Below are 288,358 nucleotides of genomic sequence, written 5' to 3'. Positions count from 1 at the left end.
TAATCAAATAGAAAAGTTTTTCCATCATAACCACCTGGTGTGTGTCTGATGCGAGATTAACCTGCCCTCTGCAGAACCACGTGCCAACAGCTGCTCCCTCGTACTCTAAGGCCAAAAGCAGAGAGCCGCTTTCACTTTAGAATGAGGAAGCTTCTCAACGCTGTGTACAGATGCTTACCCGGCCACACTACGCCAAGTCAAGCCATGCCAAAAAAAAACAAGGACGAAGAAAACGCTTCTCCTCCTGGTGCCCACCCGCCCTGCCCCGGGCCCATCATCTCTGCCCGTCTTGTCCACCCGCGGCTCCGGCCTGAGAAAGCCATTCTTCCCGAGGCCGTAGGATCCGTGATCGGGCGTTGGCCGGGCCAGAGACCGAGGCCTTCCCGCCAGTGGCACCGACTCCCCGCCCCCCCCCTTCCTCCGGGGTCGACGTTCGCCCTCGCCCTCGAGCTCGCCTGGGCCAACCCGCTGGCTGCAGCCCCTTCCCCTCCATCCGGCCACCCTCTGCGGGAACCCTGGAGCCCCACGTAGCCCAGACCCCGGGAGGATGGAAGCTGATGGGCCCAAGAGCTCGCGAGGAAGCCACCTTACCATGGCTGCGCTAGGCACGAAAAGAGGACCGCCTCTTTCCGGTACGCGAGAAAAGAGGGTCGGAGGCTGCGCGCGCCGGAGCCTCAAAACGCTCCGCCCAGTTCCGTCCTTTCCGGGCGCCCGGGGAGTCTATCTTGCCACCTGCTGGTGGGAGGTCATAGGGCCGAAGCTCGAAGCTGGGGCAGTTTTCTCTTTTCCTGCCGCGGTCCCAACCAGTATTTGCTGAGCGCCTCTTCTGTCGCCTGATTCCATGTTAGCTGCTGGAAACACAAGATGCGCTCGACGTGTTCCCTGACTTCGAGCACGGCTACTTGAAGTCCCACATACACACAATTGTATAATCAGTAGAATATATTTTGATAGAGATTTAATATTCTTCTTTAAAATGTTTATTTATTTTTGAGAGAGAGGGAGGGAGAGGGGCGAGGGAGGGGGGGAACAGAGGATCCAAAGCCAGCTCTGAGCTGACAGCAGGGAGCCCCATGCAAGGCTGTTACTAAGTTAACTTTGTAACAACCAGCGCTGTTGTTACAAAGTTAACTTTGTAACAGCCCCATCCCATACTAAGTTAACTTAGTAACCGTGAGATCATGACCTGAGCAGAAGTTCAACTCTCAACCGACTGAGCCACCCAGGCATCCCTAATATTAATTCTTAAACATATTTTGTCTGTCCTCTTTCCCGAGTACCTTTGAGCCAGCCAAACTGCCCATACTGTAAATTGGGAAGAACCAACATTTTTATTTCCTATTGCTTCTCACACATGGCCAAAGGGGTGGAGTGAAGGGGGCAGGAGGGTAGGATCCTTGCTTGAACCTTGGCGCCTTGCTCCTAACTTCCTGTACCACACGTTTGGCACTTACAAAGTCTCAAGGGAAGAGAGGAGACATCGGAGACCATCTGGTTATCTAACTAAAACTCAGATTTTATCGTACTACTTTCCTACTTTGAAACTGCCCTTGGCCCTCCTGCCTGGTCTCTCAAGTCCCTCTGCCTGTTACCTGCCACCTACTGTGCCTGGACACCCATTGCTCCCTTCCCCCATCCTAAACCTCAAAGCTTAAGCCACTCCAAACAACATACTCCTCTCAGAAAGCTCCCTCTTTCAAGCCTCTTGCCTGTGGACCTGATGATTCCTCAGCTTGGAGCTGCCATGGAACAGCCCAATCCCCTTTCTAGGCATCTAATTCCACTCCTCAACCTTGGGGATATATACAGCTCAAGTCCCTCTGGCTGCATGAGCCTGTGAGCCCCCTCAGGCAGGGTCAATCCCACATTCTTCCACCCCAGAGCCCTTTGTTCAGACTCAATGGCAGCACTTAACACATTGGGTTGTAATGACTGGTGTCCTTGTCTGTCCTCCATTAGACTGAGCATCTCCATAATCTCCATAACAGAGATGGCCCTAGGGGCGCCTGGGTGGCTCAGCCAGTTAAGTGTCCTTCGGCTCAGGTCATGATCTCACGGTCTGTGAGTTCGAGCCCCGCGTCGGGCTCTGTGCTGACTGCTTCAGAGCCTGGAGCCTGTTTCCGATTCTGTGTCTCCCTCTCTCTCTGAACCTCCCCCGTTCATGCTCTGTCTCTCTCTCTCTCTCAAAAATAAATAAATGTTAAAAAAAATTTTTTTTAAAAAACAGAGATGGCCCTAATCCATCTGGGCAAGCCCTTTGCCACTTGAGAGCTTGGCGCTGTGTCTAGCACTTGGTAAATACTTGTTGAATGAATAAATTGAGTCAACATACCACCCATTGTGCTGAGTCTTTTTTTTGTTGTTGTTTATTTATTTTGAGAGAGAGAGAGAGAGAGAGAGAGAATGCTTGAGCAGTGGAGGGGCAGAGAGGGAGAGAGAGAATCCCAAGCTGGCTCTGCACAGTCAGTGCGGAGTCCAATTTGGGGCTCAAACTCATGAACTGTGAAATCATGTCCTAAGCTGTAATCAAGAGTCAGACGCTTAACCGACTGAGCCACCCAGGTACCCCTTGCCAAGTCTTACTATACTATCCCTGAGAGTCTCCAGCCTGTGCCTGGACTCCTCCTGCCATGGTGTCAAGCCCATTGCTCAGGAGGTCCCATTTTACATGTCTCTGCTCTACCCTCCACTCTACCCCTCAGCAGTTTGCAGAGGTGCGAGAGGGAAAAAAAAAATGTTGTTTCTTCTCAGCCAGACAGTGTGAACTAGGAAGGCAGGCACCCTTCTTTGTCTAAAACTAGGCCCATAGTAAAGTATGCTATGAAGGATTATTGGAAAGAAGGGGCAGTTGATTAGAGGTAGGGATTAGAGAGAGGGAAGGTGATGAGACAGTAAATGGAAGGTTTTCTGTCTGAGGATACTGGGGGGATAGGGTGCAGCCAACAGAAATGATGGAAGTTGATTTGGGAGTGAGGAATAACCATAGGAATTGCAGCCAGAGAGGATAGGAGAGGGGGGGGGGAGGGGAGGCCTAGATTTGCAGATTTTACTTAATCAAGATCACACACAGCCAGTTAGGGGTGGGGGGTGGGGGGTGGGGGTGGGGAGCTGGTCTCTTGCCTCCCAGGTCAGCACGTTTGTTTGCTTTTGTACCACAGCGTGTCAAAGGACTTGAGGGAATCAAAGTGCCTTTTTCAGTATACAGGTTATTTTTCCCTCTGTCAATTTGTATTTATGCACAAAGACATTCTAACAACAATGAAGGGAATTTGGAAAGAGCTTAAGAAAATCACAAATAGCACTTCCCCAAACCCCCTAAACACATCATCTGTATTCATTTGCTCCTTTCTCATTCTGATGTTTGTGTGCATGCATACTTTTACATAATTTTAGTCCTAGCATACAGACCACTTTGCATTCTGCTTTTATTATATAATAAATACCTTCTGAGTTGCTACATAATCTTCATAATTATTATTTTAACAGCTGTATCATATTCCAATAAATGGATGTCCTATAATTAATAAAAGTTCTCTACGGCTGAACATTAAGTTTCTTGCACTTTTTCTTTATTGTGAATACCACTGTATAGTGAACAGTTTCCTTCATAAGCTTTTTCCTTCAGTCGAATGATATCCTCAGAATAAATCCATTTCTTCACCCAACATTTACTGAGTGCCTACTCTGTGTCAAGCTCAGTATTACCAACCTGGGATGCAGGGATGATTAAGATCTAGTTCCAGCTCGCAAGGAATTCACACTACAATGAGAGAGGCAAACTGGGAGGAGGGGACAGAAAACCTGGAGAAGCTCTTCAGAGAAAAGTTCGTAGTGAGACAGTCTGAACACAGAGGGCTGCTAAATCTTGGACTTTAGCCTGTAGGTGTACAATGGGGGACCATTGAAAGATTTGAAGGACAGAGTCAACTTTGTATTTCAGAAAGATAACTCTGACTGCTCCCTACAGAATGGCTTGAAGGAAGTGTGAGTGGCTTGGAGGAGATAGGTTAGGGCTGTTTTCAATGATATAAGCAAGAAATAGAAGAGTGAGACCCATGTCTGTGACTGGGGGGAAGGGTGGAGGAAAAGGGGATAGATTCAAAAGACATTGCATGCAAATGAGAGTATTGGCAGAATCTGATGAAAAAGATGAATGTGCAGGAGTGAGGGACAAAGAGGTAATTAGGATGACTCCCAGGTTTCTGGCTTGGTGACTCAGTGGTACATTTGCTGGGAAAAAGGAGGAGGCATTTTTGGTGTGAGATGCACGGTGAGGAGGGGGGACATCAGACTGGAGATGTCTTATAGACACAGGTCTGAGCTCAGGTGTATGATCTGGCCTGGAGACTCACATTTGGGAGAATCTGTGCATCTGTCCATGGGAATGGTTTGGCAGTAAGTGTTGGAGGGGGGAGCAACTATGCTAAGAGTCTGAACACTGCAGTAGTGTATGTGTATTGCCAAAAACCTTTCTCAGAAGATCCTTGCAATTAAACTCGTGCCAGCCTGGTAATTACTTATTTTTAACATTTACTGATGTGATTGTTTTAATTTGCACTTAAAAAAATCACTTGTGAGGTTGAACGTTTTGCCATATGCTTACTTACTCATTCCATTTCCTCTTATGTGAAGTATCTGCCCATTTATCTTTGGGGGGCATGTTTTTCTGATGGGTTTGCATGAGTGTTTTATAAAACACAGAAGTTTATCTTTTGTGATATTTGAGGCAGTTATTTTTACCAGATGGTTATTTTCTTTTTGGTTATATTTTTCTATGTACAAATTTTCATAATTTTATGTAACTAAAACTATTGAACTTTTCTCTTGCAATTTCTTGTCAGTTCAAAGCTTAGAAGGTTAACAGTTCAAAGATCTGCTAAATACTCAATTCTATTTAATAGCATATATTTAATTATTGACTTGGAGTTTACAAAGATAAATAGAATAAATAAAAAATTCTATTTTTCCCCAAATGGCTAGCCAATTTTCTCGCCACAATATATTGAATGATCTTTCTCTTTTCTATTGTGTTGTAAGAACAGTTTTAGCATTAAATGAAGTCATATATAGTATGTGGTTCTATTTCTATAAGTGTGAGCATGGGAGATGGAGTCTATGGTGAGCACAGAGACAGGCGTTCCCAGTATCCTGTCCCAGACTGCCAGAGTGAAGGGACGCATATGAGTGGTTCATGGTCATAAGTCATTCTGAGTAGAGCAGTCCAAACCCCTCACTCCCTGTCTTAAAGAGTAGCTCTCATGCTTCATATTCCCTGAACTAATTGAAGCAATCAACCAACAGCACAGCTTACGCCATTTCTCACATTGCTGGGACATAGTAAGGCAGAGTGAAAAGGGCACAATTTGAATCTGTGTGCCCTAGAGCAAGTGGCTTCAGTTCTCCGAATCACAGGTTCCTTATCAGAAAACAGGGATAACAATCTTTACTCTTCAGTTTGTTGTAAGGGTCAGAGATGGTGTATCAAGTGCATAGAACACAGTAGTGACTCAATCAGTAAATTAGTACTTCAATTCTCTCCTGACCACTTCTGGCTACTCCCTTCTTAAATTTATTTTTTAAGCATCTTTGTTGAGGAATAATTGACATATGATGAAGGACACATATCTAAAGTATACAGTTTGACAAATTTTGACCAATGTATATACCCAATGAAACCATCACCACAACTAAGATAAAGGAACATGTTCATCACCCCCTCATGTCCCTTTGTAATACCTCACTCCAACTCCTCCCCCTGCATTCCCAGGCAGTTACTGATCTGCTTTCAGTCACTATTGATTATTTTGCATTTTAAAGAATTTTCAAGAAGCAAAAATCTTAAAGTATGTACTCTTTTTGTCTAGCATCTTTCATTCAGCATAATTATTTTGAGATTCAGCCATATTGTTACATGTATTAATAGTTTATTCTTTTTATTGCTTAGTAGTACTTTGTTGTGTGGTATACCACAATAAGCTCATCTATTCACCTATGGATAGACCTTTGGGTTATTTCCAGTTTGGGGTGATTACAAATAGAGCTGCTGTAAACATTTCTGTACGAGTCTTTATGGACAAATATTTTCATTTCTCTTGGCAAATACCTGTGAGTGGAATGGCTAAGTCATATGATAGATGTATATTTAACTTAATTTTTTAATGTTTATTTTGAGAGAGATAGCACAAGTGGGGGAGGGGCAGAGAGCAGGGGATAGAGGATCCAAAGCAGGTTCCACACTGACAGCAGCAAGCCCCATGTGGGGCTTGAACTCATGAACCGTGAGATCATGACCTGAACCGAAGTCAGACGCTCAACTGACTGAGTCACCCAGGAGCCCCGATGTATATTTAACTGAAAAAAAATTGCCAGGTGTGCATGGGTGGCTCAGTTGATTGAGTATCTGGCTCTTGGTTTAGGCTTGGTTCATGATCTCACAGTTTGTGGGTTTGAGACCCATATTGGGCTCTGTGCCAACAGTGGGGGGCCTGCTTGGAATTCTCTCTCTCCCTCTCTCTGTCCCTCACCCCATCTCCCTCAAAATAAATAAACTTAAAACAATTGCCAGATGGTTGTATTATTTTACATTCCCATTAGCAGTGTTTGAGAGTTCCAGTTGCTCCACATATTAAGGTCATTCTTTTTTTTTTAATTTAATTTCCCTATTGTGGAAAATATATACAACATAAAATTTACCATTTTGATCATTTCTTAAAAGTTTACTTATTTTGAGAGAGAGAGAGATTGCACGTGCATGAGTGGGGGAGGGTCAAAGGCAGAGGGAGAGAGAGAGAGAGAGAGAGAGAATCACAAACCCCGATTGGGGTTAAATCTCACAAAATGTGAGATCATGACCTGAACAGAAATCTAGAGGCAGACTCTTAACTGACTGAACCACGCAGGTGTCCCCATTTTGACCATTTTTAAGTGTATAATGAAGTGGCATTAAGTACATTCACAGTGTTGTGCAACCATCACCACTAATCATTTTCAGAATTTTTTCAACTTTCTGAGCAGAAACTCCATACATTAAACAATTGTTCCCCTTTCCCTTCTGCCCCCAGTGCCTGGTAACCTCTATCCAACTTTCTGTCTCTGTGAGTTTGCCTACTCTAGGTATCTTATGTAAGTGGCATCATAGGACATTTGTCCTTTTCTATCTGGCTTATTTTACTTAGCATAGTATTTTCAAGTTTCATCCATGTTGTAGTATGTCTCATATTTTCATTCTTTTTGAACTCTGAATAATATTCCATTGCATGCATATACCACAGTTAGTTTATCTATTTATCTGTTGATGGACACTAGTGTTTTTTCCATCTTTTGGCTATTGTGAATACTGCTGCACTGAACATTGGTGTGCAAGTATCTGCTGAAATCCTTTCATTTCTTTTGGGTCTATACCTAGAAGTGGAATTGCTGGACCATATGGTAATTCTCCGCTTAACTTTTGGGGAATTGCCAAATTGTTTTCCACAGTGGCTGCACCATTTTACACTCCCAGCATCAATGTACAAGGGTTTCCAAATCTCCCTATGTCCTCACCAACACCTATTATTTTCCATTAAAAAAAAATCCAGCCATCCTAATGGATGAGAAGTGGTATCTCATGGGGGTTTTGATTTGCATTTCCTTAATGATTAGTGGTGTTGAGCATCTTTTCATGTGCTTATTGGCCATTTGTATACATTCTTTGGAGAAATATCCATGCAAGTCCTTTGCCTATTTTTGAATTGGGTTGTTTGCTTTGTTGTTGTTGAGTTGTAAAAGTTCTTTATGTATTCTGAATACTTATAGGCCTATGATTTGCAAATATATTCCCCCATTCTGTGGGTTGTATTTTTATTGTCCTGAGTCCTTTGATACACAAATATTTTTAATTTTGATGAAGTACAATTTATCTGTTTTTTCTTTTGTTGCCTGTCAAGGTCAGTCTTATTAATATTTCCATCCTAACATATGTATACTGGTATATCATTGTGGCTTTATTTTGCATTTCTCTGATAGCTAATGATGCTCAATATCTTGCCATCCATTTATCTTTTTTGCTGAAATATCTGGTCAAATGTCTTGCCTATTTTTCACACATGAGTTGTTTATTTTCTTATTGTATTTAAGTGTTCTTTATATATTCTGGATGAAAAATTCTTTATCAGATATGTGATTTGCAAATATTTTCTTCAAGTCTGTGGTTGATTTGTCTTTTCATTTTTTTTTAATTTTACTTTTTAAAATTTTTTTTAACATTTATTTATTTTTGAGACAGAGAGAGACAGAGCATGAACAGGGGAGGGTCAGAGAGAGGGAGACACAGAATCTGAAACAGGCTCCAGGCTCTGAGCTGTCAGCACAGAGCCCGACGCGGGGCTTGAACTCACGGACCGCGAGATCGTGACCTGAGCCGAAGGCGGCCTAACCGACTGAGCCACCCAGGAGCCCCTGTCTTTTCATTTTTTAAACAGTGTCTTTAAAAAAACACAAGAACTTAATTACAATGAAGTCCAGTTTAACAATGGTTTTTCTTGTCTTTTTTTTTTTTCAGTTTATTTATTTTGAGAGAGTAAGAGAGAATCCCAAAGAGGGGCTTGATCCCACCAACTGTGAAATCCTGACCTGAGCTGAAACTAAGAGTCAGATGCTGAGCAACTGAGCCACGCAGGCACCCTATCAATTGTTTTTTCTTGCACAGATTGTGCTTTTGGTATTGTATCTAAGAAATCTTTGTCTAACCAAAAATCAGATTTTCTCCTATGATTTCTTCTAGAAATTTAATATTTTTAGGTTTTACATTTAAGTTTATGATCCATTTTGTTAATTGCTTATGGATATCCAACTGTTTCAGAACTTGTTGAAAAGATAATTCCCTTTGGTCACTTCTGGCTACTTCCTCACCAAACTTAAAAAAAAAAAAATTCTTGGGACACCAGGGTGGCTTGTTGGCTCAGGTCAAAAATCACTATTGTGAGATAGAGCCCTGTGTAGAGCGTGGAGCCTGCTTGGAATTCTTTCTCTACCTCTCTGTCCCTCCCCCGCTCACATGCATGCGTGCTCTGTCTCAATACATAAATAAATAAATAAATAAATAAATAAATAAATAAACACACTTAAACACATTCTTTCTAATCACTTAAGTCACAGATAAATACATTCTCCTTGTAAAATATAAAATCATTTTGACCACTTTTTTTTTAATTTTTTTTTTATGTTTATTTATTTTTGAGACAGAGAGAGACAGAGCATGAACGGGGGAGGGGCAGAGAGAGAGGGAGACACAGAATCGGAAGCAGGCTCCAGGCTCCGAGCCATCAGCCCAGAGCCCGACGTGGGGCTCGAACTCAGGGACCGCGAGATCGTGACCTGAGCTGAAGTCGGACGCTTAACCGACTGAGCCACCCAGGCGCCCCCATTTTGACCACTTTTAATCCAATCATGCTTTCCCCAACACTTCCCACCGATAACAACTCTAACAACATCTATTTGAAGTGTATCCTTCTAGATCTTTTTCTATATACACTCACACACACACACACACACACACACACACACACACACATACACAATATTGTATGTTTTGTTTTGTTTAGATAGGCTCATCCTATATGTATCATTCTGAATCTAGCTTTTTCTTACATAACCAGCCCTCTTACAGATCGTTTCATGCTAGCACATAGAGATCTACTTCATTTTCTTTAGCTGCTTCATAGTATCCCTTAGTGCCACTATAACTTACTTTGTTTCACCCTTGTTTTATTGATAGCTATTTAGGTGGTTTCTATCATTTTTCTACTTCTCTAAACAATGCTGTAGATGAATATCCCTAAATATGCTTTTGCTGCACATGTGTTTCCCTAGGTAGATACTGAGAAGTGGAATTTATTCAACAAATATCTATATAACACTTATTATGTGCTAAGCACTCTTATTATGTGCTAAATGCTTTGCATATGTATACTCACTTAATCCTCACAACAGCCCCATGTTTTCATCCATGTTCTACAAGTGAGGAAACCAAGGCACAGAGAGGTGGAACAACTTCTCAAAGGTCACACATCTAGTCAGTAGCAGGGAGGGTCAGGATTTGAATTCAGATCATTTGGATCCAGAGTTCAGTTTGCAGGGTCACAGGACATGGGTATCTTTAATTTCACTTTTATTTTAATGTTTATTTATTTATTTTGGGGGGGGGGAGAGAGAGGAGGGACTGAATCTCCAAGCAGGCTCCTAATTGTCAGTGCAGAGCCCAACTCAGTGCTCAAATTCAATGAACTATGGGACCATGACCTGAGGAAATCAAGAGTCAGGCACTTAACTGACTGAGCCACGCAGGCACTGCTCAGTGATTTCCAGTTTGGAACTTTTAGGAATAAAACTGTTAGGAACATTTGTGTACAGGTTTTTATGCGAACATAAGTTTTCATTTCTCTGAGGCAAATGCCCAAGAGTGCACTTGCTGGGTTGTATGGTAAGTGCATGTTTACTTTGATTTAAACTGCCCTATTCCATGCACAGTGCTTGTATCATTTTACATTCTCACCATTACATTTTACATTCTCACCATTAGTATGTGAGTGATCTAGTTTCTCGGCATCGTTGCCAGCATCTGGTGTTGTCACTGTTTTTTATTTTAGCCATTCTGATATGAGTGTGTATCTCATTGTATTTTGAATTTACCTTTCCCTAATAGCTAAGTGATGTTGAACATTGTTTCATAATGCTTATTAGCCACCTGAATATCCTTTTCAGTGAAATGTCTGTGCATGTCTTTTGTCTATTTTCTAATTGGATTATTTGTAATTTTACTGTTGAGTTTGGAGTATTCTTTACATATGCTAGTTTTGAGAGCACTTAATGTATTCTAGATACAAGTCCTTTACCAAATTTGTGGTTTGGAAGTATTTTCTTCCAGTCTGTAGCTTGTGTTTTCATCCTTTTTTACATGGGCTTGCATAGAGCAAAAGTTTTGTAATTTCACAAAGTTGAATGTATCAATTTTTCCTTTTATAGATAATGCCTTCTGGTGTCAAGTCTAAGAATTCTTCACCCAGCCCCAGGTTTTGAGGATTTTCTTCCATATGTTTTTCTAAAAGTTTTGTAGTTTGTTTTGTTGTTAAATCAGTTTTGATTTTGGATTACTTTTTGTATATGATGTGAGGTTTAGGTTTTGGGTTTTTTGTTTTGTTTTGTTTTGTTTTTTGGGTTTTTTTTTTTTGCTTATGGATGTCCATTTGCTCCAGCAGCATTCTTTGAGAAGGCTGTCTCTCCTCCTTTAAACTACTTTTGAAATTTTGTCAAAAACAATTTGGTCGGGGGCGCCTGGGTGACTCACTTGGTTGAGCATCTGACTTTGGCTCAGGTATTGATCTTGAAGTTCTTGAGTTTGAGCCCCACATCGGGCCTGTTGCTGTCAGTGCAGAGCCCACTTTGGATCCTCTGTCCCCCTTCTATGTGCCCCTCCTCTGCTTGTGCTCTCTCAAAAATAAAAATTTAAATAATAATAATAATTTTGTCAGATTTGTATGAGTCCATTTCTGGCTTCTCTATTCTGTTCCACTGACCTCTTTCCATCAGTATTATCTTCACTTCTGTAGCTACAGAGTAAGCTTTAACATTGATTGGAGTGATTCTTCCCACTTTATTCTTCTTTAACAAAATTGTTTTAGCCAGTCTAGTTCCTTTGCCCTTCCATATAGACTTTGGTATGTCTATAACAAACTTGCTGAGATTTTGATAGAAATTGCAGTAAATTTGTAGATTCAATTAGGTGTTCTATGATTTCTTTCATCAGCATTTTGTAATTTTTAGATGAAGATCCTGACCAGGGTTTGTACTAATTATATATATAAATATATATATCTGGCTGGCTCATTCAGTAGAGCATGCAACTCTTGACCTCGGGGTTGTGAGATCGAGCCCCAAGTTGGGTATAGAAATTACTTAATAATAAAATCTTTGGGGCATTCACTTTCGAATGCCCCCTCTCTGTAAAGAGATCTTTCATACCATTCTTCCTTTCTGATCTTATACTCTAATAAACTTTTTCCTGCTACTCAAAAAAATAAAATCTTAAAAAAATAAAATATATATTTAGTGATGATAAATGGCACCACGTCTTAAATTTTGGTTTCCATATGTTCGTTACTAGTATACCAAAATGTGACGGCTTTTTCTGTGTTGGTCTTATTTCCTTTGGACTTCCTGAACTCATTTATTAGTTCCAAGAGTGGTTTATAGATTTCTTGGGATTTGCTATGTGGATGATCATGCCATCTGCAAAGAGGAAAAGTTTTCTCTCTTTCTTTCTGATCTGTATGTTTTTTTTTTTTTCCCTGCCTTACTGTAGGGAGCAGGACTTCCAGTGCCACATTGAATAAGAATGATGAATGTATTTCCTTGTCTTACTGCCAGTCCTAGAGAGAAAACATTTAGTTTTTCTCCAGTAAGCATGATGGTAGCTGTAGGTTTTTTTGGAGATGCTCTTTATGAGATTGAGGAAATTCCCCTTTACTCCTATGTACCAAGAGTTTGTTGTTGTTGTTCTAATGATTTGGTATTGTCTCTTGTCAAGTGCTTTTTCTGCATTAACTGACATGATCATATATTTTTTTCTTCTTTAGTCTGTTGATATGGTAAATTGTGTTGATTGAGGTTAAATTTCTGTTTAGAATTTTTGCATCTAAGGCCAGGAGAGATATTGGTCTGTAATTTTCCTCTTTTGTGTGTTGTCTTTGTCTGGTTTTGATATCAGAGCAATACTTGAGAGGTGGTTCTTCCTGTTATTTTTGGGAAGACGTTGTGTAAAATTGGTGTTAATTCTTCTTTGAACATTTCATATAATTCTCCAGTGAAAAAAATCTGGGCCTAAAGATTCCTGGGAGCTCTTTAATTACACAAATTCAATCTCTTTAATGGTTGTAGGACTATTCAGATTACCTATTTCATCTTGGTAGAGTTTTGTAGGCTTGTGGATTTTGAGGAGTTGGTCCATTTCTTGTACACTGAATTTATAAGCATGTAGTTATTTGCAGTATTCTCTTATCCCTTTAATAGCTGCAGAATCAATACTGCCATCCCCTGTTTCATCCCTGTTTCATTCCTGATTTCGGTAATTTGTGTTTTCTCTTTTTATTTGTGTCAGTCTTGCTAGAGTTTTGCCAATTTTATTGACTTTTTTTCTGAAGAACCAGCTTTTATTTCATTGATTTTTTCCCCCATTGTTTTTCTGTTTTCAATTCCACTGATTGCTCCTTCCATCTTTATTTCCTTCTGTCTTCTTGGTTTGTGTTTATTTTGTTCTTCTTTTTCTTGGTTCTTGAGGTAGGTATGTAGACTACTGGTTTGAGATTTTTCCTCTCTTTTTTTTTTTTTAAATTTTTTTTAACGTTTATTTATTTTTGAGACAGAGAGAGACAGAGCATGAACAGGGGAAGGGCAGAGAGAGAGGGAGACACAGAATCTGAAACGGACTCCAGGCTCTGAGCTGTCAGGACAGAGCCCTATGCGGGGCTCGAACTCACCGACCGTGAGATCATGACCTGAGCCGAAGTCGGATGCTTAACCGACCAAGCCACCCAGGCGCCCCTCCTCTCTTTCTAATGTATTTGGTGCTATACATTTCCTTGTCTGCTTTTGCTGCATCCCGCACATTTCAATATACCTTATTCTCATTTTCACTCAGTTCAATATATATATATAGTATATAGTATATATATATATATATATATATATATATATATATATATATATATTTAAATTTCCTTTTTGATTTGTTTTTAATTTTTTTAATGTTTTCTGAACCAGGGATTATTTAGAAGTATGCTTTGTAGTTTCCAAGTGTTTGGAGATTCTCCTGTTATCTTTATTTTGTCGACTTCTGGTTTGATTCCATTATTGCCAAGAACATAATCTGTAATGACTTCAGTTCTTTTACATTTGTTTTTAATTCATTCATTCAGTTTTTGTTTTTGTTTTTAAGTAGGTTTCACACCCAGCATGGAGCCCAATGTGGGGTTCAAACTCATGACCCTGAGATCAAGACCTGACCTGAGATCAAGACTTGGATGCTTCACCGACTGAGCCAACCCAGCAGCACCTCAGTTCTTTTACATTTCTTAAAGTTTGTTTTATAACCTAGAATACGGCCTGCCTTGGCCAATGTTCCACAAGTTATTTTAAAAGAGTATGTATTCTTCCGTCATTGGATGAAGTGTTTTATAAATGTCAATTAGATCCTCTCAGTTAATGTTGCTGTTGAGAGCCTCTATAACTTTGCTGAATTTGTCTCGTTGTTCTGTCAATTGCTGAGAGAAGATGTTGAACTTTGCAACTTTAATTGCAGATCTATTTTGCCCTGCAGCACTCTGTGTTTGCTTCCTGTATTTTGAAGCTTTGTTGTTGGTGCATTCACATTTAGGATTGCTATGTTTCTTGGTGAATTGATCCTTTTAGTATTATGTGATGCCCCTCCTTGTCCTTAGTAATTTTCTTTGCTCTGAAGTCTCCTTTGTCTGATACGAATATAATCACTTCTGTTTTTTGAAAAATTAATGTTTACATGATGCATCTTTTTTTCATTCTTTTACTTTCTTTTTAAATTTTTTAATTTTTTTAGAAAAAGAGAGAGCACACGAGCAGGGGAGAGGGGCAGAGGGGGAGAGAGAGAGACAGAGACAGAGACAGAGAGACAGAGAGAATCTTAAGCAGGTTCCACACTCAGCACAGAGTATAATGTGGTGCTCGATCCCATGACCTTGGGATCATGACCTGAGCTGAAATCAAGAGATGGATGCTCAACTGACCGAGTCCCCCAGGCACCCATGTTAGGAGATTCTTTTTTTTTTTTTTTAATGTTTATTTATTTATTTTTGAGAGGGAGAGAGAGAGAGACAGAGAGTGACAGAGAGCGTGAGCTCAAGTGAATGAGCAGGGTAGGGGCAGAGAGTGAGACAGAGAATCCCAAGCAGGCTCCGCGCTATCAGCACAGAGCCCAATGCAGGGCTCGAACTCACAAACCATGAGATCATGACCTGAGCTGAAATCAAGAGTTGGTCATTTAACTGACTGAGCTACCCAGGCGCCCCAGAAGACTCTTAATCCCGTTTCCGTCTTCTACTTTAGCAGGCAGTACCTTGTTTAGGTTTAGTACTTTTGTTCGGGTATACCTCTATGGGTTGTAGTTCCAGTGACAGTTTAGTTTTCCAACCCCTATTTTGGTCTGCTTCATTTTTCTGTTGTCCCTGGGGCTTCTGCTTAATCTCCACGGGGGCTGTCTGCAGGGGCAGAAGGTGCTTCCCAGAGCTGCTAGCTTTTTGCTGGGTGATCTTCTGGGGGAGGGGAAGGTTGTTGAAGCCCCTGGGCCTGGGTTTCCTATGCCCCCTGGGTGGAGGGTAGGGAGATACAGGGCTTTGTTCCTGCTACTGCTGCAGGCAAACAAGCTGCCTGTGGGTGTGCCAGTTCTGGAATGGGGATTGAGATCGCCCAGGGCTTTGTGGCTGTAAGCAGACTGGACCACCTTCTGGGACTTTGGCTGTGGAGCCAGGCTTAGGTCCTCCCAGTAGGTCTCCAGTCCATGTGTGTGAAAATGTGTGTGTGTGTGTGTGTGTGTGTGTGTGTGTGTGTGTGACCATTGCATTGGTGGTTTGGGGCTGCAGGCTTCTTTGGCATCCAGTCTAGGGATGTACAGAAGATAAAAGGAAAACTGAAGAGGCATGATAACTAGACTTATCATGGTGACCATTTTGTAATGTGTATAAGATGTCAAACCACTATGTTATACACCTGAAACTAATATTATTTTGTATGTCAACCATACTTCAATAAAAAATACATTCTTGGGGCACATGTCTGGCTTAGTCAGAGGAGCATGAGACTCTTGATGTTGAGGTCATGAGTTTGAGCCCCATATTGGGTGTGGAAATTACTTACATAAATAAATAAAATAAAAAATATATATGTATACACACACACACATATATATATATATATATATATTTTTTTTCTTTCATACCAGCAAAAGAAAGAGGAGGAGGAGCAGGAGGTAGAGAAGGAGAAGGAGAAAGAAAACTGAAGAAAGTCACCACATTATTGTTCCTCAAGTCCTGAAGTTCCTAGCTAGTCCACCTTCTTTCCTGTTTTCAGAAGACTTTCATCATTGTCTGTTGAATCATTTCTAGGGTAGTTGTAATGGAAGGAGAGGAGCAGGGGAAAGTGAATCAATATCATCCCATTCTGGAACCAGAAGTCCCCTAGTGTAGTTTTGAAATACATTTCTTTTAGTATGAGTGGTTCTGAGCATCTTCTGATAAGTTTTTCTGTAAAAAATATTTTTAAAAAGCTTTATTAATTTTTGAGAGAAAGGGAGAAAGCGTGAACAAGGGAGGGGCAGACAGAGGGAGACACAGAACCCGAAGCAGGCTGTAGGCTCTGAGCTGTCAACATAGAGCCTGACGTGGGGCTAGTACTCATGAAAGATCATGACCTGAGCTGAAGTTGGATGTTTAACCAACTGAGCCATCCAGGCACCCCATATCTTCTAAGTTTTAAAGCCATTTTAATTTTTTTTATATATTTCATTTTGATATTATTTGTTAATACTATTTCCTCCATTCATATAGTTGCTGTGTTTGAGGTATTGATTTGTAAGAGGTGTTTTCAATATTCACTAGGAGTTGCAGATATGTTCCCCAGCTTATTGTTTACCCTCTGATTTTTCCTTGTTTTTAAGTTTATTTTTATTTATTTTGAAGAGAGCGAGCATGAGTGGGGGAGGGGCAGAGAGAGAGGGAGAGAGAGAATCCCAAGCAGGCTCTGCGCTCATAGCTGGATCTCCAGAACCATGAGATCATGACCTGAGCCGAAATTAAGAGTTGGACTCTTAACTGGCTGAGCCACCCAGATGCCTTATGATTTTGCCTTTTTAATGATATTTTTTTGCCATACAGTTTAAAAAAAATGTAGATGAGGGGCGCCTGGGTGGAGCCTGCTTCAAATTCTGTGTCTCCTTCTCTCTCTGCCCCTCCCCCACTTGTACTCTCTCTCTCTCTCTCTCTCTCTCTCTCTCAAAAATAATAAACATTTTTAAAAAATGTTTAAAAATGTAGTTGAATGAATGTATCAGTCTCTTCCATAGTTTCTGGGTTTTGTGTCATTCTTGGGAAGGTCTCCTGATCTCAATATTTTCTTTTGAAATCCTCTCATTTTCTTCTAGTACTTGTATAGTTTCATTTTTAAAAATTTTAAATCTTTGCTCTATTTGGAGTTCATTTTGGTGTAAAGTGTGAGGTAGTGTATCTAGTTGTCCCAAGGCATTTATTGAATAGTCCACCACTTCCTGTCTACTTTGAAATGCTGTCTTCAAAAAAAATTGTGGTAAAAAGCATATGGCATAAAATTTATCATATTAACCCTTTTTAAACTTTATTTTTTAAATGTTTATTTATTTATTTTTGAGAGAGAGAGAGACAGAGAGAGAGAACACACGTGGAGGAGGGGCAGAGAAAGAGAGGGGGACACAAAATCCGAAGCAGGCTCCAGGCTCTGACCTGAAAGCAAGCAGCGAGCGTGATGTGGGACTTGAACTCACGAACTATGAGACCACGACCTGAGCTAAGTTGGATGCTCAACTGACTGAGTCACCCAGGTGCCCCCATATTAACCCTTTTTAAATGTATAGTTCAGTAGTGTTAAGTTATTCACATTGTTGTGCAATAGATTTCTAGAACTTTCTTACCGTGCAAAAATGAAACTCATTGAACAACAACTCCCCATTGAAATGCTACCTTTTTATCATAGACTAATTTCCTGTCTTTGTCACTTCTTGCCTCAACCACTGTAACAGCCTTCTAGCATCACCATAATTCCAATCTGTCATGCACACTACAGCCTGATTCATTTTCCTCATGCCAGCTCTGACCACAACACTCCTTTATTCAAAACCTCCACAAGCCCTTCCCGATACTGCAATTGAAATTAAGCCCCCATTACACTCTTTTATAGTGCCGGTACCTTTTCTTCCTGTAATGTCTCATGGTTTGTAATTTTAATTATCTGTGTGATTATTTGACTGTTGTCTATCTCCTTGCTAAACTTCAAGCCTCATGACAGCAAGGGCAATGTGCTGGCCATGTATTCCCAGGGCTCAGGGTGCTCCTGGTCCCCAGCAGGGAGTCAGTCCCAGTTTGTGGAATGATAGCTTTCCCCTTGCCTCTGGAATAAGGTAGAAACAATTGCAAGATCTGATACTAACTTACCTTCTCTCATCCCTCTGACCTTCAAGGAAGTCAAATTGGACTTCCTGCTCTTCCTGAAAGAGCCTTAGGCTTTTTAATGCTTGGTTCTGGTCTACACCAAGCTTTGATTTTATCTTTTTATTTGTGCTCCAATTGCTCCCTGTGCCTGAAGGCCATGCCCCTGCCCCCTACACACCCCCCAACCCCCCGTCCCCTGCCAGCATTACTACCTTATGGAAATCGAATTCATCCTTCAAGACTATGGCTGTCTCCACCACTAGACTGTGAGTTCCTTGACAGCAGAGACAAAGTGCCCCTAATTTGTCCTTAGGGAGCAACACAGCTGCTGGTCCCAGGAGGTGTTCATGGCCACACATCTCTTTCCGCTCCTTGTGACTGGACAGTGTTCCTTATTTGTGGGCATCTGGGAACCTTGCTTCCTGGCCTCCCAGGGCAAGACTTAGAGCTGGCTTCAGGAATCTTCTGGTAACCTAATAAATGTGTCTTGTTGTGTTGTGAAAGGCCTGAATATGAAATGGTGGAGCAGGGGCAGAGGCTTCCCTGCCTTTCAGTACTGTGCCCTTGACATTCCCTCACTCGTCCCCCTTCTCCAGCAATAAACAATTACTGCCCCTCCCCCTACCGCATCCTTCCCCTCCTCACCTGAGGAGGGCCCTGGCTCTCCCTAAAGGATGCTCCCTGCCTCTTCCTCCCTGCAAGCCCTTTGGAGAGGAGGCTGTTTAGTTGGCCACACTTCTGGCCTCCTGCCACTGGGAAACAGGATTGTCATGTTCAAGTTCCTATTGTCCCTCCTCCACCATGCCTGCTCTAGGGACTCCCTGGCCATTCCCTGCCACTGTGTGCTTCCCAACTGCACCCCTGTTACCTCCAGGATCCAAGGCAGCTCCTTCCTCTCACAGAGGCACTGGCCCTCTGGCTTGGGCTTCTTCCCACCCCAAGGGCTGCTGGCATCCTGGAGGCTCAAGAGCTCACAGAGGTCAGGGGTAGCAAGCTGGGGACCATGTGCTGGATCCAGATGGCTAACCTATTTTGTTTGGTCAGAATCATGTTTTTAAAGGCCCCGGCTGGGGAAGGACCTCAAATCCTCCAGACTTTTAGGGGCTAGATTCCCTCCGCATCCTGCTGTTCTGCTTTAGAGCTCATTCCTGAGCCCACCCCTGCCCTAGAGCTGTCCAGATTCTGAAATACACCTGTTGACCTCAACTTCTCTCCTTCCCCTTCTCTTCCTGCTTCCTCCAATCTCGTTCTGTTCTTCTCTGCACACGGACCTCCAGCCCTCAACCCCACCCTGCTCTCCCAGGCTTCTGTTCTCTCTTTGTTTTCCTTCCCCTGCCTCACCAGTTCCCCCAGAACCCCGTGTCTTTCTGTTGGAAGCCTTGGATGAATCTAGCCATCCATCTTCAGTGGGATCATCCTAAAAAGCAAAGTTGGCTAATTCTTTGCTTTCCTACAAACTTTGAGATTCTTCACCAGCCACAGGGCTAGTGGTACTAAGAATAAAGACACACTCCTCACCTGACCTTTCAGAAAGCCCCGTGTGCTCTACCTCTTGCAAACCTCCTCTGCATTGTCTCCTCCCAAACTCATACCAGCCCTGTGACTCTACATGCTGAATTTTTTTTTAATTAAAAAAATTTTTTTAATGTTTATTTTTGGGAGAGAGAGAGACAGAGCATGAGCGGGGGAGGGGCAGAGGGAGACACAGAATCTAAAGCAGACTACAGGCTCCAAGCTGTCAGCAGAGAGCCCAATGCAGGGTTCCAACCCACGAACTGTGAAATCATGACCTGAACCAAAGTTGGACGCCTAACTGCCTAACTGAGCCACCCAGGCACCCTTACATGCTGAACTTCTTAGCCATCGCAGCCCCTTTCAGGAACCTATACCTGCACAACAGCTTTCCCCCACTCATTCTTTCCTTGGCTCACTTTAGTCTTTAATTTATTTTTGAAAGAGCATGAGCAGGGGAGGGGCAGAGAGAGGGAGACAGAGTATCCGAAGTGGGCTCTGTGCTGACAGCAGAGAGCCCGGTGTGGGGCTCCGACTCATAAACTAAGATCATGACCTGAGCTGATGCCTGATGCTCAACCAACTGAACCACTCAGGTGCCCCAACCTTAGTCTTATTTTAAAACCCAACGGCTTCTAAGGGTAGATATGTCTTTGTGTAAAGGCACCGAACAAGGCCAGTGAGATTATACCGTAAACAAACAGCTGCTACCTCTAAGGAGGGCAGGAGGCGATCGGGGTTGAGGGAGAGAGTTGGTCAAAGGGTACTTTAGCCTTATGGGTAAGTAAAGTTTCTACTTTTCACAGGGAGATTATACTATGTATTTATTGCTTGTGAGATATACAAAGAAACAAATGAGGCAGTTCAATACCAGGAAGCCTTCCCTAGACTTCCCAGGCAGATGGAGCTGTTTCCTTTTCTGGGATCAAATAGCATTTTCCTTGTGTTCTAGGAAATAACTGTGTTGTGCTTTGTTGGTGCCTTTCTCCTTCTGGGTGGTGAACATCCTTGAAGGTAGTAACTTTAATTCATGCTCCCAGTGCCCAGCAGAGTGTGTGGCCCACAGCAGGTGCTCAGGGAGTGCTGAACCCAATGCATTGCCTCAGCCAGTGGGAAGCGCTTTGAAAGCACTTGTATGGGATAGGTCTGACCTTAGTCCCGAGAAAGATTAGTTGTTAAAATATCCAAGGAAGAACGTCTCCGGGAGTCTGAAATATGGGTAGGAGTCTCTGGGCTCTTGGACTGGATCAACATGAGGATAGGGCTGGCATCCCCAAGGCCAGGATCCAATTCAGTTCTACAGTCTTGTCACATGACATGCTTCTGAAGCCACTGCCTCTTTGGCAGTTAATCTAAGAGCAAGGGCTATATCCCCAAATGTTGAACTTCTCAGGCCCAGCCCTAATCTGTATCTCTAAGGTGAATGGGACAGCCTAAAGAAACAGGCCAGGAGGCCTGGAGTTAGGAGGACATGCACACCAGTGAGTGTCCCACACTTGGAGGGAGACTTGAAGGCACCTAGAATCCCAGATTGTAATCATGGGAGTCTGCTACTTTCACAATTTTCCGGAGAAATCTTAGCTCCCAGGTCATAAAATGCTTCTTAGGCCCTATTGCCCATAGGCAAGAGGGCAAAGGGGTGGCCTTAATGGGTCAAGATTGGGGCCTAGAGTGGGTAGGGTGGCTTTTAGAGTTGTAAGGTGGGTACCATGTGGCCAGAACACTTCTGACTTGGATGTGCAAGTGGTAAGGAGGCTGCGGAAGGGTCTGAATTAGTCTAACATCTAAGAACGTCCCCAGCCAGCCCCTGTATTCAACCTTTTTTTTTTTAAGTTTCTTTATTTTGAGAGAGAGAGAGAGAGAGAGAGCATAAAAGCTGGGGAGAGGCAGAGAGAAGGAGAGACAGAATCTCAAGCAGGCTCCATGCCATCAGCGTAGAGCCCGATGCAGGGCTCGAACTCATAAACCCTGAGATCATGACCTGGGTCAAGATCAAGAGTCAGATGCTTAACCAACTGTGTCACCCAGGCACACCCCCTGTATTCAACCTTGAATAGGACAGCCTTCCTGGGGTCTTACGACAATGAGGCTCCTGGAGGGATAAGGGCAGTGGCAGTGGCTGGAGGCATTTGGTGAGCAGCCCCCTCTGAGCCTCCCCCTTCCTCCCAGCTATTCACCCACCACCCCACCATGAATTGCTAAAAGGAACATCTGATCACACTACAGGCCTTTAGACCTCAATGAGGAAAATTGCCAGCCAGCCCATCTCTTTGTAAGTAACTTTTATTTTTATTTACAACAGAATCGGTGGCTTCGTTCCTCCATCTTTAAGGACAGTTGGCATCAGCAGCCAGATGGAAAGTCCGCCGTGAAGTCAAACTCATTCTGCCCCAGCCACAGCTCTGGCAGCTCATTGGCCCGGTCCAGTCCCAGTTCCACCACCAGCGACATCAGCACCTCCTCATCCACTGGGTCCGAGTCGATGATAGCAGGGCTCTGGGCACCAGTAGAAGGAGAGAGTGACCCCGCCCCTCCCGCCTGAGCTGCAAAGCCCCAGTTTTGTAGGGGCCCTGCCTCCCCAGGTTGGCCCGGAGTGGCGGCAGCCATCCCATGATACTGGCTATTGAGTTTCTGCAGCTGCATACTGGCCAGCAGATGAGGGGCAGGGTGCAGGTTGAAGGGTGGGGGTTTAGTGGGAGGGGTGGCGGTAGGAGAGCCTATTGGAGATGGAGATCCTGAGGAACTAGTGGGAGCCCCACTGGCCTTGGTTCCATTCGAGGCTACCCCAGGGTAGTGCAGAATGGCCACTGCTTTGCGGTCTTTCACTCCCAGGTTAGAGTAGGTCAGAGAGCTCATCTCTTGGTTGGCATCCTAGAAGAGAAAGAAAGGCACAGCGTGGTAGCCCTGTTAATGGTTCTGCCAGCACCATTCATCAGGCTCAGAAAGCCCCTATGTGCACTTCCTTTGGGGCTAGTGGTGGGGAGGGAAGAAGGAGGCCCCATGGAAGGTTAGTCTTCCAGCTTGAGTATCCTTTTGCTACCATGGTTCTGAGCGCTGAGCTCAGACCCAAGTTCTCCGTGCTGGGCACCCACCATCCTAAGTGGGTTCATGGCTTTCATCTCTCTCTCCCTGACCCTTCCTTCACTTCACCATTTTTTTTTCACTTCACCATTCTGAAAAGGGCATCTCATTGGCTTTCTTCTCAGCCTCACAGCAATCTTTGCAATGGAGTGGTCTTATGAGCCTCTACTTCTCTGTTCCCTTTATCTGCCATCTTCCAACACCTCGGTGGGTTCAATTTGACCACATTTAGGCAGCAGCTATTGTCAGCCTCCCCAAAGAAATCCCTGCCGTTTCTTTCCTCTCTGCTACAGGACACTAGACACCATGCATAGGAGGGCCTATCACCAGGCCCAGATCAGTTTGTCTTTCCATGCTTCAGGGTCTCCATCTGCAAAATGGCACCAGTTACCTCCTTCGCAGGTGAGGTGCCACCCTTGACATCAAGTGCAGGCCTCGACATGGTTGGCATTTCAGAGCCTTGGCAGAAGTTGGATAAACTGGTGGGAGATGATGCTGCCAGCTGGAACTTTTGTGCTGTATGTGAGGGAAAAGAGAGGATAAGGACAAAGTCTTCGTTGACCAAGAAAGCACTAGCAAAGTCCTAAGCAGGGCAACTCCACACAGCTACAAGCCAAGGATGGCACCGGGGTTAGACCCAAGACCAGAAACCACCTGAGCACAGGGAGGAGATCAAGCTAGAACATTGGCCCGAGACAGGAAAGGTGCTTGATTTAGCCATATCCTGCTCAGGCAGCAAGCTACCCACATCACCAAGGGGGGGGGGCACACGTTATTGTTTCCTCACACAAGTGACTTCAGGGCCCCAAGTATGTGTGTGAGGTGCACAGCTTCTGATTCTGAGGGCAGGAATGTCCCTGAGCAAGTAGCACACTTTCTCAGTGGGCCACTGGTGTCCAAGGCTGGAGACCTGAGACTTCCACCAGGATTGGGAAAGAGTGGGAAAGGAAGACCTGGAAAGCTGGATGCTTTGGCCCAGGGAAGGAATACGTCCCCAAAGCTAACATCATGGGGTTCCAAAGCCCTGCCTTGGGCACGGGTCTGAGAGAACCTGGGCTGATCAGGGTGGTCCGGGGACGCTAAGGCAGCCAGAGAGCAGCTAGAAATGTCTCGATTTTCTCCATGTCTCCAAGACAACCCTGGCAGCACTGGACTTTCCCAGGATATCTGCTCTGAGCCCAGCCACACCCATCTGCAGGGACTGGTGGGAATGACTCTTCCTGGAGAGAAATGGCTTTCCCATTAGGTAGCTGTGGTTCTGGGAGCAGGATCTAATACTCCTCTACCCACATGCCTCACCTGACCACTGGCCAAGTCATCATACCTGAAATGACTCAAATGGCTCCTAAAGAAATGATTCCCTAGCTCAAGTGCCAAAGGATTAAGGGGATGAGGGGGAAAAGAATGCCCCCAAACCAGAAAATAAAAAAATCTCTGGAAAATCTCAAGTTTTCTTCCTAGAAGCTTTTTTTTTAAATCCCTATATATTCTAGCCTTCATGATGACTTAGAGATGTAGAATTTCCTATTTACAAATACCTCATAGCTCAAAGATTCTTCAGGACCTTAAAAAGTATCTCTAATCTTTCCAACAAGGTTTGAATTCTCCATACCTCCCTCTCTCCAGTGGTCATTAGAAGTCTGTTCAGATACTTCTAGAAAGTGACCGCTTACTGCCTGTCTTTATCATCGCCACTTACTTATCAGGGAAGGAGGCAAGAAAAATAGAGAAAGGAAGAAGGGGGTGGGGAGAAAACATGAGAAAATCAGCTTCTGGGTTTGCCACTGCTGCTTGATTGGAGCCCTGTTTCTTCTCTGAGGCAACAAGAGAATATTTCAAGCCAGCGACCACAAGACAAGGAATCTAATCCATGTCATCTTCAAGAGCCCAGTACCTTTGGTATCAAGCAATTTCATATCCAAAGAAAAAATGTCTGGGCGGGGGGGGGGGGGGGGGGCTTGACCATCGTTCCCTGTTCCTATCCAGCCTCCCTCCCTTATGCTGCTAGGCACCGGAACGCACCAAAGGAAAACACAACATTAACAACAACAACAACAAGAAACAGGGGAGAGAAAGAAGAAGCAGGGGGTGGGGGAAGAACGAGAAAAAAAAGTATCTCTGTTCTGATATCAGTTCTTGGGAAGACCATTTTACCATGTCTCCCCCTTCAGGCTGGGAGCTCCCCTAGGGGGGACCCTGTTTCCATTCGGATCTGTGGCCTCCCATCCCCGCCACCTCTCCACCCGCTCTGGGTCTGGGCTCAGTAGGCGCTCAGTAAGTGTTATTGAATCCGTCTGAAGAGGCAATACCATTTCGATCAGAATGCGTGCCCCTGCTTCCCCCAGTTTCTGTCCCCACTCTGCCACCCAGTCCATTCGAAGGCAAAACTTGGCAGCGCGGAAACGTCCCAGGCTGCTCTCCAAGCTGCGGGCTGACCACTGCGAAACCTCTGCAAGAGGTGGCTGGATAACCCGAAGCAACAAGTGCCTCCTCGCCCGCCGGTGTCGCAGGCCCCAGCCACCAGTTCCCAGTCCCGCCTCCCTCCCTTCTCTACGGATCTTCCCTTGGGCCGCCAGCCTCCTCCCGCCTCGATGGGGGTGGGGAAGGTAAAGGAAGAAGAGAGAAGGGAGAGGCAGGTAGGGGGCTGAGTCTTTGACCTGTTGGGGGACCAAAAGTTAAAATGGCACGAACCAGATGGCTCCATCTCGATTGCTATTTTCTCACTCAGGAGAAATTTAAAAATCCAAACAGTACTGCGGCTTGGCTTGGACGTGCTCTAACCAGACCAGTCAGTTTCGCCACCTGAAAACTAAAGGCCCGTTGTTTGCGGACAGCTCGGCTGCCCTCCCCGCCGCATCCCAGGTGGAGCTGCGGGAGTTGGGGGCGGCTGGGAGCATCCCTGCGCGGTGGGCGCGAGCACCCAGGCCACCAGGGCCCCGAGCGTCGGCTCCTGCAAGTGCGGTATCACGAACCGATTGTAGAGACTGGATGGGCGGGCGGGGAGAAGCGCGGGGTCTTGGGCTCCGCAGCGAGTTTGGGTCCCCGCGGTGTTTCCGCGCGCGGGGGCGCACTCGGCGCCGGCAGCCACTTCCGCGCCTCATCAACACTTACTGAGCGCCCGCTGAGTACCCGACGCGGCCGCAGGCTGAGCCTACCCCCTAGCCAAGCCGCCTGTAATCAGTGCTATAAGCCGGCTGCCAGAAGAGTGAGAGAGGCTCGGAGAGGTTCGGTAACTTGCCCAAGGTCACAGCGCTAGAAAGTGGCGGAACCGGGATTCGCAGCCAGGGCGGTCTGACTCCAAGTCCGACGCTCGGTGAGGCAGGGACTCAGTGCACGGCCCGGCCCAGCCGCCCTCGTTTATAGGGAGAGGGGTGTGTGCGTGGGTGTGCGTGGGTGTGTGGGCGTGCGTGTGGGGGAGAGTAAAGGTCGGCTGGGCAGAAGAGGCAAGTTGCCCAAATTCGCTAACTTCCATCCCGCAATTCCGCTGAACTCGTCCCCCAAAAAGCCCCTCTCGTCTCCAGTCCCCGAAGGAAACCTGAGCTTTGTGCACCCCCACAGCCGGAGCGTCCAGATGCGGTCTGGGCGATTAGCAAAGTCGGTGGAAGCCAAGCTGGAGAAAGCGCGGACGCGGGGAGAAAAGGTGCTGCGGTCTCCCCGAGAGAAGCGGGCGCCCGGCCCGGCTGGCGGAAGGCGGGCGCGCTGGCGAGCGAACAGGCTCGCTGGTGGGCAGGCGGCGGCCCCTCCGCCCCCAGCAGAACAGCTTTCAAACAGAAAACAAGTCCCCCAGAGGCCCCCGGCCCGCCCGGCCGCCGCCCGCTCCCCACACCCGCTACGCTGGAGTCTCTGGCCCCACCGACCAGCCCAGCGCCCTGCCCGGCGGCCCGGCTTACCTCTGCGACGCCGCCTGCCCTGGAGAGAGGGAAGCGCGGAGCCCGGTGAGCCGCGGGCGAAGCGGCGGAGCCCCCAGCCCCTGGCACGCACGCCGCCACCGCCGCCGCGAGCCGGTCGCGCTCAGTGCCACCCGACCCCGGGGCGCCTGGGTAAAGCCCGCGCCGCCGCGCCGCCGCCGCACCGCACAGTGCCGCGCCACGGAGCCCCGGCCCGCACCCGTGCCCGCCCGCCCGCAGCTTCGGCGCCTGACTCCGGGGTGGTGGCGGCCTCCGCGGTCCCTTCCCGGCTCCGGGGACCCGGGTCTCAAGCCCCCATTGCCGCCCGGATAGCCCTCACGCACACGCAAACGGCAGCAGGCTGGACTCGGCTAGGAATCCCAGGAAGGACAGACCCTTTCCCCCCTTTTTTTCTCTCCCCCCCGCAATTTCCACGTCTTTATAACCGGCTTAGGGCATTATTAGCACATGTCCTGGCTCGTGGGCGAGTTGGTGGCAAAATCTGAACTGGATACTCACTGAGGGCCAGAGCGGGTGCTGTGCCTTCCTCAGCCCTCTTCCTCCTCGCTGGGAACGACCCCTCGCAGGCAGGCTGCGGGCGGGCAGCCGGGCGGAGCGAGCCTCCTCTTGGCAGCTCAGCGGTGCCCCTTCTGCAGCTGTGCCGCTGGGAACATTTTATAGCGGCTGCTGGCGTGTGTGGCCCTTTAAAGGCGCTCAAGCTGGTGCAGTCACCGCGGATCGTGTGAAAGCGAAGGGCCGGCTGGGGAACGGAGTCCTAGCGGCCCCGCGGGTCGGACAGCGCCGGGGACCACCCGCGGTTCCCGGGGTGCAGCCGGCGGGCCCAGGCCATGGGCACCCTCAGCTTTGAGCCCCAGGCCGACGCCTGCGCCTGTAAAGCTGGGGGTGGCCCGTGCCCGGGACATGGTCTCTCCCCACCGCCCTGCATGGACTTGCCCAATAAATTCCACTTAGCAATTTCGCTGAGGCTAGGGAGAGCTGTTAGTGTCTGTTTTTTGACCTAAATCTAGCGGGTGGCCAGAGCGGGCTTCAGGACGTTGGGGGGGTGGGGGTGGGAAGAGAGGTATGGGTCTAGGGAATGGCCGGGGAGAGGAGGACAGGGCTCGTGCTGGCCGGGCAGTATTTTGAGTTTTCTGCAGGGCTTTCTCCGAGCCTCTTTGCCCTCTCTGGGCCGCACCATCTTGTTGAAGGGCTGAGGCTGGGAGTCCCTTTCCCCTTAAAGTCCCCGCATTCCGGACAGAGCCTCATGGAGGGCCTATTCGGCAGCGGCGGCTTCCCTCGAAGGCCTGAGCGGGAGTTGGGTTCTAGGGATTCTCTCTTGTGGTTAGCCCCCGGCGGAAGGAGGCTGGCGGGATGCGATGCGGTATATGCTTGCCCATCCGGACCGTGGGGCCAGGTGCACCTCAGGAAGCCCGCCGCAGAAAAGCCAAGAACTGGCAGCCGTGTCGGAAGAGCTTGCCCCGGAGCTTGAGGGGATCCCTTCTGCCTTCCCATGATGCCAGGTTATTTTATTACGATTATATAATCATTTCCATCCAACAGGAATAACATTTTGCATTTAGAGCACATATTTCTCAGGTTGGGATACTATCTTACAAATGTTTAAGGGAAACATTCATGTTTCCTTCATGTTCATGTTCCTTGTGGCCAGCAAGCTCCCATCTCACCTCTTACGGGAAGGCCACGGATTTTCCCTCTACTAAACTCTCTTTTTTGGCCCCTTTCAGCAGCTGTTCATTTTACATTGTTTATAAAACTTGCTCTTTTCTTAAAAAGTCCTGATGTTAAGAGAAAAGAGGTGAGGGAATGTCATGAAGTCATTTTCACTACGTATGTGTTCCATCTTCTTAATTGGATTTGAAGACCTAAAGGTCTTTTTCTTTTTTTCTTCTTTCATTTTTTTTTCTTTCTTCCTTCCTTCCCTTACCTTCCACACACTTTTCCCTAAGTGCCCTGCATTTGCTCTTTGAACAAAGTTCTGTTTGTTGACGGACTAGCCGGCTTACTGACTTAAGGATGGGGAGCAAACAGAGGGACGGATCAAGGCCCTTCCTTAACACCTGGAGGAAGCGAAGGGCGTGCTCTGGACTCCAGCTAACCCCCTTCCCCAGCCCCAAAAGCTGCCTTGCGCAGCTCTGTTCCTTCCCTCTCCCTGCCTCAACATAAACCCCAGGAACGTTACACCCACACACCGTTTCTCACTTTGCCCAAAGATCGTTGGGTCATGTCCACTGTGCCTCCTCTAAAAGGCGGGATCTGTCGGAACTCAGAAACCCTACAGAGTTTGCCTGTGAAATACATCCTCAAGCCATCTTGGTGTTTGACTGAGGTGATCGACCCCAGGGTTTGGAATTGTGTTTTGCTGATTGGACCTCCGACCTACCCTCCCCCTCCGCTCCCTCTGGGCAGCGGGTCTGGAAACAGCGGCAGCAGCGCCGCTGCAGGCTCCGGATCCGGGAGGTGTCGGATCCGCCCTCCATCTATTGGATGGCTCCCAGGCCAATTGTTAGAAAGAGGCATATGTTCATCTCGGCTTCTGGAGTGTCTCCGGAGCAGTTGCTCAACAACCAGCGCCCTCCCCCATCCGGACCATTGAAGGGCAGAAAAAGGAGCGCCCTCCGCCACAATTCTCTGTGCCCACTTGCTGGAGAGTGTCTCCCAGCTGGTGGCTTCCTGTCATCTTCGCTGTCCGTCCACCTCCTGGGGAGCAGAAAAGAGAGGGGCTTCAAGCACTCAGTGGTGGAGCACAAAAGCCACCCCTTTCCTTTTGGGGGAGATAGGAAAGGAGGTTAGTTGCAGAGGCAGGGAGAGAGCAAAGGAGACATTTGCATCTATCTGCAAATTTGCCCCCGATCACAGACTTCCCAGTTGGCTCCAGCCCAGCTCAGAGCTCTCCGCCGAACTCTTATCTCCAACTTGGCAATTAGATCCCGAGCTCTGGGAAGCAAGGAGAGGACAAGGATGGTTACCCAGCAAAAACTTTCTGTGTGCCAGCATTGGTCTAGAATGTTCCCATCATCATCTCATTTAATTCCTACGACAGCCCTGTGTGAGGTAGGGTTTACCAAAGGTGAAACCGGGACCCAGAGATATGATCAAGTTAACACAGCCAGGGGGCAGGGTGTTTGAATCTGGGTCAGGCTGACTGCAGAGTCCTTACCCTCACCCTTAACACCTCACTGCCTGCGAGGTAAGGTGGCCTTCTAGACTGGTGGTGGAGAGTACACGTTCAGGGGTCAGTCCACTTGGGTTTAAATTCCCACACTGCCATTTACTAGCTGCATGATCTTAGGCCAAGTGGTTTCATTCTTTGGGCCTTGGTTTTCCTGGCTGTTAAATGGGGATCTTAATGGTAGCAACTCTGTGGGTTTGTTGCAAGGATCCGAGGAAAAGCTTAGCCTGGTTGGTGCCTGGTGTGTAGTTAAGTGGTCAACAAATGTTGTCATTGTGCCTTCTGATTCTTTCTTTTCCTTTTGCCTCTTAGCCTTGTCTCAGCTCATACACTTCAGGTTCAATAAAACTGACTGATTAATTTAAAAACAAGGCTGAGAGGGGATGAAGGAGGTCTATAAACTCAGGAAGGGGAGGGAGAAGAAAACACAGATTTGTTCTCAAAATCCCATCCCCCAGAACCAAAGGCTGTCTGAGCTATATGACAGGAGTAAATTAGGGACCAATAAAAGGTGACCACTTTTTAGAGGACTGCTGGAGGCCATACAGTGGTCTCCAGAAACATGCTGCATATGTGTGTAGAAAATTTTAAAAGCACATCTTTGTTCATGAATGTTTGGAGGAGAATTGTTTACAATAGTGAAAAAATAAAAAGTAAATGTCCATGGTAAGGACATACCTCAATACCCTGACACCAAAAAATAAATTAAAAAATCCTGATTTCTGAAACTCTTTTATTCATGGGAAAATGTTCATAACAAAATATTAAATAAAAAAATGCTGGGTACAAAGTTGCATAAATATGATGCCAAGCTGCAAAGAACACAAAGAGTAGAAAATTAAATACTATGTTTCCAACCATGTATGAATATGGGTAATGAAGCAATGGTCAGGAAAACACCAACCAACAACAGGGTCAGTAGGCTGGTAGGATTATGGCTTATCTTTTCTCTTTTTTCCATGTTATGCAATATGATGATTTTTTATATTAAATATGAATTTATAGTTAATGAACTGCATAAATGGTATGCTCCCACTTTTGTTAAAATTATATGTGCATAGGGGCGCCTAGGTGACTCAGTCAGTTAAGTGGTCAAGCATCCAACTTCGGCTCAGGTCATGATCTCACAGTCTGTTGAGTTCGAGCCCCGAGCTCTGTGCTGTTCGTGCAGAGTCCACTTTGGATCCTCTGTCTCCCTCTCTCTCTGCTTCTCTGCTGCTTGTTCTCTCTCTTTCAAAAATAAATAAGCATTAAAAAATTTTATGTGCATAAAAAAATTGGAAGTAGATACACCAAAATGTTAATGGAGATTATGACTGAGTAATGGAATATGGGTGATATGTTTCTTTTCCTTTTTAAAATTTTTCTGCAATGATGATTATGTTATTTTCTTACAATTAAAACAGATTCATAATTTGAAAATTGCATAATCAGTACAATCCCACTATGTTAACAGTATGTATGTTAGTTGAAAGAAATGGGAAGGAAATATATTAAAATATTAACAGTTTTTTATTAGTGGTAAAGGATTATGGGTAATTTCCATCTTTTCTTGATTTTTCTGTAGTACAATTTTATTACTTTTATATTTTCAATAAAGTGATACCTAACAAATGGTATAGACAGTAGGATCCCACATTTGTTAAAAATATAGATATATGTGCTTAGAATAAATAATAGACTACTCTAAAATGTTATCTCTGGGTGGTGTGGTTATGGGTGATTTTTGTTTTCTACTTTGTATATTACGTCTTCATTTTCCAATTTTGTTACAGTCATCACGTATTATCTTTTAATTATGAAAAACATAAAAGGCAGTTCAATACTGAATCCTTTATGGAAATGAAGGGCGTGTCTGGGATTTATTTAAAAATATTCCAGTGGGGCTGGGAGTAAGGTGGGTGGGGATCTAAATAAAATAAGATGATAATTGTTGAAGATGGTGCATGGGCCTTCCCTGCAATGTTTACTTGTGTATGTTTGAAAAGTTCCATCAATATATTTTTAAACATGTATTTATTTATTTTGAGAGAGAGACTGTGAGTGGGAGACAGAGAGAGAGAGAGAGAGAAAGAATTCCAGGCAGACTCTGCACTGTTTGCAAAGACCCCAGTGCAGGGCTTGAACTCATGAACCGTGAGATTACGACCTGAGCTGGAAATCAAGAGGTGCCTCCATCGGTATTTTTTACAAAAGCATTTTCACATACATTAGCTCTTTGAACCTTATGCCAGCTCTGTGGAATCACTTGCCCTGGGTCACACAACTGGGAAGTGAGAGTGGGCTTGACCTAGGGCCCCTCATTCCGAGCCTAGGGCTTGTTGCTGCATCCCAGTTGCTTCTTCTTTTTCATAATGAAAAATAATTAACATTTTGTCTGGTTCTCTGAATGTCATAATTGTTCCCTGCACAGAATTTGGAAATAACAGAAAAATACTAGGAGGAAAACATAATAACCTAACCACATCATAGTTAACCCTTTGGTGTCTGGCCATTGCAGACTCTCTCTGTTGCCTCCTTACTCCAGAGGTGATGAGTGGGGCCAACATCTTCGCAGTAAGAGTGGTGAGTTATTCACTCCAATGGGCTAGTGAGTGAATCTGGGCCCTTCAGGTGTGGGGTCTCAGGAAATGCTGAGTCCTTGCCACTCCCCTCCTATTCTTCTCTCCTGCCCCCTTCAGATACTGCAGTCTGGGTGCAGTTCTTTCCTATGTCCTTCTTTCCCCATACGATCTCAAGAAGTAGAAGTCCAGTTGGAGAAGTCTGGGTGGCCCTTCTCCCCTTACTCCATCTGGAACCCCTATCCAGGAGCTCCCACAGGACCCTGAGAGTCTGCAACCACACTGCATGCCATTGTGCCTCCATTTCCCCATCTGGAAGATGCTAGTGAGAATAGCAGACTGGTCGGCCTCTGCCAGGGAGTGATGAGCTAACGTCTGTAGCGCTTTCCAGCCCCTCAGAGCAAGGTGCTGGGAGCCTCCCCAGCTCTGCTCGCCTTCCTGCTTGCATGCCTGCCTGCCTGCCGCTGCCAGCCTGAGTGCCTGGGCCTGGCCGCCCCTTGGAGGGAGTGGCCACATTCCTCTGCCCCAGGCCAGCCGGCTTGGACAGGCACTAACTTCTGCTCCTGTGTTACAAGAAAGGAGGAGGAGGAGGACTGAAGAGAAGAGAAGATGAAGAAGAAGAGGAGGAACAAAATTAGTAATGGGGAAACGGCTTTGAGAAACCTAAAACTGAGAAGAGCAGAGAGATAACAGGGCGTCCTTGGGCACTCCAATCAGCTTTGTAGGTTGTAGCCTTCGTTAGCTGTTTATATGAGAGGGGGCATGTGGAATTTTGAAAAGGACCAAGAATTGGGTCCAGTTGAATTGATTCCCTATTTGATTTCCTGTTGTTTATACATAATGGGAAAACCGCAAATATACAAACAAGTGTGGCCACCCAGCCTGTCACATCCTTGGGGACTGTCTTCACAGTTCTGCACCCACTCTGGCCTTTGAGGATGTCATTGTTATTTTTTTAATGCATATTTGTTTTTGAGAGAGAGAGACAGATCACAAACAGGACAGGGGTAGAGAGAGAGGGAGACACAGAATCCAAAGCAGGCTCCAGGCTCCGAGCTGTCAGCACAGAGCCTGATATGGGGCTTGAACCCAGATCATGACCTGAGCTGAAGTCGGACGCTAAATTGACTAAGCCACCCAGGCGCTCCTGGGGATGTCATTCTAGTCTATACCTCTCCTAGTATTGAACTTCACAAGAACCCTAGGAAATCGACACTAACATCCCCACTTTATAGAGAATGACATCGAGGCACAGAGAGATGAAATAAAAGCCCAGGATCACAGAGCTGGGATTCACAGCCAGGTCCAACTCACTCTTAAGACCAAAGTCTTCCCATTAGGCTACCTGCTCCACTGTTATCTGTGTCTATGTTTTTCTTTCCTCTAGAATGGATCCTCTGCCACCCCCATTGCAGTAAATGATCAATGTGGGTAGCCAGGATGTATGCATGGATCAGGTTGACGGAGAGACCCAGAGCAGGGAGCCCAGTTTAGGTGCTGTGGCAGGAAATCTCCAGGGATGAGGTTCAGGGTGCTAGAGGGCTACAGCCTGGGAACAGCAAAGACAACTGTGAAAAACAGTACCTGTGGAAGAGCACAGGGTTCAAAGGCAGGGAGGGAGAGAGGTGCTGGTGAAGGGGAGAGACAGAAGCAGTCAGGCCTGCCAGGCCCTGGGCTATTCGGGTGTCACCAGTGAAGCTAGAGACCTTGGGAAGGTGTGAAGCTTTGTGGGGAAAAAGAAACCCTGCTTTAAGCATGTTTAGTTTAAGCTTGTTGGCAGAACATCCAAGTGGAAATAGTTTGCACACAGCCAGGAATATAGGACTGGAAAGGGTGTGAGGTTGTGTCAAAAAGAGCAATCGGCAGAATGACTTTCAGCCAAACCGTGGAGAACTTGAACCTGCCTCCCTCCACTGGCACAGAGAGGGGCTTTCTCCTCAGGGGCCTGGGACGCTGGTTTTTCACCACAGCTCTCCCTTCCTGTCCCCTCCATGGCCCCTCCAGCCCAGCGCAATCATGGATACATGCTTCAAATCCCTAAAGGGCAGTGTGAGAGGATCTCAGTCCATAAATTCCCCCACACCAGGAAGTGACAGGGGCCTCATGTCACTTTGCTAAATACATTTTGCCTAGGCCTTAAGCATGCCAGGCCTTCCCTAGTCTCACTTCAGCTTCTAGAACACAAGCCTTTGGGGTTTTTTGCTCTCCCTTTTCTGCTGCCCACCACTCAGACTAGTGGGGTCTCTTGGCTTACTGCATTCTTAAAAAAGTGAGGCCATTTTAGTCTGGCCCTGCTGCCTGCATCATCAGACTGAAAGTGCTTCCCTTACCTGAGCCCTGAGGTGATGTAGTGGATGCTGGGCCCCCCAATCTCATCTTTACGCCTGGAGGATTTCCTGTCGTTCCCTCTCTTGGGCTCTGGGCCCTGCCCTCCCAACCTCCCAATCCCATTGCATCAGAGACTTCAAACTTCATTCATCATCCATCCATGGACCTCAGTTTTGCTCCAACCAGAGCCCCCACTGCCACGGAGAAATCTCCCAGCTTGAAAAACTAGCCCTATTGTCTCTCTTGGCCCTTAACTCTGGGTCTGGGGTTAGCTCAAACAAATATGACCGTGTGAGTGTGGTTAGGATTCATTTTGCATGTATAACCTGGGGGCCTGAAAATATTTCCTCAGGTCCCTACAGCCACAGCCACTTGTCCTTCGAGGGGCATCGATCAGAGCTGGAGATAGATGGCGGATCAGAGTACCTCAGGGGCTTGGGGTGCAGATTCGGCTGCCAGCCATGAAGAGAGGCCTACAGGCCCAGTTGCCCAAGATCTGTCTCCTGACTTAACACAGAGACTTGGCCTGTCAACTAGCACACAGAGTCTCCTCGTACTGATCACAGAAAGACACCACCTCTGGTTGGACTAATTAGAAACAGGTGCTACTCCCTCTGGGCTTCACACAACCCTCACCCCAGGGCACATGGATTTGCAAGAGGAACGCAAGCAAGCTGAATTTCAGGTGTCCCTGTTCAGGGTACAACCCAGCACGAGAATACTTGGAGGCCCTACAAAGAGATGAGTGTACATCACCACGGGGTTTGGGTTCCTGCAGCGGCCCAGTGCTCCTAAGAACACCGCCTCAGGGGACGTTTAGCTTTAGTCCTACTAGCTCTGACGAAAAACATCAAGGGTAAGCGCCTGGGTGGCTCAGTCGGTTAAGCGTCTGACTCCTGATTTCGGCTCAGGTTATGACCCTCACGGTTTGTGGGTCTGAACCCCGCGTCTGGCTCTTTGCTGACAGCCCAGAGCCTGCTTGGGATTCTCTGTCTCTCTCTTTCTTTGCCCCTCCCCCTGAAATAAATAAATAAACATTTTAAAAAATTGTTTATTTATTTTTGACAGAGAGAGAGAGAGTGTGTGTGTGAGCGGGGAAGGGGCAGAGAGAGCGGGAGACACAGAATCTGAAGCAGGCTCTGGGCTGTCAGCACAAAGCCCCACGTGGGGCTTGAACTCACGGACTGGGAGATCATGACCTGAGCCAGATGCCCAACTGACTGGGCCACCCAGGTGCCCCAAAACATTAAGGAAAAAAAAAAACATTGATGGTAACATTTTCTGAATGCTTAGTAGGTGACAGACCCTCACAGTTCTTAGTGGTCCACACTTCTCTCAACGAATCCACACAACAAGCTGAGGTGTTAGGTGAGTACTATTATTACCTCATTCCTATTTTACTGATAGGTAAATTGAGGTACTGATATATCCCATAGCTTGCTAACATTCCACACCTTGTATGTTTTGGGCTGAGGATTCAAACAAGGCAGACTGGCCCCAGACAGTCTGCTGTTGACCACTGGGCCTCACTGCCTCCTAAGTAACACCCATTGGGACCTCCCCCTTTTAGTTCATCCAAGCCTTCCCCATGCATAAGCAAGGTCGATTCTCAAACCTCTCTACCCCTCATGTGAAGTTGTTGCTATTATCAATTCCCTTTAACAGATGTAGGAAGGAGGCTCAGAGAGGCAACCTAGCAAGTGAGGATGCTGGGATTGGAATCCATTACTACCTGTTTCTATCTCCCTTTCTTGCTCGTTAGCCAACCACTCCCCCTCCCCCATCCTGCCCAGTTTCTTGCCTTTCCTCAAAACTGAATGTCAGAGCTGGTGGAAACCACATCCGAACCTCTCACTGTTACAGAGGTGTGAACTAGCACTGTATAGTTACCTGGGGAAAAGAGAGGCTGAGGAGAAAGAAATGTATTCAATGGAGGGAGAAGGAAAGAATGAATGAGAGCGAGGGAGAGAGCAAGAGAGCGTGAGAGTGAGGGCCTGGGAAGAAAACAAGGCAAGGAAAAGAAATCAAATGAGAAAGAAAAAAAGCCCAAAGTGGGGTGAAGGCATAAGTGACCGGCCATCTGGAAGCAGCACAGAGCTTGGCAGGGACATGTGTTTGTGAAGCAGGGGAGCTAGATCGACAGGTGCGAGGGCCCAGCTGCTGCCAGACAAGAACCCTCTGGGCCCAGCGCCCAACCAGAAAGAAGGCAAGGCCCCTGTAAGAGACTCCTCCAGGGGGCTTTTGGCTGGGGGAATGGGAGGGAGATGCCCTTCCCTGGGGGCAGGGCAGGGCCTCAGTGGGCCCAGGAGCTTGCCTCTGAAGAGCTCCTGGGGGGGGTGGTGGCTGCGGAGAGGAAGATTCCCACAGCCTTTCTGCACTTTTCATGCATTTTCTTCAAAAGTCTCCCAAGTGTTACCTTTGGAGTCTCAAATACGGGTGATTCCCACCATATTTGAATCCCAGGCTGCTTGACGCCATCTTTGCCTGGCCTGAGGGGGATGAGTAAATGCTAATGTGTGCTGCCTTCAGCCGGAACCCTGTAGAGATAGGTTGGGAGGAGGAAATGGCCGCCCAGACCCGACTGCTCCTCTTCCCCTCCAACTGAAGGTATGGCTTACTGTGATATTGAGAACATGGATTTCTGCCTTCAGATTGACCTTGATTCAAGTCCCAAGGCTGTCACTTCCTAGCTGTGTGACCTTGGGCAAGTGACTTTAGCTCATCGGGCCTCAGTTTCCTCGGATGTGAAGTGGGGAAAATGAGGATACCTACCTCATGAGGCTGTGCCAGGGTTGAATGAGATAATGTCTGTGGCTGTAAACTCTCAAGTGCTGTACACATGTGAATAATTACTCTTCCCTGATCTCTGTTCCCTGCTGCTTGGGGGATAGAGTCAGCCTTCCAATCTGAGTCCAGTTCCAAGCCTGACTTCACCTCCTTGGCCCTGTTTTCCTCGTTGTCACATACGACTGTGTGGGAAGTCAGGCCTCCTGACCCACCAGGGTGGGCTCAGGGCTGGCTGTGATTCTTCTGCTGTTGTTCTTCCAGGCCACAAATGTGCGCTGAGCCCCAGCTTGGCCCTGCTCTGGTCATCGAGGCCTCAGATGGAATGAAGGTGCTCCTTTGGCCCTCAAGGAGATCCCAGTGTAGTGGGGGAGATAGAAAAGCAGACTTTAACAAGATCAAGTGGGAGATAGGAGGAGGTGACGTCTGAGCTGAGAGCCAGTATTCACCAGGTGTTGGGGACAGTGCATGCAAAGGATTGATGAGTACCAGGAAAACAGCATGGATGGGCTTGGTGAGGTCATAGGAGCCACACTGGGTGCCACGTGAAGAAATTCAGCCTTGATATTGTGCTCACTGGAAGTGACATGGGAAAATATACATGGTAGAGTGTGTTACTCATTTGAGGCTCATTGCCTCCACCTTCTCCATCCACTTTCCACCCTACCAGCAAGAAATCAAGCTGAGCACTAAGCTTTGGGGAGAGATACCAGTCCTCTCTCCAGAGCTCAGCCAAATAAGGCACCCTGTCCTCTGTCACCCCCACCCCACTTCCCAAGCTCAGTAATGACACCTCTGTCCACCCAGTTACTCAGGTCAAAAACCTTGCCTTCATCTTTTGTTTCTCTCTCACTTCATGTCCTACTAAGCAAATTCTGTTAGTTCTCTCTTTATTTTTTAATTTTTTTAATGTTTATTTATTTACTTTTGAGAGAGAGACCGAGAGAGACAGAGAGAGAGGGAGACACAGAATCTGAAGCAGGCTCCAGGCTCTGAGCTGTCAGCATAGAGCCTGATGCGGGGCTCAAACCCACGAACCACAAGATCATGACCTGAGCTGAAGTCAGACGCTTAACCTACTGAGCCACCCAGGCGCCCTGTAAGTATTTTATTCTTTTGGGTGTTATTTTAAATAGAATTGTTTTCTTAATTTCCTTTTCAGATTGTTCACTGATAAAGAAACACAGCTGAATTTTGTTTGTTAACCTTGTACCCTGTAATTTTGATGAATTTGTCTATTAGCTCTAGTAGTTTTCTTTGTTTGTTTTGCAGCATGTTTAAAAATATTTTTTTTAATGTTTATTTATTTTTGAGAGAAAGCGAGCGAGCACAAGCAGAGAAAGGGCAGAGAGAGGTGGTAACAGAAGATTTGAAGCAGGCTCTGCGCTGACAGCAGAGAGCCCAACGCAGGCCTCGAACTCATGAGCCATGAGATCATGATCTGAGCCGAAGTCGGATGCTCAACTGACTGAGCCACCCAGTCAGCCCTGTTATGGCAGTGTTTTTATTTGTAAGGAAAAATGAGAAAATTCTGAATATTCAGCATTAGGGGACAGGTTAAACAAATTTTGTAGCCATCTATATAATGTGAATACTTCAAGGGATTAGATGTGCCATACTTTTTGGTATGTCTTAGATATGTCATAATAAAAGATGAACAAGGTAGTTCATTATAGATTGATATGGAAAGTTGCCCAGGGAATATAATGAAGTGAGAAAAATCAGGTTACCAAACAGTATGGTTTCATTCATATAACAGTCAAATGATCATATATGTTCCCAGCTTCACAGGGACAGGGATTATTGCCTGTTTTGTCCACAGATACGGTACATAATGTGTGCTCAATAAATATTTATGGAATAAATGACAAAAACTCTGGAAAGATACACACCAAACGCTAATCGTGGTTATTGCTGAGGCATAGGGTTATGAAGGAACCATTATTGTATGAAGGAACCACTATATTGTTTGAATCTTTTTACCTCAAAAGATATATTGCAGAAAAATTTCCATTAAACACACACACACACACACACACACACACACACACACACAACACTCCATTCTCTCTCTCACCAAGCAAATGATAAGAAGAAAGGCTCTGTGGGCCAAGGGAGTCTTCAGGACTCCATCTGAGGTAAACAGGCTTCTCATAGCCACTTTGGAACAGGGCTTCAGGCAGCTTATTTCTCTTGTTCTAGCAGCTAGGGTGTTCTTTTTAAACAAAAAATCTGGCAAATCTGATCAGGCCACTCTAGGTTAAAACTCTCTGGTGGCTCCCTTACCTGCAGGATCAAGTCCAGTGTCCTCCACCTGGCGCAGGAGGCCCTTTATGACCTGGCTCCTGCTATTTTACTATCTCTCACTCACTAATATGGATCTCAACTTTTGATTATAGACATTTAAAAACAACACAAGCAGAGAGAATAGTATATTCAACCTCCATGTGTCCATTAAATCAACTTCAACAATTATCAACATTTTTCAAATTTTGTTTTATTTATCTCCACCCACCACTAACTGCTATACCACATACATTTCCCCCTTTATAGTAAATACACCCCAGATGTATTATTTCACCTGTAAATGCTAGACTATGTTTCTTTAACAGATGAGGACTTAAATAAATATATAACTACGGTGCTCTTACCATACTTAACAATATCATCAATAATTTCTTCTTTTAAAGTTTATTTATTTTGAGATAGAGAGAGACAGAGTGGGAGGGGGGCAGAGAGAAAGGGTGAGAGATAGAATCCCCAGCAGGCTCCCCACTGTCAGCGCGTAGCCTGATGTGGGGCTTGAACTCATGAACTGTGAGATCATGACCTGAGCTGAAGTCAAACACTTAACTGGCTGAGCCACCCAGATGCCCATCAATAATTTCTTTTTAACATGGCCATTCTCTTTCAAAAATAAGCTTTAAGAGCTGGGGTGCCTGGATGGCTCAGTCAGTTAAGTGTCTGACTCTTGGTTTCGGCTCAGGTCATGATCTCATGGTTTGTGAGTTCGAGCCCTGCATTGGGCTCCGTGCTGACAGTGCAGAGCCTGCTTGGGATTCTTTCCCTCTCTCTCTGCCCCTCCTCTGCTTGTTCTTTCTGTCTCTCTCTCTCAAAAATAAATAAATATACTTAAAAAAATTAAAAATATCTTTATTACTGGGGCACCTGGGTGGCTCAGTCAGTTAAGAGTCCAACTCTTGTTCTCAGCTCAGGTCTTGATCTCAGGGTCGTGAGTTCAAGCTCCACATAGGGCTCTGCACTGGGTGTGAAGCCTACTTTAAAAAATCGTTGTTATTATTGAAATATAGTTGACATACAATGTTATATTCGTTCAGGTGTATAACACAGTAATATGACAATTCTATATATTACTCAGCGCTCACAATAAGTGTAGTCAGCATCTGTCAGCATACAATATTATTACAATATCATTGACAATATTCCCTATGCTGTACTCTTCATCTCTGAGACTTATTTATTTTATAACTGGAGGTATGTGTCTCTTAATCCCCTTTACCTATTTTGCCCATCCTCACCCCCTTCCCCTCTGGCAACCACCAGTTTGTTCTCTGTATCTATGAGACCATTTCTGTTTTTTTGTTTGTTTAGATCCCACATAGAAGGGAAATCATATGGTATTTGTCCTTCTCTGATTTATTTCACTCAACATAATACCTTCTGTGTCCATACAGGTTGTGGCAAATGGCAAGATCTCATTCTTTTTTTTTGCCCGAGTAATGTTCCATTGCATGTATATATACCACATCTTTATCCATGCATTTATCAATGAACGTTTTGGGTTGCTTCCATAGCTTTGCTATTGTGAATAATGCTGCAATAAACATGGGAGTGCATATATCTTTTCAAATTAGTGTTTTCATTGTCTTTGGGTAAATACCCAGAAGTGGAATTACTGGATCCTATAGTATTTCTATTTTTAACTTTTTAAATGTTTATTTATTTATTTTTGAGAAAGCGAGAGAGAGGAGGGGCAGAGAGGAAGCAGGCTCCACTCTGGCAGCACAGAGCCCAGCATGGGTGGGGGGAGGGCATCTCACAAACCTTGAGATCATGACCTGAGCCGAAATCAAGAGTTGGATGCTCAACCGACCGAGTCATCCAGGAGCCTCTATTTTTAATTTTTTGAGGAGCCTGCATACTGTTTTCCACAGTGGTTGCACCAATTTACATTCCCACCAACAGTGCATGAGGATTCCCTTTTCTTTATATCTTCCCCAACACTTGTTATTTTTTGTTTTTTTGATACTGGCCATTTTGACTGTTCTGAGGTGATAGCTCATTGTGGTTTTGATTTACGAATAATTTCTTGAAAAATTTCTTATTATGTTTATTTTTGAGAGGAAGAGACAGAGCATGAATGGGGGAGGGGCAGAGAAAGAGGGAGACACAGAATCTGAAGCAGGCTCCAGGCTCTGAGCTGTCAGTGCAGAGCCTGATGCAGGGCTTGAACTCACAGACTGTGATATCATGACCTGAGATGAAGTCGGACGCTCAACTGACTGAGCCACCCAGGTGCCCCAATTTATTGGCAATTTCTTTACATCACCTAGTCCATGTCCAAATTTCTCCTATTGCCTTAAAGATACCTTTTTATGGTTGGTTTTCTTGAATACTGTCTAATATTCTGTGTTCTGACAACACTCAAGTGCTTGTGGCCTCCCTAAATTTTATGTGTCTTTGCCTGGAATGCTTGTCCCTCCCCTTGCCCCCACCCTGCCCCTATGCCTGGCTGTAGATCGGCTTGAGTGTCATCCCCTGTTTGTGGCCTTCATGATTGTCACAGTGTAGATTGCTTTTCTCTCCTCTGTCCCATAATACTGAGGATATGACACTGCTTTATCTTAGTACATTGTTCCACCATTCCATAGGTATATGGGAATTACCATGTTACTATGCCAGGCACTGGGGATACAGCAGTGAAACTGTCAAAGTTCCCACCCTCTTAGTGCATGTGAGTAGGAATAAATAAAAAATGAATAAGATGATGCTAAATGGTATAAAAATAGGGTTTTTTTGGCTTTTTTTTGTTTGTTTGGAATAGAGAGGGCGGCGAGGCCACAATAGATGAGGTGGCCGGTGTATTTTACTGAGGCAGTGATATGTGGCTAAAAACTGAATGAGACGGAACCAATCTGGGGAAGATCTGGGCATTCCAGGCAGAAGGACCAGCATTTGCAGAGACCCTGAGGGAGGTGGCCCTGTCTTGAAAGGCTCTATTTACATCCGTCTTTACCTTTGCATCTGTAGATTTCATCCTTTTGGGGAATCATAGAACGCCGTCCCCCACCCAGTGTTGAGAATCTGAAAATTAGCTATGGATCCTTGTCCCAGAAGAATGTGCAAATGCGCAGCCACACAAATTTGCATCCTATTTCTCTAATTCTTGAAGCCAGGGAACTTCAGAAAGATTTCCTGCCCTGACTGGGTTCACATTAAGGGCAGAAACAGTGTCTACTACTGATATCTAAAATGCTCTGTACAATGTTCATTATTTCTTTGATCCCTGGGAACCTCCCCTTGAGGTAGGTAACAGGTATGATCCCTTTTTGATAGGTGAGGAGAGAAGGCTCAGGGACAGTGAGTTACTTGGCCAATGTCACAAAGCTAGTGAGTGACAGGAGGGGATTTAAACCCAAGCGCTGTGCGCATAATTGCATGCATACTAAGGCACTGCTGGTCATCTTGGGGCCCAGCTCTGAGCAGGAGGTTTGGAGACTTGTCCCAAGAGCAAAGGCTGGGGGAGGAGAAGCTGCTGGAGCTTTCTGTGTAAGGGCTTAGAGATGTCAAAACCCACTCTGTCTAATGGCTGTTTGCTTTCCTTCTTTCCCTTCCTTCTCCTTGTCCTCTTCTTCCTCCTTCTTCCATTTTTGTTGAATGACAATATTTGATTTTCTTATAAAGAAGCCTTTCTGCCTTAGAAAGAGTCTTTTAAATATAGAATTGGAAATATACTGCTCTCTCTGTGACAGCTCACAATGAATACAGCAGAGGCAGATCCACCTTCCCCCGATCCCAAAGGGAAACTGGCTTGGGATTTTTCCGTTGGCTTTTGAAAAAAATTATTTATTTACTTTTTTTGGACCAGGTAATGCATTCACAGGGTTCAGAAATCAAAAGTTACAAAAAGGAACACAGTACAAGTCTCTCTCATTCCCCTGCCACCTGCCACCTGGTTTCCCTGCCTAGAGGCAACTGAGGTGCCCCAGTTTCTTGTGTATCTTTCCAAAGATGTTTTATGCAAATATAAGCATACCCATTATATATATTTCTTTTTTTATGGTTATTTTCTTAACCCTTGAGTTGCAGACAGACTATAGTCTTCTGTCTCTGGCTCTCTCGCCCCTGAGTGCCTCAGGAATAGTGGAGGCCTGCTGAGATCCTGGTAGTACCGGGTTTTCCTCAGTTTCCAGGCCCATTTTCATGGCAGCCCTCCCCCTCCTCCGTCTCAACTGCACACAACTCTTTAGGCTCTTTTCAAAGTCGTATTTGTGATAATTCATCAAGCACTCACAATAGTCTATGAAGTATAAGAATCATTTGCCCCACTTTATGGGTAGGGAAACAGACCCAGAAAGGTCGAGTAACTTGCTGAAAAGCACACAACTAATGTCCTTATGTGCTGAGGGACTGGGAGCAGTGTGGCTTGGTCCAGCTTGGACTTTGGAAGCAATAAGAAAGTTGTTTACTCCGAAGTCACAGTTTAAAAATATTTCAGTGGCATTAGGTGTGGAGCAGTGGAAAAAGTAAGGAAAGTTGCAGTTTCAGCTGGGTTTGCTTCCTGCCTCTGCCCCTTGCAACTGGACAAGTTCCTTCACAGTTTGTAGCCTCAGTTTGCTAATCTATAAAGTGGGGATTATAATACCCACCCAGCAGGGTGGAGAGTGACATATTATAAAAGACAGTGACTTGTAAAGTGGGGCATATTCCAATGCTTGCTTTGCATTATTATTATGGTTATTATGGCTGGTTCTTGCAGGCACAAAGATAGCTGTTTCCTGAAGCGGGGGCAGGCTCACACTGGGTATGAAGTTGCTCCGCCCTCAAGCCAACAAATCTAAAAAAGACCCGCTCTGGCTTAGTGATTTGTAAATCAGGAGCCCTCCACCTGGACCAATCTTTCTAGCTCAGAACCTCCTGGGTGGTTAGAACTGCCCCAGGGTCTGAGCACAAACTATTCCTCAGTGGGTGTTTTGAATTTACTTTGATCTGGAACTTCTCCTACAGATCGGTTCTTTTTTTTTTTTTTTTAAGTTGATTTTCCCAATTACAAAACTAGAATGTGCTTACTGAAGAAAATCTGGAAAATATTGAAAAGCAGAAGGAACAAAAATTAAACCATCCCTACACATTCCTCCTTCAAAGAAGCCTACTTCGGTTGATATTTTGGTGTATTTCCTTTCAGTCTTTTTTACCTGCAGGCACTTATGATAATTAGCAAAACAATTTTTTTTTTTTTTACAGATTAATTGAGGTATAACTGTTATACCAAAAGCTGCACATATTTAATGTGTACAATTTGATGACTTTAGACTGTGCGGAGCAACTCTTAATCTGTCTTGCTGATTTTGTGAATGCTGTGTCCACCTTTGGGTATTTCAATTTTAATTTTTAAAAATTTGAAATTATTCCGGGGTGCCTGGGTGGCTCAGTCGCTTAAGCTTCTGACTTTGGCTCAGGTCATGATCTTGTGGTTCAAGAGTTTGAGCCATGCATCTGGCTCTGCGCTGACAGTGCAGAGCCTGCTTGGGATTGTCTCTCTCCCACTCTGTCTCTGCTCTTCCCCCCCACCCCCGCCTCTCTCTCAAAATAAATAATAAACTTAAAAAAAAGAGTCAACTTATTTTTAAAAAGTTAAAATCATTCCTAGTTTTATCTATGGGATTATTTTTAGCCTAGTTTTAAAAAAGATTTTTTAAATGTTTATTTTTGAGAGAGAGAGAGAAGCCCATACATGCAAGTGGGGGAGGGGCAGAGAGAGAGAGGGAGACACAGAATCCGAAGTGGACTCCAGGCTCCCAGCTGTCAGCACAGTTCCCATGGGGCTCAAACTCATGAACCATGAGTTCATGACCTGAGCCCAAGTCGGATGCTTAACCTACTGAACCAACCAGATGCCCTTAGTTTTTTTTATTTAAAAAAATTTTTAATGTTTATTTATTCTTGAGAGAGACAGAGACAGAGTGTGAGCAGGGGTGGGGCAAAGGGAGAGGGAGACACAGAATCCAAAGCAGGCCTCAGGCTCTGAGCTGCCAGCACAGAGCTAGACATAGGGCTTGAACCTGCGAACAGCGAGATCATGACATGAGCCAAAGTCGGACACTTAACCGAGCCACCCAGGTGCCCCCTTAGCTTAATTTTTTAAATAGATTTTATTTTTAAGTAATCTCTACACCCAACATGGGGCTGGAACTCACAACCCTGAGATCAAGAGTTGCATGCTCCACCGACTGAGCCAGCCAGGCACTCTAGCCTAACATTTTCAACAAGAATCAAATAAAAAGGAATCCTGAAGGCCATTGAGGTGGTGCACTGTCAGGAACAAGCCTGGCCTCTGGGATGTCCAGCAGCGGGTCAGTGCTACAGCTTGCTTTGGTGCTGTTGGTCAGAGGTCGGGCTAAGACAGCAGTAGTTAAGGTGAAAAGAAGGTGGCATTGGCCGTCCAGTGGAAAAAAGTTCCTTTTCATTCAGGTCTGTTCTCCTTGAAAGGAAAATGGAGCACTAGCATTTACCACTTTACCAGGTGGTTCCCTCTTAAGGATGAGGCCTTCACAGGAATTTGGGTGATGGCTTTGGATGTGGATCGCTGGGATAGAGGACCCCCCCCCACACCCCCACACCCCACAACCGGATTAAGCAAGCCTTTGAGACAACAAACCTTGTTGGGTGGTCTCTTGTAGGCTTGGAATTCAGACTTCCCATTTTACCTTCTTTGGCCTCCCCCACCCCCAACTGCCTCATTCAGTGCCTCCAGCCTCTTATTTTTTTTTAAATCCCCCTTCTTTTGGGTGTAAGTAAAACTGCCCTTAAGCTGAGCATGTATAATTAGAATAGTGGGCATTTGGAGTGACTGGTATTCCTAGCCAACCAGGCGCCCCAATGTTGTTTCATAAAAGCTTGGCTATTCCCATCCTGGATACGGTCAAGGCTTTTTCCACTCCCTTCTGTGGAATGCCCATCCCCCTCTCTGAGGCCTGGAGAAATACAACTCACCCTAAGAGGCCTGGCTCAAATATCACCCCCTTTAAAATGCTCCGTGATGCTGTCCTGGCTGGGCTAGTGGCTCTTTCCTCAACGCTCCTACACCTCTGGATTCATGCTGGCAGCAGAGCAGAAATATGTTGGGATCTGGTTCTTTCCCTCCTCCTTTGCCCTGTCTGGGAGTTCCTAGATGGCCAGGATGGGGCTGCATTCTTGTCTCCTATCCTAATCCCAGGAGTGGAAAGAGCTTCATAAATACTTGGTGAATCAAATCATGAAATCATGATATTTTGCTGTCCCTTCTGCTTTAGCACTCTCTCTCTCTCTCTGTCTGTTATTCCCCATCCACATTTTGCCACCTTCACTCCCTCCCACCCCCAGATTACAGTAACAATTGTATCCCATTGCAATCAAGTGTACTGATTATCTACATTTGACAGGCAAGTATCCTCACTATCCATCAAAATGCGCCTCCTTAGATCTGTGAGCCTCCTACCCTTCCCATCCTTAAAGGGCTCCCAGGGAGGGGAATAGCTCCTCCCCATAGGGCCAGCAGCGGGACCTCTCCCTGGTTGCTGTGCCCCTCTTCTCTGGAGTCCTGGATGGGCCCCTGGCACAGGACAGCTTGGACCTTCTGTCCCCAGGACTTAGAGGGGACACACCAGTTCCTCAGGGAGGGGTCAGGGATCCCGCACTCAGAGTCAGCTTCCCAGACTGGGCCAGAACAAAACCTGGAAGCATCAGGGTTATTCTTGATACTTTGGTGAGAGGAAATGTCCAGAACTGTGTGCACTGTCAGGAGCACTTTACAAGAGGATGATGGGACAAAGAGGTAGGTTTTCAAAGATTTTATTAAAAAACAAAATAGATCCATAAACCTAAAAACAACACAGGTAGATTTCTCCCCACCTCCTATTCTGCCGACCCGTCCCCGTCCCCTAAAGACTCCATCTGGATGGTACTGAAGCCCAAACCCTGCCTCTTGGTTCTCCCCACCCTGCAAACCTGTGACCCAAGCTCCACACTTTCCTCCAGCCTCTGATGTCTCCTTTAAGAAAATAAAAATACTCCCTCCCCACTCGCTTAAAAATAATTTTCAAAGATTAAAAATGGCATTTGTGTGTTTTTAAAAAATAAACACTTTAAATGCTGGAAATCTCTCTCTTCCCCTAGGCCCAGTTGAGGCCTCTGGGGTGCTTGCCTGCCTCACCCCAGGAGGCCAGCTGCCACTTGGTGCCCCTTGGAAATTTTCAGGAAGTAATTTCTTCCAAATTTCCCCTGCAGTCACAAATTCCACACAGTGCTCGAATAAACACGCTGTCTTCATTACAGGCACTGTTCCTCAGCTCTGGAAACCTGATCTCTTTTTGTCAACTAGACCACATGCTTCAGATTCCCTGCAAACAGGAGAGAAAACAAAATTCAGGTAACATACATGAATTATACCTCGATAAAACTTTTTTTTTTTTTAAAGCATTCGCACTGGGGACTTGTTCTCTTGCTGCTGTTGGGAACACAGGGACCCTGACATATGAACAAGCCCAGGCTAGCCTCCTGGATGGTGAGAGACACATGGTTCAGTTACCCTCACAACCACCAGTTACCCACCAGACAAGTGAGTGAGGCCTTTGGCAGCCAGCTGACTGCAGTGTTGGGTGAACCCCGCCAAACCCAGCAGAAGAACCGCCCAGCTGAGCCCAGCCCAATTGCCAATCCACAGAGTCATGGGCTAAACAGATGATTATTTAAGACACACAAACACACACACACACACACACACACACAAATTCAGGCAACTTTTCATAATTCACTCTTCACTAACTGCATCAAATTTTCCCCCACTCTCAACATTTCTTCCTGACTTAGCAGGGCACAACACTTCTAGCAGTTTCTCTTGTGATGACCCATGAAATATGAATTGGAAGCTTCCCCCCTCCCCTGCACTCAGGCCTAAGAGTCTTTTAGGGATAAGTGAGCACTTGAAATCCTATAGGACTGAGCTCCAGGAATGAAAAATTTGCTCACTTGGTCTCTCCACAGATTTCTTCTTGCCCCACTTCCCCAAGCAAACACTGGGCTCCAGACACTACTGACAGCTTCTCCTCTGAAACAGGAAGAATGCCCCATGAAGGCAGGTACATTTAAAAAAATTTTGTCTGTCTTACATTTAAATGTCTGTCTTACATTTAAAAATTTTTTTAAAATGTTTGTTTATTTCTGAGAGGGAGAGACAGAGTCAGAGTGAGAGCAGGGGAGGGGCAGAGAGAGAGAGGGAGACACAGAATCCGAAGCAGGTTCCAGGCTCCAAGCTGTCAGCTGGGGCTTGAACTCATGAGCTGTGAGATCATGACATGAGCTGAAGTCAACACTTAACTGACCAAGTCATCCAGGCACCCCTGTCTTACTGTCTTTTTAAGTTTATTTATTCATTTTGAGAGAGAGGGAGGGAGACGTGAGAGATAGAGAGAGAGAGAGCTCTCATGTTGTCAGCACAGAGCCCAACACAGAGCTTTATACCATGAACCATGAGATCACGACCTGAGCTGCAATCAAGACTCGGAAGCTTAACCAACTGAGACACCCAGGCACCCTTAGGCTGTCTTACTTTTGATTGATCTCTAAAGTCTAGCACAGTGCCTCACACATAGCAGGTGCTCAACAAATGGCTGAGTAAATTGAGGTAGGAATGAAAGAAAAAACAAATCAGCACCCACTTGCCTATCTAGATTTATGTATGTATGTATGTATGTATGTATGTATTTTGAAATCTCTACATCCAACGCAGGGCTCAAACTCACAACCCTGAGATCAAGAGTTACATGCTCTTCTGGCTGAGCTAGCCAGGCACCCTCTAGTTTTATTTTTAACTTAACATACAAGAAAATTGATTTGTATGGATAGTTCTATGATTTTTAACACATGTATAGATTCATGACACAGAATAGTCTCATTACCCTCTAAACTTCCCTAAGCTATCCCTTGGCAGTCACATCCTCTCCTTCCTCTCTTACCACCTGGCAATCACTGATCTATTCTCCATCACTATGTGTTGTCTTTTTCAGAATGTCATTTAAATGGAATAAACACAGTGTAGGGACACCTGGGTGGCTCAGGCAGTTAAATGTCCAACACAGGACCGTCCAATCTCGCAGTCCTTGAGTTCGAGCCCCACATTGTGTTCTGCACTGACAGCTCAGAGCCTGGAGCCTGCTTTGGATTCTGTGTCTCTCTCTCTCTCTGCCCACCCCCCCACTTGTGCTCTCTCTCTCTTTCTCTAACTCTCTCTCTCAAAAATAAACATTAAAAAATTTAAAAAACCACAGTGTGTAACCTTTTATGATTGGCTTCTTTCATGCAGCACACTTCCTTTGTGTGTCATGCAAACTTTTAGGTGTATCAACAACTTATTCCTTTTTGGGGGAGTAGTTAACTTTTTAATTTTTCAATTATTATAGATTTATAGGAAGTTGAAAAAAATACCAAGAGGTACCCTTCAATAAGTTTCTTCAAGTGGCAACATCTTTCATAATGATTATTTAAATATCAAACCCAGGAAATTGATATTGGTACAATTCACAGACCACATTCAGATTTTACCAGTTTTACATGCACACATTTGTGTGTGTGTGTGTGTGTGTGTGTGTGTGTGTCTGTAAATGTACAGTTCTCTGCAGTTTTATCACATGTAGATTTGTGTAATCCCCACCACAAGAAGATACAGAATGTTATCCCATCACCACAAGGATTCCCCTCATGGTACCTTGTTACAGTAACTCCCCCCTAATCTCTAACCTCTAACAATCAATCTGGTCTCCAGTTCTATAATTTTGTATATGGCCTTTTGAGACTGGCTTTCTTTCATAATTTTTTTTAAATAAGTATCTATTTTTTGAGAGAGAGAGAGACAGAGCATGAGCGGTAGAGGGGCAGACAGAGAGGGAAACACAGATCCAAAGCAGACTCCAGGCTCCGAGCTGTCAGCACAGAGCCCGATGTGGGGCTCAAACTCATGAACCGTGAGATCATGACCTGAGCCAAAGTTGGACGTTTAACTGAGCCACCCAGACGCCCCTGAGATTAGCTTTCTTTGCTCAGCATACGGCCCTTACAATCCACTCAAGTTGTATGTTAAGTTTGTTCCTTTTTACCGCAGAGTAGGATTCCATGGTCTGGATGCACCAGAGTGTGCATCAGCCATTGAAGGGCATCTGCATTGTTTCCAGTGTGGGGCTATTACACATAAAGCTGCTATGGACATCCATGTAGAAATTTTTGTGACCATAGTTTTCATTTCTCTGGGATAAATGCACAAGAGAGCAATTGCTGTATCATATGGTAGTTGCATGCTTGGTTTGATAAGAAACTGTCAAACTGTTTTCTAGAGTGGTCATACCATTGTGCATTTCCACCAGCAATGTATAAGGGATCTAGTTTCTCAGCATTTTTGTCAGCATTTGGTGGTTTCACCAGTTTTTATTTTGGCCATTCTTATATGTGTGTAGAGATCTTTCACTGTGGTCTCAATTTGCATTTTCCTAATGGTGAATGATGTTGAACATCTTTTCAGGTGCTTATTTGTGGTTTGTATATCCCTTTCATGTCTTTTGCTGATTGGATTTTTTTTTTTACTGTTGAGTTTGGAGAGTTCTTTATATATTCTAGATACACATCTGTTGTTAGGTGCACGATTTGAAAATATTTTATCTCAATATGTAACTTGTCTTTTTGTTCTCTTAACTGTTGCAAAACAAAATTTAATTTTTTGGATCACAGTTTTGGTGTTTTAAACCCCTAGGGCTCATCATCTCTGGATAATCTTTGATTCTTCATCTCTTGGTTCAAGCCTCCTCCACGTCTAATGATTTGCCAAGCCTAATCTCAAGATGGCTCTCAACTTTGTCCTCTCCTTCCTTTTTTTAATGTTTATTTATTTATTTTGATCCAGAGAGAACTAGAGGGAGCAAGCGGGGGAGGGGCAGAGAGAGGGAGAGAGAGGGAATCCCAACCAGGTTCTGTGCTGTCAGCCCAGAGTCCGACACTGGGCTCAAACTCACGGACCACTTGATCATGTCCTGAGCCCAAGTCGGATGCTTAACCAACTGAACCACCCAGGCGCTCCTCCCCACCTCCGTCTTCTCCTTTCTATTCCACCCTCCCCAACTTAGTCGCGTATCTCATCACTCAGGTCACTGCAATAGTCTCTTAACTGCTGCTCCTGCCTCTGGAGCTGTCCCGCACACCATTGGTAGCTGTGTTCACATGCCTTCTCTGCTCCAAAAATCCTTCAGCAACTCCTCACTACCTATAAATGAGGTCCAACCCCTTAGCTTAAATTTGCCCCATCCATACTTTCCCATCTCCATGTGGGCCTTTGCTTGTATTGTTGCTTCTTCTGAGGAAAACCTATAGGGGATCCTGATGCTGAAGCTAGGGGTCCTTCCATCTGTAAGTGTAGCCAGAGCTTGATGACTGAGTGAATGTACAGATAAACAAAATTTCATGTCTGAGTACTCCAACAAATGTTCACAGAAAGGAAAGGTGGGTGCTGTATTCTCTGCTGTTCTGTCTCACTCTCCAGTTACATTTGGAGTCAATTAAGAAAAACAACAGAAATAATTCCCACCAAAAGTTGATGATGAGCAATATTGAGTTTGGGTAACAATAAAAATGTAAGCTTAAATAATGCCCATTGTTTCCCCCCTACATCTAGCTTTTCCAGCAGTGGGTGGCAGCCTGAGAAAATTCTAAAGGCCAGCATGGTCTAGGGCCTGGGAAGACAGAGTACAGACCAGAGGAGGCAAATGTAAATGCTTATAGAAGTCAAGGATGTACTGTATGTGAGTAAAGCATATTTAGGGCAAGACATATGGAGCCTTCTTGATCCTTTGTTCTTTTTCTTATTTTCAATCATGACCTGAATAGAAGCAATAGTTCCCTCTTTTCTTCTATTACAAAAGAAAACAAAAGCAAAACAGCATATGTGAGATGATAAATGGAAACTCACACTTGGCGTATGGTAGGAGATGCAACAGGGAATGGTGGGGTTTGTGGCAAAGAGGAAGGTACATTTTCACAAAAGAGGCAGCTGCTACCCAGTCTCACATTTACTACTGAGCAGGAAGTTGGTCCTAGTGTGACCAGATCTATTTTCCAAGAGAGATTAAAACTTCACACTTTTAAAAAGTATATTTGAGAAAGAAAGAGAAGGAGAGGGACAGAGACAGAGAGGGAGAGAGAATCCCAAGCAGGCTCCATGCAGTCAGCACAGAGCCTGATGTGGGGCTCAAATTCATGAACTGTGAGATTATAACCTGAGATGAAATCAAGAGTTGGATGATTATAAAAAAAAAAAAAAAAGGATGCCTGGGTGGCTCAGTCAGTTAAGCCTCCAACCTTGGCTCAGGTCATAATCTCACGGTTTGCAGGTTCAAGCCCTGCATCAGGCTCTGTGTTGACAGTTGAAGCCTGGAGCTTGCTTTGGATTCTGTGTCTCCCTCTCTCCCTGCCTCTCCCTTACTCATGCTCTGTCTCTCTCTCCTTCTCAAAAATAAAATAAAAACATTAAAAAAGAAGAATTGGATGCTTAACTGACTGAGCCAACTAGGTGCCCCAGAAATTCACATTTTTAATTTTTTTTTTAACGTTTATTTATTCTTGAGACAGAGAGAGACAGAGCATGAACAGGGGAGGGGCAGAGAGAGAGGGAGACACAGAATCTGAAACAGGCTCCAGGCTCTGAGCTGTCAGCACAGAGCCCGACGCTGAGTCCCCCGGACTCACGGACCGTGAGATCATGACCTGAGCCGAAGTCGGAGGCTTAACCGACCGAGCCACCCAGGCGCCCCAGAAATTCACATTTTTATGTAAAGTTTCTGCAGTGTTAAATATGGAAAATTGATTTACATTACAATTTTTTACATTAAAAATTTTTTTAAATGTTTATTTATTATTGAGAGACAGAGAGAGACAGAGCATGAGCATGGGAGGGGCAGAGAGAGGGGGAGACACAGAATCTGAAGCAGGCTCCAGATTCTGAGCTGTCAGCACAGAGCCTGACGCGGGGCTGGAACTCATAAACTACCAGATCATGACCTGAACCAAAGTCAGAGGCTTAACTAAGTGAGCCATCCAGGTGCCCCAATTTTCATTTTTTAAGATATCAATATGTGAGGCCAAATAAAACAACTTTGGAGGCAAGATGTGGCTCATAGTCTCCCAGTTTGTGATGTTTGGATTATCTCTGTGACAATTCTGGATTCCACCTACAACACCCCATTTTACCCTCAAATATCTTGGTTTGGACAACAAAGTATATGATCATTCCACCTCTGATGTAGAAGAAGGAGGACTGAAGCAGGACTCAGGAGGCCTGGGTTCTATCGATTCATCGATCAACTGACTCATTTGTTCATGCATTTATTCAATAAACATTTATGGAGTATGTATTCTTTGCCAGGCACTAGGTGCTGGTGAGCACTTTCTTTAGTCTTTTTTTTTTTAATTAATACACTTTAGTTTTAGGTTTACAGAAAAACTGAGCAAGTACCAAGAATACTCATATCCTCCTGCCTCTTTCCTCCCCTAGCAGACAGTTTCCCCTATTATCAACATTTTGCATTAGTGTGGTACATTTGTTATAATTGAGGAATGAATATTAACACTTTATTATCAAGTAAAATCCATAGTTTACGTTAAGGTTCACTCTCGTTGTATAATTCTATGAGTTTTGACAAGTGTATAATGTTATTTATTTATTTATTTATTTATTTATTTGAGAGAGAGACAGAGAATGCAAGTGGAGGAGGGACACAGAGAGAGAGACACACAGAATCTGAAGCAGGCTCCAGGCTCTGAGCTGTCAGCACAGAGCCTGACACGGGGCTTAGACCCATGAACCACAAGATCATGACCTGAGCCAAAGTCAGACACTTAACTCAAGTGTATAACGTTATGTATCCACCATTACAGTATCACACAGAATAGCTTCACTGCCCTGAAAATCCTGTGCTGCATCTATTCATCCATCACTTCCTTTCCCCAAAGCCCTGGCACCCACTGACCTTTCTACTGTCTGTAGTTTTGCCTGTTTGAGAATGTCATATGGTTGAAATCATACAGTGTGTAACCTTTACAGACTGTCTTCCTTCACTCAGCAATTGCATTTAAGTTTCCTTCACATCTTTTTTGTAGCTTGAGAGTTCATTTGTTTTTAACACTGGCAAACATTCCATGTCTGGCTATACCATAATTATTTATCCATTTATCTACAGAGGGACATCTTCGTTGCTCCCAAGTTTTGGCAATTATGAATAAAGCAATTATAAATATTCATATGCAGGTTTTTGGTTGGACATGAGTTTCCAACTTGAGTAACTAGCAAGGAGTGTGACTGCTAGATCGTATGTTAGAACTTTGGAAGAGGCGCGCCTGGGTGGCTTAGTCGGTTAAGCGTCTGATTCTTGGGTTCAGCTCAGATCATGATCTCACAGTTTGTGGGTTCGAGCTTCGTGTTGGGCTCTGTGCTGACAGTGCAGAGCCTGCTTGGGACTCTCTCCCTCTCTCTCTGCCCCTCCCCCCTCAAAATAAATAAATAACTTAAAAAAACCTTTGGAAGAAACTGCCAGTTGTCTTCCAAAGTGGCTGTACCATTTTGCATTCCCACCAGCAATGAATGAGAGTTGCTGTTTTTCCACATCCTCATCAGTGTTTGGTGCTGTCAGTGTTTTGGGTTTTAGGTCTTCTAATAGGCATGTAGTGGTATCTCATTGTTTTAATTTGCAATTCCTTAGTGACATGATACTGAGCATATTTTCATACTCTTACTTGCCATTTGTCTATTTTCTTTGGTGAGGTGTCTGTTAAAGTCTTTGGCCCATTTGTTAATTGGGTTATTGTTTTCTTTTTTAAACAAATGTTTATTTTGAGAGAGAGAGGGAGGGAGGGGCAGAGAGAGAGAGAGAGAGAGAGAGAGAGAGAGAGAGAGAGAGGGAGAGAGAGAATCTCAAGCAGGTTCTGTGCCGTCAGTGCAGAGCCTGATGTTGGGCTTGAACTCATGAACTGAGAGATCATGACCTGAGCCAGAACCAAGAGAGTTGGATGCTTAAATGACTGAGTCACCTAGGCACCCTGGGTTATTGTTTTCTTATTGTTGAATTTTAAGAGTTCTTTGTATATTTTGTATACCTATCCTTTATTAGATATGCATTTTGCAAATCTTTCTCCCAGTCTGTGGCTTGTCTTTTTATTCTTGTATTCTTTACTTTTTAAAATATAGAGCAGCATGGTCCAATAGAACTTCCTGTTATGATTAAACTGTTCTATATCTATGCCGCCCAAGATGGTAGCACTAGTTACATGTGGCTATTGAGAGGTTGGAATATGGTTGATGCAAGTGAGGAGGTGAATTTTAAATTTTATTTAATTTTAATTAACTTCAATTTAAATGGCCATGTGTGGCAAATAGTGACTATATTGGACAGTGCAGATATGGAACAGTTCCTTGGGCTTTTTTTTTCTCTGTGACATTGACTAGGGGTCATCTGTATTTCCTCCTTCATTTACAACCTCCCTTTCAATCCATTAGCGAGTCCTGTCAATTCTACCTCCACAATAGGTTCCAAATCCACCCACTTCTGTCCATCCTTCACTGCTCTAACTTTACTCCAAACCACTATCACCTCTTGCATGGACAACCCTAATAGTCTCAAAATTGGTCTCTCTGCTTCCATCTTTGTTCCCTACAGCCTATTTTCTATATAGCAGCTAGAGTGTTTTGTTAAAACTTAGGTCAGACCACATCACTTCTATGTTCAAAATCTTCTATGGCTTCTAATCACACTTGGAATAAAATCCAAACTACTTAGCTGCCAAGCCCTGAAGGTTCTGGTGCCTATCTCCTGTCTCTTGCTTACTCTGTTCTAGCCACATAGGGCTTCTTTGTGTTGCTAGAACACACGAGTCATTTTTCCCCCTTAGGGTTTTCCCCTTCTTTGCATTTGCTGTTCCTTCTGCCTGGAATGTTCTGTCCCTGGATAGTCCCATTTCTGACTCTTCTCATGATTTAGGTCTCAATTCAAAAGTTATCTCTGGGGTGCCTGGGTGGTTCAGTTGGTTGAGCGGCTGAGTCTTGATCTCACAGTTTATGAGTTCAAGCCCCACATCAGGCTCTGCACTGACAGTGTGGAGCCTGCTTGGAATTCTCTGTCTCCCTCTCTCTCAGTCCCTCCACCACTTGTGCACTCTTTCTCTCTCTCTCTTGAAATAAAAGTTATCTCTGAGAGGCCTTGTGAATGCCAATCTATGTGGCCACCCCCACCCTGTCACTACTTTCTGTCACATTATTGTGTTTAGTTTTCTTCAATGCACTTAGCACACTGAAAACATCTTGTGTGTTTATTTGACTATGTCTGTATCCACTCACAAGCTCTATGAGGGCAGAACCCTTGTCTGTCTTGTTCATCACTCTACTTTTAGCACCCTCAACACTTCCTGGCACATAATAAGTGCCCAAAAATATTCATTGAAGAAATGGACATCTGTAGATCTATAGGGCAGCTGATGAAGCACTTTCCTATTCAGCTCACAGAGCTTAAAGTTTGGTCATTGCTCTTAAGCCTCTTATAATGTGGTTGGGGAGAGCCAACATATGCTTACAAAAGGAGCATCCATGCCACCAGGCCAAGTGGCAAATGACTTCTGAAGAAAATCAGTGTCATAGCAGTTTGGAGGAATGCTGGGGTGATCCCAGAGTACTTGGAGGCCGAGTGGCACCACAGAGGAACACAGAAGTAAATTTAGGACTTTTGAAAAGTGTTTCCCAAACTTCCATGATATGGGTACCTCTTTCAGGTATGTTGTCATACCTGTATTGATAGTGACAATATTTTTCTTTATATCAGCTCACTTTAGAATTTTTAATACCTATTTGGGCCTCATCTGTACTGAGTAGTAGTAATCATCATCATCATCATCAACGGACTTGATGTGTTTAGTACATTTTAAAACATACATTAGGGGCACCTGGCTGGTTCAGTTGGTTAAGTGTCTGACTTCGGCTCAGGTCATGATCTCTTGGTTGACCAGTTTGAGCCCTGCGTTGGGCTCTGTGCTGACAGCTCAGAGCCTGGAGCCTGTTTTGGATTCTGTGTCTCCCTCTCTCTGCCCCTCCCCCAATCATGCTCTGTCTCTTTCTCTCTCAAAAATAAATAAACATTAAAAATACATTAAAATTCATATAGTTATTAAAATGGAAAATATCTTTGTGTCACCTCAAATTTTCTCTCATACAGAGGTATGTGAGGCACATTTTGGGAAAAGTCACTGTAGGGATTGCTCTTGGACAGCTGGTACCCAGGCTGTTCCTCTGCCTCTAGTATCTGAGAATAGTGGATAGTACCCCACCCACCCCCTGCCATCCAGCTCCCTCAACCCAATTTGGTCCCTGTCTCTGTCCATTCATTTCACAAATCTTTACTGTTGTCTACAATGGGCTAGACCCTGTGCTTGGTGCTGAGGTCACAGAGGAGAACGAAAAATAGTTCTTGCCCTCAAGAAGTTCTCCGTCCAGTGAGGAAGGCACTTTTGGAGGCAAACACATCCTAGTCCATAACAAGGCAATAAAATACCAGTCTGTACAGAGTGCTTAGGGCATATAAAGAAAGGGTGTGGAAGGCTTCACAGAGGAGGCAGCACCTTTAAGGGCAAGGAGGAGAGAATGTTCCAGACTTACATAAAGGCAACTTCAAAGTTTTTGTGGCCAGAACACAGGATGAGGGTCAGGGAAGGCAGGCAATGAGGTTGAAGGGATGGTCTGAGGCCAGATCACCAAGGACCTAGAAGGCTTTGGCCTTACCCTAGAAGCTATGGGGAGCCTCTGAATGATTTTAAGATGGGGAGGAGGCCCATCTAGCATGGTCTAGGGCTAGAGGAAGTTTTCCAGCTGCTACCCTCCTAATCATGCTTGAGGGTCTCACACTCTACCTAGGAACAATGGCAGAACAGGAGATTTCTACGAAGCCTTGGGCATGTGCTGATATGGATGGCTGATTTAATTTAAGCTCTTAATTATCAACTGTATTGCTTGCCCTGGAATGTAGATCCCTCCTGTCATCAGGAAGCCTTTCAATGACAATTAAGTATAACCACCAATTACCACTTGTCTGCCTCTGACCTGAATTAGAACCTGAGGCTGTGGATTAATCCCACCAAGCTTCTGGTCTTAGCTTGCAAGGGACTACTGCAGTCTCAAACAGAATTGAAGTAATTTCTAAAATAGCTTATGATTCATTTTTTCTCCCCTCCTGTGCCTAAATCTGCTGGCTCCATGTGGAGGGATAGGCACAAGTAACTGTAGAGGTGACATCACAGGAGTGGGCTGCTTGTCTGCTAGCCAGCCTGTGGAGCTTGGCCTGGAGTGCTTTATCTGCTGGGCTGGGCAATGCCTTCCAGCCGTTTTGGAGTCGCAACTCCAGGTTCCTTGGTCCATGTGCTTTCTCCATATTTTTCAGACAAAAATTCTGGGCTGGGAAATCCAGGATAATGGGAATAGCAGTGGCAGGAAGAATAACACAGCCTTACATCTGTATAATGCTTTAGAGTTGTGAAATTCATTTGCTCCGTTTTGCTCCACCCAAACACCAGTGGGAAATGGAAGCTGGGGTTTTAGGCCTGAAGTGGGGATAAACTTTTCTCTTGCACAAAGGAGCTAAATGCTAACATTCCCTGTTCACCTCAATGCACATCATGATTAGGCCTCGGATGCCACCAGAAGGTCAGAGAGACTCCTTTCAGCATCTAGGTGCTTCCTGTAAGATAAATTTTCCAGCACAAATTGCCTGGCAGTCACAATGTATTAACTATGCCATCCTGATTGAGCCAGCAAGTAGTGCCAGTCTCAGCACTGCCAACTCCCCCTGTAGACCACGGTTTACAGTCCCAATGGTCCCAAAGACCTTTACTGGAGCCAAAGGCATGGCTGCTAACTGTGGAGCCCTGAAGGTAGGGTGTGTCATGAACATCTGGAAGTGCCAACAGCTGCCAGAGCAGCTCAAGGGTCTGTGAAAGGAAAAACTGCAATCTGAGTCACATTAGCCACCACTGTGGATCCTGAGGTGAAGGGCCACCGAGCCCAGCCATGAACAGCTGAAGAGTAGGGTGGATGGATTTTTTCCTTGGAGGAGCCATAAAAATAGTTCTGCATTGATCTCATGCTTGCTGTGTGACGTTCCAACACCTGGTCCCAGCATAGCTTGCTGTCCCCAGTGCTCTGTTGCTACAGTCAGCATGAGAAGTCTCCCAGCCCAGCTTCCCTCCCCTGATTTCCCCAGCATCATGGTTGCCAGGCTGGAAACCAAAGGGGTGTCATACTCTTGCTGGCCTTTATGTGTTTTAGAATAGATCTTCATGTACTGCACATGAGCACGTGTGTGTGGAGGGGAGGGCGTAAGGGGGTGGGGGGATGACCATGGTAGCAGTGAGCCACAGATGCTCATCAGTATTGAAGAGTGGCAGGTAATCCTGCTGTTGTTGCTGGACCTGCCGCTGCCTCCACTGCGCAAATTCAGAAAGACCCAGTGCAAGACTATAGGAGCTGGTCAGTGCCACGAAAATGTCATCTTTGTAAACCAAGATGCCGTACTCAGGCAATTCTGTTGGAAATCTTGGCAGGGTATAAAAGTCACCCTTTTGAAAGTTGAATCTGTAAACTTATAATGTGGAAAGCGACTGGCAGAACAGAACATCATCACCTCCAAAGCAGAGAGGCCTCCCAGAACTTGTTTTCCAGCTCACGGGGGATATGTGTGCCTATGAAAATAGACTAAGGATCACTGCCTCAGCCTGTTTTAGAGATGTGAATAAAAATCTTGGCTTGGGACTGCCTTCTTTCTGGTTGACTGATTTTTCAATTGATTTGTATTTATTAGCTAATGAAATTAAAGTTGTAAAAATGATATCAGAAACACAATAAATCTCCCCCACAACTGGCTGTTTCTATGTCACTATGGTACATTCCTCATTTTGATTACTTCAAAGTCTATTATTTTGTTCTCAATTATTCTGTTTTTCTGGCACTGGAGAAAATCAATTTGTTTTATTTTCTCTTATTCATGCACTCAATTATGCTCTTCGGGCACATTTAATCACTTTGATGTTTTCATTTTATGGCCCGTCTCTAGGCACTTCAGCTGCATTGCTGCCAACGGGCAAGCAGGACTAATTTGCATGTCACAATAGACTTGAAATTCTAACTCAATTTCGAAATCTTTATGAAATCTCCCTCCAAAATATGCTTGGAGCTGCATAGAGGCAGAAGGATGTGGGTAAACCAGAAGACTATAAAGATGCTTCTCTTTCTTAAAACACTGAGAGCTCCTTTGGTGGCCTGACTGTAGCTTGCAGATGTCCCTGTCCAGGTATAGCAGAGGAGTCTGGAGGATGGGATATCTGTAGAGCTTGCCTTGGAACTTTGTGGTGAGAGTCCTGCAAAGACTGTCCCTCAGCATCAAGGCCATGGAGGCTGGGCCTGTTTACTCTGGCATAAAATGCCTATTGGCACTGCTGGATTTGGCAGCTACGCTAAAGACAGTACCTGAATCCAGTTGGTTAAAGGGCCTCCAGGTAGACTGAGGGAATTGTCAACAGTAAAGCATTCCAGAACTCTGAGTGTTTTACCTTATTTTCTCTAACAAGTTCTTTTTTTTAATAGAAAAATGCAGTTTACTTTATTCTTTTACTGTTTCAAGTTTTTATTTAAATTCTAGTTAGTTAACATATAGTGTAATATTAGTTTCATGAGTAAAACTTAGTGGTTGATCACTTACATACAATACCCAGTGCTCATCACAAGTGCCCTCCTCAATCCCTATCACCGGTTTAACCCATCCCCCTACCTCCCCTTCAGCAACCCTCAGCTAGTTATTAATAGTTAAGAGCCTCCTCTCTAATAAGTTCTGACCTCTCTTTTGTCCCCTGATTATTTTATTTCTTAAAAATTTATTTTAGAGAGGGGTGCCTGGGTGGCTCAGTTCGTTGAGACTCTGACTTTGGCACAGGTCATGATCTCACAGCTCATGAGTTCAAGCCCAGCATTTGGCTCTGTGCTGACAGCTCAGAGCCTGGAGCCTGCTTCAGATTCTGTGTCTCCCCCTTTCTCTCAGCCCCTCCCCTCCTGGTTGTTTGTCTCTCTTTCTCAAAATAAATAAACATTAAAAAAAATAAAAAAATATTTTAGATAGACAGCATGAGTGGGAGAGAGGGGACAGAAGGAAAGAGAGAATCTCAAGCAGGCTATACCTCAGCATGAAGCCCAATGTGGGGCTTGATCCCATGACCTTGGGATCATGACCTGAGCCTAAATCAAGATTTGGATGCTCATCTGACTGAGCCACCCAGGTGTCCTGTCTCTTGATTATTTTAGAGCTAAAAGCTGGAGGGGAATAAGTGATATAATTGCTTTAGGCATGTACTTTGGGAAAACAGAAAAAAAATTAAACACATTAAAGGCCTCCACTTAGTCTTTGAAATTCCTTGGTTTGTTGTATATAACAACAGCAACTCCCACCAGGAAGAAGGAAAATTCCATATTTCCTCTTTTAAAAGTTGGGCATGACCTTCAGTTTCTTTTTTTATATCTTTTTTTTTTTCCAACGTTTTTTATTTATTTTTGGGACAGAGAGAGACAGAGCATGAATGGGGGAGGGGCAGAGAGAGAGAGGGAGACACAGAATTGGAAACAGGCTCCAGGCTCCGAGCCATCAGCCCAGAGCCTGATGCGGGGCTCGAACTCACGGACCGCGAGATCGTGACCTGGCTGAAGTCGGACACTTAACCGACTGCGCCACCCAGGCGCCCCTGACCTTCAGTTTCTTAAGTGGAATTCCAGCGCCCTCACTTGCTCTAAACTTGCATAAACTAATCAATCTTCCTAAGCCTTGGTTCTCTCATCTGTTAAATGGAGCTAATAACATTATCTACCTCAGAGACAGATTTGTTTCCCAAACTTCAATACTGTCAAGAAATTTGTCATATTTATGTACCACTTATGTGGAAACCTATTTTATACCAACTTTTTTTAAAAACTTAACTTTAGGGGCGCCTGGGTGGCTCAGTTGGTTAAGCGTCCTACTTCAGCTCAGGTCACGATCTCGCGGTCCATGAGTTCGAGCCCCGTGTTGGGCTCTGGGCTGATGGCTCAGAGCCTGGAGCCTGCTTCCGATTCTGTGTCTCCCTCTCTCTCTGCCCCTCCCCTGTTCATGCTCTGTCTCTCTCTGTCTCAAAAATAAATAAAACGTTAAAAAAAAAAAACTTAACTTTATCCTAAGTGATATCTGTGAAATCACCAGAGTTTAATGTGATAGTTATATTTCTTTCCAATACACATTAAAACATATACAATTGACCCTTGAATAACATTGGTTTGAACAGCTTTGTCCAATTATACATTGATTTTTTACAGTACAATTCTGTAAATGTATTTCTTCTTTCTTTTTTTAAATGTTTATTTATTTTTGAGGGGGGGAGGGGCAGAGAGAGCAAGGGAGACAGAGACTCCCAAGCAGGCTCTGTGCTGTCAGTGCAGAGCCCAATGTGGGGCTCGATCTCATGAACCTTGAGACCATGACCTGAGCCAAAGTTGGATGCTTAACTGACTGAGCCACTTAGGCACTCCTGTATTTATTCTTTCTCATGAATTTTGTAATAACATCTTCTCTTCTCTACCTTACTTTATTGTAAAAATATAAAAACACTAATTCAAAGGGATAAATGCACCTCTATGTTTATAGCAGCATTATTTACAATAGCCAAGATATGGAAGAAGCCCAAGCGTCCAACAATTGATGAATGGATAAAAAAAGATGTGGTATACACACACACACACACACACACACACACACACACACACACACTGGAATACTATTCAGCCAAAAAAAGAATGAAATCTTGCCATTTGCAACAACATGGATAAATCTGGAGAGTATAATGCTAAGAAAAATAAGTCAGAGAAAGACAAATATAATTTCAAGTATGATTTCATCATATGTGGAATTTAAGAAACAAAACAAATGAGCAAAGGGAAAAGAAGACACACAGAGAGAAATCTAGAAATAGACTCTTAATTATAGAGAACAAACTGATGGTTATCAGAGGGGAGGTGGGTGGGGGCTGGGTTAAATAGGTGATGGGGATTAAGGAGTGCATTTGTTATGAGCACCAGGTGATGTATGAAAGTGTTGAATCACTATATTGTATACCTGAAACTAATATAATACTGTATGTTAACTAATGGGAATTAAAATAAAAACTTAAAAACAGGAAAAAATACAGTATACAATATATATACAAAATATATATTAATCGACTACGTTTCAGTAAGTTTTCTGGTCAATAGTAGGCTATTAGTAGTTACATTTTTGGGGATTCAAAGGCTATATGCATTCATGCTCACCCAGGGACACCAAAAACCAAACAAAGACAAATATTAAAAAAACCAAAACAAACCAAAGTTATATGTAGATGTTTTTCAAGTATGTAGGGGGTAGGTGCCCCTAACTGTCACATTGTTTAAGGGTCAACTGTACACCAGATCCATTCCTGCCATAGGGTCTTTGGTCTTGCTCTTTTCTTCATCTAGAATGTTTTTCACCTCAATTTTTGCAAAGCTCCTTCCCTTACTACATTAAGCTCTATTCCAAAATGTCACTTCCTCAGCGAGGCCTTTACTGACCACCTATCTAAAATAGCACCCCATTGAAATTTATCAGTAACCAACATTAAATATTTATTCATTTGCTTATTGTCTATCTTCCCCACTAGAATGTAAGCTCCATGATGGGCAAGACCTTTACGTGTCCTATTATTTTTTTAAATTAAAAAAGTTTTTTTAAACATTTATTATTGAGAGACAGAGAGACACAGAGCGCAAGCAGGGGAGGGGTCGAGAGAGGGGGAGACACAGAATCTGAAGTGGGCTCCAGGCTCTGAGCTGTCAGCATAGAGCCCGACGCGGGGCTCCAACTCACAAACTGCAAGATCATGACCTGAGCCGAAGTCGGTCACCCAACCAACCGAGCCAGGTGCCCCTACCTGTCCTACTATTTACATCTCTATCACCGGTGCCCAGAATAGTGCCTGGCACATATTAACACCAAATACATATTTGTTACATGTATGAAACATTGAAATAAAAAATTAGCTTAACAGTTACCAGGCTCCTCTTCTATCTCAGAATAGTGTCAGAGAAGGTAGAGTGGAAAGCCAGAACTTTTATCTCAATGGCAAGGAGGCCCACTCATTGCCATCATTAGAGACTACATGGGGAGCAGTAATGAAGTGCTATTCCCATTCCTAGCCAGGATGGTATCAGTGGAGTTCTAATGGGGAGCCTGAATTTCCACTCCTGTCTAGCAGATGAGATGCCCCACCTCTCCCTAGGCTGTCAATGGCAGCTGAGTGGGGAACCTAGATTTTTATCCCCACCTGGAAGTAATGGAGTGGTGCCCCCCCTTCTCTGCAAGCATGATGTTATTGGAAGCCTGCTAAAACAGAAGATTTAAATAAGATGCAGATTTCATAAAAAGACCTAAAAATTTCAGGATACAATAGAAAATCACTCATACCAAGAAACAGGAAACTACCAACTTGAATGGGAAAAAGACAATCAATGGATGCCAACATAGAGATGACATAGATGTTGGAAATACCTGACAATGAGTTTAGAGGGGTCATCATAAAAATACTTCACTGAGCAATTATGAACTTGCTTGAAAAAAAATGAAAGAATAAGTCTCAGCAAAGAAATAGAAGAAATAAAGAAAAATGAAATGGAAATTTTACAACTAAAAAATACAATAAGTGAAAGAAAAAACCCAACAGATGGGCTCCACAGCACAGTGGAGAGAAGTGGGAGAGGAAAATCAGTAAACTGGAATACAGAACAACAGAAATTAACCAATTTGAATAAAAGACAAAAAATAGTCTGAGAAAATGAGAACCTCAGGGGTCATGTGGAACTATGATAAAAGATCTAATATTCATGTCACCAAAGTTCCAGAGGGCAAGGAGAAAGAGAATGGGATTGAAAAAGAATTTGAAGAAATAATAGCTAATGGTTCCCCAAATTTGGCAAAAGATATAAACCTACAGATTCAAGAATCTGACTGAACGCCAAACTGGATAAATACAAAGAGAGCCACACCAAGACCCATCATAATCAAATTCCTGAAAAGTTAAAAAAAAAAGTATGTAAAGCAGCAAAACAGAAACAAAGCCTTACTATAAGGGAAAGATATTCACATGACAGTGGTTTTCTCATCAAAATCCATGGAGGCCCGAAGGAGGTGGTAAAATATATTTCAGGTGGTGCAAGAAAGTAACTGTCAATCCAGAATTCTAGATCCATGAAAACATTTTTTTTCAGGAATGAAGGGGAAATAAAAATATTCTCAGAGGAAGGAAAACTAAGAGCACTTGTTGCCACCACACCTACCCTAACAGAATAGCTAAAGGAAGGTTTTGAAATGAAAAGGTCATGATAAAAAAAGGTATCTTGAAACACCAGGAAGGAAGAAAGAACAATGGAAAGAGTAAAAATATGAATAAACATAATAGATTTTTCTCATCTTCAGTTTTCTAAATTATGTTTGATGATTGAAACAAAAATTATAACACTGATGCAGTTCTAAATGTATGTAGAAGAAATATTTAAGACAATTATGTTATAAAGAGGAGAGGGGAAAGGACTTAAAGTAGGTAAGGTTTCTACACTTCACTCAAACTGGTAAAATGTTGATACCAGTGAGTGGATTGTGGTAAATTATGTATATATAATATATACCCAGAGTGACTACTAAAAAGCCTACACAGAGAGATACAATCAAAACCACTAAAGATGAATCAAAATGAAATTTGAACAAAGGTATAAAGTTGCCAACAGTAAAGGAGGAAGAATAAAATAGAGAGTGAACAGAAGGAACAAAGAGAAACAAAAAATAAAATGGTAGATTTAATCCCTAACATATCAAAATTACATTGAATGTAAATGATCTAAATACATTAGTTATGGGGCTCCTGGGTGACTCAGTTGGTTGAGCATCTGACTCTTGATTTCAGCTCAGGTCATGATCCTAGGGTTGTAGTATTAAGCCCCATGTCAGGCTCCACACTGAGCATGGAGCTTGCTTAAGATTCATTCTCTATGGGGTGCCTGGGTGGCTCAGTCAGTTAAGCATCCAACTCTTGGTTTTGGCTCAGGTCATGATGTTGTAATTCATGAGTTCGAGCCCCACATTGGGTTCTGTGCTGACAACGCAGAGCCTGCTTGGGATTCTCTCTCTCCCCATCTCTCTCTGCCCCTCCTCCACTCTCTCTTGTTCTCAAAATAAATAAATAAACTTAAAAAAAAGATTCTCTCTCTTTCTCTCTCTCTACTCCTCTCCCCCACTCGTGCTCTCTCTAAGAAAATGAAATAAATACATTAGTTAAAAGACAAAGATTGGCAGAGTGGCTAAAAAAGTGATCCAACTACATACTATCTATAAGAAACTCACTTCAAATATGATATTAGCAGGTTGAAAGTAAAAGGATAGAAAAAGATATGCCATGCAAACATTAATCAAAAGAAATCAGGAGTGGCTATATTTATATCAGATAAAGTAAAATTGAGAGCAAAGAAAATTACCATGGACAAAAAGGGACATTACATAATGGTGAAAAGGTCAATCTACCAAGAAGATATAGCAATCGAAATGTGTATGTATCAAACAACAGAGCTTCAGAATAAATGAAGCAAAAGCTGATAGAGCTTCAGAAGAAATAGATTCACAATTAGAATTGGAGACTTAACATCCCTCTCTCAGCAATTGATAATAGAACAAGACAGATAATGACTAAGGATATAGAAAAACTCAATAATGCTATCAGCCAATAGGATCTAACCAACATTGATAGAACATTCCATCAAACAGCAACAGAATACATATTTTTTCTAGCACTTATAGAACATATACCAAAATGATCATATACTGGGCCATAAAACAAACCTCAACAAGTTGAAAAAAAATTGAAATTATATAGCACATGTATTCTGACCACAATGGTATCAAGGTAGAAATGAAAAACTTCCTGAAAAGGAAATCTCCAGGCCCAGATGGTCTCACTGGAGAAGTCTACTAAAAAGGAGAATTGATACCAATTCTACCCAATCTCTTGCAGAAAACAGAAGAGGAAGGAATATTCCCAAATTCACCTCATAAGGCATTATTGGCCTGATACTGAAAGCAGATGATGACAGCACAAAAAAGAAAATAATAGGCTAATATCTCTCATGAATATAGAAACAAAATCCTCAAGAAAATATTAACAAATAGAATTCAGCAATGTATATAAAAATTGTACACCATGATCAAGTAGACTTTATTTTGGATATACAATCTGGTTCAAAATTTGAAGATCAGGGGCGACTGGCTGGCTCAGTCAATAGAGCACATGACTCTCTATTTGGGGATTGTAATTTCAAGCCTCATGTTGGGCATGAAGACTACTTTATTTATTTATTTATTTTTAAATTTTTAATGTTTATTTATTTTTGAGAGAGACAGAGACAAAGGGTGAGTGGGGGAGGGGCAGAGAGTGAGAAGGAGACAGAGAAACCGAAGCAGGCTCCAGGCTCTGAGCTGTCAGCACAGAGCCTGACATGGGGCTTGAACTCACAAACTGTGAGATCATGCCCTGAGCCAAAGTTGGATGCTTAACCGATTGAGCCACTCAGGTGCCCCATACTTTAAAAACAAAACAGAACAAAAAACCCCACAAAATTTGAAGATCAATCAGGGTAATCTACAATATTAAAAGGCTAAAGAAGAAAAATTACATATATATCAGTATTAGTATCAACTGATGCAGAAGCTGCATTTAACACCCATTCATAGCAAAGACTCTCATGAAACCAGGAATATGAAGGGTTACTGCCTCAACTTAATAAGAAAGATCTATGAAAACCTACAGCTAACATACTCTTAGTGGTGAAAGAGTGAGTATTTTTCCTTTAAGTTAAGGAACAAGGCAAGGGTGTCTGCTCTCACCATTTTTATTTAACATAATATTGGAAGTCTAAGCCAGTGCAATAAGTCAAGAAAAGGCAACAAAAAGCATACAGATAAGAAATGAAGACATAAAACTGTTTCTATTTGTAGATGAGTGGTGATCTATGTAGAAAAATCCTAAGAATCCTTAAGAAACAGAAATAATAAATGAGTTCAGCAAGGTCACAGGATATAAGTGCAAAATACAAAAATTGTATTTCTATATAGTAACTATTAACAGATGGAAAACAAAATAAATACAATAATTCAAGGGGCACCTGGGTGGCTCAGTCAGTTGGGCATCCGACTTCAGCTCAGGTCATGATCTTGTGGTTCATGGGTTCGAGCCCCGCATCAGGCTCTGCTGACAGCTCAGAGCCTGAGCCTGCTTCAGAGTCTGTGTCTCCCTCTCTGTCTGCCCCTCCCTGCTCATGCTCTCTCTCTCTCAAAAAATAAATAAACGTTAAAAATATTTTAAAAAATACAATAACTCAAAAAGAGAAAAACTAACGTATAAAACCTGTTTAGAATCTGTATGCTGAAAATTATAAAATGCTGAAGAAGGAATTAAAAAAAGACCTAAATAAATGGGGAGACAAACCATGTTTATGGATTGGAAAACTCAATACAATAAAGATGTCAATTCTCCCCAAATTGATATACTTGTTCAACATGATTCCTAACAAAATCACATCAAGATATTTTGTAGACATAGACAAGATTATTCTAAAGCATATATGGAAAGCAAAGAAACTAGTATAAGCTAAAACAATTTCGAAAAGGAAGAAAGAGGAATCACTCTACCTGATTTAAGGTGTATTTATTTACTTTTTAAAAGTTTATTTTGAGAAAGAAGCAAGAGAGAGGAGGAGAGAGGGGTAGAGAGAGAGAGAAAGAGAGGGAATCCCAAGCATGCTCCACACTGTCAGTGCAGAGTCTGATGCGGGGCTCAAACTCATGAACTGTGAAATCATGACCTGAGCTGAAATCAAAGTCAGATGCTTAACTGACTGAGCCACACAGGCACCCCTGATTTAAGGTTCATTATATAGCTATACTAATCAAGACTATGAGGAGGAATAAACACATAGATCAATGGAGCAGAAGAGAGAAGTCAGAAAGACTGAGACTGAGACAGCTGCTTTGGAGTGAATGAGAATTTTGGAAAGGAACATGGTCCTAGGAAGCTATCTGGATTTTATACCCTTCTACTAGACAGAAGAGGCTTTACAGCATGAGTCAAGGGAAAATCTGCTTCCTTGAGCAGACAGATGGAAGCATCCTAGAATTACTAGAGGTACCTAAGAAAGGAAATAGTACCTGAGCCATGTAAAATGCTCACTCTCTAGTCCCTATCTTTCCAGCAATGTGCAGGCGCAGTGACCAGATTTTGTAAACCAAAAGTTGGGATATAAGGTCTGATAAAACATTATTATTATTATTTAAAAATTGAAACATGTATTAATTCTTTTCTGAATAAAAAAGCAACACGTGCTCATGGTAGAAATTTTGAAAAATACAGAAAAAGAATTAAGAACAAGTCAAAAATACCCACAATTCCAATCCTACCACCAAAGTAACTACTGTTAGCATTTTTGTTATATCTCCTTCTGACGTTTCTCTGTGCATATCCACATACTCACTCACACATACATTCTGTATATTTACAAAACTGAGACTATTTGGTATTAACTCATTTTGTATCCTGTTTTTTTTTTTACACTTAATATTGTTCTGAGAATAATCTTGTGCCATCAAATTATCTTTAAAAATTTCTTTTTAGTTGGCAGCAACAAATCTTCCATGTAGATGTATTTGGGACATTGTATTATATCTCAACTTCAAAATATCAAAACAGAACATATCAAGTATATGTTTCTGTAAAACTATCCCCCCTCCTCCAACAGCTCCCCATCCAAGCTGATATCCAAGCTGGAAACCTCAGAATCATTTTTACTTCCTCCTCTCTTTTTGATCCCCTATACATGACCTATTTCTAAGTGTTTTTGGTACTCTCTTCCAAACAACCCTTGGGTATTTTGGGAGGAATAGGATAGGGAATATCCTACTACCACTGTTCTTGTCCACTCTCTTGCAGGCTTACTCTTAGAATGATTCATCCAAATATCACAATTCATCCAAATGTCACTGCATCATGTTATGTCCTAATCCTGGAACCTAGAATGGCTCCCACTTTATTGTATCCAGTATGGACTCCTTAGCCAGAAATTCAAGGGAAGTTGCAATCTGCTCCTGGATCCCACCTATTCAAGTTTCCCTCACTTATGAACACTTCCCCATTATCAATTAAAATCCTCCAAGCCTTTTGAAAGCAGTCTCCCTTAGGTCTTACTCCCCCACTTCTACATAGTATCAGCCTTATTATATCCTGATCTGTCTAAAGGTGTTAGTTTTGTCTCCTTCTCTAGAGTTCTTAGCTGTTTAATAGAGGCAGAGACCATGTTTTAAACTTCTCTTATACCTCTCATGGCACTAAGAGCATGGGAGGTTACAAAAAATATCCATTGATTGATTTAGTTTGGCTCTGAAGTGGAGACACAATAATACTTCTTAAAATTAAGCTGGTTCAGAACCTTACTTTGGGAGACATTGCAGGGTGGAAAGGGTTCACTAGGGGCAACTGAAAAAAGCAGACAGGGTATGATGAGTAGACTTGAGCAATACTGCTAAGAGGCAGATGGCACTAGGTCTGGATTCAACTCCAGAGGTCACTACTTACTTGTTATGTGATTATGGGCATGTTACATGGTGTCTTTGGACACAAGTTTCCTACCTCATGAGGTAATTGTGAAGATTAAATGAGATCATATATGTAAAGAATCCAGCACATGGTGTCACACACTTGAATTTCAATAATGGTAGTTCTTGCTTCCTGTATTTGTATAGGTATTTTGAGTCTTAATAAGTAATCTGCCAAGGGGTTTCATTGTTTGTTAAAAGCTGTTTAAGTTACTGTAACCAAAGTTACAAAGATACAAAGTTAACTTTGGTTACAATAACTTAAGCAGGAGGCTTACAGCCTCCATTTTTATTTTAGAATTTATAACATTTTAAGCATGATATATTTTTAAAAACTTTTATAATTATCTATTTTTAAAGTAATCTCTAAACCCAATATGGGGCTTGAACTCACAAACCTGAGATTAAGAGTTGCATGCTCTATTGACGGAGCCAGCTTGGTACCCTGATATTTTTATAACTTATCTTTCTGTTTAACAACAACAGTAACAACAAACCTTTCCAATTCTATCACTCTTTAGTATCTATCACTCTTTAGTACAACAAGACAAGAACCTGGGCAATGGGGAAGAACCACAGTGGGCTAGAGAGGAATAAAGAGGGGACAGGGGATGACAAGAGGAGATAAGGGATGGACATCACAGAAACCCTCACCTGAAGTCATGCAAATTGGCTCAACATATCCTCCACAATCCTGCTCCAAATCCTTCTAAGAAGCCTGAAAGCAAATGGTCTGTCTTGGGACCAACCCTGCCTTTCAGCTTATTCTTATGGCTTCTCAGGAAGCAAGAGAAGGTGTGGAAATAAGCTGAGTTTTCATGGTGTAGAGTCCCACCAGGCAGGAGAACCGTTTCAGCAATTCCTTGGAGCTTCAGCAGGACTTGGACATATCCAGATCTGATGCCCCAATTGCTAGTCCCTAGAAGAATGTCAATCCCAGACTTCAAACTGCCAGAGGAGGTGCTGCTTACACTCAGTACAATGGTGTTCCTGAGAACATTACCAGTAGATGTGCAAAGGGCTTTATCTTGGGGCCATGGAACTGTAAATAGCAGAGTGAGGCTAGTGAACACAACACACTTCAGGTACTAGGAGCTGGATGGGTCGGTTTCTTCTACCTTTTGTCCTTCACTTTTACTTCTCTATTCAGTTCAGAATGGAGTAAAAAGATTCAATAATAGTATGGTAGGGTGATGGGAGCATGGCAGGGACAGGTGGTTAGAGAAGGCTGAAAGAGGCCAGAATTTCAAGTGTTGCCCTTGGCTGATTTCCAAGGAGACATCAGATTTCAGGTGTTTTGGATCAGCCACATGGAAGGTGCCAGATATGCAGTGAAGGGTAGGAAGGGTTTACTAGGGGTAATTGGAAAAAGCAGGGGTAGGTGTGGTTAAAAAAATAGGAATGGAAAAATGAGGTATGACAAATAGACTTAGCAGGGCAACACTGCAAAGAGATGAGGGCCAGTGGAAAGGACAAAAAGCCTGACTCTAAAGCCCCAATTCAAAGAGACCGGTCTACCACCTATTAGCACACTGTGTGTGGCACATAGAACTTGCTTAGTAATTGCTTGCTGAATGAACGAACAAATGTGACCTTGGCCAAGTTACATATCCTCTCTGAGCCTTAGTTTCCTCATCTGTAAAATAAGTAGTAGTTACTGTTCTTTTATTTCACCTATGTTGTCTCTCCCCTACATCCACATCAGTTGGCTGATCCATCTTCCCAACCCTGCACTGTAGAGGATGCTAACTAAGCCTCCTTCATTAAGGGTCAGAAAAGGCAGATGTGCACAAGGCCTTCTCTTCCTTCTTGTGTCTTCCCTCTCCTTCTCCTCCTCCTTACCTCCTGGCCCTATTTGTCTTCTTTTCTATTCCAGGAAAACTTGGGGCACAGTCTGGGAACTCAGAGCAAGTGAGTTATAACCTCCAGTTACAATGCCAGCACATACTCACACATGTGCAACTCACTCTCCCTCTGTACTCCTCCACAGAAGGTTGGGTCTGGGCTGCAATAAGAAGCGTGTGGCTCCCTAGGGACATTTACTTGATTCAAATGTTATCCATACCAGGGACTAGAAAACTCCACCCTTGTTTCCTCATGTAGAGCCAGGTGGGCTTGGGGAGCTAGCTACCCATGGGGATTGATCACATCAGCACCAGTCCAACTCTATAAGGTTCATTGTGAGCCAATTCCTCTGGAGTACATCAACCAGAAGAAAGTCAAACAAATTTGAGAACATGAAGATGGTGCGAGGATAATTTTACAGTAGTGGGCATGAGCTAGGCTGAGCGATCCACACTTCCTTGTGAACACTGACACATATCTTTGAGATTCACTGGCATGAGAAGAGCAATTTGTTAGAGCAAAACATAGCTTTTTCCTGTATGAAGCTAACAGCTTGAATTGACTCTCCAAGGTTTTATTTTTGTCTGTTTTTTCCCTAATGGACTAATGGACAGTAAAGATGGGATAAGGTGAGTTCTAAATTTGCCTGTCCCTCCAGTCAACTTGTGGCATATAGAATACACCTCTATAAGATGAGCCTTCCCAAGTTTGATCTTCAGTAGGCTAAAAATCCCATCTTTTGTGCTTCCAAGGGATGTGGTAAGAAAGAGAAAAAACCCCGAGCTCAAAGGCTGAACAAATTCAATGAGACATGCTGGCTAAACTCCCTCCCATAGAGTGGAGCTTAATCCATCCACTCCATCATTGCCATCCCATCTTCCCAAATCAATCCATACTTCCCCACTCCTTTGTTTTTAATATGGGGGAAGGAGGGCAAGAGACACAGTGAGAAATGGCCAGCCTTGCTGAGGTTTTTATGTGCAAGAAGAAATGACAGTCATGTAGGCAGGTTCAGGAAAATCTTTCAGAATGTAGAAAATTCAGCAGCTTTTCCACACTGACCATTGTCATGGCAACACACTCACTATCTGATGGCAGCATGCGTCTGGAGGGGCATGGTCTCAGTATAGCAGGTTAGCCTGGCCATTTATAGCAACATTTAGACTTCTTTCTAGCCTCATTTCTTCTAGGTTTAGCTGAATTTCTTTTTGGTCCTGGACTTGTGTGCTCTGCTCATTTGCATGGCTAGAACACAAGATTTTGTCAATATGAAAGAGATAGCTAAATGGAAAATCTGAGCATTCCTAGTATTCTATAGCCACTCTACTTGCTGTCCGCCCTTCCTGGCTCTTCCCCACCCACTCTCAGCCATTTAATTTATTTTCTTCTCATCAATTATTTCCTGTACACAGTATTACTTCCCCCCTCAACAACTATGACTCATCTACCAACCCCTGCACTCTCATCATATTCTTTTTGTTGTGTTTCTATTTTCTCATTTTTAACATACAGCATCCTAGGATCTTAAGAATGGAAGAAACCTTAACAATAATCCAGTATAATCAATGCAGGAGCCCTTGTATTATATGACAGCCAAGTGACTGTCTAGTCTCTACTTGTATGTCTCTGCCAACAGAGACCTCATTCCTTTTTGGGTGGCCTGCTCCACTTTGGACACCGCTAAATGTTAGAAAATTCTTCCTTCTATTGAATAAGAATTTGCCTTTTTATAATATCTACCCATGGGCCCTAGCTCTGTGCCCTGTGACTACATAACCTCTGTCTATGCCCTCTGCACTTTGACAGCCTTTCAGAGATATGAGGTAAAGACCACATCCCCCTGGGTCTTCTTTTTTCCAAAAGCCTCAGCTCCTCTAACCAGACCTCTTGGACCCTGGTCTATAGTCCTTTCCCCATACCAACTGACCAGCAGCATGCTCCTATTTGTCTGGAGCTCTTTTAAAGTGAGGTTGATATTGCATCAACATCTCTGGAGGCCACCTTGTCCTGATGACTCACACTAACTGCGTTGACTAAAATCCTTAGCTCTTTCAGACAAAATGCTGCTGAGCAACATCTTCCCATCTTGTATGTGTCCAATGCTTCTGAGGACCTAATTCCTGGTCCATACATTTTTGCCCAGTTTAATTTTATTGTGCTATAATCAGAATATTGCTTTAACCTGTTAGGATCTTTTAAAAATCTTGACTTACATGTAACTTACATGTCCTCTAAGATTTTCTATTATTTTTCCCCAACCCTCAAACTAATCTTTTATCTCAAGTCTTTTAAAAATTTATTGCTCTTTTGGGTTTCTTACCTTTCCTAGTTCTCTTCCCTTTGAATTACCTTCCTTATGTCTTCTCTCGCTTGTCATTTCCATTTCCTCAATAGCAAGATGTCACCACTCTGGAGATATGTGTCTGGGTACGTGTGTAGGAAAGCATGAGGGCATACAGATATCTGCACATATGTAGGTGTGAACAAGAAGCTGCAGAGGCTTTAGTTTCTCTGTTTCTATTGTTTGTCTGTGCTCTACCAGGATTTAAAGCCTGGATGGGGGGAAAATGGCAAGGTTGAAGGAAGAGGGGTAAGAGAAGTTGGTCCAGGATCAGTCCCAAAGGAAACAGGAAAGTTGTCCTGGGTCTGTGAGGGGCAGCAGGAAACTAGGGTGGGAGCACTAGTGTTAATGAAGACTGCAGCATAGTGAGAAGGACTGGAAAAGGGCCAGGAATAGAAAGAGTTTAAAAGCCTTAAAGATTGTACAAGGGAGGAGGATTTAGTTAGGAAGTGAGGGCTCGTGGGGTCAGTACCCACTGAGAGGTTGGAGGGAGGTGGCTTGAAACTATAGGATCAAGAGAAGGCTGAGGGCTATTCGACACCCCAGAGAGGCAATAAGCATTGCTGTGAGCGTTATCTTAGAAGTTTATGACTTGTGAGCTTAGAAAATTTTATCTGGCCAAAGGAGCCTGGGACGTGGAGTCCCTGCCTAAGGACTTGGCTGTTGTCACAGCCTGGGCTCTACTAGAGGATGGGGCCTTAATATAACCCTCAGCAAAGACTCCTAGGACATAATGTGTTCCCTCAGACTAACTCTGGCACAGAACTTCCTCCCTTTCATGCTGGATTCTATTCCAACGAGGGAGTCAAAGGTAGGAGGACTGCTGCTGTCTTGGTCGTTATATGAATAAACATGGGGACTTCACTCTCTGAGATGGTCAATATGATACTCTTAGCCTCTTAACTCTGCAAATAATTAGGATCCAAAAGATATGCACACATATATACAAATTCAATTAAACAGGAAAATGGGTGCCAAAACAACTTTACAATATTGTAGATAAAGTGAATTGAGTTGTGGAGTAGCACCTGGGGTTTGGGGGGGGGGCTCTACTGGAAAGCTAAGGGCAGCATCCCCAAACAGCTAGTGGATAGTGTGATCAAGAGTATAACAACCTGATGACTGCCATTTCCCTCTGTCCAGAAGTCAGAATAATTGTAGGCCAGCCTAAGGGAAGGGCAAGATAGGGAAGCAGCCCCATCTTCAGTGCTTTGGGTAAGACTGGGGAGCCCACCCTCAGGGCACCAGAACCCTGACTATCCACTGTGGCCCCATAGTCTCTCAAGGCCATCTTGGATCAAGGAGCTACACTGGAATATGATGTCTTTGAGCCCCTCCTCCCCCTACCCCAAGTCTGAGTTGACTTGAACTTCCCTCACCTTAAGAGAGTTTTACTGTTGCTCTTTTAAAAGGAAAAGGGTTCCAGGGCATACTTTAGAACTAGTTTTCCACTGGAGGTACCTAAGATAAACATTTTGTCCCCCTGAAGGTGACATTAGCTGGCCAAATGACAATCCCAATCAGAGTGGCCAGTGTGGAATTCCAGCTACAAGCTATCAGGCCAAGAAGTTGTTTCCCTTCTAAGTCAGTGAAATGATTAGCCACCAAAAGACAAATGGTATTTGGGGAAGCTCCCACTGATGAGCCACCACAGGCTGGGTGGAATGAGGAGGGCAGGACTCGAGGGGTGGTGCTCACCTTTGATGTAGTTGAGGATTTGCTGGACTCGGTGGGGCTCATTGCGGTCTGGCCGGCAGCTTGGCGTGATTTCCAACACATAATCAGGACCATATGCTGTGAAAAACTGTAAGGAAAAGGGAAAGGCCAAAAAACAAACTAAACCACAGAAAACCTCAAAACCAAACCACATACACACAGAACAATCAAAAGAAAGCCACCACTGTCCATTAGGCAAAGGAGGCCCAGGTGGGCCAGGCAAGATGATACAGCAGGAAGCCCTGTCCTGGTGATACCATTCCTCTTGTTCAAAACCTCCAATGACAGTTCACTGCTAAATTATTTAGCTTGCTGTTGAAGGTTCTCTCTGCTCAGGTCCCAGCTTCTCTCTCCAGCCTTAGCTCTCACTGCCCCCTGTTCTCTAGCCACACTGCCATCTCTGGGCTCTCCCAAATCACATCATGCTTTGTTCTGCACCCCCCCCACTCCCCCCCCACTCCCCCCCCCCTCCCCGCCCAGGATCTTTGCCATTGATCTTTGTTAGGGCTGCAAAGGCCCTCCCTCAATTCCTGCTGCCTGTGAAAAACCTCCCTATGCTTTCAGGCACAGCTCAAATGTCACCTCCTTCACAAAGCTGTCCCTTAATTTCCACCAACCTGCAGAGTGTTCTTTTGGTACCTTTTTTATGGCCCGTGTTCAACAAATACTACATGCCTACATATTATATGTGGGTCACTGTGCTGGCTGCTGTTGAGACTGTGAAGATGGGCAAGACCTCCTGTGGGATCCTCTAGGTGTTCATAAACCCATTCTGCATTAGATAGAGATTTTTCAGCAGTGACCTGATCTCCCTGCACTGGATTGTCAGTTCCTTGAAGGCAGGCAGCACCTATGTCTTATTCACCTCTTTGATCCTCAGACTATGGCAGCTGTCTGTTAACTTTGGTTGAGCTGAATTCCCTGACCCAGGCATGTCAAGCAAGCCTAGTTTCTCCAGTTTTTCTTTCTCTATAGTAGAGTTTATTTGTTTTTAAATTCAGGGAATCAAAAGAAAGGTTTTTGGATTCTATTTCTAGCTCACTAGATGATTCCTTGTGACCTTTGGTAAGTCACAATATCTGATTCAGCTTCTCTATTAGGGCCCGCTTGGGGAAAAACACTCCATGACAAAGGGAATCATTCAATTGGGATAAGTTTTTGAATGGGAAGTATGCAAAACTACTAGTTTTGTTTAGTTTTTAACAGAAATAGTATTTGTGCATACTTTCTGGAGAGAGAGCATATGGTACTTAACATTACGTGCTTTCAATAGTGATATTGTTAGGTGGTAAGTAAAACAGGGACATTCAAATTCCATGGAAAAAATGGTAGGCAGGGCATGAAAAAAAGGATCTGGATATATGTTATGAATTTGATGTCATTCAGAGAACCCAAGGTTATTGTCATTGCCATCAAATTATCCTTGTTAAGAGTCTGGATGTATATCTGGCACCATGGGAGAAGTTGTGGAATGATCTCTAAGGGTTCTAACAGCATCTTTGTGGAATCCATGGGAGTAATTTAATTGGCAGATGGCTTTTGCACATCCATGATGGAAAACTCTATACATTGAATTAAAAGAAAAATTCCCAAGACTGCCCCAATGCTTATTATAATGCTTTTTTTTTTTAATGGACTGACATAGAAAGGAAAGAGGGGCCTTGTTCTTTCCTGATGGAGTCATTGCTCTCTGATGCCTGAAGCCCTGTGTTCTGGAGATAAGAGAAGCCTTGAGTGGAGATCATCTTTATCAAACCCATATATGGAAGAGACAAGAGGGGTTACCTGGGAAATATATCTAGAAACTAACCCGCATTATGATTAAAAAAAACTTGAGAGGTTTGTATTTTTAGCTGATGATAGCCCCTCAGTCCAAGTTCAAGGATCTTGTGGGCTTGGCTCTGGAAGAGAAGGCTTCAAACAGGTGTTGCCCTCTCCTTAGGCGACCTCTTTTCCTCCAGAGGGTGTCAAGTAGTACACTCATTTCACAGGTATGGGAAGATGGGTTTAGAGAGAGCAATAGAAGAAAGGCAGCTGCAATGAAGTAGATACTCTGGGAGAGGACAGAAACCCCTAGCATCAAAGTGCTAAACAAATCAGAGGCAGGGTGCCTCACAGAAGTATAGGAGGAGAGAATGTTCTGCCTCCATCTAAGAAGATAACACTGCTGATCCTCTGCCAGCAAGATAGAGCTGCTGGTTTAGGGTTATTTGGAACATGTTCACATTGTGAATGTCTACTATATTGTTACCCATATTCTCCTGCTTCAGTTCCCTCTTTGCCCAAGAGCACACAGTTGTAACATGGTCAGCTGGTGCCAGAACTTACTTGTAATGTAACAGAACTCAGTTTGACTGGGATTGTGTCTCTTGATCTGGCTGCATTAGCACCTGGCTTTAACTAACCCATGAATAACCTATTCTTTGCTGAAGCAAGCTGGCTATAGGTAACGACCAAGTCTGGGTTCCCAGACATCTCTCCACCTTTGCCAATGAAATATTATTCCCAGGTTCTGCTTATCTGTTAGGCTAGGGGACAAAGATGATTTAGGAATGTCCCTGTTTTGTGATCCAGTTCGACATGGCAGCTGGCTGGTCCCAGCCTTGGGGAGGCACTGTTTGGGGCCAAGGGAAGTAACAGGCATTGGGAAGGCAGCAGCTGTATCTAAGGCAAAGGTGTTGCTCTATTCCCCTCTCTGGCTCTCTCATGGCATTTCTCTGTTTCTGTGTTATGTTATGCATTTATTTTGGCTTGTTAACTTTTTCTACCAGACTCTGCAAAGGCAGAAACTCCTGTCACATAATCTGCAGAACTGTGGAACTGAGATCAAGTCATCAAAGGTTCTTCTTAAACCTTTATTTTAAAGTTATGTTGAATGAAATTCATTCACAAAAGATTTAGCTTGCTTTTCAGTTAATTCTGTGGAATAATGCAAAGAGCCAACTCATAGCATTAACAGCTTTTCTGGACTCTTGAGGAAGCATGGTGAGGTGGAAAGAGCACTGGCTTTAGAGTCGAACAGAGATGCATGTTATATCAGGATTCAGTCATGTGCCTCAGGCAAGCTGCTTAATCTCTCTTTTGTCATTGCTACCAGAAGATGATAATAAATGCAGATCTGGGTGGATTATTAGAAACCACTGAGATAGTATAAACAAAAGGGCCTAGCATAGGGCCCAGAACATAGTAGGACTTCAGTAAATGTGAATTCCCTTCTCCTGGGGCAAGAGGCCCTTGCCTAAACGGTGCCTCACCCATACCCTTGGGGATGTTGGGCCACACACTTGGGGCTGCTGTGTAGAAAGAATTGTTCCTCCTGCTAGACAAAACCCAGCAGCCCCAATGTCCTCTCCACTTGCTTAAACCATTAGCTCTGCCCCGGGCCTGTGGAGAAACTGACTTCTCTCACAGTTTCCTGCCCTACGCTCCAGCCACTTGTTACTTACTAGAGAGGTGGAAAGGAAATCTGATCACATAAGGCAAAGGAGATATTGGGGTGGAGGGATTTGGCCAGCACTAGAAATAGCTCGGGGCCCCACCCTGAAACTGCCCTCTAACCCTGAAGAGGAAAGGAAATGGGCAAGCAGCAATCCTATTCCCAGACAGGTGGAGTGGGGATGAAAGAAGCCAGCTGGCCTTCCAGTCAAAACGTTGGCTTTGATCTCAGCAAAGGAAGGAGGGAGGTGCTAACCCTTCTCCACCCCTTCCCCTTTTCCCTCAGCACTCCTTTTGCTTTCTGGGTTTTGGTTTATACATTTTTGAGGGGAACATAGTAGTCGGAAGGAAGCAAATGGGAAGTATGAAGTGGTGCTGAGGGATGGGAACTGAAGGTAATGGTGACTTTAGGGGACTTGGTCCCTTCTGGACCCAACAGTCAATGAATAAAGAAATGAAAATAGCTCAGTTCTCATTCAGATCAGCCCAGATCAAGGCACCTTTCTTGATCATTTCTCTCCAGCTCTTGCTCATACAATGTGAACAGTATACACTTAGATATTCAGCCAAGAAGAGATTCAGAAGTCTTAAATTTGGTTTTATTCCTTCATAATCCAATTTGCTCACAGGAAACCAAGCCACAAAACTGGAGCAGCCAATTCTTTTATCTGTCCCTCAATATTTATTAAGTGCTTACTATGTGCCCGACTAGGTTAGTTCATGGGTTACAAAGACAGTAAGACATGTTTAGTAGGAAGAATTATTATAGTGTAGTGTGATGAGAGTTGCAATAATACTAAAGATAAAAGTAATAAAACCATTTATTAAAGGCTTATTATATGTCAGGCATCTAAAGTATCTCAGCACTTTTTATGGATTGACTTAGTTCTCACAACCAACCCACATGGAGATACTATTAATTATTTCCATTTTAAGATGAAGATTTGGGGGCACTTGGGTGGCTCAGTCAGTTGAACATCCGACTTTAGCTCAGGTTGTGATCTCATGGTTGTTGAGTTCGAGCCCCACATCGGGCTCTCTGCTATCAGTGCAGAGCCTGCTTTGGATCCTCTGTCACCTCCTCTCTCTGCCCCTCCCACACTTGCATGTTCTCTCTCTCAAAAATAAATAAACATTAAAAAAAGTGAAGATTTGAAGTGTAGAATAGTCAGATAACTTGATAGAGGTCACACAGCACATGTAGAGCTGACATTTGAACCCAGGTCATTCTGGAGATCAGCACTACTTACTGGAGCCTCTAAATTACCTCAGAAACATTGAAATTCCTTTGATATGGCTCGAAGGTAGGGCATAAGGAGAAATAGGACACGAGGCTGGAGAGGCAGGCATGAATTTTATAGTAGGCACTGCCCACTCCCCACATTCAGGCATTTGGTCTTATTCCAGACTAGAAGGCTCATGAGGGCAGAACATTGTTTTGCTCTCTGCTGTATTATCAGTTCCCAAGACAGTGCTTACACCTAGTAGGTTGGTAAGTAACTGTGGGATAAGGAAATGAAAACTTGGGGAAGCTTATAAATGAGGGAATGGACAGGTCAGCTGTGTCCTTTATTTTTCTTTTTTTTAACATTTATTTATTTTTGAGAGAGAGAGAGAGAGAGAGAGAGAGAACATGCAAGTGGGGCAGGGGCAAAGAGAGAGGGAGACAGAGGATCCAAGCAAGCTCTGTGTTGTCAGTGCAGAGCCAATGCGGGGCTCAAACTCACGAACTGTGAGATAATGACTGGAGCCAAAGTCAGATGCTTAACAGGCTCCCAAGCTATGTCCTTTAGAAGACTCATTGGCTACAGCATGGAGAATGGAACAGCATTTGACGGGAGGAATGCAAGTAGGGAGACCAGTGAGAAATCTGGTGGTAGAACCATGATGAGTGGTATCTGGGCCTGAATCATAACCGCTGTGGGAGGAATGGAGAGATTGAAAGGCTGAAAAGACATCATCAATAGTTCTAAACAATTTATTGGATGTGGGAAGTAAGGAAGAAGAGAGAGTCAAAGATTTCTGACCATGTGGGAGGTGCATTAATGAGATGAAGAATACAGGCAGAGGACAAGGGCTCATGGTAAGGTGTGTGTGTGTGTGTGTGTGTGTGTGTGTGTGTGTGTGTGTGTGGCGGGAGTTGAGTGGGAAGAATTTTGAGGGTTAGGATCCTGATGCTGTAGTGCTCTGGTATTTAGGAGAAGGGTTGGGCCTAAAGTACAGGATGTAAGATTTGGGAGTTGTCGGTGACATAAAAGAATTGGATGAGGATTGCCAAGGAACTGCTTTGCTGGCAGGGGAGGCTTACTACAGAGTGAGAAGGGAAGAGAGGGAAGGAAAGCATCATGTAGAACAGTCAATACTTTAGAGGTGGACAGAGGGAGTGCATACAGTTCTGGTGACAACTTGAGATATTACAGAGAGATTAGGTAAAAGGAGGGCAGTCTTCTGATTTGTCCATGGGAAGGAGACGTTTGCTATAGCCAAGTCAGTGAAGGGTGTGGACAAGGCCTAAATGGAGTAGACTGAAGAATCAGATGGGAGGAAGTGCAGATGAGAATGATGGTACAAATATACTTTTTAAGAGTTTGACCCAGGGGTGGGGTTCGGGTAGGTGGGTGATTTAAGATGAGAAGGTTTTAGGTATATTTAAAGGCTGAGGGGAAGGGTCTATGGGATATGAGTCAGACACAGCCTGATAGGGATTTAGAGTTAGTTATGTTTGTCTTTCTGGCTCCGGAGTTCCACAAAGGGAAGAATACTGTTTTATTCATATTTATATTACCTACAGCTCCTAGCTTAGGGCCTAGAAAATAATAGGTGCTCAATTCATGTTTGTTGAATGAAGGAACTAAAATGTGTTTCAAATTCTAAGAATTTGCATCCAATAGAGAGAATTAGCATCTTGAAAGACAGGGTGATTGTAAACGAGCAGGAATGGGGCGGGGTGGGAGGTAGTCAGTAGAGGTAAGAGAATGCTGGACAAATCTGAGACCAGCAAGTACTGTAAGTTAGATAAGTTGGTAAAGGAGAGAATAGGAGGCCTTGAGTCCCAGGTTGAGGAGACAGGACTTGATGTGACAGGCACTGGGGCAGCTTCAGGATTAGATCTGTGTCTTATGGAACTTGGGAGCAAGCATAAAAAGGCTAGGTGACCAGTGTGGGGGCTTTTGCAATAGTTCAAGGGGGAGATAACAAAGGCAATTGCTATGGAGATGGGGAAGATGGGAAAGATACATTGTAAAGCTAGACTCACCAGGACTTTGGTAATTGATTGGCTGCAGAGGAAAGGAGAGAAGGGAGAAGTCAAAGTTGACCCCTAGGTTTTGATTCTGACTAAGTGGGGAGAATTGCTATGTCACTGACAGAGCTGGGGTAAATTAGCAGGAAGAGCGAGTCTGGCTAAGGGAAGCTGATGGACTTGGGTTTAGTTGGGTTTGAGATTACAGTAGAGAATCTGGGTCACTATGTCTAACAGGCAGCTGAACATGTGATGATAGTCTATGGAAGTAATGTCATGGCTGAAGACTAAGGTGGTAGTGGGTAAAAAGATCCATTGAATAGGCAGAACGAGCAGCCAGAGAGGAAGAAAGAGAACAGTAAAGTGAAATCTCACAGATGTAGGGATGAGATTCAGCATGAGGAAGATGCTTAAAAGAATACATTTGCCATGCTGGCAATATGCTCTTGTGGCTAAACTAGTATTCCTCTCTCCTAGTCAGTAGGGGATACAATGATACTGCTTCTAGCCAGCCCTCTTTTCATAATACTCCAAGTAGCTCTCAAATTTTTTATTGTTAACTCAAGTGTTACCTTTTCTTAAAAATTAGACTCAATTCCACCAGGGTAAGTCCAAGGTTAGTGCCAATCTCTCTTACAGATCCTTGAGACTTTACTCTGCCTTCACCTGGGGAGGTTGAGCTCATGATTGTGATGTGGGCCCTAACCAGGAAGAGCATTTATTGTCCTGAATTACTCTGAATGGAACTCATCACAACCAGAATGACATAGCACCAGTGTCTTGTATGATGCTTCTCAGCCTTTCCTATATCACCAATTAGTCCATCAAAGAACCTTGGCCACACCATGATGGAAACAAAAAAGCTCTCCTTTCCTGAGAAAAAAAACAAAACATTTCTGTTTACAGGAAATTCAGTTATTATATATATCGTTTATGGTACATTTTAGGAACATAAAATTGCGGTGGTATTATTAGGAGTAAATTTTATTGCCATAGCTTTACAACACAAACACACAAAAATAAAAATCCCATCAGTTGTTGGACCAAACTGGCAGGAAGCAGCATATCAAAGGCAATTGCTTACAGGCAGGGGAATGGAGAATTAGAAGTGTCCAGCGCATCACTTGAGAGGTCAGGAGGATATGGCTATTGGAGAGAAGATGTTACATGTGGAGGTGGACATGAGGATGGAAACCAAGCATCCCATCTAGATTATATCTGTATCCCACCTGCGGTACTCATGTTATCCCTTGAACACAGTCAGTATTTAAAAACTCTCATGGTGAGACTCACATAACACTGCAAATAAATGTTTGAATGAATGAATAGTCCATGGAAATAGTTTTTTTATTCAGATGTTTAAATGGCATTTTAACTATTGGTATAGAAGAAAGTTTATTAAGCAAAATAATCAGGTAACCTGGGGAATGTTAGCTTATTTGAACACCAATTATATTTAAGCAAAGAATATGTCCAGTATTAACTAGTCTTGTTTCATTAACTAAACTTAGAGACTTCATGAATACATAAATATGGCCCTTTAGTATATTGTGTATTCAGTGAGGTCAATCCACAGTAATTTGTGTGTGTGTACTACCTGTGTATGTGTGTGTGCATGTGTGTTCTATTAGGTGCTGAGTAACAGATTTGAACTTTAACCCATAGCTTTGGACTTTCAGCCCAGTGGGATTTCCATTATATGAAGAAGTAATCAGCATAGTTAGAGAGATTTCTGGAGTATTATGGGATGAGCCCTAAATCTTTGTTCCACAATTTACTAGCTGTATGACCTTAGGCAAGTTACATGACTGTTGTGTCTTGGTTTTCTTATTTGTAAAATGGGGATAATAAAAGAATGTGCCTTATAGAGTTGTTGTGACAATAAATGCATTAATTCATGTAAGGCACTTAGAACAGTGCTTAGAGCATAGTAAATGCTCAGTAAATATTATTAAATGCTAGATGATATCATCATCATCATTATTATTATTGTGATTTATCAGCTGTACAAAGAAACAGGAGTTCTGCATGTAATGGGCAGTAGTAAAACTGGATTTCTTTTTTTTTTTTAAGATGCATTTTCTTTTTTTAAAAAATTTTCAATATATGAAATTTATTGTCAAATTGGTTTCCATACAACACCCAGTGCTCATCCCAAAAGATGCCCTCTTCAATACCCATCAAGATGTATGTTCTTTAACAATTTTTTTTCCTTTAAAAAATTTTTTTTTGAATGTTTATTTCTTTTGGAAAGACAGACAGAACACAAGCAGGAGAGGGGCAGAGAGAGGGAGACACAGAATCCGAAGCAGGCTCCAGGCTCTGAGCTCTCAGCACAAAGCCTGACACGTGGCTCAAACCAATGAACTGTGAGATCATGACCTGAGCCGAAGTCAGGCACCCAACTGACTGAGCCATCCAGACGCCCCTAAAATTTTTTTTAATGTTTATTTATTTTGGAGACAGAGAGAGAGAGAGAGAGAGAGACAGAGTGTGAGCAGGGGAGGGGCAGAGAGAGGGTCGTGGGGCTCGAACTCACGAACTGTGAGATCATGACCTGAGCCTAAGTCAGACACTTAACCAACTGAGCCACCCAGGCACCCTATGGATTTCTTCACAAATGCCCATTGAGAATGAATGAGGGTAAGTTCCAAAGAGCTTTATCCACAAACCCTATAGCCAGAAAGATGGCAGAGAGATCAAGAAAAGAAGGATCCAAATGAAAAGGATTAAAAAATGGAAGAGGGGCACCTGCTAACTGACTTCGGCTCAGGTCATGGTCTCACAGTTCGTGAGTTTGAGCCCCACATCGGGCTCTGTGCGGACAGCTCAGAGCCTGGAGCCTGCTTCAGATTCTGTGTTTCCCTCTCTCTCTGCCCCTCCCCCACTCACACTCTGTCTCTCTCTCTCAAAAATAAATAAATATTTAAAAAATATAAAAAAATGGCAGAAAGGAGAAGGGAATGAGAAATTGGAAGTGGTGGGAGAGAGAGGCAGGGGGACAGAGGTGACAGAAGGAAGAAGAGATAAATATGGAGTACATTGGTGAGGGAAGGAAGGAAGCTCAGAGGCGGCGGCAGAAGGGACAAGGACAGGGTGGCTGCCACTTCACTAGGGGTCTCCCTGCAGGCTTCGGTTTTCCTTCAGGTGTGGTTTCAGGGGCTTAGAGGAAAGATCCTGGCCAAGATTAATACCTTCCTCACATCACTGCTGATCCTCAAATTTCCATTATTAGAAAGAACTCTTCCTTCATATTCATAAATATGTGCAGGGCCAACTTTGGTTATACCACATGTCTCTGTTAATCAAATGAATATTTTGGAAACAAGCCCACACATGAAGCTTTTTTTTTTTTTTTTTACATCAACTTTTCCTTAAGCCAAAGGTGGGAATGGAAGATGGTAGAGTACAGTGATATTGCTTTACCTGGCTTGTACTAAGTATTAATCTTGGAAATGGATTCTACTAGAGGATTAGTAAGTGCTGCCTTGGCTTGACCTTTTTTTTAATTTGAGAGAGAGAGAGAGAGAGAGAGAGAGAGAGAGAGAGAGAGACCAGAGGGAGAGGAAGAGAGAATCTTAAGTAGGCTTCTTGATCATGACCTGAGTGGAAATCAAGAGTCAGATGCTCAACCAACGAAGCCACCCAGGCGCCTCTTCGCTTAATCTTTATAGTACTCCAAGCAACTGCTGTCTCTCTATTCCTTCACTACCGAACTTCTTAAAATTTCTCTTTTCTTCACTACCTTGACTGTTTCCTTTCTCAGACATTTTAACCTACTGCTCTCTGTCTTCTTATTCATATGCCATGTCCACTGAACTCTTTCCTAGAAGGATGACAAAGAGATTTCAGCTTATTGGCAACTCTGATTAGTAGTAGCTGCTTGGGGTACTGTATTGGGAAGGATTCTGAGGCTGTGTCTAGGTTCATCAGGAAAATGTGCCATGATCAGTTTGTCATGTAACTCATGGTGGTACATGCTATCAGGGTGGGAGCTGGGGAGATGTAGTCATATGTGCCTATTATTTGCCATGCCTGCTCTAGGACACCAAGAGTGACCTCCTCATTGCCAGCCTATTGTCTTTTCAGTTATTACTCATTCTATTTGATCTCTCTCCAGCACATGTCATCAACTATCCCCTATTTTGGGGCATTATCTTCTCTCTCATCACCACCTCTCTCCCTGTTCCTTCTTAGTCTCCTTCCCTGGGTCATCTTCCTTCATGTGCCTCTCAAAGGTAGGTGCTGTGGGTTGTGCTCTCAGCTTTTTTCCCCCTCTCTCTGCAAGAGTTCACACTCTCTGCTGTTGTTTTAATCACTTATAAGCAGAGATCCTACATCTCTGGGTCCAGTGTTTATCCCCAGCCTCTGGCTTGCATTGATAACTGTCTGCTGAACATTTCTACCTGGAAAGCTTGAATTCTTGGTACGTTATGCTTAATGTGTTCCAAGTGGAGCAAATTCAGTATAAGTCTTTCCAAAGAGAACATTCATCTTCTCTTTTTGTTCACTCAGCACCATAGGTGAGTCCCCTCATACAATAACTCCTCAGCAAAGGTTTGAACTTATGACCCTGAATGGGTCAGTGTGCTTGTGCTTTGTTTAGAAGCACTGGATTTTGTGCTTTCAAAATACCTGAAATGGTACGGGATTCAGATATAGAGATTAGGGGATGTCTGTGAGATATTCTCATTGGTTGATGAGTAATGGCTTTTTTCCTTCTCCATTTGTTAGATGAGAAAAAAAACAGATATCTAACCAGGTATAAGAAGACAGAGTCTGGCATTCTTTCTCAGGGGACAGCCAGATAGCAAGGAATATGTTTTGGGTATTATTTGAAAACACTCACTGGTTATCTGCTGGGGTGGGATGCAGAGGGGGAGGTGCTGGGAGACAATGATGAAGCAGACAATCCCTGGCCTTGAGGAGCTTACAGCCTAGTACAGAAGGCAGACAGCTACAGGAATAACTACAATAAGATGAATGTTAGAGGTGAATCATTTCTCTAGAGCTATGGTAACTCAAGCGGGAATTCTTAATTCTGAGTGTGGGGGATGGGTAATGGATAAGACTTCATGGAGGATAGGGGAAGTGACTGAATTGGCCTTGAAGGATAAGTAAGATTTAAATAGGAAGGGAGAGAAGGTAAGAAAGGCAGAAGAAGCAGAATGAAGATAATGAAGATATATTTTAGACAAGTCATCACAAATTAATTTATGAGAAAGAACAGAGTACTGGGTCATAACTAGCACCAGCACAGCTCTGTAAGCAACTTTGCTGTTTTCTGTGTACAGCACATCCTTTATTTGTCATGAACAATGATAGACTGATGGGCTTGGCAGAGTCAGAGGAAAAGTCATGATGGTCTTGACAGTACATCAGAGTAGGATTTATATCTGATATAGCCATCAGAGTGGTTGCTTGGGGGCAAATCAGGGTTGTATTTGCTTAGAACCTGTTGATTCATTTGTTCCCTCATTCACTTGACACCAACATCTCCTGACCACTCCTGCGTGCCAGGTTCTGGGCACAAAGTGATGAATGAAACTCAGACCCTGCCCTCAAGGAGTAGATGGGGAGACAGCTGTGTAAACACTAATTCTAATGCTCTGTGGTAAGTGCCATAATAGACATGCAGGCAAGGAGCTCTTAGAGTCCAGACAGTAGACAAAGCAAAGCAGTGCTCTTTGAATCAGCCTCTAACTGATTTCTCTGTCTCCCTGCCCTCCTTGGGTTTTCTGTAAGAAATTCAGATTTGATCATGTCATTCCCCTTGCCTAAAAACCATGGTTGGCTCCCCACTGACTGTAGGACCAAGTCCAAACTCTAAAGCAGGACACATAAAGGCCTTTACAGTCTGGCCCAACCAACTTCTCCAGTCTTATCTCATACCATGGTCCGGGCTATGGCCCCTACACTGTAGCCACACTGAACTGTAGTGTCTCTTCCCACCTCCCCACTCCTCATTATCTGGTTGACTCTTCTGCAATCCTTGAGCCCCTGCTAAATGTTGCTTCTCTGTTGTACTGTCCCCAACTCCCCCAGAAGGAATAAATTTCTCCTCTGCATTCCCACAGCTCACTGTCAACCTCTCTGTTCTAGCGCTTATCACGTTATAGAGTAATTGTTTCTATGCCTTTCTGCCTCTCTAGGTAGTGTTCTCCTCAAGGTTGGGAACTGGGCCTTACTCTTTTCTTCATCCTTGAGATGTGCTATGGGTCTGGTACATAGTAGGTGCTCCATACATCTCTGCTGTGTGAATGAATGACTCTGACATGTGGCCACTTGGGCCTAGTCGTTGTCAGCAGCTGGCATTACTTAACTTGAGAGATGCATAAAAAATGAAGGGCAGCCAGAGTAGTTGAAAAACAGGCAGCTCTAGTGACATCATGAAAAATACAAAACTGGAGAAGTTTGAGACAATGCTCCCACTCAGCTTTTAACAAATGACTTTCCCTTCTGAGCAGCCCCTTTTTGTCTCCCTCTCATTCACTTTCAAAAACTCAGTCATTGAAATGATTCTAATTATTCATGGTCAGTAACATATCCAGGAAACACTTAGTTTACAAGCAATTAAAATACACTAAAATAGATTTATCAGGTTGAACCTGATCCTGCTGGTAAGAAGGGAGTAAATGACTTACATCTTGGAGGTATATTTGCTTCCTGAGGTTACTCTTTATCACTCTTTATCTACTATGGTAGTTTGGTGCTAACATGGCAAAAATCCAGAGGCGAGTGTGCTGTGAACAGTGCAAGGAGCCTATAGACTGTGTGGTTAACTACATCTAGCTGTCCTCTGAATGAGTAAGCTGCCTCTACTCACATCTACCCCATTGTGGGGGAAAGGCTGTCTCAGCAGTAGTCAACTCTGGGCAGTAGGAAAGGTCCCAGCACTGTTATTGGAGGCTTGGTTTCCAATAAGATTGGAAACACTTGGAATCACTTAACCCCTCAAGGCTCAGTCTCCACATTGGTAAAATGGGGACATAAATCTCCAGTCTACCAACTTTAAAGGGTTGTTTATGAGGAGCAATGGAAGAAATTTTGTGAAAAATTCTAGAGGCTAGACAAATGGAGGGGGTTTCACTTTTATTACAAAAACTCTAACTTGTGGTTGTTGGGTCCCTTCAATGCTCTAGATGTGGCTAATGCTCTTCAGCAGATTAGTGAAGATATACTCTGGCTCGTCCCCTAAGAGTTTATTTAAGAGTTCACACAAGGACAATTCATTACCTTGCCAGACTCAGACTAATGGTGTTTTTTTAAGTTTATTTATTTTTAGTAATCTCTACACCCAACGTGGGGCTTGAACCCACAACCCCAAGACCAAGAGTCACACGCTCTTCCAACTGAGCCAGCCAGGTGCCCCAAACCAACAGTGTTTTAATCTCCCTCTAATGAAGATGGCAGTCAGCAGTGAAACAAACAGACCATTTTGTTGAAGAACAGAAATGGGGCAGCAAAGGCTTAGCACATGGAGTCCAGGTGTCCTCAGAGATTTTTTGCCATCCCTCCCCACAGCAGGCCCTGCTTCCTTGGGTTTGACTATAGGGAAAAACAGCCCCCTTTTGCTCTCCGAGAAACCTAGAACATATAGTTAAACTATTCAGCAGGCCAATGTGATTGGCGCAAACTTTAAAATGAACAAACTGAAATGGCATATTTCAGCACCAGCTTTTAAGCTAAATGCAAAGGAACTGCAAAAAAGCCAAAAGTCTGCCACAAAAGTGGGGCAGGGAAGCAAAGGTCATGGCAAATCAGTAAACTAGAGTGATGGTCCACCTGGAAGTCTGACTTTAAATTGTTAAGCCCTCGAGATACATTAATGGAAAGTCATTTACCTTACATCTGCAAGGGTCCTGTGTTCCTTCATGCTCTGTCGCACCTCCCTGTCTTTCTGTTTACTGTTCTTTTTGTAGGCACTGCCTGGCCCTCCCTTCTCAGCCTAGACCATTTCTACTCATGTTTCGAGACCCAGCTCAAATGTAACATCTTTGAAGTCTTTGCTGACTTCCCAAAGGTGAAGTTCCTTGTTCCCTCCTTTGTGCCTCCACAAGGCCTTTTACAGCCCCCTGGCCCACTCCGGCATATTTGTTTATGTGTCCTTCTTCTACATTAAGGCTGTGAGTGCGGCTCTCAGGAGCAAGAAGCACATAGTAGCTTTACTTAGCACAGAGCAGGGCACAAAGATGGCTCTCATTCAAGGCTGGCTGAACAAATGAGCATTTGAGCATACATGCACTGAATTCATTTACTGGATCTGCACAGGACCCCACAGGAATGCTCATTAGGCAATGATTTGATATGGTATACATGCTTCTTCCATACTGGTTTACCTGATTAGCGATGGCCTTGGTGTTGGCAAGCAGCAAGAAACCTGCTGGCAGGACAGCCTGACAATGTACCAGTGCCTGGGAGGCCTCCTGGTACAGGCTATCAGCTTGGTTCCCACAGCCTGCAAATGTGAGCTAGAAAGTGCTGCTCTCCACCCGCAGCCCTCCACTCTTATGTGCTTCCTTCTCAGGAAGTTGCCTAGCAGCATCATTTCATACATTTGAAGAATTGAAAACTCACCCATCAGCACAGAGAGGAATGCCTATCAGACAGAGGCTGACCTGGCCTTGGCTTCCACAGAAGCTCCGGCTCAGTAGCCATGGCCTCTGGTTCTTCTGGTTCTGCTAATGGTGAGCTCGATGACTTTGGACATACCAGCTTATCTCACATTCGTTATCCCCCAAATGGGGAGAATAATGAAGATGTTGCATGCATTGAGTCAATAAGAAGCTTGACTGAGAGCCTTGTGGACAGGGAAAGCAGCAGCTGATGCTGGCAGAGCCTGCAGAATTTTGTTGTTTTGGTTGTTTCTGTTTGTAAGTGTGAATCATTCTGCTTCAAGCCCAGATGTGCAGACCATGGAGAGGAAAGAGGAAGGACAGGTGAGCACCTCTGGCCCAGGCTGCAGCGGAACCAGTGCACACAGAAGAGGAAAGGATGGGATGGGAGGAGAGGGGATGGGATAGGAGGGGACAGGATGGAACTGGATGAGATGTTCAGCTGCTGGCTTGCCGACAGCTGGTCTCCTGCTCCCTGGTAGGGACCAGGAGCAACAAGTTCTGATGGCTATGTGTACTGGAGCAGCTTTGTATGGAAATCAAATAAAACTAATGATAAAGTCAATGTGACACATCTTTAATGATACACATAATGATTATTGTGCTGTTATTGTAATTAGGCATAATGGTAAGCAGCTTCCAGGAATGACTATAATTATGATTCCTTTTACACAGCTGAACCAAATATTTCTGAGGTCAGTCAGGATGGGGGTGGGGAGTGGGGGTGTCTGGACAAGAGAGAAGAAAGCTAGTTGCAAGGCATTTCTCTGATTCACCTTTTTCTCCCCTCCCCATCCCACTCTGAGGTTACAGTCCTTATACCCCTTATTGGGGAACAAAGATCTGATGAGGGCTTTAGATGGCTAGTCCCTTCCTCTAGCCAGGGATAGGCCATCCTGAAGCTCCTAGTGTTAGGAAATCTGGGATGCTCAGATTAGTCCTCACTTTTCTATGAGGCCTGAAATTCTACCAAGTGGCCTTAAACCTAAAAAGTATATGCCTAATGTATGGACCATGTATAGATCCTTATTTGAACAAATCCATGCAGAAAGTATTTTTGAGACAACTGGGTGAAATTCAACAGTGACTGGTATCAGATGATATTAAGGAATTACTAATTTTATTGAGTTTGATATTGGCATTATAGTTATGTTAAGAAAAGGTTCTCATCTGTTGGAGAAACATATTGAAATATTTACAGGCCAGCAATTGTGGAATAGTATGGTACCAGGGATTTGCTTTAAAATACTTCAAGAAAAAGTGGGGGAATAGAAGAAATAAGAATGGCAGAACGTTGATAATTGTTGAAGCTGGGTGATAGGTACGGGGTGGGGGTTCATTATACTCTTCTCTCTGCTGTGTGTATGTTTGAATGTTCCCATAACAAAATGTTAAAAAAAAAGTAGTATACTCTAGACTGCTCTGGCAAGGATTCATGCATTAGTGAAAATTAGTTTGATCATGCTAACAACACACAGCAGATACAGCAGGTGCAGGCAACTATCAGGAATGAGATTTTGGACAGGCAGAGCCAGGAAAGCAGGCAGATCTATGTTGTAACATGGGCCACTGTCAGGGAGTATGAAGTTCTGGAAGGGGTGGAGAAATATGTGCAAGGGAATAGAGAATTTGATTGGTTAGAGGACAGTCTGACTGTTCTGGGAGAGAAGGCAGGAAGTGAAAGAAGAGGGGATACAGTGTAATAGGTGTTCATGTCTGTGTGTTAGGTCCTGTAACTTGTCTGTAAGCTCCTGGAAGTTGGGCCTGTATCTTAGTGCTCTTTGTCTTCCCTTCAGCTCCTAGGACATTAGTTTATTTATTTTATTTCACTCATTCATTTATTTAATAATGTTTATTGGGTGCCTACTATAGCCAGACAATACAAATGTGTGCATATGATAGGCAAAGGAGATAGAGCAGTGAACATTTGACCTTGACCCAAAGCCCTTGACCTCAGGGAGCTCACATTCCAGTGGGAAGAGACAGACAGTAAATCAGCAACAAGGATATATGTCAGATGGTGATAAATGTTTCAAAGAAAAATAATGTAGAGTAAGTTGGATCGGGAATGCTGGGTAGGTAGTTGCTCAGGACCAAACTCGCATGTTACTTAGGCCCTTGTAAGCTTTTTCAGGTTTCCCTGCAGCCTGACTTTTAGTCATGTTGGACCCCATCCCTGGGTTTCACCAAGAGCTCCTGGGCCCTTCAGACTGTATATATACTTTATCCTCATTCTGGACTTAACTGTCCCCTCCTACAACTGGTTAATCCACATTCTTCTCTAGGTACCAATTCCTTCAGGAATCTTTCAGAGGTCCTTCCTTCCCATATCCACGTTATCCTCTGTGTCTTCTCTACTTCCACATTACCCTTGCATGAATTACTACTGCAGTACTTTCCATCTGGATTATAATTCTCTTCCTGACTAGACTTTGAGATCTTTGAGGATAGAGAGTATGTCTTTTTATATCTATATAGCACAGGGCTTAGAACACAGTAGGGATCATTACATGCTTAATGAATAATTGAATGGATGGATGGATAAAAGAATGAATATGCTCCATAGCAGAACATCGGAGACTTGGGAAGCATCTTTACCTTAAATCAAATGCTGCGGAAGGAGAGGTGCTAGTGTGTGCTCAGACACCATAGGGAGAAGTGGAATCAGTATACTTGGATATGTATTGAACTCGATGATGATGATGATGATGATGATGATGATGATGATGATGATGATGATGATGCAGAGATTGTGCAGGGATTCCTTGCAGGGATTGTGGAGCCTGACCACCTGGGTTTTAATTTTGGCTTTACCATTTGATAGCTGTGTGGTTTGGGGCAGGTTACTTACACTACCTGTGCCTCAGTTTTCTTATCTGGAAAATGGAGATGATGACAACACTATGTATTAAAATGAGATAAAGTTCTGCAAAGCACTTAGAATAGTACCTGGCATACAGTAAGAGGTGTATAAGGGTTTGCTATTATTATTTATGGCTGTGAGCCAGTGACTGTGCTAAATGATTATTTCACCACAAGCCAGTGCTAGGCCCTAGGGAAAGAATGCTGTCATGGAGTTTATATTTGATCTAACCTTATCCTCACACAATGTAAGGGAGGTCCTGTACATATCTGCATTATAGAAAGAAGAAAAGTGAGGCTTAAAGCTGTTAAGTAACTTGTCCAAGATCACAGAGCTCATGGTTGAATATTAGGATTCTATCTCTGATCTGTATGACTAAAAACCATTGCCTTAGACCAGGGATTGGCAAATGATGGACTACAGCCAAAATCTGTAGGCTATAATTCACCTTGAGGCTATAATTCACCTTTTTAGAATACACATTTCAGATATTCACAAGTAGTCTATTTACAACATTGTGCAACCATCACCACTAATTGTAGAATGTTTTCATCACTCCTGAAAAAATTTCCATACCCATTAAGCATTCATTTCTCCTTCCCCTAGTCCCTAGCAACCACTAATCTGTCTGTATGGATTTATCTGTTCTGGCCATTTAATATAAATGGAATCATATAGGGGCACCCTAGGTGGCTCAGTCGGTTAAGTGTCTGACTCTTGATCTCAGCTCAGGTCTTGATCTCAGGGTCATGAGTTTGAGCCCTGCTTTGGACTCTGCACTGGGTGTGGAGCCTACTTAAAAACAAAATAAATGGAATCATATAATATGTAGTCTTTTGTATCTGGCTTCTTTCACTTAACATGATGTTTTCAGGATTCATCCATGTTGTAGCATGTGTCAGTACTTTGTTCCTTTTTATGGCTGAATAATATTCCATGGTTTAGATATACCACATTTTATTCATCCATTCATCAGTTGATGAACATTGGGGCTCTTTCTACTTTTTGGCTATTACAAATAATGCTGCTATTATATTTTATGTATAAGTTTTTGTATAAACATACATGGTTACACCTCTGAAAGTAAAATTTCTGGGTCATTTGGTAACTTTAACTTTTTGAAGAACTGCCAGGCTGTTTTCCAAAGAGGCTACACCATTTTACATTCCCACCAGTAACAAATGAGGGTTCCAATTTCTCCACATCGTTGCTAACACTTGCTATTGTCTTTTTGCTTATAGTTATCCTAGTGAAAGTGGCATCTCATAGTAGTTCTGATTTGCATTTCTTTAGTGACTCGTGATGTTGAACATTTCCTCATTTGTTTATTGGCCATTTGCATGTCTTCTTTGCAAAAATGTTGATTCACATACTTTCACCCATTTTTAATTTGGGTTACTTTGTTTTTTGAGTATTGAGTTGTAAGAGTTTTTAAAATGTATTCTGGATACAAGTCTTATCAGATATATGATTTTCAAGTATTTTCTCTCCTCCGGTGGGTTATTTTTTCACTTTCTTGATAATGTTCTTAGAAGCACAGAATTATTTAATTTTGATGAAGTCCAATATATCTATTTTTTTCTTGTGGTAAGAGTACAATTTATCTGTTTTTTTTTTTTCTTTGGTAGCTTGGGCATTTGGTGTCATATTGAAGAAATGAATTCAAGGTTATAAAGATTTACACCTACATTTCTTCTAAGAGTATTATAGTTCTGGCTTTCACATTTAGGTCTTTACCCCATCTTGACTTAATTTTTTGATGATGTGAGGCAAGGGTCCAACTTCATTCTTTTGCATGTGGATATTCAGTTGCCCCAGCAGCATTTGTTGTAAAGACTAATCTTTTCTCATTGAATTGTCTTGATACTCGTGTCAAAAATCAATTGGCCATAGGTGTATGGGTTTATTTTGGGACACACATTTCTACTCCATTAATCTATATGTCTCTCTGTAGGCCAGCACCACTGTCTTGACTATTGCAAGTTTTGAAAATCAACCCTCCAACTTTGTTCTTATTTTTGATTAGGATTGTTTTAGATATTCTGGGTTTCTTGCATTTCCATATGAATTTTAGGATCAGTTTGTTAGTTTCTCAAAAAAGAAACTACCTGGGATTTTGATAGGGATTATGTTGAATTGGTAGATCAATTCAGGTGCATTGCTATCTTAAGAATATTAAGTCTTCCAGTCCATAAACACAAGATATCTTTCCATACAACGGTGTCCTGTAGTTTTCAGTGTACAAGTCTTGCACTTCTTCTGTTTGATTTATTTATAAGTATTTCATTCTTTTTGATGCTATTGGAATATGAATTGTTTTATTTTTTTCAGTTTGCTTATTTACTTATTTATTTATTTATTTATTTATTTATTTATTTATTTATTTGAGAGAGCTAGAGAGCAAGCAGGGAAGGGGCAGAGAGAGAGAGAGAGAAGGAGACAGAGAATCTCAAGCTGACAGCACAGAGCCTGATGTGGGGCTTGAACTCACAAATCACGAGATTGTGACATGAGCTAAATGAAGAGTCAGATGCTTAACCGACTGAGCCACCCAGGTGCCCCAGGAATTGTTTTCTTAATTCCATTTTTGGATTGTTCATTGCTAATCTATGAAGATACAATTGATTTTTGTACATTGATCTTTTATCCAGTAAATTTGCTGGACTAATTTTTTAAAAAAAAATTTTTTTTAACGTTTATTTATTTTTGAGACAGAGAGAGACAGAGCATGAATGGGGGAGGGTCAGAGAGGGGGAGACACAGAATCCAAAACAGGCTCCAGGCTCCGAGCTGTCAGCACAGGGCCCGAGGCGGGACTCGAACTCACAGACCGCGAGATCATGACCTGAGCCGAAGTCGGCCGCTCAACCGACTGAGTCACCCAGGCGCCCCAACTGGACTCATTTTTATAATGTGTTTTTAAAATGTTTATTTTGAGAGAGAGAGATAGAGAGAACAAGTGCGGGAGGGGCAGAGAGAAAGGAAGACAGAATTCCTCTGACAGTGCAGAGCCTGATGCAGGGCTCGAAACTATGAACTGTGAAATCATGACCTGAGCAGAAATCAAGAGCCAGAAGCTTTAACCAACTGAGCCCAGGTGCCCCATCTGAACTCATTTTTTAAAAAACACACAATTAAAAAAAATTTTAATGTTTATTCATTTTTGAAAGACAGAGAGAGACAGAGCACAAGCAGGGGTGGGGTGGGGAGAGAGGGGGACACAGACTGAAGCAGGCTCCAGGCTCCGAGCTGTCAGCGCAGAGCCTGACGTGGGGATTGAACTCACAAACCACGAGATCATGACCTGAGCTGAAGTTGGACGCTCAACTGACTGAGCCACCCAGGCGCCCCAAAAAACACATAATTTTTAAGAGCAGTTTTAGTTTCACAGCAAAAGTGAGAGGAAGGTACAGAGATTTCCCATGTACCCTTTGCCTCCACACATACACAGCTTCCCTCATTGTCATCATCCCCTAACAGAGTTGTACATATGTTATAACTGATAAGAACTACATTGTTATCACCTAGTGTCCATAGTTTACTGTAGGGTTCACATTCTATAGGTTTGGACAAGTGTAACATGGCATATATTCATCATTATAGTATCATACAGAGTATTTTCACTGCCCTAAAAATCCTCTGTGCTCTGCCTATTCATTTCTCCCCCCATCCTCAACTCCTGATGTTTTTATGGTCTCCATAGTTTTTCTTTTTCCAGAATGTCATATAGTTGGAATCATACAGTATGTAGCCATTTTAGACTGCTTCTTTCACTTGGTAATATACATTTAAGGTTCCTCCAAGTCTTTTCATGATTTGATAGCTCATTTCTTTTTGTACTGAATAATATTCCATTGTCTGGATGTACCACAGTTTTTTTATCCATTCATCTACTGAAAGACATCTTGGTTGCTTCCGAGTTTTGGCAATTATGAATAAAACTGCTCTAGACATCTGTGCACAGGTTTCTGTGTGGACATAAGTTTTCAATTCCTTTTGGTAAATGCCAAGGAGTTTTGTAAGAAACTGTCAAACTGTCTTCCAAAGTGGCTGTACCGTTTTACATTCCCACCAGCAATGAATGAAATTTCCTGTTGCTCCACACCCTCTCTAGCATTTGGTGTTGTCAGTGTTCTGGATTTTGGGATGCATTTTTGGCTCCAATAAATTTTTTTTTGTGTGGATACCTTAGGATTTTCTATATAAAAAATAATATAATCTGCAAATAGCAGCAGCTTTACTTTTTTCTTTCACATATGGATGCCTTTTATTTCTTTTTCCCCAATTGCCCTGACTATAACCTCTAGAAAATTGAATAGAAGTAGCAAGAGTGGACATCCTTGTCTTGTTCCTGATCTTAGGAGGAAAGTTTTCCATCTTTCATCGTTAAGTATGATATTAGATGTAGATTTTTAAGATACCTTTTATCAGGTTGAAGAAGTTCCTTTTTATTTCTAATTTGAGTGTTTTTTTTTATGATGAAAGGGTCTAAGATTTTGTCAAATGATTTTTGTGTGTGTCCACTGAGGTTATCACAGATTTTTTAAAAGATTTATTCTATAGATATATTATATTTCATTATTTAATTTTCAGATGTGACAACAACTTTGCATTTCTGGAATAAATTATAATTGGTTGTGATATATGATCCTTTTTATATGTTGCTGGATTTGGTTTGTCAGTATTTTGTTGAGGGTTTTTATGTCTATATTCATAAAGAGATATTGTTCTGTAGTTTTCTTTCCTTGTGGTATTTTTGTTAATTTGGTATCAGGGTGATACTGGCCTCATAGAATGCATCGGGAAGTGTTACCTCCTCTTCCATTTTTTTTAAATGAAGGATTGGTGCTAAGTCCTTAAATCCTTTGTAAAATTAACCAGTAAAACCATATGTACCTGGAGTTTTCTTTGTGTGATTAAAAAATCTCTTTTATTTGTTATAGGTCTATTCAGGTTTCCTATTTTTTTCTTGAGTTAGTTTCTGTGGTATGTGACTTTCTAGGAATATGTCCATTACATCTAGGTTATATAATTTGTTGCCATACAGTTGTTCATAGTATTCTCTCATCCTCCTTTTTATTTCTGTAAGTTTTGTAGTCCCCATGCTCATTTCTGATTTTAATAATTTGAGTCTTCTCTATTTTTTCTTGGTCAGTCTACCAAAGATTTGTCAATTTTGTTGAACTTTTCAAAGAATCTACTTTCAGTTTATTTGTTATTTTTATGTTTTATTTATTTTTGAGAGACAGAATGCGAGCAGGGGAGGGGCAGAGAGAGAGGGAGGCACAGAATCTGAAGCAGGCTCCAGGCTCCAAGCTGTGAGCACAGAGTCCGACGTGGGGCTTGAACCCATGAACTGTGAGATCGTGACCTGAGCTAAAGGTGGACGCTCAACCGACTGAGCCACCCAGGTGCCCCTACTGATTTCTTTTTTAAAAAAATGATTATTTATTTTTGAGAAAGAGAGAGGTAGAGGAAGAGAGCAGGGCATGGACAGAGAGAGAAAAAGAGAGAAAGAATGTCACACAGGCTCTGCACAGTTAGATATGAAGCTTGAACTCATGAACCGCGAGATTGTGACTTGAGCTGAAATCAAGAGTCCAATGCTTAACCGATTGAGCCACCGAGGCGCCTCCTTTTATTGATTTCTAATTTCATTCCTTTCCATCTAATTTCATTCCAAAGTACTTTGTATGATTTCAATCCTTTTAAATTTATTGAGACTTATTTTGTGGTCTAACATATGTTCTGTCCTGGAAAATGTTCCATGTGCACTTCTGTATTCTGCTGTTGTTGGGTGGTGTGTTTATATGTGCCTGTTAGGTCCAGTTGGTTTAGTGTTGTTCAAGTATTTGATTTCCTTGTTGATCCTTTGTTTAGTTGTTTCTAGTTGTTTTGTCTAGTTGAAAATGGAGTATTGATGTCTTCAACTATTATTGCTGAATCATTTGTTGCTTCCTTTAATCCTTCAGTTTTTACTTCATTATTTTGGGGCTCTGCTATTAGGGGCATGCATATATATATATATATATATATATATATATATATAATTGTTACATTTTCCTGATGCTTGAGACTTTTGCCATCATAAAATGTCCTTCATTGTCTTTAGTAACAATTTTTGTTTTATAATCCATTTAGTCTAATATTGGTATGGCCACTCAGCTGTCTTTAGTTATTGTGTGCATGATGTATCTTTGACCATCTTCTTACTTTCAACCTGTGTGTAACTTTGATGTGTTTCTCTTATCAACAATATATAGTTAGATAATGTTTTATAAATCCATCTTGCCAATCTCTGACTTCATTGAACTGGTTAATTCACTTACATTTAATGCAGTTACTGCTAAGGCATGGTTTATGCATGCCATTGCTATTTGTTTTCTACATTTTATGCTTTTTTGTTTCTCTATTCTTCCATTACTGTCTTCTTTTTAAAATTAAATACATATCTTCTAGTGTGCCATTTTAATTTCCCTGTTGTTATTTTAAATAGATTAAATGTATTATATATAAGTGTGTGTGTGTGTGTGCGTGTGTGTGCTGTTTTTTCTTAGTGTTTGACCTGGGGATTACAATTAACATCCTAACTTTTAATAATCTAGTTTGATTTAATACCAACTTAATTTCAGTATTATATAAATACTTTGCTATTATATCATTTCATTCCCACACTGCTCCTTTATGCTATTATTATCATATAAATGACATCTTTATACATTGTGTACTCATTAAAAGCAGATTTATAATTATTGCTATACACAGCTGCTTTTAAAGTCATATAAGAGAAAAAGTTACAAATAAAAATACATTGTACTTTTATATTTACCTATGTGGTGATTTTTACTGGTGGTCTTTATTTTCCATATAGATTCAAATTACTGTCTGGTGTCTTTTCATTTCAGCCTTCAGGATTCCTGTTAATATTTCTTATAGGGCAGATTTGGTATTTTGTGTAGCATTAAATTCTCTCAGTGTTTATCTGTGGAATGTCTTAATTTCCCCTTCATTTAAAATTTTTAAATGTTTATTTATTTATTTTTAGAGAGACAGAGCACAAGCAGGGGAGGGGCAGAGAGAGAGAGGTAGGGAGAATCCCAAGCAGGCTCCACACTGTCATCAGTGCAGAGCCTGATGTGGAGCTTGATCCTGTGAACCACGAGATCATGACCTGAAATGAAATCAAGAGCTGGATGCTTAACCAACTGAGCCACCCAGGTGCCCCTCCCCTTCATTTGTGATGAATAGTTTTGTCAGATATAGAATTCTTGTTGATGGTGTTTTTTTTTTCTTTTAGCACTTTGAATATCTGGCCTCTGTGATTTTTCATCAGAAGTTAGCTGTTAATCATATTGAGGACTCCTTGTACATGATGAGTTTTCTTTTGCTGCTTTCAAGTTCTCTCTTTGTCTTTTGGCAGTTTATGATGTGTTTCAGAGCGGATATCTCTGAGCTTAGCCTACTTCATATTTGTTGAGCTTCTTGGGTGCATCGATTAACATCTTTGGAAGTTTTGGGCCATTATTTCTTCAAATATTTCTCCTTTCCTTCTGGGATTCCTATTATTTATATGTTAGTACACTTGATAGTGCCAAACCAGTCTCTGAAGTTCTGTTCATTTTTATTTATTATTTTTATTTTCAGCTCCTCAGACTGGATAATATCAATTGACCTGATTTCAAATTTACTGATTCTGTCTTCTGCCTGCTCAAATCTGCTGAGCAACTCTAGTGAACTTTTCATTTCAATTATTGTACTTTTCAACCTCAGAATTTGTATTTGTATTTCTGTTTTATTTTATAATTTTTGTCTATTGATATTCTTTGGTGAGAAACTGTTCTCATATTGTTCTCTAATTTTTTGTACATATTTAAAATAGCTGATTGGGGCGCCTGGGTGGCTCAGTCGGTTGGGCGTCCGACTTCAGCTCAGGTCATGATCTCGCGGTTCATGAGTTCAGGCCCCGCGTTGGGCTCTGTGCTGACGGCTCAGAACCTGGAGCTTGTTTCAGATTCTGTGTCTCCTTCTCTCTCCCTGACTCCGTCCCATTCATGCTCTGTCTCTCTATGTCTCAAAAAAAATAAATGTTAAAAAAAAATAAAATAGCTGATTTAAAGTCCTTGTCTAGTAAGTCCAACATGTAGACATTCTTGGGTCCAGTTTATGTTGAGTAATGTTATCCAGTGTATTGACCATACTTTCTTATTTCTTTATATATCTTTTAAATTTTGTTGAAAAGTAGACATTTAACTCTGGAAATCAGATTCTCTCCTTGCCCAGGGCTTGTGGTTGTTGCTGGTGGTATTTATTTGTTTAATGACTTTTCCAAATTAATTCTATAAAGTTTGTATTCTTTGTAATGTGTGGCCACTGAAATCTCTACTTGCTTAACTTAATATTCAGCCAATGGTAGGACAGAGATGTTCTGAAATGCCTGCAAGTCTCCCAGTCTTTGCCAAGAGGTTCTGTGTGCATGTTGGAGGCACACCCTCAACATACAGCCAGACAGTGCATCACTCTGTCTTAGCACTTCACTTGTGCAGAGCTTGAAGGTCAGCCAGAGGCCTTTCTCAGGTCTTTTCTGAGCACGCACACATCCCTAGCATACACACAGTTCTGTGCATGCATGTGCCCCCCTAGATTCCCAGGAATATGGTGAAGCCTTTCAAAGCCCCTATGGACATCTCGTTCCCTAGCTTTTTCTAAGCCTTTTGGTTAGCCTAATGTTTTCCCAAACTGTTATCTACTGTCTCATACAGCTATGCAGTTAATTAATCATTTGCATCTAATTGTTTTTGACAAATGCCCCAGGGAAAAAGTTTTTCACACCAAATAAGCTCTTGAGTCAGGTCTAATGAAAAAAGTCTTGCAAGGGGTGTCTTCTAGGGAACAACCAGACAGGTCAAATAATAATTCTCTGGGAATGAGGCTTTGAAGGAGCTCCAACACTGTTCAGCTCCCTCTGGTGGCTGCTAGGCCTCTCTGGTTTTCACCATTATTGTGGGCTGTTGGTTTTCATGGCTACCACCTCTACCTGTTTTTGTAAAGAAAGTTTTATTGTAATCCAGCCACACTTATTTATTTATGTATTGTTTGTGGCTGCTTTTGTGCTCACAACGGTAGAGGTAAAAAGTAGGACAGGGGCCTTATGGCCTGAAAAGTCCAAAATATTTAGTATTTGGTCCTTCACTTAAGTTTTCAACACCTACTCTAGACTAGTGCTGATTAGTAGAAATATGTGAGCCATATATGTGATTGAAAATATTTTGAGTAGCCACATTAAAAAGTAAAGAGAAGCAGGTGAATTTAATTTTAAGAATATATTTTTAACCCACTATATTCAAAATATTATCATGTTAACATATAACCAATATAAAACCATTAATGGGATATTTTACATGTTTTAATTAAGTCTTTGAAATCCGATGTCTATTTTACACTTATAGCACATCTCAACTTGGACCGGCCACATTCCATGTGCTAGTGGTTATCATATTGAGCAACATAGTTCTAGATCCTTGCTATTCAAAGTGTAGTTCCTGGACCAGCAACATTGTATCACCTGGAAGTTTACAAGAAAGGCACAATCTCTGGTTCCACCCTGGATTTACTGAATCAGAATTTGAATTTAACAGGCCCTAGGTAATTCACATGCATATTGAAGTTTGAGAAGTAAAGCTCTATACCACTTTGCTATTTTACCTTTCTTTGGGATAAAGGCCCAGTGTACCTAAGGTATTCTTCTAATATAAAATATAACCCTCTGGTTAACTTGTCATTCTGTTCACTAGATCATAGTTGAATTGTCTGAAAATCAGTCAAGTAAAGTGACTGTGTGCCAGACACTACAGTGTCTAGGCACTGTGGGATTTGCTATACGGAAAAGGACATGCTTCCTGCTTTCAGGGAACCTACAACTGCCAAAGATGCCTGAAGAATAATACTCTACACAAGAAGTCCAGTTTTCCTCCCCACTAAATCCTCTCAATAACTTCTCCATCTCAAATGTAAATGTGGCAACTAGGCACTGGATTGCTCAAGCAGGCATTCAACTCAAGAGGTTCATGGGACAGAAACAAAACAGTTTCACTCCATTTGAAATTGGCTCACAGTAATGGTCTGAAGCAAACACTCAGGCTTTAGGACATGAACTCAATGGGGTTCTTCTGAAAGGGTAGAAACCCTGTGTTTGTATAACAGGAAAGTTATAACATTCATCATGCTCAGATTCAGGAACTGTGCACCCAAGTCAAGAGAATCTGACAGTCTGATTTCCAGGTTCCAGTGACTTACAATAGGAATTCCTATTTAAAGCAAAGAAAATAAGAAATGAGGAAGTGCTAGTCCTTGTTTCTCTGTGTAGGTGTTGACAAGCTATTAAATCATTAGGTTGTCCTTTGCCAGAAGCAGCAGAATAAATCTTGGAAGTTGACAAATGGTCAGCAGCTCTGTGTGTGCCTGCACACTCAGAAGCACACACAAAGGGCACACTGTTTCCCTTGGTTTATCTCCTGGCTGTGTAAATATTTCATCTGAAATTTGGATTGGACTCTGAGCTAGTTTCCCACCAAGCTGATGGTTTTTTAATCTGCTTTCGTCTGCCTACAATAAACTGTCCAAACTGTCTGCACAGTGCAGTGTACCCTGCCCACTGGCAAACAGAACAAATGGAACCAGGAGATCCCCGACATACTTTTCTCAGATGTCTGAAGATGAGGAATTGCACCCAAGCTCTGCCCAAGCCAGAAATATAAGCTATGAGGCACTTGCCTCATCCCGTTATACCAGCACCCATGAGCCCTTCTCAGACTAGACCACTGCCAGCAGGAGGTCACAACACATAACTTGGGCCTGCCATCCTATTAAGACAGATCTTTGGCTCAGCATAATTTTGCCACTGCCAAAGATGAGGATGACTGTAATCTCATTCATCCTGGGTTGTATTCATGCTGGCTTCCTTTCAGTTTCAGATGAATTCCTTTAGTTGTCCAAAATGTAGGAAATACTGTGATGACTTAAACCACAAATTACTGGCTCAGAAAGCTCCTATATGGTAATAAAAAGCAAAAAAAAAAAATACTGATATATGCTGCAATGTGATGACCGTTGAAAACATTACGCTAAGTGAAAGAAGCCAGTGATAAAAGACCACATACTGTAGAATTCCATTCATATGAAATATCCAGAACAGGCAAATCTACAGAAATAGAAAATAGATTAGTTGTCACCAGGGTTGAGGGGGGAGAGGAATGGAGACTGACTGCTACTGGGTATGGGCTTTCTTCTAGAGGGGGATGAAAATGTTCTGGAATTAGTGGCAATGATTGCACAACTTTGTGAATATACTAAATACCTGAGTTGCACACTTCAAATGGGAGATTTTTATGGTATGAGAATTATATATTGATAAAACTGTTTCCAAAAAATTAAGGGTCATTCAATTTTCCCTTCCCTGCTCCCTGCCAAAAGCTTCTAAATATCAATTTAGGAGAGAATCAGCTTTGCTATTTTGTATTCTACTTATAGGAGAAAAAAGCAAAAGAAAGGCATGCAAAACTGGTACTAGGAAAGTTATAGGCTCAGAAGAATCTATTGCTATAGTCTTCTACCATTCACTCATCCATCCAGCCATTCAATCATTCATTGAAAGTCTGCTACATACTGGGCATTGAGGATAGATAAAACACGAATAAACCCTGCCCTTTCTATTAGGAGCTTATGATAATAATTTTCTTTTTTCTTTTTTTTTAAATTTTTGGTGTTTATTTATTTTTGAGACAGAGAGAGACAGAGCATGAGAGGGGGAGGGGCAGAGAGGGAGGGAGACACAGAATTTGAAGCAGGCTCCAGGCTCTGAGCTGTCAGCACAGAACCTGACACGGGGCTCGAACTCACAAACTGTGAGATCGTGACCTGAGCCAAAGTCAGATGCTTAACCGACTGAGCCACCAGGCGCCCCGATAATAATTTTCTTAACATGGATGCTGAGGTACTCTATTCATGAATTGCCTTTTGAATAATCAAAAGTTATAATATGCTAATTATGTTACTGTTATTCATATTCCACTTTTTTTGAAATTGGGGATTCATGGATGATACCCTCTTTAATTTTCAATACCTGAAGTGTAAACTATACTAGATAATTTATAGTAATAGTAAAGCAAAATATTTAAAAAGCAAGGAAGGATGCAAACTTCCTATTTCCCCAAGATGTTGTAAGCAAGACTTACTTAATGAATAACCAAACCACAAAGGTGACAGCATGTATTTTAAGGTTTCTTTCTTTAAAAGGAATTGCTTTGGGGTGCCTGGGTGGCTCAGTCAGTTAAGCAGCCAACTTCGGCTCAGGTCATGATCTCAGAGTTTGTGGGTTTGAGCTCCATGTCCAGCTCTGTGCTGACAGTTCAGAGCCTGGAGCCTGCTTTGGATTCTGTCTCCCATTCTCTCTGACCTGCCTCCATTTCTGCTCTCTCTCTCTCTCTCTCTCTCTCTCAAAAATAAACAAACATAGGGGTGCCTGGGTGGCTCAGTCGGTTAAGCGGCCGACTTCAGCTCAGGTCATGATCTCGCGGTCTGTGAGTTTGAGCCCCGCGTCGGGCTCTGTGCTGACACCTCAGAGCCTGGAGCCTGTTTCAGATTCTGTGTCTCCCTCTCCCTGACCCTCGCCCATTCATGCTTTGTCTCTCTCTGTCTCAAAAATAAATAAACATTAAAAAAAACCCACAAAAATTAAAAAAAAATAAACAAACATAAAAAAAAACTATAAAAGGAATTGCTTTTGGGAACCCATAGGATTTATTAAGAGGTCATCTTTTCCTTTTTATCTCAATGTAAATGAAGATGTATATCTACTGGTAGTACTTCCAGTGTTAGTGTGGTGAAAGCTGATTCAAACGAACCCAATGGTTCATTTCTTCAGGCAGTGTGTTGTATGGAGAAATAACATTTGATCTTTGGAGTCAGGCAGGCCTGAGTTCAAATTCTAGCTCACACTTTAAATTCAGGGCTTTATCATCTCTTACCAGCTTCTGAACTGTTCTTCCTATCTCTCAAAATCATCCTTTGTGCAGCAGCCCTTGTAAAATCTCAAAAACACAAATTGGATTGGGGCGCCTAGGTGGCTCAGTCAGTTAAGTGTCCAACTCTGATTTCAGCTCAGGTCATGATTTCATGGTTTGTGGGACTGAGCTCCAAGTCAGGCCCCATGCTGCCCATGCTGAGTGTGGAGCCTGCTTAGGATTCTCTCTCTTCCTCTCCCTCTGCCTCTCCCCCACTCTCTCTCTCTCTTTCTCAAAATAAGTAAATAAACATTAAAACATTAAAAAATAAACATTAAAAAATTCAAGTTGGGTCTTCTCACTCCCTTACTGTAAATGCTTTAGTAACACTACATCTTTGATTGGAGGGTCTGAGCTCCTTAGCATGACTCATAAAACATTGGCTCCATAGCTTGGCCCTATCACACCTTTTTAGCCACATCTCTTACCATTCTCCCCTTTACATTTTACACATAATTGTAGTTGCAGGCACACACACACACACACACACACACACCCCTCTACTGAGGCTGTTATGCCCTTCTAGAACCACTTTCCATCCTCCTATGTCTGAATACCTTTGAATCAGGTTTGCACTGGGGGTGGGACAGCAGCATAGCTGATGTTGTACCGGCTCTCCAGCCAGATGCCCTCATCTCGCTTCCTTCCCTTAACTTTGGAAGTTAGAATAAAGGCAGTTGAGGAGATACTGACAATAACTGTAAAAAGCCCATTAAATTCTAGCATAAGCTACTTTAAAAGTATCTTATTTAAAAAATCTGAGTAAGTGCTTGCTTCGGCAGCACATATACTAAAAAATCTGAGTAAATAATAGATGCATACAATATGAAATTCCAAAGGTAGAAAAGGATATTTAGTAAAAGAATAAATCTGACATGCCCTAGACACCCTGTTCCCTTAGCAGAGTTTTCCTGACTCTTTCAAGAGGTAGACTGCTTACATAAGCATAAAACTACAATTTAACACAGTACGGTAACATACTGTGCAGTGTTTTGTACTTGCTCTTTTCATTTAACCATATTATCTTGCAGATCCTTCCACAAGGTACTATATTTAACAAATCCTCTGCTGGTAAGCATTTAGATTGTTTCTAAACTTTTATAAAGCTACTTCTTAAGACCTCTTTCACTATTCTTGGAGTGAACCTGCTCACCAGAAGGGAAATTCTTTTTTTAATCTCAATTCCTTTATATTCTGTTTCATTAAAAAAATCAATTGACTGTGATTTTGTTTTCTCATTACAAAGGTAATATATTTCATTTTTAGAAAATTTGAAAGATAAAAAAACACACAAAAAGATCACTCAGATTTCTAACACTAGCTAACATTTTGATGAACGTTCTTCTAGTATTTTTTTCTATTCACATATCTATACTTTACAAAAGGTCTACTATCATATTTGAGGGGGAAATATGATAAAATATAGTAAAAAAAGAATTATAGCTTACTATGTTTTAGTCACTAAAACACCTTAAAAGCCTTATTGCATTTAATGTACACAACAACATTAATAGGTATATGCTGTTCTCATTTTCCAGATAGGGAAACCAAGGCACAAAGAATTGCTCAGAGTCACACAGCTTAGGAAGTAATAGAGCTGGGATTTGAGCCTATATCTATTGGGCCCCAGGTCATGCTTTTACTCACTGTGCTCACTGCCTCTGCCAGACTGCAATGTCTAGAAAAATTGAAAATGGATAAACCCTATGACCCGGAAATTACATTTGCAGCTCTGCTCTACAGAAACGTGCACATGTGCCAAAGGACACAAGTATAAAAATGTTCACTCCAACAGACTGAATTCAGTCGCAAAAAATCCAGACTGATCCAAATGTCCATACAGATATGAATGGATAAATAAAACAGGATATCTACAAGAGATATTACAGAGCAGTTAAATGGACTGAAGTAGATCTATATGGATAGATCTCAAAAACATTGAATGAAAAAAGCAGGTTGCAAAATATGAACATTATGATACCATTTGTGTAGATAAATAAAAAAAAAAAAACCTAAGCCACTCACTTCCCTTCCCCATACCAAGTCTTATTTCTGATTACTGTGAACATGGGCTGGAAAGATACACATCAAATTCATGACAATGGATGCCTTTAGGGAGTCAGGAGCAGAATAGTACTGAGGATGAGGGTCACAGAATAGTCAACTTATCTATAATAATTTATTTATTTTTTTATAATAATTTATTTTTAAGAAAAGACATAAAGCTAAGATAAAATCTTAACCAATTTTAATTTTGAATAGTGGGAACATGTACATTTGTGATATTCTTCTCTGCTACCATACTGTATTTAGCAAATAATATTGGCTAATGTTTACTGAGCACTTACTATGTACCAGGTACAGTTCTAAATGTTTCACACTGGTTGATTCATTGAATCCTTACAAACACCCTGTGAAGAGTATTAGCTCCATTTTACAGATGAGGAAATTGAAGCACAGAGAGGTTAAATAACTTCCTGGGGTCATACAATTAGTAAGTGGTGGGTGTATCTGGCTTCAGGAAATGTGCTTTTACCCTATATCACCTTTACCCTTATAAAAATTTTCAAAAACCAAACAAAATAGCACAAAACCAAGCTCCTAAATGCTGAAGAAATGCAAAGTCGGGGAATGAACACAACTGTGCCATTGTTACCCTGCTGCCACTTTTTCTTTGTATTGCTGTATTAATCTGGGGGTGGTGGTGAAGGCTACTCTGGAGCTGAGCTAGTGCTAGCTAAAAGTAAAACAGCAGGGACCTCGCTCTCTCTTGAGGGAATCAAAACCAAAACTCCACTCCCCCTCAAAAACAAAGCTAAACAAAACAAAATATCGGGCAGAGCAAAATGAGATAGGCCCAGTTGGGGGCATTGCAGGGCACACACTCAATTTGAGCTTGTGTGCGAACTGGAATTTGCAGGAGTTAGCTAAGCCTAGTTCCTAGACTACAAAAGGTTGGGCAGGGAGGAGGTGACAGGCAAGTAGGTAGAAAAATGAGACTGGGAGAAAAGAGGGTAACCCTTTGCTTCTTTCTAAGGTAGAAGTAAACAGGTATCTGGTGCTTGAGGAGTGGGGTAGTAGGATAAAAGGGAAGGATAAAGGGGAGGGGGGATATTTCTGTAGTTCTTTTCCTGCTGTAGCCTTTGGTTTTAGTAGAGTAATTCGCCACCCCGCAGCCCCCAACTCCCTGAGGTCATCATCAAAGCAGCTCCCAGGCTCCAAGTAAGTAATAGACAATAAAACAGTGGGGTGGAAAGAGATGAAGACTGCCGTGCTGAAAAGAGAGTCTGAAGAGCAATAGCCAATTGTTTGAGCAGCAGAAAAACATTGGGAGGCTATGCAGTGCAATGATGAAGAACTTAGATTCCAGAGCCAGCCTGCCTGGATTTCAATCCTGGTTCTGCCACTTATTTATTCTGCTAACTTTGGCAAGCCATCTGTGAAATGGGGATAATAACTGAACTTTTGAAGAGATCATTGTTGAGCATCTAAAGCACTCAGAGCAGTGTCGGACACATAGTAATCACTCTATGAGTGTTTGCCATTATTATTTATCATTATATCTGAGTACCTACTTGTTTCCAGGCACTGTGGTAGGAATTGGGAATGGAGAGAAGTATCAAGCATGGCTTTTGCCCTTGCATTTAATTTAGTTGGGGAAACAGATGAGGAAGAGAATTACAATGCAGTATGATAAGGTCTCAGATACTTCTATGTGTCAGGTACTATAGGATCTTAGAAAAAGAAGCAATTAACTATGGAGGGGAGGGATGGTGAGGGAGAACTTCACAGACAGATGACATGGGAATTGGAGCTTGAAGGAAGAGTAGGATTTCATCAGGCAGCCATGTGGGAGGAAGGACATCTTGTTAGAAGGAATAACTTGGTCAAAGGCATGGCTAGAACCATGGTTCAAGAGGTAGGGAAGGTATAGTGAGAAAAATAGATTAGGGTCCAATCTAGGAGGATCCTGTGTACTCTGTTAAGAATTTTAGACTTGTAAGCTTTGGAAGGTTGTGTGTGTGTGTGTGTGTGTGTGTGTGTATTTGAAGCAGGAGCAGCATGATTAAAGTTGCATTGCTCAAAAATAACTGATATGAAGGATGGATTATGGATGGAACAACTGGAGGGAGGGAAACCAGTTGAGCTGCACTCATGGCCCCATCCTGAACCCCCACCTCCTCCTCCAGTGTTGCCTTTATCAATCAACAATTCACCCAGTTGCTGAAGAAAGAACTTTGAGGTCCTCCATGACACTTCCCTCTTTTTCACCCCTACATGTAATCTATCAATAAGCCTTGTTGGTTCTACCTCCAAGATGCATTTGAAATCTAGATTACCACAACAGCCTCTTAACTGGTCACTCTATTACCACTGGACTACTTTTCTCCAATCTATTGTCTACACAAATGCCAGAGTGATTAAACACACACACACACACACACACACACACACACACACACACACGTTAAGGACTGAACTCTGTCCCCTTAAATTCATGTGTTAAATCCCTAACCCCCAATGTGACTATATTTAGAATAAAGAAGAAATTAAGGTTAAATGAGGTCATAAGGGTAGAGCTCTCATCCCATAGGATTAGTGTCCCTATAAGAAGAGACATCTGAGCTTGCTTGCATACTGTCTCTCTCTTCCTCTTTCTTTTCCCCTGTGCACATGTACTGAGGAAAGGCTATCTGAGGACACAGCGAGAAAGTGGCTGTCTATAAGCTAGGAAGAGAGGACTTTTCTACAAACTGACTCTGCTGGACCTTGATCCGGGACAACTGGCCTCCAGAACTGGGAGGAAATAAATTCTCTCATTTAAGCCACCCAGTCTTTGAAATTTTGTTATGACAGCCAGAGCAGACCAATATACACACACATGCACATGCATACATGCACACACACACACATGCATACACACACAAACACACACACATCACACACATACCTGATTGTGGTTTTCCCTTGCTTAAAACCCTTTAATAGTTGCCTGTTACTTGGTGCTTGCAAGTCTACATCCTTGCCATGGCCTACAAGGTCCTGTAATAACTGGCTTCATGACTACCTCTCTAACCTCACCTCCTATCTCTAGATTTTCCAGCTCTGGCCTTACAGTCTCCTCTGCAGTTCTTCAAAGGAGCACTGCTTTATTCTCACAAGGGGCCTTCACACAGGGTGCTTCCTCAACCAGGAAAGCTCTTCTTCCAGGCTCTCTGCCTAGTGGCCTCCACTTGGCCTTCACAGCTCAACATTAATTTCGCTGCAGTCTTCCTGATGTTTCCCCAGATTAGGGCACCTTTCCATATCATATACTTTCAACTTCCTCTACTACTACTTGGTAGCACTCATCTTGGTTGTATTCAAATAATTAATTTGGTCATTGAGTTGCTTAATGCTGTCCCCTGACTAAAATGTAAGCACTTAAGTGCAGGATTCATGCCAGCCTTTTAACTACTGGATTCTTGAGTGTGTGCAACAGAGTAAGCACACACTACTTGTATGAATGAATGAGTGAATGAGTCTATTGCAATGGTTCAGGCAAGAGCTGATGTGGGTATAAATCAAAGCAGTGACACTATGGTGACTAGAATACAATTTATAACTTGTTTCCCCCCCAAAAGCTTTAATGACTATATTATGCACTACGTATTTTATTTTTTTAATTTATTTTTTAAAAATGTTTATTTTTGAGAGGCAGGGAGGGAAGGGCACAGAGAGAGGGGGGCAGAAGATCCGAAGTGCATTCCGTGTTGACTACAGAGAGCCAAATGCAGGGCTTGAACTCACAAACCATGAGATCATGGCCTGAGCTGAAGTCGGATGCCCAAACCACTTGAGCCATCCAGGCGCCCCTGTATTATGTATTTTAAAATGTTAGTAGTGTCAGCAAAAAAATTTAATTAAGGAAAGAAAAGTCATCTTCTCATGGCCATTACATGAGAAGTTAGACAGTGCTATGGACTGAATTGTGTCCTCCCTCAAATTCATATGTCTAACCTGTCATGTGACTGTACTTGGAGACGGGGTCTTTGGAAGATAATAAGGTTTATATGATGAGGTCATGAAGGTGAGGTCCTCATGATGGGATTAGTAATGTTATAAGAAGAGACATCAGAGAGCTTGCTCACTCTCTCTCTCTCCCTTTCATGTGAGGACAGATAGAGAAGGCAGCTCTATAGTAGCCAGAAAGAAAGCTTTCACCAGAAGCTGATCATGCTGACATCTTGATCTTAGACTTGTAGCCTCCAGAACTGTGAGAAAATAAATTTCTGTTGTTTAAGCTAACCAGTTTATGGTATTTTGTTATGGAAGCCCAAGCTGACTAATACATTTAGTTTTGGCTACAGATTATTCCTTGTTTATGTACTGCCTTGTGTAATTTTTTCTAATTGTTTTTTTGGATATAGCTTCTGCCTCCCCACTAGGCTAAAAGTTCCTAGAAGTCATAGATCATGCCCTTTAAATCATCAGGAGCACCTACGATCAAATAGGGCACATAGTGGTAGTCAGTAAATTCTTATAGAAGGAACGGATACAACTGATCATGGAGCCATGCTGGGTGCTCATAGCTACAAAGGATACTGAGACTCTAGAATTGGTGTCAGCATTGTCACAGATGTCCTAAGTGTCTCTAGACAAACTAGGATATTTCCTTCTTTCTATCCATTTGTTTCTCCAGATGTGGTGTTTCTTCCCTCCCTGATGGAGTTTTGGTGAGTGTTAAATATAATCCAGTATTTTCAGAGCATTTGTTAGGAAGCAGAAAGACTAGGTTTTTGAGTCAGAAAGACCTAGGTTCAAAATATAGCCTTGTCACTTACTAATGCTGACTGGAGCACTGACCTTGTGCGAGGTGCTTCATACACATTGACTGATTCAATCTTCACAGCCACCCTGCAAAGTGCATATGAGGATCACTGTTTTAGGAATGAGAAAGTAGAGCTTCTGAGACACTGGGTAAATTACCCAAGGTCCCGCTGATTGAAGAATTCCAAACTGTTTTGCTCAAAGTCCATGTTCTCTCTATCATGCTACAGGCTCCAAAAGAGGATAAAGGTTAACATCTAGAAAGAATAAGTTCTAATGGATTTCACAAGACTCCATTCATCAGGGACAAAAGTTCTTGCCTTTCTTTGGGGAAACAGAAAGCTGCCATCCTAATATTTAAGCAATGTAAGGGCAGTTTGAATCAGATTTTCCAAAGGGACCATGACCTCAAAGAGATTATAAACCATTTTACTAGGTTGAGGGTACCATGGGGGCTGTCTTCTTTACTTCTGTATTCTTAGAACCTGCCACTGTGCCTGGCTCTAAGAGGCAGTCAATAATTATTTGTAAAAAGAATTTACCCAGTGAAATGCAGGGGCTGAAAGATAGTACATTCTGTGGCTGGGTGTGGTGGCATTTATTTATTTATTTATTTATTTATCAATCTATTTATGTATTAAAAATTTTAAAAAAATGTTTATTTATTTTTGAGAGAGAGAGAAAGAGACAAAGAGACAGAGAGAGTGTGAGTGGGGGAGGGGCAGAGAGAGGGAGGCACAGAATCTGAAGCAGGCTCCAGGCTCTGAGCTGTCAACACAGAGCCCTATGCGGGGCTCACGCTCACAACAGGGAGATGGTGACCTGAGCTGAAGTTGGACGTTTAACTGACTGAGCCCCCCAGGCGCCCCTCTTGTGGCCTTTAGAAAGGTATAGCTATAGAGTTTAGGCCTGAAAGAGCCAGTCATGTAGCTGCCACAGTTTGGAACTGAAGAGGTTTATTTCTGATACATTTTAGATTCACAATGAAACAAGATTCCCTGGTGGGAATTTTCCTAAAGACTGGATCCAAAAATGCAATGAAAGGGTTACAAGTGTCCTTGCATATGATTTGCAAATGGTTTATGTCTACCTACATTCTCTGTCATCTATTCCCTAGTGATATTCAAGGCAAAAATTTTTTTACTGCCCCAAAGGTTATTGCATAACTTATAAAAATAGTAAAAATTTATCTTTTCTTTCTTAACAACAACAAAAAAAATAGGCAATACCATGTCATGCTGTCAAGGCCATTCAATGCAGACTCTATTATTATTGCCATATAAAGTTTTGATCAATCATATTTAGGTTCTACTATAAAAATAAAAATGTGAGGTGTACCCATCTATATTAGCCAGTATCACTAAAGTTCCCAGGACACCAACCCCTATTTCATCAACATGGGGACTATCCTGTTCAAATGGCACTTTTTAAAAATTTCAATTATATAGAGGCTTTCCGAGTAGAAACCAGTGTTACTGAGGATTTAAAGCAAGGGCAGTTGTCCCTCCTTGTAAACACAATTAAGGTCCAGTGGCAGAGACATACTTCTTGAGAGTAGAGGAAGCTGGGGTGACAGAGAGCAGAACTGTGAACATTCATTTCTAAGTCATAGGCAGAAGTTTTGCTTTGTAAGCTGATGCTTGATAGAGTAGTAATTTATAAATGGAAAGAGATATGAGATTCATCATTCAGCAAGCATTTATTGAGAGCCTGCTATGTGCAAGACACCAGATAAGCATCACAGCTTAATAAGGAGAACTTTCAAATCTATCAGGGCTCTTCTCATCATTGCCTTAAAATATCATGTCCTATATTTAAAAATGGCAATGTAATCATGAGAGAAAAATCCAAACTCAACATTAGGATAACTTATATTTGTTCTCTCAAGTGATAGTAAGAAGAGCTTTCTAACATGCTTTAATGAGCTTTTGCAAATGCTGTTCCCTCTGCTTGGAATTCTCTTTCCTTCTATCCTGTCTGCCTGGTGAAATCTTACACATCCTTTAGGATACAGCTCAAATATCATCTCCTTTGTGAGCCTTTCTGATGCCCTTCTGAGAGAATTAATCATTCTTTTCCCTACACTCACAAAGCTCTTCACAAGAAACCTTTAGTCTCACACCCAATTGCAATTTTTTCTTTCTCACACTTTACTCTGAGCTCTATAAGTCAGGAAACACCTCTGATTCATCTTGGTATCCCCAGCACAATATATATATATATATATATATATATGGCAGTAGTCAGTAAATTATTAGTGACATTCCTTGACCACTTCAAAAAATAGATCTAGTAACATGTTACAGAGAATGTTATAGAAACCTAACAAGGCTTTGTACACAGTATGTGCTTAATGAAGGTTTGCTGACTTTGTAGTAAAAATGGCACTTCTCTTAGGTAAAGGCTATAGATAGCAATTCTTGCTAGCCCCTTCATGGCATCAGCCCTACACAGACAGACATCCTGGTGATGTTTCAGGCACTGAATGGTACACGTGCCCAAAACCATCACCCCAACTGGCTTGCCAGAGGGCATAAAATGTCTCATTATTAGCCACTTCTTGGGGTTAAGGCATTTGTTACAGAAGTACTCTAAAGACAGGAAAGATACATCAGAAGCCACCAAAAAGACTGCACCATTCATGCCTCTCTCTTTCCAACCACAATCTGTAGTCTGGAGAGAATTCAGAACACATGAACAGGTCCTTAAAAAAGGACCTGCACAATTTAGATTGTATCTTATAATTACAGTAGACAATCCCTGTCAGCTCAGAGTTACAAATTTTGGTGTTCGCAAAGTCTTGTGAAGCACAAATCTAAAGAAGGTAAAAAAGATGGGTGAATGTTAGCATTTGCTTTGTATCAAAGCACTAAAAAATTATAAACTTTGGCTTTTAATCATAGGCATTTGCAGAATCCTACTATCTTTTTCTGGTTGCCAGACAGAAAAATTCTTTTTCTGTTCTGAAAAGGGATGTGTAGAAGAAAACCTACTTTGTACCTTGAAGGTTCTACATTCATGGGAAATACACCTATCTCATACACTTTCAGTATGGAATCACCAAATACTTTTTTTTTTTGGCCAATGCAGGTACAGAATGGTCATTTACTCCCTTGTTAGCTGGAAACCAGTTAGATATAAACACAAGATTCCCTAAGCATTCTAGTTAAGAGTAATTGAGATGATCCTTCCCTAATTTTCAAAATCAGGATTTTTTTTGACTCATCAATTACTTAGGGAGCTTTTATTCAGTGTCAGTTTAACAAATTAAATAGAAGGTCAAAGCTAAAATCTGTTGAACATAGCTGGAACAAATAAGACTAGTCTTACTTTCAAATCATTGTTAGTGCTATTTGAACAGTAAAACAATCAAGAGTCCAGAGATAAGCAAAGTTCCTCAGCACAACCCTCTTCTATCTCTGTTAGCTTGGAGAGGGATGGGTGAAAGAAGAACAATGCCAACACAAGTGGAATTGTACAATGAAGGAAGAAAAGGAGGGCCAGAACAGTGGGTAAAAAGTTAACTTACTTCATTTAGACCACCATATTAAAACCAGATGTGTCGAAAATGTTGGATGAGAAAAACTGTTGTTACTGATAGCATGAACAAACCCTTTGTACTCTCCTTCCAAGATAGTATCATTACAGGGTGCAAGAAGTGTCATTTTGTTTCATTTCACATGTAGCACATTCTCAACAAGTTGAACCGTTTCTAATCGTATGTAATTAGATAGGTCTCGCTACGACCCTCAGTTGAAGGATTTTATGAGCTGCCTTGTTCTGTCTCCCTTTGGGGACAGTTTCTTTGGGGTTGGAAACTATCATTTGCTAATATTTCTTCCCTTCTGGCACCTGTCAGCTGGATGGGCTCTGGGAAAAGGAGAATGGGGAGGGAAGGAGTGCAAAGTTCCTTCTCCCCTATGCCCTGGTATTAGAGCCATCTTTGTCTCTACGTAGGGATTACTCTGTTCTGGAAAGTGCTATTCAGTACACCCTCAAAATAAGCAATGGGCATATGGATGAATGGGAAGATGAAGTTCTTGTTTTTTCTTTTAATTTATCACAAATTTCAAATTGTTTTGTTTATTAAAAGTAGAGCCTGGGTGAGGTGCTAGCCAGAGATGGATGTCCTTTAACACAGTCCAAGGATGCAAAGTGGATGTGGTTTGGCTCTTTGATCTTGCTGTCCAGTCACTCTGGGCAGAGCCCACCACTGTATGCAGTGGCTATGGCACAACTGCCTTCTCCTCACTTCAGGGCAGAGTCATGAGGAGTCATGAGATATTTGACACCTTAAAGTCTACATAAACATGAGGGCTTTTACTTCAATGCAGAGTATGCAATAATAGTATGTTGAAATTTAGAGTTTTTCGTTCAAAAAGTCTTTAAAGCTATCCCATGTACACAAAAACTTTCTTAGGGTCATTTCTTGACCATTCTGTTATGTTTTTGTGAGGTTGCTGACTGGCAAATGCACTTCATGTGTAGACTGGGGAATCCAAAATTAAGGCCGATTTATGCTTCCATTCTTTGGGACTTGTACATGATTGATTACATGTAGGGCCTAACCTCTCACCACAAAATTCTGTGGTTTTTATCCAATAATGAGAAAAGACAACTGAAGGAATGCAGTATACAACAAAAATGGATGAGTGACAGGGCCACCTGACATCCCCTAGTACTTTACAGTTTATAAATTGCTTTCAGAGTGATTCTTTCATGGATAGGCAGTGTACACTCCTATTTCACCAAAGCAACTGGACTGCAGAAATAAGAGCCAGGGTGCTGGCACAGTCATGGAGGCCCTGGATTTCTCACGCTGGGGGTGGGGCAGTGTGTGGGTAAGCACTTTGCCTTCCAGGAATAGTACTTCTCTGCGACTCTTCTGTAGACTGACTGGAACGGAGATTAAGTTTAGGGTTCTCTTTGCATTCCATTTAGCAGTTTGCTCATGCTTTCACTGCAGATCAGGCTCAAGAATTCCTCTGCCAGCTGAGAATCTGAATGTTGCTTTGGCTGTAAGACAGTATCTTATTTATTCACATAAATCCCCTCCTCTTCTTGTCCCTGATTATTTTCATCCTAAAATGGAAAGGGGGGCAAATTATGTGGGCATTTGGGGACTGGACTGCAGCCACCTTTGGCAATCTTTGTTAATCTTTGAGATTCTCACCAGCATTGACTAAACAACAGTGACTCACCCAGAGTAACACATAGTTTCTCTTTCCTTTAGGAAAGCAGATCCTGAAAAGTGCTGCTAAGAAAAACAAAATAAAAAAAACCCTATAGTTCAAGGGAAAGAAAATGTGCTAAGAGCAAAATATTGCTTTAAACAAGCCTAGAAGACTTCGAAGAAGGAGAGGGTGACCATCTGCAAGTGATGAGAAGGTGGCTTGTATATTTTGCATTTCCTTTCCAGTTCCAAATTTGAGACTTAAACATCTTTTGGCCAAAGGAAGTTACGACAGGAGGAAGTTAGGTTGCCTTAGCCCCAACTCACAGCTTGAAACTTCCCAGGAGCTCAGAGAGCTTTGCAGCTCAGCACCCCTGGCCACAGGGGTGGAAGGGAGACCAACAGTGGGAAGGAATAAAAGTGAGACGCAGCTGGCACATGCACTGCCAGGCCCTGCACTCATTGTAGCCAGCTGTATAGACAGCTGTATCTTTAATTTAACCCTTGGTCTATTTACCCCAAATGACAAACCTCATTTTGCTTACCTAAGCCTCTTTTGGTAGAGATAGTGGTTGTTTAAGGCAGAAAAAGATGTAGAGGTAGTAAGGGAGGTTATGTGGGGACAACTTGACAAGAACATTTTTTCTCCATGAAAACATGCACATGAGGCAGGAAGGCTAAGGAGGGCTGTGTACAAAGAGATATAAACCTCTGTAATCAAAGGCAGTCTGGAGGAGGGAGGACAGGCTCTACAGGCTTGGGGACAGTTTTGCTTCTACTTCTATTTATAGTCTCAAGGCTAATTGTGTAAATAGGAGTTTCTTAGTCAAGAATGGCCATTTGTACATGCACGTGGGTTCGTTTTTCCACACTACTAAGAGAGCCAAATCAGCAATACTTTCAGCAATTCTGATCGATAGAGAGGAGCTTAATTATTCACCAACCTGAAGACTAAGAGGGTAGCTATGCACACTGTTTTCCCCTCAGGTGGACTTACAGTTGCAGTCTTTGAGTGTTTAGACTGGCAGCAACTGTAAAGTACATTCTAGTTAAACCCTGAAGAGGACTGGGGAGGAATTTGAGTCTGGAGAAGGGAAGTGAATTGCCTAGGGTCACATGAGTTCATGAAGATGCCATTAGAAAGCAACCTGGTCTCTCTTTCACTGGCCCCGTTTTCTGTCCACCCTCCAACTTCCCCACTTCAGAGACCCCCAAATGTACCTGATGTGGCTGAGTCTGTGTTTTTCTCCTGGCTATTTCAGTTGCTATTCCATGACAATGTTGGCAGACTCAGTGACTAAGCACACTCTTGATCATAAGAGAGGGAGTGCTTATTCCCATACTCCTGACCAAATGGAGGAAAAGCCATACTGACATTTCAATACCACGTTTGGCTCCATGGCTCGCAGGATGAGAAGATCAGGGAGAACAAAGTTAACACTGTGGCTGTGAACAGATGCAGCTATTTAGAAGAGAGTCTTTCTCTCTATTACAGATTCTAGACCAAAAGTTGCAGAGGGAGAGAATTCTTCTCTATTCTTCATTTAAAGCATGATGCAGTTGATGCATACAAAACGCTTAATATATGGAACTTGTATTTGTATGCAATTTCCACATGAAGAATATTTAATATATAAGTCATGAAGCATAATAATGGAATAAACACCCTGTGAACCCACCATCCATCTCAACAGAATATTACCTAGTCCCATTGCAGATCCCTGCATATTTCTTTCTGGCCCACCACCCCATCTTTCCCCAGAGGTACCCACTATCATGAACTTCCAAAAGTCACTCCCTTGCATTTCTTTGTAGTCTTCCTTTTATTTTTTAAAGTTTATTTATTTATTTTGAAAGAGAGAGACAGCATAAGTAGGTTAGGGGCAGAGAGAAGGAACGACAGAATCCCAAGCAGACTCCACGAGATCAGCATAGAGCCTGATGCAGGGCTTGAACCCACAAACTGAGATCATGACCTGAGCCAAGATAAAGAGTCAGTTGCTTAACCGACTGAACCACCCAGGTGTCCTTTCTAGTCTTCCTACATATACAAGTAACTCTAAACAGTATACTCTTTAATTTTGTTTGGTTTTGAACTCTTAATATTGGTATCACACTCAACTTTTCTGCAATTTTTTTTAAAAATTTTTTTAACATTTATTTATTTTTGAGACAGAGAGAGACAGAGCATGAATGGGGGAGGGTCAGACAGAGGGAGACACAGAATCCGAAACAGGCTCCAGGCTCTGAGCTGTCAGCACAGAGCCTGACGTGGGGCTTGAACTCACCGAGTGCGAGATCATGACCTGAGGTGAAGTCGGCTGCCCAACTGACTGAGCCACCCAGGCGCCCCTCTGCAATTTTGCTTTTATTCAAAATTGTCTCTGAGAACCTTTCATGTTATCTGCGGCAGTAGTTCACTCATTTTCACTGGTGTCTAGTATTTCATTCTACCACAACAAAGACATACTGCTATTAATGAACATCTGTTGTTTTCTAAGGTTTTTTGTTTTGTTTTTGCTATTCTTATCAACATGGCTATAAACTTTCTTTATAATACACTTGCCCAAGTTTCTCCAAAGCCTATTTCTAGGAGTGGAACCAATGAGTTGTAAAATATACACATGTTCAAATTTGTTAGATAATGCCACAACTCACTTCTAAAATAAACTGCTTGGAGCCTAGCTCCTCACAATCCCCAGTAAAGAGTTTTGTGATCAAATAAGTTCAAGAAATTCAGATATTGTATTCTCTCCTTGAATAAATTTAGGAATATGTGAAGAAATTTGCATTTGAAAAACTTTGAGAGTTCCAGCAGTCAGAAACCATGTAACATTGTTTGACTCAGTCTTTCTGAATTTTATTTGACCTTGAAATGTTATACTATTAAAATGCTGAGAGGGGAGAGAGGGAAGATGGCCGCATAGGAGGACGCTGGGCTCACTGTGCGTCCTGCTGATCACTTAGATTCCACCTACACCTGCCTAAAGAACCCAGAAAACCGCCAGAGGATTAGCAGAAGGGAGTCTCCGGAGTCAAGCGCAGACCAGAGGCCCACGGAAGAGGGTAGGAAGGGCGGCGAGGCGGTGCGCGCTCCACGGACTGGCGGGAGGGAGCCGGGGCGGAGGGGCGGCTCGCCGGCCAAGTAGAGCCCCTGAGTCTGGCTGGCAAAAGCGGAGGGGCCAGACGGACTGTGTTCTGACAGCAAGCGCGACTTAGCGTCTGGGAGGTCATAAGCTAACAGCTCTGCTCAGAAAGCGGGAAGGCTGGAGGACAAAGGGAGGGAGAGCTGCTCAGCCCCCAGACGACAGAGCTCAGTTTGGTGGGGAACAAAGGCGCTCGCCAGCGCCATCTCCCCCGCCCATCCCCCAGCCAAAATCCCAAAGGGAACCAGTTCCTGCCAGGGAACTTGCTCGCTCCGCGCAAACACCCAACTCTGTGCTTCTGCGGAGCCAAACCTCCGGCAGCGGATCTGACTCCCTCCCGCTGCCACAGGGCCCCTCCTGAAGTGGATCACCTAAGGAGAAGCGAGCTAAGCCTGCCCCTCCTGCCCCCGTGCACCTTGCCTACCCACCCCAGCTAATACGCCAGATCCCCAGCACCACAAGCCTGGCAGTGTGCAAGTAGCCCAGACGGGCCACGCCACCCCACAGTGAATCCTGCCCCTAGGAGACGGGAAGAGAAGGCACATGCCAGTCTGACTGTGGCCCCAGCGGTGGGCTGGGGGCAGACATCAGGTCGGACTGCGGCCCCGCCCACCAACTCCAGTTATACACCACAGCACAGGGGAAGTGCCCTGTAGGTCCTCACCACTCCAGGGACTATCCAAAATGACCAAACGGAAGAATTCCCCTCAGAAGAATCTCCAGGAAATAACAACAGCTAATGAACTGATCAAAAAGGATTTAAATAATATAACAGAAAGTGAATTCAGAATAATAGTCATAAAATTAATTGCTGGGCTTGAAAACAGTATAGAGGACAGCAGAGAATCTCTTGCTACAGAGATCAAGGGACTAAGGAACAGTCACGAGGAGCTGAAAAGCGCTTTAAACGAAATGCAAAACAAAATGGAAAGGACGACAGCTCGGATTGAAGAGGCAGAGGAGAGAATAGGAGAACTGGAAGATAAAATTATGGAAAAAGAGGAAGCTGAGAGAAAGAGAGATAAAAAAATCCAGGAGTATGAGGGGAAAATTAGAGAACTAAGTGATACACTAAAAAGAAATAATATACGCATAATTGGTATCCCAGAGGAGGAAGAGAGAGGGAAGGGTGCTGAAGGGGTACTTGAAGAAATTATAGCTGAGAACTTCCCTGACCTGGGGAAGGAAAAAGGCATTGAAATCCAAGAGGCACAGAGAACTCCCTTCAGACGTAACTTGAATTGATCTTCTGCATGACATATCATAGTGAAACTGGCAAAATACAAGGATAAAGAGAAAATTCTGAAAGCAGCAAGGGATAAACGTGCCCTCACATATAAAGGGAGACCTATAAGACTCGTGACTGATCTCTCTTTTGAAACTTGGCAGGCCAGAAAGGCTTGGCACGATATCTTCAGTGTGCTAAACAGAAAAAATATGCAGCCGAGAATCCTTTATCCAGCAAGTCTGTCATTTAGAATAGAAGGAGAGATAAAGGTCTTCTCAAACAAACAAAAACTGAAGGAATTTGTCACCACTAAACCAGCCCTACAAGAGATCCTAAGGGGGATCCTGTGAGACAAAGTACCAGAGACATCACTACAAGCATAAAACATACAGACATCACAATGACTCTAAACCCATATCTTTCTATAATAACACTGAATGTAAATGGATTAAATGCGCCAACCAAAAGACATAGGGTTTCAGAATGGATAAAAAAACAAGACCCATCTATTTGCTGTCTACAAGAGACTCATTTTAGATCTGAGGACACCTTCAGATTGAGAGTGAGGGGATGGAGAACTATTTATCATGCTCCTGGAAGCCAAAAGAAAGCTGGAGTAGCCATACTTATATCAGACAAACTAGACTTTAAATTAAAGGCTGTAACAAGAGATGAAGAAGGGCATTATATAATAATTACAGGGTCTATCCATCAGGAAGAGCTAACAATTATAAATGTCTATGCGCCGAATACTGGAGCCCCCAAATATATAAAACAATTACTCATAAACATAAGCAACCTTATTGATAAGAATGTGGTCATTGCAGGGGACTTTAACACCCCACTTACAGAAATGGATAGATCATCTAGACACACAGTCAATAAAGAAACAAGGGCCCTGAATGATACATTGGATCAGATGGACTTGACAGATATATTTAGAACTCTGCATCCCAAAGCAACAGAATATACTTTCTTCTCGAGTGCACATGGAACATTCTCCAAGATAGATCATATACTGGGTCACAAAACAGCCCTTCATAAGTTTACAAGAATTGAAATTATACCATGCATACTTTCAGACCACAATGCTATGAAGCTTGAAATCAACCACAGGAAAAAGTCTGGAAAACCTCCAAAAGCATGGAGGTTAAAGAACACCCTACTAACGAATGAGTGGGTCAATCAGGCAATTAGAGAAGAAATTAAAAAATATATGGAAACAAACGAAAATGAAAATACAACAATCCAAACGCTTTGGGACGCAGTGAAGGCAGTCCTGAGAGGAAAATACATTGCAATCCAGGCCTATCTCAAGAAACAAGAAAAATCCCAAATACAAAATCTAACAGCACACCTAAAGGAAATAGAAGCAGAACAGCAAAGGCAGCCTAAACCCAGCAGAAGAAGAGAAATAATAAAGATCAGAGCAGAAATAAACAGTATAGAGTCTAAAAAAACGGTAGAGCAGATCAACGAAACCAAGAGTTGGTTTTTTGAATGTTTTTTTTTAATGTTTATTTATTTTTGAGACAGAGAGAGACAGAGCATGAATGGGGGAGGGGCAGAGAGAGAGGGAGACACAGAATCGGAAGCAGGCTCCAGGCTCCGAGCCATCAGCCCAGAGCCCGACGTGGGGCTCGAACTCACGAACCGTGAGATCGTGACCTGAGCTGAAGTCGGACGCTCAACCGACTGAGCCACCCAGGCGCCCCAAGAGTTGTTTTTTTGAAAAAATAAACAAAATTGACAAACCTCTAGCCAGGCTTCTCAAAAAGAAAAGGGAGATGACCCAAATAGATAAAATCATGAATGAAAATGGAATTATTACAACCAATCCCTCAGAGATACAAACAATTATCAGGGAATACTATGAAAAATTATATGCCAACAAATTGGACAACCTGGAAGAAATGGACAAATTCCTAAACACCCACACGCTTCCAAAACTCAATCAGGAGGAAATAGAAAGCTTGAACAGACCCATAACCAGCGAAGAAATTGAATCGGTTATCAAAAATCTCCCAACAAATAAGAGTCCAGGACCAGATGGCTTCCCAGGGGAGTTCTACCAGACGTTTAAAGCAGAGATAATACCTATCCTTCTCAAGCTATTCCAAGAAATAGAAAGGGAAGGAAAACTTCCCGACTCATTCTATGAAGCCAGCATTACTTTGATTCCTAAACCAGACAGAGACCCAGTAAAAAAAGAGAACTACAGGCCAATATCTCTGATGAATATGGATGCAAAAATTCTCAATAAGATACTAGCAAATCGAATTCAACAGCACATAAAAAGAATTATTCACCATGATCAAGTGGGATTCATTCCTGGGATGCAGGGCTGGTTCAACATTCGCAAATCAATCAACGTGATACATCACATTAACAAAAAAAAAGAGAAGAACCATATGATCCTGTCAATCGATGCAGAAAAGGCCTTTGACAAAATCCAGTACCCTTTCTTAATAAAAACCCTTGAGAAAGTCGGGATAGAAGGAACATACCTAAAGATCATAAAAGCCATTTATGAAAAGCCCACAGCTAACATCATCCTCAACGGGGAAAAACTGAGAGCTTTTTCCCTGAGATCAGGAACACGACAGGGATGCCCACTCTCACCGCTGTTGTTTAACATAGTGCTGGAAGTTCTAGCATCAGCAATCAGACAACAAAAGGAAATCAAAGGCATCAAAATTGGCAAAGATGAAGTCAAGCTTTCGCTTTTTGCAGATGACATGATATTATACATGGAAAATCCGATAGACTCCACCAAAAGTCTGCTAGAACGGATACATGAATTCAGCAAAGTTGCAGGATACAAAATCAATGTGCAGAAATCAGTTGCATTCTTATACACTAACAATGAAGCAACAGAAAGACAAATAAAGAAACTGATCCCATTCACAATTGCACCAAGAAGCATAAAATACCTAGGAATAAATCTAACCAAAGATGTAAAAGATCTGTATGCTGAAAACTATAGAAAGCTTATGAAGGTAATTGAAGAAGATATAAAGAAATGGAAAGACATTCCCTGCTCATGGATTGGAAGAATAAATATTGTCAAAATGTCAATACTACCCAAAGCTATCTACACATTCAATGCAATCCCAATCAAAATTGCACCAGCATTCTTCTCGAAACTAGAACAAGCAATCCTAAAATTCATATGGAACCACAAAAGGCCCCGAATAGCCAAAGTAATTTTGAAGGAGAAGACCAAAGCAGGAGGCATCACAATCCCAGACTTTAGCCTCTACTACAAAGCTGTCATCATCAAGACAGCATGGTATTGACACAAAAACAGACACATAGACCAATGGAATAGAATAGAAACCCCAGAACTAGACCCACAAACGTATGGCCAACTCATCTTTGACAAAGCAGGAAAGAACATCCAATGGAAAAAAGACAGTCTCTTTAACAAATGGTGCTGGGAGAACTGGACAGCAACATGCAGAAGGTTGAAACTAGACCACTTTCTCACACCATTCACAAAAATAAACTCAAAATGGATAAAGGACCTGAATGTGAGACAGGAAACCATCAAAACCTTAGAGGAGAAAGCAGGAAAAGACCTCTCTGACCTCAGCCGTAGCAATCTCTTACTCGACACATCCCCAAAGGCAAGGGAATTAAAAGCAAAAGTGAATTACTGGGACCTTCTGAAGATAAAAAGCTTCTGCACAGCAAAGGAAACAACCAACAAAACTAAAAGGCAACCAACGGAATGGGAAAAGATATTTGCAAATGACATATCGGACAATGGGCTAGTATCCAAAATCTATAAAGAGCTCACCAAACTCCACACCCGAAAAACAAATAACCCAGTGAAGAAATGGGCAGAAAACATGAATAGACACTTCTCTAAAGAAGACATCCGGATGGCCAACAGGCACATGAAAAGATGTTCAACGTCGCTCCTTATCAGGGAAATACAAATCAAAACCACACTCAGATATCACCTCAGGCCAGTCAGAGTGGCCAAAATGAACAAATCAGGAGACTATAGATGCTGGAGAGGATGTGGAGAAACGGAAACCCTCTTGCACTGTTGGTGGGAATGCAAATTGGTGCAGCCGCTCTGGAAAGCAGTGTGGAGGTTCCTCAGAAAATTAAAAATAGACCTACCCTATGACCCAGCAATAGCACTGCTAGGAATTTATCCAAGGGATACAGGAGTACTGATGCATAGGGGCACTTGTACCCCAATGTTTATAGCAGCACTCAACAATAGCCAAATTATGGAAAGAGCCTAAATGCCCATCAACTGATGAATGGATAAAGAAATTGTGGTTTATATACACAATGGAATACTACGTGGCAATGAGAAAAAATGAAATATGGCCTTTTGTAGCAACGTGGATGGAAGTGGAGAGTGTGATGCTAAGTGAAATAAGCCATACAGAGAAAGACAGATACCATATGGTTTCACTCTTATGTGGATCCTGAGAAACTTAACAGAAGCCCATGGGGGAGGGGAAGGAGAAAAAAAAAAAAAGAGGTTAGAGTGGGAGAGAGCCAAAGCATAAAAGACTGTTAAAAACTAAGAACAAACTGAGGGTTGATGGGGGGTGGGAGGGAGGGGAGGGTGGGTGATGGTATTGAGGAGGGCACCTTTTGGGATGAGCACTGGGTGTTGTATGGAAACCAATTTGACAATAAATTTCATATATTAAAAAATAAATAAATAAAATGCTGAGAGGCATACTTTGGGCATCAATTCTTTAAATACTTCCTAAAATTCTGTTGATCTGAGTTTTATGAATATTTACATTTCACCACTGAGTTGATGGCAATATTAAAAAATTGATATTTTTAGTTAATATAGCACTAATTTGATGTTTTACCACTTTAATTTCACTCTCTCATGTACTGAATATCTTCTATCTCAGAAATGAATGTGAATAGCATTGAAGCAATAAACAAACTGGTCTTCAACAACAACAAAAATAACAAAAGATAATGCCAGAACTGTTTCCCAAATTTGTTGCCAAACATACACTCCTGCCAGAAGTATAAGTGTTCCACATCCTCACTTAGTATTGTTTAATTTATGTTATTTTTTCAATCTGGTGGATTAAAATGGACTTTTGTTTTGGTTTTCTTTGGGTCATCCATTGTGGTTTTAATTTACATTTTCTTGATTACTAATGAGGTGAACATCTTTTGTGAATGATTTCCTCTTCTGTGAAAGCCTTGTTCTTATCTTTTGTCCATCTTTCTCCTGGATTTTTTTTCTATGTATTGGTATTTAAAGTTTGTATATTTCAAATATTAGTGCATTGCCAGTTATATGAGTGCTACTTGTGTAGCTCTACTTTGTGTCTTGTCTTTTCACCTTATGATTTATTGGTAAACAGAGGCACTTCATTTTAATGTAATTAAATGTATTACTCTTTTCCTTTAAGGTTGGTGCTTTTTACATTTCTTTACAGAAATTCTTCCCTATCCCAAGATCACAGAGAAATTTTCCTATAGCAGTGTTTCTTTGTGAGTGGGGAGGTTACTGGTGTATGGGGCAGGACAATTATTCTTTATGGGAAGCTGGCTCTCACATTGCAGGGCGCTTAGCATCTCTGAACCCTGGGTGCTAAATGCCTTTAGTATTTGGCATCATTTCCATCATCATAACAACCCCAAACACTCCTATACATTTTCAAATGTTCCCTGAGTGGAGGTACTGCCAGCTGAGAACCCTCAAGCTATATTTTCTTCTAAAAGTTTAAAGTATGTAATATACTCAGAATTGATTTTTGTGTTTGATGTAAGGTGGGAATCTAATTTCATTATTTCTTTGTGGATAACCATTTTCCTCAAGGTCAGTTATTAAATAGTTAACCCTTTCCCCATTGATCTGTGATGCTACCTGTCCTACATTAAATATCCAAATAGGTATAGGTCTATTTTTGAGTTTTCTATTCTGTTCTCCTCCTATTTTCAAACCTCTGTCCTAATACTACACTCTTTTAAGTACTGCAGCTGTATTAGAAATTTTAATATCCAACAGAATCAGTTTTTCTACTTTGCTGCTCCTCAAGAATGCCTTGGCTTTTCTTTGCACTGCCATATAAATTTTAGAACCAGATTGTCAAATTCCATGAAAAATCCTGTTGGGATTTTGACTAGAGTCACACTGACTATGGTTGATTCAGGGACAAAGGATATCTTTATAATAATGAGTAGCTGTATCTGTGAAGAGGACACAGCTCTGCATATCAATACTTTTATAATTTCCTTCATAAAGGATCTCTGGCACATCTTTTATTAGGTTTTCTTCATAGACTACTTATATTTTTAGTGCTACAGTATCTTTTTAAAAATTGCATTTTTGGTTCTTGTTGTTGGCATATAGAAATGAGACTTATCTTTCTACATTTTCTCTGAAATGTACTTCAATCAGTCTTTTCCACTTAGCTCCATCAAAACTGCTGTTGGCAAGGTCACCAATAACTGCACGGTTGCTAAATTCAATGGTCAAATCTCAGTCCTCATCTCCCTCGGTTTCTCACCAGCATATGACACAGTTGATCACTACCTCCTCCTTAAAACACTTTCTTCACTTTGCTTCCAGGACAGCACACACTTTTGATTTTCTTCTTACCTCACTGGTTATTCTGTCTTCCATGCTTGTTCTTTCTCATTTCCCCAACACTTCTTACACACACACACACACACACACACACACACACACACACACACACACGAATGACTGATGTACACGTACACACACACACACACACACACACACACACACACAAGTAAGATATACATATTCCTTTGACCTACTTCAATTCAACATGTCCAAACTGAACTCTAACTCATTACCTGAAACTGTGCCTCCCACAGTCTTCTCTATCTCAGTTGCTCACTCCCATTATTAAGTTGCTCAGAGCAAAATCTTCGGGTCCTTGCTTTCTCTCACACCACTCACAATATGTCAGGAAATCCTTCTCATTCTACCTTCAAAATATATATTCATTTCACATCTCATAATCTACATTGATACCACACTAGTGCAAGCCATCATTATTTTTTTAATAAAAAACAGCTTTATTGAGATATAATCTACATACCATATAATTCACCCATTCAATGCCTTTTGGTATATTCACAGGGTTTTGTGACCATTGCTACTAATTTTATATTTTTGTTTCCCCTAAAGAAACTAGCATTCATTAGCAGTCACTCTTCATCCCTCACGTCATGTTGCCTTAGGCAAACACTAACTTACTTTTTGTCTTTTTTTATTAAAAAAATTTTTTTAACGTTTATTCATTTTTGAGAGACAGAGAGAGACAGAGTATGAGCGGGGAAGGGGCAGAGAGAGAGGGAGCTACAGAATCTGAAGCAGGCTCCAGGCTCTGAGCTGTCAGCACAGAGCCTGACACGGGTCTCGAACTCACGAATTGCGAGATCATGACCTGAGCCAGAGTCAGACTCTCAACTGACTGAGCCACCCAGATGCCCCTCTTTTTGTCTTTACAGATTTGTCTATTCTGAACATTTCACATGGAGTCATATAATCTGTGGTCTTTACTTCAGGTACTTCATCTTTATTGTGAAATAATATTACACTGTACAGATAGACATTTTATTTATACATAGATCAGTTGATGGACATTTGGGCTGTTTCCACTTTTTGACTAATATGAATTAGGCTGCTACGAACATTTGTGTACAATTTTTTTTGTGTGTGTGGACATAAGATTTCATTGAGTATATACCTAGAAATAGAATTGTTGAGTCATAGGTTACTTTATGTTTAATCTTTTCAGGAACTACCAGCATGTTTTCCAAAGCAGCTGCACCATTTTACATTCCCACTGGTAGTGTATGGGCTCCATTTCTTCACATCTTTGTTACCACTTGTTATTATCTGTCATTTTTACTGTTGCCATCCTAGTGGGAATGAAGTGGTCTCTTATTGTGGTTTGGATTTGCATTTCTATAAGGACTAATGTTGTTGAACATCTTTTCATGTCCTTGCTGGTCATTTGTATATCTTTTTGTATCTTCTTATCTGAATCCTTTGCCTATTTTTAAATTGAATTATTTGTCTTTTACTATTGAGTTGTAAGAGTTTTTGTTTTTTATATATTCTAGATGCATGTCCTATGTCAGATATTTGATTCTCAAATATTTTCTCCCATTCTAGGAGTTGTCTTCCCATTTACTTGAAGACATCACTTGTAGCAGAGAAAAATTTTAATTTTTGATGAGGCCCAATTTATCTATTTTTTCTTTTCTTGCTTATGTTTTGGTGTTGTATCTAAGAAACTATTGCCTAATACACGGTCATGAAGATTTACACCAATGTTTTCTTCTAAGAGTTTTATAGTTTTAGCTCTTGCATTTAGATCTTTGACACATTTGGAATTGTTTTTTTACATGTGATGTGAGGTAGAAGTCCAACTTCATTCTTTTGCATGTGGATAACCAGTGGTCTCAACACCATTTCTGTAATTTCTGAAAAGACTATTTTTTCCTGCACTGAGTTGTGTTGGCAATCTTGTCAAAAATCAATTGACCATAAATATGAAGGTTTATTTATGGACTCTCCATTTTATTCCATTGATCCATATCTATCCTTATGCCACTACTGCACTGTTTTGATTACTTCAGCTTTAAGTTTTGAAATCTGAAATCATTACCTCATAAAATTGTTAGGAAATGTTTCTTCTTTTCTATTTTTTGCAAGAGTTTGAAAGGATTGCTTTTGATTTTTCTTTAAACATTTGGTAGAATTCACCAGTGAAGCCATTTGGTCCTGAACCTTTCTTTGGTAGGAGGTTTTTGATTACTAATCCAATCTGTTTAATTGTTATAAATCTATGCAGATTTTCTATTTCTTCAGTGTGGTTGTTTGTGCCTTCTAGGAATTTTCCCATTTCATGTAGGTTATGTGATTTGTTGGCATATAATTATTCATACCATTCCTCTTATAGTTACCAACATTTTTTCTTGTGATGAGGACTTTTAAGATCTACTGTCTTAGAAAATTTCAAATATGTAATACAGTATTAACTATAGTCTCCATGCTGTAAATTACATCTCCATGACTTAGGCATTTATGTTATAATTGGAAATTTGTAACTTTGGATCCCCTGCACCAATTTTGCTCACCCTCCTCCTCCTTTGGCAACCATCAATCTGTTCTCTGAGTTTTTTTTTTTAAGATTTCATGTATAAGTGAGATCAAATGGTATTTGTCTTCCTCTGACTTATTTCACTTAGTATAATGCCCTCAAGGTCCATCCATATTGTTGCAAATGGCAAGATTTCATTCTTTTTGATGGGTGAATAGTATTTCAGCATATGCACATGCATGAGTGTATGTGTATGTGTGGAAACAACCTAATTGTCCATTGATGGATGAATGTATAAAGAATATGTGATACATATGTTCAATTTAGTGTATTCATTTTCTTTGGATAAATACTGAGAAGACTACCCATGAATTGCTGGGTCAAATCATAGTTCTATTTTTAAAAAAAATTTTTTGTTAACATTTATTCATTTTTGAGAGAGGCAGAGCATGAATGGGGGAAGGGCAGAGAGAGAGAGAGAGAGGAGACACAGAAACTGAAGCAGGCTCTAGGCTCTGAGCTGTCAGCACAGAGCCTGATGTGGTACTCGAACCCACAAACTGTGAGATCATGACCTGAGCCAAAGGCGACCACTTAACCAACTGAGCCACCCAGGCACCCCATCAAATTGTAGTTCTATTTTTAATTTGAGAAACACCCATGTTGTTTTCCAAAGTGTTCGCACCAATTTCCATTTCCACCAAGAGTGCACAAGGGTTTCCTTTTCTCCACATTGTCTCCAACACTTGTTATTTATTGTCTTTTTGATAATAGACATTCTGACAGATATGAGGTGGTATTTCATTGTGGTTTTGATTTGCATTTACCTGATAATTAGTAATGTTGAGTACCTTTTTTGTACCTATTGGCCATGTGTATGTCTTCTTTGGAAAAATGTCTATTCAGATTCTCTGCCTATTTTTGAAACAAAAAAAATTTTTTTGCTATTGAATTATAATATGATCCTTTTTATTTCTGTAAAATCTGCTTTCATTTCTGAATTTAGTATAGTAATTTGATCTTGTCTCTTTTCCCCTAGTCCATGTACCTAAAGGTTTGTCAACTTTGTCAATATTTTCATAAAACAACTTCTGGTTTCATTGATTTTCTCTATTTTTTTCCCAATTCCCTATTTCATTTACTACCTCTTTAGTCTTTTTGTTATTTATTTATTATTTATTTTTAATTTTATTATTAATTATTATTATTTTTTAGGTAGGCTTTATGCCCAGTGTGAATACCCATGCAGGGCTTGAACTCACAACCCTGAGATCAAGACCTGAGCTGAGAACAAGAGTTGGACACTTAACCATCTGAGCCACCCAGGTGCCCATCTAGTCTTTTTAATATCCTTTCTACTGCTTGATTTGGGTTTAGTTTGCTCTTTTTTGGGTTTCATAAGGTGAAAGGTTAGGTTGTTGGCTTGAGATCTTTCTTTTTAACATAAGGGTTTATAGCTACAAATTTCCCTTTGAGCACTGCTTTAGCTGCATCCCAGAAGTTTTGGTCTGTTGATTCTTCATTTTCACTCATCTCAGAGTATTTTCTAATTTCCCTTGTAATTTCTTCTTTGACCCATTGGTTTTTTAGGTTTGTTAATGTTAGTATTCTTTAATTTCCACATATTTGTGAATTTCCAAATTTCCTCCTGTTATTGATTTCTACTTTCATTCCATTGTGGTCAGAAAACAAACCTTGTAGAATTTTGTTCCTTCTAGGCTTTATGACCTAGCTTATGGTCTATTCCAGAGACTAATCCATGTACACATGAGAAGAATGTGTATTCTTCTATTTTTCAGTGGAGTGGTCTTAGATGCATGTCAGGTCTAGTTTAGTGTTGCTGAAGTCTTTTATTTCCTTTATCTTTTGCCTAGTTATTCTATCCATAATTGAAACTGAATATGGGATTCTCAAATTATTATTGTTTGTCTATTTCTCCCTTCCACTCTATACAAGTACTACTTCATGCATTCTGGGGCTTTGTTAGGTGCATATGTGTTTATAATTGTATCTTCCTGACAGATTGAACTTTTCATCATTATGAAATGTTCTTCATCTCTAGTAATTTTTTGTTATAAAGTCTATTTTTTGATGTTAGTTTCACCACTCCGGCTTTTATACGGTGGTTGTTTGCATGGTGTATCATTTTCCATCCTTTTATTTTCAAACATTTTGTATCTTTGAGTGAAAGGTGTGCTTCCTGCAGACAGCATATTGTTGGATCTTGTCTATTTTTAATTCAGTCTGATAATATCTGTCTTTTGACTGAATGTTTAATTCACTCACATTTAGTATTATTGATATGTTTAATTTTACATTGCCATTTTGCTTTTGTTTTCTATGTCACATGTCTTTTTGGTTTTTGCTATCTTCCTTTGTATGGGTAAGTATTTTCTTATGTAAACTTTTGATTCCTTTCATGATTTTTAAATTCTTTATTTTTGCGTTATTTTCTTAGTGGTTTCTCTAAGGGCTTATAATATATCTCTTATTAGAATATACCTCAGATTTATACTTAGTTCCAGTGAAATAAAGACATTTTATTTTATCTTTTTTGAAATATAGACATTTTAAGTAGCTTCATTGCCTCCCCCTCTTTTTAATATTTTCATTATGCATACATATATATCTGTATATGTTACAAATCCAACAATATACTGTTGTAATTATTACTTTATATAATTTTGTCTTTTAAAAAGGCTGATAGAAGAAAGGAAAACAAATATATATTTTAAGTGTTTATTAATATTCTTATTTACTCTTCTGGTTCTTTTTATTTCTTCCCTAAGTTACTATCTAGTGTCATTTTCTTATTCCAACACAGCTTTGTTCCCATCCTCTTCCTTTATGCTGTTATCGTCAAATATATTATATTTCTGTATATTATAATCCCCACACTTTTATGCAATTGCTTTTTAAATCAGTCAAGAGAGGAAAGGAGAAGAAACATGCAATTATACTGTCTTTTCTAATTACCCACATAATTACTTTTGCCACCTTTCGTTGTTTTTCATATGGATTCACATTACTGTTTGACATCACTTGCTTCTATCCTAAAGAATTTCACTAGTATTTCTTTTAAGAAAGGTATGCTAGCAATGAATTCTCTCATTTGTTGTTTTTCTTCCATTTGGGAATGTCTTTATTTCACCTTTATTATTGCTAGATATATAATTCTTGGTGGTTTTTGAAAAAATTTCAACAGTTTGACTTCCTGCTTTCTTGCCTCCATTGTTCCTCAAAGGAAGTCAGTTATTAATCTTATTGGGGTTCCCTTGTATGTGATGAGTCTTTTTTTTCTCTTCCTGCTTTCATATTTTCTCTTTGTCTTTCAACACTGTACTGTGATGGCTCTGGATATGATCTCTTTGTCTTAGAATTATTTGAGTTTCTTGGGTATGTAGATTGATGTTTTCATCAAATTTGAGAGGTTTTCATCAATTATTTCTTTGAATATCTTTTTCTGTCCTTTTTGTGCTCTCTTCTCTTTCTAGTACTACTATTGTATGTTGATGCACTCACTTATATCCCCCATTTCTCTGAGGGTCTGTTCATCTTTCTTCATTTTTTTCTCTGTTTTTCAGATTATATAATTTCTATTGATATATCTTCAAGTTCACTGATTCATTCTTCTGCCAACTCAAATCTACTGTAGACTTCCTTCTAGCAAATTTTTCATTTGTTATACTCTTCAACTCCAGAGTATTCATTTGGTTCTCTTCTTTTTTTATAACTTCCATCTCTTTATTGATAACCTATATTTGTTGAAACATTGTCATCCTTTATTTCCTTCCTTTATTTCTTTAAGCATGGTTACCTTTAGTGCTTCGAACATACTTATAAGAACTGCTTTGAAATCTTTGTCTGCTAAGTGCACTGCCTGAACCTCTTCAAAGAGCATTTTTACTGCTTGTCTTTTTTTTTTTAATCTGTGTATGGGTCACATTTTCTTGTTTTTTTTTTTTTTTCATGTCTTGTAATTTTTTTGTTGAAACCTGGACATTTGAGATAACATACAGTAGGAACTCTGGGATACAGATTCCCCACTTTGCCCTAGGAGTGGTGGTTGTTAATTGATTGGTTATTTGTTTAATAACTTGTGTGAACTTTGTGAAGTTTATCCTCCCTGCAGTGTGAAGATTCTGATGTGTGTGGTCAGATTTTCTTTCTTGTTTTTATCTTTTAGCCTGACTACCCTGGGTTGGCACAAGCCACTATTGCCAAGGTTGTGCTTAAGCCTCATAAACTAGTTAGATTTTTAACCATCGGATCTTTGTGATTTGGAGGCTGCCATCACAGTTCAGGGAGTTTGTGTTTTTTGCCTCCTGTTCAACTAGGGGCTACCAGAATAAAAATTGAAGTTCTTAAAGTAGTCTACATGGCCTAACACTATCTGACTCCCTGTTAAATCTCTGACTTCATCAATATGCCGTTGTGTGGTTTTGGTATTAAGGTTATGCCAGTCCCACAGAATGAGCTTGGAAATGCTCCTTTTTTTCTACTCTTTGGAATAATTTTCATAATATTGGAATTATTTCTTTTTTGAATATTCGATAAAACCATCTAGACTTAGTAGTTCTCCTTGTGGGAATATTTTAATCACTGGCTGAATTTATTTAATGGTTATATAACCACTCATGTATTCTATTTCTTTTTTAATCAGTTTTGGTAGTTAATTTTTTCTAGTTATTTGTTCATTTGGTCTACATTTTAAAAATTGTTGACATGAAGTGGCTCAAAGTATTTGCTTGCTAAAGTTTTAAACTACTACATATGTAAGAATGTCACCCTTTTCTAATAATGTTTATGTGGACCTTATTTTTCTTTTTTCCTTGATCAATATTTCCTCAGGTTTGTCAATTTATTTATCTTTTAAAATAACTAATTCCTGGTTTTGATAATCTTTTCTACATTGTTTTCTATCTGTTTTGAAAAGTTTATTTATTTATTTTGAGAGAGGGAGAGGAGAGAGAGAGAGAGAGAGCACATCCATGAGCAGGGGAGAGTCAGAGAGAGAGGGAGAGAGCCTGTCAGTAAGGAGCCTGGCACGGGGCTCAATCCCATGAACCATGAGATCATGACCTGAGCCAAAATCAAGAGTCAGATGCTTAACCGACTGAGCCACCCAGGTGCCCCTACATTGTTTTCTATCTTAATACATTTTTCTTTTGTGTCTACGCTTTCCTTTCTTCTGTTTTCTTTGGATTTATTCTGTTGTTCTTTATTGAATTTCTTAAGTTGAATGCTAAGCTCATTAGCTTTCAGCCTTTCTTCTTAATATATGCACTTAAGGCTATAATCATTATTCTAACCACTACTTTAGGTGCAATGTATAAGCTCATTTTGAAATATTTTCTACTTCCCACTAAGATTTCTTCTTTGACCCAAAGGATTATATAAAAATGTGTTTTTAAATTTCCAAAACTATATTTTAAGGAAGAACTCTATATTTAAATTTATTTATATTGCCTTATTTTGTGCCATGGGTTCCACTTTTGCTGTGTTTTTTTCCCCTGTTTGAATTAACTGATTTTTTTCCTCAGTCCATTTTTCCACTTCTATTAGAAAGATATTCATTCTTTTTCTATTCTTTTAGTGGCTACCCTTGAAATTAAAACATGTTTAATTCAATAAAATCTAGAGTTAAGATATTTACTCTCTTTGCAAGGGGACCCTTAGAATGCTTTGATTCTAATCTTCAACAACATGACTTCCTATTGTGAAGGCTTTAACTTCTGTGTTTTTTGTCTTCTTTTAATCCCACAAATTATAAATTACTAATATTACCCTACATGTTTCACTTTTTTCTTTCTACTTAAAATTTCTTCTTGTATCTCAGAACTTCTTTTTGAATAATTTTCCTTGTTTAGTAACAAATGGTGATAAACTTTCAAAATTACATATTAAAATGTTTTCATGTTGCCTTTCTCCTCCAAAGATAGTTTCACAGAATATATGATTCTAAGATAAAAATTATTTTCTCTAAGCACTTTCAACATTATATTTTAACTTGGCTTTCATTGTTGCTATTAGTGTAATTGTTGTTCTTTTGTACATGATTGATCTTTTCTTTCTAGTAAGTTTTAATTTTTATCTTTGTCTCTGCTGTTCTTCAGTCAACTCTGATGCATGTAAATATAATTTTCTTTTTGCTTATCCTGCTTGGAATTTCTTAGTCTTCTTGAACCTACAGATTGTTGATTTTTGAAAATTCTGGAAAGTTTTCAGATATGATTTATTTGAAAATTTCTCCTCCCATTTATATTATTTCCTTTTAGAATTCTAAAGAGGTTAATGTTGGACCTTCTAGCTGTACCTTCTGTATTTCTTAACCACGCATATTTTCCATCTCTTTGTATCTCTGTGCTATATTCTGTGATTTCTTCAGATCCATTTTCCAATTTCCTAATTTCTCTTCAACTGATGCATAAGCCTTCATTGAGGTTTCTAAAGTCAATTATATTTTTCATTTCTAGGTATTATATTTTGTTATTTTTCAAACCTAGCTGGTTATTTTTTATAGTCTCTTGCTCTTTGCTCTTTTATTTCTTTAAATGTGTTTAACATATGTATTTTATATTCTGTATATAGTTTCAATATCTAAAATCTGTGTGGGTCTGGTTATGTTTTATCTTTTTTTCCCTTTTGATTTCTCCTCACTGGTAGTTGATTTTTTTGTGTAAATTGTGACTCAGTTGTGAAGTGGTAGTTGTCAGAACTCTCTGTCGGATTTCCATGAGGCCTGGGAGTAAGGGTATTTTCTCCCATGAAAGATTTTCATTTGATTTTTCTTGGTGCTTGAGGTATCACAGACTTAGGTCCACTTTAAAGTAAAAATTTTGGGGGCGCCTGGGTGGCACAGTCGGTTAAGCGTCCGACTTCAGCCAGGTCACGATCTCGCGGTCCGTGAGTTCGAGCCCCGCGTCAGGCTCTGGGCTGATGGCTCGGAGCCTGGAGCCTGTTTCCGATTCTGTGTCTCCCTCTCTCTCTGCCCCTCCCCCGTTCATGCTCTGTCTCTCTCTGTCCCAAAAATAAATAAAAAACGTTGAAAAAAAATTAAAAAAAAATAAATTAAAAATTTTGGCTTGTGGCTTTTTAGACTATTCATATGGTATATATTTAGGCTCCAAACTCAGGTGCCACGGAACCTCAGGAAGGTATGTTTTTATTTTTAATTCCACCCAAGGCTAATACTTAGATAAAAAACTTTCCTTATAGTCTATTCCTTCCCTCCAGCACTAGACCTGTACTGGCAAATCACTAGCCATATGTAACTATTAAATCCAAATTAACTGAAATAAAATAAAAATTCAGTTCCTCAGTTTCACTAGCCACATTTCAATTGCTCAATAATCACATATGGCTAGTGGCTGCTGCATTGGACAGTGCATATATAGGACATTTCTATCATCAGAGGAAGTTTTAATGAATAGTGGTGCTCTAGAACATTTTGATTTACATATGCTCCCAGGGTATGTGGTGGCTTCAGAGCTAGGTTACATCCTTGAATAAACTCTTGTCAATCTGTATTTTTATTCTGTATGCTCTCAAAGATGTCCATGTCCTAATCTCTCTAACCTGTGAATATGTTACCTTACATGGCAAATGGATTTTGTAGACATGATTCAGTTAAATATCTTGAGATGGGGAGATTATTCTAGATTTTTTGGTGAGATCAATATAATCACAAGTGCCTTCATAAGGAAAATAAGAAAGCAGAAAAGACAAAGTTAGAGAGGTGATGTGGTGACAGAGGCAGAGGTTGGAGTGATCCACTTTGAAGATGGAGGGAGACACAAACCAAGAAATGAAGAAGGCCTCTAGAACCTGGAAAAGGCAAGGAAGCATATTCTTCTCTAGAACCTCCAGAAGGAATGTAGTCCTGTGACACATTTTAGATTTCTGACCTCCGGAACTGTAAAAGAATAGATTTGTGTTGCTTGAAACCATTAACTTCATGGTAATTTGTTCCAATAGCCATAAGAGACTGAAACAAAGTATGAAAGGGGCCAGTTAAGAAAGGCTTTGTTTTAATATATCTGAAACATGTGGTTGCCTTATGGCACTAAGTTATCAGTCTTACATCTCCTCATTTCCCCTTCCTATATATCTATTTGGCTCTAAGTGTACAAGGCTCATGGCAAACAAATTTTAAGGAGAGAATGATATAGGAACTTATGCTCTCATTCATTTATTCAATAAATATAAATATATATTGAGCAGTTATCATGCTGTAAGCACTGTTTTAGGTATATGAAATATATTAATGCATAAGGAAGAAAAATCCCTGTCCTCAAGAAGCTTACTTTCTAGAGGAGGGACAGAATTGACGAACAATAAACATAATAAAGAAGTAAATTACACAGTATGCTAGCAGATGATTAATGCCACAGGTTTAAAAACAATTAGAAAAGGGGTGATTGTGAGTGGCCAGGGAGAGGGGATGAGCAGTTGTAGTATTAAATACGGTTGTCAGGATAAGTCTCATCAAAAAAGTGGCAATTGAGCAAAGACTTGAAGGTGAGGGAGTTTGTCATGTAAACATCTGGGGGAAAAGCATTCTAAGCAAAGGGAACATTCAGTGCAAAATATTGAAGTGGGAATGTTCCTGGTACCTTCCAAGAACAGCAAGTAGACCAGTGTGGTAGAAAACGGGTAGTAGGAAATGAGGTCAGAGAAGTTATAGAGTCCAGATGATGTAGGGCCTTATAGGCCACTGCAAGGACTTAAGCTTGACATTGAGAACGACCTCTGAATTTTTTGGGTAGACAACTAGACAATGAGCATAACTCTCAGAATACATAGGAAGAGATATAGCTGTTAGAGAATGAACATATTTCTAGATGCTCTGAGTGGCAAGCTGACTTGGTTCTGAGGACCACACTTTTTATATCCACTGGTTTCCTAGACTTTTCTATTTGTATATTGGTGACTCACACTCAAGTTGCTCTAAAATAAACTCATGATCTTCAGTCCTAAATCCTTTCCTCCTCTTCTGTTCCCTGTCTTAGTTAATGCTATCCCACTATGGGGCTCGAACCCATGAACTATGAGATCATGACCTGAGCCGAAGTCAGACACAGCCACCCCACATCATCTTTTAAAAATGTCAGTTAGAGGGGTGCCTGGGTGGCTCAGTTGGCTGGGCATCCGACATTGGCTCAGGTCATGATCTCATGGTTCGTGGGTTCGAGCCCCACGTCGAGCTCTGTGCTGACAGTCCAGAGCCTGAGCCTGCTTTGGATTCTGTGTCTTCCTCTCTCCCTGCCCCTCCCCTGCTCATGCTCTGTCTCTCTCTCTCAAAAATAAATAAACATTAAAAGAAATTAAAAATGTCAGTTAGATTATGTTACTATTTTGCTTAAAAATTCTTTGGCTCCCACTGCATTTAGAGTCATATCATACTACTTAACCCGCCTATAAGATTCCGAAATGGAGTGGCTCCCACCTGCCTCTCCGACCTCATCCTACCTTGCTCTCCCCTGACTCAATACACTTCAGTCACATGACTTTGCCCTGGAATGCAGCTCTTTGTCTGGTAGGGTTCTTCACATCTTTGGTACTTTAGACTTAGATTTGATTCCCTCAGAGAGGTCAGCCCTGATCTCTGTATCATTTGTTTATTTTCTTCTTAGTACTTATCACAATCTGTAATTATTTTATTATTTGTTTACTATTGATCTCCTAGGAGATTACAAGTTCTAAACGGTAGGGCCGTTCTGTCTACTTTACTATTGAATTTCCAGTGTCTTGCACAAAGTGAGAAGTCAATGAACATTTGTGAGTGAATGAATGAAAAGGATGATGGAAGCAGAGTTCAGCAAAAAAGAAGTAGTGAAGAAAAAAAAAGAGGAAAAGAGATTTTGAAAAGAGTTCCATTGAATTTTGAGAATAGCATATTGAGATTTACCCTGCTTGTAGTATAAACTATTAAAAGGAATTGGAGACAGGAGACAGGGTGCAGGCACCAAATCATGGAGAGTCACAGAAATGGGGCTAATGGAATTTTCAATTCGCCAAAAATTTGTTGAGCACTTACTATGTGCCAGGCTCTATGCTGGGTACCCACTGTTAAGGATACGAAGGTGAGTAAATGTATAGGTCAAGAATTTATATCTAAGAAACCAGAAATAAGACAGAAGGAATGCAAATGATGATGACAGAAAATTTAATCAAAGGGCTCTGGGGGCTCATAAGAAGGGGCTCAGAGGCTTCAAGGAGTTACTGTGACACTGAAGTCCACAAGTTCCAGTCCACAGTGTATTAAGAGCACATATACTACCTTCTGCTCTTCCCCACAAAATACTTCTTTTTTTTTAATGGCATGGACTTTTATTTATCTTTTTTAAAGTTTAACCATTTATTTTGAGAGTGTGCATGCATGTAGGGGAAGGGCAGAGAGAGGAGAGAGAGAGAAACCCAAGGAGGCTCCACACCACCAGCGCAGACCCCAATAAGGGGCTTGAACTGACGAACTGTGAGATCATGACATGAGCTGAAACCAAGAGCAGATGCTTCACCCATTGAGCCACCCAGGTACCACCCTCACCCCAAATACTTCTTAAAAGTAGGATAAAAAGCAAAATATTTAAAAAATTTTAAATGTTTATTCATTTTTGCGAGAGACAGAGTGTGAGCTGGGGAGGGGCAGAGAGACAGAGAGACACAGAATCTGAAGCAGGCTCCAGGCTCTAAGCTGTCAGCACAGAGCCCGACACTGGGCTCGAACCCATAAACCATGAGATCATAACCTGAGCTGAAGTCGGATGTTTAACTGACTGAGCCACCCAGGCACCCCAAAAGCAAAACATTTTTAAGGATAACTTTTGAGCACCGTGTTAGAGAATGAACAACTAGGTGCTATAGTTTTGGCCCTGATACTCACTATTTGTGACATTGTGGACAATTTGCTCATTTCTTTTTATAAATTATTACTGAGAACCTACTATGTGTCAGGCTCTTTGCTAGGCACTTTCATATGTCCTATTTTAGTGAATTATTTACCTTTTCTAAGCTTCAGGTTTTTCACCTCCCTTTAAACTTTGGCAGGCCAGATTTCTGGTTCTCAAACAATTGGTGTTGGGTACAGACCTGTAGATATTTCTTCTTGCCTGCAGGTAGCACCCACAATTTACACTACACTAATGGGCTGGATTTTGGTAATATTACCAAAGACAATAGAGTGTGCTTTGGCTATTTATGAGATAGGGAAAAAGGATGAATAAGCTTAAGAAGTGAAGCATAAGTGTCTTTGTGGCACTGCTAGATTGAGCAAATTTTGAAGTGGTGACCATTGGGGACTGTCTGCCACAGTAATCCAATTGTATATTGGGAAATGGAGATGTTAAATTGCCAAAAAATGACCACCCTAAAATGTTACTAATGTTAAGATAAATTGTAATGTGGAAAACTGTAATATGACTATCTTGAGCTAATGTTATAAAGACAGATGCTTTAGATGACTGGCAAAGTGAGATGGGTGGAGAAGAGAAAATCTACCTGTGCATTTCCAGGAAGATGCATGACCATGGAGAGGGCTGTCTATTTCTGAACAATGGAGTATTTGCTTTTGTAGACAGAACTGTTCCTTGTATGAAGGAGGGAAATTTCTCAGGTACATAGTTTTGATTAAAAAAAAATCTGGAGAACACCCAATCATTTTTTGTTCTGATTTGTGTTTACCAAGCAGCTTTCTGGTCTACAACTGGTTTCTTGACTGGAATGACCTACCAGCCAGGAGGACCTTACGCAGATGATGAAAGCCTTGCCTTGCCTAATATACTGCTCATTATAAATGACCACCTTGAAGTCTGCTTTATAAATCAGTCTCTGTGGCTTTGGCTGCATGGATTTTTTCCCCAGAGACTCATCATCCCAAGGTGGGACTGAAAATAGGAGTGAAATGTGAAGTGGCAAAACTACAGAGCAGACTGGCCAGAGTATATTCAGGTGCTATTCTCCTATGTGGTCTGGCCTAAAGCAGTCAGTGACTTCATCTATTACATTATAGGAATAATAATCTCTTACATTTATTCAGTGCTTTTCACTTTCAAAGCACTTTCTTATATATTATCTAATTTTATCATTTTATCTATTATACCTTCTTTAGCTCATACTGCTTGTAAGAACACATTTGTAGAACTGTGGCAAAGACACCAAAAGAAACAATAATACTGTTAATACCTTGTGGGAAAAAAGCCTGTCTATGATGGGATCTTGGCAAAATAAATCAAATTAAAGAAATAAATGTAGCCAAAGTCTAGCCTACAGTAAGGTGACACAGAAATTTGGAGATTGGCTTAGGATGACTCTGAGAGTGAAAGAACACAAAGACATTGGTTGTAGATGTGTTACTGATGGAGACTTGTGAAATGCCCAACTGTACTCAAGGTAATCAGGGCATATCTGCAGGATCAGAATGCATTCAAAGGAAGTTGCAACTTAATCAGCTTTACTATAAACTATATGAAGAGTAATGTGTTACAAAAAGGTGGTATATGAGTTATTTGAAAGAGGAATCTGATAGTAAAGATAGGTTACCGTTTGTCCAGCAGTCCCCATGCCTCACTATACAGAGTGGGGAGAGGAATGGAAGAAAGAAGTGTGTGCATTGTGCAGTGGCTGGAAAGCAGAGGGTAAGACCACCCATATGACAGACAGACATATTGTGGTCCCTAAGGATATACACTCAAATATATAGTCCTCTCTATTTACAGCCTTTACCATTCCACTTCCTTCATTCTGATTCCATGTTTATCAAATAAACTTTTGACTTACTAATTCAGTTTCCTAGGTCCCTTGATCCTGGGAAATAAATGCCCTTAGAATAGATGACTATTGTGGTTACTGGGCAGGTATATTTTCCACTGTAAATTAATATAATTGCAATATATTTTACATGTCTCTTCCCAATTTTTTTTATTTTGAAAACTTTCAGATCTATGGAAAAGTTACAAAAGCTGTACAACAAATTTCCACTTCTTCTTAGACTAAACCTACCAATTTTCTGATGGATGTCTACTGCTCTAGCACTATTTATTGAAAAGGCTGTGTTTCCTCCATTGAATTGCTTTTGGACCTTAATCAAAAATCAGTTTGTGTGGGTCTATTTTTGGGATCTCTATTCTGTTCTTTTGATGTGTCTATTGCTTTGCCAATACCACACAGTCTTGATTACTGTAGCTATATATTAAGTCTTTAAATTGGTAGAGTGATTCCTCCCACTTTATCCTTCTTCTGCAAAATTGTTTTAGTTATTCTAGTTCCTTTGTTTTTCTATATAAATTTTACAATAATCTTGTCTGTATCTTCAAAAAACATGATAGAATTTTGATAGGACTTATATTAACCCTGTACATAAAGTTGGCCTCATAGAATGGGTTGGAAAATGTTCCATCTTATTCAATTATCTGAAAAAGATTGATAAGGATTAGTGTTAATTCTTCCAATGTTTTGTAGAATTCATCAGTAAAGCCATCTTGTCCTGCAGTTTTCTTTGTTGGGAGCTTTTTCATTACTAATTTAATTTCTTTACTTGTAACAGGTTTCCTGAGATGTTTTATTTCTTCTTGAGTCAGCATAGGTAATTTGTTTCTTACTAAGAATTCGTCCATGTCATCTAGGCTATCCAGTTTGTTAGCATATAATTGTTAATTGTATTTTCTTATAATCATCTTTATCTCTGTAAGGTTGGTAGTCCCCATTTCCATTCCTGATTTTAGTTATTTCCATCTTATCTTTTTTTTTCTTTATCAGTCTAGCAAAAGACTTGTCAATTTTGTTGCTGTTTTCAAAGAACCGACTTTTGTTTTTGTTGATTCTCTGTATTGTTTTTTTATCTTACATTTCCTTTAATCTTTGTTCTAAGCTTTATTATTTCCTTCCTTCTGCCAGGTTTAGATTTAGTTATCTCTTTCTAGTTCCTCAAGGTGTAAACGTAGGTTATTAATTTGAGATCTTTCTTCTTTTCAATGTAGGCATTTACAGGTACAAAATTTCCTCTGATTATGGCTCTTGCTGCATCTCATAAGTTTTGGTATGTTGCATTTTCAATTTCATTCTTCACAAAGTATTTTCTAATTTGCATTGTGTTTTCTTCTTTGGTCTATTAGTTGTTTTAAGTATGTGTTGCTTAATTTCTACATATTTTTGGACTTGTTTACTTTTTCTTCTGTTTTTGTGTTCTAGCTTTTACTCCATTGTGGCTGGAGAAGACAGTATGTATAATTTCAATCTTCTTAAATTTATTAAAACTTGTTTTGTGTCATAACATGTGGCCTATGTTGGGGAATATTTAATGTGTCCTTGAAAATAATGTGCGTTCTGCTGTTGCTGAGGGGAATTGTTCTATATATATATATGTTTGGTATAATTGGTTTAAAATGCTGTTCAAGTTCCCTATTTCCTTATTGCTCTTATGTCTAGATGTTCTATTCATTTTCAAAAGTGGTGTATTGGAAGTCTCCAACTATTATGGTGCAACTATCTATTTCTCTTCTCAATTGTGTAAATGTTTGCATTCTATATTTTGGGGCTCTGTCGTATGGTTCACAAAGGTTTATAATTGTTATATCTTCCTGATGAATGGATCCTATTATCAATATATAATATATTTCTTTCTTTGTCTCATGTAATAGCTTTTGACTTAACATCTATTTTGTCTGGTATTAGAATAGCTACCTCAGCTCTTTTTGGTTAACATTTGTATGAAAAATTTCCCCCCATTCTTTCACTTTCAACCTACTTGTGTCTTTGGATCTAATGTGAGTTTCTCATAGATGGCATATAGTTGGACCATGTTTCTTTTTCAAATTCACTCTGTGAAATCTCTGCTTTTTGGTTGGAGACTTTAATCCCTTTACATTTAATGTGTTTACTAATAAGGAAGGATTTCTTCCATTTTGTTATTTGTTTTCTGTGTGTCTTATACCTATTTTGTCTCTCATTTCCTCCATTAGTGGTTTCTTCTATAATTGATAGTTGTAGTGAAACTTTTGATTACCTTCTCATTTTCATTTAAAAAGGACATTTATAATTACCATGGGGATTACATTTAACATTTAAATTCAATACACTTTAGTTTAAATAGATACCAACTTAACTTCAATAGCATATAAAAACTCTGCTATTATTCAGTTCTGTCCCCTTCCTTATGTTGTTATTGTCATAATTTACATCTTTATATTGTGTATTCAGTAACATGGATTTATAGGTATTTTCTATGGATTTTCTTTTAAGTCATGTAGGAAATAAAGAATGAAGTTATAAACCAAAAATATATTAATACTTTAATAGACTTTATAATTGCCCATGTAGTTCCCTTTATTAGAGATCTTTATTTATTTACATAACTGCAAGTTACTGTCTAGTGTCCTTTCATTTCAATCTGAAGGACTTCTTTTATCATTTCTTCTAGGGCAGCTCTAGTGGTAATGAACTTGCTCAACTGTTGTTTATCTGAGAATGTCTTAATTCCTTCCTCGATTTTGATGGAGAGTTTTGCCAAATATAGAGTTCTTGGTTGGTAGTTTTTTTTTTCTTTCAGTGCTTTAAATATGTCATCCAAGTGTCTTCCAGCTTCCATGGTCTCTGGTGAGAAATCAGCTTTAATCTTATTGAGGATCCTTTGTATGTGACTAGTTGCTTCTCTCTTGCTGCTTTCAAGATTCTCTCTTTGTCTTTGTCTTTCAACTTTGATTATAATGACTCTTGTTCAAGCTCTATTTGCATTATCCTACTTGGAGTTCACTGAGATTCTTGGATGTGTACATAATGTCTTTCATCAAATTTGGGAAATTTTCAGCCATTATTTTTTCAAATATTTTTTCTGACTCTCTTCTCTGGGACTCATTTAATATATATGTTGGTCCACTTGGTGGTGTCCCATATGTCCCTTAGGTTCTGTTTGCTTTTCTTTATTTATTCCTTTTTCTTTCTGTCCCTTGAACTGGATGATTTCAATTGCCCTATCTTCAACTTGACTGATTCTATCTTGTGCCTGAAGCTTCTACTGAATTGCTAGTGCAGAGATTTCCTTGAATTCCATGAGTTTAAAAGATAGAACAACTGGGGTGCCTGGGTGGCTCAGTCTATTAAGCGTCTGACTTCAGCTCGGGTCATGATCTCACAGTCTGTGAGTTCGAGCCCTGCGTCGGGCTCTGTGCTGACAGCTATGAGCCTGGAGCCTGCTTCCCATTCTGTGTCTCCCTCTCTCTCTGCCCCTCCCCTGTTCATGCTCTCTCTCTGTCTCAAAAATAAATAAAAACATCAAAAATTAAAAAAAAAGATAGAACAACAAACAAAACAACCCTTCCAGTCTTTAATGTTCTCTCAGGTCTTTCCTGAGCATGCTACCTGCCCTAAGAATATTTCCATACACTCATGTGCTGTTGATGGACTTAATTTTCAAAGAAACACTCCTTGGTTTTTCCTCCCAGGCCTCAGATTGTGTATTGTATATTCCAACTGCAATCTTTTCTCTCAGGCATCTATGGGTTGTTCATCTACCTTAAGATGTTTTCAAGCAGTGCCAGCCACTTTTTTGGCCTGGTTGGGTTCCATGTTAGGGCAACAGAGATAAGTGCCTGGTGTCTGTCACTCAGGTAGCCCCTAACAGATTAGAATAGATCTACACAGTAATTTTCAAATAAGGTCTGCTGTATTCCCTCTGGAATACATGGATCCATATTCCAGGGTCCCACATGAGGAACATGGGCTACTGTTTTCAAGACTTCTGCCCAGCCAGGGTGGGAGTGGAACAAGGGCAAATAAAAACGTCAGGAAGCTTTCCTACCACTAAAAGAAAATTAGGTATCTTTTTACTTGTAACACAAGCTGTTCTTTTCCCTTTAATAGTTTATCATAGTGGGCATTGCATATGAACTAGGATTACATGGTACACATTTAGATTTGACCCTGAACTTTTATTTGATTTGTATTTTGATTGAAGTAGTTTAATAATATGCACATAATTAACAAAGTCAAACATTACCTAAGTCTTATGATGACAAACAGCAATTGTGTACCTTATCTCTCCCCATTTCCAATTTCCACTCCCCAGAAACAACCACTTTTCATTCTTTTAGCTTCTCCTAGTATTTTCCTCAATATGTTCAAATAACACAAGAAAGTTGCTAGTTATTTTTCAACTTTTGATATGTTCTACTGGCTTCCTTTTATGGAGGATCAGGATTCAGTCCTACTATTATATTCTGCATTCATCTATACACATTTCACCTTACCTCATACTCCCAATTTAATTATACTAGAATTTTTGGCTGAATTAATTTTCAATATTTAAATTATGGTGACAACAAATACTGTTACAGCTGAGCCATGTACTATAGTATGACTACTTTTTCTTCCTTGGGAATTTTTTCCTATAATTAACAATTACCTCACCTTAGATATTTTGCTTAGCTTTTTATGTACTCATCACTAATGTGTATCTATTTCTATGTACTTATCCCTAACTCATGTCACACTCTGACAAAATTGTAATATTCCTCTCAGTACTGTCAACCACACCAGGCAATTTGTAAATCCCATTTTCTCCTCAAAGCCTTTCCTTTGGAGACTACCAATCTGGACTTTTTGATTTCTAGGCCTTCTGCACAGTTGTTATCTGGGAGTTTCCCTTCACTATCTCTGCTGTTCTTTCCTGCATTGGATCCTGTCTCCTGGATCATACATCTTCCTTTTTCCAGATTTATTGCCCTCACTTTCTTGGGCACTTAATCTAAGATTCCTGACCTTGCATGTCTGAAAATGTTTATATTCTATCCTTGCAATTGGTAGTTTGGCTGGGTGTAGAATTCAAGGTTGAGAATAATTTTCTCTTCAGAGTGTTAAAGGCGTTGGTTCAGTATCTTCAAGCTTTCAGTATTGTTGACATGTCCAAAGCCATTCTGATTTCTGAAAGTTTTTTAAAGTTTATTTATTTATTTGGGGGGGGAGAGAAAAAGAGAGAGAGAGGCAGAGAGAGAGGTAAAGAGAGAATCCCAAGCAGGCTCTCTGCTGTCAATGTGGAGCCTGATGCAGGGCTCAAACTCACAAACTATGAGATCATTGACCTGAGCTGAAATCAAGAGTCGGATGCTTAATTGACTGAATCACCCAGGCACTCCTGATTTCTGAAATTAAAAAAAAATTTTTTTTAACGTTTATTTATTTTTGAGACAGAGAGAGACAGAGCATGAATGGGGGAGGGTCAGAGAGAGGGAGACACAGAATCTGAAACAGGCTCCAGGCTCTGAACTGTCAGCACAGAGCCCGAAGCGGGGCTTGAACTCACTGACCGTGAGATCATGACCTGAGCCGAAGTCGGCTGCTTAACCGACTGAGCCACCCAGGTGCCCCCTGAAATTTTTAATGTAACATGAAATTTTTCTCCTTGGAAGCTCTTGCCTTTAGGATAGTTTCTTTTCCCTCTTTGTTCTAAAGTTTTATGCCATGTCTTGAGATCTTTCTTCCTTCATGGTGGTAGGCAACCAGTGAAACTTTTCTGTCTAGAAAGTTGTGTCCTTAGGTTTAGGGAGTTTTTAAAATTACTTCTTTGATAATTTCCTTCTTTCTCTTAGGAATTATTCTTATTGGATATTGGACCTCATGGATTGATTCTCTAATTTTCTTACTTTTCTCTTTTCTATTTCCCATATTCCTACCTTCTGATTTTTTAAGAGATTTATTCAACCATTTCTTCCAAATCCTTGCTGAAACCATATTTTGTTGTTGTTCTTGTTGTTGTTGCTGTTTTACCATTTTAACCATCTATAATTGTTGAGTTCAATGGCATTAAGTACATTCACAATACTGTACAATCATCACCACTATGCATTTCCACAGCTTTTTTCATCATCTTAAACAGAAGCTACATATCCATGAAACACTAACTCCCCATTTCTCCCAACCCTAGCCCCAAGTAACTTCTAGCCTACTAGAAGGCTAGTATTTGTCTCTTTGTATTTTTACATACCTATTATAAGTGGAATCATATAGTGTTTTCCATTTTGAGTCTGCCTTATTTCACTTAGTATAATGTTTTTAAGGTTCATCTATGTTATAGTGTGTATTAGAATTTCATTCCTTTTTAAGGCTGAGTAAAATTCTATTGTGTGCATATACCGTAGTTTGTTTACTCATTCATCTTTGATGGATATTTATTTTCACCTTTTGGATTTTTTGAATAATGCTGTAATAACATTGATATTTGCTTTCACTTCTTTTGCATATATACTTAGAAGTGGAATTGCTGGATCATATGGTAATTCTGTTTATTTTTGAGAGGAACTGTAAAACTGTTTTCCATAGCAGTTGTACAACTTTACATTCACACCAGCAATGGACAAGAGTTCCAATTACTCCATATCCTCACCAACACTTGTTATTTCCCATTTAAAAAAATATCAGCCATCTTAATGGGTATAAAGAGGTAACTCACTGTGGTTTCTTATCATTTTTAAGTTGACTTTTCTTTGATCTGGCATTTGCTTTGTTGCTGTGAATTTTGACCATTTTCTAGGGTTTTTTTTTTTTTAATTTTTTTTTAACGTTTATTTATTTTTGAGACAGAGAGAGACAGAGCATGAACGGGGGAGGGTCAGAGAGAGAGGGAGACACAGAATCTGAAACAGGCTCCAGGCTCTGAGCTGTCAGCACAGAGCCCGACGCGGGGCTTGAACTCACGGACCACGAGATCAGACCTGAGCCGAAGTCGGACGCTTAACCGACTGAGCCACCCAGGCGCCCCTTCTAGGGTTTTGATAAAGTTTGTTTCTGACAGTTTCTGTTTGTTTCTTTATGTTTCTGTGGGGGTGATGTTACCTTGAGGTTGCCTACTTCATCATTTTAATATGATCTATGTTGGTATATGTTCCATGAGTGCTTGAAAAGAAGTGTACTCTGTTGTTATTAGGTAGAATGTTCTATAAATGTCCATTAGAGCCTCTTGGCTGATGGTAGCCTTGAGTTCTTCTTTATCTTTCCTGATTTTCTGTCTAGTTAGGAATAGATAAAATTAATATCTTCCTCCCAATGAGGATCAGAGAACTTAAGGTAACTTAAGAAAGAATGTAAGCAGGGGTTTTCATGAATTTCCAAGTCTGATGTCTGATGTCTGATGAATTTCCAATTTTCAGTCTGCCTTTACTGCTTCATCTCCCACCATTCCCACAGATGCCCTACAGACGTAGTAAACTATTTATATTTCCTCAAGACCATGTGTTCTTTAACTCCTCTGTAGCTTTGTACATGCAATCACTTGTCCTGAAATGTCCTTTCCCTTGAGTACCTTTAAAGATCCAGCTCAAACGTTCCTCCCATGTGAAGCTTTCACTGATCACCTAAAGAAATTTGAATATATCTTTCTTTGGAGGCTAATTTACCATGAAGCTAATCATAAATCTTCAAAGCCCCTCACTTGGACAGCCACTTTCCAAGGTCCTGAGAAGGGCCCTAACATTACTTTTACAAGGTTATGTTTTTTCTAATTTGCAAAGTAAGATATTTAACCACATCTGATTAATATTCTTTTCCTCCATCAGACTTCCCTTTTGTGTTGGGTGGCACTGGGGTAGCTAAGAGGAAGTTGAGTTGTAGATAGATTTAGGGTGGGATTAGTGGGATGTATTTATGTGGTTTGCAGTAACTTATGTGTATAGTTAATGTATTGCTAATGGTATAGAAATGGCTTCAGGAAAGCTCCTGTAGCCCAATGTCCTGACTCACCCAGCATCTTTACACAAAAGTGACAGAGACAGAGGTAGTATTATGATGTGAATGTATCCTATAGTGCCCAGTCTTCAACATATTGGGTAGTAGAGGAGAAACGACATTTGAAATGTACAAAGTCCAAAGTTAGTCTTTGGAAAATTCTTGTAATCATCACATTTAAATTTTAAGTGGAGAATTCTTTAATGATGCCTAGTCAAAATGAAAGTTTTCTCCTTTCAAAAATATAGTCACTACATCATACAAAACTATAAATGAACTGTAATATTTTTCCTTTTTCATGAAAATTGTACAAGATAGAATTTATCATATTTCCTGCTTTTGAAGGATCCAAATCTTCTAGCAGTATTACAGAGGGTACAGCTGTGTGTACAGTCGTATGATTTATGCATTGCATCTGCTATGGACTGAATTGTGTTCCCCTCTCACTCTCACAAATTCACCTGCTGAAGCCCTAACTCCAAGTATGACTGTATTTGGATGAGGCCTTTAGGAGGTAATTAAAGTTAAATGAGGTCATGAATGTGGGGCCCCAATCCAGTTGGATTGGTGGCTTTATAAGAAGCAGAAGACAGATCTTTTTCTTTCTCTCTCATTTCCCATGTACACTCAGAGGAAAGGCCATGAAAGACTCTCAGCAGAAACCAAAACCTGCTGGACCTTGATCTGGGACTTCCAGCCTCCATAACTGTGGGAAATAAATTTCTGTTGTTTAAACCACCCATTCTATGCTATTTTGTTATGGCAGCCTGAGCACATTAATACACCATCTATTAATAATAAAAAACAAATTTTGATGAAGCATGCTAAAGTAATGATTGAATTATCTTTCTATTGAAAATAACATTACAAAGTACATGTAGCTACAAAAAACGTGGGAAAGAAGTACTACAGTTGTATCACACATTCAATTAATACAACATAAGTTAGAATGTTTTTGGATTTTGTGATGTTTGTAGTGTCTTTAAAAATTTTTTAAGTTGTTGTTTCTTTTCTCATTCTAAATATTCACTTGTACCTAATATTATGTTCTGCTTCTTAAGTAGTGCCCCCCCCCCCAAACTGTGTACTTCAGACCTACAAAACCTGGATCCACCATTGCCCTCTATAATAGGATTTAAACCAATGTTTCTATGTCTGTGGCCCCCTTTAGATTGTGAATCTTTCTAGAGCAGCAACTGGGTTTCATTTTTGCTTTTCTAACACTTGGAAGAATGCTGACACATAGTAGTAATTTAATAAATGGTTGTTGGTTGAATAAAGAATCAACAAATGGATAGAAAGAATAGAGAATGTATGCTAATTAGTTGAGGAAGTGTGTAGTCTGGAAGATTAGCTTGGAGAATTTGAGAGAATGAACATGGAGACAAGAGGGAAATAGTCAAAGTGGCCAAAAAAATGCTAGCTCTTGTTTATAGATTATGATTAATCTTCTAATCTAAGGTTACTCCAGGAATTGAGAAGGGCTGCCAACTAACACAATGAATGTTAAAAAAAAAGTAATCCTCTAGTTTCAAAATGGGGGTAACAGGGATCTATTCTCTTGCCCAAGTATCTTTGTAGATTTTCCTTTATTCCCCTCTACCACTCACTCACTAGTTGTGTGACCTTGCACCAACCAGTTAACCTCTTTGAGACACAGTTTTCTCTTCTATAAATGTAGATAAATACCCCACAAGGTTGTTGTGAGAGTTGAAAGAAAGAAGGCCTGTGAAACATCTAACACAGTATATGGCATATAGTAGGTTCCTCATAACTGTTAGTTTCCTTCTTTTCTGCTTTTTCTCAGTGAAGTCTGTTAATTGCCTTTAAGGAAGCAGCATCTCTTGGGGCACCTCATGGCTTAGTTGGTTAAGCATCTGACTCTTTTTAATTAATTAATTTTTTAAATTTAAATACAAGTTAGTTAACATAGTGTAATAATGGTTTTAGGAGTAGAGTTTAGTGACTCATCACTTACATATAACACCCAGTGCTCATCCCAACAAGTGCCCTCCTTAATGCTCCTTTGCCCATTTAGCCTATCCCCCCACCCAACACCCCTCCAGCAACCCTCAGTTTGTTCTATGTATTTAAGAGTCTCTTATGATTTGTCTCTCTCTGTTTTTATCTTACTTTTCCTTTCCTTCCCCTATGTTCATCTGTTTTCTTTCTTAAATTCCACATATGAGTGAAATCATATATTTATCTTTCTCTGACTGACTTATTTTGCTTAGTTAGCATGATACTCTCTAGTTCCATCCACATTGTTGCAAATGGCAAGATTTCATTCTTTTTGATCGCTGAGTAATATTTCATTGTTTATATACACCACATCTTCTTTATCCATTTGTCATTCGATGGACATTTAGGCTCTTTCCATACTTTGGCTATTGTTAATAGCACTGCTATAAACCTTGGGGTGCATGTGTCCCTTGGAATCAGGCTTTTTGTATCCTTTGGATAAATACCTAGTAGTGCAATTGCTGGGTTATAGGGTAGCTTTATTTTTAATTTTTTGAAGAATCTCCATACTGTTTTCCAGAGTGGCTGCATTCCCATTAGCAGTACAAAAGTGTTCCCTTTTCACCACATCCTTGTCAACATCTGTTGTTTCCTGAGTTGTTAATTTTAGCCATTCTGGCAAGTGTGAGGTGGTATCTCATTGTGGTTTTGATTTGCTAAGCGTCCGACTCTTGATTTTGGCTCAGGTCATAATCTCATGGGAGACTGAGCCCGGGGTTGGGCTCATGCTGACTGTGTGAAGCCTGTTTGGGGTTCTCTCTCCCTATGCCCCTCCCCCCACTCACACTCTGTCTCAAAATAAATAAATAAATAAACTTAAAAAAAAAAAGCAGAGTCTTCATCTTATTGGGCCCTCACTGTCTATTATACTCCTCTAAAGAGAAACTGTTTTCTTTGCCACCTTGGAAGAAACTCCTCACAGGGATACTCTTCTCCCTTAGAAATTTTTCCTGGTTATATATGTAAAAAAAAAGTCCTAAAGTTTACAAGGCCAATGTGTGATCTAGCAGGAAATGTAGACATCTTTCATGTTAATAATAAAAGGACAAGGAGTCTGGTTCCAATTTGTGCAGACATTTTGTTACCTTGGCATGTGCTTAGAGTAGAAGCAGGAAAGCAGCAATTAACTATAGGTGTCTACAATGCAGAGTAGACACCTTTAATTAATTCCTCTGATTTTATTAAACGGTGCAATTTGAAGAGTTACTGGGCATAAAGCAGCTGGAAGAATTCCCAGTGCTTGGGTCTACCCCCTATTATGTTCCTAGGTGGGCCAGGCAGAGATGCTAGCTCCATATCACTGCTAGCAAGCCTCCTTTCAGAAGGTCTGCTTCATGGAGGTGCATGCCAGTAAGAAGTAACTGTGGGATAGTATCCCAGAAAGGGGGAGTCACTGGCTGCAAAGGTTAGGAGACAGCGCAATGCAGCCAAATGTTTTGGATCCATTAAGCCAGCACAGCTGTTGTGTGTGCTGCCAATTCTATTCAGAAGTGGGCAAAATTCAGGTTGGAAATTTACTTCATATAGTGTGCATGTAAGTAGACTGGAGCAAAAGAAAATTAGAATGGTCAGTAGGGCTTCATGTAATAACTAGTTAAGAACTGAAGGTGAAAGCAAGTGAGAAGAGGTTTGCTGCTCCTTGTCATAGTCCTCTCCTGTTGCTGCAGCAATTAGCACCCCCTTTGTCCATGTGCAGAGAGGAGGGTTTGGAAGGTCTTTATTCCTGTTGTTTCAATTTTACCAACAGTTGACAGGTCCATCAGTTATAGTAAATAGCTTCTTAAATTGGTTGTGAACATGTTAAGGAAATATTCTTGGTTTATAAGAACTAAGAAAAATTGCATACAGGGACGCCTTGGTGGCTCAGTCAGTTGAGTGTTTGACTCTTGATTTTAGCTCAGGTCATGATCCCAAGGTTGTGGGATTGAGCTCTGCATCAGGCTCTGCACTGAACATGGAGCCTGCTTTAGGATTCTCTCTTTCTCTCTCCCTCTGCCCCTCTCCCCTGCTCATGCTCTCTCTCAAATAAAAAAAAAGTGCATATAGAGTGTGATTTCCACACTGTGTGATTTAGATGTAAATTATCTATTTTTATCATTTTTTTATTCCTCTCATTTTAGAGAAAGGGCTATTTTGTATCCTATCCATGAGTAAATCCCTAATGTGGGCTCCAGATTTTAGCTTCTCTGGAACCTTGAACTCTTGATTACTTCCTTTCCTCTCAGTCACCTTAAATATCTCTAGCTTCTTTACATACTACTTTTAAGTTAACAGACCTGTACAGGTCATTTCCTTGAATAAAAAGCTCCCTTTGAACCTCTTGCCCCTTGGAATATGGTCTAGGAAAATAAAAGCAAATGCCTCTGTGCTGATCCCCCTTAAAGTGTCATCTCCCAATTTCCTGATACTTTCTTTCAAGCAACATTATAACTAAAAATTGAGTTTGTGAACTGCTTTGTAGGGAAGCCTTCCCTCACTCCATCAGGCACTATTAGTCACACCTTCACTGTGTTCCCATAGCACTGTCTTCATACTGTTCGTATTGTACATGGTAACTGGAACTGTAATTTATTGGTTTACATTGTATTGTTATTTACCTCTTTGTATTTATGTCACTTCTGCTAAACCATGAGTCCCTAAAAGGAAGTGAAGTGACCTTTATCTTGATATCCCCAGAAAAGAATGTTTCATAATTGGTGCTCAATAAATGCTGAGTGGGAGAAAAACGGGCTGACTATTATTAAACTATGTCCATGTGCCAGTTTTTCTGAGATATGTGTCATTATACTTACTTTACACATAAGGAAACTGAAGTTTCCAGATTTCAAGGAGTTTGTCTAAAGGCATGTAGCTATTCAATATTGGACTATAATTCAAATTCAAGTCTGACTGATTATAAAATCTATGCCCTTTCAACCATGCTGCCTGCAAGATCTTATATTTGGAGTCCAAATTCTGGCCCCACCAGTTCTCTTGTACTTTCACCCCACTCTGTTTTCTTACTTCATGGAGACACCCCAGTGCCCTGATCCCTACTTTCTCCTTGTTTGTCTGATTCCTTTTGGCCTCATATCCAGCCTAGAGCATATTATTATACACTTGAATCCTCTTTCAACATCACCTTCAACCTTTGTCTTTTTGCCTCATCTGTCTGGAATAATCACCATCCAAATCAACCTCTGCTATTTGCCTTCTCTGTTCTGTCACCATCAAAGGAAACTATCACTGGATAGACTGGTATCACCAATCCATGGTTTTGAATTTCAGATGCACTTTCCAAGCTTCTTCATTATCCTTTTACTCGTCTCTGGTCAGCTCCTTCTCCTATTCTCAATTACTGTTCCAATATTTACCATTTTCCCCAATCCCACTATTGACCTTTCATCCCCTCACTCTTGGACATTTAGGACAATTTCAAGTTTTTCTCTATAATAAAAAAAAGCTGAGGTGAGCATCCTTATACATATTTCTACTTTGCTTCAGAGTTTTTCTTAAACACCAAGCTTCTTGAAAGATTTAGCTGTGCCTATTGCTGTCATTTTCTTTACCTTAGATTTACCACTCAGCCTACTATTGTTTCACCTCTGCCCCTTTACACTGTATTGAAATTCCTCTTATCAAGATCACCAAAGCTTCTATTTTGCCAAATCTAGTTCATATGTATAAGTCCTTAGCTTATTGGATTTCTCAGTTGCACCTGACACATCTCAGAATTCTCTCCATCTTTTAAACTTTCAACTTTGGTTTGCATGATCCTACTCTGATTTTCTTCCTGTAAGTATTAGCTAATGCTTACTATGTGTTTATCAGGCACTATTCTAAGGGTTTTACATGCATTGCATGTATATTTAATCGTTAAACAACTGAGGCTTAGAGAAGTAGCTTGCCCAAAGTCATATAGCTGTTAAGTGGCAGAGCCTGGACGATATAAAATCACACAGACTGGGTCTAGAGTCCGTGATTTTAATTTGTGTTATACTGCTTATACTTAACATACTATTAGTCTTCTTTGTGAGCTCATTTTTGCTGGTCCCTTATACCAAGATTCTTGGTTTAAGGTACCTTAAATTCTCCAAGATTCCCCCAATGGCCCTATGGTCTCCTTACACATTCTCCATGGGTAATCTCATTTACTTTCATAGAGTTTTAACCACATGTTCATAATACTCATATCTATATCCAGTTATGAATTATCCCCTGGACTTCAAACTTGTATCCAACGGCATCATGGTCAAATATACTTGGGTGTTCCATAGGCACCTAGTACTCAATGTAAAAAATGGTTCAGTTATAATACTCTTCCTCCTCTATTCATTGTACACTAATATCATCTAGTCATCCAAACCAGAAAACATGATGACATTCTAGATTTCTCCTTCTCCTTTACCCTCGAATACAATTAATCACCAAGTGGTGCTAATTCTGTCTCCTAAAAATTTCTTAAATATTTCCTTTGCCTCCATCCCTACTTCAAACTCTCTTCACTTGTTTGATGTATTGTAACAGTCTCCAGCCTGGTCTCTCTCAAATTTATCATGATCCATCTCATAAAAACATAGATCTGACCATTCACTGCCATTCCATGACTCAGTACTGTCAACAGGTACATTCTCAGTTCTTTAGCATGACACTTACAACTTTCTGTGGTTAAAAGCACTGGCTCTGGAGTTAAATTGCTTAGTTTGAATCTCAGCTCTGACAGTGTGCAACTTTGAACAAGCTCCTTCTGTTTTAATTTCCATATTTGCATTATAATTATGAGGATTACATGAAATATTCATGTGAGGTACTTAGAACACTGCCTGGCATACAATAGGTGCTCAATAATTATCAACCCTTGCCAATATTTTGTATCTAGTCTCATCTCCTTCCATTTCCTGCCTTATGGTTTATGTTCTAGTAATATTGCATTGTTTAAAGCTTATGTTCTATTAATTTTCATTGTTTATAATTCTCTAAAGGATCATGCTATTTCATGGCTGTGTGCCTTCCCTTTGCTGTTTCCTCAATCCCCTATACTTTCACACATTTATATGCCTGGCTAATATTCAGTTCAGTCTTTGGCTTTGACATCATCTTCAGGATACCTTTCATGACTCCCACATTCCTGCCCCAATCAGACTAACTGGCTCTCTTCTGTGACTTTATATACTCTGTGCATGCCTCTAACTTAGCACTCAATGGAACCAATTGAAGTGGTCTGTTTTGTTTCTGTATATTTTGCTGGGTTGTAAGCTCTTTGTACAAAGTGACATGTCTTCTACTTCCTTGTATCCTCAGAACATAGCATCATACCCCGTATACAATAGTTGCTTAATAAATCTTTGTTGAACTGAATTGCTTCTTTTTTCATTGAATAACTAGGTAGGTACCCACATTTGTGGCTTACCTGACTGGGAAAAGAATGTCTCTCTTTCTCTTTTACCAAGCTGGTCTTTCCCATTTCAATAAATCCCACTACTATCCACCTAAATGTTTGATTCAGAAACCTTGAGATTCTTCCATTCCCCTCACTTTCTACATCTAATTCATTAGTGTATTTTGTCAATTCTATCTATAAAATATGTCATTCTTTCTTTTTAAATTTTATTTTAATTCCAGTGTAGTTAACATACAATGTTATATTAGTTTCGGGTATATGATATAGCAATTCAACAATTCCATATATTACTCAGTGTTCATCAAGGTACATTTAGTCTTAATCCCTTTCACATGTCTCAACTATCCCCCCCATCCACCACACCTCTGGTAACTCTCTGATCTCTGTAGTTAAGAGTCTGTTTTTTGGTTTCTCTCTCTCTCTTTTTTCCCTTTGTTAATATATTTGGTTTCTTTTTTCTTAATGTTTATTTATTTGAGAGAGATAGTGGGGGTGGAAAGGGCAGAGCAAGAGGAGAAAGAGAGAGAATTCCAAGCAGGCTCTGCATTGTCAGTGTAGATTCCGATGCAGGACTCAATCGCATGAACTGTGAGATCATGACCTGAGCTGAAATCAAGAGTTGGATGCTTACGATCTCGCGGTCCGTGAGTTCGAGCCCCGCGTCAGGCTCTGGGCTGATGGCTCGGAGCCTGGAGCCTGTTTCCGATTCTGTGTCTCCCTCTCTCTCTGCCCCTCCCCCATTCATGCTCTGTCTCTCTCTGTCCCAAAAATAAATAAAAAAAAAAAAAACGTTGAAAAAAAAAAATTAAAAAAAAAAAAAAAAAAAAAGAGTTGGATGCTTAACTGACTAAGCCACCCAGGCGCCAGTTTGTTTTGTTTCTTAAATTCCACATATGGGGTCACCTGTGTGGCTCAGTTGGTTGAGCATCCAACTTCAGCTCAGTTCATGAGCTCACCGTTCATGAGTCTGAGCCCTGCGTTGGGCTCTCTGCTGATGGTTTAGAGCCTGGAGCCCTCTTCAGATTCTGTGTCTTCCTCTCTCTCTGTCCCTCCCCTGCTCATATTCTGTCTCTCTCTCTCTCTCTCAAAAATAAATATAAAAACATTAAAAAAAATTTAAGTTCCACATGAGTGAAATCATATGGTATTTGTCTTTCTCTGACTAGCTTATTTCATTTAGTATTATATAATCCAGATCATCAATGCCATTGAAAATGGCAAGATTTCATCCTTTTTTAATGGCTGAATAATATTCCAATTTTTTTGCTCATTTTTAATTGGATTAGTGTGTGTGTGTGTGTGTGTGTGTGTGTGTGTGTGTGTGTTGAGTTATAAAAGCTCATTATATATTTTGGATACTAATCCTTTATTGGATAGGTCATTTGCAAATATCTTCTCCCATTCTGTAGGTTGTCTTTTAGTTTTGTTGGTTGTTTCCTGTGCTGTGCAAAAGCTTTTTATTTTGATGTAGTCCCAATGGTTTATTTTTGCTTTTATTTACCTTGCCTCAGGAGACATATCTAGAAGGATGTTGTTATGGCCAATATCAGAGAAATTACTGCCTGTGCTCTCTTCTAGAATTTTTATGGTTTCAGGTCTCACATTCAGATCCTTAATCCATTTTGAGTTTGTTTTTGAGTATGGTGTAAGAAAGTGGTCCAGTTTCATTCTTTTGCATGTAGCTTTCCAGTTTTCCCAGCACCATTTGTTGAAGAGACTGTGTTTTTCCCATTGCATGTTCTTGCTTCCTTCATTAAAGATTAATTGGCCATATAAACGTGGGTTTATTTCTGAGCTTTCTATTTTGTTCCCTTGACCTGTGTGTCTATTTTTGTGCCAGTACCACATTGTTTTGATTACTACAACTTTGTAATCTAATTTGACGTCTAGAATTGTGATAGCTCCAGTTTTATTTTTTCTTTTTCAAGACTCTTTTGGCTATTCAGGGTCTTTTGTGCTTCCATACAAATTTATGATTGTTTGTTTTAGCTCTGTGAAAAATGCTGTTGGTATTTTGATAGGGATCGCATTAAATTTGTAGTTTGCTTTGGGTAGTATAGATATTTTAACATTATATGTTCTTCCAACCTATGAATATGAAATGTCTTTCCATTTCTTTGTGTCATCTGCAATTTCTTTCATCAATGTTTAATTTTCAGAGTATAGGTCTTCACCTCTTTGGTTAAGTTTATTCCTAGATATTTTATTATTTTTGGTGCAATTGTAAATGTGATTGTTTTCTTAATTTATCTTTCTGCTCCTTCATTATTAGTGTAAGGAAATGAAACCAATTTCTGTACATTGATTTTGTATCTTGTGACCTAACTGAATTCATTTATCAGTTCTAGTAGTTTTTTGGTGGAATCTTTACTGTTTTCTAAAATATGTCATTCTATCATTTCCACTGCACCACTGTCATCTCTCAACTGTCATCAACCTTAGGGGCGCCTGTGTGGCTCATTCGGTTGGGTGTCCGGCTTTGGTTCAGGTCATGACCTCACAGTTGGTGAGTTTGAGCTCTGCATTGGGCTCTGTGCTGACAGCTCAGAGCCTGGAGCCTGCTTCGGATTCTGTGTCTCTCTCTCTCTCACTGCCCCTCCTGTGCTCCCGCTCTGTCTCTCCCTCAAGAAAATAAAATAAACATTAAAAAAATTTTTTTAAATTCAACTGTCATCAACCCCTATTCTTCCATACTTCCATTATTGCCACCTCCCCACTCCACACAACAGTTAGAGTAGTTTTAAAACATATATCAAGTCACAGTACCCCTCCTGGTTAAAAGCCTTCAGTAGCTTCCCACTCTATTAAGAATGAGTACCAACTTCTTGCCATGGCCTACAGGGCCCTGTATAGTCTGGTCCCTGCCTATTCCATCTTATAACCCTAACCCTTTAGTGACTAGCATTAGTTATAGTGACTTCTTTCAGTACCCAGAACACACCAAACTCTTTCTTACCTCATGGTCTTTGCATATGGCTGCCTATTCTGCCTCAGACACTTGCCCTCTAGTTGTTTTATGTTTAACCTGGCTGGCTTTTTCTCATCCTTCAAGTTTAGCCTTAAATGTCACATCTTCAGAGAGGCCTCTGCTAGTGTGTACATCCATTTTTCTCTATCTCTGCACTCTTTGTGCTTCCATCATGGTACTTATCACAATTTATAATGATTTTCACTTATGTTTTACTTGTTCTGTGGTTTGTTTTCCTCACTGGATTGCACATTCCATGATGCAGGGACCACAGCTACACTGCTCACCACTATAGCCTCAGCACCTGGCACAATGTCTGGCACATTGTTAGCATTCAGTAAATATTCCCTGAATGACTTAATGACTTGATAAGTCAATCATTCAATTACTAAAGCGGGGGGGGGGCATATAAACTTTCTTATATGGTTGGTCTCTTAGGTAAGAAAAACTGTAACTTTAGCTAGAAACTTAATTGTTGAGACGAATCACCTTGCCCAATACAGTTGAGAAGTATTGTAGGAGAGCTTAATCAAGCAAGAAAAAGATATACTTTTAAAAGTCTGGTTCTTAGTCCCTTTATGCTTGTGAGTAACTCAGGAACGACAAATATAATTACTACAAACCAGTGGCTCTCAATAAGGGAAGATTTTGCCTCACCCTCAGGGGACATTCAGCAATGTATGGGTACATTCTTGGTTGTCAAACTGTGCAGGGAGTGTGCTACTGGCATCTAGTGAGTAGAGGGAAGGAATGCTGCTCAGCATCCTATGAACGCACAGGATTCCCAGTCTCCCCATAACAAATAATTATATACCACAAGAAAAGTCAATAATGCCAATACTAAAACAAAAACAAAAGAGAAATAGGACTATCATCTAACTTTGTGAAACATAATATAATGGCCAAATGTAGGTGTTAGTGTTCTATAGAATTTGTAAAACTTAATAATTGAAGCCATTAATAAGCTCTTTTTTTCTAAGATTTATTTCTGTTCTTTAGAACATATTTTTGTTTTTTTGTTTATTTCAAAGAATCTATCTATTGATGGACTTTAGGAAATTGCTGAATGTTCTAAGCTTGTATCTAAAATTGTGTAATTGTAAGCATTTATCTAGAAGGAGGGAGCATCAGGGGTCCATGACCACCCAAAAGATTAAAAAGCCACTGGTATGGAGAGACCTTTGTGTTGTGTGGATTATATTTTAAAAAGGCATGTTTTGCAGAATATATGTTCTGCAAAATGCTTAAAAGGGCTTAAAAATATGGGTGCCCTTTAGGGCTACCTTAGGAGGCAGGCAAGTGTGGTGGAAGTTCAGTTTGGTTTCTTTCTAGTAGTAGGGACAATACAGGTTTCACTGGGCTGTTTGGAGACCATGTGAGGTAATTTATATAAGCCCTAGTAAAGTGTTAGGCACAGAGCAGATGCTCAAAAAATGTTATTTTTCTTCCCTCTCAGAAGGGAATTGTGAGGATTAAATAAAATAATTCTTTGAAAACTAAATGAAATAATGCACGTAGCTTGTTGTCTGGTAAGTAGTACATGTTTAATAAATTGTTGCTTTCCTCCCATGTTTTCTTTATGCCCAAATCCTGGGTGTTATCATTGAAAGTAGAGAAAAAGGATAAGCCCAGAAATATGAAAATTTTCAGAGTCAGTCTTGGCTCTGCTATTTTACTAGCTGATCCTGGTCAAATTATTTTCTGAGTCTTACTTTTCTCATTGGTAAGTGAGAGAATAATGCATACCTCTCAGAATTGCTAAGAGACATAAATGAGATAATATATATAAAGGATATAACATGGATATGCTTACATGGGATATAATTGGTGCTTAATAAGTGTTAAGTTCTTTTCTCATTCAAACAGTTCTTAAATCCTACCTCTGTCAAGCCTTTCTGCAATAGGAGGATCATTTGCTGAATGTCTGGTACAATGACCTTATCTAAATATAAAACTCAAATGTAAAATTTCTAGCACTCATCTAATTATACTCATACTTGTTCATATAAAATGATAATATTTCATTTTGATATGTTTTCAGCATTTTTTTCTCTGAGCTCTCTGTGTCAGCAAGGGCTATTAGGCTAAATCTGCATAGCATCCAATATAGCAGCACCGTGTTCATTTTTAAAAAATGTGTTAGGCACTTATTAGGGATCAAATTCTCAGTATTGAAGGACTAAGAAGAAACAGGTCCTTGGCTGTGGGTTTTACCAATGTTTCTGACATTAACAATAATAATGCCTAAAATTTAATTTAAATTAGTATTATTTGTTTACTACATATTAGTAATATATTTAAATATATTACTTATATGTTCCAGTCACTGTACTAAGCATTTTGTGTAGACCAATACATTTAATCTTCACGATAATCCCTATTTTATAGGTGATGGACCTAAGGGACAGACTGGTAAAATAATTTTCTCAACTTGTCTAATATATATTGGTACTATGATCACTCCCTGGAGCTGGTCTATGAAAACAGGTCTCTCTGATAAATGTATTCATTTAATTTTTATATTTTAATTTCAACAATTTATTTACATTTTAAAGTAAGTTATACATACATGGTAAAAACTTCAAGAAGTACCAAAAGTTATACAATGATAAGTAAATCCTGACTTCTGGATTCTGGTAATGATAGAATAGCTTATATCAGAATAACCATCATGATAAATTGAAGGTATTAGAGAGCACCCCCCAAACAGGCAGAAACTAGAGGGAATTCAACCCTTGAAAGAAAGGAACTACACTGGGTTGGAGTCACAGTTTTTATATTTTATGTGATGTGTGGTAGAGCTCAGGCAGATAGCTACAAGGTTATTAGCCTGAGGATTCAGAGCACAGAGTTCAGGGTTGCCAGAGTTTCATAAAACAAGATCCGAAATCTCCAGGTTCAAATAAAAACCCACTCATCATACAAAGAATAAGGAAAATCTCAACTTGAATGAGAAAAGACAATCAACAGATGTTAACACCAAAATGACATATATGTTAGAATTATCAACAAGGATTTTAAGGCAGCCATTATAAAATGTTTCAAGAAGCAATTACAGGCATGCTAGAAACACAATAAAAAATAGAAAGTATCAACCAAGAAATAGAAAACATGAAGAATGGAAATTTTAGAACTGAAATATACAATAATCAAAATAAAAAAACTTACTGGATGGGCTTAACAAAAATATGGAGATAACAAAGAAAAGCATCAGTGAAAATGAAAACAGAGCAACAGATCACCCAGTCTAAACAACATAGAGAAAACAGGGTAAAAAACCAATAAACAGAGACTTAGGGTCCTGTAGGACAAGAACAAAAGGTCAAACATTTGTGTCATCAGAATATCAAAAAAGATAAAGATGACATTTAAAAAAATATTCAAAGAAATAATGGCTAAAACTTCCCCAAATTTGGTGAAAGAATAATCCTACATAGTCAAGAGGCTGAATGAAACCTAAACAGAATAACCCCCTCCCCCAAATCCATTCCTCCAAGACATATCATAATTAAGTGTCTGAAACATAAGGAGAAAAAACAAAAATAAAAACTGTGAAAGCAGGTAGAGAGAAATAAGGCATCACTTTACATTCTCACCTCTATGGAAATAATGATTCAAATGAAAATGAATTTCTCATCAGAAACCACAGAGGCCAGAAGGAAAAGGCACATTTTTAAGTGCTGAAAAAAACCCCTTATATCCCAAAATTCTATAGCCAGTGAACATATCCTTAAGTAATGAAAGAGAAATCAAGCCATTCTCAGATGAAGGAAAACAAAGAGAATTTGTCTTCATCAACTCTACCCTAAAAGAATGGCCAAAGGAAATTCTGCAAACAGAAAAGAAATGAAAAAACAATAAATCTTAAAGCATTAAGAAGGAAGAAAGTACAAAAGAAATTATAAAAATATGGCTAAATACAGCACATTTTCCTTCACCTAAATTTTGAAAATTATGTTTGATGGTTGAAACAAAAACTATAACAATTTCTGTTGTGGTTTTCAATGTATATAGGGTAAAATTTTAAAATATTATATTAGAGAGGAAGGTAAAGGGACATAAAGTCAGGTAAGTTTGCTATAGTTTACTCAAAGTGGAAAAATGTTGATGTGTGTGTGTGTGTGTGTGTGTGTGTGTGTATATATATATATATATACATACCTATATATAAAGCAACTACTAAAGCAACTACTAGAAAATCTATACAAAGTGATATACTCAAAAACACTATAGATAAATTAAAATGGAATTTAAAAAAGAATGTCCAAGTAATCCAGAGGAAGGCAGGAGGGAAAAACAGAGAATAAACAGAAAATAAATGGTAAAATGGCATACTTAAGTCTTAATATATCAATAACTACATGAAAGGCAAATGATCTAAACACACCAATTAAAAAAGATTGATAGAATGGGTAAAGAAAAAACATGACTCAATTATATTTTGTCTATAAGAAAGTCACTTCAACTATAATGATATAGAGAAATTGAAATAAAAATGATAGAAAAAGATATAATATGTAAATGGTAATAAAAAAGCATGAGTGGCAGTTTCATAAAAAAGAAAACCTATACCTATCATATGATCCAGCAACTGCATTCCTGGTATTGATCCCAGACACATGAAAACTTACATCCACAAAAACTGTACACAAATGTTTAATTTTAATAGTCCCAAATTGGAAACAACCCAAATGTTCTTAAACGGATAAATGGTTAAACAAACTATGGTACTTCTATACTGTAGAATACTATTCAGCAATAAAAAGGTTTAACTGACTGAGCCACCCAGGCACCCCTTACAGCAATAAAAAGGAATAAAGTATTGAGGCATGGAACATCTTGGACAGCTATCAAGGGAATTATCCTGAGTATAAAAAGCCAATCTCAAAAGGTTACATACTGCATGATTCCATTTATACCACATACTCTAAATGAAAAAAAAAATATAGACATGAAGAACAGAGTAGTGGCTTCCATAGATTAGTGAGTTAAGGGAAGGGAAGGCAGCTATGGTTATAAAAGAGTAGCACAAGGGAGATCTTTGTGGTAATGGAACAGTTCTGTAACCTGACTGTGGTAGTGGTTACAATAATTTATACATGTGATAAAATTTCATAGAACTAAATATACACACACATACACACAAAAATTAGTGTGTGTAAAATAGATGAAATCTGAATAAGGCCTGTGGATTATACCAATGTCAATTTCCTGGTTTTGATATTTTACTATACTTATATAAGAGAAGATATTACTATTGGGGGAAACTGAATGAAGGGTACATGAGACTTCTTTGTACTATCTTTACAATTGTCTGTGGATCTAAAACTATTTCAGAATGAAGAAGTTTAAAACATAATTGGATGGAATGGGATAAAAGATTAATTTGAATGGCTAATAGCAGACTAAATACTAAAGAAAGGATTAGTAAACTTGAAGATAGATCAGTGGAAATTAAACAAATTTAAGCATAGAGGAAAAAATATTGGAAAAAAATGACAAGCACTTCAGTGACTTACAGGACAGTATCAATCAATCTTTTTTTTAAAGTTTATTTATTTTGAGAGATAGAGAGAAAGCAGGGAAGGGGGAGAGAGAGAGAGAGAGAGAGAGAGAGAGAGAGAGAGAGAGAGAGAGAATCCCAAGTAGGCTCTGCACTGACAGTGCAGAGCCTGATGTTGGGCTCAAACCCATGACCTGAGCCAAAACCAAGAGTTGGTTGCCCAACTGACTGAGCCACCCAGGTGCACCTGGTATCAATCTAATACATGTTAACAGGAGTTCCAGAAAGATAGGAGAGATGGAAATAGGGCAAAAAATGAGTCAAGAAATACCAGCCAAGAATTTTCCAAATTACATCCCAAACTGGAACCTACAGACCAAGGAACTCAGGAAATCCCAAGTAGGATAAACACAAACAAAAGTACACTGGGGCACATCATGGTCAATGGTCTGAAAAGCAAAGATAAATATATAAATGCAGCCAGAGAAAAAAGACAGTATATCTAGGGAAACAATGATAAAAACAAGACTGACTTTCCATTAAAAAAAAAAATGGAGCCAGAAAAAAAAAAATGTCCATCTAGAATTTTATATCCAGCAAAAATATTTTTCAAAAATGAAGGCAGAAAAAAATTGGAAGCAGATAAGTAAAAGGGTTCTGCATCTGGGTATGAGGGGAAAGAGGATGTGAAATTATTTTCTCTTTAGAAACAACTAGAATATTTACCAAATATAGGAAATTTTTTAAAAGACATTGGACAATATGCAGCACAATATAGTAATCTGAGAGAAGAGAAATACAAATAAGGTGATCCCTATGATTACCTCAGTTTTCTGCCAGGAGGTAATCCCTGGACTGTGATGCAGTGGTGGGGGGATCCAAACAGAGTCTAACAATCTCTGAGGAGATCAGACAGAGACTGGAATTCCTAAAGGTGGTTAGAAATTGTGGTGGTGGAGGTAAGCCGTAAAAAGCGTAGTAGAGGGGCACCTGGGTGGCTTGGTTGGTTAAGCGTCCGACTTCGGCTCAGGTCATGATCTCACGGTCCGTGAGTTCGAGCCCCGCGTCGGGCTCTGGGCTGACAGCTCAGAGCCTGGAGCCTGCTTCCGATTCTGTGTCTCCCTCTCTCTCTGACCCTCCCCCATTCATGCTCTGTCTCTCTCTGTCTCAAAAATAAATAAACGTTAAAAAAAAATTAAAAAAAAAAAAAAAGCGTAGTAGAGGGGCACCTGGGTGGCTCAGTCAGTTAAGCATCTGCCTTCGGCTCAGGTCGTAATCTCATAGCTCATGAGTTTCAGCCCCATATCAGTCTTTGTGCTGATAGCTTAGAGCCTGGAGCCTGCTTCAGATTCTGTGTCTCCCTCTCTCTGCCCCTCTCCTGTTCACGTGCTATCTCTCTCTCTCTCTCTCTCTCTCTGTCTCTCAGAAGTAAAAACATTAAAAAAATTTAAAAAAAGTGTACTAGAAATATGCATAGAGGTCCCCTTGAGTCTTTTGATGAATACAAATCTGAATATGGATAGAGTAAAACCTCACAAAGAATCTAGAAAAAATTTCCAGGGAAGTAATTACTAAGAAGTTGTAAGAGAAACACTCCCTAAAGTTCACATAAGGTCAAAGTGGAGAGACCTCAATGAATAAAGGGGGGCATCAGTAGGGACTTGAGAGGAGCAGTTCCTTCAAAATGGGCTAAATTAGCTCTAGTGTAAAGGTTACTCAAGGTCTACTCTAAGTGAGCTTTTAAAAACAAACCTCCAAAGGATCAAATTGATCCACAATAACTTGTCTGTCAAAAAAAGTACAATCCTCTAAATAAATACAAAAGAAAAATCCAGCACTCAACAATGTAAAATTCACAATGCTGGATATACAATTTAAAATTTTAAACATACAAGAAAGCAGGAAAATATGATCTATATCCTGGAGAAAAATTAGTCAACAGGAAGAGACTCAGAAATTACAGAGATAAGGGAATTAGTAGACAAGGACCTTAAAACAGCTATTTATAAATATGCTCCATATGTTCAAGGATGTAAAGAAAATATGAACACAGTGAAGAGAGAAATGGACAATTTTTTCCTGGTCATATTTTTTTTTAAAGATTTTATTATTTGGAAGGTTTTTTATTTGTAATAGAAGTTCTAGAAATGAAAAATACAATATTTGAAAAGAAAATTCACTGGATGGGATTAATAGCAATTATATACTGCAGAAGAAAAGATCAATAAACTTGAAGGCAAAGCAAGAGAAACTCTTCAATATGAATCACAGAAATAAAAGACAAAAAGGGGTCTCTTGGGTTGCCTTGGTGGGTCAGTTGGTTAAGTGTCTGACTTTGGCTCAGGACATGATCTCATGATTCATGAGTTTGAGACCTGCATCAGGCTGGTGCTGACAGTGCAGAGTTGGCTTAGGATTCTCTGTCTCCCCCTCTCTCTGCCCCTCCTCCACTCATGTTCTCTCGCTCTCTCTTTCACAGAAATAAAAAAAAGGGGGGGGGGTCTTAGTGACCTGTGGGACAATACAACTGGTCTAACATAGGTCTAACTGGAGTCTCAGTAGTAGAGGAGAAAAAGAAAGGACAGAAAAGAAATAATGGCTGAAATATTTCTAAATTTGATAAAAGCTACAAACCCTCAGATCCCAGAAGCTTTGGGTTCCAAAGAGGATAAACACACACATACGGACAGAAACCATACCAGGCAAACTATAATCAAGATGCTGAAAATTAGTCACAAAGAGAAATGGTAAAAGCAGCCAGAGGGAAAAAATGCAAGCATTATACAAAGGAACAAAGAGAAGAATGATTACAGAGTTCTCATGAGGAAATATGCCAACATAGACATAATGTATTGATATCTTTAAAGTTCTGAAAGAAAAAATTATCAACCTAGAACTTTATATCTTAAAATAGAGAAATATCTTTAAAAATGTCTTTAAAAATTAAGACAAACTAGACTTTTCAAACAAATCTGAGAAAATATGTTGCAAACAGACCTACATTTTAATACAAAATTAGCTTTAGTTTTTAGGGAAAATGTAACTTTTACCAGATGGAAACCTGGATCTACACAAAGGATTGAAAAATGCTGGAAAGGATAAATATATGGATAAATGTAAAAAGATTTTCGAGGTGCCTGGGTGGTTAAGAGTCCAACTCTTGATTTTGGCTCAGGTCATGATCTCATGGTTTGTGGGATTGAGCCCTGCATCGATCTGTGCTGTCAGCACAGAGCCTACTTTGGATTCTATTTCTCTCTCTCTCTGTGCCTCTCTACTCTCCTCTCTCTCTCTCTAAATGAATGAATGAATGAATGAATAAATAAATAAATAAATTTTTCTTACTTATCTTTTTATTTCTTTAAATGACAATTTAGGGCCACATTGGGAGCAGCATGTCCAGTGGTGGCTGCATATATGCTGACTGCAAAGGAGTGCCACTAAAGCTCATGGAGGAATAAGGGAGGCTGTCAGCCTGGTGGCAGAGTAATAAGTGGAGGAACACAGTCCAGTCAAAAGGTGGCACAGCTCAGGTCGGGGCACTGGGTGTATGGTCCAAAGCTGCTCATATCTGGGGCATTCTAGTCTGAGCACTGTGTCCTGTGGCTGGTATGAGTAGCTATCTAGCCTCCCTGCACCCCCTGATGGGGCCCATACAACAGGTTCCCCTACTTTGAGACTTCTTGCCTGGTCAGGCTCTTGATCTTCTCTTCCATCCCTTCATTTATGTTTTTCAGCTCTTTGCTCTGAAGTGCTGGCACCATGACCAGTTCCTGTACTCCCTAAACACAAGAGGGACATGGAAAAAGTATCCTTAGCTATACCTTCTATAATCTCTATAACTTTTTGTATTGTTTAGTAAATAATTATTTTGAAATCCCAGAATTTTGCTTCCACTCAGATAGAAACATAAGAATATGGATTGTTGGCTTAATAAAATGAGATTAGAAGGCTTGCTGTCTCAAACCAGAGCTGTAACATCTATGTTTAAAGAAGCTGAAAAAGATGAAACTGAAGTATCAGGGAGGGCTTTGACTCATGGTGGGAAGACATTGACTTCAAAGACATGGTTAAATTGTAAGCAAAGAATGAAATTATGATTAAAATTACCTTTATATATGTAATTAATTTATCTTATAGTATCTTACACATGGAACATTTTCATATAATTTCAGAATAATTTGCTACTTAAGTTGTGGCATCATTTTTAGATCATTTATTCATAGTTAAAGGAAAAGAAATGGGATATTTTAAGTGTAGACATGATGAGCTTATTAAAAATCAAAAGTTGTTAAGAGTTTTTCAAACTAGAATAAGTCACTGAAGCATCTTATGCACAAGCCATCAGACTACATAGACTGGGGCAATGCACATAATAGTTTAGAGATCAATAAAGCTTTGAATAGTTGACATTGCTCGATGCCTACTGAATGAAAAGTTAGTAAAATAACCATAGTAATGCCTCTTTTCAATGGCACGGTAACTTGTTTATTTAAACATTTAGCTCTAAACATGAAGACTTAATCATTATCTTATTCGCATAATTATACTTCACTTTACAGACAAGTTTACAAATGTGGCTGGACTTGTTTGGCTTGCAGTCATGTGGTATCAGCAGTGACTAGTCTTTGAAGAAGTCTTTTTCTTTGTGCATGGTTGACAACAAACACAAGTGGTATTGAAATATTAAAGTGCTGAACAACTTGTTTGAATCTCATGGTTTCTCCTGGAGCAACTTTGTTTATATTTGCATGGAGGTACAAAAGCAATAGTAGGTAAAACTGCAGCTACCATGATATAAATTAAGGCAGTAGAACCAAAGTATACCAATAGTTATTGTATTCTTTATACTGCCATGTAATCACATTAAAAAATTCAATTTCAGTTAAGAATGTCCTTGGTGAAGCACTAAAAATTATTAAATCTTGATCCTGCATTTAATATTCTGTGTCACAAAATAGGAGGTACAAAAAAGGTACTTCTGTTATAAACTACACTATTGTGGTTGTATCGAGAATAATATATCTGTAATTAAGTCGTGGCTTAACTAGCCACTTTTCACGGAATACCATTTTTACTTGGGAGAACAACTGATAGAAAAACCATCATTAAATACTTGGGTATTTGGCAGATACTTCTCAAAAATGAAGTGAGCCTTTAGGATAAATGGACATAATTTTTTTGCCAATAATGGTATTTACATTTTTGAGTGAAAATTAAAATTTTGGAAAACTTCATTTTGCCATTGTAAGCTTAACAGCTTCCCCAAACTTAAGCTTTGTTTCAATGAGATTAGTGCTGATATTAATGTAATTTTTGACAGCGCAAAAAATGTTTCAGCATTTGAAATATTCACATAATTTAGTGAACCAATATTTTCCAAATAGTTGATATGTACAAGATGGGCCAAATACCTATTCAAAGTACAAGATGACAAATGAATTTTAATGTAACAGTATATAAAAATTCACTGATACAGTTTCAGACTCCACACAGCATTAACCTTTAAGAAACTACCATTTGTAGACTTTTTGTGTAGTATCAAAGAATATCCACAATTATCTGTAAAGGTTATTGAAATACTCTTCCCTTTTCCAACTACATATCTATGTGAAGGTGGATTTTCTTCATATACTTTAAGAAAAACAACATAACACATTGTAGAAGCTGGTATGAGAGATAACCTGTCATTTATTAAGCCAGACATTATAGAGATATGCAAAAATATATAGCAATGACATTCTTTTCATGAAGTATTTTTGACTTGGAAAGTAGAGTTATTTTTAATTTTTTTTAACGTTTATTTATTTTTGAGATAGAGAGAGACAGAGCATGAACGGGGAAGGGTCAGAGAGAGGGAGACACAGAATCTGAAACAGGCTCCAGGCTCTGAGCTGTCAGCACAGAGCCCGACGTGTGGCCTGAACTCACTGACCATGAGATCATGACCTGAGCCGAAGTCGGCCACCTGACCGACTGAACCACCCAGGCGCCCTGGAAAGTAGAGTTATTTTTAAAAAATCATAACATGTTATCTGTGCTAATGTATACTGGGTTTATTTTTCTTATTTTAAATAATAAATGTTTAAAATTCTTTTTAAATATATTGACTGTTTAAAGCAAGACAATAACAATGTATCATGGGTTTATAACACCTGCAAATGTAAAATATATGACTACAATAGCACAAGGGAAGGAAAAGAGAAAAATGGAAGAACATTGTAATAAGGGTGCTATATTATACATTAAATAGTGTAATACTATTTGAAGGTAGAATATGATAAGTTAGAAATGTATACTGTAAACCCCTGAGCAACCATGAAAAATCAAAACAAACAGTTATAGATAATAGGCAAATAATGGACACAAATGGAACCTTAAAAATACTCATTTAATTGAAAAAGGCAAGAAAATAGAAACAGGGAATAGATGGGAAAATAGAAAACAAATAGGAAGATGGACTTAAACATAAACATATAAATAATTTATGCAAACATAAGTGGTGTAGGCACTCTAGCCAAAAGGCAGAGACTGTCAGACTAGACTGGATAAAAAATCATGGCCCAACTATACGTGGTCTATAAGAAATTCAATTTATTTTTTAAAAAAATTTTTTAACGTTTATTTATTTTTGAGACAGAGAGAGACAGAGCATGAACAGGGGAGGGTCAGAGAGAGAGGGAGACACAGAATCTGAAACAGGCTCCAGGCTCTGAGCGGTCAGCACAGAGCCTGATGTGGGGCTCGAACTCACAGACCGCAAGATCATGACCTGAGCCGAAGTCGGATGCTCAACCGACTGAGCCACCCAGGCAACCCAAGAAACTCAATTTAGATATGGAAACACAAATAGGTTAAAAGTAAAAGAACAGATGAAGATATACCACACAAATAATAATAATAATCACACCACTCAATAATAAAATCGGCACAGATGTGACAATATTAAAATCAGACAAAGTAGACTTCAGAGCAAGGAATATTACCAGAGATAAAGAGCAGTATTTCATAATAATAAGAGGGTCAATTCATCAAGAAGATATAACAACCCTAAATGTATATATATCTAGTAACAAAGCTTCAAAAATACATGAAGCCCAAACCAACATAAGTGAAAGGAAAAATTACCAAATCCAAAATCATGGTTGGAGATTTCAACTTTCTTGACAAGTGACAGAACAAGCAGACAAAATCCATAGGGATATAGAAGACATAAATAACACTCTCAACTAACCTGACCTAATTGATAATGATAAAAAATGTTGTCCAATAACAGTAAAATACACATTCTTTGCAAACTGCACATGAAACATTCACCAAGATAGATCCTATGCTGGGTTGTAAAACAAACTCCAATAAATATAAAATGACTGAAATCACACAAAGTATGTTCTTCGAGCACAACAGAATTAAACTAAAATGAAGGTAAACAGATATCTGGAATGTCCTGAAATATTTGGAAATTAATTTTTAAAAACCCATGCTTCTAAATAACTCATCAGTTAAAGAAGAAAATTAGAAAATATTCTGAACCAACTGAAAATGAAAACATCAAAATCTCTGGGATGCAGCTATAGCAGTGCTTAGATGAAAATTTATAGCATAAAATTCTTGTATTAGAAAAGAAGAAAGGTTTAAAATCAATAAACTTGGTTTCTATCACAAGAGACTAGAAAAAGAACTAAAAGTCAATACAAAGTTAGTAGAAGGAAGGAAATAACAAAGATATGAACAGAATAATAGAAAAGAGAAAAATAAAGTCAATGAAAAAGCTGATTCTTTGAAAAAAAAAATACAGTTCAATAAAACTGATAAATCACAAGTTAAAATGATCAAGAAAAACAGGAATGGAATACTAGGAATGGAAGAAGGGATATCACTACAGCTTCTACAGACATTAAAACAATAATAAAAGAATATTATAAGTGAATGGGCAAATTCCTCAAAGACAAATTATCAACATGGAAGCAAGAAGAAATAGAAAATCTGAATAGCTATGTAACTATTAAAGAAATAGAATTCATAATTAAACACCTTCCCACAAAGAAAACTCCACACTCAAATGTTTCACTGGTGAATTCTATCAAATGCTTAAGTAAGAAATAGTATAAATTTTACATAAACTCTTTCAGAAAAAAAGAGGAGGTGGCGACACTTCCCAAGTCATTTTATAAGATCGACATTGCCCTGATATCAAAACCAGACAAAGACATTACAAGAAAAGAAAACAAGTCAACATCCCTCATCAACATTGACACAAAAATCCAAACTGAATCCAGTAATATATAAAAAGGATAATATACCATGACCAACTAGGGTTTATTCCAACAATGCAAGGTTTGTTTAACATTTAAAAAGCAATAATTAATGCAATTTACTGTATTAACAGAATAAGAGGACTCCATATGATCATTTCAATAGATGAGGAAAAAGCATTTGACAAAGTTTAACACTCATTTGTGAGAAAATTCTCAGTATATTAGGATTAGAAGGGAACTTCCTCAACCTAATATAGAACATGTATGAAAAAACCAACAGCTAACATGCTTCACGGTAAAAGATTAAGTGCTTCCCCCTATGATCGGGAACAAGACAAGGATGTTTGCTCTAACCACTTCTATTCAACATCATATTGGAGGTCCCAACCAGTGTAATAAGGCAAGAAAAAGAAATAAAAGTCATAAAGATTGTAAAGGAATAAGTAAAACTTTCTTTATTCACAGATGACATGTTTGTATACATGAAATATGCTAATGAATCTACAAAAAGCTACTAGAGCTAAAGAGTTTAGCAATGATACATTATTCAAGATCAATATAAAATCAATTGTATTTCTATATTCTAGCAACAAACAATTGGAAATTGAAATTTAAAAATACCATTTATAATAACATCAAAATCATGAAATACTTAAGGGTAAATATAACAAAATTTGTGCAAGACTTGTTCACTGAAAAGTATAAATGAAAATTTGAAATTAAAAACTTAAGAAAATGGAGAGATATAGCAAATTTTTGGATTGAGAGATTAAATATCATTAAGATGTTATTCCTCCCCAAAATTGATCTATAGATTCAGTACAATCTACAGATGCACTGCAAGACTGTTTTACACCAGTAACATACACTTGTATATAAATCTACACTTGTATATAAATCATTATTTTCAATGACTACATATATTTCCTCATATGAATCATGCATAGTTTATCCAACCAGTCCATCAGAAATGGTCTGGTTAAGTAAATATTTTTCACTCACTAAATTTTGGTACTATATCTATCTGATTCAGGTATATACATATCCCTGATATATATGCACATACATATACATATATGTATATATGAATATATTATATAACATAACTGCCATACTCTATCCTAGATCATAGGATCCAAATAGTATTACTGGATTACAGAACATTCTTATATATGATAGTCCATAAGCTTTATTACATGGAGTGGGTAATTTGCTAAAGTAGCCTTGTACTGGTCTTTTTATGGGACCTCATGCCACCTTTGGGCTTTCTCTATGGTAGAGATACCTGAGCCAGCATATGGGCAGGTTCCCTTCCTCTCTTTCCAACCTGGGCTCAGATCTTCTTCCAGCTGGGATTGCTTCCTTACTCCATGCCTGGCTGGCAAACTTGGCTCCCTAATTCCTGAGCTGGGACCAACTCCCTGATCACTGGCTTTATGACATCACTGGTTTTATATCTCATGAGAACTATGACTGAAATCTCACCATTAATTACTTCTAATATTTGTGCTAGACTTGTCTTCTCAACTCCCTTCCCTCAGTTGGCAATCTTGTGTTTTCCCATGGGCACATCTGTTTCCTACAGCTGGGATACCTGGTACTTCTTGCAAAGGATGGGTATTTGCTACTGGAAGCCTTTTCAGCAAAAGGCTTCTAATTCTTCCATCTTAAAAAGAGTTTTACCATGTGAATGTTGAGATCCTTATTATTAAAACACTCATTTATTCAGTTGTTCATTCAAACAATGAACACCAACAAGATGGGTGGCTGATATTGTGCTAAGCACTGAGGGGGAATACAGACAACCAAAATACAGATGACCAAATGAATAGTATAGACTATGTTATAGGAGTGTACTGGAACCTCTTAACAGGTTTGCCTTTGTCAAGTCCCTCTCTTTTGCAATCTGTCTTCTGTGTGCTACTAAGTAAGCTTTCTAAAAACCAAAGTTCATGTGTTTTCACAGAAATAAAGTATACACTCTTTAGTGCAGTGTTCAAGGCTCTTCATAATGTGGCTCCAATTTTCATTCAAGCCTTAATCCTTCCCACTCTCCCTTAGGAACTCTATGTTCTACTACTTTATCAAACTTCTCACTGGTCCCATGAGGAACCAGGTCCTTTCCAATCCCACTTCCCTTTGCCTAGAATGTCTTTCCCTCTTCTTTACCTGTCAAACTCCCAATCAACCTCCATGATTTAGTTCAAAGTCTTGGTGAAACATTTCTTCTATTCTCCTCAACTGTCCTGGATTTGAGCACATTGTTCTGTCACCTTTATCAGATGGTGAAATTTTTGAGGGCACTGGTTTTACTTGCTAGTCTTTGTATCTCTGAATTCAAGTCTGAATAAGGCCTGGCAAGTAGTAGGGATGCAATGAATATTTGTTAAATGAATGAAGGAATAACTGAATATGAAGGAAGAGCTCAAAGGGCCTTGGTATATTTAGGTAAGGGATTTTTTAAAGGCATGGGGCTTGAAGCTAGACCTAGGAAGACAATAGAAAGATGGAGAAAGAGCATTTGGAAGAGGAAGATTATTATCCCAGGACATAGAAGAAGAAAAGCCCAAGACTGAAAGTGAAGACGGTGGGGGGGTGGGAGGGGGGTCAGCCAGACTGCAGCTGACTGCTGCACTATCTTGACCTTTTCACTGACTAGATTTCTCAGTTATATTTTCAGCTCCTGGAGGGCAGGGTATTTTGTACACTCCTTTGAATCCCTTTTATATTTGATACACATCTCCACAGTCATTGTTCCTACTGTCTTGTGTTTCTTACTCTGCTCTGTAACATAATTATTGGTATATCTACATACCTCTCCAGAACTTATACCAGCCTCCCTCCCAGGCTGCTTGAGGTAGTGGATGAGATGAGGTTTCAGTGTCTTTGATTTTTCCAAGACACCTATCATAGTGCCTGGCACACAATGGGTGCTCAGTAAATATTTTTTGACCTATCATTTGTTGATCTGATTACACAGAACCACAAGGATATTTGTGTGCAACTATGTATTGTGGCACAAAATTTATATATGCCTTCATACTGTGCAGTCTATTTTTGGCAATTTTCATTAAAATGTTATCTTATTGTACAGGGAAGACTGTCATTTCAATTTTCTTCTTTGTTCCTTCTTGGATGACTCACATTTCTTATACCAGAAGGATATGACAGAAGGGATTCAAAAAGGGTTTGGACACATTTATGAATGACAAAGTCATAAATGTCTGGGTATAAGGAGTTGTTAGGAGCATGCAAAGGGGAAGGAGAAAACTTGCATTTTACAAGTGCCTATCATGTGCCAAGAACTGTGTTAGGCAATTGACATACATTGTATATTATTTAATCTGGCAGAATATGCCAGCATAAAGATAGGATATGTCTATCTATAAGGCCAAGCCCACATCCACTCAGGCACATAGTTTCTCCAGGTACCAGAGGCAGTATTCATCTTTATCAAAATTTTATCAACCTTTTAAGACAGATGAATCTATGGATTTGCACTGTTTCCTAGGAACAGAACACTCATTCTCAATTCAAGCTCCTATAGTTTAAAACTTTTTTGACATAACTTGATCAGTTTTAAAGTCTCAATACTTTAAATTACAATGCAATCTGAGATAGTCCCACAGCAATAACAGCGATTACATTTGTTCACAAATGTAATTTGTTCGCTTATCTTTGTATTTCATAAAGCTTCCAAATACTGAACAAAGGTAAGTCAAGTCAAGAAAAGAAACTTCTATTAACCCTGACACCAGCAAATTGTCTCCAATTATAGCATGCCTTCAATTTGTATTCTAAACACGTTGAGTGGTTTTTCAGAGATACATATTATACCTCATTTGTGGTTAGAAGAAAATTGGAAGGAAATTCGTTTAGGTTGTTTCTAATTTTTAAAAAATAATAGTAACTTTAAAAAGAATAATGTTCCCAAGTATACAGATTCTGCATCTGGTAGGAATCAAAACATAACCAAAGTACCATCTCTACTCCTGGGAATGGCTTGAGAAAGTGGGGCTGCAGGTACTGGCTCACACATTGGCTTCATTATAAGTCACATAATCTAAGGTCTACAACTACACATCTTGATCTGTGATAACATGCTTCCTGCCAAGTGTGGGGGTGGGTGGGAAGAGAAGGAATACACCTTCAGTTAAGGGATAATCCGTATACTCACAGGTTTCAGACAGCTTTCTGTTAACCTGTTTTGGGAAAACTAAAATAGACATCTTTGCTCCGGGAAGTGTAAAGCCCATCTCATATGACTAAAGAAAATGGTAAAGGTTCAAATGACCTTTCACATGGCACCTCTGTGGGCCACTAATCACTGGAAAAACACCAGACATGTCTTTGTGGTGATTATGTGTTTCTTAACTTTTATGTTAGTCAAAGGAAACTGAAAGACCAGGACTGACCCCAAAGAACACAGGTGTGACATCAACCTATGGGACTTTTTAAAGATAGACAAGAACCCAGCTTATGTGTTTAAAATATTTCCCCTTCTTTTTTGAGACTAGGGGATGAAAATATGCACGTATTCCAAAGAGTTCTTTGTGTGAACAGGTGACCCCTTCCCACAGTCTCTGTGATTAATTGAGAAATTAAAGTTAGTTGGCCTTTGAGATCTCTTGTAAAAAAGGCAGAAGGTCTTGGATATTTTGGAACAAGAGTCCACTATTCTGCCAAGACAGTGTGTTATTGTTATTGGAGTGTCTCTCAACAAAATGGTATTGAGTGGTGAGGACGTGATTTTGATTAGGTGGAATGACTCAGCTCTTCCCCTTAAAGAAGAGAAGACTTGTCAGAGCCTTACTTACCTCATGATCTGGGATCTCAGAGGATAGTGTTTTCCCTAGGATGACCCCGGTCAAGTATGTCCAGCATCGAGCCGTGTTGGCAAGGTTATAGCCTCCTGTCTCCATCAAGAATTGTGAAGTTAGGAAAGAACAGTCACAAAACAGCAGGAGAGGGAAGGAGGGTAAGGAAGGAGAGAAAAATGTTTTAATAAAAGGGCTAAAAAGACAACTCCAACTTGCAGAACTTCACCTAAACATCCCTTTATGCTGTTTTTGAGCCATCTAGTAGGTGGACTTTAGTGGATTAGTCAGACCATGCACAGTGTGGAACTGGGAAGTCTAAGGCCTACAAAGATTAAAGAGGCCCTCATCTCTGAACAAATATGCACCTGAGGACTCCAAGCTCCTGAATTTCATCAAGTCATCAGCAAGTCTGAGATCCCTGGAATCCAGATCTCTTGAGGTGACCTACCCAACATGAAGGCTTCTCTGTGATGAAATTTGCAACAATTCTATAAAATGGCTGCTGGATATGATTTGTATGTTAAAGCTATTGGCAGATATAGCCCCATAAGTATCCAGGAAAGAGAAATGGAAAATGTTGGCAGAAATAGACTTCCTTCTTTCAATATCAGCATTCCTTTTCTCCACAAAACACAGGCCTAGTGGCAGAGATCAACAAGAATGAGATGAGGGAAGGGACTGTTGATTGATGCTCTGACCCATCTCATCAGGTTCTGTCACAGTCAGCCAGCAGCCATATTATACTGGCTAATAATCAGCATATTTCTGCACTGAATAGATGTGTTCTGCCATGCAAGCATTAGAACATTGGCCTTTAGCTAAATTCCAAGAGTGTAAGGATGAAATGGAATGATTTCCTAAGCTCAGTGCAGCCTGAGGGAAATAGAAGCTGGTCTATTTTAGGTAGGGTAACCATATAATTTATTGTCCAAGTGGTACACTTTTAACAGTAAAAGGGACACTATTAATAATTACACTGGGATAACATGTATAAATTGGGATATATGGTCACCTTTCTCTCAAGCCTTGAAAGCCTTACTCTTTTAAAGGCCAGGGATAGTGGGTGTTTTAGAATATGTCATTTAGGCCTCAATGGGGTCAAGTGAAGCTTGGGGACATGGTTATCTCCACTAATTGTTTATGTGCTATTGGGGGTTGAGAAGTTAAGTGAAATAGTACAGATATTACCTTAAACATTCCTGATGTGAAAAATATGAATTTATAAGATTGACTTATTGGGCGTAATTGTTTGATTTCAAAAAGATCCAACATAGATTTTAAGTAGTAAGCTCTTTCTGGTACACATACAGTATTATTAGATTTGCAAAAATTCCTTTTACAGGAATACACATATTGTATAAGAAGAGTTATGTATTCAAAAGCCAAAACTTTGGGCTGAGAAAGCAAAGTGACTTTGAAAATGCCAAGTAAAGGCTTGCACAACTTTTCACATCTGTGTAAAAGTTGAATTTGCACAGATGTATATTGTAGAAAGGGCTTTTTTCTTTGCCCGAGCTGTACCTGGGTCATAATCAACATCCTTAGTGCTGTGAAGGAAAGTAATATGTCACATAGCACTTATCAATTTTATCTTTTCCCTGAGTTGAAGTTAATAGATGTCTTGCCTGCTTTTCATAAAAGGGTGTCTCTTGTAAGCACCTTTAATTTTGATCCCTCTAGGGTTTGAGTCTGCCAAAGGACCTGGCTTGTGTATTTGTGTTGAATGCTCACTCATTTTCGTAAGGCCTTCCCACAACCTCCTCTAATTTGGTTTTTACAATATGTCAACAAAACAACAAACTATTAGCTGTTCCATAATACTTGTGTTTTAAGCTCGATCTGCTTGACCATGTTATTTTAACGCACCAATTCATTCACCCAATGAAATACAGATTGTGCCAGATGGATAGATAGAAGATTCTCAACAAGGCATCTTCAAAAGTAGTTGAGGTTGTAAAAGTTACTTTCAAAATGTGTAAATGCTTCTATTGAATAGACTCAGCTTTCTCTTGGTCAAGTAATACAAAACATCAGTACACACTGAAGGCAAGAATGCCCAAGAGATTCTAGATCTCTCAATTTTGCTTTATTATAACAAATCCATGCTTTTTTTGGTGGGGGTGGGAGGGAGAAGTCATTCTTGAATTCAGCTTAGATTATTTAATTAATTCATGTGTTTACTACTTATATATGAGTAGACTTAGAATTTTGGTGGTATGTTTCCAAAGGATGATTATTAGAACTGAGAATCAAAAACTACACTGAGAGAAGATGGATTAAAGTCCACTGAGGTTAACACCCACTATTCTTAATAAGATCTGATGGCACCTTTAACCAAAGGCCTTTTGCTTTAGGAATTGAAACTTAGACTTCACAGTACCAAGGAGTCAATGCACATGCCAAGCCGAGGAGGAGTGTGCCACAGTACTTCCTTATGCTGAATTGTGAAGGGGGCAGAGTTCTTTGACTCAGGCTTCTGGATCACAGGCATGTGGGTATTACCCAATCTAAGAAAGCCAAGTTTTACTCAGTGCCAGTGGAAAAAATGTGGAAGAAGTTCAGCAAATTCTGCTGGTGAATTTCCTTTGTACTCACCTCCTCCCAAAATGAGTGTTGCCAATTGCCACTGAAGGATGTACTTAAGACATTTGCCAATTCCCACTGGAGTCATGTTAAAGGAGCACATGGGATCCCCAGCAATTGTATCAGCTCCCAGCTGTAAGACCACTGCTTTAGGATTAAAGGCTATGTATACCTCCTTTAGTACACTGTGGAAAAGAGAAAAGATATAAAATGTCAGAAAATGACAGGTCATTTTGGTCTGGGGGGGCAATTGGAGACATAGCTGAGTCAGCAAATAGTGAAGGGGGGAACCCAACTTGTCAAACTCATCAAACTTTCCATCTAAAATGGGTGATTCAGACTGTATGTAAATTATACCTTACTAAACCTGATTTACAAAAAAAAAAAATTCCCTCCACCTTCACCTTACCAACAATCAAATTTACCTTTATGTTATAGAACTCAAACTTCCTTTAAATATTTATATTAACTTAACTTTAATAGCCATAGGGGGGTTCCGGAAGATGGCGGCGTAGGAGGACGCGGGGCTCACAGCGCGTCCTGCCGATCACTTAGATTCCACCTACACCTGCCTAAAGAACCCAGAAAACCGCCAGAGGATTAGCAGAAGGGAGTCTCCGGAGTCAAGCGCAGACCAGAGGCCCACGGAAGAGGGTAGGAAGGGCGGCGAGGCGGTGCGCGCTCCACGGACTGGCGGGAGGGAGCCGGGGCGGAGGGGCGGCTCGCCGGCCAAGCAGAGCCCCCGAGTCTGGCTGGCAAAAGCGGAGGGGCCGGACGGACTGTGTTCCGACAGCAAGCGCGACTTAGCGTCTGGGAGGTCAGAAGTTAACAGCTCTGCTCGGAAAGCGGGAAGGCTGGAGGACAAAGGGAGGGAGAGCTGCTGAGCCCCCGGACGGCAGAGCTCAGCTTGGCGGGGAACAAAGGCGCTCACCAGCGCCATCTCCCCCGCCCATCCCCCAGCCAAAATCCCAAAGGGAACCAGTTCCTGCCAGGGAACTTGCTCGCTCCGCGCAAACACCCAACTCTGTGCTTCTGCGGAGCCAAACCTCCGGCAGCGGATCTGACTCCCTCCCGCTGCCACAGGGCTCCTCCTGAAGTGGATCACCTAAGGAGAAGCGAGCTAAGCCTGCCCCTCCAGCCCCCGTGCACCTTGCCTACCCACCCCAGCTAATACGCCAGATCCCCAGCACCACAAGCCTGGCAGTGTGCAAGTAGCCCAGACGGGCCACGCCACCCCACAGTGAATCCCGCCCCTAGGAGAGGGGAAGAGAAGGCACACACCAGTCTGACTGTGGCCCCAGCAGTGGGCTGGGGGCAGACATCGGGTCGGACTGCGGCCCCGCCCACTAACTCCAGTTATACACCACAGCACAGGGGAAGTGCACTGCAGGTCCTCACCACGCCAGGGACTCTCCAAAATGACCAAACGGAAGAATTCCCCTCAGAAGAATCTCCAGGAAATAACAACAGCTAATGAACTGATCAAAAAGGATTTAAATAATATAACAGAAAGTGAATTTAGAATAATAGTCATAAAATTAATCGCTGGGCTTGAAAACAGTATACAGGACAGCAGAGAATCTCTTGCCACAAAGATCGAGGGACTAAGGAACAGTCACGAGGAGTTGAAAAACGCTTTAAACGAATTGCAAAACAAAATGGAATCCACGATGGCTCGGCTTGAAGAGGCAGAGGAGAGAATAGGTGAACTAGAAGATAAAGTTATGGAGAAAGAGGAAGCTGAAAGAAAGAGAGATAAAAAAATCCAGGAGTATGAGGGGAAAATTAGAGAACTAAGTGATACACTAAAAAAAAATAATATACGCATAATTGGTATCCCAGAGGAGGAAGAGAGAGGGAAGGGTGCTGAAGGGGTACTTGAACAAATTATAGCTGAGAACTTCCCTGAACTGGGGAAGGAAAAAGGCATTGAAATCCAAGAGGCACAGAGAACTCCCTTCAGACGTAACTTGAATCGATCTTCTGCACGACATATCATAGTGAAACTGGCAAAATACAAGGATAAAGAGAAAATTCTGAAAGCAGCAAGGGATAAACGTGCCCTCACATATAAAGGGAGACCTATAAGACTCGGGACTGATCTCTCCTTTGAAACTTGGCAGGCCAGAAAGGCTTGGCACGATATCTACAGTGTGCTAAACAGAAAAAATATGCAGCCGAGAATCCTTTATCCAGCAAGTCTGTCATTTAGAATAGAAGGAGAGATAAAGGTCTTCCCAAACAAACAAAAACTGAAGGAATTTGTCACCACGAAACCAGCCCTACAAGAGATCCTAAGGGGGATCCTGTGAGACAAAGTACCAGAGACATCACTACAAGCATAAAACATACAGACATCACAATGACTCTAAACCCATATCTTTCTATAATAACACTGAATGTAAATGGATTAAATGCGCCAACTAAAAGACATAGGGTATCAGAATGGATAAAAAAACAAGACCCATCTATTTGCTGTCTACAAGAGACTCATTTTAGATCTGAGGACACCTTTAGATTGAGAGTGAGGGGATGGAGAACTATTTATCATGCTCCTGGAAGCCAAAAGAAAGCTGGAGTAGCCATACTTATATCAGACAAACTAGACTTTAAATTAAAGGCTGTAACAAGAGATGAAGAAGGGCATTATATAATAATCACAGGGTCTATCCACCAGGAAGAGCTAACTATTATAAATGTCTATGCGCCAAATACCCGAGCCCCCAGATATATAAAACAATTACTCATAAACATAAGCAACCTTATTGATAAGAATGTGGTCATTGCAGGGGACTTTAACACCCCACTTACAGAAATGGATAGATCATCTAGACACACAGTCAATAAAGAAACAAGGGCCCTGAATGATACATTGGATCAGATGGACTTGACAGATATATTTAGAACTCTGCATCCCAAAGCAACAGAATATACTTTCTTCTCGAGTGCACATGGAACATTCTCCAAGATAGATCATATACTGGGTCACAAAACAGCCCTTCATAAGTTTACAAGAATTGAAATTATACCATGCATACTTTCAGACCACAATGCTATGAAGCTTGAAATCAACCACAGGAAAAAGTCTGGAAAACCTCCAAAAGCATGGAGGTTAAAGAACACCCTACTAACGAATGAGTGGGTCAACCAGGCAATTAGAGAAGAAATTAAAACATATATGGAAACAAACGAAAATGAAAATACAACAATCCAAACGCTTTGGGATGCAGCGAAGGCAGTCCTGAGAGGAAAATACATTGCAATCCAGGCCTATCTCAAGAAACAAGAAAAATCCCAAATACAAAATCTAACAGCACACCTAAAGGAAATAGAAGCAGAACAGCAAAGGCAGCCTAAACCCAGCAGAAGAAGAGAAATAATAAAGATCAGAGCAGAAATAAACAATATAGAATCTAAAAAAACTGTAGAGCAGATCAACGAAACCAAGAGTTGGTTTTTTGAAAAAATAAACAAAATTGACAAACCTCTAGCCAGGCTTCTCAAAAAGAAAAGGGAGATGACCCAAATAGATAAAATCATGAATGAAAATGGAATGATTACAACCAATCCCTCAGAGATACAAACAATTATCAGGGAATACTATGAAAAATTATATGCCAGCAAATTGGACAACCTGGAAGAAATGGACAAATTCCTAAACACCCACACGCTTCCAAAACTCAATCAGGAGGAATTAGAAAGCTTGAACAGACCCATAACCAGCGAAGAAATTGAATCGGTTATCAAAAATCTCCCAACAAATAAGAGTCCAGGACCAGATGGCTTCCCAGGGGAGTTCTACCAGACATTTAAAGCAGAGATAATACCTATCCTTCTCAAGCTATTCCAAGAAATAGAAAGGGAAGGAAAACTTCCCGACTCATTCTATGAAGCCAGCATTACTTTGATTCCTAAACCAGACAGAGACCCAGTAAAAAAAGAGAACTACAGGCCAATATCCCTGATGAATATGGATGCAAAAATTCTTAATAAGATACTAGCAAATCGAATTCAACAGCACATAAAAAGAATTATTCACCATGATCAAGTGGGATTCATTCCTGGGATGCAGGGCTGGTTCAACATTCGCAAATCGATCAACGTGATACATCACATTAACAAAAAAAAAGAGAAGAACCATATGATCCTGTCAATCGATGCAGAAAAGGCCTTTGACAAAATCCAGCACCCTTTCTTAATAAAAACCCTTGAGAAAGTCGGGATAGAAGGAACATACTTAAAGATCATAAAGGCCATTTATGAAAAGCCCACAGCTAACATCATCCTCAACGGGGAAAAACTGAGAGCTTTTTCCCTGAGATCAGGAACACGACAGGGATGCCCACTGTCACCGCTGCTGTTTAATATAGTGCTGGAAGTTCTAGCATCAGCAATCAGACAACAAAAGGAAATCAAAGGCATCAAAATTGGCAAAGATGAAGTCAAGCTTTCGCTTTTTGCAGATGACATGATATTATACATGGAAAATCCGATAGACTCCACCAAAAGTCTGCTAGAACTGATACATGAATTCAGCAAAGTTGCAGGATACAAAATCAATGTGCAGAAATCAGTTGCATTCTTATACACTAACAATGAAGCAACAGAAAGACAAATGAAGAAACTGATCCCATTCACAATTGCACCAAGAAGCATAAAATACCTAGGAATAAATCTAACCAAAGATGTAAAAGATCTGTATGCTGAAAACTATAGAAAGCTCATGCAGGTAATTGAAGAAGATATAAAGAAATGGAAAGACATTCCCTGCTCATGGATTGGAAGAATAAATATTGTCAAAATGTCAATACTACCCAAAGCTATCTACACACTCAATGCAATCCCAATCAAAATTGCACCAGCATTCTTCTCGAAACTAGAATAAGCAATCCTAAAATTCATATGGAACCACAAAAGGCCCCGAATAGCCAAAGTAATTTTGAAGAAGAAGACCAAAGCAGGAGGCATCACAATCCCAGACTTTAGCCTCTACTACAAAGCTGTCATCATCAAGACAGCATGGTATTGGCATAAAAACAGACACATAGACCAATGGAATAGAATAGAAACCCCAGAACTAGACCCACAAACGTATGGCCAACTCATCTTTGACAAAGCAGGAAAGAACATCCAATGGAAAAAAGACAGTCTCTTTAACAAATGGTGCTGGGAGAACTGGACAGCAACATGCAGAAGGTTGAAACTAGACCACTTTCTCACACCATTCACAAAAATAAACTCAAAATGGATAAAGGACCTGAATGTGAGACAGGAAACCATCAAAACCTTAGAGGAGAAAGCAGGAAAAGACCTCTCTGACCTCAGCCGTAGCAATCTCTTACTCGGCACATCCCCAAAGGCAAGGGAATTAAAAGCAAAAGTGAATTACTGGGACCTTATGAAGATAAAAAGCTTCTGCACAGCAAAGGAAACAACCAACAAAACTAAAAGGCAACCAACGGAATGGGAAAAGATATTTGCAAATGACACATCGGACAAAGGGCTAGTATCCAAAATCTATAAAGAGCTCATCAAACTCCACACCCGAAAAACAAATAACCCAGTGAAGAAATGGGCAGAAAACATGAATAGACACTTCTCTAAAGAAGACATCCGGATGGCCAACAGGCACATGAAAAGATGTTCAACGTCGCTCCTTATCAGGGAAATACAAATCAAAACCACACTCAGATACCACCTCACGCCAGTCAGAGTGGCCAAAATGAAGAAATCAGGAGACTATAGATGCTGGAGAGGATGTGGAGAAACAGGAACCCTCTTGCACTGTTGGTGGGAATGCAAATTGGTGCAGCCGCTCTGGAAAGCAGTGTGGAGGTTCCTCAGAAAATTAAAAATAGACCTACCCTATGACCCAGCAATAGCACTGCTAGGAATTTATCCAAGGGATACAGGAGTACTGATGAATAGGGGCACCTGTACCTCAATGTTTATAGCGGCACTCTCAACAATAGCCAAATTATGGAAAGAGCCTAAATGTCCATCAACTGATGAATGGATAAAGAAATTGTGGTTTATATACACAATGGAATACTACGTGGCAATGAGAAAAAATGAAATATGGCCTTTTGTAGCAACATGGATGGAACTGGAGAGTGTGATGCTAAGTGAAATAAGCCATACAGAGAAAGACAGATACCATATGGTTTCACTCTTATGTGGATCCTGAGAAACATAACAGAAACCCATGGGGGAGGGGAAGGAAAAAAAAAAAAAAAAAAAGAGGTTAGAGTGGGAGAGAGCCAAAGCATAAGAGACTGTTAAAAACTGAGAACAAACTGAGGGTTGATGGGGGGTGGGAGCGAGGGCAGGGTGGGAGGGAGGGCAGGGTGGGTGATGGGTATTGAGGAGGGCACCTTTTGGGATGAGCACTGGGTGTTGTATGGAAACCAATTTGACAGTAAATTTCATATATTAAAAAAAAAATAATAACTTTAATAGCCATAGGACATAGTGTATATGTTTACTCCATTTTATAATCTGAGAAAGTAAGACATATACACTGCATAGTTAAGGATTATTTATGATAATTTAAGATTGCCAACATCCTTGGAGTTTATTATCTAGTTATCAGTGGAGACTGCTGAAGAGAATTAACATGCTTTGAAAGCATAGATGTTATCAGTTTACTTTCTATTATTCTAAATGACTTCTGGGTTATGAAATACAGCCCTCCCCAATTCATATGTAACCAGAGTATTATAGGGTAGAGAATAATAACAACTTATCCAAAATTATAAATCTGAAAGTACCCTAAAGAATAAGTTGTAGTGAGTAGTAATGAGGATAATTTTGGGTAGAATCATACAGTGGTATCAAATCAACCTAACAGCTTTTTTCCTGACAGTTATAAGCATCATAGATGAAAAGGAAGTTGTCAATGTGACAGATGACCTTAGTTAGGCTTCTAGTATTATCATTAATTGAACACTGACACTGTCCAGAATGCATTCTTAGGAGTTAGAAAGTCCCTGCTCTCACGGGGCTTACAATCTAGTTTTCAGACAAAACATATACCAGTTCTCATGGGACTGAGTAACTCTTACAGAGACATATAAACAAGTGAAAATTAACATACTTCAGAGTTGAGAAAATGCAGAGTCAGAAAGTGATACAAAATGTTGGGGTTAATGACCCCTTCATAATCAACATGTCAAATTATACCAATGCAGCAAAAACAGAAAAATTCCAGATCCTTTTGCAACTGCAAAAAGAATTCAGGGCTATAAAATGCCATTCTCCCAAATTCATATGTAACCAGGGTATCGAGACTATTGAAAAGTGCTCAGCTGCAGAGGCATTCTTTGACTCAAAAGAGTGTTTTGTTTTGATTTCTCATCTATGCAGACAAATATTGTGTGATTGTGGAGATTATAATAATATTATAAAACTTATGACATATGATCCTTAATACAGGAATACTCAAGCCTATTCTCTCTTTCATGTGCTTATCTACTGGTGCAGAGGGAAAATAAGCCACCTGAATAGTTAGCTAACATGTATTAAGCATCTACGTGTACAGAGAACTCCATTTGCTATCAGGAGACACAGAGGAAGGCATGATCTCTGTTATAAAAAGGTTTATAACTTTCAGGAAGAAGAGGGAGGCAAGAAAGACCAATGTTTCTTCATTCATTCTATCCCTCATTTTGCACAAATTTACTGAGTACCCCCTGTGTATCTAGCATGAAACTGTACCAGATGCTGCAGGAACAAAGATGAATATGACACAGCTTTTATCTTTATGTGGCTCTAAACAGAGGGGAAGACTCATACTATGTTAATCAGTAATTAAAGTACAATGATAAATGAAGTATCCGAGATGGCACAGTGAAGCGAGTAATAGACTTTTCCAGAAGATGTTAGAAAAAGCTCTATAGACCTAACTTTTGACTTGGGTCTTAAAAGATGAGAAGAACTACAATGAGCCACCTATTAAAATGGCAAAAATGAAAAATAGTGATAACATCAGTCGCTAGTGAGGATGTGGAGAAAGTAGATTACACATAGATTGTGAGTGGGAATGTAAAATGGTGTAGCCACTTTGGAAAATAGTTTGGCAGTTCATGCCAAAACTAAAAATAGACTTACCATGCAACCTAGCAATTGAACTCTTAGGCGTTTATACCAGAGAAATTAAGGCTTATTTTAATATAGGAACTTGTACACAAATGTGCATAGCAACTTTATTTGTAATAATCCAAACAGGAAACAACTCAGGTGTACTTCAACAAGTGAATGATTAAACAAACTGTGGTATATCCATGCCACTGGAATCTTGCTTATCAATAAAAAGAAACAAACTATTGATAAACGCAAAAAAACTTGTTTGGATCTCACTGGAATTATGTTGGTTGAATAAGGCCAATCCAAAATCTATACTGCACAATTCCATTACATACCATTTGTTAAATAACAATTTGAGGGATGGAGAACAGATGGAGGTTGCCAGTAGTTAGGGATGGGTATGGCTATAAGATGGTAGTATGAGACAACTTTGTGGTGATGGTATACTTCTGTATCTTGATTGTGGTGGTGGTTTTGGTTATACAAAACTACACATGTGATAAAAATCTCATAGAGCCACACACACACATACACACACACACACACACACACACACAGAGTGCATGTATAACTGATGAAAACTGAAATAAGCTCTATGAATTATACCAATATCATATTCTTGATTTGATGTTGAATTATAATTGTGCAAGATGTGAACATTGGAGGAGGCTGGAAGATGGGTGCATGGAACTTTCTTGTACATTTCTTTGCAAACTCCCTTGAAACCATAATTATCAAAATAAAAAGTAAAAAGAAAGATGAGGAAAAGTTTACAGGCATGTGGGGTGAAGGTAGTGGAGTTGGAAGCAGGGATGGTTGTAAGAGTCATTAGTAGGGGACTAGCTTCAGAGAAGGAACTGCATACGTAAGAGCATGATGGTTTGAAACAAGCAGTAGTGGGAGTAAAGCTAATGAAGTAAATGTGGTTTAGGGCATAAAGGGCCACAGATATGCCAAGGCAGGCTAATGAGTGGGCTTTTACTTTAGGAGTATGAAATATCTCAAACATTGCATGTGTCTGTGTATTTACATGTGTGTATGTGTGTTGGGGGAATGATCAGATTTACATTTTGAAAAGATACTCTGGGGGCACCTGGATGGCTCAGTCGGCTAGTGTCCGACTTTGGCTTGGGTTGTGATCTCATAGTTTGTGGGTTCCAGCCCTGTGTTGGTCTCTCTGCTGTCAGAACAGAGCCCACTTCGGATCCTCTGTCTCCCTCTCTGCCCCTCCCCTGCTCGCTCTCTCCCTCAAAAATAAACAAACATTAAAAAAAGAAAAGAAAAGAAAAGATACTCTGGCTATAGCATAAGATACATTGAAGGTTATCAGGGGGCTTTTGCAACAATCCAGGCCAGTGGCAGCAAGGTCAGGGAAGAAGAGATGGATTTGGGAGATACTTCTATGATACAATTGATAGGGCATCACATATTGACACACAAGGAAAGTGTATACATATAACATTCATGAGTGTTTGGTACTAGGGCAGAGGAAAGGATAAAGAAAGGCAACGTGTTTCTGGAACAGTTTTTTTAGCCAGGAAGAGAAAACGAGTCCTCAGGGAGTTCTGATGAAGAGGGCTATGGATGGATGGAGAAAAGGGTAATTAGAAGCTTTGGAAAGGTAAGGTAATTTGCACACAGTGTAAACTTCAAAGCAACTGCAAGTGAGGACAGTTTACATGTGAGGGCTACATGGTGGATCCTCTTAAATTCAAGAGTGGAAGTTTTCATTTGGCTTGACAGTCAAATGGGAGTCACTGGAGAAATATAAATACTGATGTTGCTGAATGATGCTTAGGAACTTTGATTTTTGCTGTTGCATGGAAGGCCAAAGAGAGAATGTCTGGAGGCAGAGGGATTGGCAAAAAGGGTATTGAAGCATGAGAGCAACAGGAAGCAAGATAAGGTAAATTTGGGGAATAATGAGAGGGCTAGGTGACAGATTGGGTGGGGATGGGGGGTGGTCAGAGTAGAAAACACACTGTGCCAATTCCTCTAGAATTCACAGGGGTGGGGGGGGGAAGAGAAATTGAAATATTCTTTGTCCTACTGCTACTTCCAAATCCAGTCTTCTTTCCTCTTACCAATTTCTCCTCTTTTGAGTCAATGCCATTTGCTTATACTACTCAAAGGCTATCTAAGGTCCTTTCTATAGACCTACAAGGTATTCTTTCACCTCCCTTGAAGACATTAGCACCTGATTCACAAGTTTTCTGTCTCTCCCTTTCTCTGTCATTATTCTTTGCAGTTCACTACTCATTTGCTTCCTTAGATCTTGATTCAAGCACCTATTCTGCCTATCCTAGGCACTAGAGATACAGAAATAAGTAAAATTCAAGGACCTTATTGCCCAGTAGGGGAAGAAGATAGGAAAACAAATAACTATGATAAGTGCTATAATATCCATCCATTCATTCAAAAAATGTTAACTAAATGCCTACTGTATACCAGGCACTATGTTGGGAAATGGGTTTGCTATTGAACAAAAGAGACCTGCTCCTTCCCCCTGTGACCCTTCTAATTCTCTGAAATCACAGTTTCTTCACCTTTTGAACAACAGTGATGTCCACCTGCACTCCACTTTAGTTATTGCTAGGCATAGGCCATGCTTTGGGACCTGACAAGGAAGTGCTTGGAAATGCTCTACTTCTAACACCCTGAACTTGGAACTGCTTTTTAGGTGTACAGTTTTCCATTTTCTCGTTGAACTTGTTCTTTATTCTTGTTTTAACTCCTGCTTTCTTGTCTTTCTCCTATTTTCAAAGTCCACTAGTCTATCTTTTGACCTCATTTGCCTCACTACTCATTTTTTTAAATGTTTTTTTAATGTTTATTTATATTTGAGAGAGAGACAGAGTGCGAGAGGCAGAGGGGCAGAGAGAGAAGGAGTCACAGAATCTGAAGCAGGCTTCTGGCTCTGAGCTGTCAGCACAGAGCCCAATGTGGGGCTCAAACTCACGGAGTGTAAGATCATGACCTGAGCTGAAGTCAGACGCTTAACCAACTGAGCCACCCAGGCGCCCCGCTTCACTACTAATTTTGAATAATATAGTTAGTCATTTTAAAAACCCCTGGTAGCATACTTAATTCCCTCACACCTTTGTTGTTTTTGTCCTGTTAATCCTTAAGTCCTTGGATAAACCACTCTGTCAGAATTTTCTGCTCTGTTCTGCTGGAGAAAGCTGAGAAGTCAAACCAATTGCTTCCTCTACAGTTTATGCTTACAACTCCAGTTCAACAAATTCCATAAGCATTTACTGACTGTTTAATATGTGCCACTCCCTCTGTGCAGCTTGGCAATCATTTGCTTCACCTCTTATTGATAAACAATTACATTTCTTGCAGCATCTAATCTAATTTTTTAAAAATACAAATACAATGAGAGCACATTCTTGACGCTAAAAAATAAAATAAATATAAAAGTCTATCAAATAAAAGTGCAAAATCTCTCTCCATCTCCACTCCTTTTCCAGAGGTAACTGCTGATTCATTACACATAGCTTCAACTAGCTCAGTCAAGTATGAGGCAGAAAAAGTTTGATGTGTTTCTTTACAGATTAAACTTTCTCCTGCCTCATACTTGACTGAGCTGGTTGAAGCTATGTGTAATGAATGCCTTCCTCTACCTCTTCTGTACCTGACAATGTTTTTCCTCATATTCCTCCTTTTCCTTGAGGCTATTTTACCACCCAGGTACTAGATCCTCTTTTCTGTTCCTCTAAGGGCCACGTAACACCAATAAGCTCTTTCTTACATCTTTAGTCTCTGCCTTTCTACTGATTCTGTTCCTTTAGGTTATAAGTTTCCTATCTCCTCCTCCCCTTCTCAGCACTGCCAAATTTACCCACTGGTCACTTAAGTATTCTTTTTGCAATCCAGTTTCTGATCTTACTGTTCTCAGTTTCTCTCTTGAAAGGAGAGAGACCTGTTGGTTATGATATCCAAAGGTTTTTCTCTGTTATCTTTTCTAACTTCTCAGAAGCAACTAATAGTTGATACTACTCAAAAATCTGTAGTTGATCATCAATGGCTACAGCTACATTAAAAATATTTTTAAATCTTTAAAAAACCCGAAATTTATTGATAGTCACATAACATACAATTCCCCCATTTAAAGTGTACAATTCAACAGCTTTTAGTATATTCACAGAGTTGTACAGCCATTACCACAATGAATTTCAGAACATTTTCATCATCCCCCAAAGAAACTCTGTACCCATTAGTGGTTATTGCCTATCCCTACCATTCTTCAATCCCCAGGCCTTGGCAACCACTAATCTACTTTCTGTCTTTATGGATTTGTCTGATTTTGACTTTTCATATGAATGGAATTATATAATATGTGGTTTGTAACTGGCTTCTTTCACTTAGTATATAACATGTTCACAGTTCATTCATGTTGTAGCATGTATCAGTACATTGTTCCTTTTTTTGACCAAATAATACTCCATTATTTGTATATACCAAATTTTCTTTATCCATTCATCAGCTGATGGACATTTGAGTTATTTTTACTTTCTGGATAACTGAAAAATGCTGTTATGGGCATTTGTGTATAAGTTTTTGTGTAGATAAGTTTTCATTTTTCTTGGTTACCTACCCAGGAGTCGAATTTCTGGGTCATATGCTAACTGTATGTTTGTTTAACATTTATAGGAACTTCCAGATTGTTTTCTACAGTGGTGGCACCAGTTTACATTCACATCATCAATGTATAATATATGAGGGTTCCATTTCTTCCACATCTTCACCAATACTCGTTATTTTCTGTTTTGTTTTATTACAGCCATTCTAGTGGGTATAAAGTGGTATCTCATGGTGGTTTTAATTTGTATTTCACTGATGACTAATTGAGTATTTTTCCATGTCCTTTTTGGCCATTTGTATATCCTCTTTAGAGCAATGCCTCTGCAAGTCCTTTGCTCATTTTTAAATCGGGCCATTTGTCTTTTTAATATTGAGTTGTAAGTATTTGTATATTCTAAATACAAATCTCTTATCAGATACATGGTTTGCAAAATTTTTCTCCCATTCTACAGGTTGTCTTTCATTTTCTTGATAGTATCCTTTGAAGCACAAAAGTTTTTAATTTTGTTGAAATCCAATTTATCTATATTTTTTTGTTACTTGTGCTTTTGGTGTCATATCTAACAGAACATTTTCTAATTCAAGGTCATGAATATTTACATATGTGTTTTCTTCTAAGAATTTTGTAGTTTTATTTCTGTCATTTAGATTATTTGGACTTAATTTTTGTATATGGTGTGAGGTAAAAGTCTAGATTCATTCTCTTGCATGTTGATATCCAGTTGTCCCAGATCCATCTGTTGAAAAGACTATTCTTCCCAATTCTTGGCACCCTTTGGGTAAAATTGACTGTATTTCTCGACCCTGATGAGTGTGACCCTCATGCCAGCACCACACTGTCTTGATTACAGTACCTTTTTAGTCAGTTTTGAAGTTGGGAAGTATATCTTCCAACCTTGTTCTTCCTTTTCAAGATTGTTGTGACTATTCTGTATTGAATTTTTATATAAATTTTAGGATCAGCTTGTCAATTTCCACAATGTCAGCTGTGATTTACAGCTCCATTTTGACTGTGCTGAACCTGTCATCTTACCTCCTTCTCTATTCCTTGTCTCTTCTAATGATACCCTATCCTTTCAGTTAGTCATGTTCAAAACTCTGAGGCTCTTTGTGATTTCTCCCTTTCTCTGCTCCTCTTCAGTTAACCAGTCCTGCACCAATCTCTCTCCCATTCCTTCCTCTCCATTCCCACAACAGTATTGGCCCTTATGACCTCTTTTGTGGAGTACATCAATAGCTTCTTAATTAATTTTTCTGTCTCAAGTCTCTTACTTCTCCAATCCATCATGCACATACACTAACTACCATCAGATTAATTTTCCTTAGGGATTATTTTGATCATGTCACCTCCTTATTCAAAACCCTTCAATGTCCCTGTATTGTCTTTAGATAATGCTTAAAATTCTTAGCCTTTAATTCAAAGTTCTTCATGATCGGATTCTACCCTACCTTTTTATCTTATTTTCCTGTAACTCCTTAACCCATATTCTTTTTTTTTTAATTTTTATTTTTTTAATTTTTATTTTTTTTTCAATATATGAAATTTATTGTCAAATTGGTTTCCATACAACACCCAGTGCTCATCCCAAAAGGTGCCCTCCTCAATACCCATCACCCACCCTCCCTCCCTTCCACCCCCCATCAACCCTCAGTTTGTTCTCAGTTTTTAAGAGTCTCTTATGCTTTGGCTCTCTCCCACTCTAACCTCTTTTTTTTTCCTACCCCTCCCCCATGGGTTTCTGTTAAGTTTCTCAGGATCCACATAAGAGTGAAAACATATGGTATCTGTCTTTGTATGGCTTATTTCACTTAGCATAACACTCTCCAGTTCCATCCACGTTGCTACAAAGGCCATATTTCATTCTTTCTCATTGCCACATAGTACTCCATTGTGTATATAAACCACAATTTCTTTATCCATTCATCAATTGATGGACATTTAGGCTCTTTCCATAATTTGGCTATTGTTGAGAGTGCTGCTATAAACATTGGGGTACAAGTGCCCCTATGCATCAGTACTCCTGTATCCCTTGGGTAAATTCCTAGCAGTGCTATTGCTGGGTCATAGGATAGGTCTATTTTTAATTTTTTGAGGAACCTCCACACTGTTTTCCAGAGTGGCTGCACCAATTTGCATTCCCACCAACAGTGCAAGAGTAACCCATATTATTCTGTAGGCAAACTAAACTGTCCATGGTTCTCCTCAGTCACCTTGCACTTTCTAAGTATGCTTTTTGTCATAAACTTCTTTGTGCCTGCAAGTCAACTTTCTACACATGTACATCATATCTACTCTTTATTTTATTTAAATTTTTTTAAGTTTATTTATTTTGAGAGAGAGACAGAGTGACCATGAGTGGGGGAGGGACAGAGAGACAGAGAATCCTAAGCAGGCTCCATGCTGATATCACACGGCTTGAATTTAAGAACTGTGAGATCATGACCTGAACTGAAACCAAGAATTGGTTGCTTAACTGACTGAGCTACCCAGGAGCCCCTCATATCTACTCTTTAAAGGATAGCTCAAGTTCCATCTCCTTCGTAGGTAAAAAAAAAATATGATAATAATAGCAGCTAACATTTATTGAGCTATGTTTATTTAAAACATAGCACTCTTCTATGCGCTTTATATATATTAGCTCATTTGACTCTCTTAACAATTTATAAGATAGGTATTATTATTAATTCTATTTTACAGATGGGGAAACAGCAGCACAGAGGGGTTAAGAAATATGTGTAAGATACACAGCTATTAAGTGGCAGAGCTGGGTTTTAAACCCAGGCATCCTGGCACCAGAGTCCATGCTCTAAACTACTACAATATACCTACTTCTATGACTTCCTGAACTCATCAGGTGCTTGTGCCAGCCACTTCACACATATTATTTTGTGTAACAGCAGTAGTGGCCACAGCATTATTTTTTTTTAAGTGTTAATCTTTCTGAGCAAGCTCTGATTATATTATTCCCTCATTCTAAAATCTTCAGCGGCTCCCCAAATGCTTATGGAATATGTTACAAATTTTCATAGCTAAGAATTCCAGCTCTTGCATGACGTGATGCCCACCCACTTTTCCAATTTTCTTTGCAACTTGTCCCTCTCATGCACTTTACAGTCAGTACAGCCAAACTAAACAGCTGTCCTTTGTACATAGCTCAGTCTCTCCTGACTTTGATATTTCTGTATCCTCTGTGTAGAACATCCTTCCCTATATTCTCTGTCTATTTAAATTTGACCCAGATTTCATAAACACATACATATTCACACTTTGTAAAGATATACTAATTACCTACCCTTTAGAACCCAAATCAAATGTTACCTCCTGAATTAAGTCTTTTTCTCAAGTATTTTCTCCTTTTGAGTACCAATAGCATCTTATTTTTTATGGTTCTTATAACTTTCCACATTTTTATTTTATTTAAATATGTGTGACTATGAATACATATGTATATTCCTTTATGTATCTATAATGTTAAAATTTCCACTAACTTCCTTGCAGGTAGAATCAATACCTTATACATAGTAGGCATTCAATAAATAATCATTAAATGAATAAATGAGTAAAATATCAGTCTAGATTGTTTTTGGGAAAGTTTCCCTAACCACTGTAACAGTAGTGTTTGCTACACTGCAAATAATTAATTTTAGGTTTTGGAAAAGTATAAAATGTCTTCCCCAGAAAGGAGGCGGGGGTGGGGGAATGGAGGAGGTGGTGGTTTGGGGGGACGGACAGGCATCTCATTACACTACATTAGTAACTTCCCTATAAACACACACGATATTCATTTGAAATTCAGTTTTCTTAATGAGAAACCTAATCTTTCAGTATTCAGCAGTCTGGTTTTCAGACAAGGCTATGCAAATGAGGAAGAGATGCTGTGGCAGTTGTTTCTACAGGCATTGATTTGGGGAAAGGCCGTGGGTGCCTAAGGAGGATAAAAGCCAGAGGTGATGACATTAAAGATGCTTTTAGATAAAAGGAAAAGCCCAAGAACTAAATTGTAGAATTATCCCCCACCTTTTTTTATTCCATCAGGGTAGACCACAGCTTCTATGGTGTGCCCTTGAGGTCATTCAGTTGTGCCACTTTATCTCTAAATACTAGGGGCAAAACCTGGTTTTGTTTGCTTTATTTGTTTTTAAATACTTAAAGTCCTAAAGGATTCAACTCAGGGAAATGGGATGCCAGAGGTGGTGTCACAGTTACCTGTAATCAATGCTGATAGTAGGATCTGGTACCCCAAATTTGTCATTCTAGCCAGACCTCTGATGGTGCAGGCTTATCTCCTGACTTTCTAACTTGTAAACCAGCTTAGACTAGCCTTATTGTCTTTATGTTTTCCAACAAGCACCCTCAGCACCCTCTAGAGATTTCCTCAACAGAGATTAAAAACCAAGGAATTCAAAGTTGAAAAACCAAAAAGGGTAGAATGCAGAGGGAGAGGAGGGAGAAATATTTGTTATTAATGATGTTAGCTCCCAAAATCAGCCTGAGAAAAGTTATTGCCAGCAGCAAAATCTTTTCTAGAATATAAATTTTAAACCTATTGCATTGGATGGGATTCAGAGGGGTATTGTGTTAAGGACCCAAAGTGTCACTAATTAAGTCCCAAATGGGAGCTCTTCAACTTTTCACAGGTATGTTTTCTTTAAATTCCCTCAATCCTGTCTCAACTCAGGTACTGCTGACTCATTCTGCAAACACTCAACCTTCCAGGGGATGTAGCATATGGTAAATGCCTCAGTGATTCCTGAATATTTTTTACAAATGGTTCAGTGATGCAGAGAATTGGGTGAGGGGCTCCCTGTAGTGAGAGTTTGTTTGGGGCCATGGGTGCCTCTTGGCCATATTCAGAAGACATCAAAAGACATCTAATTTCCTATGTTTCTCTGTCTGGTTTTAGCATCAGACAAACTATACTGGTTTCATTAACATCTTTAGTACAAAAAACAAAACAAAAAACCCAAAGCCACAAAATAAAACAAACTTCAACCCCCTAACCAACCACCACTCCCAACAAACAATCATCATATCCCCCTTTGGCTGTTTTAATTTTCAAGATGTAGTTTCTTTCTTTTTTTTTTTAATGGTATCATACAGAGTATTTTAAAAAAAGTTTAAAATTTACATCCAAGTTAATAAGCATATAGTGCAACAGTGATTTCAGGAGTAGATTACTTAATGCCCCTTACCCATTTAGCCCATCCCCCCCTCCCACAACCCCTCTAGTAACCCTCTGTTTGTTCTCCATATTTAAGAGTCTCTTATGTTTTGTTCCCCTCCCTGTTTTTGTATTATTTTTGTTTCCCTTCCCTTGTGTTCATCTGCTCTGTGTCTTAAAGTCCTCATATGAGTGAAGTCATATGATAATTGTCAAAATGCAGTTTCTTAACATTTTACATGGGCATCTTTTCTCTCACGGCTGAGTCCATTATATAGAAACATGAATTCTTTTTTTTTTTAAATTTTTTTTTTAACATTTATTTTATTTTTGAGACAGACAGAGACAGAGCATGAATGGGGGAGGGTCAGAGAGAGGGAGACACAGAATCTGAAACAGGCTCCAGGCTCTGGGCTGTCAGCACAGAGCCCGACGCGGGGCTTGAACTCACGGACCGCGAGATCATGACCTGAGCCGAAGTCGGCCGCTTAACCGACTGAGCCACCCAGGCGCCCCTAGAAACATGAATTCTAATTGGCATTTCTTTCTAACATGCCTTGTTGTAATTCTACTCATTAGTTATATATGTCATCTTGGCAACCAAAAGGGCCATGCACTATTTTTAGTTTATTATTACTTATCTCTTTACCTCTTTGGAATAAACCATTCTTATTCACACAGGGGAAAGTGAGTCATTCAGAAATAAAGGACCTTATCAGTAGTCTGGAGTGAGTCATCAGAGTTAGAATTAGAATTGTAATTCTATCTAATTCTAATTCGAATTCAGTGCTCTTTTCACTCAACCCCAGTGCTCTTCAGCTCTTATTCTGAAAGGCCAGAGGCCCCAGAAAGCAGAGTGTGTATTATCTGGGCAGGGGTAGGGTGTGGAAGAGGTAGGCTGGTTTGGAGAGCTAAGCTAGAACAAACAGACCAACCAAAAAACCAAACAAAACCAAAATGGAAGAAGACTTAGAGAATATAAATCCTAAGGCTAGATGTACTAATAACTCTTAATTTGTTCTGGGGTAGGACATTTCACTGCTCTGCAACCACCAGGACCACTCACATAGTGCACATATTGCATTCTGCTCTGTGTCACATTATTTGGGCATATGTCTCATCCATCCTCTATGCAGCCTCCACAGCACAGGGTTCAGGGAGAACACTGCACCTGGGGTCAAAGTGCTTGTATAGCAACTTGGACAAATCACTTCACTTCTCTGAACCTCAGTTTCCTTCTCTGTAAAACAAGAATATTCTCTCCCTCCCAGGATTATTGTGAGGATTACATGATAGAACATTTGCAAAAGTCTTCTCCCAGCACCAGACACATTATAAGCACTCCCTAATGTTGAATGAATAAGTGAATGGCCTTAAGTCAGGCCCTTTGAGTGCTATGCTAATTCTTTCAGCCTACTATGATACTGTTGAGTTCAGCACAGCACACCATAGCAGTGACTTCTCAAATAGTACTCTAATGTTCCCCAAAGGCAGAGAGCAATTTCATAGTGTCACTGCCCGGTTATACCTGTTCTGGGAATACAGTAATTCCTTTTCCAGTGCTGCCAATCTATTACCTTTCACCAAAAATAAATTCACTTTAAGAAGGGGCAGAAACACAAGTGCCTTTCTGTTAGATAGAAGTTGGGAGAATATATTATTAAAATTGAAACCGACTTCTCTGATTTCTTGGGCAAAAAATCAGATTGGAAGCCAAACAGCTATTTGGCCTTTGCAGACCCTGGATAGTGATGCCGTTGGGGGAAAGGAGAGAGCTGGAATCGTTCCAAACTGTAGTTGCAACATTTGTGTGTATATTTACTGCTTGTGCTCATGCTCTCTGTGCTTAGTTTTTACTCTCTAAGTCTTTCAGACTTTACAATTTACCTAGAGCATAGTTTAATATGTATGGGTAGAAATAGAGGCCTGTATCTCTGTTTCTCATTTCCTAATCATATTTTCTACACTCCCTATATACCTGATACTTCTTTTTCAATTCAACTGCTCTGATTTTCAAACTTTGGTAGAAAATCATGATTTGTTAACAATAAACATGCCCCTAGCCCTTCCCTCACTCTTCTCAACCGAGGAGGGCCTCCGTAAGATTCAAAGACGAAATCCTGCCATATAGTTAGCACCTGGTGCAGCTCATCAAAATAAAATATCCTTTCCCAGATGATTGGAAATTTCTGCAATGCCGTCACACAATGAGGTGTGTAAGAAAGAGTTTGGGGATTGATTTTCATCATTAACTTGATATTGCATGGTTTTTGTGGGACTTAAAAAGAAATGCATTTTTATTACTTTAAAGTACTGCACATAGAATAACTCCAACTCATCATATTTTAACAGTTATTTTTCTGGGGCAGGATGTATTTTAAACATGCCTATGTTAGAGTGTCTGGTAGATCATTTAGGATCAGTGTCCTGTTGCTTGATGAAATCCAGATCACTTCAATGAAATCCAGATGGGGAAACTGGGTCTCTAGCAATGGCTGCCAGATCTTCTCCATATGAAATCTCTCTAGTCTGTATGCAAATTCAAAACTCCATATCCTGGAAATCCCAAACCAATCAAGTGGTGCTCTGCTTCTTAGTTACTGGACTAAACACAGAGAAGCGATTCATTCTTCCCTGAGGAAATAAGCATGTCTTACATACATCTATCTTGGCATAAAAAGGGATAGCTAAGCAAATTAATGGTGTAAACAGGATTGCACTGGGGAATGTTTGTCCTACTTAAGAGAATAAACTTTTTGTGCACTTTGTGCACATCCACTTACATACAAATAATTGATATGCTAATTGCCAATGATTCTTAAAGCTCCTTCCCTGAGGTGCTGTATGATGCTGTTAGTCTAGTTTGAATTACTAGCATGTCCAGTGCTTGAAAGTAATAAAAATGTGTTTAAAAATATTCCATGATTCAGACGGATTTTACTCTAATTAGGCTGAGTTAGTGAGGCTTTCTTATATTTAAATAGGATAGATATTTTTCTTTCATTCCTAATATATTTTATATGACCCCCCCCCCAACCCCTATTGCTACATCTATCACCTTTCTCTTCAGTATTCTTCTGCTTCGAGTCGGTACACATAAACCCCTTTCCCTCCAGCTCACTCCTCAGCTGCACTTGCATAGTCTCTAGGCAAACACATTGCCTTTAGTGCCTGGCACATAAACATACCCTTTCACTTGTTAACTTGATAGCAGGTTATTCAATATGGCATTTTCTGAGGAGTCTTTTCTTTGGTTTTTCTTTAAGCACCAATGGGTATGTCTCTTTCCTGATGTTGCAGTGGGTAACAGTGCACAGAGAGCAAAGCTCAGCCAAACTTAGCATCGGGCTTTTTGTCAGGTGGGGGACACCAGATTTAACCTAATCTCTGTGAAGTTCATGTCAACAGAACACAACGAGGCAGCTCATCAGTGCTGGCACCTGCTGTGTGAATGGCAGTGTCAGGCACAGTCATGCAAAGCTAGAACATGTGAAAGCAAAGCCTAAAGGGTAGTTTTTGTAGGCCAGACTGAAGGGACAGAGCAGTGATAAAAGAATATTTTGGGGGGGATTAGGATGGGGGTAGGGACTACATGGTGGACAGTAGATGAAAGGAGTAATATGATTCTGATGTCAGAACATTCTATCAAGCATAGATACTGTCAATTTTAGAATTCTTTTCAGAGCAGCCCTGCACTAAAGGGTATAATTCTCAAGATTTCCATTTACAAGCAGGGTCTTCCTGTTTCTGAATAGTTTCAGAGCATGTTCTAGCATCAGAACCTATTAAACTGCTCTGGAAGAATCAGGTCACTTTCTCCAGGGGGTAGGGATCATTCAGCACTAAGAAGAGAGAAGAAAAGGTACACACCAGAGTGACAGAACAAACCCATAGAATTCCAGGAGATTGTCCTTGACTTAAGTGAAAAAAATATCACCTATGAAGACTGTTTACTGGAGTAGGGGGCTGTCACAGTATCAGGGCTACTTGGTGCAGGAGTTTAGGAACTAATTGGTCATGAAAGACACTGGCCAAGAGGGAAAGTAGAAGAATAGAAGAACTGTCCCTCTAACCACCTGGATTTAAAGCTCAAATGATCAGTGAGGGAAAAAAATAGTTCTCCACTGCAACCCTAAGTACTGGGGATAGGCAGGGTGAGCTCACTGACAGAGGGTATAGGACAATGTAGATAATTGAATTCAGTATCCTCCCTCCAAATTATCCTATATTCTTAGGCACATAAAATCTTTTGAATTTAACATTTTAAAAGACACATCAAACTAGGAATAATAAGAGAATGGCCCACTTTGGCCTCATTTTCACCTGTGGTTAACATTAACAGTGAATTTAATTTAGTGTCTGAGTCATCCATCTTCCAGAAACAATAGGCAATTTTACATCTGCCATACACTTAGAGGCAGGATAGAAGTTTATCAAAAAGAACAAAAGCATTTAATACAAATATCTTACTTATAGAGGGCTGACTTCAAAGCGTAAAGCTTAGAAAACGAATTAGCAGCATCTGTTGCCTTTTTCACTGGGCCAAAGTGAGCCAGTGATGATCAGGGTGGTAGCTGTGATCCAACTGAAGAGAAGTAGAATAATTTTGTAAAGAATTTTTGCCAGCTCTCAGATTGTGATAAAAATGTAAGGCTATCTAAATATTCATTCTTAAATATAAATTTCTAGAGAATTCTTCCATTCTCATCAAATGAAAGAGAATTTCAAAATATTTATATTGCTTATGAGGTGCCTGGGTGGCTCAGTAAGTTAAGTGTCCAACTTTTGATTTCAGTTTAGATCATGAGCTCACAGTTTGTGAGATCAAGTCCTGTGTTGGGCTCTGTGCTGACAGTGTGGAGCCTGCTTTGAATTCTCTCTCTCCTTCTCTCTCTGCCCCTCCTCCCTCTTTCTCAGAAATAAATAAATAAACTTAACAAAAAGTTTAAAATATTTGTATTGCTTAAAATACTTATGTGTGAACATGTACTTGTATTGTTTTTGCCATATCACCAAGCCCAAAGCAGTAGGCTATAATTGTTGGGTTTTCTTTCACTCTTTCATTGAGGATCAATCTACCTCATTGTAAAATTGAATGATAAGGAGTTTGGAGTCCCAAGTGGAAGATAAATTCTAGATGATGTATCATTACGATGAAAGGAAGACTTATCATCATTAAAGTATCTCTTCTTTAAATATTAACATTAAAAGTCAATAGTGAATGGAGACATTTCACTGAAATGTCCTTTAGTAATGTCTCTTGGTTCTCATTTTATTCCATTGGTATTGGATGAATGGCTTATAGTATGGATGAAGAATCTCTACCTTATACGTAGATATGGCCTTCTGCCAAGACCAAGAGATGATATAAATTATGCCTACAGTTGCAAAAATGCATAATGTTAAAAATCTTTAGCAATACCAATCTAAAAAACCACATAGGAAATGGATGTAATTTCATGACAAGACCTCTTTAAAATGACAGGTGACACTACTCACTTTCTAAAGCAGAAACTCAGGATTTTCTCCATTGAAAACAAAGGAAAAAGCAGATTTACAGGATCTCCATGTTTCCAAACTTTAATTAGGAATTTAAAACCTAAGAAGTAGGGGCACATGGGTGCTCAGTTGCCTGAGTGTCGGACATGATCTCACAGTTTGTGGGTTTGAGCCCCTCATTGGGCTCACTGCTATGAGCTTAGAGCCCACTTTGGTTTCTCTGTCCCCCCCACTGCCTGCTTCTCCCTCTTTCCCTCTCTCTCTCTCTCTCTCTCTCAAAAATGAATAAACATTAAAAAAATAAAACCTAAGAAGTGAAATATGGCATTATTTATTCTTGTTTTCTATCCATAAAATTACAAATTAAATCCTCAGGATTAGGAGATTCTATTTTTCCCCCAAAACCTAAGTTGCACTTCCACAAACATAAACACAATGAATTATGTATACTACAAATCATGTGGCTCATTTGCATAAACTTAAGTGGTTTCTTTTTTTAAGGGGTTTTCTGTAATCCCCTAAGATAAAAGTTTTCAAGAAGTCTTGGGGATGGTAATTTTTCCTTGTGGAAAAAATTCATACTTCTAGATGACACTTTGGGGACATGGTAGCCAATGGTTAACAGGCAGATACACATGGATTCAAACTCTGCCTTAACCACTTACTAGCTGTGTGACCTTAGGCAAATCAATTTTTCTAAGCTCTAGTATTCTAATTTGTAAGATGGGACTAAGAATACCTACCTTTGTAGGCATTGTAGATTATACATTGCTATAAGGATCAAATTAAAAGGATCAAATAAATGTTTAGTGCAATTCCTGGCACAGGCAAGTGCTCCTGGTATGTGAGCCTAATCTGTCTTATTTACCACCATCAGTACGTAGGTACAGTGCCAGCATAAAGCAGACACTCAATAAATATTTGCAGAATGAATGAATAAAACAGTGTTATTACACTTAAAGATACACAAATCTCCTACATTGCATGATAGCTCCCCCACTTTACTTTTGTTAATGTTTAAAAAATCTTTTAAGATGACTTGAGGTGCTCAGTTCTTTTGTAGGGAGGTCAGAGTGACTTCAGAGAGGTGAATTTTGGCTCACACAATAAATATATACTACTGAGACATAATATATTTTTTCTCTTCCTTGTTGGATAGCAGTGGAACTCAGTACAGATGGACAAAGGAATTCCCTAAAGGAATAAAAACTTAGGCTTAAATGAGCCATTCCTTTAATGAGCTTGCTGTTGCCCTAGAGAACAAGTTCTTTCTGTGTAGTCTATGCTGGTTAGCCCATGCACAGTAGAATTAACATTTAAAATTAGGAGTTGAAGAGCTATCAAAAAACTATTTACAAGAGAGTAGTATAATATTTCTCTCATAAAACAAAGAAGGCAAAAACATTAAGATTTTTTTCACTCCTGGGACGTTAGAATTTTTCTAAAGAAAAGGTCAGGGGCGCCTGGGTGGCTGAGTCAGCTAAGCATCTGACATTGGCTCAGGTTATGATCTCACTGTTCGTGAGTTCGAGTCCCGCATCAGGCTCTGTGCTGACAGTTCAGAGCCTGGAGCCTGCTTTGGATTCTGTGTCTCCCTCTCTCTGCCCCTCCCCTGCTCATGCTCTCTCTTTCTGTCTCTCAAAAATACATAAATGTTTAAAAAAATTTAAATTTTTCTTTAGGTCAGTGGTCTTTGAGGAGGAAAAAGGATTTCTTTCCATGTTGAGCTATAGAATATAATCCATAAGACTCAAGGTAAACAGACCAAGGACCAAATACAGGTAGATTCTTACTTTAATAAACTACTATTAGGAATCTTAGTTCAGCAGAATAAGATTGTTTCTTTGGTTGGGTTGATAGCTCTTATTAGCAAAGTTTTGCATATGTGGATGTAAAGACTGCTATAGAATGAAAAGTCCTGTTTAATAGAGCCTTTCATTAGTCCTATTCATTGTGACGTCTGTTTAACAATGTGTTTTTCTTTTGGTGAAATATTTATGCAGTGTCTGTATTTAATTATCTTACCAAGTTAATAGTTGAATATTCTTAGTAAAATATGAGTTTTTTTTCAAAATGTTGAACTGTCAACTTCAATATATTTTGTATCCATACACATTATAAGCACCATGTATATAGCTCTCCTATGAGGTATATACTAATTGGACATTTAGTAAAGGATGTTTTCTGGTTGTTAGGGCTATAAAATGATAGGATAACTAAGAAGTTTGAGCACAACACTGAATTTCTTCTTCAAACTACATACAAGTTATAACGGTTCACAGTGGGCAAGTAGTTTGGTCATTTTGTAAGATTTAAAGTTTCAGAGCAGTACCCTACCATTTTTCAAAACCTCTCTTGAACCAACAGCAAGGAAGTACATGTCATTGTTGTTCTATTCCATAGTCTTCAACTATAAATGCTCCCAAAGTCATCAACACAGTGTTTTAGGTAATAGCTTAAAATTAAGACTGTCTCACATTGCATTCAGATACAATTAGAGAGCAAGAACAGGTTAACATAGATGGAGCACTGTTTCCTCTTTCAGATGACATAGCTTGGAAACCAGCAATCTCTCCTTTTGGCAAAACAGCCTTCCTCTCCCATCAAACTTTGTGTGTATGTGTGCATGTGGCTGACTTGGGTGGGGTGGGCTTTCCTATAAATCAAGAATATAAGTCTATCATTTCTCTACTTGCTCAATAGCTTCTATTTGAAGGAAGAGGTGTAGTTACAGGAACAATGTTGATATTCCTTTATGCTAGTTAAAACAGGGTTCTATTTATAATACCAACTCCAGTGGCTCCCATGAAAATTATGGGAAGGTTCTGAGAATCAGTGACCCTTGTCCTTCCAAATTAGTATTGAATGACCTACATATCTCTGACTGAAATTATCTTTTACATAAGATAGAACTCAAAGTCTTTGGTGTTGAAAATGTCCATGTAAAGGTTTCAAGAAAGAAACCCTAAGCTCCTCCTTTTTTTAAAATTTATTTTTGAGAGAGAGAGACACAGAGACAGAGCATGAGCAGGGGAGGGGCAGAGAGAGAGGGAGACACAGAATTTGAAGCATGCTGCAGGCTCTGAGCTGTCAGCACAGAGCCTGATGTGGGATACAAACCCACGAGATGTGAGATCATGACTTGAGCTGAAGTCAGACACTTAACCGACTGACCCACCCAGGCGCCCCCCTCTTTTTTTTTTAAATTAACAGGGTGTGCTCAACCTTAAGATGAAACCATTAAGTTCCTGTCTGAATAGCTGGCAAAGTCAGAAAGGCTATAGCAGAGGAAAAAGCCATATAGGAAGAAAGGAGAGGAGAGGACAGGAGAGGACAGGGAAGGGAAGGGAAGGGAAGGGAAGGAAAGGAAAAAGGCTCATGAATCCCACAGGGAGAGGCAGTTCAGGAGCAAACTAGAAATTGAGTGGCAAATTAGAGTATCTTTCAAGTGAACCAGCAATAAGAGATCCTTTATTTATCACAGGTAAGGAGTGAGTCAGAAAATCAGTGGGCTCATGGAACATAAAGGATTAAAAGGAGATAGCAGATATCTGAGTGACTTTTTTTTAAACGTTTATTTATTTTTGAGACAGAGAGAGACAGAGCATGAACGGGGGAGGGGCAGAGAGAGAGGGAGACACAGAACCGGAAGCAGGCTCCAGGCTCTAAGCCATCAGCCCAGAGCCCGACGCGGGGCTCAAACTCATAGACCGCGAGATGGTGACCTGAGCTGAAGTTGGACGCTTAACCGACTGAGCCACCCAGGTGCCCCCTGAGTGACTTTTTTTACATGAGTAAACCACTCTATAGCTTGTGAGGTAAGCAGATGGGTCAGAGGTCATAATGGAAAACAGGCAAAAGACTGTTTCCAAGCAACAAACTACAAGTAGTCAAAAACATAATGACTGGAACTAAGTGATATATTTACCAGGGCTGACCCTCTGCAAAACTATTTAGTTGGCAAAGACTGTTTTATTTCTTGTGCCTCTTTCCCTCTACTGCTCCACTAACCAAATTTCTGCTCCTCTGATTGCTCAGGGTGCTCGTGCTCATGCACAATCTGCTATCAGGAAAAGCTCTGTGAAAGCATACATCTATGGCAGAAAGTTAGGAGGAGAGGTCATGGCAAAATTCCATTTTAAGGCCTATTTCCAATTGTAGAATAAAAGTGTGTTTCCTGTTAAAGGAATTTTAGTCAATAGATGGGAAATGGGAGAGATGTTTGGGTCAGGAAGCCTTCCTGGCACCTTGGAATCAGAGGTGCCCTCACATAATGCCCTGACCAGACTTGACTTCTGAAAGAAATCAAAGGGGAAAATTACTGTACCTCTAATGAAAACTGAACCTGTTATTCTGGATGAACACTGTGTAGATTGGTGGTGTGGCTCCATGAGGCTAAAGGGGACCTGGGAACTAAAAATTGATGAGTGTCTGGTACTTTAGTAAGCAAGTTGAGGGAATCTTTAATCAATGCTGGCATCCTGTACACTAGAGTGGGGTTTCTGTAAAGGGAAATCATATGTGATCTTCCATGTTCCATGGATCTTTTCTTTGGGGCTAAATTCACATTTTATTTTTTGTTTTTTTAATTAAAAAATTTTAATGTTTATTTTTGAGAGAGAGAGAGAAAACAAATGAATGGGGGAGGGGCAGAGAGAGAGGGAGACACAGAATCTGAAGCAGGCTCTGGGCTCTGAGCTGTCAGCACAGAGCCTGATGCAGGTCTCGAACTCATGAACCACAAAATCATGACCCTAGCTGAAGTTGGACACTTAACCAACTGAGCCTCTCAGGCTCCCCTAAGTTCACTTTTTAAATGCTTCTAATTAAGTTTGATACCAAGGCTATTTTGAAACATGGATTACTATGGAGTTAAACATTTTTTTGTCATGTAGTAGGAACTGGTTTAGAGAGACAGAGAAAAAATATAAAGGAGATACAGACATTTTTTTCACTGAAGAAGGGAGCAGTAGACTTACTTGGGAGTGGGTACTGGGATAATACCCAGCTTTTCTAGGCAGTTAAATGCCAAGTTGATGGGGGAGAAAGGTGTATCTCAGGAGGTTTTATGGGCTTCAATGGGGGCATGTGTAAGGTAATCTGTTTAGGGAAGGCCAGATATTACAAAGTATCCTTGCAGGATGATGGGTGCTGACTTTTCAATTAAGGCCCAGGAAAGAGCTAGAGGAAACCCTGTGGACAGAGCACTGAAGAGAAAAACCTAGTTTCCTGCTGTGGCAAAAAAGGGACAACAAAATGTTGAACACCCTCAAGAAGGGGATTAAAAGAAAAACAAAATAATTTTCCTTTTACACAGAACCACAGGATATCTTCACTGGTAAAGTTACATAAGCAGCTCTGATCTGCGCATCTCAAGAAGGACAGAACAGGGCCTGAGGGGAACAAAGAAAGGCAATTAAAACCATCAACATCAGGCTCCAAAAATAAAGGCCTTTTCAGTCTGACAATACAGAGGTAGCCAGGGGACATGATCAAAATCATGAAGAGGCTAGAGCTGCTGCATGATGACTTGGCTTGCCAAATCTCTTGAGCTAAGAGGCACCTTTGAAGCATTAATTAATTAATTAATTAATTACCTTTTTCTTTTAATTTTATTTTTTTAATTTACATCCAAATTAGTTAGCATATAGTGCAACAATGATTTCAGGAGTAGATTCCTTAATGCCCCTTGCCCATTTAGCTCATCCCCCCTCCCACAACCCTTCCAGTAACCCTCTGTTTGCTCTCCATATTTAAGAGTCTCTTCTGTTTTGTCCCCCCTCCCTGTTTTTATATTATTTTTGCTTCCCTTCCCTTATGTTCATCTATTCTGTGTCTTAAAGTCCTCATATGAGTGAAGTCATACGATGTTTGTCTTTTTCTGACTAATTTCGCTTAGCATAATACCCTCTAGTTCTATCCATGTAGTTGCAAATGGCAAGATTTCATTCTTTTTGATTGCTGAGTAACACTCCATTGTATATATATACCACATCTTCTTTATCCATTCATCCATCGATGGACATTGGATTCTTTCCATACTTTGGCTATTGTTGATAGTGCTGCTATAAACATTGGGGTGCATGTGTCCCTTTGAAATAGCATACCTGTATCCCTTGGATAAATACTTAGTGCAATTGCTGGGTCATAGGGTAGTTCTATTTTTATAAAGTTTTTATTTTTTAATACTTCTACTTTGTTTATACAACTCCCAGTGATGATGGCCAGTGCAGACTCCTTTGGGAAGTCCCTGTGTCCACCAGAAGTTGGGAGAAATCTGAACTGAATGGGGCTAGGAATCAAAAGCACCTTGATCCCCATTACTTACCTTAAGTAATGTTGACTTGCTGACTTTTAGTCAGACTCACTTTCTTTACTGCCAATGTCAGCAGTGAATTTGTACCTGACCAATCTCAACTTAAATGAATATGGGTTTACCTCCTGCCCCATTCTGTAGGGCTTTGCAGCCCTAATGGTCTACACCTCTGCACCAAACTGTCCTCCTACAAGTGGCTATAATTTAATCCTTAAACATAGTTTCAAAAGAACAGATTTCTGACCCCAATTTTAACACGAAGGATAGAACTCAAGAACTCATAATAAAGAATTTTCTAATATTCACACCAGTGGATTGAAGCAGATCTCCATAATGGGAAACTGAAATGAAACTTCTCAGGCTAATGAAATCACATACGTACAGGTTTTAGCTAAGAAAGTAGCAGGCAAGGGATAACCCAGGACAGCTTAAAAGCTCTGCTCTTGGGAAGACCTTAATCATATGGGGCAGCAGGTAAGATCAAACCAAGAGTATGGCTCTGTTCCAAAAACTCAGGTCTCCTACACAAGGGATCAAATAAGTATAATGCAGTATAGAAAAGTGACATAGGTGTACAGTGGCTCTTTTTTTTTTCTCTCAAATTGTTCCTTGAAAATAAGAATTCTGTAAGATTGGGAGCCATTTCATCCTACAGAAATGCAATCCACTTGTTACTGGGCCAGTGTTACTGCCATACCTTTCACAGATGTGGTAATACTTCTCATCCTGTATGCCATCCTGAATGGGCACATTTACACTGTAGTACCGTCCCTTTCCTAAGCCAACATCAGACACGTCACCTGTTCCTGTGAAAGAGAGGAGCGCCATGAACAGTTTTAAGAATATGAGCATTAGACAACTTGGATTCTGATAGGAATGCAAAAGAATAAAAGGCCAGAAATAGAAGAACAGTCTTAGATTAATTATGGTTTCTAAGAGTGTGAAATTAAGAAAAACAATATAGAGAAGTAACTGCTGTAAACAATGTTGGGGAAAGAGGAAAACCTTAAGACAATGGGAAAAAACTTAGTTTCCGTTTTGCTAGATCAAGTTAGAAAAAAAGATTAACTCCTTTGCTTGACTTTTCATATGCCTTTGATTGATATAATATTAATATATCATTGCACTTATTAGGATGTTAGGAGTTACACAGTTACACTGTCCTATGTGATAAGACAGTAAGTGTAAGTGAGCTGTCTGTTGACAGTCCATAAAAGTCATCTGGAAAAAGAAGCAGTATTATATTCCTCCTATCATTGTTGCCTGAAATGACCTGTGTTAAAATTTTGGATAAAGTAGCACCAATGAAGTATTAATAGCATGTAACTATCCAAATATTAAATATAAGAGATGTATAGAAGAACTGCAGTATTTATTCCTCAGATGTAATACTGAGCACACAGATTACTTGCCTGGGAAAAATCCTGGGGAGAATTTGTGTAGGGACACTGTCATGACTTTAGAGGTGAAACTGAAGGCATCTTCCACACCTAGCAAAGGAAAAAAAAAACAGCAGAAGAATCACTTCATATATGCAACTCCCGTTTTCAACAACTGAACTGCTAGGAAGTAGCTGTGGGAAGTAAGAGAAAGGATAGCAATAATAAAGCTAACAAGCTGAGGAATAAAAGGAACAAAACCCTCCAGTCTTTGATCTCTTGTTGGTACAGGATGAGGTAGAACTTTGGTCCCCAGTGAAGTTTTGGGGTTCTTTTTTACATTCATGGAAAGTTATAACTGGACTTCTCCTTTCCAAGCAACAGGATGTCCAGGCTCTCTTAGACAACCTCTTCTAAAAGGTGGGGAAGGCTCGAGCTCAGAATCGAAGCATTATGAACAGAGCTGAATAGAGGACTGGCACCATCTTGGAAGTTTTATGTTTTGTTTTAGTGGTTCCAGTTAAATTCTTGGGATTTTTTTTTTCAAAGAAGTAAAATGTGGCAACCCTTTGAAAAATATGACCAATACAAACATTAGGCATTATGTAGTGAAAACCTAATTATAAAGTGCTTCTCTATGATACAGATTTGGTTATAAATGCAGTTCACCCAAAGTCTAAGCAGCTTATAGTACACCTTTCTTGCTAAAATATGGAAGGCTAAGAGAGTCCTGCCCTTTTCCCTTAGTAGTGTCTTTATAACAAAGTTTTAAAGCTTGAAGAAAGATGGTGGTGGGAGGAACTTTTCTAGAAAGTAGTCTCCTTTACATTTTAACAGAGGCAGAAAATTAGTATAGAGGCCTGGGAGATAGAAGATACAACTCTTACAAGCCACTGCTTATTCAGATAAATGTACTGCCCACCTCCACACCTTTCCTCCCAGAATCACATAGTGTCATACTATATTCAGATAGTCTGTCTGTAAAATGGAAGGACCATTAGCAAATTCATGTACTATCCTCTTTTATACGTCAAATAAAGAAACTGTTGCTGCATTTGCTTAACGCTTTCAGTCTTCATTAGAGGCCAAAAGAGACCTTAGAAAAATATTAACTATATTTGTATATCACAGGCATGTTTGAATTTCCCAAGCCTTATGTTTTGCCCTAGGGAGGCAGTTAAAATCAGTTAAAGGCAGAAACCCATGGGGGAGGGGAAGGAAAAAAAAAGAGGTTAGAGTGGAAGAGAACCAAAGCATAAGAGACTCTTAAAAACTGAGAACAAACTGAGGGTTGATGGGGGGGGGGGGGTGGGAGGGAGGGGAGGGTGGGTGATGGGTATTGAGGAGGGCACCTTTTGGGATGAGCACTGGGTGTTGTATGGAAACCAATTTGACAATAAACTTCATATATTGAAAAAAAATTAAAAAAAAATCAGTTAAAGCTCCAGCCACAAGGCATTAAGTAAACAAAAGAAAACAAAACAAAATATATTACAATAGCATTTTAACTTAGCGACTGAGGTATTAAACAAGGACAATTCATAAAAATCCTGATTATTTATTGATCCAGAAAGGTGGTAACCAATTTACACTTCTATCAGTGATATATGAGGGTTCCCATTTTCTCACACCCTGACTAGCACTGGGTGTTATTATTCTTTTTAACCTTAGGCAGAAAAAAATGATCTTGTTTAATTTGCCTTTCTCTGAGTGTTGAGCACTTTTTATGTTTAGTAGCTATTTGTATCTCCTCTGATGGGAAATGCCATTAGGTATTGTTAGCAAATCATACTTTAAAAAAAGGACAGAGACAGATAGGTGGAGGGTATGGGGCTTGGTGTGAAAGAGAACAGTGGTTAGGAAAACAAAAGAAGGTGAAGGAAGGTGAGGACAGGCTAAGAGTGCTTGTGAAGCCACCACAGGATGCTAGTTATGGAATCATGGGAGATTTAAAATGAACCAAATGTGTAAGAGTTTGGAGGCGGGGCAGAGGTCACTGGAAGGGAGGTGCTGAAGAGGGGAAATAAACTGAAATGAAACACACCATAAAAGTTGGCTAAAGCAGGAAACTCTAAATGGTGTAGAAATAACATTGCAAATGGAAAGAACGGTTTCAGGTGACAGTCATTTCATTCTTACATGGTTCAATAGAGTTGATTCTATTCTTGAGCTCTGATACTAATAGTTTGAATTTCATAATCATTCATTCATTCAACAAATATTTTACTGAACCACTGCTATATGCATAGTTCTGTTTGTTCAAGCCATTGTGCAGGACAGAAAGAAGTAAACAACTTGATCTCTGCTCTGGAGGAACTGAAAGTTTCTATGGGAGGAGAAGACACAGACACATTAAAGATTTAACTAACAATACAAGACAATATATAATTAAATATCAAATCAGCGATATAAACAATATAGGACTTGAGGAGGGAAGAGACCACTGGGGTTGGAGTAGTCAGGGCAAATCTGCTAGTGTTAGAATTTGAGCTCTTGGGTAGAACTTGGAAGAAAAAGCAAAACTAAATTAGGAAAAAGTAATGCAAAGTCAGAGAGGTGGGAATACTGAGACATGTCTGGGGATCACTGAGTACAGTAGCCTAGACAGCAAGTAGTGAGAGAGGAGACTGGAGAGAGGAGGTAAGGTCTCTTTCAGGCAGACCTCAAAAGACAGGGTAAAGAGTATGGACTTTAACTTGAAGAGCACTGTTTTTTTTTTTTAAAGTGTGGCCTGTGGAACAGCCAGAGTGTCGCTAAAATGTAGATTTGGCATTGCATACCAGACCTACTGGATTTGAATATCTGGTGGATGGGGCCTAGAATTCTGCATTTTAAAACAGGCTTCCCAGAGGTCATCTTGCTACATATGCAGGTTTGAGAACCAATGCTATGGGCCAAGAGTTAGCAAACCAAGAGGCAAATATTTTAGGCTTTGCAAAGCCTACATGGTCTCTACTGCACTTTGTTTTCTTTACAACCTTGTAAGAATGTAAAAAAAAAAGTCTTCACTTGCTGGCCATACAAAAACAAGCCATGGGCCAAATGTTACTCTTGTTATAGGCAATAAGGAGTCTCTGAAGGTTTTTGAACAAGGCTGTGTTTTGCATTGGCTAAGTATTCAGATATTCGGTGGACATGGTTCTCAAAGTAGTATGTTGGCTGCTTTAACTATTTGCCTTTCTCTGTTACCTTCAATTTTCTGTCACCATTCCTTGGTAGCATCCATCTAGGTGAACTGTTTGGGGAGTTCTTCCTTCTTTTTCTGTTTTGGCAGGAGAGCTGATTCTAGCCTCTGTCATATGCTATCATTTTCCTCACTTATACCTTGATTATGTTAGTTTGTCTCCAAAAATCCCTGGAAACAGGGAAGCAGCAGTCACTGATGTGGGGGAGAGTAGGGAATATCCTTAATTAATTTTACCAGCTAAGTGATCCTAGATCAATGGAAGCATGTGTCACACACAGGATGTATTAAAGAAGCAGAGTGTGGATAACTGTCACTGAAGCTCTACATTGTAGATGGAAAGTACATAGGAGGTTTTGGGTAACATCCTTTTGGTGAAGTCTTCTGAAAGGGCATTAATGGGGTAAGGTGAATCAAGATTCTGCTGCTGTTAAAAGTTAGAGGAGATGCCCTGAGTTTGTGTAGCACTAAATATTTTAGTAATACAAAGAAAGTGGTGCAGATTCTGATTACTACATGAGTTGGTATCCCTATCAGTGAAAAATTCTGAATGTTATTCCATCATACACTGATTCAATCTTAAGGGAAGCATCAAGATTGTCTAACTGAAGATTTCACTTAGAACCTATGGAAGTGGCCTGAGGGAGGTTACTGAGCACTGAGTATACACTAGACAGGATTTCCACTTCTTAATGTTCTATACTGGAGAACTTTGCTAGTGGAGGAGAGGTGAGGGGGAATTATAAAAACCTGGTATTTTAAAGCATCTTGCTTAGCAAAGAAGAATTACATCAGTTAGAAGAATCTATTCTACCTACTTCAGGATTCTCAATTAGAAAATTTCAAAAGTAACAGGCATTTATCCTTTTACCAGTCACCTAGAAGCAGCTTCACTGATAAAAACCTTCTGTCCTAGCAGCAAAGCACCTTTGAATGTGAAGGGCTTACCATCTCCATGGTGCAGATCCAAATCCACATAGAGAATACGGTCAAATTTCCGTCGCAATCGTAATATTCCCAGGACAGCATCATTGAGATAACAAAAACCAGATGCTTCATCTCTGTAAGAAAACAAGTTGCTACAGCCAACAGCCAAAAGCAATCCAAGGGAGTCTTTACAGCCAAGGATCTAACCCTTGAGATCTATTCCCTTACAATTCCCCTTTATTTTAAGAAAAACAAAAATCTACCTACAAAGAATATATAGTAAATTGGCCCAGAGTGATCAGGGGATGAAGTGTTTTGGTAAGCTAAATATTCAGGTGGATTGGTAACATTTTTCATTTAGGATCCCAGATTTTCAAAGAATTATAATATTATAACTATATTGGTCAAAACAGAACTTTTCTCTAATGATTCAGGAATGATTTAAAAATCTTGTAGTACCCTGGGCTCATCATGATCAACACTGAATGTCCCTTATGGGACTTGAAGAAAGCTATAATCTAGAAGGGGCCTTAAAGACCATCTTGCTCAGCCAGATGTAGAAGATGACGGAGACTGGAGTCTCTGTACTGATCCTATGACATAAACTAAAATTGCTTTCTTTCTTTATTCCTTCCTTCCTTCCTTCCTTCCTTCCTTCCTTCCTTCCTTCCTCTCTCTTCCTTCCTTCCTCCCTCCCTCCCTTCCTTCCTCCCTTCCTCCCTCCCTTCCTTCCTTTCCTCCCTTTATCTCTCTCCCTTCCTTCCTTCCTTCCTTTCTGTAAGTTTTTGCACTTGTTGCTTTAAAAGCTGAATATAGAATGTACAAACATTCTACATGTGGTTGCCTTTCTGAGGCAGCCTCCTCTAAAGTTATTTTGTTTCCTTCACTAAAATTGTCTTCATTGACTTCACTGGTGTCTTTTCACATTTTTATTGGTGATACTGTGTCACTTTAACCTCTTGTCAATATTAACCTACTCTTTTATTAAGAGTAACCTACTCTTATTAGCCTACTTCTTTTTATTATGTTGCCATTAAGTCTTGTTGAGTAGATGTAAAAAAAAGCATTCTTTTATCATCAAAAGTGTATTATAACTTATTTTTAAGGCCTCATCCTAAATGCTTCAATGTCCTTAGCTTCCACAGACACTTTAAATATCCAGCCTTTTTTTTTTTCCCAAGTTCTCCCTGATATTTTAATTGAAATGGAATTCTAAGCATGAGCATCATTTAAAAGAGCATTTTTGGTACTATGAGATTATAAGATCTTTCTAGTACCTACACATTGCATAAAATTCTTCATGAAACCTCGTCCATAATAACGTTTCATATTCTGAACAATACCCTGGTTTATAGGCTGAGTCAATGAGACAGGTACATTGGCGAGCAGGAAGTTGGTAAAAAATATCACTAAGCATTGAATTTTCTCATGCAGGTGAATTCAGTGATCACCCAGAAAAAAGAAAGAAAGAAAGAAAGAAAGAAAGAAAGAAAGAAAGAAAGAAAGAAAGAAAAGAAAAGAAAAGAAAAGAAAAGAAAAGAAAAGAAAAGAAAAGAAAAGAAAAAAGCAAAGCAAAGCAAAGCTTGGCCTTAGATACGCAACCAGGAAGAAACCAGTAAGAGAAAAAGATTTGCCCACCCATGAATTCTTTGTAAATAAGAGGTAAATATGTGACTTTGAAAGTTTTTGGATGCTATTTTCCAATTATGAAAAGCTTACATTTTATAAGTCTACTGTTTAGCATATCAAGAAAGAGAAACATCAATAACTTTTGGATAGGTGAGATGCAACATTAAGTGTTAGGCAGAAAGAGTAGCATACAGCATAGGGAATATAGATAATATCATAATAACTTCATAAGGTGACAGATTGTAACTAGACTTATTCTGGGGATCATTTCATAATGTATAAAAATGTCAAATCACTATCATGTACACTTGAAACCAACAGGACATCGTATGTCAATTATACTTCAATAAAAAGTGAATAAGAGGAGGGAGATGGGGAGGAGGAGAAATACAAATCAATATAGGACATATTTTTTCCCCTCAGAGCCTATAATTAAGTTAGGGAGACAAGTCATAAGTACAGAAAAACAAAACCAAAAAACAAAGAAAGCAATCAGAAATAACATGGCATATAAAGAAGAATACTTGCCTCTAAAAGACTCCTGGCCCCCTTCCTTTCCTTTGAGATGTTCTTTGTTAATGAACATCCTCCCTATCATGATAGTTTGAATAATAATAATGATGACGATGTTGTCTGTAATTCAGAAAGGCCTTTGCATGTAATATTTTCCTAATATTTTCTTAAAGGAGCTCTATTCTCATTAGATTATAGAAATAACTGCTTACATAAGTAGAATCTTCCTAAAATTTGCAGAAAATAAGGACATTAAACTTCAAGACTTTTAATGTGCTAAAAGTATTCCTATAGAAACAAACTCAGTTTGTTGAATTTAAGAATTCAAGTTGGCATAATTTAGGTAAGTCTTTGGCAGATAAGACTGATTTAATAAATTTGGTTTACTAAAATCAGCTATGACTTTTCTAATTTATACATGTTAAGTATAATATACATGTAGATTTTTATTCTACTTAAATATATTCTTCCTAAATTTATACAGGTTCATTAATTAATTGAGCTAACATTACCTCTACTAAATGTTTGAGACTATGACAAACAAATTTGTTTAGATTAATTGAGTCATTATTGTGATGAACTTTAACAGTAGTTATGTTTTGTAGTATGTCAGCTTGAAGATAATTTATAAGATCTTTAGGTAACTGAAAACTTTGGGTGGTATTAAACTGAGTTAATTAATGGATATTCATTAGATCCCTAGACCATTTCTAACTAAGAGAATGCATTAATTGCTAGGCATAATTTCGGGTTTATATACTTTTGCTTCTTATTTTTATATCCTATAGAGAAACTGCATGTATTTGGTTCTGTTAATGAACCTGTTCTTTTTGGCCACTTACAGAAGTTGTACTATAAAGGATGTGTATGCATATAGAAATTGGTAGAAGATTCATAGAAAGGGAATTTTATTTGTTGAGATCAAAGTTGGCTAAGGTTTGATGGGCTTATTAGATTTCCAAAAATAACTTCAATATTAAATATTATACTGATGCAAAACTAGAATTTGCTTTTCATTTTAACATGCTACTTTTTTTGATTATTTGTCTTCTCTCAAATAACAGGTTGTAAAGGTTTTGCTTCACTAAGTAATATTCCTCAATAAATAAAGATTTTGTGTCTTACTAGAATAACCTTATATGGTTTATGTTGACTTTATGATGTCCTTGGTTATTTAAGGAAACAAAGACTTCTTTCTTAGGAAAAAGATGAGGTTCCTTATGGTCATATTACATCCTATGTTTATGTTAAAAATCTTTTATCATCATTGTGGTTAAATAGGGAACCAAGTAGTATTTTTCAGTAATCCATCAACTTATCTTAATCAAATCTTGGAAGGCCCTGGAAAAATCACAAAGGGTTTGTTCTTTCACCTTATAAAAAGAGATGTTCTAGAAATAATTAGGTTTATTTGATACATTACTATTGATGAGATGCATGGGAAGAGTTGCCACATCAGAAGAGATGTTCAGCCTTCCCTAGGTGAAACTGGTATAGGCAAAATATTATTAATATAAGTATTTCAGAAATTGTATGTTGTATGGGAAATTCCTGAAGATCTTTCTGTGTCGTCACTGGCCATGATATGTTTCTATTTATCAGAGTCCTTATGCTGCTTTGCCAGATATTAGTTGACTACAGGATAGAGTTTTCAATAATTTAAACATTTTTTAAACATTAACTTCATCTCAACTTTGCTTCTTTATTTTGAATCTAGCATCTACTAGGCCATTAGTTTCAATTGGGGAATTCTCAGCACTTACCTACAGAATTTTATTAATATATAGATACTCCAGTTTACTGAATCTCTTTACTTGATATTCTTGATATGCTTTGGGTATATTCTAACTATATGCTCAGTATATTCATGGCATATTATTATTTAAAGTTAATCTGACGTGTTCCTGAGAGCACTTGCAATCAGGTACAAGCCAGAGTGCTTCATCTTCAACAAAGAAAAACTATCTCAGAGCCCCACGGAAAAGGATTTTTGCCAAGTATTGTTGAGTACAGGCTTTTTATGGTATAGTGTAAACAACTTTGAGACCATACCAGTAAACTGAATCAGGATTTCAAGAACTCTAGTTGAGAAGTCGATGGGTTAGTGAGACTGTTAATGCAAGGTCGAGAGGAACAAGAACTAATTATATAGGCCTGAATGAGACTGATGAGGGATGATTGTGGATTTTGTTTAGAATATTGCGGATGTTTTAAAGCAGACAGACCCATGAATACAGAAAACAAACTGATGGTTGCCGGAAGGGAGGGGGCGGGGGGTGGGCAAAATGGGTGAAGAGGAGTAGGAGGTACAGGTTTCCAGTTGTGGAATGAATAAGTCATGGAAATAAAGGACACAGCATAGGGAATGCAGTCAATGATATTGCAATAGTGTTGCATGGTGACAGATGGTAGCTACACCTGTGAACATAGCATAACCTATAGAGTTGTGGAATCACTAAGTTGGACACCTAAAACTAATGTAAAATTATATGTCAACTATGTTTCAATTTAAAAAAAGAATATTGTTGATGTTTCGGTGTTCTATTTTCTTTTTAAAAAAAATTTTAATGTTGACTTATTTTTGACAGAGAGACAGAGCACGAGCAGGGGAGGGGCAGAGAGAGAGGAAGACACAGAATCCAAAGCAGGCTCCACACTCTGAGCTGTCAGCACAGAGCCCAACGCAGGGCTCAAACTCTCAAAATGTGAGCTTATGACCTGAGCAGAAGTTGGACACTTAACTTACTGAGCCACCTAGGCGCCCCTTAATGTTCTATTTTCTGGATGTATAGGCAACTCTTTTCTCTTTTCTCTTATGCTATCTATAACTCATAATCATTTAGTAAGCCATGCTTTTGCAAACAGAAATGACACACTTACAAATGATATCTTATTCCTCCTGCCTGAGCCCTCCAGGATTCAGAAACTCTTATTGAGCACTCTTATTTCCATAGCAATGTAATTATCTGCCTAAGTTCAATAATAACTATCTGTCCCACCTGTTATCAGGAAATGATTGGAAAACATTGGTTATATATCCAAGGCCTTGCCTGGAATGTCATATTTGTGAATGATGCTCACTGAATCAGATATGATCAGACACTTTTAAGGAACTAAGGTTGACTTCATTGAGCAATGCATCAAAGCCCTCTTGGAAAACTAGCTTGGTACCTGGTACCTGGCTTACAGAGTTCCCAGCCTTCCAAGTGAATAAGGAAGGTTACTTCCTGGCAGGCCCTGGAAACTTAGGATATTCTGGGGACCCCAAGAAGAGAGAAGAGAGACCCCCAAGAATTGTCCCAAATTTATAATTACTGCAGGTAAAATCTTCTTAGCTTGGCTTCCTAGCTGTAATAGGCTTTTAAAACACCAAAGTGAGATTTATTTTTTTTAAATGTATATTCATTTTGAGAGAGAGAGAGAGTGTGTGTGGGGGGGGGAAGGGGCAGAGAGAGAGGGAGACACAGAATCCGAAGCAAGCCCCAGTCTCTGAGCTGTCAGCACAGAGCCCAACACAGGTCTTGAACTCACGGACCATGAGATTATGACCTGAGCCAAAGTCGGATGCTTAACCAACTGAGCCACCCAGGCCCCCTCAAAGTGAGATTTCTTATGAAAACTTCCAGCAAAACAAGCTTAAGAAGGTCTATATGGTAAGTTACCATTCTTGCTACACCTATATAAATAATCAGGCTAAATCTAATGAGGCCAATTTTTATTTTTAAATAATTTTGATTAAGGTTAAATCTACACAATATTAAATAACCATTTTATTTATTACTTTTAAATTATTTATTAAGTAATCTCTTAAGTAATCTCAATGTGGGGCTTGAACTCATGACCCCAAGATCAAGAGTCACATGCTCTCCAGACTAAGCCAGCCAGGCACCTCTCAAATAACCATTTTAAATTATATAATTCAGTGTCATTTAGTACATTCATAGTATTGTGCAACTTCCCCCCCAATTTAGTTCCAAAACAGTTTCACACCTCAAAAGAAAACTCTGAACTAATTAAGCAGTCATTCCCTACTCTTCCCTCCCCCTAGATCCTGATAATTACCAATCTACATTCTGTCCCTAAGGATTTACCTATTCTGGATATTTCACGTAAGTGACATCATACCATATGTGATTTTTTTGTGTGTGGCTTCTTTCTCTTAGCATAATGTTTTGGGGTTCCTCTATGTTGTAGCATATATCAGTGCTTCATTCCTTTTTATGGCTGAGTAATATTTCATTGTACGTATGTACCACATTTTGTTTATACATTCATCCATTGATGGACATTTGGGTTGTTTCTACCTTTTGGCTATTGTGAATAGTGCTGCTATGAATACCTGTGTACAAGTATTTGTTTTGAGTATCTGTTTTTTTTTAACGTATACTTAGAACTGAAATGCTAGAACATATGATAATTCTACATTTAACTTTCAAGGACAGCCAAACTGTTTTCTACATTCCCACCAGCAATGTGCAAGGGTTCCAATTTCTCCACATCCTCAACACTTGTTATTTTCTCTTTCTTTCTTTCTTTTTTTTTTCTAATTCTAGCCCTCCTAGTGGGTGTGGGTGTGAGTTTGATTTGCATTTCCTTAATGACTAATGATGTCAAACATCATTTTGTATGCCTGTTAGCCATTTGTATATCTTTTCTGGAGAAATGTCTATTCAAGTCCTTTGCTCATTTAAAAAAAATTTTTAATGTTTATTTTTTAAAGACATAGAGCATGATTGGGGGAGGGGCAGAGAGAGAGGGAGATACAAAATCTGAAGCAGGTCCCAGGCTCTGAGCTATCAGCAGAGAGGTGAACTGCGAGGTCATGACCTGAGCCAAAGCCAGATGCTCAACCAACTGAGCCACCCAGGCGCCCTGTCCTTTGCTCATTTTTAAATTGAGCTTTTTGTTGTTGAGCTTTGTGAGATCTTTATATATTCTGGATACCAGACCCTTATCAGATATATAATTTGCAAATATTTTCTCCCATTCTGTAGGTTGTGTTTTCACTTTCTTGATAATCTTCTTTGATACACAAAAGTTTTTAATTTTGTTGAACTTCGGGGTGCTTGGGTGGCGCAGTCGGTTAAGCGTCCGACTTCAGCCAGGTCACGATCTCACGGTCCGTGAGTTCGAGCCCCGCATCAGGCTCTGGGCTGATCGCTCTGAGCCTGGAGCCTGTTTCAGATTCTGTGTCTCCCTCTCTCTCTGCCCCTCCCCCGTTCATGCTCTGCCTCTCTCTGTCCCAAAAATAAATAAACGTTGAAAAAAAAATTTTAAATAATTTTGTTGAACTTCAATTTATCTATGTTTTCTTTTGCTGCCTCTGGGACCAGCCTTATCTTGAGTTCAAGAATAATCTTCCTTTGAGATTATCTTTGATCAGAAGGGAGGTGGCTGTTTAGAGAAATTTTGTGTTTCAAAGGAAAACTCTATGTCATCTATAGCACAGGATTTCAGGTTATCAGAATATAGTTATTATTTTTGAGCTCTCATCTCTTTATAAACTGCAGGTTACTGATAAGTATGCAAACTTTGTCTTCTGTGGTAGAGATGTAATTGACTTCCTTCCTCATGTGGAAGAACCAGTTTTGGTATCTCTTTGCAAATTGGACTGGACCCTGTTATTGTGCCCAAATTGTTGATCCTTCCTAAATTATCTATTCTTCCAGTTTTCTTCAATATTTGGCTAATATCCTCCAAGCTAACTTTTCCAATTTTTCTTCCTCCCTTCTGACTTGGAGTCATCAAGAGCTAAAACTTGAATGCTCAAGTCCCTATCAGGACCCTATGTTGCCTTACAGCTTGGTGTCTTCTCAGGATCTGAAGCAGCCCTGTAAGCTAAAGCCCGTTGACTTGATATAAATCTGAAAGAACTGGTCATGGGGTGCCTGTGTGGCTCAGTAAGTTGAATGCCTGACTCTTGATTTTGGCTCAGGTCATGATCCCAGGATTGTGGGACTGAGCCCCCCATTGGGTCCACATTGAACATGGAGCCTGCTTGGGATTCTCTCTTTCTCTCTCTCCCTCTGCCCCTCTCCCCTGCTCACATTCTCATTCTCTCTAAGATAAAAAATAAAAATAAAAAAGAACTGGTTACCACAGCAGACCATGTATGACTGGAATTCTCCTTGAACAAGCTGCCACCTACAATATGAAGGATGTCTGAAGAAATGCTAAGGTTGTGCATGTCCTTACATGAGAAATAACCTAGACTATGAACAGTGTCACCAAGAGTGCTGACATCTTAGCTGTATGAGTGGTGCTGCAAAACAAAGATTTTCCTCCATTGATGTCTTAGAATCCACTTGACTGGTTACCTTTCAGGGTTCAGTTCTTGCTTGGCTCTTTACTATAATATAAATTTTTATATCAATTTTTTTCTATTTTAGTCTTCCTTCTTTTAAGATGTGTGAGCTCCAAACCCTAAAACAACTGACTTTAGCCACTATCTCTCAACAGATGGTTCAACTGATTTTAAAGGATCAACACCAAGAGTGCTAAAGACCCTGCCCTCACTATACTTGGGAAGTTTACAATCGCCTCTGAGTTGCTTGAGGATAATACTTGTCTTGACCAAAAGGGGAAAATGACAGTGTTGAAGTTTATCTGAGCCATGTGCTCCCCAGAAAGCAGTAATGTTTAAAAACGCTGCCCTCTTCTGTTTTCCAGGAAAAGGTGAATTTCAAGGTACCATCCTACCCTGGCATATTATTCTAAATAAGACCCATCTCCATCTTTCCTAATGACTCCCATAAGACTTGCAGATGACTTCTTTGTTTACTTGACTCTGTAAACCCCAATACTCCCTTATTTTTCTGTGATGTATTCCTCATTAATAAATATTCTACCTATAACTGAATAAAATCATTTCCTCATCGTCTAGGGCTTTTCTCTTTCACATCATCAACACAAATGTATCTATAGGATAGACCAGGTTTAGCAAACAAAATTCTGAAAACTCTGAGAAATGTGTCTGCAGCTTTGTGGTTAGGCAATTTTTTAAAAAAAAGTAAGCTCTACATCCAACATGGGGCTTGAACTGATGAGACAGTCTTATGCTCTAGTGACTTGAGCCAGCCAGGTGCCCCCAGGCAATTTTTTTCTTTACCAGAAATATCTAGCTTCTTAAATGCCCTGGTGAACCATAAATCACAAAGCCATTTTTTTTTTTAAAGAAAAAGCACAGGGCTCAGTCAACTGCATTTGCTCATATGTATTTGCTGTTTCCATGTCCATTAGGCCAGAGATCAAGGATGCTTGGATCATGAATGACATTAAGACTTTTTAAAAACATCGGTTGGTTATCTCACCCAGGCAGAGCCAGATACCTGCATTGTTCAACAGTTGAACTGTTACTGGCAAAGATTTTGCAACATTTTTTTTTCAGTCCTGGTATCAAAATTCAGCATCATAGATTTCCAGTGTTTCCTTATTTGGCCCTACCTATTTTCTCTTTTAGTGTTAGCATAACTCTTGCAAGGCTTTTACTTTCATTGTAGCTATCTTGAAACCAGCTGGTAGTATGGTTTGGCTTTTCTCTGTTGTTGGCATATAATAAAAATAATAGGCAACATTTATTGAGTGATTATCCTGTGCCAGGAACTGTACTAGGTGCTCTCAATATGTTAATCAATTTTCACAGCAGCCCTGTGAGGTAGATACTGTTATTATTTCCATTTTACAAATGAAGAAACTAAAACAGAGAGATTAAGTAATTTGTCCAAGGTCACAAAGTTAGAAGTGGTTGATCGTGAATTTGAATTTGGGCAGTCTGGCTCTTTTGCACAGAAGCTTAATCACTGTTAAATAGTTTTGATATCATTCTATCAACATTTATTGCTTTTACTCTTTCTCATATAATTTCCTCCACTTCTCCTTCATGCCTATTCCCCTTTCATCATTTCATTTATAATATTGGTGAAATTAATCTATCTTGTCAGTTTTCTCCTACCTCTTCACTTGTCTTTCATTTACTGCTTTACTACTTTTTCTGTTTGCCTCTATCCCCTTTTGCCATTTTCTGATATGAATTTAAAGGTTCTTTGGCCAAAAAAGAACTACCACAGATCCTTCTAGTAGAAATTTTTCTCTCCAGATTCCTCCTTCAATAACACACCAAACTTCAATCATTTCAACTTTCTGATTATTTGGATTTGGGATAAATGAGTTTTTAAAAATACCCCTGGGGCACTGGGGTGGCTCAGTCAGTTAAGTATCCAACTTCAGTTCAGGTCCCCCCCATCAGGCTGTGCTGACAGCTCAGGGCCTGGACCCTGCTTCAGATTCTGTGTCTCCCTCTCTCTCTCTCTGCCCCTCCCCTGTTTGCACTCTGTCTCTGTCTCTCAAAAGTAAATAAATATAAAAAAAATTCCCCCAAAAGGCAAGGCCAATTCAGCTACTGGCCTAGCACCTTTGGACTTAGAATTTATACAGAATAATGTGTGAAAAAGGATTAGGTCGAGAATTTGTTAATAGAAACAAATCCATTAACTATGTGACCAAACTGAAAATGTTATCCAGGAAATAAAATAAATGGGACAGCAGCATTATTCTACGCAGTTCTCACTCTTTCCACACCATTTGGCATGATAAGCAGTCACTATTAAAGACAAATGAGGGGCGCCTGGGTGGCTCAGTTGGTTAAGCATCCGACTTCAGCTCAGGTCATGATCTCACAGTTTGTGAGTTTGAGCCCCGCATCGGGCTCTGTGCTGCAGCTCAGAGCCTGGAGCCTGCTTCAGGTCCTGTGTCTTCCTCTCTCTCTACCCATCCCCCACTCGTGCTCTCTCTCTCTCTCTCAAAAATAAATAAACGTTAAAAAAAATAAAAGACAAATGAAGGCTTGGGAGAGTAGATACAAGGTAATATTTCCCTGAAAATGAATCAAGCAAAGTGACTATGAATTTTGGGCACCTGGGGGGGCTCAGTTAAGCATCTGATTCTTGATTTTGGCTCAGGTCATGACCTCATAGTTGGTGAGATCAAGTCCTTCATGGGGCTCTGCACTGACAGCACAGAGCCTGCTTGGGATTCTCTCTCTCTCTGCCCCATGTGCTCTCTCTCTCTTAAAAAAATAAATAAATATTAAAAAAAAGTTACTATGAATTCATTACGGTGAAAAGTGCTTAGAAGGCAACTTTCAGAATTCATGGACCATATTTCACTTTGGATAATTATATAGACCAAGGTAAACTAGTGGGAAAAGTGTAAAACCGTTCTATTTACCACCAGGAATCTTAAGATAGTTTATAAACAAAACCTAACATTTTCACTACAGAACAAAGTGGTGAGTAGGTCCCTGGTAATTGCTGTAAGATTAATTCAGTAAGGGAATTAATTGAATAGACAGGTCATGATGAACTAAATTCACTTGTTTCCTTTAGACATGCAAGGTCTCATTTTTCTGCATCTAAACTTTTTAGCATGTTTTTCTCTGATGACAGGTAGAATTTTCCTGTTCTAAAATATGATTTTATTCAGTAAAGTATAGATTAGCAAATCAAAGTCTTCACTTGGCTAGTGAATTTTTCTTTTATATTACTTTGCTTTTAGGGAAAGAAATAAATAACAGGAAACCAAACAATTTCCAAAAGTAATCTCCCAGTGTATACCCCAGCTTCAGCCAAGATTTAGTCAATATCCACTACTTTGGAAGATCTTTTTCAACTAGAATCAAGAGTGTAGAAACACTGTGTAATTCTAAGTGATAGTAGCAAGATTCAATCAGGTCCTGTCTACTGTGCTTACTAAGGCAGAAATCTATGGATGCACTTTTATAAAAGGTTAAAGACTATGTATTAAACAAATAAAAAATCTGATGTAACTGTTCCCTAAACCAGAAAATTCAGTTAATCAGAATATTTCATTCCTGAGCATTCTGGTTAATCAAAAATATTACTTTTTACTTTAAACTTTTGATTAATGAACTTAATCAGTGGCTTAGACATCAATACAGAGTTGAGGAATTAAATGTACTCTCTTCCTCCACAAGAAAAATAACATTTTATGTATAATTGATGGAAGTTGCACCTGTTCAATGTTTCCAGTTAAATAGAAAAAACAGAAAACACTGGCAAAGCAGCTGTCTCAGGCTTAATATATATGTATTTGTATTTCTGCACCTGGTCTTGGCACACAAGATGACTATCTCAGGAGCCAAAGACTTTATGTGCTTGCATCCCCAACTACGAAATATACCCCATTAAATTGGCTGGAGTTTATATTAGGTGTGGATAGGAGGAAATGCCATTCTGCTCAGTGAACTGATCACAACCTCTGCCAAATCAGGAGAGAGAGAAGAGTGCTTGCTTTCAAAATGCAGGGAATGCTTTCAGACTTTCTAGCTTCTGCTGATGCAGATCTCGGATAATTTTTTGACATACAAGAAAAACATGTGGGAGCTCCTTAAATGTCTCTTCGTCATAGGATTAAGCCCCTTTACAAAGTTTTACCATGTATTACTGAAATTGTTCAAACCTTGGATGAAAAACATCTAGGTTGTTGTCAAGTTATGCCTACATTAATTATAATACCCAAAAGACAAAACATAAAAAGTTGAGCATTATTTTTATACTTTTTCTGCAACAAATGACTATATTTTGAAATTTTATTCACAATTAAAAATTTATGCACTATATATGTGTATATATACATATGTATATACATATATATATTCTACTCAACATTTTTCAGCTGTAGATTGTGACTTCCTAGCAAAATGATAATTATTTCTATTTTATATAGAGGGAGCTTTTGTAATTTACCTCATATTTATAAGAAGGTGTCAAACCCAAGGCAGGAAGTAAAGGGGTACTCATAGGCCTAGTTGAACAAGACTTGGAATCTTTTTGGCCACTCCTAGAAAATGAGCCCTGAAATATAACGTTGCTACCAGTCCCAAGTAGAACTGTGGCCTTCTTCTGATACCTCAGTCTCGAGCAGTTTGCCTAAGAGGGGACACTATATGTAATCAGTCTGCAGGAAGGTGCTGAGGACTCATTCTGTGCTCTGTCTCTATACTAGGAGTTGTGGACAATGCAAGGTGTCCTGGACCCCACCCTTCTAAAGATTATGACTGAGTTGAATCAAGCTGTAAGATAAAGCAAATACACATTTAAAAAACCATAAGGTGTGCATGAAAAAGTGTTAAATTATACAGTATAGACTATACTTCTCTCAATTTCCAACTACCTAGACCTAACCTGGAGGCTTTCTTCTAAGAGGCTCAAAGGACATATGATCTCATTTACTCTTATTGGCTCCATGTGAAGTAAGGGAAGAAATGGCTATTCCTCCTTTACAGTTGAAAAACAAAAATGATTTATATCCCAGGATCCTTAGGGAATTGGCCACATACTGTGGAGTTCTCAGTAGTGCTATGTTCCTCCCAGTGTTCCCTCCCTATCACACACTTTACACTGCTCGTTATAACTTTCTAAAGCACAATTCTGACAATGTCACTACCCTGCTTAAAAACACTCAATGTGTGTGCATGCCTATAAGAAAAAAGATCCTTTCTTTAGCATAGTACACAAGGCCCTTCATAGTCTTGTCTCTGCCTACTTCTCAAGCCTCTTACCTCACCATTCCCCTTAACAACTTAACCACATTAAACTTTTCCCTCTATCCCAAACATAATATATTCTTTAAGTCTCTGGGGCTTTGCACATATGTAGTCTTGGATGTTGAATGACTTCCATCTCCTCTGACAACCTTTTACCCATCTTTTAAGATCTGGCTGGGAAGATGGCCCTGAAGTTCCACCTTCCTTTCCCAGGCAAAGAAAGTTGATTCCCTTTTTGTACTCTGGCAGTTTATTCAAACCTCTACCATAGTACTTATCAAACTGTCTTGCAATGATTACTTCCTGTACCTCTCTTCTCTACAAGACTATAAACTCTTTGAGAGCAAGGACTGTATCTCTTATTCATCTTTACCTTCAATAGCTAGCACAGTGCTTGGCTCATGGTGGGCTCTAAAAATATATTTTTGTTTCAGAGTATTTATGGAATGATGAAATGCCTTAAGAATGGAGAAAAGGATTCATATTATTTACCTTGAATAAAAGAGAAAAATAATGTTCAGATTATACATTTACAAATTCAAATGTGATAAACTAGAAAAACATTGGACTAATAATTGGGCTGATCAGTACCCAAATCAGAGTCCATGACTCATTGCTCCCCTCCATCACCCCCCCCCCCACCCCCAGAACAAACAAACAGAGAAACAAAGCATGGATTTAGGCAGAAGCTGGTCCTGGATCTAGAGACATGTCATTAGCCTTATTTTTAATTTTAATTTGTGATAAAACAGGGAGCTTTGCATTAAATATATCCAAAAAATTAAGTTAGATGCAGTAGTTTTGTTTGGTAGAGCAAAAAACTGAAGTCACTTAAAATTGAAATGACTTGAATCAATTGGCAAAGTGGGTGGATATCACTCTGATGAAATTTAATATGGAAACCAAGAAGGTAATTCACTGAGGTGAAATAAATAAAGAGAGTGGAAGATATACTGTAAGGTCATATTTTAAGTGGTTCTGAGTACTGCAGCACAGGATTCAGTGAGACTGATAGGAGATCGCACAGACCATCTTGATGTGTAGCATCAAGGTAAGTCTATGAAATAAACACCTTATTTAACTCATGGTGAGTGCCTCAAACCAATGGACAGGCTTTAAATGTAGAAAGAATCATTTGGTGGTAGATTTGCCTTTATAGTGACAAAACATATGCACAAGTAGTGATTGCTGTCAGTAGTGTCATCCTTGAATACTGAAGACAGATGTAAAAATGGCATGATGGAATATCAAGATACGCATGTTCAGGCATAGATCAGATTTGTAGTTCTTTTTAAGTAAGCTCTATGCCTCATGTGGGGCTTGAATTCACAACCCCGAGACTAAGAGTCACATGCTTTACTGAGTCAGCCAGGTGTCCTAGATCTGTAGTTTTCAAACTTCTCTTAAGCAGCAGACTGTTTATTTTTTCAAGTGAAATTTTGTGTGGAATCCCAATATAGAAAACAAACAAAATCAAGACTTTTCTGGTTGAAGCGTGAGTAGGGGGTGGACACTTGGGTGGTCCAGAACCCTGTATATTCAGCTACCATTTTACTTCCTGTAGTTCCCACTGAGGCATCTTATGGAATCCTGGGATAGATGCTGTGGAAAGGTTTCTATATGGAGAGAGAGGTTAGAATAGATGACTTCTAGTTCTGACTCTGAAAGACTATAATATGATAATCCTCTCTCTAATATTCAAGATCAGTCAGGAAATCAGGATTTTATTCCACTTATGGAAGAGTCCAGTAGAGGACAATACAAATAACTAAGGGTTTGAGGAATAATCTTAATTACTTATTGGGTGCAGGTAACAAAAGAGGTTTTTCCCTTCCTTCCTCCCTCAACATACAAATTTGTATTCAGCACTCACTCTGTCTTATACTCTGGGAATAAAGAGGAACAGATAATACAGATAATAACCTATTCTCAAGGACTTCACAGTGTGTGTGTGTGGGGCGGTATGTGGAAGCAGATGAAAAATACAAAAACAAACAAGAAAACAGCATACTGTGACAAGCAACATTACAAAAATAACACACAGTAATGTGATAGAGAATAACAGAGTGTGTGTGGGGGGGCTACTTCAGATAGGTTGGTCAGGAAAGATTTTCTGAATAGGTGATATTTAGACAAAGACCTGAAAAGTGAAACGAAACTCACCCATACTGAGATGGAGAAGTCTTCCAGGCAGAGAGAGCAGCATTGCAAAAGCTCTGAGGCAGGAAAGAACTTCCTTGGCCTATTTGAGAAGCTGAAAGGCCAGTGTGGCTGGAACACAGTTAATGAAGGAGAGTGGTACAAGATGAGTTCTGATGGGACCAAATCACAGGGGCCATCACAAGGAGTTTGGACTTCATTCTCAGTGAGATAGGAAGCCTTTGGAGGGTTTTGAGCAAAGAAGGGGTAGGATCTGATTTAAACTATATTCTACAAAGGGATGTTGTATAGGTGATCGCTAGCACAAGGAAAATGGGCCAAACTGCATCAGGAGAAATTTGGTAACATGGAAGAAATTTGGAAGAATTGTTGCCAAGAAAGGTTGAAGAGTTTTATTTAATGGTACAAAGCTAGTTTCTTGGCATCATTTAACAAGCAGCCAGAAAGATAATTTCTTTAGTCTTCTTACAGTTGTTGGCTTTGACAATTTACCCTTGGTGTCACAGTCACTGGGAGAGCTGAGGCTCGTATTTAAGTCTCCTCTCAATGCTCCTTTCACTAAATTAATTGCTTCTAAATTGCTTACAGCAAAGCAGTGAAAGATGGCAAAAGGCAGAAATACAGTACTTCCTTTTTAAAAGACTCCTGAAAATGTGATTTTTCTCTGTAAAAACCTACCTTAGTACTTACTTATGAGTTAGTTTACTATGGTAAACTACCTTAGCCAGTTTCCTCCTAGTATCTGAACCTCAAATCCCAACCCTAAACTAGTCTGACCACCTGTTTTTTCTGTGACCACCTGTTTTTTCTGGGTAGGATGGCCAAGTGCTAGTGGAACAAACCATGTAACTGCAGATGTACACCATTACACATTTATGGTTCCCAATCACAGATGGGCCTTCAAGCCTGCTCAGTAGTCATTTACTTCTACTTGTCTCTTTCTAAGGCCTTACAATGGATACTACAAACTCACTAAGACCCAAGACCTCCTGATCAAAATTCCATCACATTCAAAATAAAATCCAACATCCTACCATGGTCCACAAGGCGTTGCATGATGTGGCCTTTACCAATTTCTCTGTCCTCTCCTGCCACTGTCCCCATTACTGACTTTGCTCCAGTGGCATTGGCCTTCTTGCTGTTCCTAAGAACATCAAATGGATAATGGTGTGCATCTGCAGTAATATGGTTTGCTTTTGAGAAACTGCCAAATTGTTTTCCAAAGTGGCTGTACCATGCTGCATTCCCACCAGCAATGTATGAGGGTTCTAATTTCGCCTGTCCTCATGTGCATTTGTCATCTGATTGTAGCCATCCTAGTGGGTGTGAAGTGGTATCTTATTGTAGTTTTGGTTTGTACTTCCTTAATGACCAATGATGTTGAACATCTTTCCATGTGCTCATTGGCCATTTGTGCATCTTCTTTGGATAAACATCTATTCAAATCCTTTGCCCATATTTTAAATGGGCTATTTGTCTCTTTATTGTTGAGTTGGAAGAGTTCTTTATGTATTCTGGACACAGGCCTCTGATCAGATACAGGCACACTTGTTTTATTATGCTTTACTTTATTGTGCTCCACAGATAATGGTTTTTTTTTTGTTTGTTTGTTTGTTTTTTTTTTTTTTTTTTACAAATTGAAGGCTTGTGGAAATAGTGGAGAACTAGAATTAGAAGTGGAGCCTGAAGATGTGACTGAATGGCTGTGATCTCTTGATAAAACTTTAATGGATGAGCAAAGAAAGTGGTTTCTTGAGATGGAATCTACTCCTGGTGAAGATGCTGTGAAGATTGTTGAAATGACAACAAAGGATTTAGAATATTACAGAAACTTAGTAGATAAAGCAGTGGCAGGTTTTGAGAGGATTGACTCTAATTTTGAAACAAGTTCCACTGTGGTTAAAATGCTATCAAAAAGCCTCACATGCTAGAGAAATTGTTGAAAGGAAGAGTCCATATATGTGGCAAATTTCATCACTGTCTTATTTTGAGAAATTGCCACAGCCACCCCAACCTTCAGCAATGACCACCCTGATCAATCAGTGGCCATCAACATTGAGGCAAAACCCTCCACCAGCAAAAAAGATTATGACTCACTGAAAACTCAGATGATAGTTAGAATTATTTTAGCAATAAAGTATTTTAAAATTAAATATACACATTGTTTTTTTAGACATGTTATTACAAACCTGGTAGACTACAGTATAAACATACATTTTATATGCACTGGGAAACCAAAAAATTCATTTGACTCACTTTATTGTGATATTTGCATTCTTGCAGTGGTCTGGAACTGAAGCTGCAATACCTCTAAGATATGCCTGTACATGATTTGTAAATGTTTTCTCTCATTCTATTGCTTGTCTTTTTACTTTCTTGATGGTGTTCTTTGAAGCCCTGAGGAATTTAACTTTGGGGAAGTCCAATTTATTTATTTTTTTCTTTTCTTGCTTGTGCTTTTGGTGATATATCTAAGAAGGTTTTGTCTAGGCCAAGGTTATGATGATTTACTCCTATGCTTTCTTCTAAGAGTTGTATAGTTTTAGCTCTTACATTTAGGTCTGTGGTCTATTGTAAACTAACTGTTATGTATGGTACAAAGTAGAGGTCCGAATTCATTCTTTTGCATGTGGATCCAGCTGTCCCAGCACCATTTGTTGAAAACACTATTCTTTCCCTATAAATGGTCTTAGCACCTTCATCAAAAATCAATTGACCATAAATGTGAGGATTTGTTTTTGGACTCTCAATTCCATTATTCCATTGATCTATATGTCTATCCTTATGCCAGCACCACACTGTCTTGATTACAGTGTGAGTCCTCCAACTTTGTTCTTTCTCAAGATTGTTTTGGCTTTCTGTAGGTCTCCTGCATTTCCATATGAATTTTAGGATCACCTTGTCAATTTCCACAAAAAGCCACCTAGGATTTTGGTAGGAATTGTGCTGAATCTGTAGATCAACTTGGGAGTATTGTCATCTTAACAATATTAAGTTTTCTCATCAATGAACATGGGATCCTACTACACATTATTTATATGATTCACAGTTATAAGGAACTAATATATAACAGACAATTTTTAAATGTGAGATCAAGTGAATTTTTTTGCAGCTTTATTAAAGTATAATTTAGATACCATAAGATTTACCCATATTAAGTGTACAATTCAATTATTTTTAATAAATTTATTAAGTTAGGCATCCATCACCATAATCTAGTTTTAGTACATTTTTATCCCTCCTATAAGATTCCTCATATCCGTTACAGTTAATCCCTGATCTTACCCCCAGATCCAGGAAACTACTAATCTACTCTCTGTATAGATTTATCTTTCTGAACATTTCATATAAATGGAATTATACAATATGTGGTCTTTTCTATCTGGCTTCTTTTACTTAGCATAGTTTCTTAATAGAGTTTTTTTCAGGACAGTTTTAGATTTATAGAAACATTGAACAGATAGAACAGAGAGTTCCCATATACCCTCTCCCCCACATACAGTTTTCCCTATTAACATCTTGCATTAGCATTACACTTGTTACAATGCTGACATATTATTATTAAAATCAATAGCTTACACTAGGGTTCACTCTTAGTGTTTTACAGTTACATGAGTTTTGACAAATGTAAAGTGTCATGTAGTCACACTTACAGAATCATATAGAATAGTTTCACCACCCCAAAAATCCCCCGTACTCTGCCTAATTATTCCTCCCCTCCTCTCCAAGCCCCTGGCAATCACTAATCTTTTTAACTGTCTCCATAGTTTTGCCTTTGTCAGAATGTCATATAGTTGAAATCATATAGTATGTAGTCTTTTCAGGTTGGCTTCCTTCACCTAGCAATATGCATTTAAAATTTCTACATTTCTTTTCATGGGCTGATAGCTCAATTCAAAAAATTTCAGCCAGGGGCGCCTGGGTGGCTCAGTCAGTTGAGTGTCCGACCGGCTCAGGTCATGATCTCATGGTTCGTGAGTTCGAGCCCTGCGTTGGGCTCTGTGCTGACAGCGCAGAGCCTGGAGCCTGCTTCGGATCTGTGTCTCCCTCTGTCTCTGCCCCTCCCCCACTCACACTCTGTCTCTGTCTCTCTCTCTCGGTCTCAAAAAAAAAACATTAAAAATATTAAAAAAATTTCAGCTTTATTGAGGTATAACTGACATATAAAGTTGTAAGATATTTAAAGTGTACATTGTGTTGATTTGATACACAGACATTGTGAAAGGTGTACCCCCATCTAATCAATTAACACACCTAACACCTCACATATTTATCTTTTTTTGATGAGAATATTTAAGTTCTATCCTCTTAGCTTATTTTAGTTATACAAGATAGCTCATTTGTTTATTGCTGAATAATATTCCATTGCATAGATATAACACAGTTTCCTTATCCATTTACCATTGATGGATATCTTGGTTGCTTCTAAATTTTGGCAATTATGAGAAAAGTTGCTATAAACATTTGTGTGCATGTTTTTGTTTGGACATACGTTTTCAACACAATTGGGTAAATACCTATGAGCATGATTGCTGAGCATAATACTTTTGAGGCTCAATCATTTTGCAGCCCGCATCAATACTTCATTCCTTTTTAAATCCTTGAATAGTATTCCAGTATATGGATATATCACATTTTGTTTGCCCATGCACCAGCTGATGGAAATTTGGGTTGTTCTCACTTTCTGGTTATTATGAACAACCAAATAGAATAAAACAAAATAGATGTTCCAGGAACATTTTTGTGCAAGTCTTTGTGTAGACGTATGTTTTTATTTCTATTGGGAGTGGAATTGGTGGGATGTATGATAAGTTTCACATCTTAAGAAACTGTTAAACTGTTCTCCAAAGTGTCTGTACCAGTCTACATTCCCACCAGAAATGTATAAGGGTTCCTGTTTCTTGACATCCTTGCCCACATTTACCATCTATCTTTTATTACAGCCATTCTAGTAGGTGTGTAGTGATATCTCACTGTGGTTCTAATTTGGGTTTCTGTATGATTAACGATATTGAGCATCTTCGCATGTGCTTTTTAACTATTCATATATTGTCTTTGGTGAAGTGTCTATTCAAATCCCTTCCCATTTTTAAATTGGGGTGTCTGTTATTATTACTGAATTGTAAGACTTGTATATTTTAGATATAAGTTCTTTATCAGATATGTATTTTGCAAATATTTTCTCCCAGTTTACGAGTTGTCTTATTTTCATAATGATGTTTTTTGAAGTACTAAGGTTTTTAATTTTGATAAAGTCCAGTTTGTCGAAATTTTGTTTTGTTTCGTTTTACGGATCATGCTTTTGTTGTTGTACCCAAGAAATAATTGCTTTACCAAGGTCTTAAAGATTTTTTTTTTTTAATTTTTTTTTAACGTTTATTTATTTTTGAGACAGAAAGAGACAGAGCATGAACGGGGGAGGGTCAGAGAGAGAGGGAGACACAGAATCGGAAGCAGGCTCCAGGCTCTGAGCCATCAGCCCAGAGCCCGACACGGGGCTCGAACTCACGGACCGTGAGATCGTGACCTGAGCTGAAGTCGGAGGCTTAACCGACTGAGCCACCCAGGCACCCCAAGGTCTTAAAGATTTTATCCTACATTTTCTTTTATAAGTTTTATAGCTTTGGCCCTTACATTTAGGCCTCTTACCCGTTTTTAGATAATGTTTGTGTATGGTATGAGGTAAGGGTCTAATTTTACCTTTCTGCATGTTTGTATCCAATTGTCTCAGCACTGCTTGTTGAACCTCACCATATATTTCCAAGGCTTTAAAAAGAAGTGTTTTTTTAACTTTGATTTTGAAAACTTTCAACCCTACAGAAGAGTTAGAAGAATGGTACAACAAGTAGTCACACATCTCATACTTAGATCCACAAACTGTTACTAATTTCTCATATTTGTTCTCTCCAGACACACATGCACACACATTTTTCCTGAGCCAGTTGAAAGTAAGTTACAAATATGAGGACACTTCACTCCTAAATACTTCAGCATGCATCTCCTAAGAAAAAGGTTTCCACATTATTACCCCTGAGAAGTCAATATTAATTTAATAATATCATAGTCTAGATTCAAATTTACTAAGTTATTCCAAAAATGTATTTCATAGCTGTTTATGATTTCCCTCTCCAATTCAGAATCCATTCAAGGTTGGCACATTGCATTTTATTGTTAGAGCTCATGCTATTTTTTCAATCTAGAACAATTCCTCTACCTTATTTTCATGAAAATGGCTTTTTGAACAATCCAGGCCAGTTAACTTGTTGGAAGTCGCACACTCTATATCTAATTGTTACTTTCATATTTAGATTCAGGTCAAACATGTTTGGCAAGAATATTTCAAAAATGATGCTCTGTACTTCTTATTACATCACATCAGGAGGTACAAGGTCAGGTTGTCATGGTTTTGACAATGCTGGGTTTAATCACTTGTTTAACCTAGTGACTGCCAGATTTTCCCATTGTAAATGGACCTTTCCCCATTAGTAATTAGCAAGGAACTTGTGGGGTGATAATTTGAGACTGTGTGAATATCCTGTTCCCCAAGAACTTTTTACTCAATGGTTTTAGCATTCAGTTGATAATCTTTGTCAAAATCAATTATTATACTGGGAGCTGCATAAAGTGATTTTCTATTCTATCTTCCTCCTATATTTATTAGCTAGTATTTTCCTAGAAAAAAGATCTTTCTCCCCTTATTTCCTTCTTTCTCTACTGAATATCACTATGGACTAATGGATTATTATTATTATTGTTGTTGTTTTACTTTTATAACCCATTTCCATTAATATTTTCACAATTTCTAAAAAATACATATTTCCTAGCTCAGTCTACAGAAAAAGCCTAAAAGCAATGTGCATCAGTAGCAATGAGCATACCTAGTGCCTAGTATGTGGTAATGACATACTGTTTCCTACTAATAGGAACCAGGGCTTTTGAGAGAAATGACTGGTTCCACGGCTGGAGTGGGGAAAGTTCAATGTGAACTGGGGAAATTTTGTTCACCAGAGAGCAAAGATGCACTAAAGAACTGATGGGGTCATGTAAAAAAAATACACAGGTTCTGGATTGAAGGAGATCTCACTGGCCAAATTTGGGATAATTTGAGCATTAAAAAGAAGTGCTTTTAAAATTATCCATATTTTACTAGGTTTCATCTATAACTTCCTTTCTCTCTCCCCCTGCCTCCTGCTTTTATTTTCTCATCATTCCTTTGCTCCTCAGTTTGCTCTTCTTACACCACTGAAAATATACCAGTAATCATTACATTGCCAAATGAAACAGACACTTCTCAGTCCTCAACATACTTCATTGTTACTAATAACTACTTACCCTCTCATGCTAGGCTTCCTTCTCTTATTGCAAGCAAGGACAAACAAGATTCATGGCTTACTTACCAGGGCCAGCCTAGGACAAGCTGAAAAAGAACCTAAACACATGGGAGAGGAAGACCTAGGTTGGAGAAGGGTCTGAGTATATGGGTTAGCAGCCACATTTTATCTATCTTGGTATTTTCAGGGATTAACCAGAGGGTGAAGCCCAGTTGGTACACACCAATGTGACTCACTCTCTGTGACATCTGGGGCAAACCACTTCATCTTTCTGAGCCTTAGGTTCCCCATATATACAATGAGAATGATAATGATACCAAACCTAAGGGTTGTTTCAAGAACATCCATGTGCCAGTATATTGCGAGCTTTAGAGATTATTCATAAGAAATAAACATAAGAAATAAAATAAACACAAAACAAACAAACAAACAAACAAACATAAACTAAAAAGTTGATAATGTTATCTCTGGTATTTCTTCCCAACCTCCCTAAATTAAACTTCCCTTGACCATATCTTCCTCAAGCTATTATTTCTTCCCTTCCATTTTCCACAAAATTGCTTGCTCTCTCCATTTCTTTCTTTCCCATTTACTCTGCAACTGTCTGTTCCACTGAAACTCCTTTTACCAGGTTCAGAGACAAGTGATTTTTAATCTTCATCTTACTTGACCAGCATTTGATAATGGTAAACATACTTCAATTTTTTCTTTTGTTTTAAACAGTTATTGCCATTGGTGTGTCAAAGCCAGCTAGTAAGTGCTGATTATTAAATTATTCAGGAATTTTACAAGCCCTTGAGAGTATTTATATCATCAAAACTAGCAAATGCTATAAATTTAAGGCTTTTTTTTTTCAGAGACCTGGGTTACCAGCATACTACTTGGTACTGTTACTGTTTCTATAAAATGACACATGTTCAGTAAAATATATTCAACTATTCAAACTTGAACAAAAAGTGCAATGACCTGAAATCTCACTACTGAGAAAAAAACCAAAAACACTGTTTGCTAGGAAGCAAAGTTTTTTTAATGGAGAACATATTACACTGCTGCTTTATAACCTTCCACAATATGCCATGGACATCATTCTATGTCAATAAGCATGGAACTCTGTCATATTTAAATAGCTGTATAGTATTCCATTGTGTGCATCTGCCATAACTATTTTATTGTTGAGTATTTTAGGTTGTTTTTGCTCTCATAATGCTGAGACCAACATTGTTGCATGTATTTTTAAAATGCATTTGTAAAATTTTCGATCTCCTTTGAGGTAAATTCCGAGAAGACTGCTGCCTCATAGAATATGCTTATTTTTCATTTTGATACATATTGCTTAACTATCTTCTGTAAAGTCCAAAAAAACTTAACGTTCCCACCAGTAAGTACAGGAGAGTGCCTGTTTCCCCACAGCCTTGGTAACACTGTGTTAATCTTTGCCAATCTCACAGACAAGAAACAAAGATACATGGTTTTATGTTCATGTCTTTGATAATCAGTGAAAATGAACATCTTTTTAAAATAAATATTTATTGCCCATTTGTATGTCTTTTGATAACTGCCTTTTCGTGTCCTTTCCCCATTTTTCTAACATGGAAGACTTTCTGCTTCTTGCCCTTTACTTAAGACATTTTCCTTCCTTAGATTTCTGTACACTAGTTGGCCCTTGAACAGCATGCGTTTAAACTGTGTAGGTCCACTTATACACATATTTTTTGAATAAATACAGTACCGTATTGTAAATATATTTCCCTTCCTTATGATTTTCTTAGTTACATTTTCTTTTCTCTAGCTTACTTTATTGTAAGAATACAGAATATAATGCAAATATGTGTTAGTAGTTAAGTTTTGGTGGAGCCAAAAGTTACATGCGACACCTGAAACTAATGTAACATTGTGTGTCCAATATACAAAAAAAAAAAAGCTATCTGCAGATATTTGACCACGCAGGGGGAGAGTGCCCCTAATCTCCATGTTGTTTAAGGGTCAACTATACTTCTTTCTGAGTCTTCTCCTACAATGTTGCTAGTTCTTTCTCAGGTTTCTCCCGCTCTGTTTGCCCCTTAAATGTTGATGCCCTATTCTCTTCTACTCTACCTAGTTTTCCCCTGTGATGTCATCCACTCTTACAACTGTAATTAAAATCTCTAACAATGTGAACAATCCCGATAGTAATAATGCTATTAATAATTGCAAACATTTACTGAGTGCTAGGCACTGTAATTAGTGCTTACATGGAATAGCTTAGTTATTCCATGGAATAACTGTAATTAGTGCTTCCATGGAATAGCTTAGTTACTTCCTCACAGGAAGTATGTAAGGTAGGCACTAGCATGAAGCTCCATTTTACAGAGGAGGAAACAGAGTCAGGAAAAGTTTAACTGGCTTGTCCAAAGTCACAAAGTTAGTAAATACAGAGCTGAGACTGAACTCAAGTCTTGCCTGATGCTAACCATACTTTATTACATTCCATGACTGTATGCTATGTACTGTCTACATTAGAGGTTTTCAACCTATGGCCCATAGGCCAAAACCAGCCTGATGTGTTTTTGTTAATAAGGTTTTATTAGAACACAATCATACCCAGATCCACTTAAATACTGTCTATGGCAGCTCTGAAGCAACAAGAGCAAAGTTAAATAGGTACAATAGAGACATTATGGCCCACAAAGTCTAAAATATTTACTATCTGGATCATTACAGAAAAAGTTTATCTACTTCTGATCTATACACAGATAATTCCAAAAATCTACATCTTCATCACTGACCTATTTTCTGAGCTCTCTATCTATCAGCTAGATACCTCCAGCCCATTAAGTACTTCAATGCCAACATTCTTAAAACTGGACTCTAATGCATCAGTTCCTGCCATTCCTGACCTCATACTCTATGCCCAGGGATATGACTGCATACTTCCATTCCTTACTTTTATACCCATGGCAGATATTGCTAATTGATCACATTACTCTTTCCCATTAAGCCCAGAAAGGGCTTCAGAATCTTTCTTAACACAGCCCTTTATGAAGGCCTGACATGGGATTGGCAGTAGCAGGTACAAAGAAGGGGTTGGAGTAAAAAACTAGGAGGTAGAATCAGTAGGATATGGAGATGATGGAGGCCAGTGTTTCTAGCATTTGTCTGGGTAGATGGCGGTATCTCTGACTGGTGGCCACTATCAATCAAATGGAATTGGCACATGACATAAAACCTATCTGCCATCCCTGTAAGGAGAGCCACACCTAGCTTCTCAGTGGTCCTGGAATCTGACCAAGCCCTTTCACAATTCCATGTGCCTACACATGATTCTTTACTCCAGGATGTCACTCTCCTGCTCTGCCTGGCAACTCCTTTTTCCATGTTGAACAACCAGCTCAAAAGTCACTACCATGAAGCTTTTCCCCATGTGGATTAGTCATTTCTATGTGGTGCCCCCATCAGCTCAGAACTCTATTGTAGAACTGATACATAATATATACATTATACCATATCTATCTTTCATAGATTGGTCTGTCTATCCCACAAAACTGAGAGCTTCCTAAAAGCATGGCATAGATATTAATTTTCTTTGTGTCCCTGACATCTAGTAGTATCCAGGACATAGCAGAATGACAGTATGTTAAACTGAAAGGAGGATAAAATCATGCAGGTATCACCATCTAGCCAGACCAACGCTTGGTACGTAGTTCTTGACTCCAGCGCCTTCTCTGCACCTCCCACTGCCAATCTTAGGTCAGGCCTTCATTATTTACTCTCCAGATTATTGCCACAATCTCACTGCATTTAGTTTTGGTCCCTCACATTGATCCCTTATGTTAATTCCCTCATTCAACAAATATCTATGAGTGTCTACTAGGTTCTTTTTGTTCTAGGCACTGAGACAAAATCCTCGTCCTCATGGAGTTTGTATTCTAGGACAGAAAAACACAACCATCAGCATGACCCACTTGTATGCTGCTCTGACCATGTCATTTTCCTTAAAACCTTCAGTGGCTCTTCAGTGTTTACAGTCCAAATTATCTGAATATGGCATATAAAACCTTCCATGACCCTTAGACACTCTAATTTCATCTTTGTGTTCTGTACTCTACCAATACTGACATGCATATACCATGTTTTTTTCCCTGCCTCCCTGCCTTTGCTTTTGTTGTCCCCTTTGCCTGAAATGTTCTTCCCTCTTTTTTGTTTTTAACATTAACGCCTATTTCTTCATGATTTAGCTGAGATAGCACTTAATTTAGAAAGCCTCCCCTCTTCTACCTGAGGTTAAGTGCTTCTTGTCGATGTTCCTATAACAATATCCTGTGCAAACCTCATTGCTGTGCTTCCACATTGCCTTATCTGTTTTCCTGATGAGGTGGGACTCTTGGAGGGTAGAGACTGTCTTATTCATCTTTGTAACTCCAGGAATCTCCTCTAGTATAACACATATAGGCACTCAATAAATATCTGTTGAATTAAGGACCGTTACTTTCACGTGCCATTCTAGTTTATACCCAGACACTCTGCTGCATTCCAGGCTTTTATAATTAACTGCTTACCAGACATCTTTCTACCTCTCAGGTACCCCCAAAACCCCATGAGTGACAATGAACTCATCATCACCCCTGAAACCTACTCTTCCTCCTGTATTCCTATCATCATTTTTTTCAAATAACAACCATAGTGTCAGTTTTGATTATTCTGTCTTCTTCTCCTTGATAATTTTACTTCATAAATCCTCCCTTTTGGCCCCTCCTTCCTGTTGCCTCTGCCACTGCCCTCATTATCACCACCCTGGCTGGCTGTACTAGCCTTCTAGCCAGTCTTCCTGCCTCTAGTCTCACCCCTTGGACGTAATCCTCCACGCTGTGGCCAGAGTTATTTTTGTCAACGAAAAATCTGATTGTGTCACTTCCCTGCTTAATGATCTTTTCTGGCTCCCTACTGCCTTCAGGATAAAGTCCAAACACTTTAGTACAGTACACAAGGTCCTTAAGGATCTGGCCTCATCTAAGTTTCCAGCCTCATCCCCTGCTACTGGCTCATACAAACTTTCTGCCTCAACCATACTGAACTCTTGTTCACAAATCTTATTCTCTCATGCTTTCCTACCTTCACATGTTCAGCTCTCTTTTCCTTATCCTTTTCCTCTGTATCTGCCTAGGCTTATAATTTTTTGCTCCTGAAGACTCAGTTCAAGCATCACAACAGTCTCAGTACTTAAAATAAATCCTGTTATGAACATAGTACCTCCCCACATCCCTACTGAGCTTAGTGTCTTTGTTTGTGTGCTTCCCTAGTACTCTGTGCCTATAACAGCCATTAATCACATTATTCCAGAATGCTAGTTTACTTGTCAATATATCCCAGTTGACCACAAGTTTCTTGAAGTTAGGGAAGTGTCAGTGTGATTTATCTCTGTATCTACAGCGCCTACCATGTTTGCTTAAAACACAATAAAAACCCAACAACCAAACAAATGTTTAAATAAATGAATGCTTTCTTGACTTTACAAATGCTGATTCCTTTGCCTGGCATATTCTGCCTGGTAAATTCCTGGGTCACTATTATATCCCTAGCACCGAGCAAAATGTCTGACATGCAGTAGGTACTCAATTAACACTAACTGACTGAATGAGACCATGCTGAAATGCCACCTTCCTGACCCCTTAACAGCCCTAGGTATAGCTGATTTGTCTCCACTCTCAGCTCCTTCTCCTGGAATACTTGTCACATTGCATGATTCATATGACTGCTTCCTTGCTAGAGTGGGAGTTCCTCGAGAAAAGAATTTTGCCCCACTCATTTCTGGATCTCCAGTTCCTAGCACAGTGGCAGGCATATAAGGGATGCTCAGAGACCATTTGTTGAATAAATAAATGAATAAGAAGACAGGACTTAGGGGAGCCTCTAGAAATATCTGAATGGATCTTCTAGACTGAGAAAATAGACTGTTCTGTGTAGCTGCAGGAGGCAGAATGGCTAGAAGAAAAATGGCATTATCTCAGCTCAACAGAAGAAATAATTTTGTTAACTTTTAGAATGGATTGAAGATCACATGGGATGCCGCTAGGGAAAGTGAGCTCCCTGTGACAAGAGGTGTACCATTAGACATTGGAGAATGCTAGGCTGTGATACTGGAGAGGGAATATCAACAGCAGATAAGAAGGTGTGGGTGGGGTGATGGTTGGAGGTGATGGTGGTTGTCATGCTAGATGACACTTGGGGTTCCTTCTAGATGGATCATCCATTAACCTGCACCCCTAAGAGGTGCCCACAGATTGGGACATGGCTTCTTCACCAACCAGACCTTTCTTAGCCAACCCAGGCACACAGCTGCTCATTATTATCTCCTTAGGGGTCAGACTACCTTACTTCTGTCCTTATCTTTAATAACTAGCAATGTATCTGGCACATAGTAGGAGTTCAACAACTGTTTCCTGGATTGTATCTGACTATTCAGATATCAAAGACCTTTCCCCTCTGACTGAATACATATTTTTTGAATGAAGTTAATTTAAATTCTACTATGTGACAGGGTGTGGCTTATATTATTCATTAATTATTTACTGGGTACTATTATATACAAGCAAGGCCACATGCTAAGCATTGTGAAAGAGAAAGCAACATGGACTTTCTCTTCCAAGAGGTTATAGTGCAGTAGGAGAGAGAAGCTATGAATACAGTAAGTGCAGTAGAGATATAAAGTGCCTAGCACATGGCGTGCTATATAATAGATAGTCATGGAAGGCTTAATAGTGGCCCCCAAAGATGTCCATGTCTTAATCCTCTGAACCTGTCAATGCTACATTTTATAGCAAAAGAGACTTTGCAGATGTGATTAAAGATCTTGAATTACCTGGGTGTCCCCACCCTTATTGTGATTATAAGTGTCCTTAGAAGAGGGAAGCATAGGGGGATTTGACACAGAAGAGAAGGTCACATAATGGAAGCAGAGTCACAGAGAAAAGCTATGCTGCTGGCTTTGAGGTTGGAGGAAGGGGCCATGAGCAAAGAATATAGCTCCAGTTTACACTGGAAAAGGCAAGGAAACAGATTTTCCCTTAGAGTCTCTAGAAAAAGTATAGCCCTTGTTGACACCTTGATTTTAGCCCCCAGAAGATTCATTTCAGACTTCTGGCCTACAGAACTATAAGAGAATAAATTCTTAAATTTTAACCTACTAAATTTGTGGTCATGTTATAGCAGCAATAGGAAACTAATATAGCACTTAATAAATATTTGTGAATAATTGGACTTTAAAAAAAGTTATATAAAAGAGGTAAACATATAAGGATTCCCTTGGGGTGGAAGAGAGCCTAAATAGCTTTAAAAATGCTCCAAGGAGCCACGAATCACTTTTCCCTTGACTAGGCTGGCTTGGGGATTATTTGTGCAGTTTACTACTTGCCCATCATGGTGCTAGCAGCTGGTAGCCTCCTGAGCCACTATGGAAATCTACTTGGGGGTCACTTCTAGGGCCCTCACACTGCCTGAAATGCTATGTATGCCATGTAGCCCTAACACCTGAAAGTAGGAACAAGTTTTTCACTGAACTCTGATAGCAATCATAATCTTCTTTAAATTATTAGCTATCAACTATATGTTATTTTATGTTATCTTCTAGTTGCATCAAACATCTGAGTGTTGGGGCGCCTGGGTGGCTCAGTCGGTTAAGCCTCCGATTTCAGCTCAGGTCACGATCTCACGGTCCGTGAGTTCGAGCCCCGCGTCGGGCTCTGGGCTGATGGCTCAGAGCCTGGAGCCTGCTTCCGATTCTGTGTCTCCCTCTCTCTCTGCCCCTCCCCCGTTCGTGCTCTGTCTCTCTCTGTCTCAAAAATAAATAGACGTTAAAAAAAAATTTAAAAACAAAACAAAAAAAAAAACAAAAAAAAAACCCATCTGAGTGTTACCTGTTCAATTACAGAAGAGCTTAAGGGCAGGGACCATAGTTTACATATATTTTTGGATTTTCCATGATACTAGACATTCCACAGGGACTCAGGAAATACTGCTGACAATCAAGAAGCTGGGTAGGGGGAGAAGTGTTACTTTATGCTTCCTTTTCCAGACCACAACCAGTAAACTGACTCAATTAGATATCAGATATCTATCCATCCATCCATCCATCCATCCAACATTGATTGTTATCTTACAATGGGCCAGGCATATACTTGCTACATTCAGTGGATACAGAAGTAAACACCTAGTTTTTGTTATTGAAGCCTTGGATGACAAAGACTGTTAAACTAACATTATAACACAATATGCTAGAGGCAAAAACAAATACTATTAAAACAAAGGCAAGAGCAATTAATTCTATGAGAGTCAGGAAGAACTCTAGAAAGGTGAAAATTAAGCTGTGCCTTGAAAGGAAAGTAGTTTTCCAGGCAGAGAAGAGGTGTATAGGGCATTCTAGACAGAGGGAGCACATGGGAAGTCACAGAAAAGTTGTGAAATGAAGAATTGGCTAGAGCAGGGAATGACAGGTGATGACACTAGAAAGATATGCTAAAGCCAGCCTTTATTTTTTTTTTTAAATTTTTTTTTAACATTTATTTATTTTTGAGACAGAGAGAGACAGAGCATGAACGGGGGAGGGGCAGAGAGAGGGAGACACAGAATCTGAAACAGGCTCCAGGCTCTGAGCTATCAGCACAGAGCCTGACGCGGGGCTCGAACTCACGGACCGTGAGATCATGACCTGAGCCGAAGTCGGCCGCTTAACCGACTGAGCCACCCAGGTGCCCCTAAAGCCAGCCTTTAAAGTCATTCTAGGGAGTGTCTGGGTTTGTATTTTATATGTGAAGGATAACCAATGGATCTGATTTCTACTTCATGTGAAAAGCATCCCCCAATAGAAAATTTGCACTGCAAAGAGGATGTTTTAACTGTGAAATTACTATATAAAAAATCTATATTATTTAAATAAGTAAAACAATAATCAGAATCTTTCTGAAAAGTGTAAGTTTGGAGGGGTCCCTGAGCTAATTCCTACTTCCCTATCCTTCCCTTCTACCAAGTAGAAAAACAAAATGCTGATTATTCAGGGAAAAATTCTTTTCTGGTGACTAAAATACACTACTAGTCTACTATAAGACCCAGAATTTCTTTTAATTGTTTTAGCTTTTTAATTTTTATTAATTTTTTTATTTTAGTATAGCTATCTATACAATGTTACATTAATTTCAGGTGATTCACAACATAGTGATTTAACACCTCTATATATTATGCTATGTTCACCACAAGTGTAACTGCCATACAACACTGTTACAATTATCACTGACTGTATTCCCTATGCTCTGCCTTTTATTCCTGTGACTTATTCATTCCATAACTGGAAAAATGTGCCTCCCTCTGCACTTCACCCATTTTGTCCATCCCCCTACCCCTCTCCTCTGGCAACCATCAGTTTGTTCTCTGTATTTATAGATCTGATTCTACTTTTTGTTTGTTTTTTAGATTTCACATGAGTGAAATCATATGGTATTTATCTTCCTCAGTCTGATTTATTTCACTCAAAATTGTTGTTGTTATTATTATTATTATTATTTCTCTTCCTCCTTCTTTTAAAAACAGTTTTAATGAATAAATCACATGCCATACAATTCACCTATTTAAGGAGTACAATTCAATGGCTTTTAGTAATGTTCACAGAGTTGTGTGTATCCATCACCACAATCAATTGTAGAACATTTTTATTCACCTCTAAAAGAAGTCCTGTGCTCATTAGCAGTCACTACATACCTCACTTTTCCTGAGAGCTCCTGGGCCCTGGCAACCACTAATCTACGTTCTGTCTCTACAGATGTACCTACTCTGGACATTTCATACAAATGGAATGTATACTATGTGGTCTTTGTGACTAGCTTCTTAGCATGTTTTCAAGGTTCATCCATGTTATAGCCAACCTTAGTATTTTTCTTCCTTTTTATTGTCAAACAATATCCCATTGTATGGATATACCACACTTTGTATTCATCAGTTAATGGACATTTGTTTTTTTTCCCCTATCCTTTGGCTATGGTGAATAATGATGCAATGAGCATTAGCATACAAATTTTTGTGTGGACAAATATTTTCAATTGTCTCAGGTATATACCTAGAAGTTCTAGGTCATATTTTTAAACTCTATATTTAACTATGTAGAACTGTCAGGGCGTCTGGGTGGCTCAGTTGGTTAAGTGTCCGACTTTGGCTCAGGTCATGATCTCGCGGTTCACCAGTTTGAGCCCCACATCCGGCTCTGTGCTGACAGCTCAGAACCTGGAGCCTGCTTTGGATTCTGTGTCTCCTTCTCTCTATGCCCCTCCCCCATTCATTCATTTTCTCTCTCTCTCTCAAAAATAAGTAAACATTAAAAAAATTTAACTATGTAGAACTGTCAAACTGTTTTTCCAAAGTGACTGCCATTTTATATTCCCACCAGCAATGTACAAGTGTTCCAATTTCTCCATATCTTCTTGAGTATTTGCTATTGTCCATCTTTTTTTTTTTTTATGACAGCCATCCTAGTGGGTATGAAGTGGTATCTAACTGTAGATTTGATTTATATTTCCCTAATGACTAATGATGTTGAATATCTTTTAATGTCTTTATTGGCCATTTGTATATCTTCTTTCAAGAAATGTATACTCAAATCCTTTGTATATATTTCAATTGGGTTATTGTTCTTTTTTTGCTAAGTTGTAAAAGTTTTTTTTTTTACATATATTCTGGATATAAGATCCTTATCAGATATATGATTTGAAAAGATTTTCTCACATTCAATGGGCTGTCCTACTTATTTGAAGATATTACTTGCAGCATAATGGTTTTTAATTTTGATGAAGTCCAATTCAGTTTTTCTTTTGTCACTTGTGCTTTTGGCGTTGCATCTTAAGAAAATACTGCCTAGAGGCACCTGGGTGGCTCAGTTGGTTAAGTGTCTGAGTCTTGGTTTGGGCTAAGGTCATGATCTCATGGTGGTGAGACTGAGCCCTGCATCAGACTCCATGCTGGGCTTGGAGCCTGCTTAAGATTCTCTCTCTCCCTCTCCTCTCTTTCTGCCCCTGCCCCCCTCAAAAACAAAACAAAACAAAACAAAACAAAACAAAATTACTGCCTAATCAAAGGTCACAAACATTTACTCCTAAGTTTTCTTCTAAGAGGTTTATCTCTTACATTTAGGTCTTTGATCTATTTTGAGTTAATTTGTATATATGGTATGAGGTAAAGGTCCAACTCCAATCTTTTGCATGTGGATATCCAGTTCTCCCAGAACCACTCATTGAAAAGACTATTCTTTCTCCATTAAATGGTCTTAGTATCCTTGTCAAATATCAATTGACTATGGATGTATGGGTTTATTTCTGAACTCTCAATTCTATTCAATTGATCTGTATGCCTTTCCTTATGCCAGTAACAGACTGTTTTGATTACTGCAGCTTTGTAGTAAGTTTCAAAATTGGGATGTGCAAGTGCTCTTTGTTCTTTTCCAGGACTGTTTAAGTTATGTTGGGTCCCTTGTAATCCCATATGTATTTTAGGATAATAAAGTTAATTTCTGCAGAAAAAGCCCAGGCCCGGATAATGTCACTGGTGAATTCTACCAAACATATAAGGAATAAGTGATACCAATTATCTATAATGTCTTCTGGAAAACAGAAACAGAAGGAACACTTCTCAACTCATCTTATGAGGGCAGTATGACATTGTCTTGTATATAGAAAATCCCAAGGATTTTACTAAAAAACTGTTAGAGGCAATAAGAATTTAACAAGATTGTAGGATATAAGATCAAAATATAAAAATCAATTATATTTCTATACCATAGCAATGAATAATCCAAAAATGAAATTTAAAAAATTCTGCATATACATTATAGCATCAACAAAACTAAATACCTAGGAATGAAATGAACAAAAGCAGCATGAGATTTGCATACTGAAAACTACAAAACACTGTTGAGAGAAGTCGAAGATCTAAAGAAATGGAAAGAAGTTACAAGTCTTGGAATGCATATTTTCAAGGGACCTGCCTAGTAGAGCAGATGGTAGCCTCAGAACTTGATATATGGTTATTGTTACATGAAAGGATAAAGAAAATAGCTGATACTTTTCCTGATGTGGGAAGATGCCCTTTAGACATTTATTTAGTTCATATATTTTGGGTTTTTAACTATAATTAGCTAGAAGGTCTGAAATGTTATATAGGTATATATATATAGCTAGAAGGTGTGAAAGTTTTATAATTCTGTGTATCATTTTTTATAGAGCTGCAATTGTTGAAACTTCTGTAAATTTTCATAGTTGTTAGTAGTTTAGGACAAGGGCAGTTTTTCCAGCTGTAACTTTGGCATTGAAGAGCACCCCCATCCAAGCCTACAGCCTTTATGGTCCAGGGTTGTGCCTACAAAATTACACTCTTACTTTCAAAGAAGGCACTTTTCCCCTTATTTTCAGTACTAACTGATAAAACCTCTTAACCCTCTGGAGAATGTGTTATTGGTGCTTCTATTGTTGTAGCTTCATTAAATGATTCTATTTGTACCCTTATAGATAATTTCTTTTTTAAAAAAAGTTTATTTCTTTGAGAGAGAGAGAGAGAGAGAGAGAGAGAGAGAGAGAGAGAGGGGAAGTGAGCATGTGAGCACATGGGAGTGGGGTAGGGACAGAGAAAGAAGGAGAGAGAATCCCAAGCAGGCTCTGCACTTGCTGTCAGCATGGAGCCTGACGTGAGGTTCGAACTCACAAACTGTGAGATGATGATATGAGACAAAAAGCAAGAGTCAGATGTTCAAATGACTGAGCCACCCCGGCACCCCCCACTTGTGGATAATTTCTATGTTTAAGAGCTAGAATGGTTACAGGAGATCAGCAGGAGAGAAAATTGCAACTAAGTGGTTAGAAATGAGAGGTATACCAGAGATGGAAAGCAAGATGGCTTTCCCAGAAATTGGTAACGGTCAAAATTTTCAGTGTTCTTTCCTTTTTATATCTCTTATCCATCTAATTCTAATGTCTCTTATTCTTTCTAGACAACACTCATAAACTGTTTTTATGCTTTGACCTACATGCAAATCTACACAGGTTGTATGGTGCTACAAAAAATAAGGAAAGTAAAATTCTTTGAAATTTATCTTTATATTGGTATGTAGACTATGTATTATAAATATATATGTTATATATATATATATATATATATATATATTATATATATTTCAAATAGTAATACTAAGACAAACCTTATAGCAGACACATCCCTAAAAAGTTATATGATAACACACTTTTTGCAAATCAAATCTTGAATTCACTAAAGAAATTTATTTAAGGAACTCAGTAGATGAATCCTGTCGTAATGAAGGCTCCTTCTATAAAATGAATTCTCTGTTCAACCCCTGTATCTATTCATTTGGTAATGTGCATTTTTAAAAATTTCCTGGTTTTCTTAAACTGGAGCATACCTATATTTAATCTTTAAGACAGTGCTGAAATCACTATTAGAACACATTACCTTTCTTTCCCTCTCTACTGGACATGATGATCTAGGGAAGGAAAAATGAGCTAACAGGTCCTAACTTGTGCCATTATAGCTTGTGACTGGTTAACATATTATATAATCAGATGTTTCCATGCCTAATGTCCAAACCTTGTCATGATGTCTTCTGTGGGCTCCCTTTCCTGACACCCTGTTTACTACTCCTCCAGCCAGTTCATGTTGCTGTCTTTTGTGAGAATGGACTCAATAACTTTTACAGATCAAGAGTTTCTGTGTTTATTTATAATGCCATTGTTTTCTTTATCAAAGAGGGAGAATGAAAAACCAAAAATCCTTCTGTAATTTGATTTCATAGGTATGTCCAGTAAGTCCTCTTAGAGGCTTACATGTTCCAATGATAGAAAGTGGGATAAGAATCAGGAGACTAGGTTCTCTCTGCCTTAGTTTTTGACTTATCAAAAAGTTCCTACCTTACACATCTCCTTCAAAGGAATATTATCATAAAGAGTTCAAATAAAAGCATTTATAAAAAAATTCAAAGTACTCACTATCCCCATTATCCAATTCATAACTTTTCTCACATTAAGACTCCAATTCTAATTTAACATAGCTAAATAAATCAGCTTTTGCACACCTGCCTCTCTCCACATAAAACATGCACACAAAATACATGTACCTGACTGTGGGAAATCAGAAATTAGTTCCACATAATGGACTTTCTTTTAACTACCTACTCTACATTTATAGTCCACTTTAAGGGCTCTATGCCTAGTGTCGGCAGTTCTAAGAACAGTGAGATCAGTTTGTCTACAGTTGTTCCCAACCTTTTTTGGCTCTGGTACACCTACACTTGCTTCCAAAAATATAACCCAGTCTGGTGCTCAATGGAATGAAGAACATCCCTGTGCTAATAGAATATAAAACAAAGAAGGCAATGGATATAGTTTTACATTTTAGGGTACTCATAACAACACAGGCAAACCAGTGGAAATGATGCAATTGGCCCTTCGCTGAGAGAAAGCAGTCTGGGATTGTTTTTTTTTCAAGGTGCGAAAGATTTACACTTATCAGTCTGGACCCCCCCAGCTTGGCCTCCCTTGTGACTGAGGATATGCTTTTGAAGAGATGGCTGGCCAAGGTAAACGGTGCAGCCAATTGCACTGGAATCAGCAAAAAGCAATTGACAAAAATCAAGATCTTGTCCTTATTAACATTGTATTCTAACTGCCTGAGCTAACTAGCTACTGATACTGCCTGCAAAGAAACCAACTTTCATCAGAAACAAAAATGCACTCGAGTACTAATACAGATAAATTGTTTGTCTCCATGACCTGCATCCAACATTGAGCCTATTCCAAAGTTGCCATCTGATAAGATGGAAAAACCCTTTATTTACCTGAACAGTTTTAAAAATTCCATAATTTATAATACCATTACCTTCAACGATCAATTCTATTTCATGTGAGTGGCTTGCATTCCAACTATTTACACTACATTTCTTTTTTCTTTTTCTTTTTTAATGTTTAATTATTTATTTTGAGAGAGAAAGAGTGCAAGTGAGCGGGGAAGGGACAGAGAGAGGGGAGAGACAGAATCCCAAGCAGTCTCCACACTGTCATCACAGAGCCTGATGTGGGGCTTGAACCCAGGAATGAGATTATGACCTGAGCCAAAATCAAGCATCGGACGTTCAACCGACTGAGCCACTCAGGCGACCCTACACTACATTTCTTATAATTATCATACATTTCTGAGAAATTTTTAGCAAATATCGATGTTGTTTATATGAAATAGGTTTTAAAGGGCAAGCAGAAGTCTCTAAAGTTAATTAAGGTACCTTTTTTATGGATGTATATCTTTCTTAAAGGAAGTTCACAGATAGGGATTCCTGGTCAAGACATTAATAAGAGCTTAACAACCTTCAAGATACTTCCTAAGGGAAACTGTAATCATCTCTTGAGAGGTTTTATTAGTTGTCTGGCATAAAGCCCATAATTACCACTTGACTCAATCTACCTTGTATGATTTATTATTACAGTTATATTAAAGTACATCAGGCAAGATCAGTGATTTTCACCCCTCTCAATTTAAATCTTACCTTGATTTGCCCCCAGTCTCCAGAAGAGTTTAAAGAGCCAGTTTTACTGAATTCCAAAGACAGTTCATAAAATGCATGGAAAATAAAGATTCTCAGAAGAAAAATCCACCAAATTCTAGCAAAGACCAGCTAGGAAGTGTATGTAGCTTACTAGCATTCCAACTAAATTAAGTGGTATCACTGTGTAAGAATCTGTGTGGGTAGTTGGATTAAATATTTGAAAATATGCTTAAAAAAAGGAAAGCTGAGTTTTATTTTGGTGATAATACAGTTTATATTAAAGACAGGTTGGGGTAGAAGATTAAATTAAAGTAAAGCTATAGAACAATATGTGACCCTATCCAACATTCCTTCCTCTTTCCTCCACAGAACTCTTGGTTCGTATATTTAAGCAGTAAAACTAAAAATGAAATCTCTCACTATAGTACAAACATTAAAAAAAAAGTAAGAGCAATTAGTCCTAGATACATACTGTGAATTTGCGCCTTCAATTTCCATTTAAGTTTCCTGAGAAAAGATGATGCCGGAATGGATTTAGGACTATGGACAATAAATAAAAAGGTTTGCTCTAAGTGCACACTGTATTAGGAAAAATTCATCAGTGCTACAGACAACTTGTCCTCCTAGCAAGGACCAGCTTCAGGAACCATTCAGATTACAAAAATAGGTGCTGAGAATAAAGATGGATTGTATTTCTTAGGCTCACTTGAGATGAGTCCATTAAATAGACTGGAAAACACATTAAAATACATAAAATACCTTCTTCTCAAAACATCAAGGTTATCAAAATAAGGAAAATCTGAGAAAATGTCACAGCCTGGAGGAACATAAGGAGACAGCTTAAATGTAATGGTATACTATATGGGATTCTAGGACAGAAGGACATTAGACAAAAAAAAAAAAAAAATAGGAAATCTGAGTAAACTATGAACTGCAGTTAATAATGCATCAATATGGATTAATTAATTATAACAAATATATCATATTCATGTAAGATGTTAATAATAGGGGAAATTGGGTGTGGGGTACATGGCAACACTATATACCATTGCTCAATTTTTCTGTAAATCTAAAACTATTCTAAAAATTAAATTTATTAAACATGCATTATATTTCTTAGGCTATTTGAAATGACTCCACCAATGAAAAATACTTAATACTGAGGGCGCAGCTCATGGGCCTGAATCAATGGCACTCAGGGCCATCAGCTATGAGCTGACAGCAGGACAAGATCTCCACACCTCCATAGTAATCCAGCTCAGAAAGCTGCAAATCCAGGCACCCAAAACCCTTTCAGAGAATTTCAATGGGAACAATGGAAAATCAAGACAGTTAGCAAAACCTGTTTAACTTTCTTCATCCCAGACAACCCTATAGCTCTCAAACACACTGTGGACAGCACGTTTCAAAAGCAGTGAAATCTCCATTTGCAGAATTCCAGCTAACAATTCTGGAGGGTCAGGGGTGGGCAAGCCAGCCCAGGCAACCAGCATCCTTCATCAGCTGCCAGCCTCTCTTGAAAGAGGGAGGAGCTGGTATCAGAGTAGAGGCAGCCAGGGTCATTACTGGCTCTTAGCTCAGGCACTACAATGTTCACTGTTACCTAACACTATTGTTTACACAAATAAAGCACATAAATGCCAAGTCGGACTCTTGCCCTTCTCTTGTCTAAGGATTCTTTAAGCACCAAGAATCACGGATGCTATATTTATCAGCCAGGTTATGAACTCTGAAGGATAGTTTCCTAATGGAAATACTGACCACAGTTAATTAGTCAAACACAAATTTCAAGGTGAAAATCTCTTGACTCTAAATATTCATTCTTTCATTCAAATTATAAATATTTATTGAAGAACGATTATGAGACAGATGCTGAGATGATGAAAAAATTAGCTCAGGAGAACACTTGGAACTGATGAAACAGTTTAGATGAACATCAGATCAATAAATAGAAACATGGATGACGTTAAAGAGAATCTCATCAAGCAGAAAACATCCTTGATTTAGCCTTGCATGCCCTCTAGTGGTCCCTTGGCTAAAATGCAAAGCTTATATAACAGCCCACAGTTTTTGGTCATGTTGAATATGCTGGAACTCTGACGTACTGACTGCTTATTCGACTTTATGAGCACTTAAACTTCTGACTGCGGTGTAGAATCTCCTCCCTCCCTCCCTCCCTCCCTCCCTTTCTCTCTAACTCTATCATTGTCCTGGTTCTGATAATTTCATAAAATCTGTTAAGATATTATCATTGATTCATTCAACAAGTATTTATTGAGAGCCTACGTTGAGAAGGAATTAACTCATCTTTCCAACTTAATAATTTTTAATTTTCCAAGCATTTTGACACTCAATAAGTGAACTGGTAGTATGAAGGACACACCTCCAAACAGCTGGGAATTAATGTTTCTCAGTCATCTCCTGCCCATCCATTCCAACTTTCACACTTGATTATTCACCAACAAAATTTTATTGAGGGTTTACTATGTGCCAAGTAGAGTTCTAGGCAGTGAGCTATAGTAATGAACAAAAGAGATAAAAATCCCTATCTCCTACAAAGTTTTTTTCATATAAATATAAAATAAATAATAAAAATAAAGTTATATTCTAGTGGGAAAAGACAGACATAAATAAGTAAATTAAATAATTTTTTGATGATTAATAGTATGGACAACAATCACACAGTGTAAGGGCAATGGGAAGTTTTTTTGCAATGCAAATCTTAAAACATGGCCAGGGAGTCTTATTGAGACAGTGATTATTCAGCAAAGACTTGAAGGAGATGAAGGGGCACTAGCTGGGAGAAGAGTATTTCAGGCAGTAGGAACAGCAAGGGGAAAGACCAAGAGGTGGGAATATGCCTGGTAGGTTCAAGAGACATGAGAAGTCCAGTGGCCAGAGAACAGCAAGGAAAGGAAGAAAACAGTTTTACAGGAGGAAGAGGGGAGAAGGAAGGAAGGTGCAGGGCTTTGTAGGGTAGAGTAAGGACTCCAGCTTTTACTCTGATTGAAACGAGGAACCAATGCAATGTTTTGTCCCTTCTCCTTATCCCCAATAGCCAATGGATCACCAAGTTCTGTCTGTTATGCCTCTAAAATCACTCTCAAGTGCTTTCCTTCCTTTTTACAACCACTGTCACTACCTTTATTCACACTTTTAAGATCTCTTCCCTGGTCTCTGAGCGTAACAGTCTGTTCTTTTTCTTTATTAATGAGACTGCGTAGAAGGGTGAACTGATCTGGGGTCAGGAGGTAGAGGTGGAGGCAAAGGGCAGGGCATAAGAGTGCAATTTACTTGCAGTCCTGGTACCTGGACCTGAAAACAAACACCAGAGTTACACTGAAGAGAGAATGCTAAGGTTCAGCTAGGAAAGCATGCCTATAATAGGGTTATAAGATCAACATGCTGATGGGTGGTCCTCCCAACTATTTCCTGATCAACAACCTTGTAGTGAATCAGGCAGTTGGACAATCATGATGTTGCTGGAAAGCTATTGCCTCTTGCAAGATGAAACTGGTCTCCAAGCCCTAGATTGCTGAGGCTAACTGCAGGGTACAGCATAGACAAGTGCATCAGGCAGTAGCAAAATACTTGGATGAGTGATCATGAAGTAGCAAGGGCACAATATTCTAAAAACTGCTTGCTGATATAGAAGGTCTATGGGAAGACGACTAAATTTCACCTCAGAGGTTGCTAGGTAAGAGTCCTTCAATTTTTGGCATGGGCAGACAGGGCTGTGCCAAAAGAAAATCTAACTGGTGTCTCACACCTGAATGATCCAGTTAGTGTAATTCATACACTACTCAACAGCAAACACTTTTTCTAAAATTTTTTTATTATTACATTTCTTTATTTTTGAGAGGCAGAGAGAGACAGAACATGAGTGGGGGAGGGGCAGAAAGAGAGGGAGACACAGAATCCGAAGCAGGCTCCAGGCTCTGAGCCGTCAGCCCAGAGCCCGCAGCAAATAGTTTTTCTATGTGACAGGCATTATTCTGTGTGCTTTACACATATCACTTCATGTAATACAACTGATATCACTTCATGTAATACAACTGCTTTGTGAGGTAGGTACTATTATTATCTCCATTTCATAGGTAAGGAAATCAAGGGACATAAAGTTTAAGCAAGCTGTTCAAGGTCACATAGAAAAAGTGGTAGTGCTGAGATTCAAATCCAGGCAGTGTGACTTCAGAATCCCTGCTCTTAACCTCTATGCCATGTTTTATGGTGAAGGCTAATTGAATGTGTCCTTGGGTAGTCCATACTTGGTCGGCAAGGTACTGACCAGGCTCAGCGATGTCAATGGTTCCAAGGCAAGAGTAGGCTAAATGCCAGGAAGAGAAGAGGTCTGGATAGAGGAGTTGGATAGAGGAGTTGTAGTGCATTAGAAGAGAATTCTGAGGAGGTTGGCCCAGAGGGCCAATTGTATTATGTATTGGAAGTACAGAAGTAGTGCTGCCCTCCCCCACCCCCACCAGAACATGGTTAATCCATATGGCCTGGCAGGTTGTCTGCTGGTAGTGGTATGGTGGAGAGGCAAATGTGGCCGAGGATGATTTTGCATGGCATTATCCAAAACTACTGTATGAACTGGAGGCTGTGGTTGGGGAGCAGATGGCCATGGAACCTGTGAAAGTGGAAGACCTTTTAGATGTATGGGCAGCAATGGCTGGTGTGAATTGAGGTAACAGGCAAAGAGGGACCCAGCACTAGTAAGAAGGTGTTACAGATATGGGAGGTTGGAAAATCTGTACTGAAGTTCACTGGGACAATGTCCCAAGAGCCTGAAGGTTACCTTGGTCTGTTTTTACCTCAACTACAGTGATTATTAGTGGTTAGGTCAGAATGGGGCAACTAGAAAAACCTTTAGACCAGGAGTTCTCAAACTGTGCTGGGCATCAGAATCACCCAGGGAGGCAGTGGCAAAAAGTGAATATTCTTGGGCTGCACCCTTAGAGGGTGTGATTCACGAATCTTCATTTTAGGATTAAGATGCAAGTGGTCTACAGAACACAGTATGAAACAAAATCCATGAGATTATGTGCAAAGTTTGAATGGGCTGTGTTGGCCTGTTGGAGTGGTACCCATGAGCACAGGCAAACCCTGATCATAATAGCATGGGGCATCTCGGAACAACATAAACCTCTGGGCTGCCCTGGAATGGGCCCGAATCTTTATGTTCTACACATTCATCTGCCTGCTCCCTATGCTGTGGCTGGGGTAAATGGCTATGACTTTCTCGGGCTGAAACCCATTTCTACTGCCTGTTGATATTCTGAATTCTGAAATAGGATGGGTGCTTTGGGAAGGGTCTGCTTTACCTGGTATGGGTTGAGTTTACGAGCCTGCCTTGGCTGCTCTAGGCTATAATGGTTTGAGCTCATGATCACAAACTGCCTGTCCTTCTAAAAGGAAGTGTCTCCTTATCTTGAAAGTGGCCTTGATCGCTAAGAGCTCTTATTCCCACTTGGGGTAATTAACCTTGGTTCGGGCCAACTTCCTGGAGATGTGGGCGCAGGGGCAGAGATGAAAGTACTCAGGTCCTCCTGTAACAGGACAACAACCCCAACCCATCACCCTCCCACTCCATCCACATCCTTGTACATGGATGCTGAAGGCATTAGTCAATGGTACAGGCCAAGGCTGGGGTAGAAGGCCTTCAGCTACAGGAAGGTCATTTTTGTGTCTGGGACCAAATTCCCTTCATTTCAGAAAGGCTTACATCTTATCCAGAAACACAACATTCACACTTCAGGGCTTGGCCTGGAGACAGTACTACTAACATCCCATTACCATGTAGCTTAGAGATTCTGTGACATCACATTAAATAAATTTATCAAACTATTGCTCAGGTAAATATTCTAAGAGGTGGTGTGTGATCTCATTTGCTTGAAGAAGGCAGGAGCACCACACAGGAAGTTCCATACATTACTTTTCTTAATCTAGATGAGGTTCTTGGTGCCCCTAAGGTACAGACAGCTCTGTGGATAATAGAGACTTATGGAATTAAATTGGGAGGTTCCAGGTTAACAGAAAGGATTTTGAATAGTGAATACACTGAGGCTGAAATAATCTTGACAGAAAATATTCTCTGCTTTTTATTTTCAGAAAGTGTCTCAAGGCCAATGAAGAAGAACTGGAGGATCTGATGAAACCTGCAGTCAGTTGCTGTCCAAAGTTTTTATATTATACAAGGCCTTGATTTTAGACTGGGAGAACATCTGCTCCTTTGGTATTAAAGGAAAAGTCCTGGGTATTGGCACTAGTGTACAGTCAATTTCCCAATCGGGCGCAGTCTCTCTGTCTCTCAGTAGAGAATATCTTCATTTGTCTTTTGGGTATGGGTTGGACCTAGCAGTGTGAAGGTTTAGTTGAACAGGGAATTCTATGTGATGTTTGGGAGGGGTAGGGGTATAGGGAATCCTGGCAGTAAAAGTCTGACAAAACAAAAGACATGAGTCTTGAAGGCAAGAGTGAATAGTCTACTCTGTCAAGAGCAGCTTATAGGCAAAGGGGAAGTGTAAGTGCAGTGGGGGACAAACAGTACCAGGGCTGACTTCAGCTGGATAGGTAGTGGGATCTGCTGGACCAGGGACTTTTCTGAGAGGCTACCTAGGACCCCCTGAGTATAACCCAGTCCAGATATAATAAGTGACTTTTATCAAATGCTATGTGCCAGGTTCTTTGCTAAGCTTTTTAATGTAATTATTATTAGATTTAATCCTTATAACCCTATAAGGTAGATAAATTATTATATCCAATTTACAAATGAGGACACTGAGGCACAGAAGTTTTACAGCTAGTAATTGAGGGAGCTGGGATTCCCTGGACAACACTGAACTACTGTGATGTATGGTCCTCCCCAGTTCTAAAGGAAGTATAAGAACACATCTCATCCTCTAGAGGCTAGGGGTGGTGATGCCATAGGAACAAAGCATGTCTTAGCTGGTTCCTACTTTGCTGCCTGGCTGGGCAGTCTTCTGATGGAAGGGCTGGTGCCTTACAGGTTGGGCACATATTGAAAGAATGATCCGGGCTACTACAGTAAAGGCATGTCTCTTCTGTCTGGTGATGTGTCTGTTCTCCAGGTGCCAGCACTGAATGGGTATAAAGAGAATCCAGGCCTCCATTTTCATGTAGTTATCTGTTTGTAAAGGTTGGAGGGCAAGAAGTGCAAATACAGGAGCGGGGCTGGCCACTCAGTTAACAAGTTATACTCTGCATACAGCCCTTTGGGGAAACTGTAATGCAATCCACTGTCATTCACTCCATGCATAAGGAACTGGAGGCCTTGATGATACAGCTCTAGTGCCTTTGATCATAATTTCCAGGTGGGTAGTACCTAAGAGCTAGAGGTCTAGTTCTACATTCTTGTACAGCTTGCCAAGACACAAGGCAGTTTCATGGCTCTACCATTTGCTGCCCCCCAGGTGGAAGTACCAGAAACCAACAGCATTCTAGGATATATCTCTGTCTCTTCTCACAGGGAAGCAGGACAGAGTGGGCCCAGCTGGCAAAGATCCGGTGTTGCCATGTGGTAGGCAGAAATGTTATCGGACAAGAGGACATAAACAGGAATGTGGGAGGATGAAATGCATCATTGAGCTAGAGATGTAGGTCTTAAATGGATTATCAGAACAGGATAAAGGAAAATATTGGGAGCTGAGATGCAGAGTCAAATAGGTTAAGAGACACCAGAAGGCAAGAATGAGGAATAGCCAGTCAAAGTGGACAAATAAGATATCTCCAGACAATTCTGGAGGTTAGGAGTCACTGTTCTGTGTTGGGTTTTAATATCTCCTAGCACATGTTTACATGGACAGGGTGAGTCCCATTTAAGGGAATCTAGATGCGACAAGATGACTTCCTAAGAGTCTGACTACAAAAAGCAGAATCAAAGGATTCAAAGCAGCCTGTGAGGAAGTGATAGAAGAGAGCAAGAGTTGTTTTACAGAGAGTATTGGTCATTGTGCAGGCACTCTTCAGTTCACTAGTAGGCAACACACTCAGTGTGTCTGTACACTCAGGGTGTCTGTAACACCCTCCTTCCCTTCTTTTGCTCTGGCTTCACAAGTGGTGGTTCTCCTCCTCCCAAAGCCACTCACCCCATCCTCTCCTGCCTTCTCTGAGACTTTGCTCCATTTCTTATCCTTCTCACATTTCCAATATTTCCCTTTCAGCCCATACATATTATTAAATCTTTTAGAGCAAACCCAACAAGCACCCCTCAAGCCTCACTTTCCCTTGACCATTGCCCTCCTCTTTCCTTTCTTTCCCATTGAAACCTTTGGACAGTTTATGTTCCTTTCCTGTCCATTGCCTTAGTTCCTGCTCACCCTTCAACATTTTGTATTCCCATCCCTCTCCAGGATGTTATCTTACCAAAATCATTAGTGACTATGTTACTTGCCAAATATGACTGACATTTTAGTACTTCTCTGGATTGACCCCTCCATAGCACATGGCACTGCTGAGAGCTTTTTGCTTCTTTAAACTCCTCTGCTCCCATGGGATTCCATGGTCCCTTTCTATTTTGATTATCTAGCTGGCCCTGATTGTCACTTTTTGGCTGAATTCACTGGGGCCTCTTCTTATACTTGCCCATTACAAGTTGGTGTTTCCTAGGGCTCTAGGCTCTACTTTCTTTTTCTCCTAACTCTCTGCCTTTTCCCTAGGTAATCCTGTCCATTTTCATAGTTTGCACCACCACTTTATATACTGGCAACACTTCTGTTTCTATTTTTAGCTTCCACCTCCATCTCCAAATTGGAGTATCCACTTTCCCTGGCTATTACCTTTGCTGCATACCAACACCTATTCTTGTTTATTGAGGTTTACAAGGGTTAAGTACATAGGTTGGAAAAATCAGGCTGCCTGGGTTTGAATAACAATGTGATCACTTACCAAGCTTGAGCAAGTTGTTTAACCTCTTTGTACTCCAAATGGGTAAAAGAGAGAAAATAACAACATCTGCTTCTTAATATGAGAATATATGAGAGCTATGAGAATATATGAGACAAAATTCAGGTAAGGTAGCATCTAGCATATAGCTCAACACGTTGGCTATTGTTATCAATATCCTGCTTTCTTTGGGACTCCGCTCAAGGAAGCCAGAAACTTGAGTTATCTTCCTCCTCTTTCCTCTCCACTCATATCCACTAATCATTAATACTTGATTTTATCTCTTAAAGCTGTCTCAAGTCAGCCTTCACCATTCTCCATCCCACAATCTCACTACTCTGCCTTAGATCAGGTCTTCATCACTTGTCATTTGGAGGACTTGCTGGTGCCCTATTCAGTCTCCCTACCTCCAGTCAACACTTCCTTCAATCCTTCCATCCTCTATGACTACAGAGTTAGTTTCCTAAAATACAGATCTCATGTTACTTCCTCACATAATTTTGCAGTGCCCCCCCCCCCATTTCCTACTACAGAGTTTCTCAAAGTATGCACATCAGAATCACTCCTAAAGTTTGGAAGTTGTAGGTTCTGACACACTACTCTAAACCTACCCAATCAAGATCTCTGAGAGAGAACTAGATATCTACATTTTTAATTTGGGGGATTCAGATATTCATGAAGCCTTTCATAACCCATTTCCTACTTTTCTACCTCACCTTCTGCCATTATCCACTTGGTACTTTAACACCTCCAGCACTACAGGGCAGTGTGTAGTTTCCCAAATTCACCAAGCTATTTTACATCACTCTGCTTTTACAAAGGTGGTTGTGGCTTTCTGAATGCTGTTCACCTTCTTGTCTCCCTGGCACACTCCTTTGCATCCTTTGAAGTCTTCTTCGCCATAACCTCCCTACTGACCAATCTTATTTTACTTCTTTACAGAACTATTTCTCAATCATTTGCTCATTGTCATTTCCTAATCCAAGGAGCCTTTTTAGATACGTTGTCTTAATTGACCACTCTATAAAATTTTAATATCACAGATATACTGCACATCATAAACCATGTAACATCTAAGTTTTTTGTTTTCCCCCACTCACAAGAATCAATTTTTGCTCTGGTGGCAGACACTACTCTCCAACCTGGTCTTCTCAATTTTCACTTTTGATTTCTCTGGTAAGTCTTTTCTGATTCTCTTCCTATCTTTTTGAACATTTCTTCTCCAGATTCCTTTGTAAGCCTATCTTCTTTTACTTGTCCTGTAAACACTGGCATTCCACAAGGCTCAGTATTTGTTTTGTTTTGTTTTTCTGTATTAAAGATGCCTCTCAGGTGATTTTTATCTATTTTCTTAGTTTTAATCACCACCTATCACGCTGTTGATGCCCAAATCTGTATTTTCAGTGAAGATAGTTATCCTGAGCTCTAGCATCTTGCTATTCCAAGTATGGGCCACAGATTGGCAGCATTTAGTATCATCTGAGAGTTTGTTAGAAATGCAGATTCCCAAGTTTCATCCCAGACCTCCTGAACCAGATCTGCATTTTATCAAGACCCCCAAGTATTTCATATGTACAATAGAGGCTCAAAATTCCTGGGCTGGACCCTGTTAGCAGCTCTCTAGGAGACATCTCTGATTACATGTTCCATAATCACATCAGCTCTCATCTCTTACTCTTCTTGGTTAACGGTAATAAAATTTACTCAGTCATCTACACAAGAAATCTAGATCACTCCTTCCTTATCATTTATATTAAATTGCTTACCATTCCTATCTCTTCTAGCTACTAAATGGCTCCTGAATTTATTTGCTCTTCTATGCTCATCACCACTGCTTTCACTTCCTTTTGGGTAGATTATTACAGTAAAGTCCTAATCAATTTCTCTATCAACATCCTCCCCCAACTCTCCACCAGTTTACCTGCTGACTTGCTAGAATCAGATCCCTAAAATGCAAATCTGATCATGTTACCTACTCCTGGATAAAGCTTTCTTCAGTGATTTTTCATTGTCCAAAGCCAGGGTTCTTAACCAGGGATCCATCCATCCAGACAAGGGCTTTAAGAGAGTCTTATACTTTCTGAAATTACAAGGAAAAATTTGTGTATGTGCACTTTTCTACACAGTAGACAGTATACATAGTTTTCATCAGATTTTCAGAGGGTCCATGACCAAAACAGGTCAAGAACCACTGATCTGAAGGATTAAGTTCAAACTATGTAGCTTGGCATATAAGGACCCTTTATACCTTTCCTACCTTACTTACAGTCACTTACCTACAGGAGTTCCAGCTTTAATTACAGACTCGGAAGTTCCCTCAGCCTTCATGCATCTCTGTCCCTGCACATGCTGTTTCTGGAATAACCCCAAAGTTATATACATAGCCAGTACATGGTGTGGCCTGGATTTGTACCTAAGTCTTATTTCAAAGTTCACAGTCATTTCACTCCACAGTGACTTGACATTTTACATTGTGGCCTAGTACACACAAATACATACACATACACTAGAACAAGTTTCATGAAATCCGCCTTGGGATCAAAACATGCTGGCTGCAGCCCACTAAATTGATACAATGTTCTGTTAGTGAGCTGCAACTCTCACTTTAAAAAACACTGTACTAGACTTTTGCTGATACAGAAAGTTCTTATTACTGAGAATTTATTGCCTTAGCCCCAGAAGTATCAAGGTTTTGAGGTTTCCTAGGGATACAAAAGCTGTCATAGTATGAAGGCATTTGCTAATGAACTGACCACTTTTGTCAGTCTCCATTCAAACAACCTACTCGTTTAAACACTAGTACCTATCTCTATCCATCTGTTCAATCACTATGTTTTTTATGGATTGTCATATATATCAGTGAGCAATTCACTACAAATTTATCACAAAGTAAAATTACAAATCTTATAAAAATATGCAAGATATCATGAAGTTAACACACAAAACTGACAACCAGGATCTGTAGACCAGTTTACAGATGAAGAGGAGAAAAATAACTAAGGATAATGATTTTAAAAGTTGTTTAAAAGAGAGTGATTTGAATACCAAATGATTAAGGAGAAGCCCTCAGAAAAACTGGAAAAGCCCTTGAACATTTTTGGCAAAATCAACCCTCTTAACGATTGTGCTGCAAAAATCTCACAGAAAGTCAAATGTACCATCTTGAAATGTTGCACACTTTTGCTTGAAAAATTAGGCCCAAACAAAAGCAATCAATCCTCAATGCATTCTTTGTTTGTTGTAAGAATTACATAGCATTCAATTCTATTAAGACACAAACGTATTTTAACAGTTTTTAATTATTCAAGTTAGTATACTAATCAAGCCCTGCCTGCTCCATTATTTACTCTAAAATTTTAGTCCTCCTTTTATTTTTAAAATATAATTTATTGCAAATTGGTTTCCATACAACAGCCAGTGCTCATCCCGACAAGTGCCCTCATCACTGCCCATCACCCACTTTCCCCTCTCCCCCAACCCCCATCTACCCTTAGTTTGTTCTCAGTCCTTAAGAGTCTTTTATGGTTTGCCTCCCTCCTTCTCTGTAACTTTTTGTTTCCCCCCTTCCCCTCCCCCATGGTCTTCTGTTAAGTTTCTCAAGATCCACATATGAGTGAAAGCATATGGTATCTGTCTTTCTCTGCCTGGTTTATTTCACTTAGCATAATACCCTCCAGTTCTATCCATGTTGCTGCAAATGGACAGATTTCATTCTTTCTCATTGCCAAGTAGTATTCCATTGTATATGTAAACCACATCTTCTTTATCCATTTGTCAGTTGATGGTTTAGTCCCTCTTTTAAATGGGTTCACTAAGTGGCCTTCTGTCTGGTACCAAGTACCCTCGAGTAGTAAGAACCTCCTGTATAACTCTTTGTTTCCTCATCATCTGGAATACAGCAGGAGCTTAATAAAAGTTTGTTAAATGAATAATTGCAATGGCCTTCTCCTCTCTAGTCTCAGTTCCCTCAGATCCAATCAGCACATTGCCACCCTCTCTAAAATTCTTCAGTAAATCCCCACTGGCCCGAGAAAAAAGTCCAACTCCTCAGCATAGCTTACAAAACCTTTACAGTCTGGTCTTGCTCTATTTGCCCTCACATTCTGGCCACATTTAACTACTTTCAATTCTCCAAATGCCCCATACTTTCCACTGCCCTGTTTTTATTGTTCCCTCTGCTTGGAAATCTCCATCCTTGCTGACGATAGGAAGGCAAACTCCTTCTCCTTCTTCTGTACACTCCACCACCCTGCACATAACTGGAGCATACACTGGTCATATTGTGTCTGTACTGTAACTGCTTCCCACCTTGTTCCAAGCAGTTTTTACTATAAAAAGTTCTGCTGATAAAATACACATTAGAGAAGATATAGGAAACAGAAAAAAGATACATGTATATGTGTGTATGTATGTATGTGTATGTGTGTATCTATATATATCTATATCTTTCACAATATCATCATCCCCACAAAGTCACCAGTATCATTTTGTTGTATTTCCTTCTAAGAAGAAAAAAATTCTTTTTTCATAAGCATCTATTTTTTTTACATGACTAATCACAGTGAATGTACAATGTTATAGCTACCTGCCCTTTAAAAACAAAGCCAACATTATACAATATTCACTGTTTTTTAAAGTTGTATTTTATTTGAGAGGGAGGGAGGGAAAGAGAGAGAGGAGTGTGAGAGTGGGGCAGGAGCAGACAGAGAGGGAGAGAGAGAGAATCCCAAGCAGGCTCCACACGTCAGTGTAGAGCCCGACTTGAGGCTTGAACTCACCAACCGTGAGATCATGACCTAAGCCGAAGTCAGATGCTCAACTGACTGAGCCACCCAGGCACCCCAATATGTACTTTTTTTGTTATACAGTCATCCTAACCACCATTCGTTAATGGTTACATAATAGCCCATCAAGTGGATATGTTACAGTATAAAACTTAACCATTCTGCTGTTGTTGGATATTCAGGTCTCCCTCCTCTTTTTTGGCTATAAGAGAGAAATGACCATCTTCATACACACAGCTTTTCCATATTTTGGATTGGCTTATTTCCTTAGGTTAGATTACCAAGAGTTATAGATATATGAGGTAAAAAAATCTTTCTTCCTTTAGCTCAAATCTGGGAGGAGAAAAATGTATACATGTATATACTATGTTTCAATCTCTCTTCCCATAATTATCAGTGATGCTAAATATTTATTCATGTTTATTTACTATTTGTTTCCTCTTTTGTGAATTAGTTGTTCATGTCTTTTGTCCATTTATCTAAATTTTAGTGTTTTAAAAAATCAATTAGAAGGGCGCCTGTGTGGCTCAGTCGGTTAAGTGTCTGACACTTGGTTTTGGCTAAGCCATGACCTCATGGTTGGTGAGATTGAGCCCTATGTAGGGCTCTGCACTGACAGCGTGGAGCCTGCTTGGAATTCTCTTTCCTTTCTTTCTGCCCCTTCCTGACTAGTTCTTTCTCTCACTCTCCCTTTCTATCTCAAAAGCAAATAAATAAACTAAAAAAAAAAAAAAATCAATTAGAATAAAGAATTTAAACATCTGTAATATTTGCTGTAACTTTTTTTGCATCTTTTTATTTTGGTAATATTTTAGCTGCAAAAGTAATAAAATCTCTTTCCAGAAATTTTGCAAACTAAAGAAACACATTTTTAAAAATCATCAATAATTCTGCCACCCTAATATAGCCACTATTATTATTCCCACTGTTTTTTTTAATATGTGTATGTTCTATAAAGTAGTAATTGCAGTGTGCATACAATTTTAAAACCTGATTTTTTATTAACACATAAGTATTTTTCTGAAATGCTCTATAGTCTTCATAATCATCATTTAAAAAATAGCATAATATTCTATGGAGTAGATTCACCATTTCCTTATTACTACATATTCATATTATTTCCAATTTTTTTTTGTTTCATAAGTAACACTGATAAAGGCTTCCATGCAAATAGTTTTTTTGTATATTTTGCATTATTTTTTCTGGAAATATTCTCAGTAGTAGGATTAAAGGACATCAGTCCTTATCACTAAGGTAGATAAAGGGCATTAATACACATTAGCTACCAAATTACTTTAAGGGGCTGAAACACTATTACCAGCCAAATAAGTACCATCTTTTTCAATTCTGGCTTAAAGAGAGGCTACTTAGTTGTTTAAATTTGCATTTCTTTGATCAGTAGTGATGAACATTGCCCCATGTTTTCCAGTTGTTCTTAAACACCTTTGTAAATTGTCTATTTGTGCTCTTTGCCCATACTTCTTATACATCATACTGTATAAGTGCCTTACTTAGAAAATATAAACCTGTCACATTCTGTCATATTTTTGTCAAATATGCCTTTTTAGTCTGTGTTTAAATCTTACTTTTTAAATGGCCACAAAACTTTTAAAAATTATTTTGGTTTTAAAATTTTATATATCTAAATTTGTTGATCTTTTCTTTTGGGAATTTTTTATATTACTTCCTAAGCTTAGAAAATCTATTCCCCTTCAGAAGCTTGATAAATATCCATTCATTCTAGTTTTTTTTTAATTTGATTTTTTATATTTAACTCTTCAATCTAGCTGCCACTTCTTTTAGTTTATTACAGGAGATGAGGGTATAAATGCTACCAGCTGTCACAACATCATTTACTGAACAATCCTTTCCACTCCTATTCACTTGCAAAGCATCTTTTATAATAGACTGAATTCTTATATGTAAAATCTCTTTGGAGAGCATACCATAATATCATCTGTCTAATCTTATAACAGTGGTACCAGTGTTTTCATTATTCTAGTTTTGTATGTTTAATATCTAATAGCATTAGTCCCTCATCATTCTTCTTTTGAAGAATTGTCTTTGAAAATCACTGTTTTTTAGTTTCTGAATGCAATTATTTGCTGCCTTACCTCTTAAGGTATCAATTTCTTGAGGGCAGGATTGGTTTTATTTCCTTACAATAGACTGCTAAGAATAATATTACTGGGTCAACAGGTATGAACATTTTCCCCACTCTTTTAAACACTTATTTCCAAAGCTTTCAAAAAGAGTGCACCAGTTTCACTGTAACCATGCCAGAACAAGGATATTTTGAAGATTTGTTTTCAAAATTGGTCGGGGAAAATATACCATGCTTCAATTTTTATATCTCTGCTTATTAGTGATGATAAACATATGCTTGGCATATAGTAGGTGCTTAATCAGTGCATGCTGAATGAATAAATGGCATGTCTGAATCCATACAAGTATTTGGGGATGGAAAAGTTTAAACAAATATTGTGGTTATAATAGATAATGCTTGCTAGATGTAAGTTGGTGGGCTACATGCCTGTAGTCCATTTGCAGAGATGTTCCAGAGGTGCCAAGAACCCCCTAGAATTTGGACCAGAATTGGGGCAATCCCTAGAGACTCTCTGTAATTTCTATTCACCACAGTGTCTGTTTCCAGGTAGGATCATCTGAAAGCTGTCTGAAACAGTTAAGATAATACCCACCTGCATGTAGCCCAGAAGCAGCCATGATTGGCTCTAGATTGAGTATGCTTCATTTCAAAGGAAAACAGTGACAAGTGGCAGGTATCTGGGTATTCCACTAGAAACTGATCCAGGCCCTGAATTTAAATATATAAGATCTGGGGTGCCTGGGTGGCTCAGTCGGTTAAGCGTCCGACTTTGGCTCAGGTCATGATCTCACAGTTTGTGGGTTCAAGCCCTGTGCCAGGCTGTGTGCTGACAGCTCAGAGCTTGGGGCCTATTTCAGATTCTGGGTCTCCTTCTGTCTCTGCCTGTACTCTGCTCATGCTCTGTCTCTGACTCTCAAAAATAAATATTAAAAAAATTCAAAAAATTATAAAAAAACTAAATGTATAATATCCTCCAGTGCCACATGCAGAAACTAGATCTAATTCGCAGGATCAGGCATTTTCCACGAAACCACATTACTTTTCTTCCCAACTTGCTAAGCACAAGAGGATTCGAATAGAGGTCATTGGTTCAGAGAGGCTGGGTTCCCCCCTCCCCACTCTGCCTTTCATATGTGGTTTAAAGGAGGGTCATTTTTTTTTTTTGTCCTAGGAATCACTGTCTTTATTTTGAAAATTTTTTAATAGAGCAAAAGCTAACAGAAGGTAAGCTGTTTCTCTTTGCTTTTAAGGCCATGTAAAACTCTTTATTAAACACTGGTTCTCTTAGTGCCATCACCTCAGTAGTAGATTCTAGTAGTAAATTTTCTCAAGGACTTCCTTAGTCACACAGAAAATCTGCCGATTTGATGAAATGAATTCCATATTAGTATCTTAACCTTCATCTGCTGAGGTTGTACTCAAAGTTTTATTCTGAAAACCAAAGTGCCATTTTCTCTGGACTCCAGAGCACCAAGGGGTATCAAAGTCATGGCCAACAGTATGCACCTGAGAACAGCTGTTTCAGAAGCCCTTTGTCCTTAGAGTGACACTGAACTCTCTCAGTTGGTTGCCACTATCCCTAGAGATGGTAGCATGAGCTTCCTTCTTGATTCTTCAGCATTTTGTTTTAAATCTATTCTCATTAATTTTCCACCTGTTTGAAAATCTGTTTGCCTCTTCTTTCAGAACTAGTTCTAAAATTCACCTCTTCCAAGACTTCCATGATTAATTTCTCCATACTGCTAAATCTCTTCAGCTCATACATATATTCAGTGGGTAAAAAATTGATATTGCTCCCTAATTATTCTAATTTTGTTAGTGTTTCTAGAGCATAAGTCCCTTGAAGTGAGGGGAATTTCCAAAAAGCTGGAAAGAAATGTAGACATTGTCTAGTTATATCCTTTGCCCTGCCCATTTTCCTGATGGAAAAACTGAGGCTTAGAGAGGTTAATCTTTCCAGGTCAGTTAGCCAAGTTTGTAGAAAAACTAGGCATAGAGGCCAGGTATCCTGCCTTTCAATGGTGTGCTTTCCATTATATTGTCCCATCTTCTTCTATTTCACTTGTATCTCTTCAGGATGCCTGGTAAAGTGCTATATGCATACACAAGTCTCCCAATAAATGCCAATACAATAAGCATAAGAGTTTACATAACTGAGAAACTGACTCAAGGAAAGAGGCAGAAAGCAGAAAGGTCATTTTCTTACTTCTTTGCATGATGCCACCCTCCGGACCAGTTAATTGCTACTTTGCACATTCCATCAATCAGGCATTGGGCAGCTGTGATTGTAGCCCCTCCTACAGCTGCTGCGTAGTCAAATATCCCTTCAGTGGCTGGACAGTCATAACCTTTGGGCAAACATCAGAAGAGTTTGTTAAAAGATGAATTGGAGAAAGAGGAGGTGTGATACTGTGGTTTATATAATAAGAAATATTTATACATGATCTTCATTTCCATTTCTGACACAGAGCTCCTAAAACCGTTGGAATTTCCTGAACAATGAGAGCAATAAAGGTGTCTTTGTGATACTAATGAGGTGACCTGTGGATCACACCTAAGGATGGAGGTTGGTAGCCAGTGGAGCAAATCAGGTGATTGAAGGTTGGAACTACCAGTCCTATCCCCTGACCTCCTGAGAGAGGAAGGGGCTGGAGATTGAGTTCAATCACCAATTGGTCAATGATCTAATCAGTCATGCCTATGTAACGGAGCCTCCTAAAACCCAAAAGGAGGGCTGGGAGAGCTTCTGGTTTGGTGAACACGTGGAGATGTGGGGAGACTGGTATGCCTGGAGAGTGCATGGAAGCTCCACATCCTCTCATCATACCTTGCCCTATGCATCTCTTCTATCTGGCCATTCTGAGTTATACATATCCTTTTATAAGCAACTAGTAATCTAGTGATTAAATGGGTTCCCTGAGTTCTGTGCACTGCTCTAGAAAATTAAACCCAAAGAGGGGATTGTGGGGACGTCTGATTTATGGCCAGTCAGAAGCACAGGTAACAACCTGGGCTTGTGATTGGTATCTGAAGAGTAGAGCAGTGTTGTGGTACTGAGTCCTTAACTTGTGGGATCTGATGCTATCTCCGGGCAGATAGTGTCACAGTTGAATTGTAGGACACCCAGCTAGTGTCCTGAGCATTGATTGGGGGTGTAGGAGGAAGGTCCCACCTCCACACATTCGAAGTGGGTCTGGAACTCTATTAGGAGGAATAGCTTGAGATGTGACAACAACATATCTTACCAAAAAGCTCCTATGGTAACATCAGCTTCCAAATGAGAAGCAAACATCTCCAATGTTGGGGAAATAATTTTTTTAAAGCATTGGACCTAGAAAGGCTAAACCTTCAAGATTAGCTAGTCACACCCTACAGATGGAGAAACAGAGTCCTGAGAGGTGATATATCTTATCTTGGTCATACAGAGCCAGGTCTGGGACCCAGGTCCCTTGACTCACTATCTCCCAGACCAGAGTTATACTAAACCATGCTATTTCTCTAGACTATCCCATTGGCCACCTACAGTTTAAAAAAATACAGCTGTTTAATGTGAAATAGGGTTGAAAACTTATCCAGAACATAAACATGTACTCAAGTTTTAACAGCCAGACCCAGTGTGGGCACTGCTATTGGGCCTAAGCAACTAAAAGATTTTCCTCCGTCTAATCCATCATTTGGTTTTGCTCAACTCATATGGTTTGCTTGTTAAGTGAGATATGTGTTTAAGCTAAGAGATTAATATTGTGGTTAACACATTAGTTCTTAATTAAAAAATAAAGACTTTCATGCAAGTTGTAAAATAAGTAGTTACAATTTATAGGTGGAGGTTGTCTACCTCCCATCATTGCCCAGTAATGACTTTACCTAGCCCGTATTCTACGGAGTCTGGATGATCGTCATCTCCTTCTTGGCTGACCTTCTGGAGATGCTGCAGATAGGCATCAGTGTGGAAGGTGGCCATCTCCTCCATGGAGGCTACTTTGGGCTTAACTATCCTAATAATAACAGAGAACAAAGAGAGGTGAGTGAGTCAGAACCAGAGTATGCCAGAAACTGGAAGCAGGAGCCAGCAGTCTGAGCAGAAAATACAACTCCCAGCTCCCAGTTCCAGTGGGCTGAAATAATAAACATGTTCTCTTCCTTTACTGATGTAGTCTTCACTTCCTCACATCTATGTAATGATTCCACTAATAAGGGATGAGAGGACAGATCTCCTTGAGTTCACAGGTAGTAAAAAAAAAAAGCGAGTGATTATATTTAAGTGAAATAATCAGATATTGGACAAACTTCACTCTGTGAGTTACAACTTCCATGACAAACTAGTAGGCAGAGATCTTTGCACTTGAATTAGTTCCTAATTGGGACATATAATCCTTTCAGCTACAGTTTTACTTTAAAAAATTTTTAAGTTTATTTATTTATTTTGAGAGAGCGAGCAAGAGAGCAGGAGAGGAGCAGAGAGAGACGGAGAGAGAGAATCCCAAGCAGACTCTGCACTGTCAGCACAGAGCCTGATTTGGGGCTCAATTCCACGAACTGTGAGATCATGACCTTAGCCAAAACCAAGAGTCAGACACTTAACTGACTGAGCCACCCATTTGCCCCTAATTTTACTTTAATAGGCAACTTTATTATCATGAATTTTGAATTTGGAGTTGAGAACTGAGCACCTCTTCTTAACTCTGTACTTATCAGCTCCATAACCTCAGGCAAATTGACTTCTGTAGTTCAGTTTCCTCACCTGTAAAGTGGGGAGATATTATGGGACTTAATGTGAAAATGAAATGATAACATATGAAAATGCTTTGTGGATGACTATCATTATTGTTAATACTAACAGATAACAAATAGGCAACTCAAAACATAAAAGTTCCTATATTTGGTCCCTCATATCCACCTCTGAGAGGAAGAAGAGAAGGGACTTTGCTCAGAAGCTCTCACAGGAAGTGACAAATAGAAGTGACTCAGAATACAGGGTGGTGTTAAGCTAACAACCGGACTTACCACCTTTAACTTCTCTGCCTATTCCCCATTTCTTTTCCTGACTCTGCCACTGCCCCTTAAAGTGTAGTCTATGGACCAGTGGCGGCAGCGGCGGCGGCGGGCGGCGGCGGCGGCGGTGGTGGCGGCAGCGGCAGCGGCAGGGCAGCGGCAGCAGCAGCACCTGGGAGCCTGTCAGACAGGCAGAACTTCAGCCTTCAGCCCCACCTCAGATCTACTGAATCGGAATTTAACAAGGTGATTCATATGTACATTCAAGTTGGAAAAGCGATGACCTACGCCACAGGGAGGCAGTAGTGTTTTTTTTTTTTTTTTTTTTTTTTTTTTTTTCTGAATGGGAACTCAGCCATGGGTTTTTCATGAATTAATATGACTGTATAGGCTAGTACTGTCACCGAGCAGGCCAGAAGAATCCTGTAGCTCAGTCTCAACAATTAAATATATATAGTAGCGCCTGGGTGGCTCAGTTGATTAAGGGTGCAACTTCGGCTCAGGTCATGATCTCATGGTTCAAGCTCTGCATCAGGCTCACCGATGTCAGCACGGAGCCCACTTTGGATCCTCTGTCTCTCTCTGTCCCTCCCCCACATGCTGTCTCTCAAAAATAAATAAATATCAAAAAAATTTCCATATACATAGCCAAGATACAAGGACTCTTGCTTCTCCTTCAAGAAAATGACAAATCTGTGCATTAAAATAAAAATGTTACAGTTTTTTGGGCGATGTTTTCCTGCCCTAAGGTTTCTAGTGCCCTTCCTCTTATCTAACAAACACTTACAGAAAGCCTCTCTGCTTAATAGCAAGGGAATGGGACAGTTCTCCTTTGCATCGATTTCTTGTTTGTCTTAAAATATTCTTTATGTTTATTTTATTTAATTTGAGAGAGAGAGAGAGAGAGAGAGAGAGAGAGAGAGAGAGAGCACACACATGGAAGGGGCAGAAAGAGAGAGAAAGAGAGAGAATCCCAAGCATGCTCCATACTGTCAGCATGGAGCCTGATGTGGCACTCGAACTCACGAACAGTGAGATCATGACCTGAGTGGAAATCAAGAGTTGGATGCTTAAACCACCCATGTGCCCATAAAGTAATTTTTGGAAAAGTTAAGTAACTGCGATGGAAGGCATATAGTTCTCACGTCTACCAAACATATGGGCAAAAAAAAAAAAAAAAAAGGTACTCAATAAATGATTTTGTTAATAATAAGGATAAAATTTGAAAGCCTATTACACTACCTTCTGGGGGAATAAATGAAGTATACCACACAAGTCAGAATAGACATTCACCTATTTGGCCATACAATGTCATAAATAATCCTACAAGTGACAGGGCTAAAATATCCATTCTTATAATGATAAACAGCAAGTTCATTCTTTTTTTAAAGCAACACTTAAGTGTGTGCTCAGTTCTGGTCTGGTTGTAGTTTCGCTTTGGTCTTGACTTGTCTCCAGGCTTAATTGTAAAAGTTAGGTGATGGTGATGGGGTGTCTAAAAATCTTAAGTTGAACACACACCCTCAGATCTGGCTTAGAAATAAACACATAGAAATCTCAGAACATGTCACAGGTGAATAAAATTTCTTTTCCATCAGATGGGTTTTAGTACCCTAATGTACTCACCTTGAAATCTCCACAGGGCACCTATCCCTAGATTACTTTCCCTTCCAGTAATAGAATCTTATTTCTAATGGGTCTTAACTGCTTTACGTACTTTTTTCAAGTTTTCTTAATGCTTCAAGAGCATTCACTAGGTTACAGGCAGATTACAAACACTGAATTGCAAAAAACTTTGAAAGAAAGGACTATTCTCTTCCTAATTAGCTCCATTGTGAAGTAGGATACTAAGGAGCACTTAGCTTCAGGGCTCGGTTCAAGAAAGACAACTTACCTCATTTGCTTATGCAGTGCATATGCTTCAATCAAAGAATGTACCATACTGGCCTAGAAGCATCAACAAAAAAGAAAAAAAAAGGCAGAAAAACGTCTCTTAAATGTTTAATTCAGAGAAATACCATCGACTTCATCATCCTGAACAAAGAAAGTAACTTTTAACTCCCCTCGCTTCTTTTTACTTACCAGTTGCAATGCACTTTAGACAAAATAGATACAAAGTATATAAATAGCTAAGGAGAAAGCCACCGGGCCTCACGGAGGTGCTGGAACGTTTCTCTTGCAGCGTCTTCTCCACTTCAGGGATCCCTTGTAGTGGAGCCACCATCCCCTAGTACCATCCCCTCCCCCGCACCCCTACCCCCTCCGGTGCGTTGGACGCCCCGCGGATAAATGCGGCGCTCTCAGAAACTGTAAGGGAACACTTCCTCCATAGCCTAGCACACCTGCCCAAATTTCTGCTGAAGATTTCCCCCAGCCCGGAATCCTCTCAGCTTCCTAATGCCGTCCGGTCCAACAGCCCCCACCCCCACCCCAAAAGCCCACGGTCTTTTATCCCCACCTCTCTTACCCGTTTGGGGACTTTGGCCAGGGAGTCGCACATGCTGACATACTCGGGACTGTAGATGTACACTGGAGGCAGCGACTGCCCACTGTCCGCCGGTTCCTCCGGCTCCTCCATCTTCCAATTCCAGCCGTTCCGGAGCCACCTTCTGGATCCGGCTTTTTTCAGACTCAGCCCGGGCTCCTGTTCCTGCTCCTCTGAACGGCCGCAGCGGTGCTCCCTGGTCAACATTCCCTCCTATTCTCGTTATTGCCAGAGACACTGTCCCAGCTCCCCAACCAATTGAAAGAATACATGGGCCCTCCCAGGCCAGAAGCCCTTCATTTAGTGACCACGGTACAAAAACGAGAGGTCGGCAAATATAAAAGCCCAAATAACTGCCAATTAGGATCGATAATTTATGGGACAAATAAGCACGGTCAAAACTAACCATCCTTGTTGCCCTACGGGGCCATTTGAAATGAGGTCAGACCAGCTTTAGAGCATGCTGGGAGATGTAGTTTTGAGGGGTTCGAGTAGCGGAAGAGCCGGGGCTAATTGCTAAAATAGCCGCGAATGTGAGTTTTAGCGCTAAAAAAACAAAACAAAACAAAACAAAAAAACAAAAAAGCAAGCAAACAACAACAACAAAAAAGCCGCCCAGCTCTTCGTGAATTGTTTCAATCTGCAGATACACCCATATAAATATTTAAAGATAGACACGATGTGGCCACCAAGAGCCCAGCACCACCCACCTACGTTAGACAGGCTTTTTTGGTGAGGGATTAATAAATGGGTGCAAAAGATTTGAAAAGTTTACACAGTAAATTTTGCACGCAACTTTATTCCTTTTCATCATTAGCAATCCATATCCATGTAAGAGTTAAAAACCTCAATAATTCACTCTGGCAGAGCCAAAAGCATTTTTCAAGAGGCTGGCTGGTAATCTTGAAATTGCTTTGTAGATTCCAATCAAGCACTGATGTCAAATTACTCTTTAAAAATTCGTGTGGGAGGGGGTGAGCACATACTTTCAGTGATGTTTGCAAACTGCAGTTCCCCTTCCCTCCCTCCTTTTGCTTCTGGAGCTATACAAGGGTTACTGAAATAATTTATGTAGTGTGAGACTTCACATTACATAATATCCTGAAGCACTTTTAGAATTATCATCAGTTATTTCCAAGCTCCTGGCAGCCCCTATGATATGATGTAAGCTGGCCAATTCCCAAGTCCCCCTACCTCTCATCTCAACCTGAAGTGACCTGCTAACACTCCTCAGACAATCCAACATCCTTACCTCCTTTAAAAACTAGCTCAGCATTTTTTACTTTTTAAACATTTCTTGAGCACTCTGATATGCATTTGGCTATATTATCTCATTTAATCTTTGCAAAAGTCCTATGAAGGATATTGTACTATGCCCATTTTACAGATGCAGTTTAGAGAGAGAGAGCAAATGGCTGTTCAGTGTCACATACCTATTAAGCAGAAAAGCAGGAATTCAAAACCGGGTCTGCCTGACACTGAAGCCATTGAACATTCCCTTTACTATGTAAACTTCATTCCTGTAGCATTACTTTGTTAAATCTAACTTTGTTCAATCCTCCATTTAGTATTCCCTGAATGCTTAGTATTCTGGAAAATCCAACCCCCCACCCCAGACCTGTGATGTCTTCTTTAACTAGAATATAAGCCCTTATGCTTCTTTTAGATCTTCCTATAGCAACTGGTTCAAAGTTCTGCAGTCATTCAGTCATTCACCAAACATTTATCTGACGGCAACTAAATGTATAGAACAGCGAGGGATGCAATTCTCAACATGAACTACAATCTCATTTCTGCTCTCAGGGCATTTGCATTCTTGTAGAGATGGCATAAATACACAAGAAACAGTATGCAATGCATCAGAGTCAGATAATGAATGTAGAAGGCTTAGATTGCTTAATAACTGAGAATTAAGTACTTAATAAATGGCAACTAGAATTCCTATTCAGTGGCATTTGAGATGGTTTTACTGGATGGACAGGATTTTACTTGGTGAGGATGGGAGCCAGGGGAGGACACACTGACTAGAATCAATACCATAAGCAAAAACATAAAGGAGAACATTTCTAGTCTAGTTTAGCTGAAGGGGCTGGATCATGAAGGGTTGTGAATGCCAGGCTAAAGGGAACAGACTTCAAGCTGTGGCAAATGAGTAGACATTTAAACAGAAATCTTAGAAAAAAAAAAGATTTCTACAAGAGTGGTGTAAAGATTAGCTATTGAAAGACTAGAGGTAGTGAGAGTGCCGCAGTGGTCCACATAAAAAGTAATGATGATTTAAACTAGGGTACGGGCAATGGGAACAGAGATGCCATTACTCCAGTCCTGACATTGTCATCTCTCACCTGAACTTTCTGCACTATCACACGGGTTTTTACCTCTACTTTTGCAGAACTACAATTTAGTCTTTTTGCAGCCACCAGAATGAACTCGGGGCCAAAAAAAAAAAAAAAAAATTAAATTAAATTAAAAAAAATAAAAAAAAGTAAATCAGACCATGTCACTTTTTAAAGCCTACCGCACACTATGGTGAGAATCTTTTGGGCTAGGAAGAAGAGTGTAACTTTTGGAAATGACTTTTTGTGGAGGCTAGGAGGAGAAAAAGATGCCAGAAAGGAGACAAAAGAAGAAATAGTTGGGTGAGAACAGATGTAGTACAGTTTCACAGAAATCTAGGGATGAGAGGGTCACAAGAAGGGAGAGGTAGTGACAATGTCATTGCCAATAGGAGCTCACTGGTGCTCTATGAGGAGAAAAAAAACACAAGGCAGGGAGGAAGCCCAATTGCAAGGGGTTAACCAACACTGTCAGGTGGAGCTTCTTCTTTGAAGAAATTTGATTGCGAAAGGAAGGAATTAGTATATCAAGGGATGTTAGAGCTCATGAATAATTGCTTTTAGGATCAGAGAGAAAGACACACATTTACAGACAGAGGTGAAGGAATCTGTGGGCCTGTAGGAGTTGACTGAAAGGTGAGATCATGACAGATTGGCAATATAAAGAGGAAATGGGATTTGTCCTGGACCTTCAAGGATAGGCAGTGAAAGGAAGAGGACAGGATACAGGCTGGCCAGCTGGCACCCTAAAATCTGGACTGTAATAAGATGATGTGAAAGTGGATTGTTCTCTGTGTTCTTTCAGATCTAGCAGCAGGTAGCCGAACACTTCAACACACTTCTAAAGTGGAAACAGTATCCTTATTTGACACACAATGTGGCAAGATGACTCAAGTATGGAGAAAGATAAATTGTTGCAATGAGGCTCTGAAATTGGCAGCCTATTCCTGCAGCAAACCTCACAGGGTGGCTGGACCCTTGTTCATGATTCACACAGAGCACAAACCATGCCACAGGTCCCTAACTCAATTTTCCACATGCTTAATATCCATACAGTCCTTAACTTGGGAAGAAAACCCTTCCCAAAGCACTGGAATTGCAGATGGAAGGCCTAAGTTCAGAGGAAGTAGGTTGAACTTTGGCTCCAAAGTGTACTGGTGTGGTGACCCTGGATAAGGGTCCTTGACTCACTTTCTTCAACCAGTATTGCTAAAGGTAGTTTTTAAACCAGCAAGGTCAGGTTAGGCTATGCCACTTCTTTTGGCGATCTTGCCTGTCTTTGCTTGCTGGCAGAAGCAGGCAGCAGGGAAAGCAAACACACTGAAAAGGCACTACTCCTGTGGCTGCCTTCTTTGTGCATTTCTGCATGTTGCCCACTGTGCCATACAATCTGCCCACAGATGCCTCAACTGTACTCAACAGACTGACCCTTGTTTTAATGTCTTTTCCTTGAAGAGTGTCATTGTTGAGAATGGGAACTCTATAGAGCCAGACTGCTTGGGCTCAAATCCCAGCTCTACCACTTACCAGCTGTTTGATCTTGAACAATTTGCTTAAATGCTCAGCACCTCAGTTCCCTCATCTGTAAGATGGGAATGACAACAGTATCTAGCTCACATGGTAACTATGAAGATAGAATAAGATGGTTCATGCTAACTGCCTGTATAACAGTCTGGCATCTGGTAAGCACTCAAATATTGCTTAGGATTTAAGAGATATTATTTAAGTCTCCCCCCCACTGTTTCCTTACCCCCACACCACTACTTCAAGAGTACTTTTGAGAACAAGTCCTTGGCTTTTAGGTCTAGCCTTAAAAGAAATCAGACTTCTGCTAAATATAGGGCAACCATATCGTCCAAACTGGGACACTTTTAAGAGTGACAAAGAGTGCTATTAATAATTATGCCACGACAACAGGCATGCATGGAGACTGTCCTGGGCAAACCAAGACCTAAGGTCACTCAAGTTTAATAGGAAACAAAGACTAAATGTGGAAAACACTGTATTTATCTCCGCTGCATTAGTGTAGGTATTAGGTATTGAGTAAGTGCAAAGGGGGGCAGTAGAGGTTTTGTGAGCCATGGGTAAGAACGACAACGTTTGCCCCACCAGTTGTGTAAAATTCCTACAGTGTAGTGAAACCTAATTAGTGAGGATGGGATTGGAGACTGGTTCATCCTTACTGAATAAACCCTCTCTTGTTACACGATGGTTAATGAGTAGTATAAACAGGATTCTGCCAAATATTTATAATACTTAGGAGAACAAATTGTTGTTAAGTACCTTCCGGTAGTACAGAAGCCCCATTTGCACACAATTGTAACACTGAGTAAAAATCTTATTCATTCATCAGTACAGGTCCCCTAAAGATGTCAATAAGCCCATTTTAATTTAATGAGCCTAGTTTGAGTGGGTA

The 288,358-nt window shown here is 40.0% G+C and overlaps 3 protein-coding genes across 18 annotated transcripts in view; all 3 read right to left on the bottom strand.

Moving 5' to 3' along the window:
• Nucleotides 1–683, bottom strand: part of RPS4X (ribosomal protein S4 X-linked) — a 5,562-nt gene extending 4,879 nt beyond the window's left edge. The window contains exon 1 of the mRNA XM_019439078.2: nt 592–683. Within this exon, the coding sequence (XP_019294623.1) occupies nt 592–594 (3 nt within the window). The 5' untranslated portion in view covers nt 595–683. The remainder of the gene's footprint in view (nt 1–591) is intronic.
• Nucleotides 684–22,016: 21,333 nt separating this feature from the next.
• Nucleotides 22,017–27,412, bottom strand: CITED1 (Cbp/p300 interacting transactivator with Glu/Asp rich carboxy-terminal domain 1). 8 transcript variants are annotated; one of them, XM_019439084.2, is made up of 4 exons: nt 27,064–27,107; nt 26,723–26,741; nt 23,224–23,348; nt 22,017–22,622 (listed from the first exon to the last, which is right to left on the bottom strand). In XM_019439084.2, exons 3-4 carry the CDS (start codon nt 23,281–23,283, stop codon nt 22,095–22,097), a joined length of 588 nt encoding a protein of 195 aa, XP_019294629.1. In that variant the 5' UTR covers nt 23,284–23,348; nt 26,723–26,741; nt 27,064–27,107; the 3' UTR covers nt 22,017–22,094. The 8 variants fall into 8 exon arrangements, with proteins under 8 accessions (XP_019294629.1, XP_019294624.1, XP_019294627.1 ...); XM_019439079.2 differs by lacking the exon at nt 27,064–27,107 and adding an exon at nt 25,524–25,641 and having other exon boundaries at nt 26,723–26,942; XM_019439082.2 differs by lacking the exons at nt 26,723–26,741; nt 27,064–27,107 and adding an exon at nt 27,239–27,412.
• A 20,225-nt stretch (nt 27,413–47,637) lies between these two features.
• Nucleotides 47,638–284,072, bottom strand: HDAC8 (histone deacetylase 8). 9 transcript variants are annotated; one of them, XM_019439070.2, is made up of 14 exons: nt 283,589–284,070; nt 283,016–283,068; nt 279,994–280,124; nt 278,336–278,477; nt 271,211–271,318; nt 221,607–221,719; nt 217,508–217,585; nt 216,793–216,901; nt 186,459–186,631; nt 183,861–183,955; nt 109,312–109,407; nt 77,525–77,630; nt 48,830–48,908; nt 47,638–48,201 (listed from the first exon to the last, which is right to left on the bottom strand). In XM_019439070.2, exons 1-14 carry the CDS (start codon nt 283,811–283,813, stop codon nt 48,147–48,149), a joined length of 1,563 nt encoding a protein of 520 aa, XP_019294615.1. In that variant the 5' UTR covers nt 283,814–284,070; the 3' UTR covers nt 47,638–48,146. The 9 variants fall into 9 exon arrangements, with proteins under 9 accessions (XP_019294615.1, XP_019294614.1, XP_019294617.1 ...); XM_019439069.2 differs by lacking the exon at nt 271,211–271,318 and adding an exon at nt 237,454–237,561 and having other exon boundaries at nt 283,589–284,061; XM_019439072.2 differs by lacking the exon at nt 271,211–271,318 and having other exon boundaries at nt 283,589–284,053.
• Nucleotides 284,073–288,358: the final 4,286 nt, after the last annotated feature.

This window comes from Panthera pardus, unplaced genomic scaffold, assembly GCF_024362965.1.
Source record: "Panthera pardus isolate Hobbes unplaced genomic scaffold, ASM2436296v1 HiC_scaffold_27, whole genome shotgun sequence".
Classification (NCBI taxonomy): Eukaryota; Metazoa; Chordata; class Mammalia; order Carnivora; family Felidae; genus Panthera; species Panthera pardus.
The sequence above is the reverse complement of the archived record's forward strand: the minus strand, read 5'-3'. Positions and strand labels throughout refer to the sequence as shown.

Coding starts and splice junctions, on each gene's coding strand:
- HDAC8 (XM_019439070.2), bottom strand. CDS start 283,813: ATGTTGACCAGGGAGCACCGCTGCGGCCGTTCAGAGGAGCAGGAACAG. Junction 283,069..283,588: donor TGGCCAAAGTCCCCAAACGG/GTAAGAGAGGTG, acceptor TGATGCTTCTAG/GCCAGTATGGTACATTCTTT. Junction 271,319..278,335: donor GGGTGGCATCATGCAAAGAA/GTAAGAAAATGA, acceptor TTGTAATTTCAG/AAAGTATAAGACTCTCTTAA.
- CITED1 (XM_019439079.2), bottom strand. Junction 22,623..23,223: donor GCACCTCACCTGCGAAGGAG/GTAACTGGTGCC, acceptor TTTCTCTTCTAG/GATGCCAACCAAGAGATGAG.